This window comes from Camelus dromedarius, chromosome 11 (genome assembly GCF_036321535.1).
Source record: "Camelus dromedarius isolate mCamDro1 chromosome 11, mCamDro1.pat, whole genome shotgun sequence".
NCBI classification, from domain to species: Eukaryota; Metazoa; Chordata; class Mammalia; order Artiodactyla; family Camelidae; genus Camelus; species Camelus dromedarius.
In genome coordinates, this window is record NC_087446.1 from 30,278,292 (window position 1) to 30,504,622 (window position 226,331).

The 226,331-nt window shown below is 43.2% G+C and overlaps 1 protein-coding gene across 1 annotated transcript; it reads left to right on the plus strand.

Annotated features, from left to right (window-relative positions):
• The first annotated feature begins 87,457 nt into the window (after positions 1-87,457).
• Positions 87,458-225,947, plus strand: PLXNC1 (plexin C1). The gene is made up of 31 exons (XM_010989952.3): positions 87,458-88,533; positions 107,894-108,031; positions 116,734-116,868; positions 120,268-120,368; positions 140,081-140,195; positions 147,305-147,452; positions 150,454-150,541; positions 152,563-152,665; positions 152,807-152,908; positions 163,259-163,398; positions 166,133-166,312; positions 168,698-168,785; positions 171,887-172,087; positions 172,211-172,396; positions 174,688-174,790; positions 177,271-177,372; positions 177,698-177,801; positions 181,108-181,146; positions 181,441-181,565; positions 182,560-182,758; positions 187,277-187,423; positions 199,548-199,725; positions 201,565-201,668; positions 211,013-211,067; positions 213,417-213,448; positions 213,545-213,652; positions 214,814-214,977; positions 216,602-216,749; positions 222,031-222,171; positions 222,252-222,326; positions 223,467-225,947. The coding sequence occupies exons 1-31, from the start codon at positions 87,475-87,477 to the stop codon at positions 223,569-223,571; spliced, it is 4,713 nt and encodes a 1,570-aa protein (XP_010988254.3). The 5' UTR covers positions 87,458-87,474; the 3' UTR covers positions 223,572-225,947.
• Positions 225,948-226,331: the final 384 nt, after the last annotated feature.

The window sequence follows — 226,331 nt, forward strand, 5'->3', positions numbered from 1 at the left end:
TCTCTAACAAATTACTCAGCCCACTAGAGCAGGATCCCTCAAAGGCTGGGAAATGACAGCCCTTGTCTGAGACATCTTCTCTTACCACTACTAAAATTGGGCCTTTAGGCAAACAATAACACAGAAAGAGATCTGTTTGTCTCTGTGGCACCAAATGACAGTATTCAGAAATGAAGCCAGTGTGAAAACCAATTTGAAATGCAGGGCACCATTCACAGTAAAGGAATTGACAATAAGTCAATAGAATGTAGACCCATTTGGGAGCCTGTATTGTCCTTATGTAATTCCTTCCCCTTGAACGTGGACTGGACCTAGTCACTTGCTTGCAATGAATAGCATATGGCAAAGGTGAAAGAATGTTGCTTCCAGGATTAGGTTACAAGTGATAGTAACTTCCACCCTAGGAGCAGACTCTATGATTCTTTCCCTTGCTATCTTTAATGAAGCAAGTGACTGTATTAGGTAAGCCTACTTGGAAGAACTAAGAGAAATCTCTGTCCAACAGCACTAAAGGAACTGAATACTGCCAACACCAAGTAAGTGAGATTGGAAGCTGATCCTTCCTCAGTTGAGCCTTCAAATGAGACCCCAGTCCTGTTCAATGCCTTAATTGCAGCCTTATGAGAGACCCTAAATTGGAGAGCACAGCTAAGCCATGTGCAGATTCCTAACCCATAAAAATTTTGAAATAATGAGTATGTGTTGTTTTAAGCCCCTAAATTTGTGGTGACTTGTCACACAGTAGTAGAGAGGCCATACTGTTTCCACTGCATGAATTAGCCTCTTTTTGGCAGAGTGTACAACCCAAACGTGTCCTCCTTCCTACATTCCTTGGGTTTTTTTTTTTTTTTTTTTGGTGACATTCTATACATTTGGTCTCCTAAGTCATAAACTTGAGAGTCACCCTGGATTCCTCCCATACCCTCACCCTCACTTTCCATATGTAAAGAGCCACCAAGTATTATTGACACTAGGTTCTACACATCTAAAAACGTGTTTCTCTCGAATCCCACATTTTAAGTCAGTCCATAATCATCTTTTGCCTTGATTTTTCCCAAGGATCCTGAATGGAGACACCTGCATCCAGGCTTGCTCTTCTCAAATCGGTCCTTAAACCTATCACTGTCTCCCACATTGCTTCTAGGATAAGTCTACACTTTATAGCATCCTAATATGACATTGTAATTTGATGATATTCTGATGACTTCCTTTTACCTCCAGAACCTTCCTCCAGTCCAGCCCCCAGATAAATTGTTCTATATACTGCTTCAAGGAAGGATTGTGACACTGAAACAGGAAAACAAAGTCATCAAAATCTTGGCTTTAAGAAATTGGACCAAAGCCTTGAAGGACTCAGGGCATATATTTTATAACATACAGTTTTTAAAGAATATGTGAGAGGTCCCAATCAGTTTTGCCCACCCCAGATTAGATGAAGGTTCTATAGACTGAGGCACAAAAAGGATGCAGGGAAAGCATGAGACCTAAGATATCTGTGTCCCTGGGAAGGGGCTCTGCTTTCTGACTCACTGTCCCCATCCTAGTCCTGGGGAGAGGAATAGTAGAAACCACAGGTGGGTTTGGAGGATCAGAGGTCGTAGAGAACTACACCTGGCTTCCAGGGCTGGAGGGAGGGGAAAACACAGGGCAAGCCTGGCAGAGTTCACTGGCACCAAGCCTTGCCTATGACCACTATTGTCCAGCTGAGTGTGGTGCCTGGACAGACAGACAGGTGGCCATTTGAGTAGACTCCTGATAGGAGGCCAGATGGAAGGGAGAGCATATCAGTGGATGTCAGTATAGACAGATGGAGATGAAGGGTTAGCATTAGGGGTTAGCCACTTCCCTTCTATCAACCCTCCATCAATATTTGAGCACTTCGGTAGCCCCAAACTTAGGTACAACGTAGGGATTGGTGGAAGGTCCTGTTAATGGACCAACTCTTGGGTAGTAGAGAGATTTGAAATGTAGGTTTTACCCTCTCACCAAGTTTTCTTCTAAAGCTTTTTCCACTTCTCCCCATACTTGGAGAGAGAGCAGTTGGGAAACCAAGTGTCATCCTAAAACTTTGGTGGCTTGGGTAGGAATTTTATTCTTGAGAACTGTGGGATGACTCCAGAAAAAGAATCACCCCAAGGCTCAGCCTCAGACACCTTGCCTCCTCTGGCCTTTTCCCTTGTTTTTCTGGTTCTGATTTCCCAGAGAGTTGTCTCCACCACATTCCTTCCCTGCATGCTTCTCATTTGGCCTTTGGGCCTTTCTGCCATGAATTCTACTCCACTCCATCTACAGAGCTGTAAAAGAGTCAAGTCAGTGAAAACCACTTAAGGCCACAGTCTAGTTGTCTCTTCTATTTGATGCAAGGAACAGGGAGAGAAGAAGTCACTTGGATCCCTTCTGTTTCTTTTTTGCCCCTCACCACAAAATCTTCCATTGACCAGCAAGCCAGATGTTCCCTTGTAAGCAGTCCCAACTCCTGGGTGCCCACTGGACTCTTGTGAGAATCTAGGGGCTTGGGGACCAGGGTGGAATTTTCTGGATTTGAGAGGAAGTTGGAATCACAGCCCTTGGGGAGTTGTGTCTATCAGTGTCTGTCAGTGAGTGTGATGATGTGTCCAGAGCCGAGAGACAGAAGGGCTTACAGGGTATTGGAAAATAGAAAGGAAAAAACAAGCCAGATAATGAAGTTAGTCCCTGATGCTCCTAACCACTCCTCCATTCAATGACCTTTTTGTAGGAGAAAACAGTGGAAGCAGTGATTCTTTACAACATAATCAGCAAGCACAGCTTCAGGAAGCATCTGATGCTCTGACTTTTGGTCATGTCGTAACAAGTATTTAGATGCTCATGTGTTTGTAAACCTGGGGCCATAAAGGAAGGAGTGGAGAACAAAAACAGAACACAGGTTTGTTGTTGTTGTTGTTATTAGTAGTGTGTGTGTTAAATGTGTGACTCACACTAACTAAGGAAATCTAACAGCAATGTCAGCCTCTGGTACAACTGCTGATTCTGTTTCTTCCTGTCATGATTTCCTCTTTTCCCCTCTACCTTCTCATCCGCTTTTAACTGGCATTTTTCCTCCACTTCAAGGCAAATGCAAACTCCTCTCAACCATTGTTCTCACTCTTTTCTAGTCTCTGTCTTCTTTTTATTACCCTTTGGGGAATGAAACAACCCTTCTTCACTTCCTCCCCATCCTCTCCTAAAGGGGGTCTGCTCTTCAGTCAACCAACTCTGCCTTTCAGGGAAGCTTCCCTGTGGAACCAGAATCCCTGTATACATGTTTCCAGTGCCTGCTGTACCTAAGTACCCAACCAGGTGGCTTTAAAACAACAGAAACTTATTGTCTGGCAGTTCTGGAGGCTGGAACTCCAAAATCAAGGTGTTGGCACAGCCATTCAGTTCAACACCCTCTGAAGGCTCTAGGGGAGACCCTTCCCTTGCCCAGCTTCTGGTGATGCCATTGGTGCGTCGCCTCCCTTGGTTTGAGGCTCATCACTCCACACTCTCCCTCTGTCGTCTCCTGGTGTTCTCGCTGGGTGTGTCTGTGTCTTCATGCAGCATTCTCCTCTCTGTATTTGTCTCTATCTAAATGTCCCTCTTCTTACAGTGACATCAGTCATGTTGGATTAGGGCAAGCTCTAGTAACCTCAACTTTACATCTTACAAGATGACATCTGCAAAGACCCTGTTTCCAAATAAAGTCACATTCACAGGTGCCAGTGCTTAGAACTTCAGCATGTTTGGGGGGACACAAGTCAACCCTCACAGACCCCATATCCATCTCTGATTTAAATTAAAAACTAACTAACAGTCTCCTCAGGAGGCTGAATCAAGAGGAGGAGGCTATGTAGGCCCAAGAAAGAAGTCTGGGACTTGTAGGAAGTACCCCAGGAGTGATCTACAGAGGGAGGGGTCTAGGCTCTAGACGGGTGCATCCTCTTAGCCCACAGACATCCTGAAAGGCTGAGTGCAGCAGGAGGAGGGTCTGCACAGGGCCCTCTGAAGAAGGTCCACCCAAGGTGCAGACCTGGGAGGGCTGCACAGCATCACCTGGGAGCGCCTCTGGAAAGCAGAATCTCAGCCCCTCCCCCAACTGAATCTGAGTCTTGGGAAGCAGACGGTGGGGTGGCAAGAATCTGAATGTTTTCCAAGCTCTCCCGTGATTCTCATGCATACTACAGCTTGAGAGCCACTGCTTTAAAGCTTGGGTCCCAGACAGAGTCCACCTTGTTCCTCTAAGGGTCTCTGGGCAGTACTAACCCCAACAGCATCCCTAACAGGAGATGTACAGCCTCTGCCAGCCACTCAAGTGGTGGGGAGGGGTGTTGTTATCTGAAAAGGCAGCCTGATTCTTTGGTGAAAACATCTTTAGAGGCGAAACTGCGTTTCTTTTGTTCAATAAAAATCTGTATCTCTGTCATTTCCACCTCTTGGTTAATGTTACTGTCTGGAACTCCAAAAGAAATTTGTTCTCAGGAGAATAGATAGAAAGTACTCAAAAACAGCTGTCATGTTTTCAGTTTTTTCCTCCCAAGTCCACTTTACTTGACCCGTGCTTTTTAATGCAGAGAAGGAAGGTATGACATATAGGGGTATATCCGAATTGTGTGGGTGGGTTGGGGGCATTGCTGAGTTTGTTGTTGGTGAAGACATTTGACTTGAAATCTTAAATAATATTAGAGACACACAGGTTTTTTTTTTTAATGTTTGTCATAAAGGACCATATGTTAGAAATGACCTTCTCAGCTAGATGACAAGATGGATAAGAATCCCATCTCTTTTTTCCCAAATCTCTGCTCACAGAGGCAAAAAAATCTAGGACTTTCTCAGCTCCGTAACTACAAAGACAAAAAATGTTGTAGAGGAAAATTGTGGGGTATTTTGAAATGGGAAAAAGAGATGACTGGATATCTTTTGAGTGGAGAGTCAAGGATCATCAGATTCCATAAATGTGTGTACCTGTTTACAACCCTGCAGAGATAGAAGTTATCTTGGAGAGAACTGATGGTAATGCAGATAATTTCTTTCGTAGAAATGTAAGTTGTGTCCAGCGGAATGCAAATGGTGCCACCCTCTGGATACTGCCCCTTTCTGCCAGTCTTATATCCATTTGTAAATTCCTTTCTCAAATTCCTGATCAGTCCATATATATGTAGTACTTGAGTTCTCCTTTGAAAGAAAAGTTGAAACACCTTACTGGTTCCCTCATTAATTAATGAATGAAATAAAATCTTATACATGTGTTCATCTTTTCTTTGGTTGAAAGTCACAATGGTACCTTATTTTGAACATGATCCTTTAATGATAGTTTTCCTTCTAATTCACCCATCTCTCCATCCATCTTTTGGCTTTTTAAACCTGCACTCCCTTCATGTTGCTTGAATTTTGTAGATAGAGAAGCACCTAACATGCCAATACAATGATCAGCACAGATTCCTGAGCTAGGGTACCTGAGCGCAAAATCCAGAGGACAAGTGACTTGACCGCTCTGTGACTCAGTTTCCTCATATGTAAACTGAGGATACCTCATAGGGTTCTGTGATGAATAAATGAGTAACAGATAATTTAGAAAATTATTGGAACATAGGGGGGAAAGTATGTTACTTTTATCTCCTTCAGGTTACAAGGAGAGAAAATTTCTCACTCTGGGACCTGCTGCTTCTTACAGGTCCTGAAACTGTATCCAGCTCCTCTGTTGCTTCTGTGAATGAAAACCAGTTTCTTATTTAGGACCTTTCTGGTATCACTCCTTTCTGATTTTCTCCTCTGTCAGGATATCAGTATGGAGTAAAGATTTATATTGCGATTTTTATCTGAGGGAGCTCAATTTTTTTAACAGAATGAATTTATCAGAAATCACCACTCACCCTCATAATAGCCCTTTAGATGGATCAGATACATTGACTACATTTACTTATTCTGAATATCAAATTTTGACAGCCTTCAGGAGCCTGCACTCAAGCTGGACAGAAATGTCAGCCAGCCCAGTAAATCTGGAGAGATCATGCTGTCTTTTATGTGTAAGATTTGGGAACCCACATGAATGGTCCCTTTGGGAGAACAAGGAAGAGGGGTTTGTTTTAGCTTCCTTAATCTGTTTCTGGGCCACAAAACTCCTTCAGAATCGAGCTGTTAGATTCAAGTTTCCAATGAAAGTTTTTCCTAGAATAGTATTCCAAGTCTCAGGTCCCAATTTTATCAGTTCAGATGGGCTTGGCTTTGTTGCTATAACAACAACAAAAAAACCCCCAATCTCAGTGCCTTAAACAACAAAGGCTTATTTCTACTGATGCTACATATCCAGCACGTATTGATGGTGGTGTTGGCCCCATGGCAACCCCCTAGTCCAGGACTTAGGCTGACAGGTGCTCTACTGTTTGGGATGTCTCCAGACTCACAGCAAAATGAAGAGAACTTGGAAACTTGCAAAATGGCTCTTAAGTATTTTTGTCCCAAAGTGACCAATATCGCCTCTGCTCACCTTTCACAGCCATACCTGATTTCAAGGGTGGGAGAGCGTGCCCCTCCCATGTGCCCAGAAGAGAGGGGAACCAGATGTTAGATACTGATGAACGTAGTAGTGTTGACACCAGTTATGGCTCCCAAGCCTTGACAGCTTTACTGCTGTTCTGATTTATTAGTTCTACTCTCCGCATTTGGAATAGGATGTAATTCCATTTTACTTGGCCTTGCTTCTATCTTGACAACATTCCCTAATGTTATCTGAAATCTATGGGGAGGAAGTAAGCTCCTCAACAGTACAGATTTACTCCTTCAGACTTCAAGCTTTCTCTAGCTGGCACCTTTGGTATTGTCGAGAGTAAGCTTGTTTTTCCTTCCAAGTTTTACCTCTCCCATCCCCCACCTGGGCCTGACTGTAAAATGCATCTGCATGTTTTAAAAGCTCATTATGTAAATTTATCAGAGTCCATATCCACCAACAGATAATTAAGAAGACTATATCCATATTTATGAGTTGGCTTAATATTGCTTTAATGAGGAGGTTTACTAGAAATACCAAATCAAGGAGGCAAGAAGAAAAATGATCATAACAAACATGAGCACAAGTTCTCAGCAGTTCTTGGTAGTCCTGAGAGCTGTCAGAACACTCAGAGAGCACCTCACTGTCTGCCTACCATAAATAGGAGGAAGAAGCAGATAATGTCACTCAACACTCCTTTGAAAATAGGCTATACTGTTTTGTTTTTGTTTTTGTTTTTGTTTTTCCAAAATAAAAGCTATTCAGGGAGCCAAAGTCTTGTGACTTTACTACCTGTAAAAGCAAGGCCATTGTGAGGATGTGGTCAGAAGTCTGACCCCACAGCCCTCAGCTGATGCAAAACTCTCAGACAGAGCCACCATGCTAGCCCATGTGGCTCTTCTGTGTAGATTAGAAAGGGCATCCCCTAGGAGAGGGGGAGAACCAGTGGGAAACCCATGTCTCCCTCTAGCAGGCAGAGCCCTACAAGTACATGGCTTAGTGAGGAGAATATGCTTTATGTAGAGACACGAGCGACCTTGCCCTGGTGGATGAAGCCTAGAAGTGCCAGGACATGTGGCTAGGTGAGCAGAGTGTGGGCTTGAATGTAGCCTTCACTTACCCTGCCAGCCAGGCTCCTTTGTACAGCACCTGATCCGCACAACCACGGTGCAATCCTCTCTAGAAAACTCTGAGGGCGTGACCCCCACCAAGATCTGGCCCCAGTCCATAGGAGCGGAGGATTCATCCACAGTCCATCTACCACCTGTTCCTTTGGTTTACCCCGTGGTGGCTCAACCCCACCTTTGGGGCCTCTCTACCACCCCTCTCTTATCTACCCACACACATTCCATTGGCCAGAACTCAGTCATGTGGCTCCACCAAATTACAAAAGAAGCTGGGGAGGGTAGTCTCTCTGGGTAACCAAGAGGACAAAGAAACCAGATTTCTTGACCACGTAGTATTGTCTCTGCCACAGTCCACCCATCTGTTCACCATCTGTTCACCCATTTCCATTACGTCCCTCACACAGAAAGCACAGACCATATCCCCAGTGAAACCCCCCCAAGACCATCGAGGTATGGCAGCCAGCTCCATGGCTCCGTCTCAGTGATGCTGTGCCATCCCAGACATGGCTCCCTGGGATCTGGTGGCCTGTGAACTGGAAGGCAAGGTATCTGCCCCCACCACTCCCCACCCATTGGTGGAATAGGAACAGGATACTGAAAGTTAGAACTCCCGTTCAGTAAAGGGAAGAATGGAAGAAGCAGTCCTTGACCACAGCCATTCTAAAGTTTCTTGATTTGTTCTACTTCTGGTTTCTGGGAAACACTGCCTTGCTGTCAGCCTCCCTGGCATGTCTGAACTAGATGCTGACAAGTGTGCTCTCCTTGGAGGCTCCATAGCTTTAGGACCATACCTCCTGGAGTAAGTTTAGGGGCCTGAGATATTTTTACAACTTCAACAAACACTTTTTTTCCTTTTAAATTTGGCCCTGTGGTTTCTCTAATAAATGTACTAGTTCTTCTGTTCCCTTTGTGTTTACTCAGTATTATGTCAGGGACCATAGCCACATCCTTCCTAGACATACTTTTCCAACCTGATTTATGTCTTTGCTTCCTTGTACCTTCCAGTCTGTCTGTCTGTCTCCCTCACTCTCCATAGTGAATGAAACACATCACATCTTCGCACATTCCCACATTCCATTGGCCAGAACTCATTTACACGGTCCATTTAACTGTAACAAAGGTTAGAAAATAGGGCCTCACTGTGTGTCCAAAAGGAAACAAAAATGGGGTTTGAATCCATATGATTCCTTCTTCCTCATCTGGTCTGAGAGGTGTTATCCTGATTGGAATCCTGCACTCAAAGCATATATTTGGAGTAAGGCAAGGCTTCTTTGAAAGAAGAGGGGTATTGTTTCTAGAAAAAAAAATAGGATTCAAAGCAGACAAAGTAATAGATTCCAACCTGGATAGAGGTTAAATATTTTGGGAGGGCAGGCAAAACCTAGGATGAAATCTTGACTTTAACATTTATGAGCCTTGGTGTCTATAAGAAATTACAAGAATTTTCTGGACCTCAGTTTCCTCATCCTTAGAATGGAGGTAATCACAGTACTTCCTTCAGAGACTGTTGTAAACTTGTATTAGGTAATGTTTGTCACATACTTGGCACAACACCATGCAAGAGGAAACATCAGTATGTGACATGTAGAGGGTACAAGTCTCAGTCTATACACTTAGTTGTGCAAGAAATTTAACTTTATTTTCCTATATCTGAACTTAACGTCTATGATAAATCCCCTCTTCCTTCTGATGAAAAAGACTTTGTCAATTCATAGCCTCTGCCAGGATTCTGTGTAAGTTCCAGGGAGCTAATGTGGATTTAAGATGGTAGAATGAGAGGGTTGGCATCTGTCCTTCTGTATTGTTCCTTGTCTGTGGTGGCACCCCGTCCCTGAGATGACTTTGCATATTATTTAGTCTTGGCTCTGTGTGAGTCACCGCTGTGCCCTCCCTCGTTCCCAACCACAAAGCATCTGCAGATCTGCCAACTCCATGTGTCATGTCTGGGTTACTCCACAGGGCACAGGAAACACTGAATTGCCTGTGTCATCCTGGGACCCCGGAAACCTCTGTGAGGCTGCCTTAGACCTGTCTTGACTCGGCGCACAGATACACCTTCTGTTCTCATGCATTACTGGCTTAGGAACCTCTGGAGTCTTCCCATCTCCTTTCAGTGAGGTTTGGGTCCATCCATTCTGCTCTTGGTTCCCCAGTCTTATCCAGAAGAGTCCATCACTTAGCATCAACCAGGTCCCTCGCTCCTGTGACTCTGTTTAGAGGGATGCCAGTAGTATCTAAGACTGAGCTGTCCAACACAGTAGCCACTAGCCACGTGGGATCACTCAAATTTAAACTGGGTAAAACACGCTAACTTGGTAATACTAACCACATCTCAAGTGCTCAGTATGTGGCTGGTGGCTACCATACTGGAGAGTACAGTGTTTGTTACAGAACCCTTCCATCATCCCAGAAAGTTCTACTGGACAATGCTGGTCTTGAGTCTCTTTTTTGTCTGGCCTTACCCCCTCCTCATCTCAGAATCTTTATCTGGCCTCAGGGAAAAACCTTGCCCTCACATGATCGTACAATCTCACACCCATCCTGCCTCATGTCCAGGTCTGGGTTTTGAAACTCAGAAGCCGAGAACTGACTCTTCCGTTCTCTGTGTTCTCCTGTGTCCTCTCTTCTCTGAGGCATAAGGGATGGGATGCCTTTATTACCAACAGAGTGACCAACTGGGACCGAGAGGATTCCTGGGACATAAGAATTCCAATTTGAAAACCAGGAAAAGTCCCAGACCATCCAGGGTAAGTTGGTCACCTTGGTTACAAAGAACCACAGGTTACCAAGGTCTGTGGGGAAAAATACCAGTCTTTATATCTCAAAATTTACTTTAATTCTGTTGCTAATATTAACCTGAAAAGGATTTCACTTTTACCTCCAAAGTTAGATTTGAATATTATATTTCTTCTCTTTCTAGACGCTTTCCTGATCCCCCCTCTCCTGCCCTCCTCCCTCTGCAGCTCTGTGACTTGCTCAGATTTCATTGGTTCTACCTCGTATTTATTAAATGTGCATCTTCAGATCACCTTTCCCCTTGCCCACCTCACTAGGAAACTATGAGTGTCTGATATCTCGCCCTTTTTGGAAAACTTTTGATCCCGAGGTCATATGAAGAGTGAGCCACATAAAAGACTTCTGGAGGGCAAACAGCCAGGGCCAGCTCCAAAGAACCCTGTTGGGCATTCAACTAAGACCTTCAGTGGATTGTTAAGAGCTACCTTTTGGCCCATTTCTAACTCACACTGTGACAGTTTCAAACATAGACACTATTGTAGAGCTCTGCTCTCAGAGCAGGAGCTGATTTGAACTGCTGTCACTCGCCTGCTGGCTGTCTTGTCCCTGTCTGTCCTCTCCCTGACATACTCCTGCCCCAGCTTATTAGTTTGTGTGGACCATCTAAAAATACCTTGATAGCAGCAGCTCGGAAGGTTGAAGAAGGAAAAGGAGCCATCCAGTAAGACCACACACATTCTTCTTTTACCCAATTCCTTCCCTCAGTGAGAGTCGGACCTGAGGTGACACCAGCTTAAAAGTTGTATCAGACACTCTAACCCATGAATATGATTTGTGCTGTTTTCTGTTCCTGGAAAGTCCCTCTCCCTCCATTAACCTTAACCAGCCAGGCCCGATGCAGGCACAGCCTCATCCAGGAAGCTGTTCATGGTTTACCCTGGCCAAATCGTTCATCCAGTACAGCAGCAGATTAGAAAAATGAAGTATATAACCTCACCCTAAAGTTGAATCAAAATTTTGAGAGGAGGAGACCAAAAATATGCATTTTTAACAAACACTCCAGGTAGGTCTTTTAAAAAATGTACTGATAGGTATGTCAGATGCCATACAATCCACCCATTTAAAGCGTACAATTCCGTGGCTTTTAAGTATGTGCAACCATCACCACAATCAATTTTATCACCCTCACAAGGAACTCTATATCCTTTTGTTAAATTGAAGTACCATCAGTTACAATGTGTCAATTTCTAGTGTACGGCACAATGTTCCAGTCATGCACATACATACATATATTTGTTTTCATATTTTTTTCTTAGAGGTTATTACAAGATATTGAACATAGTTCCTTGTGCTATACAGAAGAAACTTTTAAAATATCTATTTTTATATATAGTGGCTAACATTTGTAAATCTAAAACTCCCAAATTTATCGCTTCCCACTCACTTTTACCTGGTAACCATAAGATTTTTCACTATGTCTGCAAGTCTGTTTCTGTTTTATAGATTAGTTCATAGTGGCCTTTTTTTTTTTTAGATTCCGCATATGAATGTTATTACATGGTATTTTTCTTTCTCTTTCTGGCTTACTTAGAATGACGATCTCTAGGTCTATCCATGTGGCTGCAAATGGCATTATTTTATTCTTTTTTATGGCCGAGTAGTATTCCATTGTATAAATATACCACAGCTTCTTTATCCAGTCATCTGTCAGTAGATGTTTAGGTTGCTTCCATGTCTTGGCTATTGTATATAGTGCTGCTGTGAACATTGGGATGCATGCATCTTTTCGAATTAGGGAACTCTGTATCCTTTAGTTATCATTTCCCAAGCCTCTGTGCCCTGTCCCAGCTGTAGGCAATCACTGATCTAGTTCTATTTCTACAGATTTACCCACTCTGGACATTTCATATAAAAGGAATCATACAATGTGCTGTCCTTTGTGACTGGCTTCTTTCACTTAACATAATATTTTCAAGGCTCATTCATGTTGTAGTATACATCAATACTTCATTTCTCTTTATATGTGGAAATACCACATTTCATTTTTCTAGTCATCAGTTAACAGATATTTGAGTTGTCCTACCATTTATAATATTGTCTATTATAAATGATATTACTATGAACATTTGGGTATAAGTTTTTGTGTGGACCTATGTCATCATCTCTCTTGGTTGTATGTCTAGGAATGTAATTGCTAGGCCATGTGGTAATTGTATATATAACTTTTAGAGGAACTGTCAGACTGTTTTCCACAGTAGCTGCACCGTTTTACATCCTCACCTGTATATTATCAGGGTTCTGATTTCTCCACATCCTCACCAACATCTGTTATTACCTGCCTTTTTAAATTCTAGCCATCCCAGTGAGTATAAAGTGGTATCTCATTTTTGTTGCAATTTGTATTTCCCTGATGGTTAATGCAGGTGCTTCTATACTCACTAAAGTTTGAAAACCTTTGGTATACTTCCCTGCAATATGTGATGGAGTTACCTGTCTTATGAACCCTACTAGACAGTAAGGTTGCAGAAGGCCTGGAGTACATTACACAGCTGCCTAGATCCCCTGGAGTGTTCGCTCAGTGCCTGGCCCATTAGAGATGGTCTGTAATTAAGAGCTAACATCTCTTGAGGGCCTGCCGGGCATAGGTGTCAGGCATAGGTTACACAAATTAATTCATTTAATCCTCACGACAACCCCTCGAGGTAGGATCTATCATTACTGCCGTTTTACAGATGAGGGAACTGAGGCAAAGAAAAGTTAAATACCTTGCCTGTATTTGAACTCAGGTTGTATGATGCCAGACTGAACTGCCTCCTGCAAAAAATATCTCTTGAATAAATGAATAAATTCCAAACTCTGAAGAAAGGAGAAGACAGCAGAGGCAGGGCTCACTCCACTATCCATTTGCCTGAACAACGATCTTTCAGGAAAAACAGAACTAGGAATTTGAGCTGCCTTATTCCTGTAAGTGACATCATGACACTTTACAAAACCTCAGTTCCTAATGGACACAGAAATTGCATGGGTTTGGATTCTTTAAACCAGATAGACATTAACCCTGAGTCCCAAGCCTATCAGGAAGTATTCATGGTAGAGAATGAAAACAGAGACTCCTTCTGGTGCAGACTTGGATAAATACTTGCAATCCAGGCGCTCCAGGGATGTGTTGGCAGTGAGGTTGAAAGGTAGAAAGAAGTCTTTATAGCTCTGAATTGAGTTATTTTATATCAGGTGTCTCCCCATGAGAGTAGACACACTAAAGATCAGCTCCAAATTGCCAACATGATTTTCTATGTCTTGTACAGGGCAAACCCTTCAGTATATCCTACCAAAGTATCACAACTTTAGGAAAATTAGAAAAATGTGCTCCTCAGTCCAAGCCAGGTTAATGGGTTGGTAAGCTGAGCATGAGCTGGATTTCAGCCCACGCCAGCCCACTTGGCTGGGCACCCTTGAGCAGTGCCCAGCCTGATCAACCATATATGGTTGGTAACTCTGTATGTTAGAGTCTGACTCTGGTGAATGCAGGAATTTTGGTAATTCAGGAGTGGTAACTAACCAGAAGTCAGATGATAGACTGATCAAAACCTCACAGCTCTTTATAATTCAGATGAAAGAAACAGCAGTTACTAGAAACAACTAGTCAGTAACAAATGACCAGTAGAGACTATGTCTGACTTAATGGAATATAGAAGCTGACTAAACCCAGGCCTACAGAATTCAAGCCAAAGCCACGACTCGAAGCCAAACTCATTCATCTTGACTTCAGTACCTAATCCAGAAAGCCAGGGTGCCTTTAGAGTCCTGAAAGATGGAATGCAGCGCTGGCAAAGGACTGAAAATTTGCAGCTCCAGACTGCAGGCAACCTGCTCACCATGGAGCCATACGAACTTCCAGAACACATCCTGCTTCTTCAGCAGTTGACAGAGCCGTCTATGACACAGGCTTTCTGACGTGGTCTATTGAGGTCCTGGCAAACAGTCAGCCACACCACCATGTAATGTCTGTCTGGAAGCAGCTCCAGGAAACAGGCCACGGCCGGGGTGGGGTTGGGGGGGTAAGGGGCTGTACAAAGTACCCAAGCATCTGTCAGAGGAAATGAAGATGTGGAGCAACACCAACTGTTATTCATGTCTCTCCAAATGCCCAGGCTCATTGACACACAACTCCAAATGATGTGGCATAGTTGTGGCATGCTGAGAGACTACAGTCACAGATGGGGTAGCAGTGTTTAGAGAAAAAGACTGTGCAGACTATTCATGGACAGAGAGGAAGAGCTCTATACTGTAGTGGACAGTACACATAGACACAAGTCTAGTGACAACAATAATAATTTATAATAAATAAGTTACTAATAAGTTACTAGACCTGTGCTATGCTCTTGATTCATATTATCTCACCTGTATTTTAAAGTATATAATAATTCTAAACAGTGAGTATTATTAGTAAGCTTCTTATAAATGATGACACTGAAGCACAGAGAGGGTAAATACTTACCCGAGATCACACAGCTTGTAAGTAGTAGAGCCTGGATATGGAGACCTGAAGACTCACTCTAAAATCCAAGCTCTTAACTGCAACCTTATTTTGCTTTTCAAAGAGCTATCTATTGGTATATATGAGGTGTCGCCTATAGGTATATGAAGCCAAAATGGGTCTTGGAAGCCACCATGATCCACACTGTGCATGTTGTACATACATACATATACACATAAACACATGTTTTTTCAAGAAATATTTTCTGTGCTCTGCTGTTTGTTGCACTTAATATTGCCAACAGCTCTAGGTTGTTAGGAGAAAAACATGGTCCCTGCCTGTGGCAAATCTTTCCCAGAAATAGCTGCAAGAGTATCTTTCATCCATCATGTCTTTTGCAATGAAACTCTGTCCAGCCTCTCACCAACAGGTGAAGTCTGTTTACCCTGAACATGGGCTGGTGGTGTGACTTGCTTTGATCAATAGAATACAGTGGAAGAGGTATTCTGAGACACTGAAGCCCAAAGCCTAAGAGCACTGGCAGCTTTCACTTCCGTTACATCTCAGCTGCCAGTAGTCTGACTATCCTGAGACTGCCGTGCTGTGAGGAAGCCCAAGCTAGCCATGTGAAGAGAGAGCGGCCACATGGAGGGGCACCAGGGCATCGGATATCTGGGTGGTCTTCATGGACCTTTCCATCTGTACTAGCCAGTGTTCTCTGGAGAAACAAAACCAAGAGAAGGTAGATAGGTACATAGATAGATAGATACTTAGATAGACAGGCAGACAGATGTAAGGAATTGGTTCACATGATTATGGAGGCTGGAATGTCTAAAATCTGTGGGTGGGCCCACAGGGGAGTCCTAGGGAGAGCCAGTGCTGTGGTGCAAGTCTGAAGACAATCAGGCTGGAGACCAGGGAAGTACAGATGTTGCAGTTCAAGTTCAAATGCCATCTAGTGGAGAATTCCTTCTTGCTTGGGAAAAGTCAATGTTTTGTTCTGTTCTGATTTCAGCTGACTGGCTGAGGCCCACCCACATTGTAGAGGGCAGTCTGGTTTGCTCAGAGTGCACTGATTTAAATGTTAATCTCATCCAAAAAACTTTTGTAGAAACACCAGAATAATGTTTGACTAAATATCTGGGAACCATAGTCCAGCCAACTTGACACACAAAATTAATCATCACAACATAGTCCAACCCAACCAACAGCATCATGCATGTGAGTGAGCCCTGCTTGACACCTTGTGAAACAAAAGAACCAACCAGGTGAACCCTGACCAAATTCCTGACTCACAGAATCATGAGAAATAATAAATTATTGGTTTCAAGCCATTGAGTTTTGTCATATAGCAGTAGAAAACTGCCCAAATGGAATTTACAATTTAGTAACCTTAACAAACAAGTAAACACATAGATGTGTAATTACGTATTTAATACATATTTAAGGGGGGGAAGAACAGAGCAAAATTATTCCTTCATTGCATTTATTAAACACCTAATAAATAAAAATTTCTTGGTAATCTCAGGGCACTGGTAACAAGATCATCCTTTTCCATTCTTTGGCTCTAACTTGCAGTGCTAACTGGCAGATCACTGCCTTTCTGGACCTTGGCCTCTCCGTCTGTGAAATGGGCATGGTAGCCCTCATCCTCTCTGCCTCAGAGGCTCTTCTAAAGATGAGATGAGATGAGAAACAAAAATTGTATGATTGCTGAGAGGCCCTCAGTGAGCTGCATTCTAACGAGATAAATGTTCTTTTGGGCTAAAAGTGCAAAATTGCTTTATAATTCATCACTGAAATGGAAACATCTGGCCAAGGAAATCTGAAAGAAGCAGCAACCTTTCTGACCAAAGCAATTGTATCTAATAGCTGGTCTCTGGAGTCCCCTCCTTCAGCTCTAATTTGCCCATTACTTTGAGTTTTATTTTGAAACACGTCAGCCTTTTTTTTTTTTTTTTTTTTTTTTTTGCACGTCTGCTTTTTCTATTTTTACTTTTGATCAGAATAGAGAAAGAAAACATTATAAATGGTAAATATCTATTGTTGGACATTCCATCATACATATACACACAAATACATACATATCCATGAATTTATTCACCAATATATCTTTTAATTGTAGTTGTAGCAAATGAGTGAACCAGAATTATATAGGAATTGTACAGGAATTTTACAGGCAACCTCAGAAAACTTCAATTATTCTACAGATGAATGAGATTTCCACCTGGTTTATGAAACAGTGAACCCAGGAGCCAAATCCAATCATGTCTTGTCCTGTTTAAAAACTCCTTAATGACTTCCCAATGCCTTCTCTATAAAGACCAAGCTCCTTGGCATAGCATTGAGGTCCTCCATGATCTGAATATTGCTTACCTCTCCAGCCTTGCCTCTCACTACTCACATTCTTGAGCTTCATGACCTGATAATGCAGGTGTCTCATCTCTGGCCCTTGCATAAGCTATTTCCTTCTCACTAGTACACCATCCAGCTTCCATCTTTGTCTAACTCACTCCTTCATCCTTCATGTCTTTAGATGACCTGTCTGCAAAATCTTCCCTAGACCTCCAAGACTGGGTTTGGTGTCCCTCATCTGTGATCCTTCAGCACCTTACTTCTAAGGTAGTTTCACATTACAATTTCAAGAAAATTAAAGACAGTTCTCATACAAATCCATCACGAGCCTATGCCAAAGAGTTATTTAATTCATTAATGAGGGTGCCAGCAGGGTGAGAAAACTGGATCAAAGGAACAGATGAGAAACTGATTTATATGTGGTCAGTGAAAGAAAGACTGCCGACCCAAGATTGCTCACTTAGATACAAAACTAGATATAATGTAATGTCCTATAGGCAATAAAATCATAACCCTTAGGAGTTGCCTTTTCCAATGAACACACATCATCTACATCTTTACTGGACAAAAATTGTTTGCAATTTACCAATTTCCTATAAATTAAAATCTTAATGTTCAAGGACTAGACCCTATCTAGTAGCAATAGTTAGCCAAATCAAGGGCGTCAGATGACCTTTGTGGTGGCCTATTAGACAATGCGTTAGTGTGACATTGAAAGGGCACACTGTCATCTTTCCAGAATTTTTCTTTTTACCAAGTAGCATTAATACTCTGTATTATAATGACCTGTTATCTTATTTGAAATTCCCAGCAAACTGAAGGCTTCTTGGGACGAGATTGTGTTTTGGTTCACTCTTGTAGCCTCCGAGCTCAGCTCAATGCCTAGGATGTAGTAGGTGCTCAGATAATTATTGTTGGATGAATTAAAAGGTTTTTTTCTTTGAGAATGAAATTACCCCCTCCAAGGAGCTTATCAGTTTCCCACAGATCAAGTTGCCAGTGGTGAGAAATCTGTGCAGTGACCACAGCCCGCGCCCCTCTCCAAGCCAAGCCAAGTGTCCCCTGTGGCCTGCAGCCCCTGAAGCATTCCTCCTGCTTCCTACTGCTGCATTGTCACCCTCACTGTCACTTTGATGAGCAGATATGGGAGGCCAGGTGAAAGAAGCTCATCTCCTGTACTGTGTTTCCATTTAAGAATCAGAAAGAATGGGTCATCCTCTGTCAAGCCCCCTGCCGGTCCCCTGTCCCTAGTCCCAGCAGGAAGGCTAGAAACCTCAGCCCTCTCTAGCTGGCTGCCTCACATCTTTGTGCTGCTGGGAGCACAAGGGCTCCTTCTATTCCTGGATTCCGCTCCCTGAGGACAGCTATTGGGGCTGCAGGCACGACGCTCATCATTCTAATAGGCTCACAGGGCGGCCTGCTTTTCTCACAGATAATGAGCCTGTATCATTTAAATCAAGACTAATTTATGCACTTAAATACTTGTTGCCCGAATGAATAAACTGCCCTATTTGTGACTTGTTTTTTATTAGCACAGGAGGCAGGTAAAAAACATCATCAACTGATGGGAGGCGGGGTGGAGACAGGCCTAAATTTCACTTATTCAAGGTCAAGGAGCGTCCATGAATAGGAGGGATAGGGGTGAGGTGCACTTCAAATAACTCCAAGTTTTGAAGCGTCTGAAAAGGTCTGGAAAAAAATGAACTTGAAAGAGCATGAGTGAGAGTGAGTTTATTGCTATGTGTAACACCTTTGTCAATCTTGTGGCGACCTTGGAAACATTTCAGGAAGACAGGGAGTTATCTGGGCAAAAGTTGGAGACATTTTGGCAAGCGGTAGGCTCCAGTAAGCCCAGGGGTGCTGGTAGACGGTAGACTGGGACTGTGTGAAAGGAGAGAAAGCAGAGAAGTAACAATAATGGAGCACCAAAGGCTTTGTATTTCTTAGAAGCAGAGTGGATCGCTGGGAAATCTAGGGAGCGGGTGAAGTCTGCCTTCATAGCTCCCAGCTTCTTGCTGCTGACCCCTCCCCTACCCCGCGAACCCCTGTCACCCTGTGTGCTCCCTCCTGTTCCTGCTCCCAAGCTCTGGTGTAGCCACTTGGCCCTTCATTGGGAATTGAAAGCTATGTGTTCTCTCTTGCAGTGGTATTTACACTTAAGCTTTTTCTCTCTGAAAAAGGAGTCGAGTGGCCATATAATTTATCACTCATCCAGAAGCATTTTTAGCACCCCTTAAAATGACACCAGAACAATAGTAATAAACCAGAACTGTCCCAGAAGGGTCGGACCTAAGTTCATCCTAGGAATTCAAGGCCTTGCCTCCTATGTAAGGAATTGTAGGCATCACTGAGCAAGTGAAGGGAGGTCTCTGATTCTTTCCCAAGGAGAGAGTCACGGGAGGAAGTGGTAGGGAGTAGAGACGTATTAGAATGTTCCTAATTGCATATAATGGAGTATCCAGCTACCATGGGCTTAAATTAAAAGGACTTAATTTTTTTCATATAGCAGGTAGTCTAGAGGGAGGTGAATCCAAGCAAGATCAGTGTCTCAACCACATTAGGGCTTCTCTGAGGATCTCTTGGCAGTCTTCCTCATTATTACAAGATGGCTGCCAAGGTGCTGTGCATTATGTCTTGGCAAAAGTTCATTCAAAGGTAGGAAGAAGGAGATGCAGCTTTTCCTCATACCTCTTTCTTTTATCGTACAGATTTTATCTTGCCCAGAATTCTCCCAGCTGAGTTCCCCTCTGGTTTAATTGGCTGATATTGGGTCACATGACTATTCCCAGAGCTACAAGGGCAGCTGTGAAAATGAGAACCTGCATTTTCTGCCTCTGTGATGGGTGATGGGCTCTGTTGGCCTGGAGAAAGGGTGAGCAGCTGACAATGTCTACCACAAACAACCTTCCCCTAGGCCTTGCACTAAATCTCTCAGGCAGTGAATTTAATATGCCTGACAAGATCTGAAATGGTAGCCATGAATCCATTTATATATCCCCATTGATTGCCATGGTGTTTTCAGAAATGCTTTCTCTTCTTTTCTGATTGATTTTCTGATGCCCTTAGTTCCTAAGGCTTTATCTGGAAGTTGTCCTCCTGAGCCTGACAAGAAGTCACAGATCTCTTAAGTGGGGGCTCTGAGCCAGACTTTAGGCTAATTCATTTACCCTTCTCCATCAAATGGGTCCTGTTAACACCATTTAACAGATGAGGAGATGGAGTTTTAGCAAATTTTGTAACTTTCTTGAGGTCACTAAATCTCCCAACTCTCTCCTTAATGCAAATAAGGACATACATAGTACAGGTTTTGCAAATACTGGTAATTTTATTAGCAAATTTATTAGTATTACTATTAAAGTTATCTCTTACTCCTTACTCCCAAGTCCTTACAGGTCCCATGTGATTTCTTCCTTCCTCTTTCCTTTGTCCACTTTCCCCCTCAGTCACTATGCGTCAGCAATAAAGTGATTTTTTTCCTGTTTCTTGGCTGTCCCAAGCTCTTTTCTGCCTCAGGACCTTTGTACCTGCTGTCTCCTCTGCCTGGAATGCTTCTGGCCCAGATCCTCCCTTTTCAAGTCTTAACTCAAAGAAGCTTTCCCTAGACACCCTAATTAAATTGTTCCTTTTATTTTCTGGAGTAGCACCCTGATTATTTCTGTAATTGAGTTTATCACTGATAGTATCATCTTATTTGCTTATTATCTCTCTCCTCCAATCTCTGCCAAGGCATTCCTGAGAGCAGAGACTTTGTTCTTCATTTATCCTCTTTTAACTAGAATGATGCCCAATAGTAGTACCCCCTAAGATTATAGATTACAGTAGCAGAGGTAAGGAAAACACTGGAATTGGAGACTGAATATTTCATTTACAAGCCACATAGCCTTTGAGAAGCCATTTGAGCTACCTAGCCTCAGGGTTCTCATTTGTAAAATATCAACTAGACAGCCTACCTCACAGAATAATTTTGAGGTTCCCATGAGATCAGAGAGGCAAAAGAGTCTAACATGGTACCTAGTGCACAGTAGGTGCTCAGGAAAAGGTAGCTTCTCTGGAATCCCAGGCCAGTGCCCCTCCATTCTGCCATGTTCTTGGGGCAGCATGTCCCTTCACAACATGACTGATACATCACTCCCAGAAGATAAATTTTGCAAGGTCGTGTTTTTGCAGACTTGGTTTCTTACGCAGGACTACAGGAGACCCCAGCAATAAATGAGAAGGGCCCTAATACTTCATGTGTGAATCCCTGGTTCGGAGTTCAGAGTACAAGGCCCTGTAACTGGGGTCCTGAGCCAGCCAACAAAGTCACATTGAACCTACACGCCAATGAGGCACTGATGGAGCAACGTGGGGAAAGGGTATTGCAGGACCTGGCAACTAACCAGGGAGAGAACCAGCTGCCTGCTATGTCAGGAATCAGAGCTGTGGGGGGAAGAGGAAGTGGGAGCTCATCTACATCAGCTTAGTTCCAGGGAGAGGAAGGGGCTTCTTCGGATGAGGGTGCCCTTTGCTTTCCACAGTTGAAAGGCCCATTTGGTGGTGCCAGGCTATGAAAGGAAGGAACAACCGGAGATTGCAAACTCTGCTCTACCTGTCTTCATAGGCTATAGGGAATTGGGGTTACCAGTGTGGGTTCTGGGGTCACAAAGACCTGGGTTCAAATTCTGGCTCTGCCCCTTATTAGCTCTGCTATGCTAAACACATAATTTGAACTTCTCTGAGCCTCATTTCCTCGTCTGTAAAATGGGAATAACCACAGCACCTAAGGCATTAAGTTGCTGTGAGGTTCAAAGAGGGTAATTCATGGGAAGCTCCCTGATTAGTTCTTGACATAAACTGAGGTTCAATAAAGTTAGCAATTCATACCAATTTATACAGTCCTGGACAGAGAAAATTTTTGAAGAGTGAGAGACAGTGGTATAGAGCTGAAGGCAGGTAGTTTTGCTTTCTCTGTTTGTCCTTTTCCATTTTGCACCCAGGCAGGATTTAGCGTGTAGTCAGCCTTTCCGCCCACCCACTTCAAGACAACCTCAGGCTACAGAGTTGAAACTTCTATCTTTCACAGACACCAAATTTTCCATCTCCGGCTGCAAAAAAGGAGCCTGAGAAACCCTACAGCCTGCGTTTGCTGCCTGTTTCTACAGATGCCAGCAAAACGGGACTTCTAGTAATGAGATCAGTAACCTGAGTAAGAGAACCGAAAAAGCAAGTCTCAATTAATCCTGCCGGCTGGCTGGTTGTGTTCCAGTGAACAATGAAAGCACAAGGATGGGAAATGCTGCCTTCTGACATGTTCAAGCCTACCCACCCCTGCTAGGTACTATTATTAGAAGCTATATTAATAAATGCTTCTGAACACAGTGAGGATTCAGAGTGCTGGAGAGTTGCAGAGTGTGCCAGACACATAAACTGCCTGCCCCAGCAGCTCCCAAGCATGAAGGATACCAGACAGGGCCCAGATGGCAGAAAACACTATGACCAGGGGGCGGGGGAATTTTTCAGGGTTGTGCTGGATATGAGAGAGTCAGTCCTTGGCATCTGCTATCTGATCAGGAATCTTGTTGGAAGAGCTCTTCTTCAGAAATCATTGGAGAAATGATAAACAGGTGACAGTCCCCTACCATCTTGGAGCCTTGAGGGAAGAGCTAAAGACGAGTCCAGCCTTCTGGCCAACTAAGTTAGGCTGGGACAGAGATGGCAAACTGTTCACCAGAGACTAGTCTGTCTTTCTTTTAGAAACACGCCTCTCTGAGTCAGCAAGGAACTCTTGGACATTGGAGTCCTCAAGTGATAGCTAGAGACCACCTCTCCTAGACTCCCCAGCAATGTGTGTGGTCACATGGCTGAGCTCCAGCCAGTGGGTTGAGAACAGAAGCTATGTGGACAACTTTCAAATCACAGTTTTTTATACGGAAGCTCCAGTCCTCCATTCTTTCTTCCCCCTGCTGTCACCTGCTGGAGCAACTGCTTCAGGCCCAGAGAAGGAAGCCACAGCTGAAGATGGCAGCTCTGTCCAACCAGCATCTGACCCTACCACCCTCCTCTGCTCCATCAGATGGAAGGAAAACAGACTTCTACCTGACTTAAGCCACTCTATTTTGACATCTTTCTTATAGGAGCTTATCCCATAGCACATCCCAGGCCTGGCTCTGAACTCAAGTAAGAGAGCCAAGCCTTAACATTCGAAAGAGGCTGATGGTTTACACACATTACTTAATCTGGCTCTCCTCTCTCTCCCTCAGCCACTGGGCTCCCCTGAACTGGCTGCTTTTCTGCTCTTCGAGCTCCTTAACTTCTCTCCCTTCTCAGAGCCCTTTCCTCCAGTATTGGTTGGCTAGGGCTGCTGTAACAAAGCACCACAGCCTGGGGGTCCTAAACAACAAATCTATTGTCTCCTAGTTCTAGAGGCTAGAAGTCCAAAATTAAAGAGTGCCTTCTTTGTACCAGGTGAAGGAAGCTCATGTTCTAAAGGAAGGGTTGTTATGGTCTGAATTGTGTCCTCACCCCCACCTGCTCCATTCATATGTTGAAGTCCTAACCCCCAGGACTCAGAGTGTGGTCTTACTTGGAGAGAGAGTTTGTCAGCAGGGTTGATTCCTGCTGAGGGCTTTGTAGGAAGGAGCTGTCCCAGGCCTCCCTCCGTAGTGTGTAGATGGCTGTCTTCTCCCTGTGTCTCTTGATGTGTGTCTCTTCCCTCTGTGTGTGCCTGTGTCCAAATTTCCCGTCTTTATAAGGGCACCAGTCATATTGGATTAGGGCCCACCCTAATGACTTTTTTTTTTTTAATTAATTACCTCTGTAAAAACTCTCTCCAAATAAGGCCACACTGAGTCCTGAGGGTTAGGACTTCAACATATGAATAGAGGGGATGAGGTGAGGACACAATTCAAACCATGACAACCCTTCCTTTAGAACATGAGCTTCATTCACCTGGTACGAAGAAGGCACTCTTTAATCTTTACTGAATGAATCAAGATACAAATATTCATCATTTTTATTATACCAACATCATTATCATTATCAATTAGAAATCTTTAACAGACATTTCTGTATTTCTATAGTTGATACTAATGGATATTTACTTGATAAATAATATATATTAATACTAATATCCTGGATTATGGAAAGATTTCAAAATGCAATTTTAATAATTAGTCAAAGATTACACTAAGTTCAGTATAATTTTAATGTTGATTGTATTTTATTAATACAAAATTCAGTCATTCATAGATAGAACTTACAATAATCACCAAATATCAAGAATGTTTGCTTTTACTCTAGTCTAAAAGAACTTGAGGGTTTGAGTAACATACCAAAAACAGGATTTCAATAAAATGAGAATAAAAACAGATAAAGTTGGATTAAGGGAAAAAAATAGCAAATGTTCTGACCCTCGGAGTCACTGTAATTGCTTTACTAGAGCATAGAGTTATATTAAAAATTTTTGGGAACGCAGTAGCTGCTACAAACAATACCTGTGAGGCAGATCTATAGCAGTTTTTTCAGGAGACGGAAGAGTTTTACCTTGTAAAAAACTCAGAAATTTCCACAGGGGCCAATCTATAGGGCACAACTGTCCTTTGCATCATTCAGTATCTTCCATAACGGTTTCACCCAGAATTCAGAAGAGGAATTTAAGCCATTTCTTGAACCCAACATCATAAAAGTCAAGCAACAACATTAAAACATAATTTAATGGAGGTCGTTTTTAAGGTGCATGGTGCAAATATGAAACCTTCCACCCAAGAGTAGCACGTAGTGTTCATAGAGGGGTAACTAGATAGCACATCCCTTAAATTCTTTCCCCTAAATCTCATTTCCATTCATCTGGGGTCTTTGCTCAGGAATGGGCTCAAGTGCAGTGGTTAAGGGAGTTGGGCATCTGGATTTGGATGCAAGCGCCACCACTTCTGAGCTGGGTGACAGGTGTGTCACTTATGTATAAAATAAGGCTGATTATAATGCTTATGTTATATGTTTGTGGTGAGGGTTAAACTAAATAATGTATATGCAACTCTTACTACATTACCCAGCACATGGTGAACACTCAGTAATGTTTGTGGTTATTAATAGTAGCATATTCTTGGATCATGGGCACATAAATACACTTATAGAAACCACACAGGTGAGTAGTAGACATTCTCTTAGGAAAATCAGTGCTCAAATGATATTCCTGCTTGGATGGAAGACTTCATGTTTATATAATGGAAGGGTACTGGACAGTCTGCTCTAGTTTCACTAGAACACCCTATTCTCTGATAGAAAGCAGTCTGTTAATTCCATTGACAACTTTCCAACAGTAATGCCCTCATTATAACCCCTAGTTTCATTTCTTGGCATTAATTCACTTGATCAAATAGAAAGCAAAGGGACTCTAATTTACCCAAGTCTAATTAAAAAAAAACGAAAGCTCATCTTTGTATAGATAACCCATCTGTTGTACAACAAAGAATTTGACTTGCCTTTGCCCCGGTTCCTGGAAGGGAGACCCTAAGGGGGAGTTTCCCATGTAATAGGACTGTCTTTGTTATTCACGAGCCTCTTGGATCACACCTCAGTTTAACCTAAAAGCTGAGATGATTGAGGATGGGAGCTGGTGCCAGAAAGATCAACCATGTGATTAGAAGGTTGGGGCTCTGAGCCCTTCTGTCAGTGGAAAAGGTGTCTCTGTTTCATAACCTCTGTGGCTGGCGAGTTACACAGATCAGTTTCTTTCAAATTCCTTTGATGAGAACTAGTTTCATGAGCTCTTCTGGATGCAGGTGGGGCTGGGAAATGTAATTCTTGTCTGGGCTGCTCTTCCCGGACAAGGCTCTGTAATTTGGAAAAGGGAGCAGAGATTTTGGTGGACTGTTAGCCATCGGAGATTGGTTGAAGGGTAGACCCATGGTATGGCCCAAACTGGGCCAATCAAAGGACGTCCTTGAGATTGGTATTTGAAAGCTAGGAGAAAAAGAGAGCTTGTTGGCAGGGGGTGGGGGGGTAGGTCTGAATTTGGACTTTTATAGTATGTTCTCTGCCATGAGGTAAAGGTATCTGCAGAATGAAGCCAGGCAGAGAGGAAGAGAGACACAGAGGGAGACGTACAGAGAGATATAGAGAAAGAGAGAGAGGGAGAGACAAAGAGAGAATTTGAAAATGAGTGAGTCCTGGTGGCCACAAGAGAACCAAGGCTTTGTCAGTAACTAAGTTGGTGGCCTTGAACAAATTACTTGATATCTGAGATTCCTTGAGATCTGTTGATAACAGTTTCCTTATTTGTTTCAAAACCCTTATCAGCCTTTTTTTATTCTGTTGTGTCCTTTTCAATGCCCACGTGCATACATCTTTCATTCATAATGACTCCATTTTTAAGTTGGAGCTCTCAACTGAGAACTACAAATGTACTTTTATTTTAACTTTGTCTTCTTATTATAAAGTATGCAAGACGTGAATTATTCTTTTTTCTTTATGCCCCCAGTTCATGGAGGGCATCAGTCTGTCTGTGTGATTCATCGGCTCAGGTGCCCGATGTAGGGGACATTGGCCCCTACACTACACGGCCTCAGTGCACTATGCTCTGAAGTCTGTCTGTTTCTCTGCCAGCACCACCCTCTGCTGTCTGCTGTCCTTTCTGGCTGCTGCTAACCTGCTCCCTAATGAATACTCATTTGCTTAGATCAAGGTCCAAGAATGTGTCCTTGTCTGTCCTTCCTTGAAGTAAAGTATAACTCTGCCCCCAGAGACCCTTCCGTTGACTTCAAAGTTAAGTCCTAAGTGCTCAGTGGCTGGCATTACTAGAAATATGATCCTGGAGAAGGAGAGCATTATTGAAATGCCTGCCTGTTCACCTGTTTAGCAAAACGGCGACTTGCAAGTGATGACTAATTTTATAAACCACTCTCTCCTTAAGCGATTAGGCTTCTAGAAATCTTTGGCACCTGAAAGTTTTCCTGAGGGCCAATTAGAAGAGAGACCAACAAACACTGGAGACACCTTCATCCTCTGTGAGGTTGGAGATCCCCCTCTCAGGGCTCTATGGAGAAAGCTCCCACTTGTGTGCTGTCAACGAGGTCAAAATGAGCATCAAATCTCTCAGGGGATATTTAGAAACAGAGATCTGAGGATTAGAATGACTCAAGAAAGGTGAAATAGTAGGTATTTATAGGGCAGACCTCCCTGAGAAAGGGCGGGAGCTGATGGGCAAGTTGTGTTTAGTGAAGGGCCAGATAGTAAATATATTTTAGGCACTGCAGTCTACACATGGTCTTGGTTGCATCTTCCTCTCCTGCTGCTGCTGCTGCTGCTGCTGCTTCTTGTTTTTGAGTTTTTAAAAAAATTTTTATTGAATTGTAGTTGATTTACAATGTTAGTTTCAGGTATACAGCAAAGTGATTCAGTTATACATATACATACTTATGTGTTTTTTCTTTTCAGATTCCTTTCCATTATATTTTATTACAAGAAATTGAATGTAGTTCCCTGTGCTGTATAGTAGGTGCTTGTTGTTTATTTTATATCTAGTAATGTGTGTCTGTTAATCCCCAACCCCTAATTTATCCCTTCCCATTTTTTTTAACCTTTTACAATTATAAAAATTAGTATTAGCTCATGGGTTGTACAGAAACAGGCCAGATTTGGCTCACAGGCTGTAGTTTGCTAATTCAGGTTAGAGCACCGAGATGTGAGTTCTGGCTTTGCCACAACTGGCTGTATGCAGGGTTGAGTAAACAAGCTTTCCAAGTCTCAGTCTCATCACCTGTGAAACGGGAGACTCACCGGCTTTTGACTGGGATGATTTATCATATGCCTGGCACCTAGTTGCATCCGGTCCATGAATAGTGGCTGGCATTGCTATTTCCTGATTTACCATAGAGTCTTGTGTAAATGTGGTAAATCCATACAGTGAAATACTATTGAACCTTAAGAAGGAAGGAAATTCTGACGCATGCTGCAACATGGATGAACTCTGAGGACACTATGCTGGGTAAAATAAGCCAGTCATCAAAAGGCAAATTGGTATGATTCTACTTTAGGAGGTACCTGGAGTAGTCAAATTCATAGAGACAGAAAATAGAATGGTGGTTGCCAGAGGTTGAGGGAGGGCACGTGGGGAGTCATTGTTTAATGGGGACAGAGTTTCAGTTTTACAAGATAAAACGAGCCAGAGACGGATGGCGGTGGTTACCCAACAGTGTGAATGTACTTAATGCCCCTGAGATGTATACTTAAAAATGGTTAAGATGGTATGTTTATTTCATCACAATTTGAAAAGCATGTAGGAGATATATAGCTCAGATATGGAAAAATAAAGTGGGGGGAATAGGGAGTGTTGTGAAGGGGATACAGTTTTAAGTGGGGTGATTGAGGAAGAAGATATTTGAGTAAAGACCTGAAGAAAGGAGAGGAGAAGCCGTTTGAGTTCTAAGTGAGCAGAAGGGTGTTCTACGTAGCAAGTATGGCAAGTGCAAAGGCCCTGAGGTGGGAGTGTGCCTTGGGGATAAGTGGGCTAGAGCAGAGCAAGTAAGGGGAAGATGAGATCCAAGAAGGAAAAGGAGTACCAAGGTAGGAGGCTGAGGGGACAATGACACAGGGCTTATGGGCCACTAGAAGCACCCAACGCATTCTCAGTGAAACAGTGAGCTCTTGCAGCATTTTGAACATAGTAACAAGACCTATAATTTATTTTTATTAAAGTGCAGTAGATACATAATATCTTATAAGTTTCAGATGTACATAATGATTCAATATTTATATACATTTCAAAATTGGTGCTGACCTATATTTTAATGGAATTACTCTGGCCACTATGTTGAGAGATCAGGGCACCAATGGCAAAGGCTGGGAGATCAGCCAGGAGGTTTTACCAATTGTACAGGCCAAGAATGATGGAGGAGTGGACAGCATGATAGCAAAGGAGAGAACTGGTTGTAGTAGGGATATATTTTGAGACGGAGTCAACAGGATTTGCTGAAGGACTGGCTGTGGTGTGTGAGGAAGAGGATTGCTCCCAGTTGGGACCTGAGCCAAAACTTCCATGGTTTACATAACACATTATGTTAATTATCTCATTTCTATCTCACAGTCAAGGCTTCCTAGAGGCTGCATTCCAGGGCTCAGGCTTGGGAGCTGCCAGGCCTGGGTTAGAACCCTGTTTCTGGTGCTCATTAGCAGGGTGGCCTAGACCAAGGCCCTTAACAGCTTGGAGCCTCAGTTTCCCCAGATGTAAAATGGAGACACTGACATTCAGTAGATTTGTTACTGTGGGGACTACAGCCCCTGGTACCCAGGAATTGCTCACTAGTGGTAGCTTGGTATTATTTTCCCGGCACAACTGGAATCAGAACATGGCCCTGTGCCTCCAAGCCTGTGTTCTCTCCCCAAGTTCTCTTTTCTCAATTTCTGAACAGCTTTTGGTCAATTGATCATTCTTGGGAATGGCATTCCATTTTCTAACGTTATACCTGATCTCACTGAAGAAAATTTTCCTCAACCAATTGACTCTTTTCTAAGAATTGGGGACAGTCTGGGAGTTGGGGCCTGGTTATGTGTGTGCTTGGGGGTGAGACAGGGAGGCAGTTCTTTGGGTGACTTTTACTCAGTATTGCCCCCTTCCAGGCAGGAACAACATGTTCTAGCCTCTTCTCCCCTGGCTTAGGGCGTTGGGCTGAACTGACCAGACATTTTTACATTTATCAAGCACCGCTTCACTCTGACCAAAGATTTAGTTCCAGAATTACAGAACAGAGAACCCTTTCCTATCCCTCCTCCCATAATGCAGAGCATGGGCAGGGAGATGGGAAGATATGTTGACAGCCTCACATGGTGGGCCACTTGGGGCTTGAAGGAGGGGATATAGGGCATGGGGGTGAGCAGAATGAGCACTGTTCTAGGAGTCTCAGCGCCTGGTGTATACTCGTTGTCCATCACCAATTGCAGTCTGAGCTTTTGAGTCTTTGACCAAAAAATTACTATATCTGCCCCTGCACCTCATGGAGGATCAAATTAGAGAAAATACGTGAATGAAAGATGTCATAGGTCATGAATTACAATATTTGTTCAATTCAAAATGCATAAACCCTAATCCCAGTCATCTGCTGCTGCATCATGGATCGTGGTCTGTGGACTTCCTTCACTAGGGTTACCTGGGGCTGCTTAATAAAATGCTGGATTCTGGGGCGCAGACTAGCCCAAGCTTCCTCTCCTTCCCCCTAACCAAGCAGTTCTTAAACACAGTAAACCTTAGAACCATCGGTCCAGGAGCTAAGTTTGATGGAATAGGAAAAATGATAAGGGATAATTTAGTGTCCGGAGATTCTTGGCATTCGGATAGGTGCTAACCTGTAATATAAATGATGGGCCTTTATTCATCAAGTTTGAATCTTCCCAATGGGTGGGACATGGAGTTCCATTAAAAACAGCTGGGTAGGCCACTTGTCAGAATTTTAAATAGACAACGTGAATTGTTACACACATCCTTTCTGAAGGGACATTTTTAATTTAGAGCTTTTTTTCCCTAAAGATGAATTTCCAGTATTCTTTCCATGTGTTTCTTCTTAATGCCTCTAGGACACTCAGCCTTGGCTTTTCTTGGTACTTTGCTAAGTGCCACGAAATCAAGGACTTGCTGCTTCTATGCCAGAGTTTCAGAACTGGGCTCTTCTCCCACAGCCATCCCATCACTACGGCCAAATTAGCAATCACACCTGCGATCCTGATCTGGGCAGGGGCCCAGAGGACAGCCTGTCCTGGTTGAAAGCAGGCCCTGAAGTTTTTGCTGCACACTGACTCGGCAGGACGCAGATGCTTCCAAGAGCCAGACGGGCACTGGGAGTCTCTACACCCTCAGCCTGCAATCTTTTAACCAGATAATAGGCCCATCAGCTCAGTGGCCAATCCCAAAGTTTTTAGGGGGCATTTCTCTATCTACTCAGGGGACAAGAAGCTTTGGGTACACACAGATCCTCCAGAATCCATTTGGAATAAATTGAGCATGTGGCAGAGGAAAAGAGCAGGGTTGTAAGAATGACCAGCAGTGCTTGGGGATTTGTTCCTTGTATTGTAGACACAATTACTTTGCTTCTCTGATCCTGTGGTCCAATGTGAAATGACCAGGAAGTTCTCTCCACGGATACCACACATGGGCACACATGCACACACACACTTGCACACACATTACTAGAGGTGCAAAGAGGCAGCTCTTGGCTGCCCCAACCAATGGGCATTTCATTGGCTCCTAGAAATGAGGAGGAACAGAAAAAGCAGAGACCAGAGACTGGGATGACCTTAGGAAGCTAAGAGCCCTGCGCTCAGGACACATAGAAACCTTGAGAAAGGTGTGGAATGTGTGTTTGTGTTGAGGTTATCTAGATAGCTGGGGGCCTGGATCCCCTAACTGCTGGCTGGTTTACATTATTGTTTTTGTTTCTGTTATTTTCACAATTCCCCTGGACCCGCCCATGCTGCCTCCCCATCTGGAATGCCCCCTCCCCTGTCTGAGCCCTACCCATCCTCCTGAGGCCTCACTGACCTCCCACAGCTCTGAGAGCTCCTACCAGTCATCTTTCTCATATCATTCTGTGCACATGACTCTTAGATTCCCAACTAGGTTCCATGGCAGGCACCCTGCCTGGGGTCTGGAGTCACCCCCCAACTACCTAGCACAATGTTCAGCCACAGCAGATGCTGGCTTAGTGCCTGATGACTCATTAGCACAGGCTGGGGCATGGAAACAATCTTTAAAACTCGAATTGGGTAGGACAATAGGCTCTGTGAGCCTAAGATACTACGTGAATGAAAGATGAGAAACCAACTTTGGCCAACCCAGCCTAGTTGGATTATTCCATCATCCTGCACCTAAAAGAATGAAGGAGAGAGAGAGCAAAATGAACCTCCCGGTGACATCAGCTTTGGCAGTCCCTAATGGAAAGTGACCCTGCCAGGGCCCCGCTCCCTCGTTCAATCCGGGAACGCTTTCCATTAACGCTATTAACCCAGCACAGCGGTCAGGGGCAGAGCCGACCCGGCCAAATGTGCTCAGTTCCAATTGCTGAATCATCTCCATCCCATCTGCCCTTCCTAATACCTTCAAGAATTAGAAGACGCAAAAGAGAGGGAGAGAAGCACCGAGAATCATCAACTTTAACAAATCCTTAATAGGAAGCAGTTTGGCCGGTTCCTTCCAGCCCTGGGAACTCTTTCCATCAAAAACATTTCTCCACCACAGCCGTGTTTTAGACTTATCATTGTATCCTCAGCCCAATGGAAAATTCTCTCCCCGCCCCGCCAACCACATACCAGGAGCGATTTCCTTCTAAGGGCAGAAAGTCACTCTTCTCAGTGTACAGCTGGATGGCTTGACATCAACCAAGAAACCCAGTAACATCCTGACCTTCTGAAAGCAGACTGGAAGTTCAGAGAAGGCTTTCCTTGCTGCCTGCAGGACTCGGCACCATCAAAAGGTGCACAAAGACCCCAGAACTAAAGATGGACGAAAACCCTGAGGAGGAAATGGAAGTCACACATAACCAAAAAATACTCAAATTCAGTCTACTCTAAGCTGGAAAATCACAGCCAGGGGAATTCTGTTATTAGGAGAAGCTCAGTGACCTCTCCTCTCAAGCCTGGGTGTGGGTGGGTTGCAAAGAAGGCTACACTGCCCTCTACCGGGGACCTGTCAGCACACAGCTAAGGGCTTCTCATTCATGTTCTCAATGTAGATTAGCCACAACAAACCTTTGGGAACTACTATGATCTGAAACAAACAAACAAAAACAGTGGAGACTATAGACATCAAGCAACTTGCCCAAGGTCATGTAACTAAGACACAACACAAGCAAGGATACTAAACCAGGGATAAATGGCTTCAAAGCTCGTTTTCTTGCCATTTATCTTTATAAATAATCTTCCCATCTTAAACACAGATAGCTTTATGCTCCGAGAGTCTGCCCACGGTTCTCTCTGGTATGGAGGTTCTCAAAGTTCACTACATGTTAGAATCATCTAGAGACCTGTGCTAACCTGCCAAGTGCTCAATCCCCACTGCCAGAAATTCTGATTTTAACTGATCTGGGGTAGATCCTGGCTTAAGTAGGGTTTAAGAGTTCTCCACGTGATTCTAATACAGAGCCAGCATTGAGAATTCCTGATTTAGCTGCAGAAGAGACAGAGGAGGCAGAACCAGGTGGTCCCCTTAAACCTAGGACATAGGATTTAATAGAGAGCAAGTTTGAAGGGTTTCACTAAGGAACAGTCACCTTTGAAGGGTGTGGGCTCAGTAGTGGAAGGTTACAGTTACGCTTTGTGATGTCGTGGTAGGTGAGTAATAGTCCCCCAAAGTCCTAATCCCTGGAACCTGTATATATGCTGCCTTTCATGGAAAAAAGGACTTTACAGATGTGATTAGGTAAGGATCCTGAGAGGGAAAGATTATCCAGAATTATCTAGGTGGCCCTGATGTAATCACAGGGATCTCACAAGGGAGGCAGGGGAGTCAGAGTCAGAGAAGGAGATGAGATGACAGAAGCAGAGGTTGGGAGGGTGTGAGGAAGGGATCCAAGGATGTGGCAGCCTCTAAGCTGGAGAACCTCCAGAAGGGACAGCCCTGCCCACACCCTGACTTTAGCCCAGTGAGGCTGGTTTTGGACTTGTGACCTCCAGATTTATAAGAATACATAAATTTGTATTGTTTTAACCCACAGGTCACTTGTTTTACGGTCATTTGTTGCAATAACTGTGGGAACTAATACAGATGTTGTGTAACTTACTTCATGAGGCTGTTTCCCCATCTCTAAAATGGGATCGTCTCACTCACTTCAACAGGGTAGTTTTGAGGATTAAATTTTTTAAAAACAAAATGCTTGGTCTGGTGGCTTGATTAAACAGGGCTTACTATTATGGTCATAGATGGAGGTCTCATTGGGCAGGAAATGACGTGAGGAGAGAAAGACTTCCAGCTGTGCCCAGATACATTACAGGACAGAAGATTGAGGCAAATGGAACAAAATTAGCCAAGGCTGGTGCAGAACAGCACTGGCAGCAGGATTTCTCAGCCCGCTGGCCTTTGGGAGAGGTTTGCCCCTGCCTGTTCTGAACATGTCCTTGTATCCCCAGCACTGCTGGGTCTGCCGCACCAGAACTCCTCTCCTTCACTGTGCAGACTCACACGGGGAGAGAGAAGGGGGATAAGAATCATCGAGACACCGAAAAGGCTCAGAGATACAGGTTCCCCAGCATTTCATTCACAGTCCAAATACAGCCAGCATATCAGTTTCTGAACCTATAGGCAATTTGGGGTTCTTAAATCCTCCCAAGAATAACATATATTTTCTACCTATTTCGTTTTGCTTGAGCTATGAGTAGTAATGTGCTCTACCACTTAACAGTCTTGTGATCTTGGGCAAATCACTCTGTTCCTCAGCTTCCTCTTCTATGAAATGGGGCCAGGGACAGCAGCCACCTGTAGACTTGTAAGCATTAAATGCTTTCTACATGCAGAGGGCATAATATAGTGCTTGACAGTGATCAGTTAAGTTAGCTATTAACATTCCTACCACGGTTATTTTAACTGGGGGCAAAGAAGTGAGGATAGGTGAAGAGAACCACTCACTTAGAAGACCTAACATGAGAGACAATGATTTTCAGTATCCTTTGATTGTTTTATTCAGTTTCTTTTAAGGAACTACAAGGGAATCCAAAATAGGAGCCATATACAGTCATTTATTGTCTGTTATGTCCCAGGCACTCTTCTAGGACCTGGAAGCTAAAAATAAGCAAGATCCATTTCCTATCCTCCAGAAATGTCTAGTCTAGTGGTGGCAAGAGGCATGGTGCATTTCCATTACAAGACAGCAAGGTACAAGCTAGAATTGGAGTAAGTAGGGTGTGAAGAAGATACATACGAGAGACCTAAACCTTGATCTTGGGGAGGGGGCATCAGAGAGGGCTTGCTGGAGAAAGAGACCTCTAAGTTGGTTAAGTGGTTATTTTCCAGATGAAGGGGTACTAGTGGAGAGTTTCAGAGGAGACCAGCTCTTCTGAAGGCTTGAGGTCGAGAGCAAGCAGTGTTTTCAGGAAACAGGAAGAGTCAATATGAGTGTGATGTGTAGGGCAGGCCGAGAAAGGGTTGGGTGAAAGAGGGATTGAGAGATTCACCTGGAGATCTAAGTGCCATTCAGAGTACAGAATGACTTAAGAACCATGGTTAAGAAGTTTGGGTTTTAACCTGAAGACAGTGAGGAGTTGTTGAAAGACTTCAAGCAGCGTGATTCAGTAATAAGATTTAAATTTTAGAAAGATCACTCTCAGAGGAACAGTTGAAGAGGGACAAGATGAAAGTCACAAGATAAACTGGGAGGTGACGGCAATAATCCTGGTAGAAGAGAATGGTTGATGGAGCCAAAGTACTGGCAGTAGGGGTAATCGGGGTGGATAGATTTAGAGATACTAGGGCAGTAGAGCTGCAGATTGTGTGGTGAGATAAGGGAAAAGGAAAAAAAAAAAGTGACTTCCTGGTTTCTGACTTGGGTGAATGGTGATGCTGTACACTAAGTCAGGAAATACAGGAAACAGCAGTTTGAGTAGCAAGTCGTAAGCTCAACTTTAGACATGTTGGTCTGAACACATTGAAGACCTGTGGAACCTTCAAGTGGTAATATGCAGCTGGTAGCTGGACGTGAGTTGGAAGTTTAAGACAGAGGTTTGGGATGAAGACCTAGATTTAAGAATCATCAGCCCCGAGGTGGTCTACTTGACACCATGGAAGTGATGAGACCACCCAGGGAGAGTGAAGAGTGAGAAGAGAAGATGGTCAGTGATCTCAGGCAGAGGAAGAAAGGACATTCAAAAAAGGGAGACTGAGTCTATCTACCCCAAGAGAGGCAGAGAGCAGGGTGGACAGTCATTCCAGGAGATGAGTGCTTTAAAGGAGGGAGTAATTCACAGTGCTGAGTGCTTCACTGAAGTCAAAATAGACAAGGATATGGACTTGACTAAATGAAGACCATTACTAACATTTTGGCAAGAGCAATTTCAGTAGTGATGGGGTTGAAAAAGTCTGATGGGTGTGGACAAGAAGTAGAAGACAAGCAAGTGAAGAGGGCAAATGAGGACCTCTCTTTCAAGATGAAGACATGATGATCTCTTGCAACAACTTTGAGAAGGAGAGCAGAGGGAGAAGGTAGCAATTGAAGGGCAGCAGGAGGTAGAGTTTTTATTAACATAAGAAAAACTTGAGAATATCAAAATGCTGCTGATGAGGAAGAAGGGAAGAAAGGATTGAAAGTACTATGGATCTTCATTATTATCAAATTCCATATTTGCAGATTCTCCTACTTGCTAAAATTCACTTGTAGCCCCCAAAACAATACTTGCAGCACCTTCATGGTTATTCCTGGATATGTGCATGCTCAGAGCAGCAAAGCATGTCTCCCAACACGTATACTCCCAGCTGAGGTTGAACAAGGCAGTGCTCTGCATTCTTGTTTCAGCTCTCATGCTGTAAATAAGCATCCTTTTCACAGGATATCTAGTGCTGTGTTTTTCACATTTTTCTGCCTTCTGTTGGTGATGATGTGATGTCACTGTTTAAAGCTGCCTCAAGCGTGATGCTAAAGAATTGTCTAGTCTTCCTAAGTGTGAGAAGGCTGTGATGTGCCTTATGGGAAAAGTGCATGTGTTAGGTAAGCTTCATTCAGGCTTGAGTTATAGAGCTTTTGGTTATGCGTTCAGTGTTAATGAACCTACAGTGTATATTAAATAAGGTATCTTTGAACAGAAACACACAGAAAACTAGGTTATATTTGATTGATAAAAATTTTGTGACCAGAGGCGCACAGGAACCTAACCCTGTATTTCCTCTTGGAGCAGTAGTTCAAGATTCACGAATTCGGAGTTCACAGTGACTTTATAGAACCTAACTACTGTGAATAATGAGAGTTGACTCCATAAGAGAGAAGGAGGATCTAAAAGATGTCTCGGAAGTAGATTTGGGGGGCATGTTTTTGGGTAACAGAATGCTTGTCTAGAGTTGCTGATCTCATCATTCAGTAAGTTTGCTAGACCAAAATATTCCTTTAAAATAAGAACACAAGGAGATAGCTGTCAACTGGGACTTGCTCTGAACAAGCAGCCTTGGTATATGAAAAGTGAGAGGGTGGATAGCAGGAGGGAAGTGATATCAGTACAGGGACATTGAAAGTCATATGTGGGGAGAGAAAGAGATTTCCTTTTGTTGCTTTTTCTCTACATTGTACAATTTACCAAATTAAAAATCCTTGTCTGAGGATTTCCTTGGGAGTCTCAGATTTACTTTCCCGCTTCCTCTGGTGACACCCAACTTTGTTTTGACCCCTACTCTGAAACAATGTTGTATAGTCGTTACTTTGCCCCTGCCTGGATTAAGGAGGAAGTTTTGCAAACAGTTGAGAGTTGGCATTGCAGGGTAATCACTCTCTCTCTCTCTTTTTAGCTAATCCTAGCAGTTGAAAGCATTGGAAAATGCTGTAAAAACATTGCAACAAAAAAAACAAAACAAAAACAAAAAACTTAGCAACCAAGTGTATATCCTGTGGGAAACCAAAAGCCTTTCCCTTCCCTCTGCCCTTATCCTATATTACAAGGGCAAGGCTTCTCTACTCCCAAAGTGAGGTCCAAATAAAGGGAAAACTACTTTGTTTTAAATGATGTTGTGCACATTTTGAAGGCAGGAACAGGACTTCAGACAGGAGAAAAATAAGTTCTCAAGTAATGACCATCTTTCTTTTTAATGCTTTGATACATCTTTTAATTTGATCCTCGAACTCTTCATGTTCAAGATCAGGTTAATGACATTTCTTTCCAATGACTTTTAGCCTCTCTATTCTTTCTGGGTACTGTCATCCTCCTGGGCTCAAAATCTGAGAAAAACTGACCATCCTTGCTGGGCTAGATGAAGTTACAGTGAAGTTCTGATTTGGGGGAAAAACTGACACCTGATGTGTTTCCAGGTCAGGTCACAAAAGGCAGGTGTGTTCTGTTGGCAAGCAGAGGAAACCACACTAGTGGACCCCACTGTGTGTGATTTATGATTATTCAAAGAGGATAGACCAAACTCACTTTTGTTCTATCTGTAGAAAAGCTTTTCTTAGCAGACTAACAATATAAACAAGTTTAATTTACTTAACAAAATACACCTTTTGAGGGTAGATTATAAATTTAACAGATTGGTGATACTAAGGAATCTTTCTGATCTTTATTTAATTAATAGACTTTTTACTGAAGTATAGTTAATTTACAATGTTGTGTTACTTTCTGGTGTACAGCAAGCACAGTGATTCAGTTATACGTATTCTTTTTCATATTCTTTTCCATTGTGGTTTATTGCAGGATATTGAACATAGTTCCCCGTGCTATACAGTAGGACCTTGTTGTTTATCTATTTTATATATAGTAGTTTATAACTGCTAATCCCAAACTCCTAATTTATCCCTCCCCCACCCCCTGAAACCTTTGGTAATCATAAGTTTGTTTTATATGTCTGTGAGTCTGTTTCCGTTTTGTAAATAAGTTCATTTGTGTCATATTTTAGATTCCACATATGACATTTGTCTTTCTCCTTCTGACTTAGACTTCATTTTTTAAGAGCAGTTTTAGGTTTACAGAAAAATTGAGCAGAAAGTACAGAGAGTTCTCATATTCCCCTTTTCCCCACCTTCATATACAGTTTCCACTGTTACTAACATCTTGCAAGTCCAAATGTGGTACATTTGTTACAATTGACAAACTGATATTGATATATTATTATTAACCACAGTCTATAGTTTACATTAGGATTCACCCTTTGTGTACAAAATACACTTTTACCATGTTTTAGAAGTACAGAAGTCAGAGTAATAAAGCTAATTGATAGAGGCATCTCCAGGTCACAGTGCACTGTCACATAAAGAAAAGGAGCTGAGGTTCAGAGGCAAGTGACCTGCACACAGCTATTAAGTGGGAGAGACAAGACAAGAACCCAGGTCTTCTTACTTCTTTCCAGTTACACTAATGCTGTATTTTAAGATGCCAGTCTTGGCTCCATGTCTTCCTCAAATTTGGGTTTACATTTCTAAGCAGAGGATTAAGATGCACACTGCTGATGTTTCCACTGAGAAACAAACTGTGACTAGGTGAACAAGATGACACTTGGTCAAATGCTTGGCAGGTAAAGGGTCACAAATGCTAATTCATCTTTTGGGCTTGAATATTTAGGGTCCCTGCTCGCTGCTAATTATCTGTTCCCCTCTATACAGGAAGCTTTGGGTGAAAAGAAATCATGTCTATCTTGTTTACTATTGTCTCTTTTTTGCTTATATATTACCTAAAATATAATAGTTCTCAAACAGCAGTTATTAAGCAAATGAATGGAAGATGAATGAAAAGATGTATAGTGTGTGTATGTGTGTGTGTGTATACACACAGAGAGAGGGGGGCTTCTTATGAAGGGTTGGCTTGCATGACTGGATGCTGGGAAGCCCCATGCTCTGCCCTCTGCAAGCTGGAGGCCCAGGAAAGCTGATGATGTAGCTCCAGCTGAAAGCTGAAGGCCAGAGAATCAGAGGAACCAATGGTGTAAATCCCAGTCTGAATCTGAAGGCCCAAGAGTCAGAGCACCAATGTGTGAGGGCAGGAGAAGATGGATGTCTCAGCTCAGGCAGGGAGCAAAGTCACCCTTCCTCCGCCTTTCTGTTAGATTCAGACTCTCCATGAATTGGGAAGTGCCTGCCTGCTTTGCCGAGGACCATCTTTATTCAGTCTACTTATTCAAACGCTAATCTCTTCTAGAAACACCTTCACAGAAACATCCAGAAATAATGTTTTACCAGCTATCTGGGCATCCCTTAGGTCAGGTTGACACATAAGATTAACCATCACAGATGGATAGTGTCATTTGCAAGTAATAGTAACCACATATAACTGCCTCTGGAGTCTTTGATATTTTCCCTTCTGCTTTTCTGGTAGCTTTCCAGTTATTTCGTATGACCTTTTCTATGTCTTAACGATATTTTGGTCCTTAACAACTTCAACAACATCCTATAATTACAAGATAACTGGAACCAACGTCAAATATCCCAATCATTTTCTTTTCTTGCTATATAACAAGGTTCAGACAGAACTTTCCATTTATCTTAAGATAATATTTATATCTTTGGGCTGCTTCCAGTACCAAAATCCACGTGCATGCGGACATGTTCATGCAAATAACTTTTTCCTGGTACCCTCTCATTACTATGAATGGCAGAAGGAGCTGATGGAAAGAATACCGGTAAAGAGTCAGCAAATCTAAGTTCTAAATTTAAGTTGTACTTACAGCTTTATTTAGTAGTGGAAACTTGTTCCCCTTTGGTTTCCTTAACCACAAAGTGGAGATAATGTCATATATTCTTAGGACACCTCCCAAAACTATTTTCCCCATATAAATTGGCAAACAAGGGATATTAAGATTCTTGGGTATTTCATTAAGTTGTTTATTAGTTTTAGTAAACATTGACTTCAAGGCCCTAAAGCAAATGTTACAAACTGGTAACTTGAGGGACCACACTGGAGTCAATAGAAGTGTTCTGTTTATCCAGCAATGTTGTTTTTTAAATTCAATTCGGTTACAAAGATGTTTAAAATTTGAGAGACTCCACATTTATATTCTGGCTTCCTTTGCAAAATCTGAAGATTTGGCATCCTCAGTTGACTTTGCTGCTTGGCAACAACTTGCTGGAGCTAAGCAGTGCTTCCTTTGAAGGGCACAGGAGCCCTCTAGTTTGCCATAACTCCACCATTCCCTATTCTAGAACACCTAGTCTTTGTCACAGTCCCCACCATTCCCTATTTTATTACATCCAGGCGGCTTGACTCACTTCTGTTACTGTCTGCTTCCTGAAGGCTTTTGAATTTGGCAAATCCTGTTTTCAGGGGCAATTACACAGGACACAGTTGACTCCTCAAGTTGCAGCTATCAGATTGATCCTGTTCACAAATAGTTCCAAAGAAGAAAATCCATAATATCATTTGGTAATCCATTGGAACATGAAAACTTCTCTCTTCTATCCAGAAAAAATTGCCTCACCATAAAAAAAAATAAGAATAATACAAGTTTATAGAGTTAGATGACCTCTTTTAGCTCATCTGGTCCAACCCCTCATATTACAGACGAGAAAACTAACATGCTAGAGGGTGAAGATGCTTGCTTAAAGCTCAATAGCCCAACAGATCTAGAACCAGGAGGCAGAACCAAAACCACAACTAGATTTCCCACTGGAGAGCTTTCCAGGTGGCCACTTCTTGTTCTTCCCAGGGGAGGCAGAGAAAATAGTTGGTTGCTTATTTTCCTTTATGAAAAACACAGTAAGCTTGGACTCAAGGATAAGCAGTGGTTTTTCTCCTGGTCTAGGCTTCAGATCCTCAGACAGCTAATTTTCCTAACTTCAAACACCATGAAGATTCTCTTCTGAGCCCTGTATTCATTTATTAGGGCTACCTGAGCCAGGTGGCCTAAAACAACAGAAATCTATTCTCTCTCAGTTCTAGGGGCTAGAATTATGTAATGAAGGTGTGTGCAGAGCCGTGCTCCCTTTGAAGCCTCTCAGGGATACTCCTTCCTCACGTCTTCCCAGCTTCTGGTAGCTCCTGGAAATCCTTGCCTTTCTGGCTTGTAGCTACATAGCTCCAATCTCCATCTCTGTCATCCCTCGGCCTTCTCCTCTGTGCCTGTCTCTGTCTCCTCTCTCATAAAGACATCAGTCATTGGATGTAGGGCCTAACTTAATTCAGTACGACTGCATTTTAAGTTAATTAATTACATCTGCAAAGTCCTTATTTCTATATAAGCTCACGTGGGAAGTTTCCAGATGGACAAGAATTGGGGGGTGGCAGTGGCAAGAGGGCAACACTATTCAGCACTACAAACCCTTTCCAAATTTCCCTAAAACTGTAGGCCAATCCATGGGTCTGATTATATCATGGCTCCTACACGCTCTATAGGCCATCTCTGTAAGCAATCACCATGCTGGCTTTTAGGAGACAGTACACGTATCCCCTCCTTTTTACCTGTGTTAGTACAGGTAATGGCTTTTTCATAAAAGGAAAAATTCTCTTTGGATTTCTTTCGGTTAACAAAAGCAGGGACTAATGTAGATCTTCCGTAAAAGCAAAGTGGTATAATGTGAGCTTTCAGAAAGTGGAAAATGCTAGTCACTTTACGCCATTTCAGCTTAGGAAGCGTTTCATAGAATCCCTCTACTTTCCAATGGGTAGAGTAGGACGTGTACTGTGTATGCAAACCATTGTTACATTCAGGTTCTTTAGGTCTCTCCTTGCCATTCTTACAGTGAGCGACAGTAGGGTATAACGGTCAACACCTTGGTTTTGTGTTGGGCAGGACTTGAGTCACCAGCTATCTGGCTTTAATACGTCAGCTTCTCTCCTTGTGGTTGCAAGACCTGCCTCTGCTACAACAATCACATCTTCACACCATCACTTCCGTGCATAGAAACTTTCTACTGAAGGATAGAAACCTTTCTCAGGAGACCGCCCCATCAGTCAAGACTGGGTCACATGAGAATGTCCTGGTTCGGAGTCCTCAAACTGTTTTGGTCTCAGGACCCCTTTACAGTATTAAAGAGTATTGAAGACCTTAAAAAGCTTTTGGTTTTGTGTTATAACTATCAATATCTATCATCTTAGAAATTAAAACTGAGACATTTCTAAAATAGTTATTCACTCTTTTAAAAGTGACAATAATAAACCTATTATATATGAAAAGAAATATTTTTATGAAAACTCTAATTTCCAAAGAAAAATTTAATAAGAGCAACATCATTTTACATTTTTGCAAATTTCTTCGGTGTCTAACTTAAAGGCAATAATAGAAGACATATCTGCTTCTGTACTCAGACTCTTATGATCTGTTCTTTTAGTTGAAGTATATATAGAAAATTAAGCTCATGTAAGTATGTAGCTGGAAAAGAAGTCTGTTAACAGCTTTTTCAGATAATTATAAATATTCTTTGATATTGCACCAAAACTTGACAAATAGTAGTTTCTTAATGGTTATTTGCCATGTGAAATCTGAAGACATACCAATGAATTTTCCATACTTGATTACATTAAAACCTTGTACTTTGAATTTTGTAATATGTGCACTGATCATTTGGAAAATATTAGTTCACTGAGTTATGCAGATCTTCCAAATGTTGACCCAATTCACTATACAATATAAAAATCTCACATTCATTAATATCACCACTAATCTCATTCAAATTTCTTTTGAAAGCTTAGATTTTATTCCTGGCAGCAAATATTGTCTGTTGTTTTCCTTGATATGCTTAACTCACTACATTTTTTGAAAATACTTCTAACAAATACTTCTAACAAACAAGACTGAATAGTCGGAGTTTGTCCATCAGTTATTATTCCAAGTAAGAGTGGTGTTACCTGTAAAAAACAGCTGGTTCAGTTTCCAATTCAAACAACTGCACAAATTTCTCTGGACAACCATCATTTGCTTTGGGGTAGAAATGCTTCATGTGTACTTCCCGAGTCAAGGGTGGAGATGTAATCAAACTAATAACTTTTACTGCTTCAAGGACATTCTTAAGTAAAATGCTGTTTTTTTACTCTGTGTGGTGGTGAAGAATAGTGACTACAGTTTGGTGCCATGATTCACACTGAGCCACCAGCAATTTTTACCCACCGTTGCTACTGCAACCTTAGTGCAAAATACAACATGGGGAGAAGGGCAAATAACATTTTGAAGTAATTATATTTTTCATTGGATTTGTGCACACACAAACGCACATCTATCATTGGCAATAGGTCATTGATAGCTATAGATAGGTAGGTGATAGATAAGAAAGAAAGGGAGGGAGGGAGGCAGGAAGAGGGAGGTCTGTTTTAACCAAGACAGCCAAGATGCTCAGAGCTAATTTTGTTCTAAGTTGCAGTAGCTTCTCCAACCTATCATCTCCCTCTGATTATCCATTTACCATCTTTACCCTGGTGTTCGTCACAGTGAAGTTGTTTGGTTTTTTTCCTTATTAAATTGTATGAGCTGTTTATTTTTTCTGGAGATTAAGCCCTTGTCAGTCTGATCTTTTGCAAATATTTTCTCCCATTCCATAGGTTGTCTTTTTGTTTTGCTTATGGTTTCCTTTGTATGCAAAAACTTATAAGTTTAACTAGGTCCCATTTGTTTATTTTTGCTTTTATTTCTATTGCTTGGGTAGACTGCCCTAGGAGAGAACACTGCTGAGATTTATGTCAGATAATATTTTGCCTAGGTTTTCTTTCAGGAGGTTTATAGTGTCGTGTCTTATGTTTAAGTCTTCATGCCATTTTGAGTATTTTCGTGTATGGTGTGAGGGAGTGTTCTAACTTCATTGATTTACATGCAGCTGTCCAGTTTCCCAACACCATTTGCTGAAGAGACTGTCTTTACTCCACTGTATGTTCTTGCCTCCTTTGTCAAAGATTAAATGACCAAAAGTTTGATCCCACAGAGTTGTGATGATGGCTAAATGACATAAAGATGGAAAAACCATTCATTGTTGTTATGGCTGGCTGTAGAAGTGATGCTTGACAGAGTAATCCTCCCATTGTCCCATTTCCTGCTGAATGGGTCAATTCTAGACTCCCATGTTCTGGGCAATGATGCTGACACTAAAACTGAAACCATGAACAGTGGTTAACAAAGCAAGAATTGTTTCTGGAGAATGGAAGGTGGGAGGGAAGCAGGCATTTCATGTCTTCTAATTATGAGGTAGTTGCAAAAAGTGATTGGCTGTTTGCTATGACCTCCAAGAATGGAGGCTTGTGATTAGGAAAATAAGAAGTTCCTAGTTGGGTACTGTCTTAGAGTTAGTTCCCTAAAAGCAGAGATTGGTATTCTTCTGGGAAGGGTTTCAGGAGAAGGATGCAAGGGAGTTAAGGACATGGGTTAGAGCAGGGGAAGAAGATAAAGATGTGGGTTCCCCTCAAGTCTAGCCTCAGCATCATCCCAGAGGGAGCTCTGGAGCTTTGAACAGCACCAAGGATTTGTCTCACCTCAAGACAAGAGGACCAGGATTTTACACCCCAGTATCAATCAGACACAGGTGCAGACCACCCTTGAAAAGTTGAGGGGAACATAATCTCCCCAGTATCTCTGGGTGAGGAGGTCCCCATTGGCTGAGGACAATTCTTAAGGAGGGTACAGCTGAGATCCCATAGCAGCCAACACTTAAAACAGCTGTGAGATGCATGCACTGGCCCGTAGAAGGGGGGCTGAGCTGGGTGGTGCACCCCAGAGTCTACTACACGAAAACAGCACTGGAACACTAGAGTGGGCTAGGGAGAGAGCATCTGACTACTTCCCTAAAGACCCCTAAAAATAGAACGAATTCATCTGTCTGGCAAAGTGAAAATAAATGGGCTGGCATGAAGAGATGGGTGGAGGAAACACCATCACAGTAGACCATGGGGCTCTGCAGTTCTGTTTTTCAGCGTCCTGGGACTCCAACTGCAAACTTGGCAGAAATGAGACTGTGTGGGACTAAAAGCTCCAGCCTGAGAGTGCCCACAAGTAGAGGAGAGAGATGAACCAGGGAAGCCTTTTCTTCTTATGCCTTATTCTTTCCCCCATAATCAGTGGCCACTGTTAGAGGCAGTTTGGAATAATCATTAAAAAGGCATGGTCTACCATCAACCCCTGCTGGTTCTGCCCTTAGACTATTTAGCTAAGCTCCCTAAGCCTCACTTTCTCCAGCTGTAATACAGACAGTTCTTGCGGCAGAGGTGGCCGCCTGGTCACCTATCCACAGGGTAGACGTGTGGCTGCCTGGTCAGCACCTGCATTTCCCAGTCTCCCTTGTGGCCACACATGACTTATTCTCACCAATGGAGTGTGAGTGGGAGTGACTGATCAGTGGTTAAGGAGTGGGTGACTACCCCACAGAGTCTTCCTGCTGAAAGGAGAGACTTCTGAAGACTTAAAGAAGGGCAGAGGCACAGGTGGAGGGAACCTAGATTCCTACATTACACCGAAGGCTGAGTACCCAGGATTACTCATAATAGACTGAAGTGAGTGAGAAATTAACTTATTATGTTAAAGCATGGAGATTTGGGGATTTGTTAAAACTAGTGTTAATCCAAACTAATACAATTATAAATTCTTGCTTTGAGGTTGTCATGAATGGAGATGATATCTGTGAAGAATTTCTTAGGCCCTTATTAATCTCCATTATCTTCCCTCACAAAGTACCCAAACATGAACAGAGTCTATATAAGGGAGATGGGTGGATATTTCTCAGTATTTTGTTGAGTAATACGCAAATGCAGCTGAAAGACAAATTCCCTAGCCCCTCTTAAAATCTGATACATAGAAATTCTGGAGCACTGTTGCTTAGCAACCTAGCAGATAATCAGCACTTATAATTGTTAGTTCTGAGTAATAACAAAGAAGGGATAGAATTTTTATGGAAACAATAAATAAAAATCAATAGCTGTTAAATGTTTACTATGTACTCCACTGTACTAAGAACTTGGGTATGTTATTTAATTCTAACCATAAACTGATTGAGGTATAAATATTATTATCCCCATTTTACAGATAAGAAAACTGAGATTCAATAAATTTAAGTAACTTGCTAAGTTAGTAAGTAGGGGAACTGGATTTGAATTGAGGTCTGTTTAGCCCCAAAGCCTGTGTCCTTTCCTCTCTGTTATGTAACTGGTTCCAGGGCTGCCCCTCAGAGTGTAAGGGCTCCAGTCATTGGGGGTGATTTAATTAACACAAAGCCATTGCCAGACCACTGTCCCTTGGTAGTTTCTTTTTATCACCTCAAAGTCAATAGCCAATCTCAGATGGAAAGGTTTTTTTAAGCCATGGTTTGTATAGGTCACCTCACTTTTTCAATCTTCTTTTAATTTCAGGCCCCCCCCCCCCAATAAATTAGCACATCATGGATGGAAAGGACCAGAAACCTCACAAGAGGATCGTTTGGAGGGGTTAGTGATTTTTGCCCCCAGATTAAAGACACTGTGCTCAGAGTTTCCCCTGGCATCCCACGTGAGCTCTGGCCTTCTGTAATTTTTCCACGTCACCCTTCAGAGCTAAGAGTTCAGATTCTGCCAGACATCTCTGCACAGGAAGGTGACCTAGATAGGCCCTTGGGCCAGCTCAGTAAGTCAGAGAACAGAAGGCGCAGATGCTCCCTGTCATGCTGGGAAAGGTAAAGCTCTCCTCAGACCACGAGTGCGTCTGTCACAGCGGGCCCAGTGTGATGGACAGGGAATCCAGGCCTGGACCACTGCTTACAGCATGTGTGGAGGGGGCAGGGGCCAAAGCACTGTCTCCCTCTAAAGAACACAGGGGCAGTGTTCTCTCCAGAGCAGATCAGACGTGCCTTTATTCCACCCAGGGCTTTCCTGTTCCTATCATCCATACCTTTAAGCCTTCTTAATAACCTTGCTTTTGTCCATAATAGGCAAGAATAGGTGTGCCCTCAGTGCTAAATTCTGATCTTGTTCTTTCACAGCAACTCTCAAGGCGAGGGAAATAAGGAAAGTGTTACTGACGCTTACACTTGGCATTGCACTTCCTGGATTTCTCCACAGCTTTGGGGATTTGAGGGTGTTGATGAATCCTATTTTTCTTCCTCTCTGAATTCTGAACCAACAGGGAAGTAAGACACACAAATCAAAGATCACATGAATGGGCATTCTTGCCAAGAAGGCTGGTTTGGAGACCTGGCCAGGATCCAAGGCCCAAAGAAGCATCTTCTCTTCCCCCTGAATTGAAGAGATGCACTGGTCACAGGGAGAGCAGTAGTGGGCCGAGTGGAGGAGGAGGGAGGGACCTGTGGGCAGGCGGAAGTGCTGAGCAAGGAGGGTGGGCACCTGATCTCCCCCTTTTCCTGAGGAAGACTGGGAAGAAGGGCTAGAATGCTTCCTCGCATAATATTCCGAGGGAGCAGTGGAGGAAGGGTCCCTCCCCTACTCTGCAGGGATCATGAGGAGTGGGGCAAGTCAGCTTTCCTCCCAGCAGACTGCTGAAGACAAGGAGAAAGGATTGTCTAATTCTGGAGGAGGTTTAGAAGTCCTGGTAGGCACCCAGAGAAAGAAAGCCATCTGGACCTCTGACTCAACCCCACTGGCTCCATCTGTCAGCCGCCTCAGGTCTTCTTTTCTGCACCAAGAAGCTGACTAGCTTTTCAGCTCTTGGCTGCATAGCTGGGACACATAGCAACTACGGATCCAAATCACCTCTGTCAGTCTCCTCCAGCCGATGCCCAGTAGCTGTTTTTCTGTGTTCCCCCTCCTGTAAGCATTGTGCAGCGCTGACATTTTGACGTATTGCTTTTCCTGAATTTACTGCATTTTCTCTTCTTGGAGGTAATAGGTAGGCTGCTGGGCTTTCCTGAGCTGCAGACACGGCCGTGTGGTCGCCACGGCTCCAGAATGTGTTAGCAGGTTACGCAGGGTGACAGTGACAGCGTTCTGGGCTCCGTGTGCTTTCCTGATTGGCATGCTGTTTTCTGATCTGCTAACATTTCACAAACAAAACATTATTTTAATTACTTTTGGCTATGCTGATTTTTCTCTGCCTTATCGCCTCCGTAGCCTCACAGCCCCCATGCGATATCTCTGTGCTGTCTCCTGTAATGACATACTTCCAGTTATAAGGAGTGCCATAGGAGGCTAAGGAAAGGGCCCTTCCAGTACCTTCTCCCAGGACCTTGGGATCTTAGGAAACCGGTCCTGGCTGAGTGTTGCCCTGTTGGGCTTGTTTTAGTGCCTGAAGAATGAAAGCTTTCTAAAGCAGGCTTGCCGTGCAGGTTTGGTAGATCAGATCTTCTACCTACCAGAAATGATCTCTTATTTAAAATATTTGTGCATGTTAAACTCTCCGTTTGCCCAAGCAGGGTGGAATATTCCAAAAGAAGCCATGTAAGTGCAGAGGTTGAGCGCAGTGGGTTCCTGAGAGGACAGGCTGCCACCTGGGAGCCAACAAGAATTGTGGGCAAATATCCTCAGGCTGAACAGTAGTATCTTGAATTTGTCTCACTTCCAAAAACTTCATAGAATAAGGGTGTATTTTACATATATGTGATCTCCCGTTCACAATTTTCAAAAAAATTAATGAGAAACTATCTTTTAAAGAGTGTTTAAAATACTTCCTCACCCCACTCAAGTTCAGGCCCTCACGTTTCTCACCTGGACTGGCCTCGGGCCCCCCCTCAGCTCTTGACACGCCCCACCCCGTCTCCCTCCCACAGCTGCCGGCTTCAATCTGCTAGTGCCCAGTTTTAATCATGTTTGTCTCCTGGTTAAAATCTGTTGGAGGCTCACCTTACCAAAGGGAAGTACAAGTGCCCCAGTGTTGGTCCGAGGCCCGCACAGTCATCCTGGCAGCTTTCTCAGCTTCGCCTCTGTGCAGAGGTGAGACTGTGTCCGTTCTCCAAGCCACACCGGGCACCTCTCCTCCTGCCTGGACAGCCCCCAGCCCCTCCTCCCGCCAGAACCCTGCCCATTGTTCTAGGCCAGAAACGCCACCTTCACCCAGCTGAGCCTGTCCTCCTAGCAGACACTTTGCGTGTCGATGTGGACACACTGTTTCCTGTCCCGTTCTCTGTGTGCTTGTCTTACCCTTCTCTGTGAGGCGGTTTCTCCATCCGTTCATCCTGTGTCTCTGCAGCGTCCAGCTCCGCTTCCCATACTTAATAGCTGCTCAGTGAGTAGTAACTGAATTGATCTGGAGTTACAGTCGGTGCTTTTCTTATTAGGTGCACTGAAATACAGTCTTCCTGAGCGTTTTCTATTCTATGGTCAGAAATTATAAGACCCATTTCCAAATGGCATCAAGAGAGAAGATGTGTGCTTTTCAAGTTTTAGAACAGCTTCTGTTCCTTTCATCAGCCTCTAGGATGTATCAAGGCATGGACATGGAGGCTAGCAACTTAGTGGGAAATTCAAGAGCTTCAAAGTTAGGTTTTCATCTCTATTCCATCACTGACCACCTACCTGTGATCTTGAGTAAGTTCCTAACCTCTCTGAACCTCAGTTTCTCTTCTCTTAGAATGGGGACAAAACTACCTTTTTTATAAGATTATTTATGAGAATTAAATTCGGAAGTTTCTATTAAGCACTGACTCAGTGCCTTGTATACCGTAGGTGTGAATCACAGTTATCATCATTGTAATCCTAGGAGTTAACATAATCATCATATCCTACCTATATTTGACTCCAGGATCAAATATTGAGCCTTCTCATGTGTATATTGTGTACCTACTGTTTACCTGGCCTGCTACTGACTGTTGGGGTGGCAGGGGATGGGTAGAGCTGGAGATCCAAAAATTGAATATGACAAGATTATAACCTGATTGAATGGAGTATATTAGCACAAGAACATGTATTGAACTGGGCTGTGAGTGCAAATGTGTGTTAAAAAGTAAAAGAGATCTACTTAAACCAAAGTGAGACGCAATATGAATGTGGCAATGAGAAGCCGGTTCCCAGGGCCCTTTTCTCCTAGTGCCGTCCGCAGGCTGACTGGAGCCTTTAGGTCCCCATCTGACTCAGGAGGCACCCTGGCTTCCCTGCCCGAGTCCCCTGCAGCTCCCGGGACTCACTGCCCTCCACTCCTGCACCTAGGAGGGCCCCGTGCTTGTTTGATCCTCTGTTTGAAGTTCTTCTTAGTTTTCTACCAGGCTCCGCATTTTCATTTTGCACCAGGCCCCACAAATTCCGTAGCCAGCCCTGCTTATAGGAGTTTGAGGGGTTATGCTTAAATTATATTCTGTCCCCACAGCTGGACACATCATGTGCCACATCATGTGCTCATAAATATTTCTGGAATGAATGAATTTAACTTCCACAATCATATGGGTGACAAATGCTCATACACCTGCTTTGACCTAAAGCTTTACACTTAAAACGTACAAAGTTAGGTAAGTTTGTGCTGCAGACTTTAAAATTTGTGAAATAGGCTCTTTGCAATTTTCTACAAAATCTCCATGCAATACTTGGTCCACCTGTTTTTAGCATCTCAGTTTCACCCGTAGTTTTTATACACCTGATTATAACCTAGATCCTCTTACACTCCAAAACATGCACCCCCTCCCCGCGCGTACACACACACACACTCCTTTCCCTGAGACTGTTTTTGTACCAACTGACACTCTGATGTAAACAAATTTATAACAGACGTTTAAAAAGCAATTCAAGTACAATTTCTGACATCTGCTAGAGAAACAGTAGACAAGTAAAAGATACATTTGAAAAGAGACTCAGATATACGTTTTTTACATTTGTGGATATATACATTTGTGGTAAAATATACATAGCATAAAATTGACCATTTTAACCATTTTGAAGTATACAACTCAGTATTATTAGGCACATTCACATTGTTATGCTATGAGCACCGCCCTCCGCCCCCAGAAGTTCTCCATCATCCCCAGCTGAAACCGTGCACAATACCCCCATTCCTCACTCCCCCCAGCCCCTGGGGACCACTGTCCTGCATGTTGTCTCTGTGAATTTGGCTGTTCTGAGTATCTCACATAAGTGGACTTGTACGATATTTGTTCTCTGGGGTCTGTCTTGCTTTACTTAGTATAATGTCACCAGAGTTTACCCTGGTTGTAGCATTTGTCAGTATTTCATTTCTTTTTAAGGCTGAATAATACTTTACTGTAGGTACATACCACATGTTTATCCATTCATCTGTCAATGGAAAGTTAGGTTGTTTCAAACGTATATGTGTGTATTTAAGTCACAGTATTCCCTGAGAGCTTTTAAATTTTACAATACGCAGATCTTTCTGATGAGGGGAGCCCATTTCTTGCAGCGCCAGTGAGCCAGCAGCGTTCCTTTTCCACGCAGCCACAGAGTGCTTCTGCAATCACAGAGAGAATGCTGCCAGGAAGAAAGGGGAAGAGAAGACCTCCCCAGAGGGAGATCTTTGGTCAAGCCTGATCTTATTAGGAGTGTCTCAGAAAATGTCCAGTTAACCCTTACCCAACGGGAACACAAGCCTTATCAAAAAGACCCAGATGCTTTCATCAGCAGCCTTACACCCCTAGAGATCAGTTCCACACATCCACTTGGATCCTAAATCATGACATCAGGTTTGCAATGAAGCTGACCCTGGGCAGGGGAGACATGGAGCCTCTCTCTCAGCTGGGGGAGTGGTTCTCTCACACCTGGAGTTTGTGCATGTGGGATGGGAGGGTGGCAAGGGTTGATGTAAATACCCACGTCGATGCCTTATCTATCACGGAACATGCCAACTTGTCACCACGCCAGACTCACCCCAGTGAGAGACCTCCACAAACCAATCAGCAATCCGAACACTGAGCAGAGTCTTTGACGGAGGTCAGGTGATAGTTCTCCTCCCTTACTCAGTTCATTCATCGCGCATCTGTAAGCACCTGCTATACACGAGCCAGGCTTCCTTCCTGCAAAACCAGCAAGGCTCTTTCTTCCTCCATGAGGTTATACACTGGAGTGGCCACGGGGAAGGAGTGGGACAGTCACTGCTGACAGGGCATCAGGGAAGGGGCTCTTAGGAGGTGAGACTTGACCTCGGACCTCAAGCTGAGAGGAGCAAGCCATAGAAGGGGCTGCAGGGAAGGCTTTCCAGGTCGAGGGAATTGCAGATGGAAAGGTTTCGAGAGACCTTGGTGTGTTCCAGGAGCAGAAAGCAGGCAGGCAGCTCCGGCAGAACAGAATGAGCAAGGAGCAGGTGGTGGAGGGTGGAGGACTGTGCAGGCTGGGAAAGGATTCTGACCAATTTTAGGAAGCCAGAGGTTGATGATACGCAGAAAGATGATCTGAAGGACATATTAAAGGAGTGTGCAGGTTGCACTGCAGAGTGGAGAAGAGGGTGTGTGTGTCTCCCCTCCTCCTTCATTTTGGGGATATCACAGGGAGGGGCTGAAGAGAATGCAGCCTCATCTCTTGCTCACTTGGCAGGACCCCCATCAAAGCCCAGGGCCAGACACTGTGCTGTAGCAGAATCCTGGGTGGAGGTGACAGCCCAGGGGACCCCTGGATGCCTTTGTCAGGCATTGTTCCTAACTTGCCCCGCGTCCTGTATCTTGAGCAGTCTGTTGCTCCACACTCCTCTTGGGTAAAAATGGGGAGGAAGGTTTTTGTCTCCAAGAGAGCTCCCAAGGGAAACCACATGAAGCCCTGATGCCGGACGTGCATAGAAGGCAAACCTTGGCTGGTGGCTCTCCCTAGATGGAGTGTGCACTCAGCACAGAGGAGCAAGCAGAGCAGAGGACCATTCTGCAGACTGCTTCCCTGCAGTGGATGATACTTTGGGATGGTGATGGGAGTAGGGGCCAGAGGGTGAAGCTGCACTACCTCCTTTGGGGGAATTGCTCCTCCCTATTCTGTGTGTTCAGTATACAGTTGGATGTTCACATTCCAAAGCTCAGAAGAGAACGCTAATCTGGAAATACAGATTTAGAAGCCACTGGGTGGCACCTGAAGTCATGAAAGAGAATGAAAATCTCGGGAATGTGAAATCACAAGGGAAAACTAAAAACTGATCTCTAGGGAACATCAACATTTCAGGGTGAGCAGGATAAGAAGAAACAGAGAAAAAGGGTAGAGAGGGCCTGGGGAGAGGCACGACCAAGGACGGGGAGAGTCCTTCAAGAAAAAGAGTGTGGCCAACAGTACCAACCAGAAATCCACCAGAAGCCACACTGTGAATCCAGCTGGTGATCCAGCTATTGGCTGGTACTGACTGTTGCCCAGGCAACAGCATCCTGTTCTTTGCATAGGTCTGACTTTGTATGTAGAGGTGGCAGGGAGAGCAAGAAGATGCCAGAGGTGTATGACATAGAATTGGCGAAGATTCTGATGAAGATTAACCTCAGCAAAGTTTGCAAAGGCCAGTAGGAATTGGCCAGTTGCCAAGAATGTAGGGGAAAATATTCCAGACTGAGAAGGTAGCAAGGGAACATCCTGGGAACTTCTGCTAGTCTCATATGCCTGGATTGTTGGGTGCATATGGGAAGTCACGAGAGATGAAGCTAAAGAGGACACCAGGTGAGATGGCAAGAAGGCTTTCAGTCTTATTAAGGAGTTTGCATTTTCTTTCAAGGCAACAGGGATCTGCCAAGGCATTTTAAGCAGAGAGCTAATCTGAGCAAATTTGCATTTTGGACTGATCACCCTGGCAACAGAGACAGGCAGCGGCATTAATGCAAGGTGATAAATTACGAAGGGCTGTGGCAATGGGGATGGATTTGTGATACACTGAGGAAGAAGAATTGGCAGGGCATTTTACTTATTCTAGTGGCAAAATTAAAAGCTGACACCCTAAGTCAGGCTCAGTGGCAAAGACTGCAAGTAACAGAACCTCCGGTTTGGGGGTCCCCAAAATAAAAACTGCATATGCCACCTTCCTTGCTACTATAAGAACTACGTGTCTAAATTCTGCCCAATAACTTTTAAGTGGATGAGTCTTATTCTGGGAACCTTATTTATAAGTTGTCTACCACCCTCCCTTTGCCCCTCTTCTTTATCCTTTCCTCATTCCTGCTGGATGTAATGGCTGGAACTGGAGCAACCATATTTCACCTTGAGATGACCATGACTTTAGGAATGGAGGTCAAGCATAGCAGGGAAACAAGACCGAAGGAGTCCCTGGGTCCCTGAGGGCTTCCTGGAGCCAAGCCTCCCTATCAACCCAGGAGTGCCTACCTCCAGACTTTCACCGTAGAGAGAAATATTTTTCTACATTGTTTAAGCCACCAATATATCTAACTTCTTTTATCCTTTTTTATAATGAACTGGATCTGATCCTAACTAATGAAACTCTCATTTTAGCTGTTCATAAAATCCCAAACCCTGGGAGCCCTTAGTCTGTACCAGCCCTCAGCCTTCACCATATTCCTTTTGTCTCCAGTGCTTTTTTGCATCCTTGGCACTGAACACCAAGCCCTGTTAATACCCCATAGGTGCTTAAGAAACACTGAAGAGGAGAAGGAGGATGCAGTACCCAGAACTGTTGTTGTTTTCAGAATTTGTCAGTCATCAGGCCTCAGAAGAAATTTGTAATGTAAATTTCATCATGCAAAATAGTTAATACATTGCCTACTGGCACTCAGCCCAAGAGTGTGAAGGAATAAGGAGGAGAGTCTAGCAAGACTCTCACTCTCTTCCCTGAGCTAGGGATGTGCAGCCCTGAAAGCACTGACTCATCTGTTGGGGAGTGGGGGTTGGTGTTGAATCCATTTACAGCAGCAAGAGGAGGGAAGACAGCATTAGGGTGAATATAGAGGAGAAGTTGTGGCTAAGATTCAGATGAAGACTTCAGCTGGCTCCATGCTGGCACCCTCTCCCAGTAGCCTCTGCTTCTCTTTGCCACGTATATCTCATTTATAACATTTATAATGTTTCCTGCAATTATTTGTTCAATGTGTCTCCCCTACTAAAGCATTAGCTCCACCAAAATCAGGAGCCAAATCTGCCTTCATCAGCCTCGTACCTGGAGCACAGAAGGCGCTCAATAAAATACTGATTGAAAAATAAATGAATCAGTCCACCTTTTCATGCAAAGAGGAAATAGATTAACAAATGGGAATCCATCAAGCTTCACATGGGAAAACCCCTTTGCAAGTTTAAAGGAAAGTATTGTGTTGCTAGATGAGATTATTCACTTTGTGGGTGAGCTGGATCCAGAGCCAGCTTCCTTAGCTCCATTTTCATCCAGCATGGTAAGCTCTCTATTACCCAGGGCTTCCGGAAGTGCAAATGAATTTCAATATTCACTTAGGGTTCACAATAAAAACGAACAGTAAATTGCCTGCAAGCAAAGGAAACAGGATATTCAAAGGATATGCCCAAGGTCTGACAGAAGTGACTTTGAAATTATCCCCAGGATAGGGCTGCAGGCACCTGGGGTTGGGGATCCAGCCTGGACTAAGCAGGACCCCAGGCTGGCGAGGAATGGGTTTGCCCAGTGGGGAGTGGGCACGGGGGGAGGGCGCCCTCTGCCGGGGGTGAAGGAAAATGCGCCCGCACGTGCGTAGTGTCCAATCTCAGGCTGTCCTGAACCTCGGGAGTAAATATTAACTTCTTCCAGGGGGAAAGGTGGAGGGGGGAAAAAAAGGCCTCAAACTCCCGCCCAGAAAGTGTTCTTCACAAGTATTTTCCGACTCCGGCCCTTACAGCCCTGAAATTTTTCCGACTCAAGGAAGAAGGACTGCAGTTAATTGCAGTTACAGATTGCCTTGGTCCCGGGAAGCCGGGGTGCTCCCCCCACTTCCCATCTTTAAAGTCCGAAGAAATAAGAGATTGCTTGAGACGATTGGAAATGGCAGGTTCTATCCGACCCGCAGGACCCTCATGTGACCGCGTCATCTTCCCCTTTCTGGGTTCTGGAGCGCGGGATCAGGTGCCCTTTCCACATAGGAAAAGAGGCTAAGAGCGGCCTGAGCCGCTGGAACTGGTCCTAGGGGTAGGGGCACACCGCGGTACAGGCCTGGGACCAGCTAGGGCATCCTTTAGGCCGGGAGTCGGGACCCAGCTATGCCTCCTGGCGGCTGCCCAAAGGTGGGGAGAAGGAGGGGGAGGGGCGTGCGGACCCACATGGGCGCTGAAGTCAGGCTCTGAACCCCGCCCCCCACTCTGGTTGCTCATCTCCAAGATCTAGAGGCTGAATTAGATGGTCAGGTGGCCCTAACCCTAGTAGCGTCGATTCTGTTGTCCTTTTTTAGACCCAGACTGTGTTAGTGGAGGGAGTTGAAGAACAGAGGGCGTTTGGAGTGTGAACCAGAAAAAAACAATGGGTTGGGGCCCTCTCATCAGCTCATTTCACTAGAAAAGCCTAAACTGCTTTCTAAGATCCAGGGCTTTCTTTATTGAATCGGGAGTGACACCTAGTGGCACATCCGCCTCACCGACACAGCGGGGCTGGGGTTTCAGAAGCCATGCTTGGTCGCCCTTGGTACTGGCTGCTAAAAGCCTTGGGAGCTGACATTTCCTTGGACTTATCAGGAAGCACTTTCTGGACTCCATCAGCAGTGCTTTTCGCGCAGCATATGCAACTCTAATTAAATTGCTCTTCTGGTTTGCTGAGCTAGCTTGAGCACCTCGCTCACTCTCAGGCAGCAAATATATATTGAGCTGGATGCTGTTGGAGATGCTGGGGATACCAAGATGACCAAGGCTTACTTTCTGTCCCCGGGAAACTCACAGCCCAGCTGGGAGGAAAATGGAGAGGTAAAAACAGTAGACAAATGTTAAGAGTGTATTGGATGCTGTTGGGGGTGGACCTGGCTTTGTCTAGAGGCATTGAGGAAGGCAATAATCCTTGAGCTAAATTTTGAAGATTAGATGGTATGGTATGCAGAATTCTAAGATGACCCCCAAAGTTCCCAGCTCCCCCTCCACTTCCTCCCCCTGCACACACATTCTCTCAGTTATTTGGTCAAACACTAATTTAGATGCAGTGGTAAGATTGCAGATGCAATTAAGTTCCCAAATCAGCTGACTTTAAAAATCTGGAAACCATCCTTGGTGGACCTGAGCTAATCAGGTGAGCTTTTAAAAGCACTTAGGCTTTTCCTAGCAAAAGAAATTTGAAGCATGAAAATGATTTATCGTGGATGAGATTCTCCTTTACTAGTTTTCTAGATAAAGGGCCAGTGGCAAGGAGCCTTTAGGAGCTGAGAGCAACCTCTGGTTGACAGCCATCAAAGAAAGAGGAGACACTGACTTCTGCCAACAACCAGCAATCTTGGAACAGAACCCTTAGCGCCACATAAGAACACAGCTTCTGTGAGGATAATGATAATACCTACCTCATAAGGCTGTTATGAGGGGATATATATCTAATATATATTACATATAAACATTTATATATTTATTTTTAAGCAGTTCCTGTTATATGCCAAGAACAATTAAAGATTTGAGAACTCATCCTACTTGTAAGCTAACAAGTCAGCCTGCCACTCTTTCATAAATGCTGGCAGATGACACAAGACTCTCAGAGGCACAGAGAGTCTCACAATAATAGAAATAGACAAGAGTATCAGCTCCTGGGCCAGTTCCCTGGGCTCGAGTCCCACAGAGGAATGTGAAGATAATAACTGCACACATAGTGCGTTGCATTACAGGAGTGGAACCCTGAGCTTAGGGAACCCAGATATTTTGTAATGGGCAGTAACCATGCCTGCTCTTTGCTCCTGTCTAACAAGGCTGTTCATTAACAAACATTTTTGAAAAGATAATCCAGAACAAAGGGAGTCAGTGCCCCTGCTTATGAGATGTGCAGAAATACAAGAGCTCCATGCATGTGGTAAGAACTATTAATATTATTAATACTAATAATACTATGAGAAATGTACCTATGCTATATAAGTTCATTGCTTTTGGTGACTCTGAAATTATAAGAGTCCAAGACATGGACTAAAGAAAACTTACAAAGACTAATGGCAAGTCATGGCATTCGAGTTCAGATTCAGTGACTAGACTACCACATGCATTTCATAAATGGGTTTCGGCGGGTCGGTGGGGGTGGGGGCTGCTGTCAGCAATTGATTATGATATTGGGCAAACGAGTTTGCAGTTTCATGCTGAATAATCTATCACTCCCTATCTTAGAAACTCAGGCACTCAATCTTTTTTGACAGGCAGCATATATATTCTATTGCCAGGAAGGAAGGCAGTCATCAAATTCCTAATTTTTCTCTGTGAAAAATCAACATTTAACTCAAATAGAAGATCTGGAGGAACACATAAGACCTTAATTACAAAGCAAAATCCAAGATTTGTGCTAATTAATAAGCTGATGAAAAATTCATTGGAATTCAGAGAAGAATCAACGGGGAAAATTTGGCCAGTGTTAACACTGAGTTCAGTGAAATGTTTGCCCAAATAGGCAGCTACCCCTCTGTTATAATTTAATCATTCAAGTGATCATTTCATTTTGTAAGACTTTAGTTGCACATCAAAAACTATGCAGAAATAATATATCTTTAAACTTTGTGATGTCTAATAGTTATATTATACTAGCATGTTGGAGATTTTTGAAGAAGACCATCTTCGCTACCAGAAATAGGAATTTTTTTAAAGAGGTGAGAGAAGACATCCATTTGAATCCTGGCTTTGCCATTCACTAGCTGTGACCTCCAGCAAGTTCTCTGAGCTCTTTGAGCCTGTTTCCCTGTCCAAACGAGGATGATAATGATGCATGAGGTTGTGATAAAGGTGAATAGTTATTGTTGTGAATTAATCACAAGCCTCCACCCTTCCAGACTCTTAACCAAATCAGACCAGAAACCAGATGGAGATTGAAATGTGGCAACTGGCTTGTTCTCAGTACAGCTGGATTGGTGAATGATTAGATAGCACCCAGGCTGAAATTGGACTTCCCACATCCACCCTCCCTATCCCACCTAAGCCACCCGCCCCATCCAGTCCTGAGACCTGGCTGTGGGGAGACAGGGCCTGAAGAGGGACACCCAGACAGCCCCAAGGCTGCCTCACCCCTTGTGGGGAGTAGGAAAGAGAGCGGCCAGTGAGAGGGTGAGCCCTGTTATTTTCTGTCCTTCGTGTAGAATGTTTTGTCTTCTTGACTATCCCTTGGTGCATTCAGTTTCCTTTATTAACTCATCCCTCAAACAATTATTGAGGGTGTACGACATCGAAATTTATTTATTATCAAAATGGTTTGATATTTCAAACTATTTGCAAACTAGGAAATGAACCAGGCTTTGGTGCCTGACTTCAGGCAGTTTATAATCTTTGCAGGCAGATGGACATGTGATCAAACTACTACAGTATTTCTTCAGGAATCAGGAGTGGAGACAATTCAAAAAAACGTATTTGTAAAACACTTATCAAAAGTACCTGGCTCATACTAAACGCTCTTAAGTATTGAGTATTTTTTTTATTATTATTATTATCCAACTTTGTGATTTTGCCGTATCCTAATACTATTTGGTCTATCGTTAACATTTTCTTCAAATAAAATTCATCAGTCTCTCGAGCAAGTGTCTGTGAAATTACATGTTGCAAGGGCTAGTGAAGTTCATATAATATACATGAAAATAAAATACATAATTATTCAAATGAAACCGGATCATTTGAAGACCCTCCACAATCATTTCCTTCCCCAGCACACCTGGAGAAACACTGTTTTCTGCAGCCATTGAACCACATGTCCATCTGCCTACAGAGATTATAAACTGGATGAAGGCAGGCACCAAAGCTTGGTTCATTTTTCAGTTTGCAAGTGGTTTGTAAGTACCCAGGACAATTCGTACACTCTCAGTAATTGTGGGATAAATGAATGAATGTAATTAAATTCATTAAATGCATCAAGTGATGTTCAAGAAGCCAGAACATGCTACACAAAAGACAGAAAATAACAGGCAAATCAAGAATCGCAGTGAGCTGCCTTCTCCCACTCCACACCTCTACCCCTGGGGAAACTGAAATGACCTGCCTTCCCAGTGTTCTCTCTTCTCTTTCAACAAACTAACCTCCTGGCTTGACAGCAAGTTGGAGGGCAGTTTAGGTTGGAATGAATCTTGCAGTTGTAATGAATCAAAAATGGGAGGGAAATCAGATTTCAGCAACAGCAGACTACTCTCACTGTTTAAAAAGCACTCGTCCCTTAGGCTTGAAAAGATTAGAAGCTAATAAATTTATATTGAAATCTGGCAAAGCCCTCCACAAAGTCCTATTGCTTGTCCCTGCCTTTTGACTGACAGATATGAAAATAGAAACTGATTTGAAAACCTAGGGCTATTTAAATAGAGCAGCATTAATTTTTCCATTAGAAACTAAGAAATGAGAGGGTAGGGAGGTCCCAGCCACCACAAAGAAACAGATGCTGCTGGTGGAAGGCCACGCCTTTTTCCAAATGCAAAACCCACGCCAGCTCTTCAAGTTTGAGTTAGCTTTCTAAGCCTCCCAGACCTCAGATTGGCAAAAATAATTTTTTTCCATCCTAGTTAAAATGCCCTCAAGCTACAGGCATTGGATTTGCTGGACAGCGGCATCATTCTGATATTATCAGCTCTGTCTTCCTGTTTTCATGAATAATGTATAAGAAGGAGCTATTAGAAATGGATTCTTCCATGGCTGACAGGGTTGCCACTAGACAGGTCCCTGGATTCTCAGTCATTTCATCTGCAGTACGAACAGATCTCCCTCCTTGCCTTCTGGCTGCCTTCTGGCTGCTTGCTCTGCATAGAGAACCTTCCAAAGACACCCTACCCTCCCTTTTCCCTCGAAAGGAAGAAAACTGGGAGGGCACAGGAAGAGGTGCCCACCACCTTCTTTCCTTTTTGTTGTTGCTCCGTGTCAGAGGAGTAGTCAATGAACTACTGATGCCAAGTTCATGGGTTTGATTCCTGGCCCTGCCCTGTGTAGGCCAAGCCAGTCTTGCTCTGTACCCAGGAGCCTGCCAAGGAAATGCTTCTCCTTAGGCAAAGCTGAGGCTGCTGGAGAACCTCTCCTTGTGTGTTTTCATCTGTGCCTCTGTGTGCCTGCATCTGTTCTATATTTACAAAGAAGAGAACCCTCTCACAGCCCCACCCCTTCCTTCACTCATTCATTCTGTGCATTTGTATTACCTTCAAGGCTTCCAGTGGAGAAGGCTTGCAGTGACCAAAGATTATAGAAATGATTAGAAAATGTACAAAGAAGAGCATCCATTGTGAAAGTGTATAATAGAAGGAAGTAGTTGAGTCAGGGGAGGCAGAAAAGGGACGTAAGACAAGGGACTGTAAAGCAGTGGATGGGGTCCAGGCATGGGGAAAGCACGGGCAAAGTCCCTACTGCCCACAGGAGAGGCGGGGCCCCATTAGAGGAACTAGAAGGCACAGGGGCCAGAGCACAGTTTGCAGATGGGTGCCGGGGCGTCTCTGCACCTTTGACACTTGTCCACCTTCTCCTTCCAGACTCTCCCCACCCTTGGAGTCTGAGAACTGCTGAGTTCTGGCTCTCTTCCCCCTGCCTGACTGTCCCCACCCCCCCAGGTTCCTCCACCACCGCCCCTTCCCCGTGAACGTGAACTTGAAGCTTTCCTCCTTCTCTGTGCCCTGGTGTCAAGTGCAGGGCCTGCCACGTAGAAGAAACACAGTGACTGCAACAACTGTTCATTGTTCTGAGTCCTAACAGAGAACTTGAAAGCATCCTGCATACCCAGCGTGGGGTTGTTGAGGGGGTTCAACAAGCTGTTCCACCCACGTTTTGGAGGGTCATACAGTCATGAAATGGGATCTTTTTGAAGACTAATGATCTTGGAAATTTCTCATGATCTAACATGAATTTAAAAGCAGAATATAAAATTCATCCTAAAGCATGATCTCAGTTTTATGTGGAAAAAAATGTATATGCCAAAAGATGAGACAGATTTATCAAAAGATTAACAGGTTATCTCTGTAGGTGGAATTATTAGTAGTTCTTCTGATTTTCATACTACTACATCTTCCCCCGCAATGTGTTAACTAATTAATAAATCATTTAAATTAGTTAATTTAATTGAGCTAATATTAAGAACTCACATGCTAGGCATCAGTAGCAATTCAGTGATGCGCAGAACACAAGCACAGTCTCTGTCCTGAAGAGTTACTTTTATAGATAAAAAAGAAACGTTTTTAAAAACAAGATGGAAGAAAGGAACAGCCATTATCACTCCTGGAAAACAACTCAAAAAAAAAAAACGCTTTCTCCTGTGGGTGCCAGTAGGGGCGCTCCATCCAGCAGCTGCGAGATAATACCTGCTAAGGGTGCCAAGGACTGAACTTGGATGAATGTCCATTTGTCATTTGTGCCCAAGGCAAGATGCTGGGAACAAGGGCTCCTTCCTGTCAACATCTATTACTCTGGAGCAGAACACTCTTTGTACCATTCACTTTGTAAAATCTAGTCCCCCGTCCCTGGATGCTCACAGTTAGTCATTGCAGCCCTCCTGTGGAGTCAATTCCAGGGAGTTTCTTTCCCAGGACTTAGCCCTCAGGTATTCTAGATGAAAATACTACCTCCCCACGGGGCTGAAGCCTGGCTCCGCTACCTGCTGCTTTGGACCCAAAGCAGGGGCTTGTGATTAAACCACAGAAAAAGCACCAGCCTGAGTGAGCAAGAAAACAGCAGGCGCGCAAGGACTCCTGTGAACAAAGAGCTGGATAGTTTTCATGCAAATTGTTGTTAGTCCTAAGGAGACAGCAGACAAATGAAATATGGGAGATAGGCAGAGATTTTTTTTCTAACCAATGGAAGGGGCAGGGAGTTTTTTTTAAGAAAACCACAGCCCGTCTTTTAGCAGTGAACCATCCAGTCCCCACATTTCTTACCAAGTGGAAGAGAATTTCTTCTCTCTACTCTGGCTTCTCTTCCTCCCCTTCCAGCCCAGCACAATCACATCTCTTTCTGCCTCTCCAACATGCCATCCTAGCCTTGTCTGAAACAGTCTGTTTCAGAATGTTAGTGCTTCCTGATAATGAAAAGCGTATCACCAGAGAATGATTTTAAGTGATAGACGGAATGAGCAATATTAACTCTACTAGTTGTTTGTTTACTTTAATGCACTTAGGGAAAACTCTGCCTAGCACATCAAACTTACGATTTTATTATAGATTATGGCAGCCTAGGTTTTAAAAAGTGAGTTAATATAGAGCCAATAAAGAGGAAAGTACTAAATATATCATGATACGAGTGGTATGCAAATGTGGTAAAAACTGTCAAGTGGTGCATAAATGTATGACTACTGGAAAATACAAGTGGGAATTCTGCAAATCCCAGGCAGTTCCTGGGGAAGGGCCAGGAAAATCCGTGCTTCGTTGCAGTAACTTAGATGCAGATATTTGCATTTCATTCTGGATACTCAGTAAGTCTTTACAATTCTGAATCCCAGGACTTTGTAAAGTCTGAGATCTGAGTTCTCAAGCTGGTAGACTTTGTCTCCAGCAGGGAGAAGTCTATTATTTTAAAAATCAGAGCATTTCACATAAAAATGCAGGTTTCCTGTTCTCTTTAAAAACTGGAAAGTCTGGCATGCTGGGTCTCCATCCCTGCTTGGCAGTAATCAGGTGACCACAGGCCACGGGTGTCACTACTCTCAGACGCAAGGCACTGTGGGTGCACTTGTGTGACCGAGGCTGCCCAAGGACAAGGGTAGAAAGAGGGTTCCTCTTCTGTAAGGGTTTTCTCTTTCCCTGCTTCTCAACCTTGTCCTTCCCCAGCAATCCCTCCCATCCATACACATGCACTCGTAAATATAGTCTCCAGGAAATGCACTCAAGAGTAAAACTCTCTTCTACTGATTCCCACGGCTATAGTTGCCTAAATGGTGGCCAAGTTCCCTGATAATTCCTAGGTTGATTATTTATCACCTTTTAGCTGTTTGACTGGCAGAAGTTCATTTGAGACCACTTTATGTGTTATTTCTGTGTCGGCTGTGAAGGGGGAGCAAAAATTTAATTTTCCTCCTACTTGCTGCATCATAAGAAAAAGGACACTGGGTGGGATGGTGGGTGTAGCTCAGTGGGAGGGTGCATACTTAGCATGCCTAGTATGCATGAGGTCCTGGGTTCAATCCCCAGGGCCTCCATTAAATAAGTAAATAAGCCTAATTACCTCCCCCCACAAAAACCCCAATAAAACAAAAACGAAAAAGGACACATGATTTGGAACCAGATGGCCTGAGTTCAAATCCCGATTCTCTCATTTACTGGCTGTGTGATCTTGGGCAAATCATTTAACTTCCCTGCACCTCAGTTTCCTCATAATATGGGGATAATACTATGTATTGCGTAGGATTTTTATAAAGATTAAGTGAGTGAATATGTATAAAGTGGTTAGAAAAGAGTCTGGCACACAGTAAGGGTTGTAAAAATGTTACCTATTGTATGAGTAATAGTTTTCCATTCTAGGAACTACCACTGGTATAAACTTTAACTCTGCACCCTAGATATGATCATATTAGCTGTATTCCTTTATCTAGCAACTCTTTACTGCTGTCATATAAGTGTCAGGCACTACACTGAGTATTGGAATTATTAGAAAAAAAAAAATAAGACTGCCCTTGCCCTTCAAGAAGCTTTCTATGTTAGTTGATTTGGAGTTTAAGGTTAAGTTAAACAAACATCATATGGCAATTGTTTAAATAAGTAGGAGTCTTGTGGAGAACAAATAGTTGAATTATTCTAGATTCAGTCTACAAGAATCAGTAAGATGACCAAGGGTATGTGGGCTACACAAATACACACACCATGTTTGAGGGAACACAGGCTGGGTTGAGGGGAATGGATCTAAGGTTCAGAACAGCTGGGATTTGTTCCGTTCTGTTTCTTTGTGTGACTTAAAGTCAATTGAATTCACTCTACTTAAGTTTTCCCATTACAGTGGAAGCATGTTACAGTTTCTCGTTTATTTTTAAGTACTTTAGAATAATCAGGGTGATGTGATACATTTGCCAGGTGGTCATATGACCAGGAACGCACAGTCTGAGGGAGGTTAGCCAGCATTACATCAGAGATGGCCAACTCCAGAGGCAACTAGGAGTCCTTCTGCAATTGATATCTCAATCAGTGACCAATGATTTGTTCATTAGATTTTGAATATCAGAATTTGTTTTCTATTTCTGAAATTAATGACTCATTAATTTGCATGATTCATGTTAGAAATAACTGTCATCAAAGACAGTTGGGACATGCGATTGGACTAAAATGGTTCAGAGACACCTCACTTCCACTACCCTACCCTTACCCACACACACCTGGAATAAAAAGGAAATAGGAATCCAGCCAAGTCCTAAAACCTATACCACTGGAATAGCTCCTGAGGCTTGATCCCAATCATTCTGGCCATTGGCCTAGGGGATTTCTTTTTTTAAAATTGAAGTACAGTTTATTTACAATGTTGTATTATTTTCTGGTATACAGCATAGTAATTCAGTTATACATGTATATATTCTTTTTTGTATTCTTTTTCATTATAGGTTATTATAAGCTATTTAATGTAATTCCCTGTGCTATACAGTAGGACCGTGTTGTTCATCTATTTTATATGTAGTAGTTTGTATCTGCTAATCCCAAACTCTTAATTTATCCCTCCTCTTACCTTTTTCCCTTTGGTAACCATATTTGTTTTCTATGTCTGTGAATCTGTTTCTGTTTTGTAAATGAGTTCATTTGTATCATTTTTTAGATTCCACATATAAGTGATACCATATGATCATTTCTAGGTCCATCCATGTTTCTGCAAATGGCATTATTTCATTCTTTCTTATGACTGAGTAGTATTGCATTATGTATATACCATATCTTCTTTATCCAATCATCTGTTATGGGCATTTAGGTTGCTTCCATGTCTTGGCTATTGTAAATTGTGCTGCTATGAACATTGAAGTGCATGTATCTTTTTGAATTAGAGTTTTCTTTGAATGTATGCCCAGGTGTGGGATTGCTGGATCATATGATAACTCTATTTTTAGTTTTTTAAGAAATCTCCATACTATTTTCCTTAATGGCTACACCAAATTACATTCCCACCAACAGTGTAGAAGGTTCCCTTTTCTCCACACCCTCTCCAGCATTTATCCTTTTAATGTTGGCCATCCTGACTGGTGGGAGTTGATACCTCATTATAGTTTTGATTAGCATTTCTCTGATAATTAGGGATATTGAGCATTTTTTTCGTGTGCCTATTGGCTAGCTGTATGTCTTCATTGGACAAATTTCTCTTTAGGTCTTCTGCCCATTTTTTGATGGGATTGTTTTGGCTTTTTTGCTTTTTTTTTTTTTTTTTTTTTTCTATTGAGTTGTATTCGCTATTTGTTTGTATGTTCTGGAAGTTAAGCCTTTGTCATTAGCATCATTTGCAAATATTTTCTCCCAGTCTATAGGTTGTCTTTTTGTTTTGTTTATGGTTTCCTTTGCTGTCCAAAAGTTTAATTAGGTCCCATTTGTTTATTTTTGCTTCTACTTCTATTGCCTTGGTAGACTGACCTAGGAAAACATTGCTAAGATTTATTTCAGTTAATGTTTTGCCCATGTTCTCTTCTAGGAGTTTTATGGTGTCCTGTCTTATGTTTAAGTCTTTAAGCCATTTTGAGTTTATTTTTGTGTCTAGTGTGAGGGAGTATTCATTGATTTACATGCAGCTGTCCAGTTTTCCCAACACCACTTGCCAAAGAGACTGTCTTTTCTCCATTGTATATTCTTGCCTCCTTTGTCAAAGATTAATTGACTGTAGGTGCATGAGTTTATTTCTGAGCACTCTATTCTATTCCACTGATCCATATGTCTGTTCTTGTGCCAATACTATGCTGTTTTAATTACTGTAGCTTTGTAGTTTTGTCTGAAGTCTAAGAGGGTTATGCCTCCAGCTTCATTCTTTTTATTTAGTATTGCTTTGGTAATTCTGGGTCTTTTGTGATTCTGTACAGGTGTAGGGGATTTCTGATGGTATGATGCCTGCTGGGGTACAGCATCCAGCCTCAGAAATCAAAAGGGACAGAGAGCTGGAACTTCATCATGATCACTTTATCAAGGTTTTATGCCTGTGTGGCTAAAGAATTTTGGTCTAAAAGTGGAAATGTGGCAAAATTTGACTTGAACTTTGCCTTCAGTTCAGCCAGGACATGAAGTCTGGGGGAGGAGAAGCCACTTTCGCTTTCTTAGTGGCTGCTGTTCCCCTCCAAAGATGATCTTGTGTTGTGCTGCCCAAGCTGTCCTAGGTCGGTTCCCAAGAAGGGGTGAGACTGCGTGGGCTCCAGGGCCCTGCCCAGATGACCTTCTTTGATTTTTCTGGTGCTTCTCTTCCCACCCAGTCCTAATGCTTGGGTCCTGAAAGGCTCAGAGATGTGACAGCAGGTGGTAGAGGTCAGCTTGTCCTTCAAGAGCTGGTATATGAAGGAAAGCTCTCTGTGGTCATAATTTGGTTTTCAGATGTTTTCCATTTGCCCCTGGCTATTCCCAAGGGTCCAAGGAAGGGCCTCACTCTCCTTGTTGAAACCAGAAAGTCCCATCCAGGGCTTCCATACTGTGGCCCCCATCTGTGCTTCCCAGTCCATCTCCAGGCTGAATCAGAGAAGGGGGTGGAGCAGGCCAGAAAGAATAGTGACACATCCCAGCTTGCCCAGGCCTCCCAGTGCACTGACATTACAATGCTGTTCTCTGACCAAAATCTGGCCACATTCTGGGAAAGATTAACCTTGGTCTAGCCCTCAGAAGTTCTAAAGCAGCACTGTCCAACAGAACTTTCTGTGACGCCGAATTTGTTCTCCATCAGCCCTGTCCAATATGGTAGTCACTCTCACATGAGGGGATTGAGCTAGACCTGTGACTGGTGTGAGTAAGGAACTTAATTTTAAATTTTATTTCATTGTAATTAATTTAAATTAAATAAGCATATGTAGCTAACAGCTACTGTACTGAAGATCCAAGCCTAGACCCCGGCCACTCTCTCCATCTCTCAAGACCTTCTTTCAGTTCCGAATCAGTCTTAATCTACTATCAGACTCTGTCTCCCAATCTCTTGTCATGACCTAAGTCACCCAGTTCTCTCTTCTTCCTTCAAATCGCTGGAGTGTTCTGGCTTGGGTGGTTAAAGGGAAGGGACCCAAAGCTTCTGAAACATTCTCACAATGGAGACAGGCAAGAGGCTAGGCCTCCAGGAAATGGGGTATTTAATGACATATAGGACTCATAGAATAAACACGCCCTTTTTGGCACTAAGGAATCCAAAGGTTCTATTCATAGTAACAGTAATAATGCATTAATATTCATATATTAGTATAAATACGCCATCACAATGCATCCTGCATGTAAGGCAAGCAGAGGAAGAATTAGACTCCTCTTTTCGTGGATAAAAAAGCTAGAAATTCAGCTGATAGGATCACACAGTGGGTAATGTCAGAGCTGGGACCAGAACCAGGTGTTCTGGCTCCTAACTCCTCACCATTGGACTGTTTGAACAGGAAACTGGGGAGCTCCGGGAGGCTGTCATGCGGGAAAATCAATGTGAGTGTCCTGATTCCTCGTCCAGTGTTCTGAGTCTCAGTTCTCAGCGTTGGAATCATCTGGAGAACTTTGAGAAAATTTGATGCCCAGGCTCAAAACTGGCCTCTCGAAGGATGAAGTCTGGGATGTGTATTTTGTAAAAAGCACTACAAATTCAGATAAATAGCCAAAGTTGCAGACCCTTAGCTTAACACGTACTTAATTGGAACACCCAAGAAAAATAATATGAAAGTGAATTTAATTAAGCATAAGGGAAAAAGCTTGGTTTGTTTGATTTAGGAATAAAGTCCTTTAGAGCAGTACCACTGGGTTGCATGTTGTATGGTGCCTGAGGATGTCCTCTGGAATTGTGCAAAGAGCAAAGACCTATTGGAAGGAGATTCGTTAATAAGATCCCAAAGAACACAGTAAGAATCGTAAGAGGGATCAAGATGACCCATTGGAGCCTCTGCAAGGCAGATACCCACCTAAATTGCCCTAACTCATTCGGGTTTCTACCCTGCTAAAGAACAAAATAATATGCAGTACATCCAAAATGACTCCCTGCAGATCTAAAAGAAGAGCCTCATTAAAGACATTGTCAATCTGTTGGGCTGACATGGTCTTCTCTTTTCTCCCACCCATGTTTCCTCTCTAAACAGGGCTGTTTCCTATTCTGTAAAATGGAGAGATAGGAGTTCTGCCCTACTTTTATTAGTTTTAAACACGAGAGCTTGTATGAAAGAATTCTGAAAAGTAATCTGTGTATGTACAGTAGGAAGGAGCTGGTGGCTAGCAGTCAGGCCCCACCTGCAAACAGGCCTGGGGTTCAGTCACTCAGAGACATTTCCACATGGCTTCTCATGGCCAGCTTGCTCCATCACACCATGCTAAAAATGGGCAGCGAGTGGGTGGAGCTCAAAATATTTTAACTAGAGTGTAATTGTGTGGGCAGCTTCCACTTTAGCTAGGTAATTCTGGACAAATAGAAGCTCGCCTGCAAGAGGCTATATTTATTTTCAGAATCGCTGGTGAGAACCCCCAGGAATGTTAGACATTCATTTCAGTTTTATCTGTTTTGAGACCTTTAGGCCACGGGATTAAAAAGCTCCAGGCATGAATTAGGAGGCAAGAGTACAGAAGTGGTTTATTCCCCACCTCGTAGCTAATACTCAGGGTAAACCCACAGCCATCTGATGTGGGAACATTTTAATTTGAGAAATCGAATGCAGGAAAGATACTCCCTCCTTACCTTTCATTTTAAGCATCACACACACCCCCCCCCCACATACACTGCCCAGAACTGGGCTTGCTATTGAGCCTTAGCTATATTCATATTATAGACATGCACAGATACTCAAAAATGTTCATAATACTTTCTTTTCTTTTGAAATTTAGTAATTCTACCTCTCTGACAAACAGATCTGTTTCATTTTTGTTGATTACATGTTGTGCATTCAGTGCATCACAAATTGGCCATCACAGGAAAAGAAATGCGTTAAGGATCTAGAGTTTGCAAAAGATGGATGAAGATACTGGAAAGAGGAAGTTAAACTTTTGATGGCCCTGATACAACTATTTCAAACTTCTTATCCAGCAAATTCAAAGTCATATTTTCCCTTCATCCCCTCCAGGGCAGGCTCTGTGTGCACTGTGAGCTAGAACATAAAAGTGGACCAGGCAGTCTGGCTGCCTAGTGGTCAGTTTCCCAGTGGGGTCATTTTTTCCCTACTCTACCCTGCAAAATCAGAAAACTTCACCTCCTCTTTCTCTTTGCCTTCCTTCCTTAAGTTCTGTTTGTGTTATTCTAGTAATCTAAGGAGGGCGGCTCTGGGAGTCCTTTTTCATTTTTTCTTTTCCTCCACATCTGGTCTTTAACTTCAAGACATCCTGGCCATTCCTACATCTCACCCCGGGTGTCTGAACCCTGTTCGGGGTTTTGAGGGTGCTATTAATTACCCAAAACTTTGAGGTTTGGGCATGTACTTCCTGCCTCCTCTGGAAGTCTCAAAAAGGAAGTGTTTCTTAGTAAAAGGGTGGTAGCCCTTCAAACGCTATCTTTCCCTCCACTTTCATATTCTAGCTGCTGTCAGGGTAACCTCCCCTTCCATCTTCACCCCATTTTTTGTGAACCTGATCAAAATAAGGAACTATATGGTGATGTAGGGCTGGTTTAAAATTCTCTGGAAGTGGGAGACACAAATCCTAGGGTCCTGGGAGAAGCTATAAGAGGATGCAGCATTAGATTACAATCTGCTGTGTGTGGGGGGGAGGTCACTTTTCTATGCGCTGGTGTGCTTTTGAGAGGCAAGTATCTTGTAGACCAAGTGGATGCCATGCTGGCTGGGGGTAACCTTCTACAGCAAGAACCCTGATACATTCACTTATTCCACTTGTGCACAACAGGTAGCCAGAACATGCATTCACCGAGCATCCAGTATGGATATCCAAGCATTTTGCTAGGAGTTGAGGATAATTGGTAACAAAGCCAGCTCCTGTGTTCAGGAAATGAACAGTCTAGTGATAGAGACACTCATAGATGGGTTAACAAGGAATGAAATATGTAGTTACGCACGATGTTAAATGCTCTGTGAGCGAGGGCAGGCGTGTCTGAGCAGATGCTGAGACCCAGCAGTGGAAGAGGGAGTTTGGGATGCTTGCTCGAGGCAGCGAGGAAAGTAATACAAAGACTGTGCACTGAAAAACTCTAGTGTATAAATTTCTACCCTTCCTCTTCTCACTAACTCCTCAGGTTTCTTTTCATCCTGGCTCCTTTGTTATTTCTACTAGTAAAGTATGCGAAGCCCTGAGCACCATTCATGGCATGTACTTTGCTAATAACGCTTATTATGCGCAGGTGTTAGTCTAACTGTGTTAAGTACATTCACCTATTTAATCCTTATAACAACCCCATGATGGAGGTTCTGTTCATGTCTCCATTATGCAGAAGAGGAAACTACCCAAGGCAGTATGTGACCCTGGTCACTGTTGATATTAAAATGAGTAATGTATCCAACCATGACATATCAGGCATCGTCAGGTTGCCAGCAGACTGCAGTTGGTTCATTTCTGACCTGTTCACTTCCCATTTAGACCCTTTTTTGAATCCATTGTTCAAGTTACTGGTGGTGGAAAATCTTTTAACACTGCTGATCAGGTTTTACAGACAAATTGTTTGCTGTATCCTCCCTTGGCAGCAACACCTCCTTGAATTCCATTCAGTTCAGTGAATGTTTATGGCAAGACCCTAGAGATGCCAAGACCAGATCCAGAAATTCAAAGTCGAGGAAAGAAACACACACAAATGGCTGTAATAGGATACGATCTATGCTCTGCTTGTCTTAGATAAACTGAAATACCAGTGCAGATGAAGACGTGGTTAATTCCATGCCTGTGGATTGGGAACAATGTGACCTACAGTAGTAGACAACCGCCCAGCAGGTGTGTTTTTTACCTTATGCCACGTGTTTATTTTTTAAATAATAAGCATGTCACTGGCCAAGAGCCTTTTCAATGTGAAGCGTTAATGAGTCCATATTTTGGAATTTGTTGCCCTTATAAATCTGATTTGTCTGAGAATAGATTTTTCCCCCCACAATCACCTAGTTTTTTTCTTACTTACCTACCATTTAGATACAGATTTACCATCAAATAGATTTTTACCTTTTTTAAAAAAATTTACAAGTATGGAAGCTCATCTTTGAAGACACACTTTCTAAACAAAACAATAATTGTTGAAGGAGATTTGGTGCCTGGTGTGCTTATTTCTAAGCTGAAAAGGAACTTAATTTTTGCAACAATAAAACAGCGGTTCACCCTTCCCATCAGTATTAGGACACTTCCCTTTGTGCTACCCCCTCCTCTTCGTGTTTAGGTAAGTACTTAAAATAAACAGGAAAGGGGAACTGTGCACCAGCCCCTAGGCAATTGGCCTGGTCAATTATGATTACAGCTTTGTATTTGAAAAAAAAAAAGATGAAAAATTACAGAAGTTCCTCATTTGTATTTTAATGGGCACAAAATTCCTCTTCCAGAGGGACCTAGCCTTGTCCCTCATCCATTTTGAAAGAGTGACTTCATGCAGTGAGGTGTCCAACTGCTTCTCTAGGCAGAGAGCGTGAATTTCTGCTTCCTGAATCATTGCCTGTATCTGAAATGTCCACATCTGATGAGGCAAGAATTCTACAAGAGGCTGTAAGGAACCCAGCAACTACTAAATCAGCAGAAAACACAGCACCAGTGCTAGAGGATCACATTCCAAGGAGAGCTAATAGGAATAAATTTAATAAAAGTCTTTTCCAACCAGCATCCTCCAAGGGCCCTTTCTCTCTTCCTGTTTTAAATCTATCTACCTAAGAACCTAATTTTTTTTTAAGGAGTAGAATACAAATTATAATGTAATTACTTGACTAGGGAAATGCCATCCTAGACTTGTGTGCATTGATGGCAGGAAAACACACGCTGACTCTGGTTCTCAACTTGGTCACCATGTGGAAGAGGGACCTCAGAACAGCAGTTTCTCACCGGAGTCTGTGAATTTGGATGGGAAAACAAAATTACATCTTCATTTTCTCCAACTGAAATTTACTGTTTCCTCCCATGACAAAGGTAGGCAACAAATTGGAATGGTGATAGCAGCATCTGTGACTTGGTCACCAGGAGAACTCACAGATCTTTTCAAATCACATGACAATTGCTGCCCATACCTTGATTCATACTTATCCCTACCTCAGACTTTAAATATAGAGGTGCTGCTAGATCTTGTTATTTACTCTTTTACTAAAAAAGCACCTCTGTTACCATGTCATGATTTTATGATCTTGTAACTATTTCAACAGAGTTGACTTCTATGTATTTTACTTCTTTTAATTTTTTTTAAAAGTTTTAAAATTTAAAAATATTCTGAGAAGAGTCAGTAGACTTCAGTAGACTATCAAAGAAGTCCATGCCCTTCCATCATGACCCTGCCCAACCCCGACACACAAAAAAATGTTAGCAGCCCCTTAAGAGACTCTAAGCATTGTCCTCCTTGCTCTAGGTGGTTTCGGTATTGCCCCACTGCAAAAACACAGCTTCCTTGCAGCAAGGGGCCTATAAAATTAATCATTTAGTGGATTTCACCGTGCTTTTCGCGTGAACCTCTTTTCCAATAACGCACCTTAACAAAAACCTCAAGTGCAGTACAATTGTGAAGTACTGAATCATTTGATCTTCAAATCTCTTAAAATTGCATTAGCTTTCAGCTATTCCAGAGCTGACTGAGCTGTGAATTACCAAAGCCCCCTTTTCTCCCTGGTTTCCTCTTTGACTGTTTACCATGTGGTTCTTTTACTATAGGTCGCAGGTGCACAGACAGATAGGCAGGGCACCGAGGGGAAATGACATTCAAGTCTGACAATTTTCCTACATCACTAAGAAGTTGTGGATGGGCAGAGGTTGAAAGCCTTGATTAAATTAAGACTTCTGGATTACCTGTGGATTTTAATAACCATGCCATCCCTGTCCCAGTGTGCTCCGTCTCCCCCTGCCACTGCACTCCTGTAGCAATAATGAGACGCTTATCAGATGCTATTTTGTATTGTTATCTTTGCCGTGCATAAGCGCTTTGAGTTCACGGATCCTGTATTACCCTTCTCTTGGGTTGCCTCTGGTGCTTGGCAGACAATAGACCCGCCGTAAATAGGTGTGGTTGAATTGAATAGCTGTCGACTGTGCATATTTAGTGGGCCTTCATGCTTGAAGATGCTGGTGCAAACATGATTATTTTCTATCTTGGATGTGTTTATGCAAAATCTATTCCACAAATACTCAACATTTACTATATGCCAGGCATCATGCTAGACACTAGACACAAAGATGAATATAACTACTTCCCCCAAGGAGTCTAGGGCCATAGGGACACCAGACAAATGTTGCAATGGAGTGTAACGAGAGCAAAGATGGGGTATGAACCAGGTGTGTTGGTGACACCAAGCAGTGGGTAGTCAATTCTGGTGAATAGAAGTCAGAGAAGATGCGAGAGCGAGGACCCAAAGGATGAGTAGGACTTTAGCCAATGGGAATAGGGAGGTGGAGACTTTCCAGGAATGGAGAACCACAAATCCTTCAGTATTGGAGCAGCAGTCTTTACCTATCCAACACCCATTTCCCCCACTTCCCTCCTTCCTCCCTGCTAATAGAACCTTAGTTTTGTATCTGGGATTAGCTCAAGGAAGGTAAGCTCCTCCTCCAGACCCAGGCTCATGAGCCCATCTGGTGCCAAACATAGGCATTCCTTTTCTCTTTGCCAGTGATTGGTCCAGAATGGGCACGTAACCACATTCTGGCCAATGAGATATTAGGGGCAGTTGGCTCAGGGTCCTGCATTTGGACATAGAAAGACAGAGTCTTGCTAGGAGAAATCTAGCTTTCTCCTTGTCTAGAAAGCTGTTCTGATACTTGTGGCTGTGACAGCTATCTTGTGACAGCAGAAAGATAGTAAGAGCCTGGGGGGCTCTTTGATAGTAACACTGAATAGCAACCAGTCCTGGCAACTGGACTCCTTGTGTAGGAAAAAGTTAACCCCTATTTATCTATTCTACAAGTATTTAGATTTTTTTCCTTGTAACTAAATACACGATAACTGATTTACATAGCTTCTATAAACTTTTTCACAGGTCTCCCCAGTGGGTGCTAATGAGATCACGTGACGAATACCCCTGGGCTTGACTGGCTTATTATCCCTGACCTGCATCACTCTAGTCTCAACTCCTTTCTCCTTCAATCTCTCCAGTCACTCTAGGGACACCCCAGGGGAACACCTTTGAATGTGGCTTCCTCCCTGCTACTCTGTATCCCCCAATGCTGAAACAATACTCTCCGCAAAGCTGGGGAGAAAGCCCTTCTCTCTGACTCTGTGATTCAGTCTGTCACTAGACCCCAAGATGGTGTGAGTACCTTGACTGTCATAAGCCTTCGGTCAAAGTGCACCTTCCAGCTCCTGGCTACCCCTGCTCTCTAATGGGATTGTCTGAGGAAGCATAGTGTTTTCATCTACTTTTGTCTTTCCAGAGAAGCCTAGCTTCAACCTCCTCCTTTAAACAGAACAAAACTAAATGAAAGCCCCTAGGCATATCAACCAGTGCCAACAGATGCTTCGAATTGAGGTTTACTGGCTCTGCATAACTCCTTTCCAATTAGCTCAGCCCAGAGCAGAGTTCCATGTGCATATGAAGGCAAGGGAACATAGTGTTGCAAAGACAGTCAAGGACCTTACATATCAAGGTATGAAGTGTATGCAGTAATTTCTAAGCCAGAGCTTTCCCTACAGTATTCCGTAGGGTATGTTGAGATACTCCCCTGCCCTTTCAGCGCCTGGGACTGCTGGGTAGACCCTGGCACCCAGAGCCCTCAGACTGATCACTTCCAGCAGCAGGTGGCCTTGTGTGGGTCTAGGAGGGTGGATCCAAGCAGAGTGGAGCCTGTTGGAGCCATGACATAAAAAGACTGGAAAACAATAGGAAGGCATTGAAAGATTTTTAACAGTAAGAAATCTGATCAACTTTCCATCTTAGAAGAAAATGAGAAGGCAGTTCAAAAGCTGGATGGGAGAGGGTGGATGGTGAGCCTGGGTCCAGGAATACCAGTCTCACCTAATATGGCCCAGGTGTGACACGATGAGGGACTGCACTAAGGAGGAGGGATGAGAAAACAGAGGGATCTGGGAAGTGAGAAATCCTGAGATGAAAATCAGTGGACTTGCTAGCTGATTAGATACAGGGAGGGTGAGAAATATCCAGATGACTTCCAGCTTTTGAGAACCTGAGTGGACAGTAGTGTCATCCATTGAAACTAAGACTATGTGGAGAAAAGGTTTGGAAGTTGGTTTGAGATGCATGTAGAATGTCCAAAGGAGATGACCAGTAGGCATGTATGCATTTAGATCTAATGCTCAAGAGATCACTCTGGTGTAGATTTTCGAGCCTTTAGCAGGTAAGTGATAGTGGAAGCCCGTGGGCATTGGTGATACTGACCAGGGAGAACAGAACTGGGATAAGAGAGGGCCAGAGACAGAGAAAAGGATAGAAGCTCAACCCAAACCAGCTTAAATCAAAGGACCAAGACCAATGACTCAGTCCTGGTGGGCCTCAATCAATCTTTGGGGGAGGGAAGGGGGAGGGAGAGGGAGAGGGAGAGATTATCTGTCTCATCTCTGCTTTTCTTTGAATGTTTGCTTCATTGCCTCTTATTTCAGACAGGACTTTTCTACTGGGTGAAGAACAAAGTCACTGGTAGCGCCAGATTAGCCACCCCAGTAAAAGACTTTTTTTCTCCCACCATCCATGTAACAATCCCGGGAAAGAACTCTGATTGGCTTTGTTTGGGTCACATGACCTATCCTTAGCCCAACACAAGTGCCAGATATGGGGTACTTGAATTGGCTAGACCTAGGTCATGTGTTCAGTCTGGTTGGGGGCGGGATGCAGGGACAGGTTCTATTACCAGAAGAACAGCAATGGTAAGCCTTTCAGGGCGGGTAAGTATAGTTACCAAGATCCCCTGCACTTCAACACTTAAAGAGATAGGTAGAAGAGGCAGAAGAAGGGGACCAGTAAAGGAGACGGAAAATTGACACAGAGTAGATTATCAGCTTTTTGGAAGCTGAGAAATGTGTCTTATTCATATCTGCTTCCTCCTTCCCCCTCTGATAGCTAGTGCTATGCCTATAGTCAACAAGTGTGTATGGAATGAATTCATAAACATTCCACAGGGTAAGTAGCTGGTATTTTTCAAAAGACATAACAAAGACTGACACTCAGAAAATCTGATTTGGGCAATATAGAAAAGCACATTTTTTAAAGTAGCTGGCCAGCACTGACATAGTTATTAATAGAATCTCTGAAAAGAGCCAGCCTTTTTCATGGTTTGGATGAAGGCACCATATCAATTTGGACCAAAATAGTTACAGTTGAGAATGTGATTGGGGGAGTCTTACGGAAATCAGCTGTTGTTGTTTTAAAGAATGTTTGTGTTATTGCTCTGTTCCAAGGCTGACTGTAATTTCATGCTGCATTTGCAAGCCTGCAGTCAGACACCTTAATTACTTACAGACGCTATATAGAAAGAGGAGTGCTAATCAAATCTTTATTAATGGGTGACATACTCCCAACTTTGGGGAACAGATGCTAGGAAGGAATGAAAGAAAGCTTGTAAACCACACCACCCATCAACTCCCCTCAGGTAGTGAATGTTTATTTTTTTCTTGGCAAGTACCTTTTATATCCACTAGGGGGAATCCTAGTGCGCATCAAAACTTGGCTTTTTATAAGCATAATGGAATGAATACACCCATGAAAACTTGCTTGTCTGTTGATGGGTGTGTTCTCCATTCTGTAAGGGCTGAGAGATCCAGCATGTTGTCATATTTTTCAAATGATGAGAGAGATGAGAAAATATCATCCAAGGTATGTTAAAGAGAATCAGTTGTTTAAATCTCACTGGATTTAGAAGGGTTCCACTAACCATCTTGGATGAAAAGTTTTTATTATAAACAGAAGTTTCAACCATGAAAAGGAGAGTTTTTACTTGTTAGAATCTTAGCATATTAAAAAGAGAAGATGCGGGATCTGTGCCCTTTCAATTTTAAAGAGCTTAATTTTAAATACCTGTTAGACACTAGTGTGATCTTAATGCTCAGTGGAGTCCTTAAAGTATTGTTGGCACTCAGTTGGTAATTATTATAATTATTATAAGCTTGTCTAATATAATTACAGTATAAGACTCTTTCCTTTTCAACACAAAGCCATTTTCAAACAAAGCTGGAAAGACGCTGTAAATTAACAGATAATCCAAATGCAATGCTCAGACTTGCATTCAGTGGTTGCTTCTCCATATTGTCAATAATATATTTTTTTTTTGTGGCTGGATATTACTTTTCTCCTTTTGTGTTCCCTGTCTCTACAGAGATAATAAATTCACAAATTGGTAAATATGTATTGTGCATATGCTAGGTTAAGTCATTGTAACTGGGGCTGTGGACACCCCAAAGAAAGACCCCCAAAAGTTTAGTCTTTAGAGTGCAGTTTAACTGATGTTTGTTGAACACTGAGGCCCAGTAAGCTGCGGGGGATGGAACCATCGGTGTAGCTCACCGCCACATCCCCAGGCCCCAACACACATTTAGCACATGGTAGGTTTTCAGAAAGCATTTGTTAAAGGAATGAGCAAATACACAAACAAAAATTTGAGGCATAAAGGGAATTATGGAGATATACAATAAGACACGATCCCTGACCTCAAGAAATCTACAATAGAATAGAACTAATGTATGGTGTATTATGCAAATTGCAAGATTTCAGTGCCTTCATAGACTGGCAAATAATGTGCTATTCAAGTTCAGGGTGAGAATTCTTAACCAAGTAGAGAAATCAGTTCACTTAAACAAATTCAACAGGCAAGTTTGAGTACATGGTAGAAGGGAGCACAGCAAGAAAGGGATATCATTACCATTTTGGAATAAATGAATGAACATTTACTATATACCAGTCCCTGTGCTAGTTCCTAGGGGCACAAAGATGAATTAGAACTTGATTTCTATTTTAATTTTTTTTTAAAAAAAAGCTCATAGTCTATTCAAAAGCTTCTTCAAGAAAGACTTCTAGGAGAAAGTGGCTTCTAAACTGGGTCTTGAAGGATGAATAAGAGTTTGCAAGCTAGAGAAAAGGGAAAAGATGTTTTAGATGAAAAGTACAGCATATGCAAAGGCATGTAGGCATGAAAGGGCCTGGCTTGTTTAAAGAATATACCATTCCTTAAAAGGGACGTCTACAGTGAGGATGCTGAGGCTCAGAGAGCCCAAGGCTGCATAGTTATGGAGTGGTGGCCCTGGGTCTGGGACCTAGGCCTGACTCGGCTACCATAGCCTTACAGAATCTTTGTATGAAGAAGAGGCATCTCTTCCCTGGGGCACACCCAACCCCATGCTGTGGTCCAGGGCTTGGTGAGCAGACGGCAGGCTGGATTTCCATTCCTCTTCTCCCTTGGCTGGATGTCCTTGTGCAGAGATCACCCTTCATAGTGGCCCACGCTGTAGCCCAAGCACTTAATCATTATATTGGACTACCCAAGGGGCTGAAGAGGCTAGATGTACTACCAAGGAGGGGGCAGGTGGGCGCATAAAGGGATTCTGAGAGCTGGGACTACAAGCCACAACTACTCCATAGTTAGGCATGTGAGAGCCCAGGTCCATGAGCTCTGGGTCCTAGTGGGTGGGCTTCCGGTGGTCCTACATCCACAAGGGGGCCTTGATTCAGCCCAGTTCAGCTAAGTGGCCTCAGAAACAGCTCTGTCTCCCATCCTCAGTAAGCAGGAAATCCAGTTTGCTAGGATCACACACGTATCCTATCACCAACACCCCACCCCTCCCCCCAATCAAAGACACTGAGAAATGCATCTTTGACTATTTTGACTCTGAATGTAAGTATGTCTTTCCTCACAATTAAACGTCCTGACTGTTCCAAATTGCAGCTTTCATGGTGGGGGAAAAAAAGGCTCCTGACAGCGTAAATATTTAATCACCATTAAGAATGTCCAATAAATGAGGGGAGTCTGGTTTCAAATTGGCTGGTTCAGATGATTAAAGCACAGAAGTCACAGTGGGGTAAAAATAAAGTACCCTCTAAAAAAGTACAGACTTTAGAACTCAAGATGGTTTCTATTTCTACTACAGAAAACACTGTGTGTCACCTGTCCTTGAGCCATGGTGGAACCAAGACGATCCGATTTAGCTTTAAATATTAGCAGGGGTGGGATGGGGGTGAGGAAGGATGGCAGTCTCTTAATAATCCTGTTTTGGTGATAATGAATAAAAATGGAATTTCTCAACTCTGTTGAAGGGACTACTCAAGTTCAGACGTAAGGAGAAATGTCTAAAAAGGAAAAAGGCCATATGTTCAGTTTCATGTCTTATTTGAAAATATGCTTCAAACATTCAGCAGTGTTTTAGAGATTATAACTACCCCTGCCCCTCCCCGCCGCCACCTTTTGAACCCTTAGCCCCCAGTAGCTCCCGGTTTATTTTAAGGCAAAGCTCTTGGTTTTATGACTTAGCTGGGAAAAAAATATGTCTAATCCTATCCAGTCAGGTTTCCATTTGTCTGTATCACCAGGTTGAACTTAGTGCAGGAAACCCTGTGCAAAAGGGAAGAAAAAAGGGCTTTTTCTATGTCCAGATTTAGGGGAACTAAACATTGGGAGAGAAAGACCAGCAGTTCTGTTGTGCCCAGCAGTGTTCCATGTGTTCCACCAGTGGACAGACAGAAAGCACAGGTTTAACTATTGCTCTAGGTCACTTCTCCATCCATGCTTGGAGGGAGATTGGTTCATCAGTTTCGGTTCTGGCGGGAAACAGGTGATTCACGCAAACAGGTATGTCAGTGAGGGGACTGTGGCGGAGATGTGGGCAGGATGAAGGGATACCAGCGAGGACTAGGGACAGAAGGAGACACTGCCCCCCCCCCCAAGCCTGAGGAGTAGAGTGAGGGATGGTTATAACCCAGGAAGTCTGGGACTATAGCTGCAGCTGTGAGACAGGGCTGCCCACAGGATCTGTGGCCTTCGTGAAGGACACACCCAAGGCCAATGCACTGGTCAGCTGGGAGAAAAAATATCTGGGCATCACCCTGGCCATCTACCCCTGGGCCTTTTGCTGGGAACTCGCATCAGCTGAATCCATCCAGAAGCCAAAAGGTGAAGGAGATGTCCGTAAATATCAAACTTCTGGGTATAGAACAGGATAGAGAAGAGTGGGGAGATGGTCTGTAGAGAAGAATTCAGCACAGATGGGGAAGACGAAACAAAAAGGGAGGATTAGAGAAGGGGCAGAAAGAAGAGGTAACCGCTCGGTCTTCCATTAGATTTGCACTTGGGATTCTGTGCATGAGGCGGAAGTGTCCAGGAGATGCTGTTTGGACCTCCATACTCCCGCTGCCTTCCCCACGCTGGGTGATGAGCGGGGTTGCACTCGCCATGGGGACCACATGCTGCTGAGCTTCCCAACAGCAACAACCCAAGCTCAGAGCTGATGCCAGTTGCTTCTTCTCCACCTTGGTGAAAATATTTTCTAGGGAGTGGCAAGGGCATGAAAATGAGAAGGGGGTGCCAGCTCGGTGGCAAGCAGCAGACCACTTACTGCCAAGTCCAGCAACTTTATCGCCAGCTCAGAGCATCTCCCTGTCAGAATCTCAAGGAAGCGGAAGTATGAGTGACTGTGAATTATCTGCGTGTTTATCTTATCTTCTGCTCTTCGTTTCAAGAATTCAAGTTATTATTAATACGAGGGCCTGGTTTCTGGCAGCTTTTCGCTTTGAATGGGTTTATGCCAAGCTGCCAGTTATCAAAGGATTCAGGGCCTAGGATTACACTGACAGGAAGCCTCAGAGCTGTAATGGCAGAACAGAGACACGGGAAAAGACACCGTATTAAAGAGGAATCAGCATTTTGTGTCTAGTTCCTGATGCCCTTTTGGCTCTATATTTCAAAAGAGCAGCAAGGAAAATATAAGCTAGGGTAGACCTGAATCTTGTGAAAATCAAAGAAAAGCTGGTGACCAAGAGACTGCTCACCAAGTTACAGAGATCCCCCAGATCTGAGGAAATAATTAACTGATGATTTTGTGTACTTCATGCAGGGTGAACTCCAACTGGTCTGGAAAAACATTGATGGCTGATAAGTTACCATATTTTGGTTTCAGCCAGTAATGGTCTCAGACTTTTAACCACTGATGGTTTTGGTGAATGTTTTAGAGAAAGGGCACAAGAGAAACTTCATGAAACTGACTACACTACATGAGAAGTGAGGTACTGGGGTGCCAGGGTGATGTCCTAGACACCACAGTCTCTTAAGAACATCTGACATTTTACATCCTTTTCATAGGCAATAGCCCACCCATCCCTAAAGCTGAGTGAAGATCCTTTTTTAGCTTAAAGGCAGTCATTGAACCTTGAGAAAAGAATTATTTCCTGGTATATTCAATCCATTCTCTACAATTATAACTCTGCTGGTGAATGACCATAAGGACATCATGATGTCAAAGAGGACAACCGTAATACTGGGGGTGAAAGCAAATTCCACCTACTGAAGGAACACCACTGAGCCGTCATCACTGTAACCAGAGGCCTGGGCACTGTCACCAAGCATAAGAATGTGCAACAGTTGTCGGGGGCCATGCTGGGTGAACAGAACGACCAGGCACCATGTTACTTTAGCCACATGTTAACTGTGCTGCCGCTGACTGACTTTCCATGTTGACCGAACTGCATTCAACTCATCTGTCAGCATCAATTCAGACTTATTAAATGGCTCTTCATCTTATCTGCTTTCAACCATCTACTAATCAGCAGACTAGAAAGGAGGCTGGCTCATTTCTTTTTCCTGTCAGTCACCAAAAGGGGCTGGGAGCTTTTGATAAGGGCCTCAATGTGGAAGGCCACATAGATTTGAGCAAAGCTGGGGAGCAGGAAGTGGCCTGTCTTACATCCTAGAGAGACGACGCTGGAACTGTTCGACCCACTAGGTGGTGTTTCTCAAATGCTGCCCAGAGGGTTGCAGCCACGTAAACAAGGTTCAAGGAGAATTCATTGGCTGCCAAAACTGAGATTGTTAGTTGCTTTCCATCTCTGCCGGCCCAGACATCCCTATAGACCACTGTCAGATTTATTTTTTTAAGTGAGAAAGCAGACTGAAGCACCAATGATTGCTATCTTGTGACTGTGACCAATTGCCTACCAAACAGTTCTTATGTCCTGAGTCTCAGCAGGAAACCACTGAATCTATAAAGTCCTGTCCAGCAGAAATGAGTCTGATTGTGGATGGTCTGGTTAACCCAGATTGCCTTTGGTGCCTGAGGGGGTTGATATTTTCTCATTATGAAGACTTTCCCATCTAGTAAATGCTACAAATAAAAACTGCTCGGAATCAGTCTGAACTGCCTGTTTCCGTGGTAGCAGGCCTCTGTCTAGAGGATAAATCTGCACCATCTTCTTTTTTTGGGGTTTCAGCCAGTTGTGTTACAAGGAGTTCTGAATGTGTAACGCCTGACACCCAACGGGACAGGCTCTGTTGGTTGGAGAGGGGAGCTCTGTCACTAACAGGACTTGTACCCTTGGCCGGACAGCGGTGTCCAAGAGAAAGTGATCAGAGACATACGGAATCCACATGCCTAAATATTTATTTTGGTTGTTCATGTTTCCCAGTTTTCAAATGTGAACTTGTGTCCTGAAGGTGGAGCTTTAGTACACAGGAAAATTGGAAAGGGGCAACTGTGTTTGTACAAAACGGGGTAGAATCAGCAAGGAACGCATTAAAATGCTTCCTAGTCTCCTACATTTTTCATGCCAAAAAATAGGCACAGATTCTGATTTCTTTCACCGTAGGAGCTTGCACACAATTAAATGGGAGAAAAAAGAAGCCTGCTCTCCAGAGCGAGGCTTATGGTCCCAGTCGAATGGCATGAAACTGTAGCCATCAAAGCCACTTAGGCTTCTTGCTGGTAGTATTTTTAAAGATATTGCTTTTTCAAAATGAGGCAGCAATGAATTGAGTAGTAATCAAAATGCCGCACCACAGAGTATGTTTAATCCAAATAGCTCCCAAGATGGCCTGCTCCTGATTGTAGCAACTCTACAGGACTTACAGAAATTACTTGGTCACCAATGAAGTAAAACTATCTCCTGAATGGAATTGAACTGTTGCTTCTCAGCACATAACAACACTGCCACAGCCGGCTCATGACGCAGCGAAGATCATTGTGTCTCTTCATCATTCACAGGGAACATTGTCGAAGTAAGGGCACATAGATCTCCTACTATGCTGTGAAGGGTTCTGTGAGCTTCTACAGATGTATCTTAGATGCTACTTTTTCCATTTCCAGCAATGCAAAAATTCTTAAAAACCTTTCAGGTGGGTAGGGAACAGGGGAGTAAGGCCTGACGATTTTGGAGCAGAGCGAGCACCTTATTTGCTTTGCCTAAGATCTGATTCACATCACCTGGTAGCTCTGGGCTGTTCCCTTCCTCCTTCTCACCAGCACCCTAACTGCCGTCACCACAGCAAAAAGAGCTACCTACAGCTCATGGGAAAGCCTTTGCTGCCCACTGGCAGGCAAAAATAATGTTACCCAATTTCAAACAAGGAAATTATGAGTGAAGAGATGACCACTCTGAATTCAGAATGTGAGAGCCACTGCTGGAATGCTATGAGCCTTTAACGGCATGTCTAGGGCTGAAACACCCATTTCTCTTCTGCTGCTTCGCCTCACCCTCCTTTCCTTCACCTTCCAGAGCTCCTTCTCCTGCCCTGTCCTTCAGCACTGGGGACAAGTTGGAGCACTGTTGTAGAAATTTAACACCTGCAACAGCTGCTCCTTAAGGAGGGCTCAGGATCTGGAAGGGGTGCCCATGCACCCCCCCCCCAACCAGATTTCCATGTAGAATTGGGGAAGTGGGAGGAGAAGGAAGAAAGGAGTTGTTACCAGGTGCACTCCCTGGGGCCTCTGGCCTGGGAACAGCCTGGGAGGGGACAGATCATTTCCTAAGGGTGCAGACAGTTCCTCAAGATCCCCCTCATGCACCCCTCTGGATCACCTGCCAGATGGTAAGGGTGATGGTGCTGTCAGCTGCCCCAGGATGCTGGAAGGCATTTGAGCATCCTCTGGGAGCCCCCAAGTGTGCAATGATTCAGACGTTCATCGTGTTCCAGAAATTCTTGGTGGCTTTGGGGGCTACCCAGCTGGTATTTGCCCCCTGGGCAAGTTGGTGAGACCTCAGAGAGTCCAAAGGAGAGAAGTGGGAAAAGATGAGACAGAGAGTCTCGGGAAATAAGGAGACCTGGCTCTAAGATTAGAAGGCTGGGCTGGGAGGGTAGGTAGGCTGGAACAATTAACTTGGGGAACTTCTCAGTCTCACCTGCTGAGAATGACCTCCAAGTATTACTGTAAAAAGCACAGGTGGCACTTGGCTACGGGGGGGGGGGGTTAAATTTGAATTCGAGTCTCATTTCTGTTGTTTACCAGCAGTAGGAACCTGGCAAGTTCCAAAACCTCTCCATGACCATTCTCCTCGCTACGAAATGGGGAGATAACAATCACTAATAGGGTTGTTATGGACATTGAGTCTTAATCTATGTAGTGAATTTTGAACAGGACCCAGCTGGCAGTAAGTGCTAAGTGCTCAATAAATGTTAGCCACTATCATTCAGGTTAGATGATGAGTAGAACTTTCTAAGCGCTAGGTTGGAGAGCCTGGGACTCCGTTGCCAAGGGAGATTAGAGAGAGAACCTTTTCAAATATGGGAGCTCTGGCCCCAGGGATTGTCCAGAACCAGAATCTTGGCGCCTGCCTTTCCTCCACCTCACTCATCTAACCCGGGGAAACCCACCCCCTGGCACAAGGGCGCCTCGGTGCCTTGAGCCTCCGGCGCGTCCACGTCTCCCGCGCTCCTCCCCAGGGCCTCCCTACTGCCACTCCACACCTGTCAGCCGCCCGCACAGCCTCCCACTGGTCCGAGCCTAGAGCCTCAGCTGCAACCTTTTGACGCCCTGGGTCCTAGTTCAGTGAGCCTTGCGTATCCCCCACGCTGCTCTCGTAAACAAAACCCAGCGTTGGAGCAGCCCCGCGGGCGGACAGGCGCGGGAGCCAGCTCGGTGCACTGTTAGCGCGCCCCGGGAGTCCCGGGCGAGCCAAGAGGCGATGGTGGCGGCCGTGGCGGCAGCGGCAGGCGGCTCAGCTTTGTTATGAATAGATGAAAGAGGCCACCTACACAGTAACCCAAATTACGAGACCTCCCTCCTCCCTATCTCACCGAATCAAGAGGGGAGGGGAGATGGGCGTGGAGGGAGGGAGGGCGGGCGGCCAGGAGGCGGAGGGCGGATGAGGAAGAGGATGAGGAAGGGGGCCAGTTGCATCCCACTTTCACAATGGAAAAGTGAAACGCACAAGCGCACCCAACCTCTCCAGCCCTCCCCGCCTGCCTCGCTCCCCTCCGCCCGTCCCCTCCCTTCCCTTCTGCGCCTCCCCGTGAGCGCCAGCGCTGCACAGAGGAACTCTCCGGAGAAGGAGGGCTAGGAGGAAGCGGCGCCGGAGCGCGCAGGGCTTGCCGCCGCCGCTGCTACACAGGCTGCCGGAGCGAGCCCGCCGCGCGCCGCCCTACCCGCTCTCCTTCCCGGGCGAGCCGCGGGGATGAGGCGGCTGCGGGAGCCCGAGCGCGCGCAGGAGCCGCCGCCGCCGCCCGCGTCTCCGTCGCCGCGCGCCTAAGCTGCCGCCGCCGCCGCCGCCGCCGCCGCCGCCGCGCGCCCTGCCCGGGGGCGGCCCCCGCAGCCCCATGGAGGTCTCCCGGAGGAAGGCACCGCCGCGTCCCCCGCGCCCCACCGCGCCGCTGCCCCTGCTTGCCTATCTGCTGGCGCTCGTGGCGCCCGGCCGGGGCGCGGACGAGCCCGTGTGGCGGTCGGAGCAAGCCATCGGAGCCATCGCAGCAAGCCGGGCGGACGGCGTGTTCGTGGCGAGCGGCAGCTGCCTGGACCAGCTGGACTACAGCCTGGAGCACAGGCTCTCGCGCCTGTATCGGGACCAAGCGGGCAACTGCACTGAGCCCGTCTCGCTGACGCCCCCCGTGCGGCCCCGGCCGGGGAGCAGCTTCAGCAAACTGCTGCTGCCCTACCGCGAGGGGGCAGCCGACCTCGGGGGGCTGCTGCTCACTGGCTGGACCTTCGATCGTGGCGCCTGTGAGGTGCGACCCCTGGGCAATCTGAGTCGCAGCTCCTTGCGCAGCGGCACCGAAGTGGTGTCGTGTCACCCGCAGGGCTCGACGGCCGGCGTGGTGTACCGCGTGGGCTCCCAGAACCGCTGGTACCTGGCGGTGGCCGCTACCTACGTGCTGCCTGAGCCCGAGACGGCGAACCGCTGCAATCCGGCGGCCTCTGACCGCGACACGGCCATCGCGCTCAAGAACACTGAGGGGCGCAGCCTGGCCACGGAGGAGATGGGACGCCTCAAGCTTCGCGAGGGCGGGGGCAGCCTGCACTTCGTGGACGCCTTTCTCTGGAACGGCAGCGTCTACTTTCCCTACTACCCCTACAACTACACAAGCGGCGCCGCCACTGGCTGGCCCAGCATGGCGCGCATCGCGAAGAGCTCTGAGGTGCTGTTCCAGGGCCAGGCGGCCTTGGACTGCGGCCACGGCCACCCCGACGGCCGCCGCATGCTGCTCTCCTCCAGCCTGGTGGAGGCCCTGGACGTCTGGGCGGGCGTATTCAGCGCGGCCACTGGGGAGGGCCAGGAGAGGCGCTCCCCCGCCACCACGGCACTCTGCCTTTTTAGGATGAGTGAGGTCCAGGCGCGCACCAAGAGCTGCAGCTGGGACTTCCAGGCCGAGAACCACTGCGTAAGTCCTGCCCCCGGGACGCTGCGGGGAGCGCCCCTGCTGCGGGGCCGCCGGGGAGGTAGTGGGGAGGGAGACCGGGTTGATATTTGTCAGGTCCCGGTGGCCGCCTGACGGTCTCTGAGACCTCGGGCTACCCTAAAGCACGGCCAGAGGCCCGCAAAGGGAGTGTAAAAAGGAAGGTGGAAAGGGTAGGAGTTAGGCTCAAAACTCTGGTGATTGCATCCCACTGTCATCGTTCTCTGTACAAACGTGGACGCTTGTTTGGGTTTGAGCCTCTCCAGGGAGCCTCTAGTCGCTCCCCCAGGTGTGTGGTCTTGGTTGGCTTGTGGCTTTGACCTTTTTCCTCAACAGGGTTACCAAACTCAGTGCCCTAGGCAGAGAAGCCATCGAACCTAAAAGACTTGCCACACCCCAGCCTTTCTGCCCCTCTTCAGCACGTGTGATGTGGTCTGAAGGGTTGGTAGCCTGCTCATCATGGGCCAGTGCTACCCTGGAACAGAGGCTCAGGCTTGAGGGAACAGAACCCTGAGCGTGACCCAGTGCAAGGGGGTGGGGCTGTGGCTCTGCTGAGGGTATGGTTGTGGTCTCCAGCTGAGGGGAGAGGCTGGAGAGGTGGAGGTGGCTTTGTGGGTAAAAGCTTAACCTGGAGGGGAGAGCAAGAGAAAGTGTTGGGAGTGCTACAGGCAGTTTCTGGGCTCCAGATTGCTGGTTCATGGGGCCCAGAGGCACCACCCAACCAGGCAAACGGCAGAGGTTCCCCCTGGGTTCCCAGGGCAGCCACAGCTTGACTCTTGAGATTGGCATTTCTTTGACTGGAAAATAAAAGCGGCGGTTCAAGAGGGTCCAGTTGATGGGGATTACGGAGCCATTGTGCACTTCTCTGGGGCGGTTTTCCTTCCAAGGCTGCTGGCACATCAACTCTACATATGGCTCCTGAGAGGGGAGCCTGCTGAGTGCCTCCTTTATAACTGGACAGAAATCAAAGAGCAGAAATTAACGGCTACAGGTGTTGCCATTGTTTTGGTATAAAATGCGTCAGAGAGGAAGGGGAGAAGTCTCCACTTGGAAAAATGTGTTGCGTTGGTACATTTGTTGTGTAAGCATAGAGGGGATGTTGGATTTAAGGTTTATTTATAAGTGTATGAAAAGACACCCCCACTCCCCTTCACACCCAGAGCACATCTTACCAAATATTAGCCCTATTATCCAGAAAGAAAAAACAGATCTTTTGCAAGGCCCCTTAGAATGATCATTTGCTTCTTCCTCCTTGCCCGTCAGTTGTGTGCTGGGGCACACACATAAGGCCTTCATTTAGTTACTAATATAATTATGTTAAAGCATGAATAACACATCCTGCTAAATGTGTTCATCTTGCTATACAAGTACAATTTAATATTTAATACCTGTCTTCATGAGCTCTGTATTATCTGATAGTTTAATTTTGGCAAAAAATCGTTGCCTTTGACTTCTTGGCTGAAAGACTTGAGAGTACCCCCATATATTACTTTGTGTCGAGTTTGAGGCATACTTGGTCTCTGGGGTTAATGACAAGACAGCTCGGAGGCCCGCAGCAGGTGATAACAGTAGAAGTCCAAGCTTTGCCATCTGACAGCTGTGTAGATGTGTGGAGCCAAAACATTTCTCTTGACTGCCTCTCTCTCTACCCCTTGCATCCTGGAGGACTTAGTTGCCTTTCAATCCCAGCAGGCACCCTGAATGCACTCAAGAGCCACATTATGGCTCAATCAGGTGTTCCTACTTTCACTGGGATGAGGGGAAGGGAAAGTCAGAGCTGTTTATCGTATTCACAGGGAGCTCCTGGGAGCTAGCTGCCCATTGGTAAATCAAGGAAGGGACAAACACATGCTGCTAAAAAAATCTGGAATTGGAAAAATAAATAATTAACATAGGTTGCTCCACAGCATTTCTTGCTGCTGTTATTTATTGAGAACTCCCGGTGTGCTCAGAGCTGTGTATTCTGAGAGACGGGGTCTCTACCCCCTGAGCTTGTCATCCAAGTTAAATAATATACTCTGGTTCAAACAATAGTGTATCATGGCTGCACAGGTGGGAGCTTGGAGTTTTGCATTTTTTTTTCATTTAAGTAAATTCCTTACTGCTCGTATGCATTAAAAAGCCTTAATGGAATTGAATTTCAAGGGGTTTGGGGGAAAAAAAAGGTCATTCTGATGAAAAAAGCTGACAGTTTTCTAACCTATTAAATAGATAGATAAGATACTTCAACAAATATTTGTTTGATGCCTGCTAGTGTACACAGCGCTCTGTGCTGGGTGCCACTGATTTTGTCACTGAAAGGACAATAGCAGGTGGCAATCCCATTTAATGGGGTTATGGGATCAGTGTGCCCCTGTTGTCTCTCAGAACAATGATGTCATTTGATTGTGTGTGTTCTGCATTTTATTTTCAGGTTTTCAGTGTTTCGGGAAAAGAATGCTGAATTATAAGTGCCTAAAACAGGAGACAAAACTTGAAACACTCTAGAGGGAGTCTCAGTAGATGCTTACAGTGATTCCTTTAGAGCAGACACAGTAATTTTAACAGTAATTCACAGGCAGCAAGGCACAAGCGGCTAGATTTGCTTGCCTTCTGCTCCTACTGGATGACTGTCTCTTATTTTCCATCTTCAGTCAGCCACGCGTAGTAGAGTGACAGGAGTGACTGGGTTGTGTTTTCTCGTTTCTTGGTTCTCTTATCTTTTGACAGCTGATTCTCTTCCCTTCAGCGTCTCCTGCTAAGGATTAATTTACAAGATGCTTGTGCAGTGAGTGTGCACTCAGCCATTCACACACTGGACCATTACTTTTTTTGTCTTGCCTCCAACTTTGAATCCCTTTCCACAACTATAGCAGGTTAGCTTCAGCCTGCAGAAGTGCCAAGGCAGCCAATTTCTATAGCCCTTCCATGATAACCCTAACAAATATTTGTATGGCACTTCCCCATATTTTGTTTCTTTTGAGCCCCTCATCAAGTCTAAGGTTGATTCTATGAGGAAGATTCCTATGTACCTGATGAGGAAGCTCGAGATCAGTTAAGGAACTTGCTCAAGATAGCAAGTGAGCATCAGAGCCTCCCGCTTAAACCCAGGTCTCGCAATATCTACTTCTGTATTCTTTCCAGCACTCTGGTGCTTCTCAAACTTTCCCTTCAAAGTCCTCTAATTAGAGGCAGCATCCAACCTCCCCTAGGATGTGGGGTTGAGGCTAGAGGGTGCCCCTTGAAGTGTGTTTTAAAACTTAATGTGTTTTTTTTTTTCATTCTGTTCCATACCATATCTATGTGCTAGGTTAACATAAAAAGTGTATGTTGTAAATTATGGTCAGGTTAATTTAACTTTCTCTTATCTCTGAACTCCTGCTACTGTTGGCACACCAATACGCTGGTAGAAAAGTGTGTGTATTTGAGTTTTGAAGTCTGACTGTTCCAGACTGTTTGGCTGCCATAGTTGGGTCCTGGGGTTGCTTTTGTTTTAAACATGGTGGCCACCCTCTCTGCAGACGTGGAGAGTGGTGTATTTTCTTACTGTGTTGGCCAATAGGACTGATTCTTCTAGTTCATTCTATCCCTTGTGGGGAGACACACCCCCTTCTTCCTCACTCACATAATCCCAAAGCCTGACATAATTTAACTGTCATGCAGACAACCACAGAACACTCACATGCTCTCCAACAGACAGTAAGCCAAGACACTTCTCGCCACTGTGTGCAGAAGTGACGTCCCTGGACCACTCGGCAATGCAGCCTTGTTGACCTCAAAATCCGCAGTCTTCCTGTGTTGTTTATTTCTCCTTTAATTTCTGTTACGAGCCTGTCTAGCCACTTTGCAATCTCTAGACTAGATGATGAATTTTACCCCCATACACATATCTGATATGCAATGGGGGATTTAAAAACCTCAACACCCACTTAGAAAGTGGGGAAAAGCAATCATAGGTACTGCTACTGGATAGTTATGATGGCAGGCTTTGTGCTAAGCACTTTATGTGCCTTATTTTTGGTTGATTCTCATAATCACCGTATGGGGCAAGTAGTTACTATTATGGTTTTATGATGAGAGATGGAGACCTAGAGAGCTTGGGTTAGGCTTCACAACTGGTGAAGGGCAGATGATTTAGAACCTGGATGGTCTCTCTTGAGGACCTGAGCTTTTAACACACTGCCATGGACAGTCCAGCACCACAAACATTGGGTTCTGGTGTTAGTCCTGTCCTGCATGGAGCAATCTAGGCTCTTGTGACTGCTCTGATGAGATCAGCTATTTGCGGACATAAGGCAATAGAACAGAGAATCCTTGAGTGTGAACTGAGTTTCTGGGTCTGCATATTTGAATACCTGATGTTCAGACTCTGGGAGGGTTGTAGTTTCTCAGTTGTCAATTTGTGGACAGTATTGGCACTCTTTGTATGCGGGCTTATAAACAACCTCAGAGAGAACCATGGGACCTTGAAAGACCTCCTGGTTTTCATTCGTGGATACAACCTAGCTCATAAACTAAATCCAGAGATTTAAATCCTAAGTCTGGCTTACTGGCACTCTTGTCTTTATTAGTGGCCACAATTAAAATATAAGTCCCAGAAGGTCAGAAACCTTGTAACATTTTGTTCTCTGTTGAACCCAGAGTACCTAGCATAGTATGTTAAGAATAGTTTAAGAATAATATATGTTGAATTAATAAATGAATGCAATTGGAGGATCGTGTTGGAAATGTTTTCTATACTTAGCAGCAACACTTTCCTGAATCTGGCCACCTCATACTCCCTTAACCACTGTCTAAGGTCTGATGTGTTGGGGCCTCTCTTTTTCCTAGTCTTATGCTGTCTGGCATCCTCCACTTCTCTAGCTCTTCCCATAAGTCTCCATTCACTGGACTAGCCAGGCTTCTGGTCTTGCCAATCTGGGAGTTAACTTTGACCTTAGAAACTCAGCATGGTTGGAACTTCTATGGTATAAGTTATTAATGTGAGTGATTTGAGTGATTATGCCTTTCAGTGCCAAGAGGAAAGGGCTTTATGCTGTAGGACTGTGGTTCTCAAAGTGTAGTCTTTAGACCAGTAGCATCAGCATCATCTGGGAATTTGCTAGAAATGCAGATTCCTGGGCCCCACATCAGACTTCCTAAATCAGAAACTCTGAGAGTGGGGGGGTAGGAAGCTGTGTTTTAATAGGCTCTCAAGCTGATTCTAATACGATTCAGGTTTTAGAACCACTGCTGTAAGGCAACAGAATTTTCCTTGTATTGCAGCTGAGGTACCTGGGATAAGAAGTGTGCCTTTTTTTCATTGTAGCTTTACTCAGGGTTAAATAAAGTAACCAATTCATTCCACCACCCACATATTCCTTACTTTCTTCTAATTGCTCAGAGGAGATACCTAGGAAAACTTCTAAACTCTCACCATTTTTGAGCTTAAAATTTGAGTCTCAAGAACCTATAGGTCATAGTTTAATTAGCTCCTTTACTCTTGCATACAACAGTCTATTTGTGTTTCATTCCAGGATGTGGGGGGAGAGTTCTAGAGTCTTCCACCGTGCTGCATATCAGAACCAGTCCCACACACCAAAATTCTCTCCAAGGGTCTACTCTTTACAACGTCAAACCTGATACCAATTTCTATCCTAATCAGGCACAGTTGGTGGCACAAAACAGAGATCTACATAAACAAGCTCAAATAAGGTGATGGGGAATTCAGTGGATAGGAGCAGTGCTGTGCAGTGTGCAGTGGCTGCACGCACAGACTCTGGGGCCAGGTCAGTGGCACCAAAGCTGCCGCTTTCCAGTTGTGTGACCTTGGACAAATTATTTAACCTTTCTGTGCCTTGGTTTCTTTATCTATAAATGGGAACCCTATTTGCTTTGTGGGAATTTGGTCTGGATTAAGGAGTTACTGTGTATAGGATGAACACTACTTGACCTTTAGTAAATGCTATGTATTTACTGTTATCACCATCATAATTATTAATAATTTTAGGATGGGGCTCTCTGATACAGAGTTGGGAGGAGGTTCTGGACTCAAGGCAGCTGGAAGGTGCTCAGCAGCAAGAAGTGTGATGGATGCTTATTCTGAGGTTTCATTATCACCATGACAGCCTGGCTGCTTCCCTCCGTCCTGCTACCAATTGGCTACCTTTGCTCCCTTAAACGTCTGCCCCTCACCGCCTCCACCTGAGTGTGCTTCAGCCTGACTTGATCCCCACTCTACCTCTCAGCAGCATTTAACCATCTGCATCTGCTACCAGCTGGCAACAATTTTGTACATTATTTAGTTCAAATTGCCAGGAAAGAGATAGGATGGGAACCAGCTCATCTCTTCACTCCAGATGATGAGCCCTAGTTCAAGGTAGGGATTTGTTGCCCTTGGGTCAGGTACTGACCCCTGGTCCAATCAGAAGAAGGAAGACCATGATGGTCCCCAGTAAGTGGTGTGGGCAGATTCCCTTGGAGTGGAATGGAATAATAGAAGAGCTACACCGTGACCACTGTGTTGACCACAATAGCATGGTACCATCTTTACCTCACTTCAAGCTTTTTGATTACCTCTGTCTTCCTTGAACATATGGTGGCACTTCACTGATGAACACTGAGACCTGCTCTCAGAAATCCCAAAGTCTGCTGGGGAACAATTTATAGGCACCATGGGTCTAACCTGTTTGTGGGAGCAGGGGAATGGTAGTAGTAAGATTTTAATCACTTGTGCTCATAGTTTTTCTTAGCATTTTCATCAAGATAAAAAATTAAAACTAACTTACATACTGTCTCAAAACCCAACAGAATTGTGATGTATGTTTCACAGTTTCTGTAGTTGATTCTTATACAGGTTTGACTGTTTACTCAATAGTTACATGGAGGGCTCTCCTCAGAGGAGTGATGAGGGAGATTTGACTCCAGCAATCCCCACTCCACCTCTCTGACCAATGCTCTTATGCAAAAGTCAGCAGAATTTTTCTGTGAATGTCGGATCATCAATATGTCAGGCTTTGCAGGCCACACAGAGTCTGTTGCCTCAACTCTGCTACTGAAGTGTGAAAGCAACTATAGGCAATAGATAAATGAACCAGCACAGTGATGTTCCAATAAAATTTTGTGGACACAGGATCTGAATTTCCTGTATAATTTTCACTTGTTACAAAATATTCTTCTCTTGATTTATTTTTCAACCATTTAAAAATGTAAAAACTATTCTTAGATTGGGGGGCCATTCAAAATAACAGGCAGCAGGCTAGATTTGGCCCACAGCTGGTAGTTTGCTGACCCCTGCTGTTACAGAAAGGGTGAGAGTAAAACCTTTGTGCTGGAAGATGTCACATGAGATGTAGCAAAAAGATTCCGTTTAAGCCCCAAGAAGGAGCATCAGGCTCGGCGTAGGAGGACCTGGGAGGCTTCAGAGATGTGCTGCTGGAGCCACAGCTTGAAGTCCAGTGAAGAAGGCAAGGGAGGGAGTTCCAGAGAGAGGGCACAGCTTGTGCACAAGCAGGAAGTTGAATAAGCTGGTGAACCGCAGGTAGCCCACCCTGGCTGGGGGGTGTCCAGAAACAAGTGTGCAGGGCCAGATGGCGAAGGGTTTAATGAGAATGGCAGAGGTAGCTGGATTTTATCCTGATGGTCAGTCGTTTTCAGACTTTCCAAACCTGATCTTTAAAATAAGTCTTAACCAGAAGCTCCCAGTATGTTAACAAATCATCATTGACCTGCTATTCTGGGTGATGCTGTTGCCAAGTGCTGGGACTCGGGGTGAAGCTGGGGTTGGGAGGTTCCCAGCATCCTGCAACTCACCCCATCCTCACCCATGCCTGTCCCTGAAGCATCTCAAAGGAACTTTTAGGACTCTGCTGAGCAGGGTGTGAAAACCATGGCTTATGGCTGATAGTGGTTAACAGTAGGGCTCAAAGCAGGCATGATCCAACTGTGTTCTAGAGAAATCACTCAGAACGCATGAGGCAAGATGAGAGGCCAAACAACTGATTAGGATAATCACTGGTGCACACAAATAGTTTTTTAATATGCTTTTATTGAAGTATAGTCAGTTTATAATGTATGAATTTCTGGTGTACAGCATAATGCTTCAGTCATACAGGAACATACATATATTCGTTTTCATATTCTTCTTCACTGTAAGTTACTACAAGATATTGAATATAGTTCCCTGTGCTATACAGTATAAACTTGTTGTTTATCTATTTTATGTAATTAGTTAGTATCTGCAAATCTCAAGCTCCCAATTTATCCTTTCCCACCCTTTTCCCCAGTAACCATAAGTTTGTTTTCTATGTAAGTCTGTTTCTGTTTTGTAATTAAGTTTGTGTCTCTCTCTTTTTTTTTTTTTAAGATTCCACATATGAATGATATCATATGGTATTTTACTATTTCTGTCTTACTTCACTTCGAATGACATTCTCCAGGTCCATCCATGTTGCTGCAAATGGCATTATTTTATTTTTTATGGCTGAATAGTATTCCATTGTATAAATATACCATAACTTCTTTATCCAATCATCTGTCAATGGACATTTAGTTTGTTTCCATGCCTTGGCTATTGTAAATAGTGCTGCTATGAACATTGGGGTCTATGTGTCTTTTTGAATTAAGGTTCCCTCTAGATATATGCCCAGAAATGGGATTGCTGGATCATATAGTAAGTCCATTTTTAGTTTTTTGAGAAATCTACATACTGTTTTCCGTAATGGCTGCACCTTACTACATTCCCACCAGCAGTGTAGGAGGGTTCCCTTGTCTGCACACCCTCTCCAGCATTTATTGTTTGTGGACTTTTTAAGTGTTTGGCCATTCTGACTGGTGTGAGGTGATAACTCATTATAGTTTTGATTTGCATTTCTTTGATAATTAGCCATATTGAGCATTTTTCCATGTGCCTATTGGCCATTTGTATGTCTGCATCGGAAAATTGCTTGTTTAGGTCTTCTGTCCATTTTTGGATTGGGTTGTTTGTTTTTTTTCTTAAGTTGTATGTGCTGTTTATATATTCTGGAAATAAGCTCTTGTCTGTCTCATCTTTTACAAATATTTTCTCCCATTCTGTAGATTGTCTTTTAGTTTTGCTTATGGTTTTCTTTGCTGTGCAAAAGCTTTTAAGTTTAATTAGGTCCCATTTGTTTATTGTTGCTTTTATTTCTATTGCCTAGGTAGATTGTGCTAGGAGAACATTGCTGAGATTTATGTTGGATAATGTTTTGCCTATGTTTTCTTCTAAGAGGTTTATAGTGTCTTGTCTTATGTTTAAGTCTTTAAGCCATTTTGAGTTAATTTTTATGTGTGGTGTGAGGGAGTGTTCTAACATCATTGATTTACATGCAGCTGTCCATTTTTCCCAACACCATTTGCTGAAGAGACTGTCTTTACTCCATTGTTTGTTCTTGCTTCCTTTGTCAAAGATTAATTGACCAAAAAGTCTTTGGATTTATTTCTGGACTCTCTATTCTCTTCCATTGATCCATGTCTGTTTTTGTACCAATATTATGCTGTTTTGATTCTTGTAGCTGTGTAGTATTGTCTGAAGTCTGGGAGGGTTATTTCTCCAGCACATTCTTTTTCTTCAGTAATGCTTTGGCAATTCTGGGTCTTTTGTGATTCCATATAAATTTTAGGATTATTCTAGTTCTGTGAAAAACGTCCTGGGTAATTTGATAGGGATCACATTCAATCTGTAGATTGCTTTGGGTAGTATGGCTATTTTAACTGTATTAATTCTTCCAATCCAAGAACATGGGATATTTTCCATTTCTTTAAGTCATCTTTAATTTCCTTAGTGTTTGATAGTTCTCTGCATATAAATCTTTCACTTCCTTGGTCACAAATACTTCTTGAGTTCCTTTTATGTGCCAAGCACTGTGTGAAAATATTTCCATCAGTAGTAAATAGAGTTGACAATAAAATATGTAGCAAAGGAAGTTATTTCCGTATTGAAATGATAGCTGGCACTTCTAGAGCAGCTGCTTTGCATTGAGTATTGTTCTAAGGAAACACTTCCCCAATATTAATGCATTGAATCCTCACCATAGTCTTAAGTGATGAGTAATGTCATTAATTCCATTTTACAAATAAAGAAACTGAGGCACAGGCTCAGATTTGGGCTATGGAGGAAATAAGAGGATGTAACAGCTGTGTTAGTTAGTTAGTTGAGGTGTTGGGGAAGGTTGCATCTTTAAGGTTGCATTGACACCAAGAAGATGAGAAAGGATGGTTGCAGACATCCCCATGGAGAGCTGGGAAGTGAGCACTCCAAGCAGACTGGGGAGCAGAGCCTCAAAAGGGGAAATGACTTGGTCATTTTGAAGAACAAAGGCCAGTGCAGTTGAGTTTAGGGAAGTGGCAGGGTCAGGGCCAGGGAAGGTGGGGGAGATGGGAGAATATTAGGAGAGGAGGTTGGGGAAAGAAGCAGCAGCCAGTCTTGTAGGCCTTGCAGGCTGTGGGAAGGAGATTTATATTTTTTTCCTCAAAGCTTAGAAGGGCCTTTGAAAGGAAGTGAAATGACTGGATTTGAATTCCTAAATCGTGGTTACCCTGTGGGGAGTGGATGAAACTTGGCCCCAGAGGAGTCAGGAAACTTGCAGGAGGTTCTGAAGTAGAAATAATGGCCCTTTGAGTTAGAGTGGTGCCACAAAGAATGTGGAGAGAACTGGTTCCCATGGGTGACAATCATCCAACTCAGGGATGTTGGAGACCTGAACTGGGAGGGCGGCAGTAAGGGTGGAGAGGAGGGATTAGATGAAATAGGCTTTTAAGACATAGAATTGAGAGGTGTTGGTGACCAGTTGGTTTAATTTTTATTGCTTTTTAGATACGTTTGGAACAGCCAGAAATAACAACTAAGCAAGCAGTTGGCAATGAAGTCAGGAACTGGTCAGCCTTTGTGGAGGGCCTGCCATGTGTCAGGCCTTGTGTTGGGCTCAACATGGTGCTGTTGGGGCTGTAAGTGCCTTGAGGGGCGTGGCCAGGCGTGTCTCATCCTTGTTTCCCAGGCATCCATAATGCCATTTAATGCACGGTGGGCCCTCAATAAACCTTCGTTGAACTGGAGAGAATGTGCTCTCTGTCTAGTGGAGGAGATGTGCTGAGGGGACGCACAGTGCAGTCAGAGCTTCCCAAGTCCCTGGAGCTGTGTTTATAGGAAGCCTGGAGGGAAGATTCCTCACCGATGAGGCTGGAATCCTGGTCTGTCCCTTCTGCCCTGCAACATGGTCTTGGAAGAGTCCACTTGAGAAGTGTGTTCTCTAACACACCAGCTGCTCCTAATTTTTCTACATTGACATCCTTCTGAGGCTCCTTCTCCGTCAGGGACTGGTTTTAGAAATTGGATTCCTCGTGCTGCCCTTGCTTCTCTAAGGCAGCAGGAGGGCGAGGTAGCCCAGAGCGTTGTCACCCTGTATCAGCCTCCTGTGCTTGGCAACATCTCTGTGCCCCTAACCCAGGGGTTCCTCACTCTATTGAGCCCTTGTGCTGTGGGTGTTGGGTGAAGCCTGTAGATCCCTCCTCAGAATAATGGTTTTAAACACATACAATTAAAAAAAAAAAAGAGAGTTGCAAAATGAACCAATTATATTGATATACAGATATATCAAAATGTATTTTCCAATTTCAGATAGAGCAATACATCTTAACACATTAAATAGCAAGATCTAGGAGTGGTAACTACCATAATTTCAAAGCAGAGATAAGCACAAACGATATTTTGAGATACCTCGGACAACTATAAAATGATACAAAAATATCTGATTTCTTTTAGTGACAGAGTCGTAAGTTCAGTTAATATGACTGTGGCCTGCATTCATAATTAAAGGAGATGTGAAATTAAATCATTTAGAGTTCGCTGAAATAGGATTTGTTTTTCTCATCCAGTTTCCTGGATCCTGTGAATTCTAGCCATGAGCCATGGATGTCAGTGGAGCCCCCACCCCAGCTACTCACTCAGTTACTGTGTGTTTCAGGCACCAATGACAAAATGTTACATTTTATTTCAAAACTCATTTGATTGGCTTATTTTGACAATAGGGAGTTTAGTCCCATCGGTATTTTACAGGTCAAGGACTTGGCCAAGAGCTAAGTGCTCCCTAAATGGATGGGATGGAGTGGGTGGGTGGGTAAAGATGCCTTAAAAAGGTTAAAGGTTAAATAACTTCTTAGAGATTCACAGCTCATAAGTAATAGAGCTTGAACTTGAACCCATTTTTTTTTACCCTAAATCTCTTGTTCTTTCTCTTCCATGCTACCACTATGTTTTTACTTTAAAGAGTTAGTTCAAGGCAAGGCCTTGTTCATAAATTATACCATTCTAATCATGAGAAAAGAACAGTCCCATTATTCTTTGCTTTCGTTAGAGAATACCAAAATACCTAAAGTATTTTGTTTTCCTCTGAGAGCCTCATTTTAAGTACACTGAGTCTGTAGACTGTCTATAGACTGAGATGGCAAAAGACCCAGAAACTGTCTCTTCCAAGCTGTCAATGAGCTATGGATATGCAATTTAGAGAAAGCCAAGCTACATGGTAGTAGGAGTAGGTAGGTTGGTATTGTTCCCCAAGGCAGAACCAAGGCCCAGTGTTTACCAGGGGCAAATTTTGGCTCAGTGGAAGAACTCTGAAATGATTAGACTTACTTAGCAATGTACCAGGATTGCCTGGTGAGATATTGACTGAAAGCATTCAAACATTGATCCATGTGTTTATTCATTCATTCAATAAATGTTCATTGACAACTTACTCCATGCCAGATTCTGAGGTATATGCTGCATTCAGAGTGTAGAATAAGATAAACTATTGTAGGGCTTAGGGTCTCCGGGGAGACAGACATTGAATGAAAAAAATTTAAGCAATGTAATTATTTTCAAGGAAACAAATGGAGTGTTATGGCTCAGAATAACAACTGAGGTAGGGATAGGAAGATCTATAGTGATGTGTCCATGAGAAGGTAACACTGAACTTGAAACACGAAAGATTAAAGGGGAAAAAAAGCCTACAAAGAGTGAAGAGAAGGGAGAATAGAAGAACAGCATGTGCAAAGGCCCTGAGGCAGAAAGATGGCAACATGTTAAAGAGTCTTGAGAGAAAGATACTGTGGGAACTGAAGCAGATTAAAGGAGAATGGAATAAGCAATGAGTCTGAAGAAGCAGGCTGATCAGGTAGGACTTGGAGAGGCATTTGGATTTAATTTTAAGTTTTGAAAGCCGTTGAAGAATTTTAGGCAAAGAAGTATCATGGCCTATCGTATATTTTAAAGACTTACTCTGGCAACTAGGTGGAAAATAGATTGTAGGTTGAAAGAGACCAGGAGGCTCTTTCAGTAGATCGGGAACAAGATGATGGGGGTTTGAACTGGGTGGAGACCATGGAGATGGAGAAGGTAGACTTGAGTTTGTTGGGAAGTTTAGCTGAGATTTGTCATGCATTGGATGTGAAGAGTGATGGAAAGAGAGAAACTGAGGGTGGTTGGTGGTGCCATTCACCACGATGGAGAAGATAGCGAGGAAGGGGGAGGAAAGAGGTGTCTAAATAACCATTTTCCAGAAACTGAAGCCTTGTGATAGATTCCATTGGTTCTCAAAGAAGATGATGCCACTTATTTAGAGGGTATTTAGAAATGTGGGGGAGGGAGTTTTTGCAATAGTCTAAATGATGCAGGCGGCCAGTGGCATTTCGTGGACAGTAATCAAGGATGCTAAAAGTCCTACATCACGAAGGGCAGCCCCCATAATGAAGAAATATCTCCTCTAGAACACCAGTAGCTTCCTCGTGGAAAAACATTGGTGGATTGAGTCTCTCGCAACTCTAAGAATTTAGGAAAATGCATTTTTTTTTTACACTATCAGCCATTCATATATTTTTGTGAATTGTTTGAGTTAAGGAGTCTTTTCATAAGTAATTGACTGAAATTAGCCACAAGTAGGGATGGAGATTTAGATGGGGGATAGGGGTGTAAAGCAGGCAAAAGGAAGGATAAATCTTGGAGAATGGGACTTTGGTGGTAGGTAGGGCTGGGAGGCTGGAGGATACTGGGATCCTGAGAGGGAGGGAAACAGGTGGAGCATGTGGGAGGGTGTGAAATACAAACTTTCCACTTCACATGTTTCCTGTGGCTCTACTGCACGCTCCCCCCCACCCAACCCACCCCACTTGCCTGGTGTAGAGGCTGCCTGGGTATGTCCCTAAACTTCCCTTTATTCCACCTGCTCACGTTGAACTTTTCCTTTTGATTATTTGAGTCCCCAAAGTAAATTCTTCCTTCAGATGGTCAGAGAGATACCATAAACTTAGAACCTGATCAATGCTGTATAGTCTAGAAGAATAAAGAAAAGTGACAGGAGCCTTAATGGCTAATAAAACCACCATCTAACTTGGGTGAATAGTTATTCTTTCTATTCTCTGGCGTGGTAAAAGATGGTTTTCTAATTATTTTCACAAATGATTTCATTTGGGCCTCACAACAATGTTAATAGGCAGGGCATGTGTTATTACTGGGTCCATTTTATAGATTTGGTTATTGAGGTTCAGGGACTTGCCAGTCAAGCTGCCTGTTAGGGACTGAATGGGCCAGAACTTGGGTGTAGGGCTCCTGCTGAGGTTTTCTAATGGCAAGTGGGCTCCTTGGTAGGTAATAGGAAAGGATGAAGAAACTGCTTCAAAGAAGTGTGTGCCAAAGAGGAGCAGACTGCAGAATCAACTGCCCAAAATGCAGATTATCAGTGTGTGAGAAGTTCCTAGGCACCCAGGTGGGATTCGCCCTGGCCCTTTAAGGCAAAACCCAAATAAGGGAGTCCTTTTAGCACCTTGGGGGTCAAAGACCTGATTCTTGCTGGCTCCCCAACACCCGAGGCCCCATTTTTGTGCACATTTCCTACAGCTGTTCCCGTAATAGCTGCAGCGTGGCTGTGAGTGCCCTGTGTGAGCCTTGCTGAGTCAGGCCATCTTCTGGATGGTAGGGGCAGAGCCACATGTTACTTACGTTCAGAGTGGCATTCACACCCTAGAATACAGGGCTGGCGCCCCCTGGAGTTGTGTACTTCATACTGGGCGGGAGGGGATCAGCAGTCAATGAAAGATAGTATAAAGAAGCTACAGGAGGAGAAGCTGTTCCCTCATGATACAGCCACATGTGATATGGTTCCCTGTATACTCACACACACACTCTGACACACATCAGTGCTCACCTCTTCCCAGTAGCTTTGATTCCACTTTGGTGTGTCAAGCCCAAGGCTCTCTTTTTCAGCCCAAACGTCATTTGAGACAAAGTAGCTTCTCCCTCCAACTAAAAGAAGTTTCCCTCTGAGAGCAGGCTCAAGTGTAGGCGGGTCGTGTGGTTAGACATGGCAGGCAGGAGAAACAGAGTGACAACTCTGAGGGAACCGAGAAAGCCCAAAGGGGAGACAAGGTCTAGAGCTAAATCAAGATTGGATTTTGTCATGAAAGGCAGAACTGGCAAAAGCATCATTACAAGGCATTAACCTTGTTACACACAGAAGAACAAGCAGAGGCTGGGATTCAGAAATAAATTACACATAATAAACTAGACAGAATAGGCTGAGAGCAACATTAGCGATTATGCCCTGAGGGGAGAGAAGGGCAAGGCAGAAAATAGGCCAAAAAAAAAGTAAAAATAATCCCTGGACACAGGGGGCCCACTGCACTATTTCTCCCCTTTTTCTACTTGGCAACCTGGGTAGTAATTTCACTTTTGTGAGCAGGTTTCTCTGGAGCCTGTCTTTCTTTTGTTTTCATTTGCTGAAATGAGCAAAAGAGAGCCATTCAGAGGGTTCCTTTTTCCATTCACAGAGACCTGTCCATTTCTGTGCGTTTCCAGCACAAAAGAATCCATTTCCATTCAGCCAGAGCAGCCCTTGGAGTTTACGTGAGGTGCAAGCCCGCTCTTTCCTATTTGCTTCCAGACTCGCTCTTGTAATTGGCTACACAATCCTGACTGTGGCCAGGGCCCCCCAGAGGAACAAGCACTTGGATAGTTCCTGGTCCCTCATAGCTGAGGAAAAGCTCGAGTCTAGTGCCACGTACAATAGCTGTGACTCTCATTTCTTACACAGGGACTTGCTTTGGATTGTAAGTAACAGAAAACCTAATCAACAGCTGCTTAAACCGTGACATCTATTGTTAGTAAAAAGTTTAAAGGTTGGAAGTCTGTGCTCTGCAGTGTCCTCAAGAACCCAGGGTCTTTTTTCCTTCCCCTGCACCGATCTGTTGGTTTTCCTCTTCTATCTTGAATGTCCGAGAAGCAGAATGGTTGCTGCCACCCTGCCGGGATGGCCTCACATCACACATTTCAAAGGAAGGAAGTGAGGGAAGAGGGCACATGGGCATTCCTCAAGAGCCTCCTCTTATCAGGGAGGAAACTTACTCTGAGAAGCCCCTCCAGGGGAGTTCTTGCATCTTACTGGCCCAGACTGGACCACATGGCCACCCCTAGCTCTAAGGGGTAGGAAAGTAAGTACCAGGCAATGGGGAATGGGATTACTGTGTGGGTTAGACTGAGCATGGTTTCCCCAGGCTTGTGTTCATTGCTACCTGAACAAAATTAGGGCTTTGTGGCAAAGAAGAAGGTGGGAAAAACTGCCATGAGTGTGGCAGCAACTGTGTTTTAAATAAGGTCATGATAGTAAACGTGAATTGCACGTTACTATGTGCCAGACACTGTTCTAAGCTCTACTGAGGTTTGTATCCTAACCCATTCAGTCCTCATGGCGAGTCTGTGGCATAAATGCTGTTATCATCAGTTCCACTGTATAGCAGAGGAAACTGAGAAGTAAAATAATGTGCACGAAATTAGTTAAAAAGTGACAGAGCCAGGATTCAAAGCCTGGAGGCGCAGCTCACTACCCTATGCTGGCCTTATTAGTTGGAGTATTATAAAATACCCCAAGTAGCACATAGTAAGTGCAAGTTACTAATAATACCAGCTAACATGTATCAACATGTTACTATTGCTGTGATCATTATTATCTCTCCTTCATAACCACTGCCAATCAGGCACCATTGACCTTATTCACAGCTAAGAAAGCCAACCCCCAACAGGGTTCAATAAATTGCCAAGATCACTCAGTGGGTGAGAACCAACTAGGAATGCAAACCTAACCTCTCTGACCCCCTAGTCCCAAGTGCTTTGCTCTACGCCACCTGCTCTCAAGTTTGGGAACATTGATTTAATGGCTGTACTACTTACCTGTGCTATTATTGATCCAGGACTTAATTTGGAAAACTGCAATTATTGAGAAATAGTCAGAAGTCAGGGAAGGATAACTACAGAGGATGGGACAGTAATTTAGAAGCAATTTTCTCCTTGTTCCTTTTCAGCTTTTGAGCCACTTCTAGTTTTTTTGGAGCCCATCTTTCACAAACAGATGATCTCATCTCACCTCAGCAAAGGCTAACGGTGATGTCATGGTTCTTGGCTAATCTGAATAGCTACAGTTATAAAGCACCTACTGTATACCAGATATGGGAGGACACTGCCCCATTTGGTCCTTGTGGATGGATAATCAACAATCCACAGTCATTACTCTTTCTGAGTCGTGGGATGAGGGAGAATGGAGTCCTCTAGCCAAAGATAGTGACTTTAGAACATCCCAGATGTCCAGACAGATGACGTCCAATTCTCTGAGTTAAGCACTTCTGGGATGCTCAAATATTTAATAAAAATAAGATGTGTGGTCAGCTGATCTTAAGTTTGAACAATTCTGGTTTTATTTTAAAACAAGATGTGTGGTGTGATTTTAATTTTTTTTAAATCTAAAGGTCATATGATTTTTCTTCCTATGTTCATAGTCACGAGGTATCCTTATCTAAACAGTGATCTATTGTTCTGATTCTTAGACCCACAGATTTTTTTTAACTTCATTTTAATAGGACTGTTCCTCATCTTCCTTGACTGTGTGAAAAGTATTTTTTAACAGGAAAAAAAAATCTCTAATGGGCTTTCTAAAAATCTTCTTAAACTGAGTTCACTATGGAATATATTATGCAAATAAGTCACTTTCTCTTAGGTTATGACATCTCTTCCTTGAAAAGAGATCACGGCATTGGAGAAATCCTCGCTGCTTATCTTTTCCTTGCAGTGCAACTTCAACAAAGAGATATAGATGGCACTTTAAAGGCTTCAGAAATCAATTTAGTCCATGAATCCATTTAGTTTAGATGTTAATGAAACTTGGTGGGTTTAAAAATAATGAATACTTAATAAGACATAAATTGAAAGCCATAAACACTGTCGGCAATAATACAATGAAGTTAATAAGTCTTAGCCTCCCCTGCCCACCTCCCCCTCCCCAGACAGAGTGACACTAGGAGTTGTGGTGATGCTCACAGAAGTTTGCCAGCTCCCCCATTGGCTGAAACGTAAATGTGCCTTTGAAAACCTTAGTACAGTTGGGAACTGAGCTCTGGCAGATAAAGTCTGCTATCACACTGTGTTCAGTAGCTACAGAAGGCAACGACTCTTTCTAGCTCTGTATCTTCCAGAGATTTGTGTAACAAACTCGGTTTCCTGTCGTTGAAGGCAGGAAACAGCATGAAGTACTTCATGCCTTTAAACAAGAAAGAAAAAGACATTTTGGTCGACAACACTCTCTGCTCTGGGTTTAAAGAGGGGCTTTATTTTATGATCAGGAGTGAGCATGTGATTATATGAGCTCAGAGCCTGAGACCATACAAATGCCTTCAGGTTGGGAGTTACGCCTTTCGTTTCCTCTTCAAGAATATGGGCACCAGGTCGAGCCGTTGTGCTTGGTTCCTCTTTAGCTTTGTGGCTATGTCTTAACCACGATCCATGACTCTATCTTTCCCTCTTTACCCTCTGAATTAATTACCCTGTCTTTGAGTTAACACAGTGCACTCTTCTTGTAAGTCCAGAATCCCTCCTCTCTGCCATCGCACCCAATAGGATGATCCGTTTCACATCTTGGGAGATGGCTTGTTTAACCTCACAGAAGTCAGTCCCCTAGCTAAAATAAATTGTGGCATGATCCTGCAAACAGCCAAGTATGAGATTGTCTCCATCCCAATTCTGTAGTGGGCGCTTTCTTGGCAATAAAGTGGAACGCGGTTTCATATATCAGCTGGGGGAGTGTTAAATGCATGGCTAGCTCGCTGCTGGCAATCAATACATGCTAATACATAGTAAACAAATGGCTTTCTATGGGTTGGGCAAGCGTGGTGATTCTGCAGATAAAGGGGATAAAAGGTTGCTCCTGGGGCTTATCTGAGAAAACGTATTTGGGGCTCATGTAGGTTACTTCCCAGGTGGGCAAGAGTAACATTTCATCATCCTGAGAATTATTGCTGTTAAAAATGATCTTTTTTTTTTTTTTATTTGTGCGTTTGTGTGCGTGTTCCGAAGGAAGGGGAGCAACCTGAAAGAGTCCAACCAATCGCTTCATCTACCTTGATCCATTCCGACCTGACATCAGTTTATGGCACCGTGGTACTGAACAGGACTGTTGTATTCTTGGGGACTGGAGATGGCCAGTTACTTAAGGTTGGTTTCTCTGTGCCTTCTTCAATGTCGATCCATTTTGTGCTTTTTTTAATTTTTGTATTTAATTTTTTATTGCTTGTGGGTTATATACCGGACTGCTTTGTGAACTGCTCAGAGACCCCCAGAAATGGCCTGAAAGAAATTTCTGGAAATCTAGATGTAATAACCTCCCTAACCATGTCTGGAAGTACCAACCCCCTTGCTTCCTGGGAACCTGCCAAGATAGTTCCCTTCCTTACTCAGAAGCTGCCGGGGTGAGGCACATGGGGGTCTGGCCCCAACCCCTGTCTCTGCTCACCTTCCTGAGGCTTTTAACCTTTCAGTTCTAGTTCCTTTATAATGGAAATACACAAAGCACCTGATTTCTCACAACTTCAAAGAAATGAGAGATTATAGGGCTGAAAAGAAGGAAAAAACAGGTGTTCCTTCTCCCCAGCCCACTTGCCACCCACAGAGGGGCTTTGTTTTCTGCCCTTTATACCCACACACACCACTGGGAGGTTAGGAATCTAAAACCCTCTGAGACTCCCCCTCGACTTTTATCTCTGAGGACTATTTTTTTCCACTGGGTGGTTCCACCATAGGTCAAGTTGAGATTTTTATTCACTTGGGGGAGGGGCAGTGAGGAGGAGAAAAACTCAGAGATACCACGTGACTTGTCTGAAATGATGTAGCAGTAAACTTACCAGTTTCTTCAGTAGGCCTTTATCGTGCACCTCCTGCGGCCTCCAGCAGCATTCTTGGTTGGGAACTGCCCTGTTCTGTCACCCTAGGCCGATATTCCTTTTCCTCTCTGTAGCCAGTTTACTGTCAGCTCCGATTCAAAACTAATACTAACAGATTTGTCTTCTCAGCTGATCTCTCACGGATAACTAGCTGTGTGACTTGAGGTGAATCCCCAAACCTCTCTGAGCCTCCATTTCCTCATCTGTAAGACGAGACTGTACTAGACAGCCGAGGAGACCCTTCCCTTCTGATGGTCTCTAATTCTGTCTTCTGTGCACGTATCCCTCACTCTAGCCAAACCTCCTTGCTTGCTGTTCTCCAAATGTGCACTGTGCAGTGCTGCTCCCATGCCTGTTTCCACACTGTAACCCCTTCCTGGATTGCTCTCTTTTTCCCTCTGCTGTACTGACTCTTGTATATCTATGCTTTGGCTCAGCTCAAACTCCACCTCCTCTCTGAGGACTCCTCTAAGCTTGGCGAGATCACGTTTCTCCCTCATCTCCCGAAATACCCATTATCTGTATCACTCTTTCAGCTCATTATAAATGTCTTGCTTTGATGCCTAACCTTTTCACTTGTGTTTGTCCTGCCTTCCCAACTTGATTTTAAGCTTCTGGAGAAGGGGGCCAGAAATTCCCACAGCCTGATACAACACTGAGTGCCTGGTAGACACTTGATATAATCTGTTCTCTTTGGAGGAAACCCAGTAACATATGGGAGGGGGGTTGTTTGTGTACACATTCTTTTAAAATATACATTGATCATCTTTCCTGTTGTGTTAGCTTTATTTCCTGGGGAAAGGTAAATACTCGTCAGTCAGTCACTGTATACAAGTTGCTCAGGGCCATGAGGCAACATCCTTAGTTACACCAACCTAGTCAGGCTGATTGGACCCATTAACCCGGCAGAAGAAGTTTCTATCAATCCTTACTGGGTCTCCTCACCAATCATGTCTTTGGATTTGGGATATTTTTGACGAGAGTTTTTGACATGAACATTGTTTCCCCCAAGCTGAGCCAACCAAACTGTTAGATGGTAAATTGGAGGTGAAGGAACACTTGGCTATAAATAGTTTCCCGTAGGACGGGCTGGTCTTGCCTGTCCTGTTTGTTCACCCCGGCGGTTCACGTGCCGCTGGCCGGTGTTTTGCGATGTTGTGGCACCCGAGAGTGGAACTGAGCTGCAGCATCAAGCCGCTGAGGAAGAGGTGTCTGACCCAAGCCTCACTTTCCTCGGCGTCTGTATGGGCTACCCCCTTAAGAGCCATATCTGTGGCCTTGTTTTTAGGCTTCCAGTGACAAAGGCAAGTTGGTTGGTTGGTTGGTTGGTGACTGCTAACATTTATACAGTGCTTCCCATGTGCCAGTCACTCTACATGTTTAACTAATTCAGTCCTCTCCTCACCTCAGTGAGGTAGGTGCACTATTCTCAGTTTATAGATAAGGGGCCTGTGGCCCAGAGAAGTTGGATGATTTGTCCAGTGTACACATGGCAGAGTGGGGATTTGAACCTGGGATGACCTGAGGCTGCACTAAGATGCCACCTCAGAGACGCCACTAAACCTTTGTAACCTCTGCCCCAGGCATGGCAACCGCTCCCTGAGGGTTGTCTGGGGGGAGCAGGAAGCATGCTGATAGGGATCAATGGGGGAGGGGGACCAGTGCTCCTGGGAGTGGCTAGGGTTCTTAGAAGCTTAGGGAAGAATCCCAGCTCGAGAAGAAGGCAGACCATCTAACTGAGGGAATACCTCTGTGGTATGGTAACTTCCTGAGAATTAAACTCCACCTCCAGCTTCCTTCAGGAAGGATTCTTCCCTCGGGAGGAGGCTGTGAGGGAAGAATGTGAGCTGAGGTGTCCCCACCAGGCTCCCTAGGACAGCCCGGTGATTCCCAAGACTCCCCCGTATACCCTGTGTACGGATTCTTGGCTGCAGCCCCTGAAATCAGCAAGAGTCCCGAGGACCCGGGATTGTGTAGGTGATTTGGAAGGCACAGATAATCTCCAGATCCCTTTATTCAAAAACTTCAAGCTTGTCCCTGGCCAGACTTGTCACCGGAACTGTTGGAAAGGATGAACATTGATAGACACAAGCTTGGCTTCTTAAGCCACAGAGTGGAGGTACTAATGAGCAGAGAAAAACAAAACCCAACCCAAGGCAGCCTGCGGGAGGAGAAGAAAGGGCTTGGATCACGCACAGCCTGACTCATCAGTTTCCCCAGTGATCAAGCATTGATGGCATTTTGACAGATGCCAGGCACTGTAGTATATGCCTGGTTGGATGAGAGGCAGGAACAGCAGTGGGGGGCCAATTGCTGTTTTTTTTTTTTTTTTTTCACGACCACCACACACACACACACACACCCGATTTCTTAAATTTCTGAAAACCTCATGGATTATAATTCGATGCAATTTTAAATATCATGTTATGGAAATAATTTTTTCTCATTGTAAAAGTAACACATGCTCATGGAGAAAGTTGCAAAGCAGCGGGGTATGAGGGGAAAGCAAAGAAAAAAATACCCCTAGTTTTCTTAGGTAGAGGCAAGTGCTGTCAGCATTTTAGAGTCTTTTTCTTATGTAATTGAGGTCAGATTGTACCCAATTTTGCATCCTTTCTTCTTCAGTTAATGAGGGAAAATGCTTATATTAAACTGTTTTGGCAAACCATTTGTAAACAGTGTTTTTAAATAGCTATATCATGTTCTGTTATGTGGAAACATTTGGAGCTTAAGCTGAGATATTGAACCACTTTCACAGTGTCTATAAAGACATGCACTCTTCTGAGTAATGTGGCACTACCTCAGAAGGTAAGATTTTATTGATGATAAGTGGAAAAACTTAAGACTTCACAACATGCCTTTACGGCTCTCCTTCTCCTGCCTTTTTTCTTAAGACTCTTTGTAAGATTTTAGAAAAACTGAAGGAATTTAGAACTAAAAATGTCCTTTGGGAGTATCTAATCTTCCTCTTTACTATTGACGTTCAATCCTGATGGTTGTGAGATGGATTGTGTCCAGTCACTCTCTTCCCGGTTATTTCCTCATTTTACTTCCTTTCTGAAAATGATTGCATGCTGTACTTTTTCAGTTGTCAGCGTCTCTACGGAGATCAGCTGAAAAAGTATAGCCACGCTGAACTCAGCTTTTGGGAATCCATCTCTCAGTGTTGCATGGTCAGGACGCTGCACTGTGTCTGCATTCTTAGAAACATGTGCCAGATCTTTCTCCAGTTTGTGGTACAGACTATCCTGTAATATGGATTCTTTTGAGCTGACTTGGTCGCATATAGAAAATTGTCCTTATTTCAAAGGCAGAGTTGAATATTTCGAGCTTTTCCAGGTAGTTAAAGTAATAACACAATATGCATAAAATTTGAAATTTGTAACTTTATGCATGCCCATTAACCTTTCCTGTAAGCATAAAAGGTAAGAAGGCAGTGGGTGGGTGAGGAATAATAACAGCTAATATTTCTGAGCTCTTACCATGTGCCAGGCATTAGAACTAGTGTCTGTGTGGGTTAACCAGTTTAATACTATTACCATCCCTACTTTATCAATGAAAAAACCTAAGGCTCTGAGAGGTTAGGTAACTTGCTCAAGGTGATTTGAACTGAAGCAACCAGTCTCCCATACAAACTGCACTGATAATTTAGATGTATTCTATAGAGCTTGGTAGAGTTTGTACAACTGTTTTTTAATATTTATTTTCTAACATTGGAGTATCCGGGTGAGGTTTCATCAGAAGGGACTCTGGCTTCTGTGGTTTTAGTTTGTTCCTATTCGGGGACAGCCTGCTGACAGCCAGCTGAGTGCAGACTTCTGTATTAGACGGTGGCAGAGCCCTCTCTGTTAGGGCTGCAAGTAGTTTCTGGGAGCCTCTGAACCCCCTTTGGAACCCCTGTTTTTCCTTTAGAGCAAAGGTTGTGAATCTGTGTTCAAGCCGGTGTTTATAATGGCTCCCGCAGGAGGCGGCTCGGGTGGGGTCTCCCCCGCATCCCTAGGACTAAAGTAGGGGTTGGGATGCAGGACCCATGTCATGTCCTTTCCCCGTGTCCCACAGAGAATCACCACTGTGCTTAGAGCTAGGGCTGGCTGCTTCTGCAGCTGTCAAAACTCTATTACTAGTAGATTTCATTTATCCAAACCATGGAACAAAATTCAGCTCGTTTCCCAGAAAATTCTTCCTGCTTCCAAGCAGAAGACCAACTGTGTAACACCTGAAGAGTCTGTCTTGACTCTGGTTTTTAAAGTTTTGGGTGAAAATAAGAGAAAACAAATCTTTTAGAAGGCCAAGCTCTATTTATACTCCCACAGAATGTTCAAATAAGGAAAAGGAGGCCATGAGGAACCCAGAACAGGACCTGGGGCCGGAAGTGGGGGTGGGGAGATGGCTGAGCTGAGGTGACAGATCAAACAGTAAAAACAGTGGGAGCTGTCAACTTGGAAGTGGGCTCCTTGGTTGGCTGTTTAGAATGTCATGTTCAAGTTCACCCACATCTCATTCATTCCAGTGTGTGAGTACACAGGTAGGGATTCCCCAGTTCAGGACAAATACTCTCGTGTAATCTACAAATCTAGAACTTGTGGTTCAGACTGTATATTTAAGTAGACTGGAAGCAAGAGAGGATTGCCTTAATCTTTATATTTCATCTGTATTATTACTCCTACCTAGTGAAGCACAGTAAACGCTGTTGGAAAATGACCTTGCTTTCTCGTGTGTGTTTGTGTGTGTGTGTGTACATGTATGTATGTATGTATTTTAAGCCTCAGTCTCCTTTGCAGCATTTCTTAGAAACTGTTTATAGAAAAAAAAATAGGTGAGAGGATTGGCTTGTTTACCTTTAAATGGTTAGTCTCACAGAGTGAGGCATAAGAAAAGAGATTTGGTTTAAAATATTTTAGCATTTTGAAACCCATGGCTTTTCCATGTCATAGTAATAGTAAAGAAAAAAGAAACAGTGTTTTCTTTAATTTTTCTCCCCCTCATTTTCCTTACCATGCTATCTTTCCTGTGGATGGTGTTTTACTTGTAATGCAGTGAACTGTGTGGTGTGGAAATCTCATGTACATTTCAGCACCTTAGTTGGAAAGGTTTTTTTTGTTTTTGGTATGCAGTGAAAATCCCAAGGCTAGTTAATAGTCTGCCATGAGGCTTCAGGAAGATGTCAACAGAAACAATATGTTGACATGAACTGAAATTCTCCATTGGGGAAATTTGTTTTCTACACAGGCTTCAGCTGGAAAAAAATCTAAAGAGCCCTACAAAATCTTGAATGCTAATAGAGTAATTTTTTTTCATTTAATAAATATTTATTGGGCGTCTTTTATGTGTCCGGCACTGCTCTGGGTGCTGAGGATACTAAGGTGAACAAAATAGACAATATCCCTGCTTCTATGGTGGGAAGAAGACAGAAAACAGGTAAATGGATTAGTCAATGATGAAGTCATTTCCCATGGTAATAAGTGCTATGAAGAAAATAGAGTAATGGGTAGAGAGTGACAGTGGGGTACGGTTGATAGGTGACCAGGGAAGGCTTCTCAGAGGAGGTGACCTTTGAGACTCTAAGGATGAAGGGGTATGTAAGAATATACATGGCAGAGGTTCAGGTTGACTTCAGATTAAATCTATATTAAGGTCGTATCCTGGAAGCAATAGATAAAAATCCACCTCATGCCCAAGGAGTGTGTATGAGTTGGATGTGTTTTATCTTATGCAAAATGCAACCCATTTCAGGTTTCTCTGACTCATTGTTACTTCCTGCATCACTTCACTAATTGCGTCTTTTTCCGAGGCTGCTCAGCTCCATCTTGCTGGCTTTCTTTTCTGTGTTGATGTTGACCTGACTTTTTGCAATTAGAAGATTTGTGTTCTGTCGGTGCCCCCTGTGCTGGGTGGGGCTGTGGGGTTGGGCATGGATGGGGTGAGAGGTGACATTAATAGAAATCTTGAGAAGAAAGAGTTTTCTCTCTCCTGTTCTGTTGTCACCTGAGAGAGATGAGGACCACGGTGAAGCAGAGACCCCAGTCCCTCCGTGTAGCATGTTTCTTTAAAATTAAAAATGGGATGAAAATGGAAGCTTCCTTAGAGCTATGGAGATCATTCTCTCCATAAGCTAGCAAAAAGAAAAAATATTTGACCTACTCATCCTCAAACAGTTAAAAATTTTAAATTGTATCTATTTATTTTTTAAGATATATCTTGACATTGTTCAAAACTCAAAAGAACCAAGAAAAAACACAGTGAAAGTCACACATTCCTGACTTCTGGGGCAACCCAATGATATCAGTTTCTTGGGTATCTATCTAGAAATATTTTATGTATGACTGCAAGCAAAAGGGGAGAGAGAATATTTCCCTCCTTTTGTTACATATGTTATATATGTGTATGTACACATGCATACATATTTAATATAACATGTTAAACATAACATATAATACATAAAGAGCTTCCTAGTTCTTTTTATTGCCAAATAGTATTCCATTGTTTGCACTGTAGTTTACTTAACCAGTTCCCTATTGTTGAACATTTAAGTTGTTTCAGTCTTTTGTTGATGCTGCAGTGACTATCCATTACATTTATCACTTTACATACATACGAGGGGCTGTGGGCCTGAAGGGTATGTGCTTTATAATTTTGATGGATACTGTCAAATTACCTTCCAGAGAAGTCTCACTCCCACAATCAATGAAGCATACCTGTTTAAACCTAGAATCTGTACCTATCAGGACAAGCTTCTGTGTTGGCCACTCCAAGTAGCTTGTTGAGAAAACTGGTAGGCAAATCCTGGCACATGGTACACTTTGGTAATGTAAAGGGGATAAAAAGCAAGCAAGAAAGGCTTTCCTGCCATAATTCAGAGTTCTAGGGAGAATACTGATGCCTCATCTCCAAGGTATCAAGTAAATAAATCTATATTGCCCCAAACAAGATCTTCCCTGTTTGCATCCACCCTGCTCCCAAAGTAAATAAAATAAGCTCTAATAACAAGTGCAGTGCAGCTCCTAACTCACTTCAAATGGATGAGTGGTGGTGTTTTGTAAACTATGTTTTTATTTACTTTTTAATTTTAAAGCAAATCCAAGATACCATGTCATTTCACCCCTACATATTTCATTAGGCGTCTCTCAAAAATGATGGTCATTTTCTTAAATAACCATAGCACAGGTATCCCTGCTAATATAATTGTCAGTAATTCTTTAGAATTATCCAATATCATGTCCAAACAATATCTAGAATGTGGCAGATACACATAGTGGATGCTCAGTAGATGTTTTTTGACTAAAGATGAGTGAAACTCAAGTATGTCTAATTTCAAAGCCACACTTACTTATATTTTATATATAAACACATACCTACTCATTGAGGCCTGTTAAGTTATCCTGGTTACTTTAAAATGCAAAACCACGTAGAATTATATGGAAGAATCAGAGTAACCCATGCAAATATCTATTGTGCTGACTTGCTTTAGTTTTTGTTTTTTTTTTTTTTACATATACATACATATATATTTTATTTTCAGATTCTTTTCCATTATATGTTATTACAAGAAATTGAATATAGTTCCCTGTGCTGTGTAGTAGGTTTCCTTTTGTTTTAAGGTAACTCGGCATAGCACTAATGAAGCTGTCACTTGCAGCTTCTTTCTCGTAAGGACAGACATGGTCAGGAATTGTGGACAATGGGCTTCCACATATGAGATACTGCCCCAGCACCAAAGAGTGGCTTTGTGTGTGTGTGTGTGTGCGCGCGCGCACGTGCACGACTTTGCCCCCGACGAAAGCAGAAATACCAAGCTTGTTATTACCAGCCTTGTTGAAGGCTGAGGCATGAGTGGATGATTAAGGAACATGGTACCTTAGCCAGTATATGTAGTGAGGAAGAAAGGATGTAGTTTTAGGATTAAGCAGTAAGTTTTGCCACCCTGCTATTCAAAGTATTTAATAGAAATTGTGCTTCTCTTTTGAAAAAAAAAAATAGGTTATTCTTGGTGAGAATTTGACTTCAAATTGTCCAGAGGTCATCTATGAAATTAAAGAAGAAACACCTGTTTTCTACAAACTCGTTCCTCATCCTGAGAAGAATATCTACATCTATCTAACAGCCGGGAAAGAGGTAGGTAGAAATACTAGTTACTGTTTCTGACTTCTGAATAAAAATTGTTTAATTGATGTCATTATCTAGTAGTGAAGCTTTTACTTTGAACTACTGAGTTTAAATGCTGCTTCAGGCTTCAAGAAGACCCGCAGTGGTTCATAGGCATCAAATTAAAAACCTTACTGTCAGTAAGTAAGAAGTATTTTCTATTTAGACAATTTTATTATTGGCTATATTTCCAACTCCAAGTTATTCAGAGAAGGGTGTGCTTGCAAATGGGTGCATAATCAGCAAGATAACTGAATTTACACATTTATTGTGTGGGCATTGAACGGTTAGATGCATTTATGAATATACCCAATGGGATTGGCTTTGGAATTTGGGGTTAATATCAGGCCACAGTCTCATACACATTCATGAACCAGGAAATATATGGCACTCACCCTCCCTCTCTTAATTTATCTGGCTGTTTCAGCTTTTCTCCTTGTTTCTGCTTACTGAAATAAAAAGGATAACTTTTTACGTTTTCTTCATTTTTCCAAAGTGCTTTCACTGTGGCGTAGGGGAGGGAAACTAATTTTTATTGAGTCCCTACAGACTGTGTGCTAGTTACTACTCTAAGTATGGTCTCTCTAGATGCATAGAGTTGTACACACACAGACGCACATACACATGCCCCAAAATGTAAACAATGTTAATGAAATATGTTATGATGGAGATGAAAATTACCCTTTTTTTTACATATAGAGAATCTAGGACTTAGACAGGGGCAATATCTTGTTCTAGGATATATATATAGGGTGGGCCTTGTCAGGGCTAGGACTTAAATTATACCCTGATCTTAAAGCCCATGATAAATGGGGTCACATCCCAAATCTCTAAAAACCAGATGGGCCATTCTGGCACGATGGTTTTGACCCAGAACCATTGAACATACAAAGTGCAAGGAAGATCACTGAGACTAACATAATTCTATAATGGATGTAGCAGGGGCCCTTGGCCCAACCCCATTTTCCGTTCTTTTCCTCTCAATCATTCTAAGAAGAATAGCAGTATTAGAGCTGCAGAGAAGGTGTACCAGCGCTTTTTAGCTTCTGGTATTCCTCAAAAGGCCATGTTGCCCTTAACATGTTGAACAGTCACTTATTCAAAATGACCGCATTGAGGTGCCTAGTGGATCCTGTATAGCTTTGTAAACCAGTTGTTCACCACACAGAACCTTTTTGCCCAGCTTGCTTCAACATTTAAACATGGTCTATTATATTGCTTCCCCAGGGTTCCCATATTTGAAAAAATTTTGTCTACTCAACAAACTGTATTTATTAAGTAACAATTCCCATTCTCAGGCTTTATTTATCAAGGGCATCTCAAAACGGCCTTGCCGAGAACTGACTGTGCTACCACACAGAGCTGATAAAATTCCAGCTCAAAGCAAAGACACTTTCAGCCTTGCTTAGTCTGTGCATGTTTTTCCAAACAGCTTTTTGGAACATTGCAAATAGCTCATAAATCCTCATTACTACCATTCCCAGAACCCAAGACTGGAGGCTGAGAACCATGGTGAGAGCCACCGATCGCTGATAAGTCCTCACTTTCTTAAGAAAAAAAGTTCTAGTCTGGTCATTCAAAACCTGACGTCCAGGGGAGTTTTCAGCTGGGCATCAAAGCTGGTTATTCTTACCTTGTTCACTTAGATTTGCTGCTAGAGATTCTGTTGTAAGACTCTGGTTCTCTGGTTAAGCCAGTATAAACCAGAGAGGTAAAAATCTAAGGAAGGTTCTCTCCTAGCCTTGTGGGGAGATAGTACCAGCCAAACTAAAATGCCCTGGTACAGCCATAGAATACCTGGTCATTGAAAACAACCATATGGAGATACATGCTTTGCTGTGGAATAGTCCCTATAATGTGTTAAGTTAGAGAAGTATATCCAATGAAGTAATTATGGTGTCCTTTCTTTCACATGGTTATGTGTTCGGGTGTTTAAATACAATGTAGCGTAGTTCTCAGGGAATATTCTGGATACTCATTTTCCAGTAAATGTTCTGAGCAAAAGTGGTCCTGGGAGCAGATGTTAGATACTATACCCCTCCTAGAGTATCGTAATACTCAGCATATTTGAAGGCTTTCAGAAGCCTTGTGCTAAGGAAACCTGGTTTGCTTCCTCCATGTGAGGTTTCACATGCTTGTTGGACCGTGGAACATTTTTCTCACGTGGTAGCAATAGCCAGCATTTATTGAGCGTTTATTATGTGCCAGGCAATGTTTGTAATAACCCCGTGAAGTCAGCAGCACATCACCATTTCACAGGTGAGAAAACAGGGTTGGAGAGATTATGTGACCTTTGGGAAAATCCCCCAGAGTTAAAAAGATGTTCTATGAGCTACAGGGAAATGTCCACATTCTGGTTAATTTTGGCTCAGCCGGGTGGTCTGCCTGTGGCATCTGTCAGCCACATGGAGGACTGTGAAATGATGGGCAAGATTATCCTCCACGAGGTCCATTTAGAGGGAAAGGGACTTCTCAGAATAGCCTGTTTTTCTCACAGACCACTTGTTGGAACTCTCCATTTCTCTAATCATTTTAAGAAGCTCTCATACTTTGCAGCAGGTACAACTCCCTGGCTTAATGAGTTCCACAGGTTTTCTGACTACCTGCTGTGGGATTTTGCCTACAAAAAATGTGCCGTGTGAGGCTCAGGTCCTCCCTGCCTCCCCCTGCCTTGCTTGGAGGCTCTGCCTGCCTGTCTGCCTCAAGAACCTGGGTCTGTCCAGTACAGGCGCCCGCTCAGGGGGCTGCTGTTTCCTGACAATGGAAAGAGACAGCTCTAGGGGCTGGGGATGATTGGAAAACAACCCCCATTTAATTTCAACTCCAGAAGTTGAAACTGGCAGGAGTGTGAGCAGGTGAGCTGGGAGCTGACCTTACCCCTGAGGTGTGGGAGGGTGGTCCTCATTGATATGTCAAGTGCTGACCTCATGCTGACACTCCCAGGTCATAGCCTGTTGCTCTCCCCAGATGTTCATCTCCAAGGTGCCATTGTCACTATACAAAACCCAGCTGACCTGATTCCATGATCCTAAGAAATCACTATTAGCAGATCAGAAACCTGAGCGTGTATCAGAATCACTGTAGCGAAAGCTTTTAAAAATACAGATTCCTAGGCCCCGCCGCAGACCCATACAGCCGGAGTCTTAGTGGCAGGACTCTGGTGATCTGCACTTTTAAAAGCTCCCTAGATGATACCAATAAACTGTTTCATATCCTAGAACTTTTGAACTGCTGCCCAATGTCATGACACGGATGTTCAGGGTTTGAGTTAATAAATGTCTCTTTGTGGCCCTTCATCAGGTAAGGTGTTGTAGTTTTTTCTAGTGTTGCTTATAATTCCGTCTGAACTGCCGTCATCTTTATTTTTAGGTGAGGAGAATTCGTGTTGCCAACTGCAGTAAACATGAATCCTGTTTGGAGTGTTTAGCAGCGGCAGACCCTTACTGCGGTTGGTGCCATTCACTGCAAAGGTATTTCCTGAGTTTTTTCTCACCAACTCGCAGTTTTGAAACAGTGTCATGTGGTGGCACACTTGTTGCCCTACTTTAAGGGTCTGTTCCTGTGACCTGGGGGAATCGATCTCTGCACCCACTAAAATACCTTTGTGTAACCCGAATTAATTCTCAGAGATGTTCCCAGCCGTGTCGGTGCTACTGGATCATTTGATCTGGACCCCTGAGGGGTCCCCAGCATGAGGGGAGAGGCGGGGGGGTCTGAGGAGGGAGATAAGCTGGAGCTGTCAATTTTGCTTTTACTTTCTATGGAGTTCTCCAAGACTGGAGAGAGAGGCAAAAGGTTGTCCCTCAGAGGAGATAAAAGAAGAGGGATGTTTGAAAATTTTCAAATGAATCCTCATGATGTCATGTATTCGGCTGGCTTCGCGGAAGCCTGATTATTGATGAGGTGGTCTCCTGATGCGCCGTACAGCTGTGCACAGGCCTGATGTGCAATCGCAGTCTCCGGGCAGAATCTACCCGGCCTGGGCTTGAATTATGATGTTCACGACCCATCTAGGCTCAGGGCGACTTGTAGCTGCTTCCTCGCCATGGCAGCTCCCAGCGTCGCTGGGACCGGCCTGATTGGATTCGCTGTTGCCATGGCAACCCAGTACTCGGGCTGTCGCTACAGAAGCAAGGAAGAGAGAGCCCGAGCTGCAGCTCAGGCAGGAGGAAAAAAAAAAAAAACAAACCATAACAGTGTCTGTCAGTTTGGTGGTTTCAGTTTTTAAAGGTGGAAAAGGATAAGAAAGAGTAGAGCAGGTGCAGAGAAGCTGAAGGCTAAACAACAGGCCGCTTGGGGAAAGGGAAGAGGACTGGGAAGGGGATTGGGGGGCCTCTGGGGGAGAAAGGCAAGAGCAACGAAGGGGATATAGTGTAAGCAAGAGGCTCAGGACACAAACTGAAATATGGGGATGTAATTAATTAAGAGTTCACGAAGGAAATTGGAAGCTGAGATGCGGCAAGATGCATAATTGCCCTTGCCTTTTGCTGAGCTTCCTTACCGGACTGTTGCCGTCAGAATCACTGGCAGACAAAAGAAGCCAGGCCAGGAAGCTTCTCATGAATAATTGTAATTGGGTAGGAATGTTTTCTTCTTGTCGCTTGCCCAAGACTAGAGTTTAAGAAATTAACTGGTCGTGAAAGCACTGCTTCGTCAAACACCCACTAAGCAGTTTTGCCATAATCTCTCTGATCTGTTCCATTCAGGTGGGTTCTCTGTCTATATTTGTAGAACCCCATGCAGGAGTTAATTCAGTGACTGATGGTGGTGGTGATTATTAAGCCCCCCATAGCTATGACTCCTGTATTGGCAAACACAGGTCTGGCGTTCATAGGAGTTGTCCAAGCTGGTGACATGAGTTAGAGGTTAGTAGTGTTTAGATGGCACTGAAGTCTTAAGATCAGATGAAGGAGGGAGCATAGATTGAGGAGGGAAGAAGTTAGAGAACTGAGCAATGAGGTGGTGCAGTGTTTAGGGGTCAGGGAGATGGAGAAGAAACAGAAAGGGGGAGAGAACAGCCAGAAAGGGAACAGAAAAAACTAAAGAAGGTGGGAAAAAAGGAGGAAGGGAGTGGTCCCTTGTGCCAGATGGTGCTGAGAGGTCAGGCAAGAGAGTCCAGATCCACTGGACTTAGCAAGTGACGACTGGCGACTGTGACAAGGGCAGGAAGAGAAAATGAGACGAGGACAGAGCAGAGACAACTCCTTAGAGGAACTTTGCTGAGAAAGACAACAGAAAAATGGATCGGACATTGGAGGAGAAAGTGGAGTCCAGAGAGTTTGGGTTTCTTTTTTTTTTTTTTTAATTAAAGATACATGAAATAATAGTGCCTTTTTTTTGCTGTTGGGAAAGTTCCAGAAGAGATGGAGAAACTGATGATTCAGGAGAGAGAGTTATGAGGTGTTTTCTTTCAGCGGATGAAAGAAAATACGATCTCGTGTGCTGGGGGTTGGGGTAGGGGGCAGCTTCAGCCAGGAGCGGGGATGCGTCGTCCTTGGTCATGGGAGGGAAGGTGAAGGCTATGGGCTCAGAAAAAGTTGGTGGTAGAGGAATGTGCAGGGTCCTTTCACGGGGCTCATATCCTTCTCAGTAACTTAGGATGAGTTGAGAATGAGGTGAGGGAGGAAGCCCTAGAGGTTTGAAGCGAGAAGGTATGAAATAAAGGAGAAGAGAGAATGGACCTGGGAAGTGGGGAATGATTGCCAGAGAGCATCAGGGCCCCCTTGAGTTCAGTGGTCTTGCTTTTGAAGTGAGAGCCGTACGTATGGTTTTGCTTTTGCAAGCATGTTTGGCTCTGTGGGTGTAAAGGTAGGGTAGGGAGAGTTTCCTGAGCCAGAGCTGGGGCTTTGCCAGGAATTACATCAAGAGGGGGAAGAGGGACCCGGGGCCGAGAGTGCCTGTGAGGGATGGTGGATGATTTGGATATGAATACTTGCGACAGTGGACCCCGGGCTCTAAGCCGGAAGTGAGCTCTAAGGAGAGAAGTGAAGGATGTGAAAAGGTAGCCAGATCTATGCCCTGGAGGCTGTTTTGGGTTTAAGACTTGCTGGACCTGGGGAACTGGAAAAGGGGTTGTGGTTGTACTATGGGGAGCTTGAAATGAAGGTCATGGAGGGGGCGGGGTTATTGGTAATAAGGTCGGGGTGTGGTTGTGTAGCTGAGGTAGGATACAGGATAAGACCGTTGGCGGAGAGGGTCAGGGCACTTAGGTGTCAGAGTATCAGACAGGTTAGTTGTCTGTGTGGAGATAGCTGTCACCAAGAAGGATGATGGGAACAATGTTGGACAGAGTGAGGAACAAAATAGTCACAAAAAGACTGGACGTTCACATATGTTGGATGGTGTGTGGATGGTCACAGCAAGGAGGGGTCTGGGCTGGTGGCCTGATGGCATGAGCTTCAAAGCTGGGATAGAGGCAGTGGGGCAGGGCAGGCTTGGAAAGGAAAGAAGAAGAATCATTTGATGAAGGAAGAGAAGTAGCCAGCCCTTGCATGGGCTGCGGGGAAGCAGTGTCTTCAGGGGAAGAGCCTAGTTGCAGTAAGAGCAGGGAGGTGGAGGGAACAATCAGAAGTGGAGGACGTTAGGGCTTTTGTTGATGAGGGGCTATGATAAAGGAATTCCAGTCTTTCATAAAAAGGCCACTCACTGCTTCCCCTGCCTCTGCTCTTGCTTCCTCACCGCTGCCCCAGTACTCTCCAAGAGGAATGGTCTTTTAAAAATCACAACCAGATCATTTTATTCCCCAGTTTCAAAACCTCCACTGGCTTCCATGGTAGAATTCAGTCTGACTTCTGTATTCCCAGGGCCTGCCTACAGGGCATCCCATTATCCAGCCCTTAGTTATTTCTTGGACCTCTCGTGTCACTCTCTCCTTCGTTCACTCAACCCCAGCCATGCTGGCTTTCGTTCTGACTTTAGAATATGCCAGACTTGTTCCTGCCTCAGGGACTTTGCACTTGCTGTTTCCTCAGTCTAGAAAATTCTTCCCCAGATTTTTCCCTGGCTGGCTCTTTCTTGATCATCAGGTACCCAACTCTGATTACCCAGTCTGAAGTAGCCTCGCCTCACTCACAATGACATCATTGTTTTATTTCCTTCCTGGCCCCATCATTGTCTGAAATGATCTTCTTTCTCTGCTTCTCCCTTGATTACAATGTAAGTTGCATGGGGACTTTGTCTCGTTCATTGCTGTATCCCCAGAATCTAGAACAGTGCCAAATGCATAGTAGGTGCTCAAAAAATGCATGTTAAACTAACAGAGTTGATTGAGTGATTGGGAAACTCCCACTGGCAGGCTGAGACTTGTGCGTTAAGTATCATAAAACATTTCGATTTGTGGACTGATGGTCCTTCCCAGCCATATCAGATCACTTGGTTTCAGACTGGCTTGGTTCTGGTCTAAGATGAAATAAAGCAGCCTCAGATCCATGACTCATGTCCCAATACCATTCAAAATTAGGAATTCTAAAGGGGGATGTTTTCTTATAACTGTAGAGCATCCCACTGTGTTTATTTTAAATGTCACAGATTTATTTAGAAAAATCATTTATTTTTTCTGTTGAGAAGGTTGAGCTTTCTTGCATACGTGTCCAGAAAGTGGATTTGTTGGGGGGTAGGGCAAGAAAATGATCTTAACTTCCTTTTCATCAGATGTTAAGAACAGAATCAGTTTACGCTGTTAAAGAGAATGACACGACATCCAGTTAGACAGTAGCAGATAAAAAGCAATTAGATAAAAACGAGCGCTAAAAAGTCTAGTACTTTATTGTTGGAACCTCGAATCCAACCTATGCTGAATTTGTCTGTGTGGGTGGAAAGTGAATTTTTGCAGGCTGAATATCTTGGGTTTGGATGCAGCTTCTCAGTTTCTCCCATATTGCAAAGCATAGCACATGTGTTCAGTTATGGATTTCCACAAAACTGGCAATCCTGAACCCATGAACGGGTGAGGTTCCAAAAGTTCATTTGCAAGTTTGGCATTCAGCATGCATTTTCTCATAGAAACGATGTCATAAATTAAAGACTGATTCCCAAGTCAGCCCACGAAATTCAGTTTATTTAATTTCAACAAATATTTGTTGAATATCTACCAGGAGCCCAATGTGGCAAGTGAGATGACTAGGTGATATTGAGAGAAATCAGATGCCATATTTGGACTTAAGGAATTCCCATGTCAGCTAGGGAGACAGACGTGTCAGTGGCCAGTGTTCATTCATTCAGTCATACATCCAGTCAACAGGTATTTATTGAGCACCTACAATGTGCCGAACCCTATGCTAGGTGTTCGGGACACAGTTCTTTCTTGCCTACATGGAACTTGCAGTCTAGTGAGGGATAGAGATACTGTATGAGTCAGGTTTCTGCTCCAATAACAGTGTGTTAACAGACACATTCTTAGTGGCTTACCAGAACAAAAATTTGTTTTTCTTGCTCATGGGTCAGCTCCAGCTGGGGTGGGAGGGTGCAGGCGGTGGGGGCACTTCATCAAGCTGCAGGTGGAGAGTTTGACTCAGGACAGCTTCACATGTCTCTCGTCCTGCATGTGTGCTTCTCAAGGTTGATAGCAGAAGGACAAGAGCCCAAGCTCAGCTAGGCAGCACATTCAAAGCCGTATTTGCCGATACCCTCTTGGCAAGCAAGCCACACAGCCAAGGCCAACATCAGTGGGGTAGAGAAATACTCCACCTCCTCTAATGGCAAAGGATATGGATGTGTAATTCTAGAACAGGAGAGACTGAAGAATTGGGAACAAAAACCCAGTCTACCTGAATAATTTAAGGAGCCACCAACCTACTAAATAATCAAATAGAGAGTAATAAGGGTCAGCACAGAGGAAGTGGAAGATTCCACGGGGGCATGTAAAAAATATCTTACCAACAAATAACAAGTTTTTGTGAGGATGTGGAGAAAAGAACCCTTGTGCACTGATGGGAATGTAAATTGGTACAGTCACTATGGAAAACATTTTGGAGGTTCCTCAAAAAATTAAAAATAGAACTACTGTGCAATCTAGCAATTCTACTCCTGGGTCTTTTTCTGAAAAAAATGAAAACACTAATTCAAAAAGATCCATGTCTCCCTGTGTTCATTGCAGCAACCTAAGTATCCATCAATAGATGAATGGATAAAGATGTGGTGTGTAGATGCAGTGAACTACTACTCAGCCATTTTAAAAAAATGAAATCTTGCCATTTGCAGCAACATGGATGGACCTAGAGGGTATTATGCTAGTGAAATAGTCAGACAAAGACAAAATGAATGATTTCACTTATATGTAGAATCTAAAAAACAAAACAGATTAACAAAAATAACGAAACAGAAAGAGTCATAGATACAGAGAACAAACAGGTGGTTGCCAGAGGGGAGGGTGTTGCGGGGGTGGGGGAGGGTGAAATAGGTGAGGGAGATTATGAGGTACAAACTTCCAGTACAAAATAAATGAGTCATGAGGATGAAATATGCAGCATGGGGAATATAGTCAATAATATTGTAATAGCTTTGTATGGTGACAGATGGTAACCAGACTTGTGGTGACTGTTTTATAATGTATAGAAATATCAAATCACTATATCGTGCACCTGGAATTAACATAGTGCTGTAGGTCCATTATACTTTAATAAAAAAAACTAACAGGCGCAGTGAAAATGAATGAATGAGAACTGACAGGAACTTAGAAGGTCAGAGAAGGCTTCCCAGAGGAAAGGGTATTTAAGCTGAACCTGAAGTGTGAGCAGATGTCGTACAGGTAGAAAGGAGGTGGGGGAAGCTGGCTGGAGGAAAAGGCTGCTGTGCCAGGCCTGACTGGCAGTGTGATTGGAGTATATGGTCTAGCTGAGCACAGTTGGTTAATGAGGGTGGTGTGGTAGGCAGGGGCAGGTGAGAATGGGTCTTGTAACCCATGTTAAAGGATTTGGATTTTGTTGGAAGGACTCAGAGAAGCCTTTCCAGGGCTTCAGTTAGAAGACAGACTAGATCATTTGGGTGTTTTAGAACAAGCCATCTGGTTCTAGAGAGGACACCACTGGAAGCTGACAGGTCACTTGGAAGGTGGTTGTAAACCAGCAAGAGACTGGGAACTGAATTAGAGAGATGACTGTGGCAATGGAAAGAAGTAGGTGGATTTAAGAGCTGTTTGGAAGATAGAATTGACAGGACTTAGTGATTAATTGGATCCCCCCTTGAGTCTGACACACTAAAAATAGGGCTATAAGATGAAAAATAAGTATCAAGGTGGCCACTGTTTTTCTGAAAGATGTATTCTTTCTCCATTGATCTAAATCTTCACAAAGGATATAAAGAAATGATACCAAACATTCACTCGGTTCCTTTGGAGCCCAAAGAATGGGTACACAAGTCAGATGGAGAAAGACTTCCGAGAGATGGCCGGCTGAGTCTCAGAGGTGCAGCAGAGCGAGTTGTAACTCTTTTCCCAGCAGTGCAGGGGCTTTCCTGTTGTGATTACAGGGGAAGGAGTGCAGGTATCTGGCTTGGGTACCAGAGGGGCAGAGCAGGAATGTAGGAGGACTAGCCTGTTTGGGATGCCCAGCAGTGCAGGGGAATGACTTCCACATTGGCAGCAGGAGCGGTACAGCAAAGCCGGAGGAGTACAGGTCCCCGAGTCAGTGTACTCTCGGGATCAAGTCCCGGCTTCTGTGTGACCTGCAAGTTTCTTAACGTCTCTATGCCAGATTTCTTCTATAAAGCTGGGTTAGTAACGGTACCTCCCTTACAGGGTTACTGAGATAATTAAATCCGATAATGTGCATGTAGTCCTAGGCACAGTGCTTGTTTGTAGTCAGCACTCAAATAATGTCAGCTATTATGATGGTGGAAGCCCAGACGGGGAGCCAGTGTTTGTAACCGAGGTTGGGAAAGGCTTCAGAGAGGAAGTGACATTAAAATTAGGTCTTGAAGCCTGAGTAGACTTTTACCAAGGCAAGGAGGGGATGGGAGGCAATTCAGGCAGCAGGACCAGTACAATAAGAGATCTTTAGAGGGAACAGCAGATTAAATTATATCACTCCAGCACTGGCTCTAGAAGCAAGTAGATGGGAAGGCATTGGGAGGGACCAGGATGGGAAGGGCTCTGAGTCTGGACTTTATTAGTTGGTGCTGGGAATTTATTAAGGGGTTTTCAGCAGAGGGCTGACATGATCATATTTGTGTCTTAGAAAGATGATCCTGATGGCAATGCAGCAGTTGAACTGCATTAACCCAAGCATTAGCTGTACCACATTTCCCTCTCCTACCTCCTCTAGGGTCACTGTCTTTGAGTATAATTTATAAAGAGTAAGTTTACCTCACATTTCTTGTGGCATCATCAACTTAGCAGCTGTTTCTCCAAATTTCACGTACCTTCCCACCCATCCCAACACCACCTCAAGGGCTCCACTTGGCTTGGTCCCAGTCACGTAATGGAACCAGGGTGGGGTTCTCTTCAGAAAATGGGAAGGCCACACTCATCTGTATTGTACCATCCTGGAATGCTCCACCCTACCCAGAATCTGTACAGGGTGGGGACAAAGCCCCCAAACATACTAATTATAAGGTATCTGTAGACTCCCCTTGATTATTTGTATAAATTTAACATTGGCTCATATTCTTCTAGATGTTTCTTCCACATTGTTTTTAGGTCTTCATCTGCTAGTAGGCTGTTCTACACATGACACTGCGAACGAGATCATCTCTCAATTTGGTCTAACAACAGACTTTCTGAAAGGGTCGGGGTAACAGAAGGGGGTTTGAACACTGGAGAGAAAAACTGAAATCTAACTGCTAAACATTCATCCCCAGTGCCCCCAAATTAAATGATTTGCTTACAGACACACCCAGTTCTTGCATTGTTCTCCTGTCTTGAGGTCTGCCTTCTATCTCTCTCCCAAGAGACAGTCCTTCTGCAAGCCTTGCCAGGGCCAGTCATCAACCCTAAGGCCTACTGGCTGTTACTGTCTGAAAACTTGACCAAGACAACCCATGGTACATAGTAACCATAGCCACATTCTTCTGAGACCTAAGTTACTGTGGTTCAGTCTGCCGTCATGAGAGGTGGGCAGTGTGCAGCAAAGAAGGCCACTGAGGGCTTTTCAGGAGATAAATCCATCAGGATGTGCCTACCTATCCTTCAGAACACAGTTATAGTGCCCCTTCCGCAGGAAGCCTGCCTGGTGCCCAGGGCCAGCCAAGAGACAGGGTCCACTTGTCCGGAGAATTTGTGTATCACACATCAGATGCCATGCCCCTGTGTGTTCCGTTTATTATTTTTTTAAATAGAGATACTGGGGATTGAAGCTAGGACCTCTTACACGCTAAGCATGTGCTCTACCACTGACTATACCCACACCCCAGCAATACCTACTTTTGAGGTGAGAAAACAACCTTAGGTTTGTATATTCACTTCCTACTTAGTAGCAAATTACAACAACTTTGGTGGCTTAAAACAGCATACATTCATTATCTTACAGTTCTAGAGGTCAGAAGTCTGCAGTGGGTTTCACTGAGCTAAAACCAGGGTGTAGGAAGGGATATGTTCCTTCTAGAGGTTCCAGGGAGAATCCGTTTCCTTGTCTTTTCTAGTTTTTGGAGGTAGCCTGCATTCCTTGGCTTGTGGCCTCTTCTTGCGTGTTCAAAGCCAGCAGTGTAACATCTTGATCTTTCTGGCTCGGAATTCTGTTTCTGGCATCACGTCTCTGTCTCTGACTGTGACCTTCCTGCCTCCTCTTGTGGGGATCCTTGTGATTACTTTGGACCCACACAGAGAATCCAAGATAATCTCTCCATTTGGAGATCTTTAATCACATCTGCAAAGTCCTTCACACCATATAAGATAACATATTCCCAAGTCTCAGAGTTAGGGCATGGATATCTTTGGGGGGACCATTAATCTGCTTACTACAAGCTGCACAAGTGGTAGAGTCATGATTCAGATCTAGGCTTAGCTCTGACTCCCAAGCCAGTATCTTTACCGAACGTTGTAGTGAAAGGGAAGAGAAGCAAAAAAAAGAGACATCATCCCTCGTGGTGGGAGGAGAGGGGAGCACCTGGTCCAGATGGACCCTTCAGGGATGACTGGTTATATATAAGAAAGGTGATGGAATTTAGGGCCAACTTGATTTATAGAAACCCTTCCACTTTGACACATCATTTAACAGATGTTTATTGAGCACCTAGGGTGTGTCGGACACTGTTCTAAACCCCAGGATTCTCTAGCAGTGAACAGCACAGCCCCAAATCTTTGCCCTCATGAAGGTCCTTCTAGTGAGGTGTATATTTCCTGGACCTGCCGTAACAAGCAGCTGTAAACTCGGTGGCTGAAAACAATGCAAATGTATTCTTACTCAGTTCCGCAGGCTAGAAACCCTACCTTAAGGTGTCAGGAGGGCCATGCTCCCTCTGAAGGCTCGAGGGGAAAATCCTTCCTCTCCTCTTCCAGCTTTTTGTGGCTCCTAGTGTTTCTTGGCTTGTGGCAGCATCACTCTAGTCTCTGCCTCCCATCTTTATGTGGCCTTTTCCTCTTTGTCCAGTCATTGAACACCTTAAATCCAGGATGATTTCATTTCGAGATCCTGAACTAATTATATTGGCAAAGACCCTATTTCCAAATATGATCACATTCTGAGGTTCTGGGTGGACATGAATTGGGGGAAGGGGACATTATTTAGTCCACTAAGTGAGGGAAGATGGACAGTGTGAAAATAGGTAAGAAAATAGTGTGTCAAATCTAGTCACTCTTAGGAGGAAAAATAAAGCAGAGGAGGAGGGTTGCTTGCTGGCAGCAGGGGTTCAACCAGTGGGTCCTGGAAGCCCTCACTGAGAAAGGGGAATCTGAGCCAAAGCCCAAAGGAGCACACTCTGCTTTGGGGGTGCCCCCCTTTGGAGGTTATGGCCTCATCTAGCTGAATGGCCAGGAGGGTGGTTTGAAATGGAAGACAGTCCTAATTCTACATCTGTCCCTCCTTTCCTTCCAGTCTGGGATATGTCCTTGTGCCTGGAGTCTGTGCAGTGTTGCTTCTTCATGGTCCAGTGCGGCTCTAATGGCAGTGATGATGACAATAATGGGACTACGGGTGGCCTCTCCTTCTTGTGCAAGGACCCCATTGTGCCGACTAATTGTGTAGAAGCAAGTAGGACAAGTGTCTGTGGGGTGGAAGCAATGGGGAGCAAAGAGGAATATGTTGTTTGGGCCTTGGGGCATCACTGAATTTCCCTGGTGGAGGCTGTACCCATGCATCTGGGTTACCAAGGCTGCTGGAAGAGATTTGGGCCTTCTCACACTGGAGCAGGGTCTTGGGTGGACCTGAGTCCCCTGGCTTCTTCATTATTTTTGTCAGCTGTTAGAGGAGCTGTGAATAAATCCTACTTATTTCAGAGCAGCAGGTGGAGAGGGGTTGAAACTATGAAGGCACCCCGACAGTGGTCAGTGGCTGGCCCAGGGAGAATGCTCCCTGGACCCAGAAGCCAGTTTTGTTTGGTTGAGCTGGAAACTAAGGTCCTCAAACCTCAGCCTCCAAACTACTTACCTTCACATCTCTTTAATTGGTGCTGCCTGACTCGAACAGGTACCATTAGGAACACCCCTTTTAGTAAATACATGTTTTAATGGAATGGATCTTTTTTTTTAATGACCTTACCTCAGGCAGCAGGCACTTTGAATTTCATAAGTATGTATCGATTGGCTTTTTAAAAACTCAATTGTTTTCACTTGTCTTGGTGACCTGGTACTTGTCCTGTTCCCAGCAACTCCTCCACATTCAAATGTGATGTTCAGATCTTCCTTGGAAGTCCTCCTGCCAATCTTTAGTGGTTTTGCTCTTGTAACGTTTTGTAACATTTGACTGCTTGTTGGAGTGACCATTTCTGAAATGCCCTGCATGGGATTCAGTATTGCTCTCATGAAGATGGGGTTGTTACCACTGCCACCTGCTTAGTGGTGGGGAAACTGGGGTCCTAAGAGGCTAAGGAATGTGCCCTAGGTTACACAGAGAATGTGAGAGAGAGAGAGCAGCTTGGAACCCAGATCTTTCTGACTCAAGAGGTGTCCTTTCCTCATCTTTATTTCCATGCTACCTATTTTTGAAAATGCCTCCCTTAAATTCTTCGGTTGTGTTTGCATTTGGAAATTAAAACACTGACTTTTGCTGCACTCACCACCCACAAAAGAACCACTTGCAATGAAGGCTACAAATCCCTTTTGTGTGAGTGTTTCAGTCTGCAGATGTGTTTTATGTGTGCGAAATAGCTCCAGGTTTCAAGACAAAGGCTGATTTTCCACCATGCCAGTTAAACCAGCCAGCCCCATGAACAAAAATCAGTGAAACAACTTACGCTGGTATCATGGAGACATAGACAAGAATTTAGTCACTTGAAAATTTAATTCTTCATCCAGTTCAGCTAATGCTTGTTGAATACCAGCCATGAGCCAGGCCTGGTACCTAGGCCCTGGGGAGACAAAAATGAATGAGGCTTTGCCCCAGAGAAGCTCATAGGTTAGTGTTGGAAGAAGGCACCAAACAAATAATTTCAATACGCTGTGGAAAGTGCTCTCATAGCTGGTGCTCAAGGTGTGGGGAGACCCCAAAGAACCCTTTAGTCTTGGGAAGAAGAAAGCTTGTGATTAAGAATCTTCCAAGAAGTATGAGCTGTGTCTGCTTCCTCACATGGAAAAGGCAGGCTGACTGTTGCCCTGGTGCGTGTGAGTGATGCACTGGGCAGTCTGGTTAACTTTACCGCTCGGGCCTCTGTCACATCATTACCATTTCGTGTGTGTTTATCTTATATCAGGCAAATTTTTGCCTAAATTCTGTTTCACTTTCCTGTGTAATACATATAATAACAACTACTAATATTTATTGAGGCCTTATTGGAAGCCTCAGTTAAATGTACGTTTTGGGGACAACTCCATGACATACCTTTTTATAAATGTACATTTTTAAATAGATGTACATTTTAGTAACAACGCCATGAGAGAGAAACCATTATTATCTGCATTTCTGTAGCTGGAAAACCTAAGACACAGAGAGGGCATGTGATGTGCCCATTGTTACTGGCTTGTAATTGGCAGAACCACTCTCCCCTTCCTTCACAAAATTCTAGCCAGTCTGGTCTTTAATCAGTTCCTTTCAGGGACCAAGCTTTGAGTGAACTCAGGGTCTTGGCACACACTACTCCTTCTGCCTGGGGTGCTGTTCCCAGCACACTTGATGTGGCTAGATGGTTTTCATCCTTGAAATCTGACCTAAAATGCCATCTCTCTTAACTAGCCTGTCTAAAATAGTTCCTCCCTGTTATATTTTTGGTTTCTAAAGAAGACTTACATCAATTTTAAACTATTTAAATTATTGTCTGCTTATTTGGTTTTTGCCTGTGTGCCTCACTAGAACATAAGCTCATTAAGAAGGAAACTTTGACTGGTTTAGACATTCATGTGTCCCCAGTGCCTATTACTGTGTTTGGAGTCTGGTGGGCACTCAGTAAATGTTTAAATGTTTGTAGAAGGAATGCCAGACAGAGCACTCAGCCCTGGTGGTGCCAAGGTGAATAAGGTGGGCCTTTCCCTTGGGGATCTTACACTGTGATCGGAAAGACAGGCAATCAGCAGCCAGTGCATTGTGCTGTGTACAAGAGGAACGTGTATAAGGTGCCCGTGGGGACACAGAAGAGGGCTCAACTGCTTTGCCTGGAGGCTGGGCAGACATGGAGGAGGTGATGTTGGACTCTAATCGCTATTTCACCAAGTATTGCAGGCCCTCGGACATGCTGCACGTGCCAGGAAGAGCCAGGCAGGCTTCACTGCATGTCTTTAAGTGACTACTCTCTGCGAGGCACCATGTACTAGATACTAGCAATCGATTTTTTGGGGAGCTTGCAGGCTACATAGAGAGACAGACTTATTAGACCACAATTGCCTGGGGATGAGTTTGGAGAGGAAGGCAGGGGCTAGATCATAGTGTCGAGGTAAAGAGATGAGCATGGAGACGTGTATTCTAGGCTCCAGGTCATGAAAGGGATGTAGGTAGAGGAGTTTGATGTTGGTGAAAGGATGCCATTGAAGATTTTTAAGTAGGAAGTGAGATGACCAGTTCTGTACTTGAGAATAACCTAGATGTTGGTGTGGAGATTGACTGGAGGCAGGGAGGAGGGAGGCCAGTCAGAAGGCTGCTGCAAGAGCCCAGGTGAGAGGTGCTGGACGAGGGCGGATTGCAGGAGACAGCATAGAGTGATGCTTGGAATTAATAGGTCATGATCAACTGAATGTATAAGATGAGAAAAAAAGAGCCAAAAATGGTGAATAGTTTTCTAAGTTGATCTTCCATTTGGATTACTGCTCGTTAATCAAGGCGGGCCCGTGTTTCCCAATGTGCACGGCTAGAACTTCTAAACTCTCAATAAAAAAGTTGTAAGATAGTGCATCAGTCATTCTTGTCCTAGAAAGTTACAAAGCCCACAGGCATATTCAAGGCTCTGAAAAGTCCTGCAGTAGAGAAACTCGTTTAATTTTATTTAACTAGTGTTTCCCAAATTTCTTACCAATACAACCCTCCTTTAACACTCACACCTAAAACAACACACTTTGAGAAATGCTGAGAAATGGAATAAAACCTGTATTTTCCTACCTAGCCCAGGTTCTGGGATGATGTATTTACTATTATCTTGACTTCTATGATATTACTATCCTGGAAGCCTTTGAAAATTTTGAGGCATTTGTTAGAGTAGTAAGAATGTGGACACCAGGGCTGGACTGCTGAAATTCACACCATGCCATTGAACCTCTCTGCACCTCAGTTTCCTCATCTTTGAAATGGAGCTGTAACAATAAAATCTTCCTGAGGTAATTGTAGGATCAACGAGTTAATTCCTGGACAGCCCTAGGGACAGTACCTGGCCCCTGGGAAGGGCTCAGTAAGTGAGAGCCCTTGGGAGGGACAATACACACTAGTAGATGAGACTGTGGACTTGGAAGCTGCATTGCCTGGTTTTGAACCTGAGCCCCTCTGCTTACTGACTCTGTGAGTTTGGGAAAACAATATGGAGCCTCCATGCCTCAGTTTCCCTCCTCTGTAAAGCAGGGAAATTTGTTGTAGCTACTTCATAGAATTGTGAAGAATAAATGAATCAAATCATGTGAAAGAACGTCATCTCCTGGCATGTTAACTGTTTTCACTTAAAAAAAAATCTTCTAAATTGTCTCTGTTATTAGCATAATTTTCTTATGTAGATTGACTCTCAGCTCCAGTGATGAAGATCCAATTTTTCAGCTTTCCTGGCAAGTTATTTTGGTCTTGTATTTTGGCATTCCCCCTCACTGACTCTGGAGGCCTTGAATTCAGAGTATAGTTTGTCACAGAGACTTCCTATTCTATTCAGTTGAGATTGGTTTCTTCATCTCATGGGCTGATGATGTTAATAAAAGTCCCTCGATTCTGGGGAACACCTGGCCCCTCCTCTGGGCTCCGTGCGTTTCCTAAAATTGTAGACATCTGTTTCAAATCACTTAGCAGAAGACCTTGGGATGCTCTTGTGGCAAAACCTCCCCCTACCCCAGCGTGTACACAGTCTCCTGTTCTCTGAGAGAGAGGCTGGATTATTTTCTTATTAAAAGTTTTCTGATGTTATATCAGTGTAGAATCTTTGGAACAGGTCACCCCAACCCTCACATTCAAGCCAATTACCTGATATTTAGTTATCAGTTTACTTCAGGGACTGTCTGCTCTTGGTGAACAATTAGATTAGAGGATACTGATGAAATTCGAGTGGCAGGAAGTAGAAGTTACATTTCTGAGTTCAGAGTTTCTATTTCAAGGTTGAGTAAGTGGTAAATTTTTACTAAGAGATTCTAGTCTAATAGAATCAGAGTCTCAGGGTCCCCCAGCACATCCCATAGGCATTTACCTGCCTGAGAACATCAGCTCCTTTTCAAAGGTGGGTCTCCCTGGTCTTTACGTTGGCATGAAAACAATTAATAATTTAAGCCATACTCTTTAAAAAATAGAAATACTGTATAAATACAAAACTGTAGTAATAAATTTAAAAGTTGATCTAGCTGGGCACTGTTCCCAGACTACCAGATGAGCAGGAACACAAGTAAGAAGAAAAACTGCTATATAATGCAAATGGCTTCAGTCTCATTGTTTCCTGCTACTCTTAGGTTGCAAATATAGAGAATTGAAGTTCCATTACAGATAAATAGGTTTTGTGGGCTAACCTGGAAACCTAATCACTGTTTATAACATTATTTCTATGGGGAGAAAAGTATTCCGTATTACAAACAGATGGTTTGCAAGCAAAATTTTGAAACACAATAGCTTTGTGAGTTGGGGGCCTCCTGGAATTTTAACCTGCAGTTGGATGTTTTGTATTCAGGGCTGATGGATGAAAATTAGAGGATTCTCAGTTTCCCCACTTCTGTGTTTCCCTCCCAAATCCTTGCTCCCCTCTTCGTCCTAAAAGCCTTCTCTATTCTCTGGTCCCTGGGGCCTCATCTGCGTTACCTCATTCTGACCCAGCCCCACCCTCCAAACACTGCTGGGGCCCCAGGAAGCCAGGAGGAACTCTGAGTGTTGTTCTTTTTGTGTACATTATTAAATGGCAGTCAGGGCTCATAGGCGACCATGCAGCCCAGTGACCAAGAGTGTGGCTCTGAAGCCAGACTTCTGCCACGTGGAGCTGTGCAACTTTGGCACGTTATAGCACTTCTCTGAGCCGCTGTCTCATCGCTATAGAATTAGGTGGTTGTGAGGACTAATAGCAGAGGACTGTAACTAACCAGAAACACTCAGAGCAGTGCCAGGCCCAGGGCGTTTCTCCACGCAGTTACGTGGTGGGGTAGCTACTCAGGGACATCAGGGTTTAGACAGATTCCACAGGAAGCAAAGCCACTGTTTGCAAACACTTTCTGAATTCCAAACAGCAAACTTGGAAACAAGGGTCTGGACTCTCTCTGTTCATAAGTCAGGGCCCAGGGAAGTTCTGAACATACTTTTTTTTTTTTATGAATTAGGGGTGGTCCACATACTTACATAGTTGAGTGGTAATACTAAACTCTTATTATTTTGGATAGATTAAGCTCTATAGCAGATTTTTTTAAACAAGCCTTCTTAAGTAGTTTCATTCACTAAATTGTTTTCACCTACCAAAAGTTTGTTTTTCTTCAGGCAATTATTTCTTTGCATTTGAGCTTGTTCTGTTTTCTAATTTGCATATAGACTAATATCTGCACATTGGCTTTATCTTGTAGGCATGAGATCTAGCTGGAAATAAGGACTAGAAAAATAAAATACTTAGGATTTGGGGATAGACCCTCTGTAGAGCATGGGGCCATAGCATAAGATAAGAAAAGCAAATATATATCTTCAGTTTTTTTCAGAATGCCCTCATTCTTATTTGAATCCAGTTTTCTTCTTATTTGTGGCCTGAAGAAATGGAAATGAAGCCAGTTAAGAGATCAGCCTTTTTGAGAGCGCCTCATTGAGACTTCACCAAGAGTCGTGTCTGACAATGAGATTTTAATTTTATTTGGACAGAGGCTTAAGTGTCTATCACTTGACCATCGCTTTCACTGATACGTAGGAATGAGAGTGATAGCTTTCAAAAGGGGACCATTTCAGAGTAACTGGGTTTGTTTACTAAAACGTGGGTGCTATAAGATCTGTTCCCCCTCCTTAAGAAATTGGAATATGTGGATAATGTGCTGTCATGAAGATTTTATAATCTGCAATATTGGAGAATTAATAAGATGTTGTTTGACATCTGGTTCTATATTCTTGGTGTCATGGTTTGCTTTTTTATTTTTTTATTTTTATTTTTCAACTGATGAGAAACAAGGAATGAGAGCATAGACATTTCAGAGGTATTTTATAAACAAGGAATTTAGGTTTAATTGCTTAACATGGTTAAATTTTATTTTTACCTTATACAAAATAGGAAATGTAAGGCCTATTACATATATTTTTCCCCAAGACATGAAAGGAAAACCTCCACTTCTAATTTGTTCCTTCTCTGGCTCCAGATTCAGATTAGCTGACATTAAAAACAGTGTCTTTGCTATAAGTAGGAGTCAGACATAAATCATGAGGAAACTCTAGAAAGAAAAATCACCTACAGGTAGGACCTATAGAGATTTCATATTTCATCCATTCATTCAAAAATATTTATTGAAACCCTAGTATTTGCATATCATGCTGCCAGACACTGAAGGATCTGTGGAAGAAGTGTTAGAGACATCCTCCCTTCCTCTGAGAAGCTTACAGCTTACTTGGGGGGAATGACATAGATGTATGTATGAAACAATTAAGTTGTGATTCAAGGCAGCATATGATTAAATACCAAAATGTGTGGTTCCGACAAGAAATTCTATAGGAGTTCAGAAAAGGGAGTGATAACTCAGTGGCACCACTGTTTTCTGCCTACAGATTGGCAAATTGTAGCACTATTTGTATGAAATATTTTACACTTGTTTTTTTGGCAGCCTCAGGCCTTGACTCCCAGGCAGTATTAAAAGCCTACAAAAATATTTGTTCTCCAGTCTCTCTGGCTTTTTTCCCCTTCCTCTTCTTCTTTAGGCAAAGGAAGTGCCTTATACAGACCAGAATGTCCCTGAGAGGCAGGTAGCTTTTGTCCGTCAGCATCTCTTTTAAATACAAAGTAGGGACCCAGCCCTGTCATTCTCTGTGTTTGAATCCAGCAGCACATGTCCCTCCAGTGCAGGCTCGCCCTGATATTGAGAGGTTTAATTTGAACTTAACGTCCGTGACGGACGAACTAGCCATCCAGGGTCAGATAAATTTATGGCTTTGGAGGATTGCTGATGAAAATCCCCATGGTCATGATGTTGGTGAGGGAACTGACACAGATGTAGGAGCGTTTGGACCCAGATGTGCTCCCTGTGAGCTGGGTTCCCCAAAATATTAGAATATGATGACACGCTGGAAGTATTGCGCTGGGGGATGATGCTTAATGAAACTCACTGGCTTCCTGTTCTATTTTTGTCATATTCAAATTAGCGCAGTGCTCAAAGACGAAGCCATGGGGCTTAAATTCTTAAGAATTAAAAATAGAGAGAGAGAAGAGAAAGAAGAAGAAATAAAACGCTTGTGAAGTCAAGCACACTGTTTGGGACCACACCTGGCTCCACTCACATCCTTTCAGGGACTCCCCACAGCTGAATGTGGTTATCATTGAGTTGCTTTTTAATCTCCTGTGATTCATGAATTTTCAGTTTCTTTTAAAACTGTCACTGGTTCTACCCCACCGCTTCATTTTAACCTTAGGCCTGGAGGAGGCATAGATAACAGGGATGCTTTGTTCTGTCCTTGATACTGTTCAGTGGAACGTCCATGGGGCTCAGCACCACTTGGAAATCATGTGGCCCTTGGTGTTCATTCTTCTTGTCAAGTTGGTGGCCCTTCTGGAAGTGAGCATGACCTAGAGTGATCGAGACATCAAGCAAAGCAGTGATCTCGCCTGTCAGTTTCTGATCGTGTTTATCAAAGTTGTTGGTCCTGGCCACAGCTTAAGATGTATTTGCGGGCATCCTCTGAGGCTGGCTGACTTGGGAAAGTAGCCCTGGAAAGTGTTTCACCCAATATCTCTTGATATAATTTGGTATCTGTCTAAATAAATGTTATGTAGCAGATGGTTATGGAATGTCTTATCAAATTCTTGGGAAGACTCTGCCCTTGTAATATTTTTATTTAGTTATCATACTGCAAAGCACAAAATGGCAGCTTTTTTTTTTTTTAAAGAACAAAAAAATTACACAATGGGTTGATATTCTGGGAAGGAATGGCAAACCTAAAATGTATTCTATATGTAATCCCTTTCTTGGGCTGTGCTGTGCTGTGCTAGGTTTTTCTGGAAGGGAGCTCTTTAATTTTAGCATCCACAAGAGGATGTGTTTTGGATCTATTTGGCAATGTCATCTTGAGAGATGGCTCAGGAGTCTAAGTTCAACATGTCCACATTTGCTCTCTGCTCTCAGACATGATGGAAAAAGCACTCTGCTGGTTTCCTGTTGCTTTTCATGGTTTTAGCATCGTGTTCTTATTCTTGCTCAAAATCAATAATCCACTATACAAAGTCTGGCATTTTGTACTGAAGCCAAGTACGAGAAAGTTTTAACTAACGCATGTGTGGGGTTGCTCTTTTTGCTGCCTTTTTTTCTTTTCTTTTTTTTTTTTTTTTTTGACAGGTGTACTTTTAAAGAAGATTGTGTGCATTTAAAGAACTCAGAAAACTGGCTGGATATTTCATCCGGAGCGAAAAAATGCCCTCAAATTCACCTGTTTCGAAGTAGTAGAGATAAGGTAAGAGGAAAGATTTTTAATTTGTCTCTACTGTCTCATTTTACACAACTCATGCTAACTTCCTTCTGTGTATAAACTATCTTTTTTGCGATAAAATAAGCTTAGTTGTGAGAGCCCACTCATTTAGTTACCTGTTATGGAGAGCCTGCCAGATGCCACCTGCTTTGAAAGATAATGGGGATGTAGTGGAGAACAGGGCATTGAATCATGGGCTTGCCCTCGTGGAGTTTGTCATCTTGTGGAGCTGACGATGACCTTCATTTGTTGAAACCGAGGAAGGGAAGGACTACTAGTGTAGTAGAAAAACATATTAATAAAAAGAGAGGGAAAAAAAAGAAATTCAGATTTATGAGCAACAAGACTCCTTAAATGTGGCTTAAGTGTAGAATTTTGGTTTATGGTTCATTTTCCTGACGTGTTCAGGCTGCTTCTACAACTGTCTTGTGGACTTGGCTTCAGGCAGTATTGATAGAGCAGGAGAGAAACCAATGTGGGCATGCGTATTGCAAGTAGGGTCCCTGGGAAAGTCAGTGGGTTCTGGCCGTGGCAGGTCCACCAGGGCCAGCACATCAGCCCTGCCATTGGATGAGAGACAGGAAGCAACATGAGCCCAGTCAAGCATGTTCTGATTCACATACCAACTGCGCCCCATGCGGAAGAATGGAATTCCTGCTTTGCTATCTCAGTGGCTGTAAGGAGACATTTTCTTCCTAATTACAGCTCTTGTATTATGAATAACTGTACAAAATCCCCATCAGCAGCCAGTTGACCTGTCTGTTGAGCTCACTCTGTTTTATTTGAATGCCACATTAACAAGGAAATGGGCCACTTTCTCTTTCCCCTTACACTTTGCCATTTCAAATAGCAAGAACCATACCATTTAAGATGATTTAACATTTAATAAAGGAGAGCCAGAGCATTTAATGAATGATAAGTAATGGAATCAAGCTTTCACGTCAGAACTGATCAGAACTCATGGGTCTAAACTTATTTTGCTGTTGCCACTTTCTGTTGTCCTTGTGTGGGCAGGGATGTGGAGGGTGTGTTGGTAGGGGATGCCAAAAAAAACCCTTTCAGACCCTTCATCCAGGCCTCCACCAGCCCTGAGCCAGAGTGAATAGATTCTGTGAGAAAAATGCTTAAGCATGCAAGTATAGGTATGGCCAAGTTTTTATTGCTCTTATCAGTCTGGAAAATAGCTGACGTTGGTGCTGATAGAAACTAGTAGAAAATACCATGATCAGTAAGTACACCCAGGACTCCAGTGAGTGGTTAAAATTCCACAAGGCTCTTTTTCCTTTATCATTTTGAAAATTTTAAGGGTAATACTTCAGGTGAGTGTAGTAAGGGAAATTTGGTCGTTGAATAAAAAGTGCTGCTCACGCAATTTGCTTACCTACCTTTGAGTTCATGCGTATAAATTAATCACCATTCACATCTAGTCTGGAACATTACAAAGCATGCTTACCCAAACAACCACTAGTGCTTTCTTCCCCACCCTGAGTCCCACTGTGGTTTACCCTAATCCCTCTAGAGTCTTCCCACACAGCCATTACCTCACTCTCTCCAGCCTACCACCATTGTCAAGGTAAAGGAGGTAAGAGTTCAGTCATTTGAGTAAAGCTATTCTTTGAAACCAACTTTGGGCTGATGATTTTAGTAATGTTGATAAGATATCTGACCCCGTCTCTTGGTCATATTATTTCAAAATATTTCCTGTCCTTATGGTTATCTGTGACTTGCCTGAAAGTCTCAGATCTTCAGTTACTTAAGTAATTCCTTATCCTGAACCTATAGAGATGGCAGTCTATGATTTTCACCATTTCTATTAGCTTGGTTTAAGAGTGTTTGCTAACTGCCCATCATGTGCCTAGTAACATTCTAGTAACTTTCTAGGTATGGAAAAAGCCCATATGATACAGAGCCTCTGTTTCCAAGAAGCTTTGTCTCTTTACACAAAACAATTAGGAGATAGTATATCCTCATCACGAAACTGGCATTAAAAAGAAATATTTAGAGCAATTCCAATTGTCTTGGAGGGATTTCATGAGTTTTTGTTGAGTAAAAAATCAAGATGCAGGAAAGTATTACAACATGATCTTACAATGACCTAAAAATGTCCCTGTATGTGTTTATGTATATTGTCGCTATTTGATTATTTAAGCATGGAGAAAAATACGGAAGAATTCATACTAGGTCATAAACATAAGCTCCCCTGATGGAATGACTGAAGTAGTGGAGAGGGAAGGTCAGAGACAAGTAAAAAAGAAAAAGAAAACTGAAATTCTCACATACACAGACAAACACAAAAAAAGGATGTGTAGCATCCCACGTTTGCATTATGTAAAATTTTATTTGTATACCTATAGAGAGATTCTAACATTCAATAAAAATGGCTTATACTGATTAAAAACAGAAAAGGTATAGTAATAAAAATACTTTCTATAAACAGCATGGTTCCTAAGGGAGAGATTAGAAACATTCTTTTACAAATCAGAACGGAAACATGGAGTTCCTCTGTCATTGATACAACCAATGTTGTTTTAAAGTTGTATCCAGTGCAGTAATACAAGAAACAAGTAATAGAAATAATTATTGGAATGGAATAGAAGAAAATAATCATTATTTGCTGATCTTAAGTGGTTATATATCTGTAAATTCTAAATACATTAGCTTTTAAAACTATTCTGATTAATAAAGGTAAAATAAAGTTCTACATGTTCAATGAATATTCATGTATCAGTAACCTTACTACATGTAGTACAGACTGTTACCATCCATTAATAAAAGATCTTATTCATTAAAAACAACAGAATAAACTTAAAGAGTGAGGTATATACCCCATATTTTAAAGTTACTTTTACTATGAGATATATGTTGAAGCCAGCTACCAAAAACAGTAATTCTGGCTATGCAACAGCTTGCCTTAAGCACGTTCTGTAATAATTAGATAGTGGGGCAGTGGTCTACCGAGGTTATTTACAATTCATACTGGGGAAGACTTATTAGCTAAAAGCATAAGCAAATATAAAAATATAATAAAAATTCCACAAGATATTTTCTTGGAAGATATGAAACATATCTTAAATATATCCAAATGTAAATTACATTTCTTGGAGGGAAGATATCATAAAAATGTCACTCTGCCTCAATATGTCTTCTAGATTTCGTGTGATCCCAGTGAAAATTTGAATAGGCTTTGTCTTAAAATTAATGTAAAATTCATCTGGAATAATATGAACTGGTCAAGAATATACAAGATATATATTGAAAAAACAGAACTTTATTTAAGCAAGACCATTTCCAGATGATTGTAAACATGTATATTATTGGCAATAATTCAGGCCAGGACTCTGGTTTATAAATAGGAATGTAGATCCATGGAATAGAGTAGAAAGCTCAGAAATAGATGTAAAAATTTTAAAGATTATTTGTCACAAATTAGGAGGAAACAAGTGAGTTATTTCGTAAAAGTTGCTGAAATAATTGGCTTATGATATGGAAACAATTTAATTCACATTTTTTACATTGAATATAAAGATAAAATTTAGTCTAATTAAGAAATCCATCTAAAAACCTAGCACAGAAAATAATTGAGCATCAGATAATAGAAGTATAATTTTCTTGGCTCTGAAGCAGTATGTTATGTAATAGCAAAAGAAAAGTATTCATATACTTTAAAAAAATCTATATGACAAAAATAAGACGACTAAAGCACATACTTCAGGGAAATATTTGCAACAGGCAAAATATTAATTTCAAAATACTAAAGCTAGAAGAAATGAAAAAGAAAAACAGACACCAGAAAGTAAGCAGGCAGAAGTGTGTATTCTCACAAAAGGAGGTTTAGAGGGTTAGACATAGATACGGAAAATCATTCATCCTCACCAGTTGTCAAATAAGAACAAATTAAAGTGAAAGTAAGGTATGCTAACACCTAGTGATGGTGATGCCAATTAACACAACCTTTTTGGAAAGCAATTTGGCAGTATGTTTCAAAAGTCATAAATACATTCATTCTGTTTAAAGCACTAACTCCAGGCTAAGACTTCTGAAAAGTAATTTGGAAGAAGAAAAACCGTAAGTGTAGAGATGTTACGGCAGCAGCATTTATAGAATTAGAAACTTGGAAATAACCAAACTGTGGCAATAAGAGGAAAGGTTCAATAAAATAAGGTCTGTTGGTAGTATGTTATGTGGCAGGAAGTTCTTTGGCCCTATGGACATTACTAGCTAATTAACACTCAGACTTTATATTTCATCTGACCCTTTGGGTCTTCGTTCTCTCTCTCTTTTTTCAGTGGAGGTACTGGGGATTGAACCCAGGACCTCGTGCATGCTAAGCATGTACTCTACCACTGAGCTATATACCCATCCCCCTCATTCCCTCTTTGTCCAGCTTAATTCAAGAAAGAGCTATTAACCTGATAGGATTCCTACGTTGGGTTCATTAAGCTAAGGCATCAGCTTTTTAACCATTCTTGCCTGGAAACCGAAAATACCTTCAACTCCCTGGATACCCTCTCCTTGCCCTGCATTTGAAAAAAAAACTTACTGTCTCCTATTTTCTGATCAACTCCAACTTCTGCCCCTTGTTCCCCTGAAACTGAGCTCCACTGAGCCATTCCAGCAGGCACTATTAGTCCTCATCTTACTTGGCCTTTTGGCTGCATTCTTGGGATTCTCTTCCATTGCCTTCCACGGCACACCCTCTCCATGCTCTCTTCCTTCCTTCCTGGCCGTGCCTCTGCCTCCCTTGCTGTCTCCTTCTCTCCCTGACTCTAAATATTGGACTTGTTTCCCCAGCTTTGGATCTTCTCTCCTCGCCTCTATACTTTGTCCACAGACAATCCACTCCTATGGCTTTATATACCATCTCTATGTCCATGTCTTCTTTTTCTCCAGCCTAGATTCCCTTCCTGAGCTCCAGGATCATATCCTCTTAATTATCACACAGGTATCTTGAACTAAACATATCCAAAACTGAAGTCTTGACTTTTCCACCCAAAGTCTGTCTCCTGCTTAGTGTGTCCCATTACAATATATGGTATCTCTGTTCACCCATGTGCTCACCAAATCCTCCATGTCCACATGTCCCACTTCCAATCCCAGCCCATGCTACCTCTGAAGAGTATCTTGAAGCTGTCAGTTCTTTCCGTTTCCACTGTACCATCCTAGCCCAGGCTTCTATCATCTCTTAATGATCTCCTAATACTGAGTGGCCCTCCAATTTTCATCTAGTGACTTTCTTATACTTCTACTAGACTATAAGCTCTTTAAGGGCAAGGATGACTGTAGCTCTTTGGTTCACAAAGTATTCAATACCTTGTGTAGCACATGACAAATTTTAAAAGTTTGATGAATGCTTATGGAACAGACTAATGATTACAGTTAGGTAACTACTTTGTGTATGGAAACTGGAAGGAACTGTGGAAAATTTAAAGCAGCTAATGAAAGTAGGATTTTAAAACACTTTCTTATTCTTTTGTTGTGGTATTTGAGCAATGAATTCAATTCAAGGTGTGTGTGTATGTGTGTATACGCACACACATACACATACACACACAGGATAATGTGTGTTAAGAGCCTATTCTCAGGTGTGCAGAACAGATAGAAATGCTGGGTTGAAGCATGAATGAGAGTTCAGCCAGGTGTTGAAGATGGGCTGGTAGGAGTGGTTTGGGGTTCATTTTGATGTTCAGGTCCCCTAGAGACGGTTGGACTTCTAACCATTGACTTCTTGGTCAATGAAAGTTGGACTGTGTGAACTTGTGTTCTTCCAGCATGATTCTAGGGCTTAGAAATAGAAATTTTTGAAAATGGAAAGATGAGGGTAAAATCCCAGGGCTAGAAAAGATTTAGCAAGTTTATCAGAGGAGGAGAGACAGCAGGTTCTTAGCTGGCCATGCAGAGTCTGAGTGGAGGGCAGTCAGAAGTATAACAGCAGGTGGACACCGCAAGATTGTGTGGGTAGTGTCTTCATCATGGGTAATAAGGTTACCGCTCACTTCCTGTGCTTCCAGCTTCCTAATACTTAGCCCATTTCTCCACCAGATTCCCTTCAGGCCCCTGATGCAAAAAGCATTTCCCACTGGCATATTATTTTCTTTAATTTTCCTCTTTTTACTTTTTCTTTTCTCCTTTTTTTTTTTTTTTTTTTTTTGGCTAAACATAAATAAAAAAATTTGTGTTTGGATGGGAATATTTAACATCATAAAGATACAAAATATCCTAAAATTAATGCATACCTTTAGTTCAATTCCAGTTAAACTTATAGTCTTCTCACCCTATTTGGATAAAATGGTCTTAAAGTTTATATGGAACAATAATGTATAGGAAATGCTAAAAAAAAACTATGAAAATAAAAATAGGTTGCCATAAATATATTTAAATCCACAGTAGTAAAAATGTGATGACATTGGAATAGAAGTAGATCAATAGATAATTGGAACAGTGCAAAGTTCAGAAATAGCTTGCAGGTATATGGTGATTTAATATATGACAAAAGTGGTATTTCAGTTCAGTGGGAAAAAACTTGTTTTTAGTAAATGGTTATTACATAGCGGATTAACTATCTGGATAAAAATAAAGTTGGACTCTTATACTATATATAAAAATAAATTCCAGATGGATTAAAGACATAAGTTTAAAAAATAAAACAACAAAGATGGTGGAATAATACGTGTATATAAGCAAGGGTTTGGGAAGAACTTTATAACCAAGACAAGAAACCCTGTATTTGATTACATAAAAACACATTGTGTAGGGTAAAAGATACCACATGTGCGAATTGCAAGATAAACAGTAGATTAGGAGAAAATATGTGTTGGAAATACGACAGATAAGGATTAATATCTGTGCTATACAAAGAGCTCTTTAAAATTGATAAGGAAAATACATACAAAGCAGAAAAATGGTCCAAGAATATGAATATTCAGTTCACAAAAGAGCAAATTAAATAGCCAATAAAACATCTCTTTCTTTGCATCAGCAATCTGAGAAATTCTCATTCTATGGCAGGTCAGAGGATGAGTTCATTTAAGGCACTAGGATGGGTGGAAATGATAGAAAAACAATGATTTGTTTCCTGAATCATTTTCCCCACACAGACGACAGTGACCGTGGTGGGAAGCTTCTCTCCAAGACACTCAGAGTGCATAGTGAAGAATGTGGACACCGGCAGGATGCTCTGCAAGGGCAAAAGCGTATCCAATGAGACCTGCACCTGCAGCATCCCGACCAGAGCAATCTACAAAGGCAAGTGTACTCTGCTGTTTTTCTGTTAGAGAGTAAAGAAGGCAAGAGTAGCTCCTGAGTTCAGATTGGGAAGCCAGTTAAATGAGAGACTCTTCAGAGTCCCACCCTGTAGACTCACTCTCCCCCTACTCCCTGCTTCCTGTTTTTTCCCTTGGTCACTCCCACCTCTGCTTTACTCATCCCTTGACTGCAGGATGCCACTATCACGTGTGACTGGAGAATGATGGAGGAGGGTAAGTTGATTAGGCAAATGGAGTCAAGCCAGAGACCATTGAGCTGAGCTACCCAGATGGTTCCGATAATTCAGAGATTTGAAAAGCTGGGAATGCCATTGGTGAGATGAGAAAACAGAATGGCCAATATTCTATCATGTTTAGTTCATTGCATTCATTCATTCATGTAGAAGTATTTATTGAGCATCTATGTGCTAGGTGATAGGGATACAGTGACCAAAAAAGACTGACCTGGTCCTTGCTCACGGTATTTATAGCCTCTTGGGGTGGAGACAAGTCAACAGCACATTATAGCACAATGTGTAGCATGCAGGGCACGTAGTGCATGAAAAGGGCACCTAACTGGACTTAGTGGGTAGGAGAGGGGACAAGGAAATCTTCCTGGAGGATGAGCAGGGTTGATCCGGACAAAGAAGGGGAAGAGTATTCCAAGCAGAGACCAACCAGTGTGATGGCCAGGAGAGAAAATCTTTGTTTGAGGAGCCAAAAGAGGTTCTTTATGGCCAAGGCAAATGGGATCAGGACAGGTAGAAAGCGGAGTGATAGAAAATGAATACCAAAGACATTACAAAGTGTCTGGCACAATGTATCCATTTATGATCAATACATTTTGTCAAATGAATGGCTGCAGGTGGAGAATGGGGCTGGTGGAGGCGAGGAAGTTCTGAAGATCAGATAAAAGGAAAGCTGTTGCAGTGATCCAGGTGAAGGTGACTGAGAGCTGAAGTAGTTGGAGGCAGATAGGGATGGAGAGAAATGGATGGATTTAATGGATGGTTAGGAATTACAATGGACAGACGGAGGATTCCTGAGTCCCTTTGGATGAGAAAGACTAAAAGTAGAGTCAAGTTCATGGTTATTAAAAGGCAGGTCTTGCTCACCTATAAAATATACTTCTGAAGTATTTGAGATTACCTCGGAAAGCTAGTTGATTGCTTTTAGAGCCTCCATCAGTTGCACCCGACCCTTTGCTTGCCCTTTTCTCTGAATGCCTTGTGTATCCTGAGCAAGTGCACAATCCACCTCCCACCTTGTGCACTCAGCCAGCCAGTGGCCATTGCCAAACCTTTGTGGCCAACAGTAGCCTCGCCCCTTTCACCAAATCCTGTAGCCTCGTCCTTCTGCTTTGAAAAGTCACCTCTTCTATGTAGTCTTGACGGATTCTGCTCTGATCATCCCAACACCCTCTGGGTCCCCCACAGGCACACCGATCTTGATTACCTAGGTGCTACATGGACTCATAGGATGTTTCCTTGACTATACTGTCATTGTGTCTTTTCACCTAAGTTATTTTATCTCTTCTAGAATCACTGTGAATGCTTCCAGAGCAGAGATCGTATATATTCATTTCCTTGTGACATTTCCCAGCAGTGTTTTGTGCACAGTTGATACTCAGAGAAGTATGACTTTTGCTAGTCTCCATCACTGGACACTTGGAGATTCCACTGACATGTATTTTCTCAGGGAGTCCCTCAGTGCTTACTGTCCATGTGTTCATTCTACTAACATTTATCAAGTGTCTGTTCAAATACTCTTGCTGAGAGGTCATGCCAGCCCTCCAAACCTCCTCGTCTTTGGAACAGAGGATTATCATTTCATGCATACTCACTTTATGTGAACAGAATTTTATATGACATCCAGGCTTTCAGAATGAATGTTATTGCTGCAGAGAAGCACCTTAATATAAGGCTTCTCAGACTTTAGGAATCACAGACTAATAAAATTTCAGTAAGAAAATGAGGGGTGCCAGCAAAGTTAGGCCAGCTTCTTATTTTTGTCAAGGAAAGAGTTTTCATTTTAAAAGTATCATCTACTCCTGCCAGTTAATTCATCAAAGGAAGAAGATATTAATACCAAAGTGGGTGACAATGAAAACATCCCAGGGTAGCACTGGTCCCTGGACACAACAGGATTTGAAAGGCACCCCTCCAGGCTGTGGCACCCAAACCTGGTTATACAGTCATTGCATGGGGAGGATTACAAACAGCTTCCTGGACCTACTCGGGCCTGCTAAATCAGAATATGTAAGAATGCGTCCTGGAAGCTATGTTTTCATCAATTTCTCAAATGATTCTGCTGGACAACTGGGTGTGGGAATCCCCTTGGATTGATTAGAGTATGTATGTTAAAGAAATGCAGGAAATATGCCATTTCTATAATGGTGACCTAGCAGTTTTTATCTTTCTTATTACTTTATTCTTTTGGGGTTTTCTAACAAATGGGTAGGTTTTCAAAAGAAAATAAAATCTTCATCATAGATTTGGCAACAGTTGACTCCGAGAAGATCATGGATCGCAGCCCCGGGGGAGCCACACTTTAGAGTTTGTTCGGTAAATACTTGTGCGGATTTTTCTGAAGGTGCAGGATTTCCTCTCTAACATTGTAGTTATCATGTTCTAGGCAGTTCTCGCTCAGTGACTTGTTTTATTCTTATGCTGTGGCCAATTACAAACTGAGATAGTGAGCCCGGGGAGAGTATGAAATGTAAATGGGCTGTAAAATGGCTTTTTCCTAGTGATTATCCATGGGAGGCTTGGAACACGAGGTGGGCCTGGGTCTGTTTGGAGGTTTGTGCTGTGCACTTGGGCTGCCTGGCGTGAACGGCCCACGGGAAGGATCCACGTACTGATTGAAATGTTCGCGAACAGCTGGTGCACACACCCCTTCTGTGTGGAGGAGGGAAAAAATATTTAGTTTTTGCATTTACAGCTTTGCTTGATGATAGCGGGGCTCCACCATAAATGACTTTATCCCCTTCTTTGTTCCAGATGTTTTAATTGTCAACGTGACGGTCTCCTTCGGTTCTTGGCATTTGTCAAAAAGATTCAACTTTACCAACTGCTCATCATTAAGAGAGTAAGATTTTATCTGAAATTTAATTATGTTCTCATTGGCTTTAATTTATTTATTTGCTTTACTCTTTGATTTCCTAAAGAACTCTTTTGTGCAGTAGAACTTTCCAAGGTGCCTTTTGGAGCGTGGCCTAACGGGAGATAGGAGGGCCCCTTAGCTAATAAGCTGGCTCATTCAAGCCTTAATAAGTAAGGTGGAGCAGCAAAGAGGCAAACAACTGTGCTGAGGTGTTTTTTACCCACAGGGAAACATGTTTTCCTCAGATGGAGAGATGGCCTTGAAGTAACAGGAGACGGGGGGCTGCTAGGTCCTCCCCTGATCAGAGTGGCTTTGGGAATTTGAGTCAAGGGAGAGAGAGTGAGCATGAGATGAGGGAAGTCACAGTCAAGGAGAAGGACATGAGACAGTCTCTTTCATCAGAAGAACGTGTGAATTGTGCCCCCTGTTTTTGTACCATGTTTGGCCCTGTTGAGCTACATACGCCGCTGAGTTAGCCACACCTCACTCTTGCTTCTAAAGCAGAGGGAAGACAGAGGAAATGTGTTTCCCAGATTCCTGGTTTTCCAGCTGGAAGATGGGATGGATGTTCCCATGGAAAAATGGGAAACTGGATTATTATTGATTCAATAGTTCATTCAGTGGTTTGATTGACCAACTATGTGAGTACCACGTGTGGATTTCTTTGGGTCTGGCCTGGGGACCCTTGTTTCCACGGGGAAAGTGCATTCAAACTCGAAACTGAGCTGGGAGGCCACTCTACAGCTGTATAAACAGGAGCCACTGGACTTCATCTTTACTGCTGCGGCACTTTGAAAGAGGGACTGAGTTCAGTGATTTGTAACAAACAGGATGAATTCAGGTTAGGAAAAAACCAAACTTGATACAGAAAGTCTCAGAAGTCCATGAAAATAGGAAAAAGGAAAAAGAGGAGGGAAGTTAAGTAGAGTTTTGTAGCTCAAGGAGAGTTTGGACTTAGTACAGCTCCCCCATCCCCAGTTGCAGGCGCCTAGCGGGAGGAAATGACTTGCCCCAGGTCCCACAGCTATGTAATTAAAACCAGACCTCAGACCCACAACTCCCCGGAGGGGAGTGCCCTTTTCCTTGGGTGCCTACTTCCTCTTCGAAAAGCACTCAGTACAGTCATTACACCTGGGGGATAGCGACAGGCATGCACATCATGAACCTACTTCTAGTGCACTTCAGTGCCAGATGAGCACTTAAGCGAGTCTGTACTTTCTTCTCCCATCAAACCTGCAATTTCTATAGGTCAGAACCTCAGGATGCTTCAGCACTTTTTGAAGAATATATGAAATACGAATAGTGCCCCCTGTCCCTGGGCTGAGGCTTCCTCTTGCCTCCCTTGGCGGCGTTTCCAGACCCACCTCGATTTCCATTTTTATCGTTCTTTCTCTGACTCCGATTATCCTATTAAGTGCTTTTCAACTCTCCCGCTGTTATCCATGCATGATAGGTTATTTGATTAGTAGACACAATTCTTCCTTAATTTGATTAAAAAGCAAACAGTGGCACCCCGTTTTCTCTGCTTGCCAGATAAATACTTTTAGTTTCCCACCTTACAGGCATTTGGCGGTGTTACTGCTCCAGTGAGTGAGGATGGGCTCTTGGGGGTACGGTGGAGGGCAGCGGGGAGAACAGTCTCCAGAGGGAAACTTACCTGAAGGTAGACAAATAGCAGAAGTGGATTCAGAACTCACAGATTCACTGGGTTCTTATTATCTACCGACACAGCAAGCGACCCCAGCTTCAGGTTTCCATAGCAACACCCCAGCAAGTGTAATGATGGTCCATCAGCCTCGAGGGCTGCCCAGAGCAGGGCACAGAGTCAGTACTCTCTCCCCAGCGTCAAAGGACTGTCCTCTCTCCCCTGGGTTCATGACAGTCTATCCAGGGATCTGTTTTCTTCTGTAAAGTGCTCACACGTGGCATCACAGAGGGAAATTCTAGGATATGAATGAACATTTTCCTAAAAATGTAGGAATTAAGTTGGTTTTCCGTGTTGCCAGATGCCCAGTATGCATTGGAACTGGCTGTGCTTGGTGTAAAAGTGAGAGAAAATGTATCCATCCCTTCACAGCTTGTGACCCTTCTGATTACAAGACAAGCCAGGTAAAGTAACATTTTCGGTATTAGAAGGCTTAACCAAAAATAAATGTTTGTGGCCACCCAGTCCCAGCCTGTCTTTTGTGTTTATTTCAAACTCTGAATTTTCCACCCATTTGGATGTTGAAGGGATGTTCTTTATTTCAGGAACTCTGTACAGTTGCTTTTGAGAAATGGGCACCACCCAAGACAGTAGGAGGAGGAAGATACAAGGAAAATAAGAGTAACAGAACTAACCAAGGCTTGCAGGTCAGACCCTATCTTTGCATCAATAATGGGAAAAATCCCCCTTTACATGGCAATAACAACTCCTACTACTTTGGGTTCCTTTTAAAAATTCCCTGTTTTACTTTCTACCAAAATTCCCTTTTTTACCTTTGGTTTTTAACCAGGTTTCATTTAGTTGGCTCAATAAATCAAAGGCTGTACACTCACATAAAAGAAATTAAAATTCTGTAATTATGAAAAATGATGTTCCAGTAGAAGTAAAATTTTAAAGGTGACTTTGTGGCTCACTCAGGGAGAGTTAGAAGGAAGTATATAGCACACAGCACTGAGGGGGTTTCAATTTTTAACCACATATTATAATTGCATTTCTGAGGGATTTTTGAGGGCTGGGTGTGTCTATGCAAAATATACAAACTAATCTCCTTGGATTGTTTTTCTTTACTTTGTAGAGATGATCTAACCAGTAGTTAATAGTGCCAAAATGGAGAGTTGTTTCTATATAATAAATAAGCATTTCTCTTCACTTCTCAAAAATGTTTTTCACAGAAAAACACTTTCCATGAAATTACCTTGGAAATTCCTCTTATTTTCTTCATAGTAAATCACCAAGCTCAACTGGCAGACATTTGAAAAGAGAGAATGTGGCCATGTAAACACTTCCCAGCAGAACATGGTGTCTGAGCTTAGCACACAAGTGCTGGCTTCATTCAATCGACGGAAGTTAACTGAGCATCTACCATGTGGTGAAAAACAAAAAGGGACAAGTTCTTGCTCTCATTAACCTTCAGTCTAGTGGGAGCACAGGAATTAAAAACAGTAACATGTTGTCTTCTTAAAGGCTCAGTTTTCTATTTCATGACTAATCTGTGGCTTTGATTTATCCTTTTGCTGCTATTTAAGGTCACATGCCAAATAAATAAGTAGCACATTTTTAATCACTGCTAGAAAGTTGATAGTAACTTCGGGTGAATTAAGTAACAAGCAGAGGGAATGTGAATCAGAATGGATTATGAAGTTAATTAAAGACATTAGAAAAGCTTGGTGTGCCAGTATCTCCAGACTTTTAAAGTCTTTTGGGTTTTATTAAGTAATGAGCTACTTTTCTCTTCCTGTTGGTTTATAAAACTAAAACATAGTGACAGGTGTTTGAATTAAAAAGGCAGTGGCTTTAAAAAAAATTAAATTTCTCTTTTGTTATTGTTTCAGTTTTTTAAAAAAAAATTTTGTTGAAATACATGTAACATAAAGTTTACCATTTTTCAGTGTACAGTTCAGTAGTGTTAAGTACATTCTCATTATTGTGCAGCCATCACCACCATCATCTCCAGAACATGTTTCATCTTGCAAAACTGAAACTGTACCCGTGAAACAATAACTCCCCATTTTCTCTTCCCCTGCCCCCTGGTAACTACCATTCTACTTTCTGTTTCTATGAATTTAATTACTCTGGATACCTCATTTAATGGAGTCATCCAGGATTTATCTTTTTGTGACTGGTTCATTTTACTAAACATAATGTCCTCAAGGTTTATCCATGTTGTACCATGAATCAGAATTTCCTTTAAGGCTGAATAATATTCCATTGTATGTATGTACTGCATTTCATTTATTCATCCATTGATGGACACTTGGGTTGCTGCCACATTTTGACTATTGTAAAATAATACTGCTGTAAATGTGTGTACAGATATCTCTTCAAGACCTTATTTTTAGTTCTCTTGGGTATATACCCAGAAGTGGAATTGCTGGGTCATATGGTAATCCTATTATTTTTTAACGTTTTTGGGAATGCCATACTGTTTTCCTTAGTGCTGTGCCATTTTATATTCCCACCAACAGTATACAAGAGTTCCAATTTTTGCACATTCTTGCCAACACTTTTTGTTAGTTTCATTTTTTCCAGCTTTATTGAGATCTAATTGACATATAACATAGTGTAAGTTTAAGGTGTACAACATGTTGATTTGATATGTTTGCAAATGATTACTACCATACCTAACACCTGCATCACTGTTAGTTTCATTTTTTGATAGTAGCCATCTTAAATGGGTGTAATGTGATATTATATTGTGGTTTTGATTTGCATTTCCCTAGTGATTTAGTGATACTGATCATCTCTTCATGTGCTTATTGGCCATTTGTGTGTCTTCTTTGGGGAAATATCTACCCAAGTCTTTTGCCTATTTTTTAATGAGGTCGTTTGTTGTTTGTTGTTGAGTTGTAGGAGTTCTTTATATATTCTGGATATCAACCTCTTACCAGATATGATTTGCAAGTATTTTCTCCCATTTTATATGTTGCCTTTTTACTCTGTTGATTACATCCTTTGATGCACAGAAGTTTCTAATTTTAATGAAGTCTAACTTACCTATTTTTCATTTTCTTGCCTGTGCTTTGGGTGTTATATTCAAGAAATCATTGCCAAATCCAGTGTCATGAGCTTTTCCTTCCATATTTTCTTCTAAGAGTTTTTTTTTGTCTTGTTTTTTAAATTGAGATATAGTTGATATTATGTAAGTTTCAGGTGCACAATATAATGATTCAAAATTTTTATAGGCTATTTTCCATTTATAGTTATTACAAAATATTTCCTGTATTCCCTATGTTGTATAATATATCCTTGTAGCTTATTTATTTTATACATAGTAGTTTGTACCTCTTAATCCCTTACCCCTTTTTTATAGTTTTATATGTATGTATAGTTTTACATATATTACATATATTTATAATTTATATATATATTATATATAGTTTATATATAGTTTTATAGTTTTAATTCTTACATTTAGGTCTTTGATCCATTTAGAATTAATTTTCTTATATGGTGTAAGAGAAGGGTCTAACTTCATTCTTTTCCGTGTGGATATCCAGTTTTCCCAACACCATTTATTGAAAAGACTGTCCTTTCCCCATTGAATGGTGTTGGCATCCTTATCAAAAATCATTTGACTATACATGCAAGTGTTTACTTCTGGACTTTTTACCCTATTCCATTGGACAGTATGTCTCTCTTTATGCCCATAGGACACTCTTTTGGTTGCTGTAGCTTTGTAATAACTTTTAAAATTGGAAACTATAAGTCTTTTGACTTTGTTCTTTTTCATGATTATTTTGGAAAAAAAAAATAACTTTATTTTGAGATCATTGTAGATTCCACATGTTGTGAAAAAATACTACAGAGAGCTCTCATATATCTTTTAGGCAGTTTCCCCTAATAGTAACATCTTGCAAAACAGTAGCACAATATCACAGCCAGGATATTGACAGTGACAACAGTCAAGGCACAGAACAACTCTGTCACTTCAAGTCTTCCCCATGTTGCCTTTTTATGACAACATCCACTTCCTCACTCCCACTCCCTTTTTCTGACCCCTGGCACCACTAATCTGTTCTCTATTTCTTTAATTTTACCATTTTGAGGGTTTTATATAAATGAAATCATCAGATGTACCTTTTGGGATTGGCCTTTTTAGCAAAATTCTTTGGAAATTCATCCAATAGTGTGTTCCTTTTTATTGTTGAGTAGTAGCTCAAGCAATGACTTTTTAAACTTTACTTAAAAAAAAATAAAGTCACTGCATCCTGGTTTCCTGTATTTTGTCTCCTTGAACCTCTGACTTTTGACACTATGTGGTTAAAAGAACTGGGGTCACCCAGAGAGCAGGAGGAGGCTGGATATAAACAAAAGCTCAGACCTATCTTCAGTGCTTCTCTGTGAGTGACCTTTGGAGAAAGACATTTTGTTGAGACTGAAATATTTTCTTTAAATATGTGACTCAGAATGGAATCTTAATTTTGATTGATAAGGAATGGAGCATTATTTGCCCAGGAGGGATTTTGCATGCTCTGTGATACACTGCTTTCTTTTCTTTACCATGTGGAATGTGTAAATCCAGGTTTCCATTTTGGTCCTTGTGCTGGCCTTGAATGAAGCACCACTCTGTTCCTAGCAGAGGAGCCATTAAGGGCTTTCCTTCAGTGCATCTTCCGTATCACATGTGTACCTAGTGTTTCCTAGATGCCAGGCACTGGGAACATGAGCTGTGAATGGTGCAGATACAATCTTAGGTTTCCTGGTGCTGAGCTTGGATTGATTCTTCCTACAGGTGTTTATCCAGCCCCTAGTAGATACCATTACACTGAGCCCCAAGGATACCATGAGGAGGACACAAATGAATCAGGCACATCTCTTTTCAGCAGTTTCAAGAATCTTGAACATGTATGAGTACATAAGTAAGAAAACAAAGTAAAAAATATTAACCTAGGGAAAGAACCAGGAAGTGTACAAACCCAGAGAGCCTCTCTCTGCCTGGGGCCTTGTCTTTGTCATTCCTGTTTATTTAAGCCCAGTACTTGGCAGTTAAAAACACTTAATCAGTGCAGTTGGTTAAGTCTTTGATTGACGGGTGGATTGATTGATGGAGATGGCATTTCAGCCAACGGTTGAGGGAGGAGACACGTTGAGACAGAGGAGAGGGTCTTCTCAGCAGAGGGACTAGCATCAGCAACAGCATAGTGGGTCGCCAGAAAATTCTGGGGTACCTATTACAGAAGACCCCAAGGAATTCAATTTGGCTGGAGCAGAAGGATGCAGGAAATTATGGAACAAAACAGGGCTTAAATGACCCTGAAACCTGCATCTGTAGACTCTATAGATCTATAAGTTATGGTGAAGGTCTTACACAGTAGGCCTTGGGGTTTTGACTTTGTTCTTCAGCAGCAGTAGAATGTTCTTCATGACATTTTATTTCTTTAATGTGTTAATTTGCTCATCCACAGATGTGGTACTTATAAGGAGGATTCCTGGTTCAATCCTACTTTGGTCCTTTTTATGACCCTGCGACCCATCCCTTGATCGTGACCCCAAAACATGTCTCGTCATTTGCCAGGGGGGATTGCGTTAGGAAAAGCATCACTGAAATGGGAAAGAGAACTCAAAAACCTATGTTTGCCCTTTGGATGAGAAGTGCTTTCAGCTATAAGGGCCAGTCTCTGCCAGAGATGGTTGGCCCAGTTGCCCTGTCCTAACCTCTTTTCCTTCCTTTTCTTAACAGTCTTATATCTGGTGCCTCCACCTGCTAAGAGAAGAGGTGGCTGCCCTCTACTTCCTGTGCTTAAGGAAAGGTTGTGAAGATCTATGATATGATGTTCTAATATTTGTTGTTCTTCACGATACGCTGTCACTGCCTGGTAGGAATACACCGTACAAAGCCATGCTTCCTGCTCTCGGAGAATTCACATTCTTTCTCTTCCTCACGACTCCTCTTCCCTCCTTTCATCACTTTTGATGTGCATTTTAACTTATCCCAGGCAGTCCACATCATCTCTTCAGGGTTCCTGCCTTGAAAAGTGAAATCAAGTTTAACATGTACCTTGTAGAGTAGATTCTATGGGCCGAACACTGCACTGGTTCGCTGCCAACTGCTCCTTTATTCATTCATTCAAAATGTGTTTATTGAACACCTACTATGTGCTAGACAGGTAGGCAAGATGTATGCCCCTGTGGAGCTTACATTGTAGAACGTACAGTATTTCAGAGGAAGTAAGATTCGTTTTCATGAAGCATCTGAGTGTGCACTCAGAAAAAGATACACGAAGGAATGCCAGGATGTGCTAGGTTGAATAGTGTAGCCCATATTTGTTGAGCCTGTGCTGTATCCTGAGCTCAGAGTGTCCCTTTATTTAAGCCTCACGATGGGCCTGTTTTCCCATTTAATAGACAAATGTTGGCTTGCAGAGGGTCAGTAGGTAATAAATGATAGACATGAGATTTGAACCCAGACAGTCTGACTCCAGAGCCCAGGGTTTTAATCACCACTCAATCAAATTTAAACAGGTGTTAGACCATGTAGTAATGATGATAAAAGTCATTCTGGAAGGGACTTCTCTTCTAGGCTGGCAGAGCCTGCCTCATCAGTGCACAGGCTTGGGGTGGGACAAAGATGTCCAGTCTTGGGACGAGAAGGACGGCAGACCTAGGCAAGGCTGGCATATTCTCCAAGATGAGGAGAGCAGAAGAGGCTTAAGATGGGAAACTGAGGCCCTCAGGGGACGGGAGCAGCAAGAATCTCATGGTGAAGTTGAAACTCGGTAGAGGGGTGGATTTTGAATGATGGGGTTAAATTTGCAAGCAGAGGTCTCTGCTGGGGAGGAGGAGCTGCCCTCCCTGGTCACAGAGTCCCGGGCACCTGTCCGATTCTGAGGAGCCACATTCGGAAGGGTCAGTGACCAAGAGTAACAACTTTATGGACTGGCCTTGGCAGCCTCACCTTAAAGTCCCCCAGGTTGGGGAAGTGAGCCTTGATTGCTCAGCACAGGGCCTTGGTCTGTCACCTTCTCCTGGAAGTCTCCAGTCTGTCTTGGTCGACATGCTGACTCGACAATTCCTGGGACCGAGTGTCAGTTACATCCCAAGTTCCATGTGGCCAGTCCCAGGGGCCCCCATGAAGGAGCATTTGCCTGGGGGCTGAACATCAGGCGGATATAACCTTTTCATTCTGTTCAGTGCTCTCATTTTTCTTTGGCAGAATGGTATTTTGCCATTTTCTTTCCATGTCTCACTTCCTTTTACACTTTACCATCTCCACTGCTGGCTACCACTCTTCTCAATTTATACATTTCATTAATATATTAGTTCGATCCTTCTCGGTCATTAATAAAGATGTTAAATAATTCTGAATCAGATACTCACCCCTGTAGGGCCCTACAGGGCACTTTCCTTTAATTAGTTGTGCTACCTTTCATCTCTCTAATGTCCTTTGGTTTCAGATTTCCAGCTGGTTTTGAATCCATGTGACTTTTTATCCAGTCCTGTTTGAACTAATTTCACGACTGAAAATCTGAGAGATGTTTTACTGAGTGTTGATTCAGGTCCAGGCTTGCAGAGAGCTTTGCTATATTCAGATTTTTTTAAAAAACAGATTAATAGAGTACAATTTGGCCTTAATAAACTAAGCCTTTCTAATGTACCTCTTTCCAATATTCTTTTCAATCATAGTGGTATCTTCTCCATTAATGTCGTGGTAATTTGAATTGTGTTGACGTCAGACTTCACGAAAGGTACTCTCACTGTCAGGAGTAATCCTCTTAGACCTTTTCGAAGATAACTATTTCTTTGCTAATTCCAGGAGCTTATAATGACTTTGTTTAAAAAAAAACAAAAAACTGGGTATTCTGTAATCACCTAATTAACCAGTTTCTAATGTGCTTTTTTATACAAAACAGGAAGTGATTTAAACTCATGAGCAACCAGAGCACATAGTATTTTATTAGTTTAAAATTGTACAGCCTGTTAAAAATAACTCTTAAGTCCTTAAAATGTAACTGACAGGAAGTGGACTATTCTAAGGTTAATTGCTGGACAACACAGAGCTATAAGGGTTACAGCCAATGTTATTTTGATTTGATAAATGGAAATCCTTGGACATAGGATGAGGGAGGAATCTCACTATAGAGCTAAATAATCTCTTTGCACCAAGCTAGATTATGTTTTTAAATTAACCCCTTGTACGTGTCAGCTTAAGGGGCCCACTACTTCATTTCAGGTTGTGAATTAACTCTTGATTAAAATACAGAAATAGATCTAAGATATCGAGTGTGTGGTGAGATCATTCTTTCCCTTTTATCTGTACTGGATTTTGAAAACATTTATCAGTAAATATTACAGAAACAGAAAATACTGTATTTCTAAGAATTGTTGCAACTGTACAGTACAGCCATATAGGTACCCTGTGTTTTTTCTTCTTATATACTTGCACTGTTTATTTAATGAGGTCCTCTTGGTAGCTCTTTTACTCGCTTATTAAGATTAAAAGAGGTTCTCCAGGCAAACAAAGGACAACTAATCTGACCCTGTTTGCAAGCGGACTAGAAGCATCTGCTTTCACGAGATAGGCCGGGCTGGATCCCATCCTAGACAGCCAGTGGAAACTTCTCTAAACAATGAGGTTTTAAAATGAAATCCTTTTGAAGTAGCAAGGCTGTCTCTACTCAAGGGGAAATAAAAAGTTGATAAGGTGATGTGGCAGGTCCTCTGATGGTGTCTGCAGAGCAAACTATAACCCCCTTCTGAAAAATCTTTTTTAGGTTAGTTATAAGGCTCTCTTTATTCTCTACTGAGAGCAAAGAAGTAGCATTTACTTGGCCGGTTTGAAATCTTGCTTGAGCAGATGTCAACCGTTTAAATATAAGAAGTGAGAAGGGCTATCTCGAAAGAAACCTGAGAAATCATAGCTGACTTGGATATAAATGTGAGTCTGCATTGAGGTTTACATAAAACAAAAACACAGTCTATCTTTCCTCCCTAAGAAGACAGTGACCCCTCTAGTGCAGGAGTCGGCAAATTCTCTTCTTCAAAGAGCCAAACAAACATTTTAGGCTTTGTGAGCCATGCGGTCTCTTTGTAAAGACTCAACTCTGCGTTGTAGCGTGAAAGCAGTGACAGACGATGCATAAATGGTGGGCGTGGCTCTGTTCCCCAAAAACGTTATTTATGGACACTCACATTTGAATTTCATGTGTTCTCCCATGTCATGAAATACTGTTCTTTTGACATTTTTTCATGGGCTGTACAAAAACACACGATGGACTGGATTTGGGTCACTCCAGGCAAATCCAGGAGTTTGCCAACTCCTGACATAGTACACATATGTCTCCCACAGTACCTAGTGCTGTCCTAGGGATCCTCTAGGTGTTCAATAAATACATGTTCACTTAGCTGTCATCATGTCAGAGCAAAGAGTAAGCCTTTTGCTATACAACACACACTTGACATTTGCAAGGGATTTATCTTGAAGTCTTTGCTAATCCCCCCCATTCCAAGTACCACTCTTGCAGATAATTTCCCCCATAAAATGCAGTCAACTCTAACAGAATAATTAAAGTGACCCTTTCAGGCCCTTCGTGATTCTATAAATACAGGGCTAAAGTCCTTTACTAAGTGATTAAAATAAATTCTGCCACCGAAATCAATTCTCTGTCACATTACATCATTGCTGTGATGACATTAATGATGCATTTACCTCAATCTGCAAAACCAATCCATAGTGATAATGAGTAATGGTGACTGCTCTCCCATATAGCACCTGTGTTTGTCAAGGAGCAGAATGATGAAACATCCTTTCAGTGGGATGGACAGCCCAGCAGTGCCTGCAAGGCCATCGTGAGGAGCATTATATGTGCAAAGGAACAGGAATAATGGGGCTTCTTCAAGAAGCAGCTGGTAGGCAGGTGTGAGGCATGACTGGTGCTCTCCCAGTGCCTTAAGTAGCTTCTTCCTAGATTTATTCTCTAAGTGGATATACTCGATGTTTATGACTTGGCCAAATTTCACGTGATTAAGCGTATCTGGACCTGGGGCTTGTCAAATATCAAGAGTGTGAGTATGAAAATTCACTCATGTTAAAGATCTGTGCTTTATATTGGCTAGAGTCTTAGAATCTTGTCCTGTTTGGTTACCATGTTGTAGAAGAATATAGACTTACTAGAAATGGTCTACAAAACAATAACTAAATGGTCAAAATGATAGACAGTAGCATTGTAGGAGAAAAGTGAAAGAAATCAAGATTGCTTTGTCTTTGAAAGGGAAAATGATTCTTGCCATCAAATAAAGGGCTTTTTTTTTAAGGGGGGAATTTTATTGCAAATAGAGTAAGGTGCATAAATCTGCATGGTATGGGGACCCAGTAATCAGGTGATTCCAAGGGAAACTTTCTCAATAAAGAAAGCCCTGATGGAGCTTTTAATGGGTACCCAGGAGGAGATGGTGGTATCCGCAATCTGTGGAGTAGAACCCGTTGGCTACAGTAGTTTAGGCATCCAGCTATTTGACGTTAGGTGCTTAACAGGTTGATTTCTCGAGATTTTCTTCCCCTGCAGCATACTCGTTGATTCTAATAGCCTAACTGAAACAAATGAAATAGGAACTGCCTTCTTGGGTATTAAATTTATCCAGAACGGTATTTATTCCAACTTAATGATGAGTCTGTTGACGACTTATAGTCAGTGGACTCCTTGTCTTCCCCTTCGTATTGTGATTTTGTGAGCCTCCCAAGGCTGTGAGGCAGCCAGCATTTTTGAGACTCGAGTGATAGCTCGCTCTTCAGACAGAATGTCAGACTCTTCAGCTGTATTTTCAACTGTCTTGCGAGACAAAGACTAATTGGTTTGACCTCATGCTGTCGCATGTTGAGAGACATGAATCTTCAGCACTCTTCCTTAAATTCATTGATTTCATTAAACACTGTCTGCTTGTGTTTGCAAAATGTTGTAATTTCCCAGTGATTTCTTCGAACTGCAGCTCATAAACAGAGTTTTTGGGCCGATGCCATTTCTTAGCTTTGATCTTGTGTTTTAATCTTTTATTTCCAATAGGTCTTCTACATTAAGTCCATTGAGCCACAGAAAATATCGACCTTAGGGAAAAGTAACGTGATCGTCACAGGAGCAAACTTTACTCAGGCATCTAACATCACAATGATTCTGAAAGGAACCAGTACTTGTGATAAGGATGTGTGAGTTCAAATATTACTCATTTATTCTTGGGAATGTAGTGAAAAGCTAAAAGTTATACCAAAGGGATAGTACTGTGAGTCTACTCTTTATGTAGTCAGTTTTTTCCCTTGTGCCAAAGTGAGGCAATTAGTTTGCATATATGATGAAACATAATTTCAGTAAGTAAAATAATTTAGACACTGCATTTGAAGTTAATTGTGAGAGAATCTGTCCCATGTTACCCCCGAAATATCAGTACACAATAATTTCAAGATGTTGCCTGTGTGGTGCCTTGATTTGTTTTCATTAACAAAATCCAGTACTTTGAGGAGCAAACATCATTTTGAAGATGACCCACTTAGAAAATTAGTTGAGTACCTTGGAATTTGTTGGGAAAATATGGCCTCTCCTCCAATGTATTACCTAAAGTTGGAAAAAGAAACTTTGGGATCCACTTTATTCTTCATAGCCTTTTCTTTATTGGATTAGCTTCAGGCTCAGATAATAACTAAATAGAACATATATTAGTTTAAAAAAAAAAAAAAAGAACAACAACAAAACACCCCAACACTAATATCTGGCCTGTGTACCGTTTGAATATCATTATTTCTATGACCCCATTCCCCTAACACACCCTTTCAGTGAAACTTTGAGAGAAGAAAATTTTAGTGTTTGACTAACACCCTTGTGCAAATGTTTCCCCCACAAAGAGCTGTAATAATAATAACATAATAGATAATTTGAGCTTTCTGCTTGTTAGTCTTGATAAGTGTGAGTTAATTTGAAGTAAAAGATGTTGCAGTCTACACGAAGTATAACACTGAGCTGGTTTTCATCATGGAAATGCATTGAAGGCAGTCCACTGAAGTGTGGGGTCTTGGTTGGAACTCTGAAAATAGATTTGTACAGCATTTTAATCTGCCACACTTATTTACTGAGTTCTCTGTTTTAATTCATTTGCGGTGTGTAACCACCATCCCCTTCTGTTCCTAGCAGTAAATTTGGGATGTCTGTCCTTTTGATGGGAAAAGCTGCTAGCTGGGGGCTCTCCTAGAATCTACTATTTACTGAAATTATCAAGTGCACATTAGTGGCTGTATCTATGCGACATAGGTATTTTTGTACCATTTATCCTGGCAAAATACCTTGCTGCAAAAATCTTTTATTTTGTGTAGTGAAATCTGTGAAGTTAGACACCTGTGTGTTCACTGAAAGGCAATCAACTTCACTGGAAAATAAGCCGTTTTTCAGAGCATTACCCTGTTTCTGACTCTTTATGCTTTCATTTCAATTCTGAATGTGTCTTGAGATACTGCAGTTATTAGATTAAACGACTCAGAGACCTTTCTGCATGTAGCATCTCAGTAACCACATCTGTGTGGTGAACCCAAGTTCACAAGCAGTAAACATAATACCCAGTTAATCTTATACCTGAGTTCGTGCCGTAATCCCGAAATCTTTTAAGGTGGTATTTTAAAATGTCTAGTTATCCTGAAGAGAAAAATATAAGAATAGTAGTGGAATGACCCACATTTCTGTCTGTCTCCTTCCAAAATTGATAAACAAGTTTGAATTTTAACGATCAGCCATTTTACAATGAATTTCCTAGAGCTTTGCTCTGAATATAAAACCTTAGAATGTAAATCTGAGGTGATGTAAGTACAGACTGATGTGAATGTTTTTTGAATTTGCCTTATTGTTAGAATCTATTATTAGTACTTTAAAGGCTATATGCATTAAAGTTGATAATCATGCACATAGCCTTTAAGTGGTAATAATAGATTCTCATGTAGCTTAATTATACTGCATTATTTGGACAAAACTCCGTCTTCATGACTTGTGCTTTAGAGGGTCACTGTAGATGTGATGTACAGAGGAGGCTGCAGTTTCAGAGGGAGTGTGGCAGAAGGCTTTGCTTTGACTTCTGAAGGGTGTGGAGGGCACGCCCTGCAGATTTCGGGAGCACCCAGGACAGTCCCAGCTCAGTGCCAGCCTGGAGGGGCTCGAGAGGCAGCTTGGCTCTGGTGCTGATTCATCCTGAGACCCTGGGCTCTTGGCGTAGACTTTAGTCTTAAGCTCCCTGCTCGTTGAACTGCAGAATCCCCATCCCTGCCCGGGACTGGGTTCTACCCACCAGTGTTTGACTGGGACTTCTTTTTTTTCAAGCTTTTCACTATGGCAATTTCCAGCCACACGCAAGAGAGAAGAATGTCACGAACCTCTCTGTACTCATCCTCCAGCTTCAGAACTTAGCGTGTTGCCAGTATTGTTTCATATATCTCCTCTGCATTTTTGGAAGTGAGGGAAGGATGGTGGCTGGAGTTTTTAAAAGCATATCTCAGGATATCTCATCGTGTACTTTCACTCAGAGATACTTCAGGATTTCTCTCTCACAGATAAAGATAGTGCCATGATCAACCCAACAAAATTAATGGTAATTCCTTAATAGACTTTAATACCCAGTCCGTTCCACTTTCTAGCAGTGCTTCATAAAGAAAATGGTTACATCTCCTTTCCCCACTTCCCATGGGAATGCAGATGAAAACATAAAAATGCATGAAAGAAAGAGGAACCCCTCCCCAGTTAATGCCCCAGCTGGACAAGTGGGCCCTGATTAATCGGCAGGGGCCTGCCGCTGTTCGGATAGTTTGTGAGCTGTTGTAGTTCAAGTGAAACTCATATCCTGTCACCTTAGGTAACTGACTGTGCTAAGCGTCTGTGTTGTTTAAGAATTCTCATTCTGCCCCTTTCTAGGATACAGGTTCGCCATGTGCTCAATGACACGCATATGAAGTTCTCTCTTCCATCAAGCCGAAAAGAAATGAAGGATGTATGTATCCAGTTTGATGGCGGGAACTGTTCTTCCGTGGGACCCTTGTCTTACATCGCCCTGCCACACTGCTCCCTCATTTATCCTGCCACCACCTGGATCAGGTATGTTCTAGCACATGTTTTTCCCTCGTTGTGGTTAAAAGGGTCACATGCATAAAGATCATGGAATTTACTCAGATAAACATAGAAATAATTGTCATGTCTAAGTCCTCCTTGCAGAAGTTTAGGATTTGTTCTTAGAAAACAAACACATGCCTGATAAACAGTTTGCTTCCCCTCATCACAGTAAACAGTGTGAGTCCATCCTGTTTTACTCTTAGCCATGGCTGCCGGGAAACTCACAGCTAAAACGTCTGTTCAGACTCTGGTTTCTCTTCAGATCGTGTAAATCTTACACATTGCAAAACATGTTCGATTGAAGTAACCATGCCTAAGTTTCCGATACAAATACATAACCCTTTTCACGATGTTTCACTCCTGCCCATGACTCCAAACCTTTTCTTTCTTACATCTTTCCTTTTATAACTTTTAGAATAAGCTGTTTTGAATAATTTGAGGAGATATTGGGAGCTGTCTAAATTAAAAACAGTATCTACGTTTCAAAGATACTCCCTAAGTGAGATATGGAAATTCCAAAGAACCCCTTTCAGACAACTCCGTGATATTAAGGGGAAAAAAATTCTCCCCCTAGTTGAATTTAAATTCACATTGAGATTTTGGAATATAACCCTAGAGATATTTTCTCCACCTAACACAGCATGAAACTAACTTTCAAAGTACTGTCTAGGTGAATGTGCAGATGAAGCTTTGTTAAAAAGAAAAAAAAGAAAGTGCAAAATCACTTCTAATATTCTTATTTAAGATTATGTGAGAGGTGGCTATATTAGGCTGCTGGGGCTGCCATAACAAAGTACCACAGACTGGATGGGTTAAATAACAGAAATTTATGTCATCAAAGTTCTGGAAGCTAGAAGTACAAGATCAAGGTGCTGTCAGGCCTGAGTTATTCCAAGTCCTCTCTCCTAGGCTTCTAGATGGCTGTCTTCTCCCTCTGTCTTCACAGTGGTCTTCCCTCTGTGCCTGTCTGTGTCCTAATCTACTTTTTGTATGAGGACACCTGTCATATTGGATTAGGGCCCACTCTAATGACCTCATTTAACCTGCATTACCTCTTTAAAGGTCCTATCTCCAAATCCAGCCACAGTCTGAGACACTGGGGGCTGGGACTTCAACACTTCGGCCTGTAACAGTGGTATAAGGAAAACTGAAATTTCCAAACCAAGGCTCTAGCATGGTTTGGACTCTGTCATGGGTCTAAATTCTCTCTATAAATAGAAGTAAACATTGATGTGGCACTTCCCCCATGCCTGGTGTGTTATATCTCTTGACTCAGTAAACCCTCACAAGCTTAAGGAGTCTCCCAAGGGGAGCCCTTTTCCCAGATGATGAAACTGAGGCATGGAGCATTCAAACAACTTATGCAAGCTCCAGGCAGTCTGGCCCAGGGTACTGTGCTCTGGGCCGCCCGTGTTCTGCTTTGTCATAAAATAAGAGGCTTCTTAATGTCCTGTCACCTGTGACATTCTGTGTGTCTCTCGGTTACTGCTGGGCAAGAGTGTGGCTCTGCAGCTTGGCCATTGGCAGAGCGTGTTGGTTTGGTTTTCTAGGAATTGTAACAGGCTGGCATGAGGCCAGCTCAGCCTTCACCCTCATGGATGGAAGGTTCAGAGTTCAGTGTTTTCCCTCTGCCCTACACAAATTGGCCTGCTCATGCCCACCTCCTGGTCTTGTACTCATGGGCCCCGCTGGCCCACGAAGCTGACCGACCCAGACTCCTGTCCCTTGGAATGAGTGTCTAGTAACCCTGTGGACAGCTGTTTATTTCACATCTAATGACCACTTTGCTTATCTGCAATTATGTGCTAAGAATCTGTGAAAGCATTTGGCTTAGTTTTGGAGAGATGAACATAGCTGTTATTTATATGGTTTACCAAATAGGAATTTAGACTTGAATGTCATTTATAACTTTACCTTGTCCAAAGTGTTCCGTGTCTTTCTACATAAAATGTAATTGGTAGGTTGGGAGTTTGATCTTGAAAATTGTAAGATTGAAGAATCTTCATATAGATTAAACAGAAATCAAACAAAATTCTGTTTAGTGAACCCTTTTCAAGGTACAGCTGATGATCTCATTATATGTGGCAGAATGACACAACAGAACTCAAAATTCTATAAAAGAATTTGGGCATTTTCATAGAATTAAAACCTGAATTTTTATATTTGTGTATCTTAAAAATGCTAACCCTGTGGCCAGGCTCATTAAAAGACCTGTAAAGTCATCCTGCATTTGCAATTAAAATTCATCAATTTTCTCTCCAATGTAACTGAGTTTAATATTAAGTATGAATACATTGATAGGTTTATTCATCAGTGCAAAATACCTGTGTGTTTATCTGTGAAACTCCTGTTACTGTTTTTCCTTTGCAGTGGTGGTCAAAACATAACCATCATGGGCAGAAATTTTGATGTAATTGACAACTTAATCATTTCACATGAACCGAAAGAAAACGAAAGTGTAAGTCTTCAGCTGCTTGTAATAATAGTTACTGTCAAGGATGATTTTGTTTTCGTCACACTAAAATCTGTTGGGATATTTTTTGCTTCTGTGCCTTTGTGCTATTATGAGCATTTACCTGTTGCAGGATCTATGATCTATACCGTCTGTGCCATAATGGAAATAATAAGACCTCCTACTTGTAGTTGTGTGTTCCGAGTTGTGGCACAGAGGGAAGAGGAGTGAACTTGATGTGACAAGACCTGCCATTTCCTCCGTGTGTGATTTGTGGCAAGTCACGTTAATGAGACAGTGTTTATGAATATGTGTGAAAATGCCTTGTGAGCGGCTGAGGTGTGATGTAAAGAGGCAGAGCATCTCCGTGAAGAGTAGGTGGTGGTGGTCCCACTGCACAGACAGCTGCGGTTCAGGGGTAAAGTGACCTGCTTCAGTCCAGAGGCCCTGCCATGTGCTTCTCCTTCTCTTGCCCTCGTCTCCTCCACCTGGTCTGGTGCCCGCCTGACCTCACCTCCTCTTGCCTTTCATGTCCCCACACAGGGGTCTGGTCCCCACCCCTCACTCAGCTCTGACCCCAACATGAGTCACACCTGGTCCCTGTCACAGGAAATGATGGATCTCAGATGCATGTTGGGGCCTCTGAGTGTACTTCTCAGCTCTTCTCAAACACTCCCCCCACGCTTTCTTCCCCTTTCTGTCTTTCCTTCACGAGAGGTGTGAAGATAAAGCCCAGCCAGACTATTTCCTGCCAAAGCTGGCAGATTTGTGAGTGGCCACAGACCTGGCCTCTGCTTGGGACCATTGTGGCTTCAGGCCGAGATCCAGGAGGCCTTCCTAGGTTCTCCTTAGAGCCTTGTCATACGCAGGGCCGCCTGCTGACACCTTTCGGGGCCAGTGCCAAGCCTCACGTTGTGTCTGATTCCAGACCACGTCTCCATGTTGTCAGCATATCCTGCTTAATGGTTCATATAGACTGACCCTCTGACCAGAGGTATTGCCTGTACTTGTGAGTAGACTTGCTCTCCCTCCCCAAAACTGTCCCTAAATCAAGTAGAATTTATTGAGCACCTGCTGTGGGCAAAACACTTTGCTGGCTGCAGGGGCAGAAGAGAAATGAGAGACTCACATTGCCTGCATGGAGGGAGATGGCTAATCTACACTGGGATTGAAAGTTGAGAGCACAGAATGTCATGAGGTTCTAAGTCCTCTGATTCCCTTCCAGCTCAGACACGCTAAGTCCGAGAAGGCACTAGGTGTTTCCACATGAAAGAGGAATTCAATCCGGTTGGATTTAAGCAAGTGTGTGGCGTGGAGCCAGACGGGTGGGACTTGGACGAGTGGAAGCAGGGAGGCGATTTTGGGTGCTGAGGATGACAAGTTACTCACAGGCCCCAGGTGGGAACATCAGTGAGCCCTGATGGAACCCAGAGATGGGTCAGGAACAAGCCAGAGGGATTCCTGGAAAACCATGTTGGGCCATAAGAGAGTATCAGACTGGAAATTTTGCCCTTAATTCTGTAGGCAGTACGGAGCTGCTGAAGATAAAGATCTTCACTGTGAGCAGGGGGTGACACGAGTATAGGTATTTTTATGATTATCTTGGAAACGGTACACAGGACCATACAAAGAAGCAGTAGCTTAAAAAAGACCAGGAAGACCTGCTGACATCTCACACACGTCCGGGTGCCTGCGTCAGCAGGTCCTCCGGGCTGAGCGGTCCTGGGCCGTGGTCGGAATGGCAGGTCCAGAGTGTGGGGAGATAGTAGAGCTGGGCATGACGGGTTATCTCTGTAGCATTGTCATTAGTGGGAGGTGACATTGTGGAAGAGAGGGCGCGAAGGAAGAAGGGAAGAGTGCCTAGGATGGAATCTTGTAGAAGAGCTTCATTTTAAGAAGTGAAAAAAAATACGATGGCCAATGAAGGTGGCCAAGAAGCTGCTGGAAACTAGAGGAGAAGAGTATTTTCAACAGTGGTAGCTGGTCACTAGAGCAGAAATTTAGAGGGTTGAGAGCACTGGGGTTAGGGTGACCCCATCACCAGTCATCTTTCTGGAAGGCATCCTTAGTCGAAAGCCAGCCTGCTAGGGTTATGGCTGCTGAGCAGGGAGAGGCAGTGGGTTTCGTGGTTTTCTTCGTGTCAGGTGAGATGTAAACAAGAGATTCAGGGCAGTAGTTTGGAAAGGTGTTGGGAGGGGAGGTTTGGCTGGTCCACATCTCAGTGCTTTGCGTCAGATTTTCCCACCTGTCGCTTCTTCCTGCCCCCTTTTGAAAATTCCAGTGTTAGACAGGAAAGGGCAAAGAGGAACACTCCCTACTAGGCAGATTTCTGTTCACAAGTTGTAGCTACTCTTCCTTAGAACACTTGTCAGCCTCCCTTCCCCAGCAGCTTTCTCTGCCCCGCTCTCTGCCGACCTGAACAACATGGCGATATTCATGCCGGGTTGTTTGTTTTAAGGAAGCCAGTAAAGGGGCCGCACTCTGCATTGGTTCCCATCTTCACGCTCTTCCTTTCATGGGCCCCGTGTTGTCCTTTTTACTTTTGTTTCCCCTGTTTCCTGTTAGGCCTGCAAAGCCTTTTCCTCTTTGTGGTTGGTGATTTCTGCTAAAGCACCGCGGGAGGTTCCCCAGCACAGAGTGATTCAGCCTGCAGCCAGCCTGGCTGAGGGACCGGCTCCCCTCTTCCTGGAGTTTCCTTGATGCCTTGATGGACACCCAGGCCCGATGGTGGAGAGTCTTCCCTTTCTCTAGCTTGCTTCTGTCTGAGTACCCTTTTTTTTCCCACTGTGTGACCTCTTTCATTATTTCTAATTATTCTACTTTCATTATTACTAATAATATTATTAATCACATTAGCATTTGTTGAGAGCTCTTTTATATGGATTTGTGAGCATTTTTGCACAGAGTCTCCTTTAATTTAGTGAAACTTCCTCTCATTTAATTTAGGGCTAATTCAGCCCTGTGAGGAAGGTAGTACTGTTACCCCATTTTACAGAGGAGAAAACGGAGGCACAGAGGGGTTCTGTTGTGCAGGTCACTAAGCTCTTCAATCCCAGAGCTCAGATTCATTGATGAAGCCGTCAAAATGCTCTTTTCTTCTCCCTCAGGTCTCTGAATACTGTAAGGCAACTCACTGCAGGTTTTCAGCCCCCACTTTGAGTTCAAAAGGGCGTACAAATGTCACTGTGAAGCTCAGAGTCCAGGAGACCTACTTGGATTGTGGGAGCTTGCAGTACCTTGACGACCCCCGATTTACGGGGTATCGGGCTGAACCTGAGGTGGACACAGAATTGGAAGTAAAAATTCAAGTATGTCTCTCTCATTTCAGAGGTGGGGGTGGGGACATGCTCCCCTCAACCGGAGAGGTGTGCTTATGTTTGTGGGTTTCTACGAGCGCCCTGATTTCTTCATCTGCTCCTTGTTCTTCACAGAAAGAAAATGATAACTTCAACATTTCTAGGGAAGACATTGAAATTACTCTCTTCTATGGAAAAGGGGAGAAATTAAATTGCACTTTTGAAAATATAACTAGAAATCAAGATCTCACCACCATCTTCTGCAAAATTAATGGCATCACCGCCGCAAACAGCATTGCTGCCTCGTCCAAGAAAGTTCTCGTAAGTCACCTGAGAGTCCTACCTGTTGGTTTTACCTTATTTCCTTGGCTAAACTGGAAGCCAGGATAGAATCTTGTATGGACTTGAGATCTTCACTTTAAGTGAAGATAAACAAAGCTGCTATTACAGGCCTCAGCATTATTCCTCCAAAATAGCTTGTGGAATCCATCCACGTGTCTGTTCGAATGTCAAAGCATTGAGCATGCCATTGTTTATAATACTAATGAGTCTTGATAGCTTTTGTCCTAGCCATACATTTAGACTGTAGCATCTGCAAGCAGAATCTCTAGACCCATTAACAAATGAGCTGTCATTCTTTTTCCAAATGCAGAGGTGACATGTCTTAGCAGAAACCCAGACTAGGGGGCCTCTCCAGAACACTGAAAGTGGCAGTAGAGTCCAGTGGAGACCAGATAATCTACAGGTCATGGGCTGTTTCCTCCACCACAAAGTCATACTCACTGCATTTAATCTTTTCCCAGACATGTTTGAGGGTCCCTCACTGGTATATTTATGTCCCACAATAAAGATGTGAGTCCATGGGGAAGCGAAACATTTTAGAAATCTCCCTTTATAGTGTTCATGCCATATGAGGCCCTGCACAGTCTGTATCCCCCCCAAATGCTTTATAATCTGTTGTCATAAATAATTGGATAAAGGACAAGAAAAAACATCAGACTGGAAGTCAAAACAAAAATGTGTTCATGTCCTAGCTGCGCCAGTTGATAGCTGTGTGCCCTTAGATAAGTCACTTGGCTTTGGCTGAGCCTCCGTTTGTGTGTCTGTTGTATGGTAAAGAAGTTAATAATAAGTATAAAGTGAATAATAACAACTAAACTCACAGGTGCTCCCACATGTCAAGTTAGTTGAGGAGAGCAAACGCCAGCACCCTTCATTATTCATGAATAGTTCCTGAGTGCCTGTGCTGTGACAGGGACAGAGAAGAGAAGAGAACTGACCCCCCAAAAACCTGCCTTTGTAGAGCTTACCTAAAGAGGCATCTCATATGGTATAGGACGTAAATTGAGAATGTGTTACATGGTGGTAATTATTATGAAGAAAAGTGAGACAGGGAAGGGAATAGGTGTCGGGGGGGGGGCAGTGCCGCAAGGTTTATGATGGTGGGCTGGAAAGGGCTCCCAAGAAAGATGACATCTGAGTCAGGACGTCAGGTGAGAGGGGGAAGGAGCTGGGGGCTGTCTGGGATAGAGTGTTCCAGGCACAGGGAACCCCGAATGCGGAGTTCCTGAGTTAGGAGCCTGCTGGGTGCATATAAAGGGCAACAAGGAGGCCAGTGTGGCTGGAGAGGTGAGAGCAAGGGGAGAATATCCCGAGAAGGTTAGAGAGTTGATGGGGGCAGCAAGGAGATCTGGGAGATCATTAGGACTTTGTGGGCCATTGTGAGGATCTGGCTCTCAGCTCTGGGAAGCCACAGGTGAATTTTAAGCAGCAGTACCCCGAGCCTGCTGACTTAAATGCCAGCATGTCTCGACATCACGACAACCCTCCAAAGAGGCACAATCTCCATCCCATTTTAGAGATGAGGAAAGTGGGGACTGGATGGCTAGGTGACTAACTCAGGGGACAGCAGGTGGCAAGACTGGAATTTAGAACCTGGGCTGTCGGAGTCCAGAGTCTGTGCTCCTGCCACTTGGCCCAGATGCCTCCACAGGAGCAGCCATGGCTCCCAGGATGGAAATGTGTCTCAATACTTCTTTGTACATCAGTGCTAAATAAGACTTGATAGAGAGTTCTTCCATTTACAAGTTTTAACAAAATTTTTATAACCAAAAACTAAAATTGGAAAAGGCCCTCGGGGATCATGCAGGCAGCATTGCCAGACTGGCTTTTACCACAGGCTGCATCCTCCAAAGTAGGCCTGTCAAGGGAAACACAAGATGTAGAAGAGATTTAAAAAAAAAAAAAAAAGTTGGATTATTTCCTTAGTCAAGGGGTAAGAGGGTTTCTCACCCACAGGTTACCCTCTTTATTACCCTCATTCCTGCATTTAAAACTCCCAGGGCAAAGAGGACCACAGTGTAAAATCTGTAGGTCTGGTCCCTCACAGCTCAACTGACTGGAGTGAAATCTGAAACCGAGGCATGGGGAGTGTTCTCGACTGCCTCAGGGTCACAGAGCTCATCTGCCCAGGGATGGAACTTGAACTCAGGTGTTCTACCTAGCTTGCCACCTCATTTTGTATCTTGGAGACAACATTTGGGGGAAAAAACTGTGTACCTAGATATGGGCCCCACCTCGACTGGGTCTAACGTTGCTCTTTGTCCCGTTAGGTCAAACTTGGAAACTTGGAGCTCTTCGTGGAGCGGGAGTCAGTTCTCTCCACTTGGTATTTTCTGATTGGACTTCCCATCTTGCTAGTGATTGTCATTTTTGGTAAGTGCCCTGTTTAATTTTGCCAGAGAAATTATTCCCTGGGGCCTCTCAGCAGGCAGAAAGACTTTCCACTTTCAGGGGCTGTTTGCTTCAATTAAGTATCCATGGATGAAAACTCAAATCAAAACTTTGGGAAAGGATTAATAGGTACACGTTGAGGGCTTTCTAAACATTTTTTAGGATGCTTCATGAATAAAAGGCTGGATTACAAAGACAGTATCTTGGTGTTGGAGAGAATCCACTTTGCTTCCCAGATCCTGTGAATTGTGATGACAAATGTCCCCTTTACATTATGTCCTCAAAATTCTTCCAGAATTTTGGACTCCCAGGGTTTAGTTATTTCATCCTGTCTTCTCAGTCCACCAAACTTCCTCTCACCCGCACTGCAGCCCTGCTTTTCCTGGCAGAACTATATTTTGGAAGTGTGATCCGTACCATGTATTAAAATGTTGGAAGTTTCATCCAAGCACGGTGATCCCATGATGGTTGCTCATTGGATGAATCTGGCCCATCGATGCATTTTTTTTTGGCCCATGTAGCATTTTAAAACTTTGAAGTGGTTGACAACATTTTAAAATTAGGTGAGTTGTATTTTTAAAAATCTCTTTAAAATTGGAAAGATCTGGATCATTGGCCCAGCTTCTCCATAACATCACTTTGCTGGAGCTGAGTAGCAGCTACCCCTTGAGAGAGGGGATATGTTCACTGGTTTTTTGCCATAGTCTCCACCACTCCCTACTGTCTCTACCCAGGCAACTTAACTCATCTGTGTATCTGGTCCCTGTTGCCACTCAGTTTTGGCCTCTGTTTCTGAGCTGCTTTTCATTTTAAGTCTGTTTCCTCTTGTTGCCCTTTAAAAAAAAAAAAAAAAAGGACTTAGCTATATAGTACTGCATATTCCTTGCCTTAACACAGGTATTGCCTTTCTAACATGTTCTGTTAATAGTTGCTAGTGTCTCCTATATACTCATTCATTCATCCATCCCTGCATCCATTTACCTTATGTTTATTGAGCACCCGTTATGTTGCTGGTAACTGTACAGAGAACTAGGGAAGATAAATTCTGTTCTGGTCCTTTCTCTTGGGTCATTCCCAGCCCAGTGAGGGAAAGATTTACGTATATGGTTAACTGGCCTAATGGAATGAACTAATTTTGCAGAGACCCTGTTTTGCCTCATTGATCATTTCAGGTATTTTTTATGCTCTCCCCAAGTTATCCACCACTGTTATATATTTGGAATCCAGACTTGGGCCTGATATTTTAATAAAGTCCAGGCTGATGCTGGCTTCAAATAAGAAGATTACTTATAAATTCTAAGTGCTGGGCTTGTTTTGAGAATCTGCTGCTGTCAGACAGCTCTGCATATAACAGTCTCATCCTGGAGTCACATCCTCTTTGTGACTTACTGGAAACCTCTGCTCTCTTCCTGGGCTTTCTGTGACTCTCCTCTCCCTTCACTTTGTAGAGGTGGTTTATGCTCTTTAAGGTGAAATGGGCTCAATTTCAGTTTCATGGGTATCTGGAAAGCCCTTTAAAATTCTCACCTGCTTCTTACCGTGATTCCAGGGAGGTATGTGTCATCAGCAGCTTGAGTAAGTGTGCTCTTTAGTCCGTCAATCACATCGTTGGGGAAAACACCAAACGCACCTGGCTCTAGGCCTGCCACCCACAAAACACCCCCACTGTGGGTTCCCCTGGAGATTTCAGCCAGGAAAAACTCACTGCTTTATGATGTGGCCTGCTAACTCTCTTTGCATACAGTGAGCTGGTGCACACTTTGATAGATAAGGCAGCTAGGCACAGAGAGGCTAAGGAATTTACCTGAGGTCACACAGCTAGTAAATGGCAGAGCAGGGACATGAGCCCCAGAGCTGAAACTGTTCAGTTTACTGCCTCTACAGCACAGATAGAAACAAAATGAAATGGAGAAAGAAGCAATAGCCAGATATGGGGGTTCACTGTGGACCACTCATCCTGTCACCCTATTTGATCTATGCAAGTTTGGCTTATGTAGTTCAGTGTGGATCTGTAGGCTTTTTTCCTGCATTTGCGGCTCAACTTTATTTCTCCAGGGATGTTTAGAAACATTAAAAAAAAGGACGGAACGATATAAGCGGCCTTTGGCTGCAGAGAAGCTTGGCTTATTTCATTACTTTTCAGCCAACTGGGATCTTTGTTTACAAGTGAAGGTTATTTGATTTAGTTTTTACTTTTTAAGATTAGTTTGTTTGTTTGTTTTTCTGTTGCATTTGAGCATCTTCCATTTTAGAATGACCCTTCACTGGGAATTTTTCTTCTTATAAATTCCACCTCTTAAATCACTAGTCTGTCTGTCTGTCTGTCTCTCCCTCCCCCCCCTTTCCCTTTCCCTCTCTTGTCTCCTTCCCTCTCCGTAAAAGAGCTGCAAAGGTTGGTTCTGTTTTCCTTTTTGTGTTTTAAGTTACCATGTCAGACTCATGCTGGATCTCTGTCTCCTCAGTGGCCGTGGGGGTGACCAGGCACAAATCGAAGGAACTGAGTCGCAAACAGAGTCAACAGCTGGAGCTCCTTGAGAGCGAGCTCCGGAAAGAAATACGTGATGGTAGGCTCCAAAATTTTGTTTGTAGAAAAACAAGTCTTTTATTGTCTCTCTCTCTCTCTCTTCCTCTTCTTCTTTTTTTTTATTTTTAACTCTTAAACTGGCCACAGTAATGAGAACTGTTTGTGTAACAGAAGACAACTGAACAACAGGGTCTAGGCCTGGCTTTGTGTTTTATTTCAGCTCTTCTCTGCAGCCAACCAAGTAATTATCTATTGTTTCTTCTTTAATGAAAACCAAGGTCATACTCCGTGTTAGACAAAACAGCAGAAGATCTTATCCATTGTTTGTTGAGTTAAAATACTGCTCTTGGGATTCTGTTTTGCAGGCTTTGCTGAGCTGCAGATGGATAAATTGGATGTGGTTGATAGTTTTGGAACTGTTCCCTTCCTTGACTACAAACATTTTGCTCTGAGAACTTTCTTCCCTGAGGTAAAAGAGCATTGATCATATTCCTAAGGTTGAGTCTTGAATAATAATGAAGGTGCTTGTTGCTATTGTCAAAAAACGGGTGTTTGCTTCCAAGGCAGCTGTAGATAATGTGCTTGGTACAAAATAATGGCTTAAATTTGAGCAGAGCAGGGAGGAGGATAACCATTAATTGGATTGATTAGGGTATAAAGGAGTGATGGGTCACTGGCAATTACTCTTTGTCCAGTAACAAAAACCTAGGAGGGACAGAAGTTCAGACTGATGATTTTTGCTTTATTTTACTACCAGTTTAGAACTGAATTTGTAGCTGGGAAGTTAGCTAGTTTATTTAAAAATCAATAAATTGTGGGCTGGCCAATTTGTTGTGTTTATCTGCATGACTCCCATCGCAGCTACTAGATTATTCACTATTACTTCTCAATTGGAAATGAAAAGTACTATTGGCCGAGAGGGCGGAAAGTAGATGTGTGTAGAATTTGAGTTAATCACAGCCATTTTTAGCCATGTAGAGTTTTTACGGTTCTCTCCAGCAGTTATTCTTTAGCTGATCAGTTTGTGTCATCCTCATTTAGTAGAAATAGCTGCATGGAATGATTAATTAATTTGTTCTAGGACTCGGAGGAGTAGTCTACTTAACCCTTTGGGTTTTCAGTCTCACTTATGTTCTTACACCTCCATTTTCTCACCCACTCACATAGCCTACTCACTATCATCACCTCCACGTCCTGATTCCCCAGTTCCTCCATGTTGCCCTTTCTTGTCCAGAACTGGTGACCACAGCATGGCCCAACCTCTGGAACACATCAACACCGATTGTCATATTTAAATCTAGACTTCTAAGCAGAGCCAGAAATCTCCCCAGGCCAAAAGAGAGCTTGTATCACCTTGCCGGTAGCTTCTCATCTACAATTGGCCAGCATAGAGTACAGAAAACCAGACACATGCTGTAAGCAATTTCCACTTTCTCTGTAATTCTAGAAGTGAACACCATGATATGTGATGCTGTATCTGGAGGTTGGGATACCTCCATAAAGCACCCACTATATATATATATATTTTTTTTTTGCCTAAGCCTTAGTGTTGTAAATCAAGAAGGCTGTAAATAAGACTTAAGCTTTTTGCACTTACATATTTATTTTTTAAGCTATCCTCCGTGAGTACCGGATGCCAAGACTTACCACTTGCCCCCTCCTCCATTTCTATGGCAGAACACCACCTAGGGAGGGGAGTTTAATGCCCTGAATCAGGATGACTGTGCAGGGCTTCAGCAAAGGTTGCATCACAAGTCCTATTTCCCAGCTATCTGAGATCTCCATTAAGAATTTAATAGCAATAAAATAACAGAGACTTCTGCCATCAACAGGAGTACTGTGTGGGTTTTTACAGTTAATGATTGCCCTTGAGAGCTGAAGAGAGTAATCTGTGGCCTGAAAAAGAAATTTTCCTGTCTTCTAAATTCGGTAATCAAAAGCAAGATAGAGGAATGTAAAGGAACGCTGTTGCTAGTGTTTAAAAAAAAAAAAATCCCAGGAACAATGCTGTATTATCTTAGAGAGAGTTGCAAGAAGGCAAACCGATTTAACTCAGGGTATGTAGAATCTTGAAAGGCAACTGGAAAAGCCATGGAAACTCAAGTGAGAAGGAAGAAGACCCGAGAAAAACAAGCATGCATTTATCAGAATCCTATCAAGAAGACCTAAGTTAAAATCGAATTTGCAATAGTTAAGAAGAGATAGAACAGAGAGGAACATGTTCTGTTAGGACAGTGCCAGTTGAAATGCATTCTAGGCTGAAGATGAGTCCTCGCGTTAAGTGGACCCAGGAGCCGCCTCCCCTAGGCTTGCTGGTTGGGCGGTGGAGGGAGAGCTTGGGTGATCAACACCTATGAGAGAACAGTAGGCAAACCCAGAGGGAACGGTAGGTTCTCAGAGGCCCAGGCATTCCCAGGTTTTGGTTCTTTGCCCTGCCAGCTGGTTTTTGGCTTTTTAAAGCCTTGCTTTTCATTATATTGACAACTTTGTTTTGCTGAAAATAAGAATAAGAAATAAGGGTAAGCAGAGCATCCAACCACCTAGAGGAGAGAAATTTGAATAAAAAGCGAAAGGAGCCTTTGAAGCCAGGGAGCCAGACTGGTATTTCCCTATTTAAGGTCAAGAATCCATCTATTTAAATTGCCTATCGACGTAAGGTTGGTTCAGCAGAAAAATATTAGGAACTAGAAACCAGAGTCTGATTTTTCTGCTTATTGCTAGAGGAAAATATGACCAAAAGAGTTTGAGGTCTTCTGCTTTGGCTAACAGATTTGAAATTATAAAGCAAAAATTCTCTGCAGAAGAAATTTGTTGTAATAAGATATAAAAATAACCTAAAGTTTCAATTATTACCAAAAAAATTTAACTGAATGTTTGAATTTATATTTTCATCCTCTTGACTCATTTAAAGTGGGTTACTCGGCATGCTTTAAAAATTTTATTGTTTAATTTCAATATTACTTATGATACATCAAAAAAAAAACTCAAGAGTTTATCTTTAAGAGCTACAGAGCATAGTAATTAAAAATATTTTTAAAAACTAGCAAGGCAACAGCACTGTGGTCATTTGCCTTAGGTTAGTGATAAAATATACGGATATGGATATATATATATATATATATATATAAAACAGCTGATAGGAAGAACTTACTGTGCACTCATTCATTTTATTTTCACACCCAGCCTGTGGGGTGGGAAGCATCCATTTTGCAGATGAGGAAAGTCAGGCACAGAGAGGTTAAGTAACTTGTCCAAAGTCATGTGACCAAGGTGTGATAAAACCAGGACTGGAACCCATAGTTTGGCTCCAGATTCTAGCTTTTAACCACCCCACCCGCTCCCCTCTTGAATAACATTGTGCGTTGAGAGAGTAAATACTCCTAAGCTAAGACTTGCAAAAACTTACCAGCACAACTCAATATTAAGGTAAATTGCTTGAGGAGTGGTCTGAACATCTGCCTGATCTTCTTTAACCACCATTTCTTTAACTTTTGAATCAGTTCTTTTAAAGTGTGAGATGCTGTCATCTATCAAAAATGAGACTGATGCAATGAAAATTATTATTCTTAGAGGCTTTCAGAATTCACTGGTGTTTCTTTAGAGCTGAATAATTATTTACTATGTAGAGGACATGCAGTGAGCATAAGCCCAGGGGCTCTTCAGATTAGCAAATAGTGTCTCTACTTTATTAAAAAGGACTTGGGTATTATAACAAAAATACACTATTCATTTCCTTTGGGTATTATGAATAATAAAAGTGTCTCCTTCCTCTCAGTCAGGTGGCTTCACACACATCTTCACTGAAGATATGCATGTAAGTCTGTAAGTTTTCATTTTTAGCCCACGACTGCCTGACTTTCTTAGTGTTATCATCATCATCATCATCATCTCCATTATTACTTTGAATTTTTATTGTGGGTTTTTTGGGCTCACAAATTTGATATTAAATAATTCATTGTCTTGGAAAACCCATTGTGGATTTACTTCCTAACTTTAAGTTTATATATTATTTATATTATATTTATTATATTATTTATATTATATTATATTATATCATATCATATCATATCATATCATATCATATCATATCATATTATATATTTTTCAGAACAGAGATGCCAATGACAAGAATGAAAGTCTCACTGCTCTGGATGCCCTAATTTGTAATAAAAGTTTCCTTGTCACTGTCATCCACACCCTTGAAAAACAGAAGAACTTTTCAGTGAAGGACAGGTATCAGTCGATTTGTTTATATTTTGAAAGTCATGAAGTAGAGGAAATGAAACCTGAGCCTCTTGTTTTATTTCCAAACCACAACCTGAACTTGGTGTCTGGGAACATGCATCTATCCAGAGGCTGTTCGATTGGGTGGTCATGCAGCCATGATGTCTCCATTTCAGATCACCTAGCCCTAACACAAATTCTATTTTGAAGACACACATACATAAAACTCCCTTCTCAAAAAAACACCCTGAAAAACCCCTAACACCAAGAAAAAACCATGAGTCCAGAATCAAAAAAGCAGAAGTGCTATTTTCCATTTTTAAAACACCCTGAAAATTCGGGAAAGACATTGACTTCTTACAACCACTCTAGTTTGAAGCTTAAGTGCTGAAAATAAAATGTCCTGAAGTTAACCCTGGTATGTAGTTTTTATGGATCAAGGACAAAGGTAGTTGAAACCTAGATGTTAAAAAAAAAAAAAAAGCACCCACAGGGCAGCACCCTAGTAGCACCCCATTGCCTGGCCCCTCAAGCTTCCCTGGAAACTGCTGTCAGCACCAGAGAAGCCATGGCTGGTGGTTAACCTGGTTAACCAAGGCTCTGTATTTTTTCAGTGTGCTTTTTTATCATCTGTATATCCTTTTATTTCTTGTAGTTTTATTGATATAGAATTGACATACAGCACTATGTAGGTTTAAGGTGTATAGCATGGTAACCACAAATCTAGTCTCTTTTTCTGAGTCTGAGTCTCTTTTTCTCATATTCCACATATAAGTGAGGTCATATAGTACTTGTCTTTCTCTGTCTGACTTATTTCACTTAGCATTATCCCCTCCAAGGTCCGTCTATGTTGTTGTAAATGGCAAAATTTTCTCCTTTTTATGGCTGAGTAGTATCCCATTGTCTATGTATACCACATCTTCTTTACCCATTAATCTGTTGATGGACACTAAGGTTGCTTCCATGTCTTGGCTGTTGTAACCAAAGCTCTATTTTTAAACAGGTGTCTGTTTGCCTCCTTCTTAACCATTGCCCTGCAAACCAAGCTGGTCTACCTGACCAGCATCCTGGAGGTGCTGACCAGGGACTTGATGGAGCAGTGCAGTAACATGCAGCCTAAACTCATGCTAAGACGCACAGAGTCCGTGGTTGAAAAACTCCTCACAAACTGGATGTCTGTCTGCCTTTCTGGTTTTCTGCGGGTAAGTGTCCCATCCCTCCGCAGTGTCAGAGGTAAGACAATAGGTGGTTATTTTTAGCGGATGCTGACGTCTTTCCCAGGATAAGTCTTGAGCCCTCTGTGGTGTCAGCACTTAACCCCTTTCAGTCTTGGTCCTTAACAGGAGCACCGGGAGGGGAACGTAAAATTTGTTTTTGCTGTAACTTGCCTATGCAAGTGTAATTAATTTAGAATTTCCGCAGGTAAGACTTTTATCGTTTTAAAATTTTTAGTGTAGTAAGAACAATTAACATGAGAACAGAAAAGTGTACAAAACAGTGTTATTTATAGGCACAATGGTACAGTAGCTTTCTAGAATTTACCTTGCATAACTGAAATTTTATGTCCATTGGCTTTTGCGTCCACCTTCACATGGTTAATGAACATGTGTTGAATGGAGGGCATGTTTCGAATACTGGTGAGAACACACTGTTCTTAGGGCCTCTGAAGCATCTTAGAAATAGCCATTTACCTACCAGTACAGTGTAAGCTAATTACACTCAATTCTGGCCAGTCACTCCATATTAAAGCAAGTCCCCAAAGAGCCGCCCCCACCTTGAGTTCACTTTGTTAGAGTTACTCTATGAACATGGTTGTGATCTAATTGAATCTTAAAATCTTTTCAAATGTGAACTTTGCACCGGTTCTTTTGGTTTAGAGGCTGGGGCCTGGAGCCTGGGGCTTGGTCTGAACCTAGATTGCACCACTTACTAGAGGTCCCAAGCAAGTTTCTTAACCTGCCAGAGACTTGGGCTTATAACCTGTAGAACTGGAAGTGTATTTTAGGGCTGTTCTGAAGCGCAGATGAGAAATGTATGCAGTTGCTTAGCACTGAGTAAGCATTCCATAAATGTTGCCCATTATGATTGTAAAATATTAATAGAAAAAGAAGTGTGTTCAGTCTTCATTCAGCCCTCTGAGGCCCCTGGTGCAGGAGGTTCTTATCCTTCTTTAATTTCACCAGCCATCCAGATTCCAGCAAAACTGCATAATTGTGTATTTGTAGCTAGTTCTGAAATCTAATTAAACTTTGAATAAGACACACTGCTATGCCACAGGTTTTAACAGTGCTGCTTAAGTTTAGATCCAAAAAGCAGCGCCTTAAATAGACTGTGCTTGGTTTAATGTTTAATGTAATCTTACAAGTAAATGCACATTTTTTTTTTTTTTTACCAATCCTTTCCCAAGGCAATACTCGTTTATTAAGATTAATGAAATTTGCCTTCTTTTCTGTTTACTTGGTATAAATCATCATGTGCTTCAGGGAGATGTTGAGCGGTTATTTCTGGGGTGAATTTTTTTTTGCTTCCCCCATCCTAGTTTCAGCCACTGCCTGTAAACAGAGGCAGCAAGACTGTCACTCAGTTCCTGGGTTTTAGTCTCAAAAGGCAAGCACGTGCCCCACCCCCAGCCCAGTGAATCAGACAGAGGCTCAGCGTGGGGCCGTGTAGTCCGTGTTTTTCCAAGGTCCTACGGGTAATTCTATCACCCTACCTTTGAGAACCTGGGGTAGAAGGTGCAGTGGACTAGAAATCTTGGTTAGAAGCAGCAGGTTCAGGCTTTAAATGGTCTCAGCCCCAGCTGGCTGCATGTCTCTGGGTAACGCACTTTCCATTTGGCATGTTTCCTACCTGCCAAATGAGGGGTGTGGTCATTGGTTTCCAGTTCTTTTGCAGTTCTTTCTTCTGGGATCTTGTGATTCTTATTCTGAGCCCTCAAGGGCTGGTCAGAGCCTTTCTCTAGCTGCTCTTGGGCATTAAAAGAGTGAGGTGTTCCAAAAATCTGGGCTTCCAGCCCAAACGGCCCCCTTGAGCAGAGGATTCTGGGTCACGATTTCGCAGTGCTGATTCAATAGTAGTTTGAGCACGTTGGGTGGTGAGGGGACAGCACACTCCCCTGGGAGGAAGTGGCATTGAGCCATTTTCAGCGAGACTTTCATTTTCAGGGGCTAATTCCCTCTGGGCAGAGGGCCTGACTTCCCTCACGAGGTGCCCAAGGAGTGTGGGACTCTAGTGACCCTAGTCCTCCTGCCCTACCCCCCACAAGCATTTGACTGGTGCCGCAAGCTCTGTGACCTCCAGGTAATTCCTCCTACGCACCTCCAAGGCCCTCTGGGTAAAGTAATAATAATAACTGCCACTTATTGAATGTGCCAGCCATCCTGCTAAGAGCTTGGCTTCCTTTTTCTCATTTAGTCCCATGAGGTAAGTCCCTGTATGACCGTTCTGCATACTGGGGAGTTGGGGACACAGAATAGCTGTGACTTTCTCCAGATCCCACAACTAGCATGGGACAGTACCAGGGAGCTCTTAGCCACCTCGCTTACTGCTTCCCCAGCGAGGCAGGTCCCTTCTTCCAGGCTTAGGGGACAATTGGGGGATGGAACGGGGTCACAGTTGCCAAAGCCTCTGGCTCAGCCATGGCAAGAGAGTCTGGGCTCAGAAAGGAAAGGGTGGTGATGATGCCAAGCTTAATTCCCATCACAGGAGGGGGAGGGCAGGGCTGGTTCCTCAAGTTGGGCTCTGCCTGGGTTGCTGTGTGCACTCTGGTCTGATAAGATGCCTAAGCCCCTAGCAGGTGTGACTAATTTAAAACTTGTGTTCAATGGTGACAAAGAAACCTCATGGCCCCATGGTTTCCTAAGCCAGCCAGGCATCAGAATCGCCTTGGGAGGAGTTAAAAACTACAGATGCTCAGGCCTCATCCCCAGAGATTCCATATCTAATGTAGAGCCCAGACCTCCGAATTTCTTGTAAGAGCCCCAAGGAATTCTGGTGATGATTATCCAGCGTTAAAACCATGGGTATGGATAGCAGTATAAGACAAGATGTTACTTCTCTGAGTCTGGCTGCATCTTCTGGAGAACTCCTGACTACATGGCCATCAAATCTGTAGCTATTGCTCCGTGCAGCCCAGGAGAGCCCACTGGTCCCCTAGCACCAACCTCTGTGGGCACATCCAGCCCCCTCCCAAGGACACTCACCCCCATCCTGATGTGAGCTGGAGGGAAAGAGAGAAGTGAAGGGTCTAGGTTTGTGGTCAGGACATTACGTAAGTGGGTGGAGGGAAAGAGAAGAGAGCAGTGTGGTTGTGAACCACTAAATAAAGGAAGTTTCTCATAAGAATTTAAATGTCGTGTTCTAATCCCAATGCTCTCCCCATCTGGGAAATTTTTCAACGTTTCAACTCTGTCCTGCGGTAAGGAAGAGACTCCAGGATGTATCAACAGGGGACAGAGAAGTGGTACTGGGAGCCCAGGGGCGGGTAGGGTGGCAGGAGAGGAAGCCCCGGGACTGGGGAGGCTGTGTTCTTGCTGTCAGTACAAGACTAGTATGGGGTGGGGGATGGGGCCCCAAGAGACTTAAAAGATGTCTTAGTTTACTTGTTCAAGGGAAAGCAGGTAAGAGGCGTAGCGGAATTCTTTCAAAGCCAGATGCCTTGGCTGTAAAGCTTGACTGAAAACTGGTGCTTCAAGCCTTAGTTGCGTGGCTGGTTTCTCATCATCACAGAGGCAGTTTGACTTCCTAGTTCTGACCTGGCTCTTCCTCCCCCATATATTCAGTTTAATATCTATTTGATCATAGAGAGTTTATTTACTTAGCAAATACTACACGATAGTCGACCCAGGGCTCCATTCCTCAGGAGGCTGCAGTGGAAACAGAACACACAAGACTCCCACTTAGGCTGCCTGGAGTCCATTCAAGCACAAAGTGGTTACAGACTTGAGGCATTTCAGTAACAGCAGGGGTGGCCACCCCTGGTCCGGGAAAAAGTGTACGTAGCAGGAGTCTGGAGAAATGAAGCCATCAGGATGGGCTGCATGTTTGGGAAGGTCCTTAGAGCAGTGCATTTGGCTCTGGCCCGGGAAGAGGAGGTGAAGGACATCTGTGGCCTGTCCCAGTGCAGGTGCGACTCTGCAGGCTGTGTCGGGGTGGGGGGCCCCAGGGCTGGCCTGTGCACGGGCAGGAGAGGAGGCTGCAAATCATGTAACTGAAGGCCACTTCCTCCACGAAAAGCTGTTAACACCAAAAAGCTTTCTCCTTGGTAAGTGTATAAAATATTCTTAAGTTAATTCTGGATACCAAGGCTAATCGTGGTGCATTTTTAAAAATGCCATTTATTTTCAGCGTGCTTTTAAAAGATGGAGCAATTAGATAGGAATATAAACAAAGGATAAACCTCCACTAACTGTTCGTAGGTTTAGCCTGCTGACGAGCGTTAGGCTACCAGACAGAAGCTTCAGTATAAGAGAATCATCAGCTGCTTCATGCGCTTCATGAATATCGACTTGTGTGTGAGAACATACATGTGTGTTCAGGAGAGGAGTTTTGCTCCCAATCCTAAGTACAGCAATATGTATTTTCTTGGGAGTTTCATGTTGATTGTTAGAAAACACTGCCTCCTGTCTCCTGTCATAGTGCCATAAACTGAAACTTTAATTCTTTGGAAAGTACACTGGATTCTGGCAAAAGCTAACTGTCATTTTTGCGTCTTTTCCAAGGAGACTGTTGGAGAGCCGTTCTATTTGCTGGTGACGACTTTAAACCAGAAAATAAACAAGGGTCCCGTCGATGTAATCACTTGCAAAGCCCTGTACACCCTTAATGAGGACTGGCTGCTGTGGCAGGTTCCGGAATTCAGCACCGTGGTATGTTTGCCGTGAAGCTGGTGGGGGGTGGGGGGAGGCACTTAAAATGAACCGGTATCATTCCTACCGCGGGAGGCCTCATATGTTTAGTTAATTAAAAGCAGTTGTTGATAAAATATTAACATGTGTTCACATAATAGATTTTAATTACTCAGATTGGGGGAGAAACTATTGTAATGATGCCTGGGGTACTCATCAATTTCCAAAGATTTTAATATCAGGATTGCTTATAGCTTTCAGCGGCGTCAAAGGAAATGCAAAGTAATCCCTATTCAGCACTTATAATTGCAATCAGAATTTCTCAAACGGCTCTGCTCTGGAAGACAATGTGTGAAGATACATTTCAACCAAATTGAGGCCGTCTTATTTTAAAACGATAACACAAGACAAATTCCACTGTGTTCCCCCTGCAACATGGCACCCTTACTTTATTTTCATGGATTAGTTACAAATGTTTGGTGTCATGCACTTCATGTTCTGTGATCTCATAGATATTTTTAGAGGAACGCTGTAAATCATGACAGGAAGATGATGGCCTGGCTGCTGGAGGGTTTCTCCATTTAAGAACATCCTTTTCACCCATCCCCACTCCACCCACACACCCACTTCACTTCATAAAGGAAAAGGGACCAATTTTTTGCACATTCAGGAACTTTGGAGAGAGAGCCAAACGTGGCAAGTAGCTCCCAAATTACTTAGGAATTTTCTGTGCTTTTCTGTTAATAGAGACTTGGAAAAGAGATTGTTGTGTTTTGATTTGATCCTTAGCTTTATGGGGATTCTGGGCTTCTTCACAATTTCATGAGAGGAGAAGGAGGACAAAATTACAGTGGGGTTTTGGTGTTGCTCAGTAAGGGAGCAGAGTTTCCTGCGGCTTTGCGCTGGATGGCAAGGACTGCAGTGTCATCCTGGAAGAATTCATCCCCTAATTGGAGAATTCACCACGTTGCTGTAGACTGTGTTATGGTTGTATCCTCTGTTGGGAGAATGGTCCCTAGATCAGCTGTTTTGAGTTCTCGGTCACTGCCGGATGTAGCTCACCCTTCCACAGAAGATGGTACTATGCTCAGCTGCCATCCACAAGGTGGGAGGCTGAGCAAAAAGCCAACAGTTCTGTTTTCTGTCCATGTGCCCATCTCTACCCGAGAGGGAGTTGGATACAGTGGTTCCTAAACATTCCTGTGGATCAGAATCCCCTAGAGAGCTTATTAAACACCCATTGCAAGGCAGCACCCCAGAGTTTCTAATTCAGTAGGTCTGGGGTGTGGCCTGAGAATTTGTATTTCTAAAGAACTTTCTGCAGCTGCTGCTGGTCCAGGACCACATGTGGAGAACTGTTGGTATAGTGGTTAAAGCGTAGACTCAGGAGCCAGGCAGGTTTGAATCCTGCCTCGGCCACTGGCTAGCTGTGTGACTTTGGGCAAGTTTAGAAATCTCTCTGTGCCTCCTCATTTGTAAAATGGGGATGATGATCATGGTGCCTGCCTATCTCATGCAGGTGATTTGAAGATTAAGGGTCGATATTCTAGAAAGCACTTAAAACGTTGCCTGGCACATGAGTGCCATGTAAAGCACCTCAGGTGCTTGTTAGAAATGCAGACCCGGATGGACTAACCCCCGGGCCCTCCCAAGGGGCTGACTACATTGGAATCTCTGCGGATAAAGCCCAGGCGTGGTTAGATGTTTTTCAGTACTCCAGGCAATTCTAATGAGCATCCCTTGGGAGGAACCCCACAGGTATCTTGGTATCAGGGTCTTTTGCCTCTCCTTTCACTGATCCACGATTTGCTTTCAAATCAGGGGCTTTAGTCCTAAAGCAGATGTTCATGCTTTTACTTTGAAGCGTTTTAGAAGCCCCACAGGTTCCCAAAGAGAAACATTTGCAAGTGCGTATAGGTCAGGGAATCCAGCATTATTTCACTTTCTTGCAAACATGAACCCCCACAGGAAGGAGAGGAGAGGAGATGGTAGTGGGTGTGGGGAAGATGTCAATCCCTGGAGCAACTTTTGAGGTTTGAGTCCTTTCTAATGCTTTACACTTTCCCCCTCTTTCATTTTGAAACGTTATTTATTTCACAGTCAATTAAGACCATGTGTTTCTGATTTGTTAACACTCAACTCATCATCAGACTGTTTCTTGATGTTGAAGAAATTTGTGTAGACTCTTGGATTCTTTTTTCGTTTGTAGCCCCTGGGGGAAAAGTTGATGGAAAATTATGCTTTAGAAATCCACATAAATTTTCCTTTTTGAATACGGATTTGCTGGTAGATAGTGTTGAGACTGGAAAGGGGGTGGGCCACTTGTTTCTAGGAGCCTTGCTTTTAAAATTGATTTTTAATGCCTCTAATTGGACCAGTTCCAACACCTCTTTGGTGGTAGATGGTTGTACCAGGAACTACAGAGACGCTTGATCTGGTCTGGCTTGTGTGACAAAATGTTAGCAGAAGGTCAATGTAAAAAAATTAAGGTTTTCCATTTCCTTTCAGGCAAGTCCCCCCGGCCTTAACCATCATATTTAAAATTTTCTTCCTTCCTCTCTTGTCATCCCCTCACCCAGGCATGTAAACCCAGTGGTTTGAAGTCTCGATTTTCTAAATTTGCCTGAGGTGGTCTATGTAATTGAAAACCAAGGTGTTGTGAACAAACTTGATTGTGTGTGTAAATTCTTTCAAGGAAAGAAAAGTCAAAGAAAAAAATCAAGAGCAGCCACAGGAACAACTCGAAACCACAGAGCCTGGTGCCATGGCAGGGACACACACACTTAAATCAGAATAGGCCCCCAAACTCCTGTTTGGCTAAATGCTCAAAAACAGCACCTCATATGACAACCTAAAAGTCAGGTTTCACGCCTCTAAGATTAGGCTGTGTTCTCCCTGAGGTGTGGGATGTTTTCTGGAACATAAGGACATCCTGCCAATAGCGTATACGTGAAATAATTACATGAACACATGGGCTCTAAGAAGTAATTCTTTATTTACTGCATCCTGGGAGGAAAATTCCTCTGCCTTTCTTAAATGTAAGCAAAGCTCCGTAAAGTCACTTCCTCTAGGACCAGAAGAAACCATCCTTCTCTAGCAAGGCATTGCAGGCTGGTGTTCAGGGAAGCACACTGCCAGAACATTCTCATGCTCCCGAGGGCAGCATCAGGGGGCAGTTTACACACACGCGCGCGCGCACACACACAGAATTCTAGTCTTCCCCTAACATCCAGGGATCCAGAGGTGACTTCTTAGAAAAGGAGTAAGTCCTATTACTCTCTGGTTCTTCCTCCTTTGCAAAGTTTTAGGCACGTTTGCTTTTGTGGCTGGAGCATCTCAGGCCCTCCCTCGGTGTGTGCTGGGTCTAGAGAATGATTTTGGACCAGATCACCTGAAACTTCAGGGGAGTGAGTGAAGGTTGAGGATTTCAGTTCTGGGAAAGTGGACCGCATGGGAGAAGGGACATTTGCTTTACTTTTGGGAGGAGATGAGAAAACTCAATAACTCGTAGCAAATGTGCTGAATTAGCAAGAGCAGGTTGACTTATAATCAAAGTTAAACGAGAAATGGCTTTTTGAACTCTTAAACCCAGGAAATGAGCCTGCCAATCTGCTGTATCTGAGAGATAGCATCTTGGCGCCCTGGGAAACAGTGTTCGGACAAACATATTACTGCCTTCATTCTCATATCTATGAAAAAGTCTTTAAGATTATTAGAAATTCTTGAAAAAGCACAGATACTCGCCTACAGAAATCTTAATGCCTCTACTAGGATTTATTGAAGATTTATGCCAGCCCACACCAGCCTTTTCCCCCCAGTAGTTACCATGTTGGGGACAATCATATCTCATAAAATATTTCACCTATTACCAAGCTCTAGCTATCTGTAGCAAGAGTTTCTCATCTACAGGCTTCTTCCAACACGGTGGCTCTCCCCACCACTCTCCAGCTCCTTCCGTTCCATTTAGTTTGTCCTTTCAGAAGATCCATTATCCCCATAATTAAACAACCCACTGTCCCGATTAAGTCATTCTCTGTTACTTCAATTACATCCCATTGTTCGTTAAATCCTGATGTTTGCACTTCAGCAATCTTGTTTTTAATACTCTTAGCATTTGTGGAGAAACAGTAAAGTTAATTAACAATTCTTGAGTTCCCCCCCCTTTTTCTCTCTACCACAGTGCAAATCATTTCCATTATGACTTGCAATAATACTGAAACTATTACTAACTCCATAGTTACTGTTCTGAGCTTTCTGCTCAAAGAAGCGAAACCGTTTTTTATAATCATTTTAGGTAAGTCATCCTACTTGATGGCAGGCAGTGGAAAATGAAAAATTAACATTAAATGAGTGCTTTGAATGACTTTCCTCTTTATACTTTTTCTTCTCACACCCATAATCTTGGGATTAGAAAATAATTTAGTTACCTAAATACAAAAGTACTTAATTTTCTTTTTCATGGCTTAGATGTCACTCTATTACTTCATCGTTAAGGATTGTTATTTCTACTTGTACCTCTCAGAGAATGGCAACTTCAATAGCAAATCATGGTGGAGACAAAGGTGTTTTTTAGATTTGTCTTTTCTGGCATAGTCAAAGTCGGCATTTTATTTGAAGTTACTGTTATTTAGAGCAGGAATCAGCAATCAATAGGCTGTGGGCCAAATGTAGCCCTGATGCCTATTGTTACAAATAAAGTTTTATTGGAACACAGCCGTGCTGTTCACCACTGTTGTCTGTGGCTGTTTTCCTGCTACAACATCAGGGTTGAGTAGTTGCGACAGAGACTGTACAGGCCTCAAAGTCTCAAGTAAATCCTCAAATGTTTACTGTCGGGCCTGTTAAACCAAGTTTGCCAGCCCTTAATCTAGAGCTTGACATAACAGAAAGGAACTAGATCCTGCCCTCCCACTAACACCAAGAACCTTGACCTGGTTCCTCTCTCTTTGGGGTCACAGCAATGGAAACACCTCACCACTGTCCGTAAAGCTGAAACTCCTGGGTGCTTTGCCCCCCACCCCCAAAAAAACCCACCAGAAAACTCTGAAATACTCACATTAAACCTAAAGTAGTGAAATCAATCATTTTGTGCTAAATCAGACAGATTCTCACTTGATTTTTGCATGAACAACTGTTAGTAAATGCTAGCAAGTATAGAAAAACTTGTGAGAAACAAATTTGAGGAAGTTCTATTAACTTAATTTTTTTTCTTCAAAATGGAAAAGGCCTTCCTCCCTCATTATTCTGTCAGGGGGTCAAATACCTTGACCCAGGAAGCCTTGGGCTCGTGGTCTCTGGTGGAGAAAGGAGAAGGGGGCAGGGAGGGGAGGTCGGGCAGGAAAGAGCAGTGCTGGAGCGGGTGGCTGGCAGGATGTCCCAGGGCTGACAGCAGCTTGAAGGTAACCTCAGATCAGAAGCTTTTCTGTCACTTGAACTTCTAACTCCGGGCTCTTGCTGCTTCTCCTGAACTTCTGGAAGTGGTTCTCTTCTCTCATTCAGTTTAGGATAAAAGCCAGCCTTTCTTTTGACCTTCATTTGGCTCTGAAATGAAATTAGGAATGTATTTTATAGGTTTTATTTAATGAAAGCAATGATTAGCCTAAGACCTTTTATGATAAAGTTGCTGGCTTGTAATAAATCCTTTTAGAATTGCTTTCTAAATATTAGAAAGTATCACAAAAAGTATGTGGCAACATCCCTGCCCCTACTAGCCAGGTGTACAGCTGAAGAGTTAATGAGGTGGCTGGATCATCCCCCCGAGGATGGGGCAGATGTGGGAAAATGCCTCTCCCCTGCTTTTAATGCATCCTTCCTGCCCTCTGCAGCCTTAGTTTGTCTACCTCAATAGCTGAAGCCTTCCAGGTTGTGTGAAGGGCTGATGGGTAAAGGTCCTGGCGAGGTTGTACGTGCAGGCGCCACGTTGCTCAGTAGAGAAGAGGTGGGGTTTGGAGTCTGAGAGTCTCGGGTGTGACTCTGGCCTCAGCCACTTTACAAACTGGCTGTGTGACCTTGGGCAGGTCACTCAACCTCTCTCAACCCGTGTCCTCATCGTTAAACAGTGATTATAAACCGTAACCATGTACTTTTGTTATGAGGTCAGGAAATAATATCTGTAAGATGTCTAGCTGTCAGGCCACAGAGTAGGTGCTCATTATTTATTTATAATAGCTTTTCTTGTCTGAGCTGTTTTTCTTGTCAACTGTAAGGTCTACCAAGCAGAAACTGTCCCCTCATCATTCTTCTTGATCGGTTATTTATTGATGATGGGTGATGTTGGGAGGTGATTAACTGAATCCATTGTCATTAAACACATATATTATTATTACTGAAAATGTTACCCATCACCCCTCTATGTGGGCATTCACAGCCTCTGGCAGACAGTGGTCGCCTGGACAGATGTGAGCAAGGACCACAGTGACCAACCTGCACAGCCAGCTACCTAAAAGGGCTGGATTGTGACCTGCTTCAAGGGACCAGGTCCTTTCAGTCTGGTCCTTATTCCTTCTAAATAGACTTGCCTTTCTAAGAACGCTTCTCGGTAATAGGCTGTGTTCCTGAATCCATTATTCCTTGAGATCCAAGATACCTGTGGCCTAAGCAACAGAGAAGTTTCTCTCTCTCCCACATGAAGTCCTGGGATGGGCAGGCCAGTACTGATGGGCGCCTCTGCTCTGGGACGTCCTCACAGACCTCAGCTACTCTCCTGTTGTCCTAAAGTCACCTCATGACCTAAGGTTTTTGCTCCCTGCCAACCTCCTTCCACACTGCAGCCAACAGGACATATGCTGAGCTATAGAAAAGGTGACAGATGGTTACCAGCTGTCTTTTAAGGAAGTTTCCCAGAGGCTGCCACCTAACACGTCTGTTTAGTCTCATTGACCAGAACCAAATCATATGGCCATACCCAGCTGCAACAGAGGCTAGGAAAGGTCATCTTTCTTCTGGGGGAACACGAGCTTCATAAAAATTCCTTTTGGTGGGGCCTGAGCCACAGGGTGCTCCAGATTGAGTGGGTTCCCTGGGGTTCCATGCCAAGCCAAGGTAAGGCGATCACGCCTCCTCTCCTGAGTCCATTGTCTCTGCTCTGAGAGCATTTATTGAGACCCTCAGGCAGATTGGGACTGCGCTCAGAAGTTTGTCACCTCGACTGGCCCTTTGGCACTGCAGTTAAGAGTATGGATATATCCTAGTTATGACCCTCATCAGCTCTGTGATCTTGGACACATTTCTGAACCTCTCTGTGTCTCAGTTTCTTGGTCTGTTAAATGACGTTGATAATAGTGCCCATTTCAGAGAGCAGTTGTGAGGATAAATGAGTTAGAAAAGCTTGCCCAGCACATGGTAAGTATTCAGTAAGTGCTGGCTATTAGAAACCTGAAACAGTATTCTCTTCGTCAGCTTTTGTTTCTATAAATAGTACAGGGCTTCTCCCTCAGATGGCAGGTGGTAGTTTCGGAAAGGCAAGCATGGTTCTTTAAGCCTTCTGCCCTCCTTTCTACCCAAGGAAGTGGGATTCTTTATCTAGACTTCCTGACCTAGTAGCCCGAGTAGAAGATTGAAACTTGCTGCACATCAGTCTAATTAGAGTTGAAGCCAAGTACCTGCACAGTCCGGAGGCCTCCCAGGTACTGTTGTTGCACATGCAGCTTCTTTCCAGACTCGATTCAAATGCCCCTTCCTCCATGCACGCTTCCTTGATTTCCTTCCTTTTGTGGAAAAAAAAAAACCTCCTCCAGGCTAGAGGTAATATCTCTGAACCTCTGACGCACTCCATCTATACCTACTATTTTCTGCCTGGTATTAGAATTCATTGTGTATATCCCACAGGTGTTCTGCCAGTGTCTACTTCCCATGCAAGATCAGGGTCAGATTCTATTTTGTATCATCTGCAATGCCCTGTACACAGTAGGTGCCAAGTGAGTGGGTGTCAGTGAATAACTTTATCTACCTCAGCATCAGCAAAGCAAGCTTTGTTAGATTGGGTGCATTCAGATAAAAGAAAGAGAAAATATGACTAATGGTGCCTGAAATCATAAGAGCCTGGAATTGCATCCTAGAGCAAGAAGTCTGGAGGTCAGCAGCCCCTAGGCAGGTACATGTATTTAGCAGTGTCAGGGCTCTGGGCCACCTTCTCCATGTTCCTCTTGGCCCTCCCTCTTAGACACAAAGTAGCTGCCACAGCTCCAGGCACTGCTCTCCCCTTTTGTAGAAACCCTTTCCCTGTATGTCTTATTGGCTAGAACTGAGTTACATGACCACTTCCTGGTGAGGGGGAAAAGAGTTGCCACCAGTTATGTTTCCTAGCCTAGGCTGGGCCCACTGTTCTTGATACCTGGCTTCTTTTAGCAGAGAAGAAAGAGACATGGCTGCTGATTGGACAACCAACCATATCTGTTGCCCCAGCTTTGCTGACACTTTCATAGACAGAGCAGTTCCTCTTAACAGAGGGGCAGATTTCTAAGGAAGACACCAGGGTTCATTTTAGAGCACTTTAGCCTTTTGTGGGTCTTGAAAAGTAATCGCCATCCCATAGATTTGAACTGTACTTTGTTTACAAAACATTTTCATATTTTGAAAGGCAGCATCGCCAAATGTTTAAGAATGTTTAAATGTTTAAGAATGTTTAACAGTACCTTGGCTGCCTGCTTCTACCTTTTTCTTGCTGGGGGATCTTGTGCAGTTTTCTTAACCTCTCTGTAACTCCACTTCTCATCTGTAAAATGGGAATAATAATAGAATCTATGTTGTAGGGTTGTTTTTAAGATTAATGTACATATACGAATACACATAATTTATCACAGTACTTGGCACACAGGAAGCACTCCTAAATTTTCTATTACTATATGTTATTATTTAATGATCCTCTCACTCTTTTGAGATAGGAACAGTGAGAATTTTGAGGCTCAGAGAAGTTAGAGGCCTCGCCCACACTCCCACAGCTAAGCAGCAGGAACTGGAGACAGTCTGGGTCTGATGCCAGTGCTCAGGGCCCTCAGCGCTCCGGTCCTCCCTCCTTGAATTCCCTGAACACTTACTGAGAGTGAGAGTTGCACACAGTGGCTGAATATCGTTTCAAAGGTGGTGCTTTGGTTTCCCAAATGTATTGGGGGAATCATCTGAGAACCAGGACTACGTCTTAAGGTTTTTGCTAACCCCGTCCCCTAATGCTGAGTGGGGGCATAGGGAGGACTCTGGTTCAATGAGTTGTGAAGGGGAGATGGTGCTTTCATGGGGAGGGGGTCTTCCGTGATGGGGAACGGGCGGCCCAGCTGCGCTTTCTGAGCCCAGCCCAGCGGGGTTGGGGGAGGGGTAGGAGGCAGGGCCCCGCTCGGAGATCCCCTGACTGCACTTACACATTCAGAAACTGCTATCTGAGCACTAAGCGTTAGGGGCATAAAAAAAGAACACAAATCAATTTGTGTCTGAATTTACTCTCAGAATTCCCTGTGGACGCTATAAAATACCATTTTACCTTTTTCCCACCCATCTAGCTGTGGAGGCAGTGGCAGGTTTACATTATTTTACAACAAGTTAAGGGCTCTTTTTTTTCCCTTTTGGTTATGTTTTTAAGAAGACCATTTATTGCCTATAAAGAGGTGTTTTTGTTGAAGACAATAGTGCCCTTTAGGTAGTCACAGAATGTTATTTCACAAATGTCTATAAAACTATTAAACAAGCCGGGACTGCTGGAACCCTGATTAAAAGGTGCTTTTTATTCGTCTTAATCTTTGGAAGCCCTGTGAAACAGCTTAACCACCGCTACTCCCACTGCGCAGAGACCAACACGGAGAGAAATATGGGGAGACAGGGGCAAGAATGCTCCGACCAGATGGGGCAGGACTAACACTGACCCGTCCAGCCCTTCCAGACACCCCATCTGTGCTGGGAATCCAGCTTGGGACCTCGGTTATAGCCTGATAGAAGACAGGTTCCTGGTGGTCCAGAGGGTTCCTGGGCTGTAGGTGGGACAAGGAGAAGGGCCCGGGAGGTGGGAGGGATCAGAGCCAAGTGGTTCATGGTGCTACCCCTGGCCCTCCACTTACAAGCTGTGTCCCTAGAGCAAGTGACTTAGCCTCTCTGTGCCTCCGTTTCCTCACTCAGAAGTGGGGAGAACAATAATAAAACCTTCTTCCCCAAGATGTTGGGAAGATTAAAAGAAGCGTGTCTTGAAATGCATTTGGCAAGGTACCAATAAGTGTCACCAAAAAAGGGAGGTAAGGAGGGGACTCATGAAGCTTTGCCACTGTGGTTCCTTCTCAACAGTCTGCCCTGCTTTTCGTCCGCCCGGTGTTTCAGGGTTTGCTAGCAGAGAGGCGTTCTGCATCCCTGCCCGGTGGGCGACTGACCCAGGACATGAGTGTGTTCTGAGAGCAGCTCTCTGTCCCAGAAAGAGGAAACTCTCACAGGCCAGATCGAGGTCACCGCTTACCGTCCGAGTTCAGACTCCAGACTCCACTGATTTGGATTTTTAATCATTCAGTTAGGACCAGGCCAAGGTTTACTCTTGCATAATTGTAGACAGGATCGTAGGGGCAAGATTTAAAGGCAGTAAAAAGAAGACATGCCTCTGAGCACCTCCCCAGTGTTTCAGAAGCCCTGTCAGGGGTCCTTAAATCCTGTCTCCTGAGTCAGACACTGTTCTAAGTGCAATGTGGTTAATTCAGTTCATTGTTGTGAATCCCCGGGAGAGTGTTACTGTTTGTTCCCACTTTGCAGGTAAGAAAACTGAGATAGGTTTCCCAGCTAGCTGGTGGTGGATTGGTATTGAACCCAGGAGTCTGACCCCAGAGCTGGTGCTCTGGCCTGTCCTGTAAGCTGGCAGCTTGCTCTTTCCTCTCATAGCGATACTGCGCATGGCATCAGGGTCCCAGCTGCTCAGTGCTGGCTGCGTCTGTTTCCACATGAAGGCATACCGATACTGACAGTGACGGTTGTGATAAGTTATATGAAATAACAACATCACCGTTATTACCACATCACCATCATCCGGCCTTTCCCAACAGCCTGGCCCTGTGCCAAGCCTTTGACACACACATTATCTCATCTGATCCGTGTAACAACACTGGAGGGGCAGGTATGTTCTTAAACCCATTATAAAGTTGAGTCAATCCTAGGGAGCCCCAGTTTCCAGATTATTTGTGTTTTCATTTTTTTTTTTAACATTTCCATTAGTTAATAATTTTACATTCTCTCAGTGCAGCCAGGCTCAGAAATGTTAAATAACTGTGCACTTCACATCATGCCTAGGCCCCTGTGACTCCACGATCACCAAGGTACCTTAAATCTAAACTGTATGTTATGCTAATTACAAAATACTCTCAGCACTTCCCTGTATCGGTTCCCCCGAGGATCACTAGTCGTAAACTTCATTGTTTTCAATCTGTTTATTTGTTCTTTGGCAAAGTAAACTTGAAATTGCTCTTAAATTCATTCTGAAATATTCCCTAGTTGTGTGTTTTCACACATTCACAAAGGCCTAGTTTTTCCCATTAGGCTCACTCTGAGGTTTTGCTGCGCTGGGAGAACGTGAACTGCAGACCCATAAGTAACGGCACTGAAATGTAAAGCAATTGATGCAAGAATAGTAGTACAGGATGGGGTCTTAGTGTTCTAACAAGAACTCGGGAAACTGACTGAAGACGTTGAAGGTGGAAGGGGAGATGAACGTCACCGTAATTAATGCTGCATATTAAGACGTGACCTCTTTGGCTCGATCAGTACGGAGGCCTCATGACCTTTCCTGTCACCTGAAACTTCGCTTCTAGGACTCTGTGGTCCTGTTGATAAAAAAAGATAATCACCAGTCTGTCCTCATCTACTGTGAAACCTTTCCAAAAAAAATTTTTTTGAGGATAAAATTAGAAATTACAATTTTTAGAATATTTATATGTATATATATTTTACTCTCAGATATATTTTTTCAATGCTTGCTCTATAATGAGAGTTTTAACTTTCTGTTTTCCTTTCCATTATCCCTGAAAAGAATGGATTATAGAAAAAAGATTAAAGCAATATAATGCGATACGGTGTTTGCTAATGTGCTGTCAGAGGTATTAGCAGGACTCACGAAGGTTTGTGTCTTTCATGAATGCTTTTCAGATTGCACTTATCTAATAGGCTTGGAAACCTGTTTATATTCTTGCAGGCATTAACCGTCGCCTTTGAAAAAATCCCAGAAAATGAGAGTGCAGATGTCTGTCGGAATATTTCAGTCAATGTTCTTGATTGTGATACCATAGGTCAAGCCAAAGAAAAGATTTTCCAGGCATTCCTAAGCAAAAATGGCTCTCCTTATGGACTTCAGCTGAATGAAATTGGTCTTGGTAAGTTGGTACGGGAGCTATTTTGTCCCAATCTGCTGAGGAGCACCTTTCCCCTCTGCCGTCCCCCGTTCCCTGCCCCTAGCATGTGAGCTCTGTTCGCTGACACCTGTTAGCCTGGGTTGTTCCCAGAGGGTGTGTCTAGAGGCCAGGAGTCTGCACTGGTCTCCCTTGAACATCATAGTTCTTTCTAGGAAGCAGGATCCCTTAAAGATGCTTTTGAAACAAAATATTACATTTGTAAATCAGATTCATGAGATTGCTAACCCTGAGACCGAATGAGTTCACCTTGCATCAAGAAGTACACAAAGGTGTCAACCTCAGGCCCTCTGTGTTGCATTTCACATTGGCATTTGATTTGTTTGTTGTGATACTGAGTGTGTCATTAGTGGGTGGCTCAGGCTCTGGGTGTTAACTTCAGCACGCTCGAAAGGCCATCTTCCTCTCTGCTAATCACCTCCTGCATTAAGTATATTCTCATCCTCCCCCAGCATGAAGCGGCATCTGCTGTGAATTCATTTGTGGGCTCTATTGGTACACTGCAAAGGCGAGCATATGCGTGAGCGAGCTGACAGGGCTCCGCTGCACTCAAATGTTCATCAACATTTTAAAGTTGAGCTCCATGCAGCCTCCCAGGAGACTGTCGCGGGATTTTATAGCAGATAATGGGACAGGAAAAAAGAGTAAAATCACAGCGGTGACAGACAACGTAACAAGGTTCCTCTCTCCTCCATGTACCGCGGTAGCCTCAACTAAGCAGGCAATTAGAATCACCCCCGCCGCCGGCCGTCCAAGTCAGCCCTCCTGCTAAAAGGCCCCTGAGAAAAGCTGGGGCGCGGGGTCTGGCAAATCTGAAACCATGCAAATGTGCAGCAACTCCAAGACCTGGCTTCAGAGAAAGCCAGACCACTAAAGCATTTCTCCTCCACCTCGCTTCTGCTTCCTTCTGTTGGACGGACTGTTGGGCACTTCAAGACCATTTGAGCTCATTTGGTCAGACAGTCAAAGCGGCAGCCCCAGCCAGGAAACCATGACGGGACCCAGAGGGGCAGGAAGTGTCCGCCCACCTGGGAAATAGTGGGATCCAACTCAGCTGGAGAAAGACCCACGCCGTGTATGGGGGCATTGCCTCTTAGCTTCAGCTGATGATTGCCATGTGGGGCTGTGTGGTCAATGTTACCAGATGATCCAGTTTTTTTAAAGATAAGTCAGAACTCCAAATTTTTATGTGCCATCTTCTGATCTTTAAATGTTGGTGCTCCATTGACACTAGAATAAGAATACATAAAACACTGTGCAGGCTCACAGAAGGGAAAAACACACATCCATGGGCCACAGTCTGACCCTAGGGCACAAGTTGGCAACCTCTGAAAGGAGTTGAACCCCATGGTGTTGGGATACTTGCCCCCCAGTTCACCCCTACATGGGGACGGACAGAAGATAGTTCACAGGGGACCCGCTGGGGAGCGCCCCCATGCACGGGGGTGGACATACACCTTTTTATTTTTTTGTAATTGAAGAGGGCATACACATTTGCTTTTGGAATTTTCTGAAGAGCTTAGTCTCTCTGAGGATGCATTATTTTCTCTTCTTTTGGCTTTATTTCCAGGCTTAGTCTCAGAGCAAAATCTTCAGGGAAGAGTGGTCTTCATGTCAGGGCCCTAAACAAAACAAAAACAGGACAAAACTCAGGCTACTGGTCTGGCTGGCTCTGAACCTTCCAAACCACTTCTAAGTTTTAGATAGTTATAAATAATAACTGCAAGAGTAACAGGGTAGCATTTTATATTTCTCACTGTAATTTTAAGAGAGAACAAAATGCTCTTCTTTGGGTTTTTTCAGAGCTTCATGTGGGTACACGACACAAAGAACTTCTGGATATTGACAGTTCCTCTGTGATTCTTGAAGATGGAATAACCAAACTAAATACCATTGGCCACTATGAGGTAAGAACAAGATTTAGCCCCCAACAACCTAACTGGGTTAGTTCTTCTCCAGGACCATGTAAATTCTTTGAAAAATTACAGGACTCTTGCACATTTTCTGGAATCGTTTTCAGGTAGCTTGTTTCTGGGGCAGAAGTTTTCCTTGGTTGCTCGTGGTCTGCTTGTTGCCCGGAACCCCCTCTCCAAGAGCTGTGGTTTTCATCTGGCCCAATCACTCTCCATCCTGCAGCTTAGGTTGGAAACTTCACCTTTACCAGGTCCTCTAGCCTGTTCAGTGGAAGAGTTATCGTTTAGCTTGGCTCTGAGCAGAGCCTATAAAAGTCCTAAGCTGCACCACTGTTCACAGTTGACCCCGTGACCTTCGTGTAGGGTCCTTTGTTTCTGAAGTTCTATGTTTCCTGTTTGTTTGAAATATTCAGTGATACCTTCCTGGCTTCTGCCCTACATGCTGGGTGAGCGTTGAGGCGGGTGAGGGGTGCACGTGACTACTCAGAGAGCTGAGTGCTGGAGAAACCTGTCCAGAAATAGAGGGAGGAGGTGGAGGAGGGTCTTGAACACTCTGGGGTGTGGGAGTCATTCAGCAACATTACCCAGATCTTTGTTGAATATCCACTCTGTGCGCAGAGCTGGAGTTGCACACGAGAGGAACAAAGACCAGGTCCCTGACCTCACGGGAGCCTACAGCCCGGGGAGTGGGTGGGAAGGGAAGAGGAGACACGTAGTGAGGCAGCACCTTCTGGTGTAATAGTGCTGTGACTCAGAGTATCCAGGGAGGCTCCCTGGAGGAAGCAGTGACTCAGCTGAGATCTGATGAGTGAGAAGTCAGCCAGGCTGGGGTGGGGCGCCAGTACCCCCAGCAGGGAAGGGGGAGCGTGTGTTCTTCAGAAGAAAGACTTTGAGACTGGCTAGAACTGGAGAGGGGCAGGGGTGGCAGTGAGAGCCAATAACAGTAAACAGCCCTTACTCTGGGCCAGGTGCTATCTTCAGCCTTTCCCTTTATTTTGGCTAATTCTAGCCTACAACGGTCCTACTCGTAGGTACTGTTATTACCCTGCTTTATAGATGGGCATGCTGAGGCTTGGGGAGGTTTACTAATAGCTAATCAGTGGCAGAGGCAAGGTTGCGACTCGGATGGTTGGGCTCTAGGGTCCATGGCGTAACCAGTACACACCTGGGCTGCTCGTGGATGAGAAGAAGGCCAGGGAGGTGGAGAGGGAGGCAAGAGGGGAGGTGCAGGCGGTGCACGTCCAGCAGTTCTTCAGAGGCCTGAATTTCCTCCCAAGACCAGTGGGAAGCCACTGGGGGATCTCAAGCAGGGGAGATTTTTGCGTCTCAGTAAATGACAGTGGCTGTGCATGGAGTGTGGATATAAGAGGTGCAAACCTGGAAATAGGGAGACTCATTAGAAGAATTTCAGTGAGGAATGCCGTTGACCAGAAATGACAGAGGGGCTCTGGAGATGGCGATAAGTGGGTGGATTCAGAGTTGGGCAGAAAGTGGGCACTATCGTCTGTGCAGGTGGGAGAGATACTGGCGTGAGGGGAGTGGTCACCAGGGCACCAGGGGTGGCTGGGTAGGTGTGCAGAAGCGGCGCTCTTGTGGAGATGGAGACGATGGGGCGGGGCTGGGTGGAGTCGGGGGGCCCAGGGAGCGGCTTCCCAAGCGCCTCCCATCTTTCATGGCTGTAAATTCCAGGGACACATGTGGGTACCAAGAGGGCCTTTGGGCCCTGCCAGGCATTTCCTTCACCTAGAAAGAAGCTAAGACTGTTCCTTGAGCAGAGCTTTCTGGACAACAACCAGGGACAGAGGACACCTCATCCTTGGGCTCTCTGGCTGAGTGGGTCTAAGAGCCAGTTTAGAAATAGTTGCTTTGGGTGACCTCTGTGTGGTGCTGTCCAGGGAGCATTTGCTGGAGGGCATCTAGCAGAGAACAGATTAACAACTTGCCCCTGTGCCCACCCTCCCAACGCTTAGACTTTCCAGTCTTGGAATCATCTTGCCAAGAGCTGTCGATCTTAGTCTTTGGAGTTTGTAAGAATCCCCAGGGAAATTTCTGAACGTATGTATTCCTGTCGGTGGGCCACATTGAGAGAAGCACTGCTCCAGAGGAAATCTAATGGATGGAAGGAGGTTAGAGTCAGATGTGGAAGTAGTTAGTAGAGGGAGCTTATTACAGCATCCGTTTGAAGTTCAGAGTTGCAGCCCGGCAGCAATCTCCTTCTCTCCCTGCATCTGGGTAGCGACCTTGTTTTGGCAAGTTTGGCAGAAGCACAGCCACACACGCCCTCCTTTGGTGCTCTCACTAATGTGCTTGCCCTGCTCAGCTGTGCAGGGAGGGTTGGGCCACCCTGCTCAGGCTTCTCAGCGTCCCCTGGCAACCGTGTGGGATGGGGTGGGCTCCAAAGTAAGGGGGTGTCAAACTCACAGCTGTCAATAGGAAAAGGCAGGACAAGACACTCCAGCAGGGAAAACGAAGAACCACCACAGCCGTCTGCAAGGCAAGGAGGATTCTGTCAGGAGACACAGAACGTCAGTCTTCACTGGAGACACTGGCTGTGCTAGACACCTATCTGCTTAGGGATGATAATGAAATTAATCCGGCCTGTAGTCACTTCCCGTCCAAATGATTTATTGGCCTCATACCCCGGTGTTGCTACGTGGTGGTAATAAGTGACAAGACTAGGACACAAGGGCTTAAAGGATTCTCCTCATATTTAAAAAGCTAAGCCTTAGGGCAAATAAACACAGAGAGCTTGAAGGAAACTGGGGAGATCACTGGCCCTGTGCTCTCTGTGCCTGGACCGTCTCCAGTGCCCTGGTTTTCGAAGGCTGCTTGGGAAAAAGTATCCAGCATCACCCTCAGCCACCTAAATCTGTACTCTGTTTTCCAGCGCCCCTGCACATTCAAAATTTGGAGTAATTTGACAGGGCTGAGCTGAAGCTTGCTTTGCCCTTTCATTAAAGAAAAATTGTCTGCTTGAACACTTACATTTCCCTCCAAAGAGACAAGATGCTAATTATCACTCTTATTCATTTACTAAAGCACCCTACTTTGAGTCACTGTAAGTGCTTGAAAGCAAAAAACTATATTTCATTTAAAAATAGGTTCTAACTCAGAGTTTCAGGTGATTCAGACTCACCTCCTTCCAATTAGCCCAAATTAGTTAGGTTTTAAAGTTAATCTTCAGTGACGGCCAGTTCCTCCTACTATCTAAACAAAGTCCCCCTGGTGGAGTGTGAGCCTGTTCCTTCTCACTTTGTTCTGTCCTCAGGGCAAACGGAGTAGCCGGTCTCCTTTGAATGATTTACTGTCCGTGTATTTGGAGAACAGGCTCCTAGAGGGGATCTGAAGGCACAGCAAAAACACAGCATCTCATGGAGTAGATGCAGCCTCCAGAGCCCCTTTGCCAGCGATGCCCCGTCACCTGCAGAATGGCAAACCTGCCAAGCCTGGGCATCACCACCGTTGCTTTCCACAGTGATGTCAGTGGCAGCCGGTGCCCAGAACTGGTCACATGCATAAGCACGACTGATGTTCATACAACCTACGATGAAGGTGCTTTTGTTACCCTCTGTCTCCATCAGATGAGCACAGAAGGAGGCAGATTTCTGCCCCAGTCTCATTATGTCTTGTGCAGACAAGGAGTAAAGCTGACGTCTTCACAAACACATGAAGCCAGAGGCATCTTTCCCCCGTAGTTAAATCCGCCCCAAGTACTTCCTTAACTGGCTGCCGCTGTGTGTGCGTCTACTGTGAGGGGACTGGGCTGTGTTCTGGGGCTGGCCAGACCGGCTGTGTGTGAGGCGTGTGAGGGTACGTGCCTGATGTGCCCGTGGCAGGATGGTTTCTTCCGGTCCAGGCTTTCTGCACCTGCACCCCGTGTGACCTTTTGCTGGACCCCGTGTTATTGCATCCACACTCAGCTGTGGGATGGCACCAAGTGTGCAGGACAGGTGTTGTGTCCAGCAGGAAATACTCCCTACAGATCACACCTCTCATTCTGAGCTGTGAGGTTTTGAGGGCAGAAAAGACGTTTAACCACCGTGTCATTGAAGAACGTTCCTTCTAACAGGAGCGTGCTAATGCCGAAGCGGTCACTGCTAATGCCAAAGCTGTCATTCAGATGACATTTAAAGCTCATAGGAATGTTCCAAAGGGTCTGCTGGGTAAGGTCAGTGGTCTTTCCGGTCAGGTGTGTCCTGTGTGACACCAAAGGGATGGCACCGTCTCTAAAGCTCTTACAGCATGAATGGCTTTAGATTCTTATTTAGTAAACACATGGCGTGCTTCCTGTATACTAGGCACTATTCTAGGAGCTTTTACAAATAGTAACTCCTTCAGTGCTCTTTATAGCCCAGTGAGGTAGACACTGCCATCACTGCCATTCTGAGGCACAGGGAGGCTGAGAAACTTGGCCGCACTCCCATAGCTCTCCTCACTGAAGCCCCAGGGCTGGAAGCAGATGAAAAAGAAGTCACACAGGGACTGTGGCTCTTCTCTAACCTTGCTCAGAGCCAGGCTTGCAGCCCACGCTTCGCGCCTCTGAAGCAGCCTGGCTGGAGAGCTGAGGAGAAATCCTGGTAGCTACTTTCTCTGATGTCAAATTCAAATGGGCAACTTCTCTTCACATTTTATGATGAATCTCACATCTGTGAGTTTATCAAAATGCTTCCTTATTTCTAACCCTAATTTGACATCTTTTAAGGCTAATATTCCTTGAAGGCGACAGTAGTCAACCTTCCTCAGAAGGGAGGCCTCTTTCAGGCACCCAAGAGCTAACAACTGCAGCCCAGCAGTAGCATGGGAGGCTCAGGATCGCAGTCTCACAGGTGCCGTTGCCGGCCAACTTCCTGCCCAGAGGACTCACTCAGGACTCTGACAGTCCTCAAAGGGAGTTTGCTTCTGCCCCAGGGCTAATTCCAAGTACACAAGAAAGAAACAGGAGCTGTACTGGCTTTTTCACTGGTCCCAAGAATCCTTCAGAGCTCCGTCCTGGGTGTCAGGCTGTGATTTGATGTGCCTGTTGAGAATGGTCTGACGGGTCCCTTCCAAATACACTGATAAGCCCCGAGAGCCTCTCTTGCTGAAGGACTGAGCAAGGTTATCCCTCTGGCCCTGAAAAGAAAAGATTCCTTTTTCATTTGCCTCCAGCCTTGGGGTGTCAGTGAGACAAGCTGTGGAGGGAGGGAAAGCGGTACTGACGCGTGGTTGCTGGGACGGTGATAGTTGGATAGAATTCTGTTTTCACAAAATACTGATTTAGGAATGAGACACACCAGTAGGGGTTTCCACATGGTGATTTGTATGGATTATTGTGTTTTCAGACTTTTTAAGGAAAAAGTATTGTGATATTTCAGGCCATACTCATAATTTTTCATAAAATCCTTAGGCTAAGATTCCAGCTTTCCTCTTGGGCTCCACCATTTGAAACTGACAATGTTTGACCATTTTTACTTACAAAATGGCAATTTCATTAGGTTAAATGTAAGTTCAACCTTATATTTCTAGAAAATCTATTTTTATGACTTTATCTTCAACTTGTGTCATAAAGATAGTATTTTACCCCAAAGAAATCTCACCTTCCCTTGCAAATGGTGTGGAGGATTGTAGCTTCTGTTTATTTCGGGAGCAACTTGAAATTGATGACATGGGTCCATCTCTCCCTGTGTGGTCATGACTCTTCATTCTGATGGTGGAAAAGTCTACAGTCATCTCCTCTTTCCAGCACAGGCCAGCCTTTGTTCCATTGGTTCCACGGGTATGGCCTCATTGTCATTTTGAATCTTGGAGCACTGTGAGGCTGGACGGAATTTAATTTGAAATTGCCTTGGGTACCAGTTCTGCTCTGAGGTGGAGAAACATTCCTGCCACAGATCCATCTAGTGACATTAATCTTTCTTTGATTTAATTTGGTCTTCATTCCTAAAGTCGGGGCCCAGAGGACACTCCCTGGCTCACAGGAGTACGGGAGGATTAATGAGCCCCTCTTAGGAAAGCGTTTGGAGCTCCTCAGATGGAACAAACAGTATCGCATCTTTTAACACTTCAGAGTCTGTGGCACTTTTCAAAAAGGTGTTTCTGTCCTTAACTCAGCAGCAGCTGACTTGCGTGAAACAGAAAATGGAAACCTTTTCCCCCTACAAACATCTGTAAATAAACTAGTTCTGTTTTTACAATGGTGTTACAGCATCATGTGGGGGGAAAGTGTTCCAGCCCTAGAGCAGCTGTGAAAGTCAGAAGTACACTCGCACACATACGTGCTCAAACACACAAACAACTCATCCAGTAATAAAATGCTTCTATACTTGCTCTCGGGAGATAATTTCAGAGTAAAACTTCCCCGATGCAAGCTGCGTCTGCGCTATCTTAATGCCTGAGTGCCGTGCCAGCAGCGAGTCTTTGCCAGCTCTTGAAAAGACATTTGAACTTTTGCCTGCGCTCCTTATCAGAAACCCCATCCATGGTGTTTGTGATTATAGAGTAAGGGTGCTCGCTTTTGGCAAAACAAAGCATCTGACAGTAGCGGAGTATTGGCTCAACACTGAACGGGACCCATTTGGGATTCATTCTCTGACAATTACCCAGACTGAATCACCAGCTTCCTTTTATAAAAAGATATTTATTGGCTTAGAAACAGAGGATATCCAGCTCTTCATGGGGAGGGATTTTATAACTATGTTCAAACATTCTCATAAACTCGGAGCCTGAGTATTGCTAACGGGGTGCCTGCACAGAGCGTTTCCTTTAATCGCATCAAATATGGAGGAGAATTGAAAAATCAGCCAAGAAACAACGAATGCCTCAAGGGGAGAGGAAAGGATGTTTGTTAATAACAGCGGAGTCCAAGAGCTCAATAAGAGTTTAGAATCTGTGCTCGAGACAATGTGCAGAAGCCAGATGGCCCCAGCCAGCCCCTGCCCAGAGCACCCTCCCCATAAGATGTCATGAACACCAGAAGTAGGAGGCCTCTTGCCTAAAATTAGCAGCTGGTCGGACACAGCTGGCTGGACACTGTGCTCAGGGGCGCTCTCCAGGGCTCACCCTCACTCGTGTTCCTTCCTCTGTGGGGACAACCTGCAGGAGATTAGGCTTTAATCCTTTGGTGTTTGCTGGGCAGGTTTATAAATTCTGTTACCAATGTGCCACCAGCTAGAAGAGAAATTCTAAGTTTCTACTTTTTTCCAAACTGAGGAAGGCCAGGTCCAAAATAGTATTAGAATTAAGAGCCGCCGTAGAGCTTCCAAGTGGAGGGAAACATCACTTAGCTGATAATGTTCAGAAATGACAGAGTTCATCCTCCAGCCACAGTCCCAGGATGAAGGTGAAGATCTATGCATCCCTGGCCTGCCTCCTCTTCATGGCCCCTTTGTCCTGTGTTTTTGTGGACCAGTCCCTCAGAACACTGTACTCCTCCCAGGGAGCGAGGTCTCTGCCTCTTAGCATCTAGTTCCCTTAGGCCTGAAGGGCCCTTCTTTCCCTGGCTGGGTGTGGGTGCACTCGGGGCCACTGGGCCCTGGGTTCCGCAGTCCCCGAAGGCCTCAAGTGAGAACTCTCGACTTGATCTCCAGGAGAGGCCATACATAAGCACTGCAGTGGTGTCAGTGTGGTAAAAGCATTTGTCAAAATGTGCATTTAAAATCTGTGGCAATTTTTTTAACAGCTCTATTGAGATATAATTTATATGCCACAGAGGTCACCTTCTTAAAGTATACAATTCAGTGGTTTTTGGAACATTTGCAAAGTTGTGTAATCATCATCACATTTAATTTTAGAACATTTTTGTCACCCCAGATAGAAACCTTGAACTCATTAAGAGTCACTTTATTTCTTCACCATGTTTTAGGCAACTAGTAATCCGCCTTCTGTTTGTATAAATTTGCCTATTCTGGACAAATTATTTAAATGGGATTGTACAATATATGATCTTTTGTGAGTGGTTTCTTTCACTTAAATTGTTTTTGAGGTTCATTCATGTTGCAGCATGTGTCAGTAATTCTTTCCTTTTATCATATGGCAGTCTTTGTATATTCATATAATAGAATAATGCATAGTAATTTAAAAAGGAGGAACTGCTGGTAGCTGCAACAGTGTGGATAAACACTGCAGACCTGGTAACTGACCTAAGGAGGTAGACACGAGTGTGCTGAATGATTCCATTTATTTGAAGTACAGGAACAGATAAAACTAATCAGTGGAGATGGAAATCAGAAAAGTGATTACCTTTGTATGAGGCTGGGGTGGTTAATGATTGAGAAGGCGTATCTAGGGTACTTCTCAGGACCCTGAAATATAATTTTATACCTTGATGTGGGTGGTGGTTACACAGATATTCATGTAAGTAAACATTCTTGAGCTGCACACTTACTATTAGTGAATGTTAAGTACTTTCTTGTAAGATATGTTTAAATTTTAAATTTTTTTATTAAAAGCTTCTTTTTAAAAAATATGAAATACCTGCAGAAAAGAGAAGAATTTCAAGTGTACTGCTAGATGAATTATCACAAAGTGAGCATATCTTGTAACTTCTACTCGGATCAAGAAATAAAGCACCCCTCCTGGACTGTCCTAATCACTGCCCACCTTCTCTCTCCAAACATCTAAGTCATAGTTTTGAGTGTTTTGTTTGTTTGTTTTTAGCTTTATGTGAATGGAATCACACAGCATTCCATTTTGTCAGGCTTCATTTAACATTATCTCTGAGGTTCATCCATGTGGCATGGAGAATTAATTTGCTCATTTTCATTTTTTATCATACCCCAAATTATTCATTCTAATGTTGATGGCTATTTGGGTTGGTTGCAGTATGGGGCATTTACAAAGTGTACTTTCAGGATATGTACATTTATTTATTTATTAATTTGCCTAGATATGAAATTGCTCTGTGATAGGGGAGACACCAACTTTATTGGCCAGATTTTGAAAACTTGTTTCAGCATTTCTTAATATAGTAGGAACATCAAAAAATGCAAGTAGCCCAAGCATCTCCTAATTTCTGAGAGGCTTTGGTGCATCCCAGCACAGCTGAGTCCTCCCCTGGTCCAGGGCTGGCCCACCTCCCATTGGTCCCACAGCATCCTGGCCTCCACCTTCCAGCACTTGCCTTACTGTATCTCATGGCCTGATTTACCTCCTTCACAGGACCGTGGGCTCCTTGAGGGCAGAGACAGTGTCTTGCTCATCATTAGCATCCCAGCCTCCAATGCCTGGAACATAGGAACTCTTGATAAATATTTCATTGAATAAGAGAGAATGTAAGATCCATCCAGCCATCAAATTCCCGGGTGAAGTTGAGAAATACATTAAATTTTGAAAACTCATCTATTCTTTATCTTTGCTTTCAGATATCAAATGGATCTACTATAAAAGTCTTTAAGAAGATAGCAAATTTTACTTCAGGTAACTGACGTGTTAACCTTTTGTTCTCACCCAGCTTTATAAAGTACCGCTTTTTGCTCTCTCAGATGTATTGTCACAAAGATGAGGTGGAGCTGTTGTCATGTGATTCTCTGAGAGCAAAGTCGTTTCTGTTTCTGGCCCTAAGAACATGAGCCCTGCAAAGAGGACAGGAAGCTGTAAACAGTGGGTGCCCAGGGCTGCCCGCCCCGCCCTGAGGAAGTTACTGTCAGTAACAGCCCTAAACTCAGGGCAGGATCTTAGCCGTTGTAACTATTCCATCTCTTAGGTAGGATGGGGCTAACAGAGGGGATCCTGCTGGCAAACTGAAGGAAGCTGCAGATTATCACACAGCCCTGCAAGCTCTGAACAAATAAGATAACTCACTTAGCCCAAATCTCCTAGTGATAGGCCAAGTACAGAGGGGTCTTTTGTGGGAAAGTTAACAAGCCAGTCTTTAAACTCTCTTCTACCTCCGTTAGCCTCGGGGCAGGAAAACACCGTGACAGTGCCTTGAGAAAATCCCTAAATCCATTCAAGGTTTGTCTCCAGAGAAATGATCCTTGAGCTAAGACAGTCAGTTCTCAGCTCTCAGAAAGGTTCTGGGCCTCACTGACAGGGCCTGTACGTGCGCGCGCGCGCACACACACACATACGCACACACGCACGCGCGCACCCCCCCCCCCCCCGGTCCCAACACCTGGTGAGTGCAAACGGGGGGCGTAGGGCTCCCTATTAAACAGGATAACTTAGTAGGTTGTTGGACACCCTTTGGGGGACCCCAGCATCCGTACATCAGGCTGTAGTGTGAGAGAAGCCATCTCACAGAGGGTGGCTGTCATTCTGGCCTCGGAGGACTGATATCCTTGTGCTGTAGTAAGTGGGAAAGCTGTGTGTTTTAAGCTTCAGAGACTGGCCTTTTGAGAACTTGTTATCTGGAGATCTTGTATTTGGATCTCTTTATGCGACCCCGAGGCAATCAATACCTCTGCTTCCTCCCTGCCCTGTCCAGCCGAGAGCCATCATTTTGATCATTCTCCTTCTACTGCTCTAAAACCCTTGCCCCTCTGTCCTTTCATCACCCCGTCAAAATCCCAGCCCTGGATGAACCTAACCACTAGCCTTCCCTGAACCTATAGCCAGGTAGTCGCGGCAGAAAGCCCCGCAGCACAGTTGGAGTCGTTATAAATTCATGCTGACTGACTCGACCAGGGCCCTCAGTGTAACCACCCTGCTTCTCCAGGCCTCACCCTGTGTTCCCCATAATCCCACCATGTCTCCTCAGAGCTCTGACCCCACAGCTCCCCATATCAGCAGATGACTTCACTCAGTTTTCCACAGAGAAAACAAATCAGAATTCCCTCAGCAGCCGGCACCAAAACTCCCACCCCCCCTGCACCTGCCCGGTCCCTCTTCCTCGCTCCTCCACAGGCCAGGGTTGCCCTTCCTCCCAAGGCCTCTCACCTGTGCTCTGGATCACGCCGTCCTTTCTGGCCTTCTGAGCATTTATACCACCTATCAGCTCTTCTCTCACCTGCATTTGGTGTTCCTCCACCTTCCATTTGCATGTCAAGATATCCTAGTCTCATCTTCAAAACAAAAAGCCAGTGCCTTCCTCCCTTCCCTGCACTTACCGCTCCTCCAACAGCTGTGTTTCTTCCCAGACTGTCCTTACTCTGTGCTGCTCTCCCACTTGCTCTGACCTCCACCTTGTTGCCCTTCTCTCTGATCCTAGAAGGGGTCGCATTCCTTCGCACCTCAGGGCCTTTGCACCCATTCCCCTCCCCCATTTGCCTGGCTCACCATCTATTCATTTCGGTTCAGCTCCAACATCCCTCTGAGACCCTCCCAGGCTAAGTTGTTCCCTTGTTACTTTCTCAGCATGTAATTCTTCTCTACAATCCTTACCACATGGATATTAATCAAACGTGTAATTAGTATGAATTTCACTGGCTAGGATATGAATTCCTTTAGGACAGGAGCTACGTCTGTCTTACTTTGCTGTTAGCCTGGTAGCCCCTGGCACACAGCAGGGGCTCCAGGTCTATTTGTTAAATGAGTGAGACCTGAACCTTTCCTTTCCCACCCTCAAGTGGTCATTCAGCCTCTGTTTTAACACTTCCAGCGATGGGGAACCTGCTTCCCACTCCAATCCCTGGCCCACCCAGTCTTTACACTGTTCTTAAGGGCTTAAGACACATTGTGGGGCTCGGGGGGAGGGGTGTAGCTATGAAGAGCTCAAGTAACCTCTTCTGTTTATAGCACAAACGGGGCATTTTATGAGAAGGCCAATTAGCCTGTAGTTGTTTTTTTTAACGGATTATTTTCTCTCCCTCTTTCTGTGGTGTTCAGATGTGGAATACTCAGAAGACCACTGCCATTTGGTGAGTTCAGGCTTTCTTGTGCTCCAGCTGCATCGGATGCCTTCCGTATCACAAACAGTCTCCTTGGGTAACGCTGCTACTTTGTCATCCCTTTAGATTTTACCAGATTCGGAAGCATTCCAAGATGTACAAGGAAAGAGACATCGAGGGAAGCACAAGTTCAAAGTAAAAGAAATGTATCTGACAAAGCTGCTGTCGACCAAGGTACACTTACTGTTCTGGGACCGCTTTTACGGCTACCTTGGGGGTGTATGATGTGTTTGACTTAATTTCCACTTAAGTGTGAAAATGTTACAAATCCCCTGTGCCTTCTAGCAAAGCAAAATGAAAGTTTAAATTGTAAACACTTCCTACCCCCTTCTTTTATAAACTGCAAAGATAAAGCACTTTACAAATTCCTACTGTAGCATCTGCAATCAGAGATTTAATATTGTTCTCAATCCCTTTACCCACCATTGCCCTATTGTTACTTTTCAGGTTCATAGCGTAATTATTCCTTTTTGTTTACTTGTTATTATAGATGAGCAATAAAACTCCCTCTTTGAATTGCAAATAAAGTGAAGGGGGGAGGGAGGCAGGAGGTCATTTTAGAGCTAAGAATTCTGTTCATATATAAAAGTGTCAGATGTGAAAGCCAGTGGAATACCAAATCAGGAGCAAATTTTACTTTATCTGGCTTTTAGTGGGATTAACAGAAGTCTGTGGTGATCCTTCCCCACCCCCCACCCCCAAAATGACAAGCAACATAAATGCTGTTATCTGTACCTGGCCCAGGTCTCCTGATGAGCATGCGTCTTCAGATTACAGCAGAGCATCTGCTTAGAGCGTGGTTGATTCGTTTAGTGTGTGGAGGGCAGCCAGAGCCTCTTGATTTTCTCATCTGTCCCACAGAGCTCTGCCTGTTTGGTTTTTGTAAAACGCTCAAATGCTTTGGAAAGTACACAGTAAAAGCCTATGATGTAAATATATGTAATAGGAAATATTCTGGGAACCAAGCACCATCCCTTGAGTTTTTCCAGGCTGAACATAACTAATAAAAGCCAAACATCCGTGGCTTCTTGGTTTATGTATACAGCCCTACAACTGACATTTCAACTGCTAGAGATGTCTGAGATAGCCTCCTATTGACTGAACAGTGTTATCAGCAAGAAGCTTATGACCAAATCTAAACCTGTGTGGATTTTCAGGACCTTTGTCTTATACTGTGAGTGTTGGCCTCATTTGACAATTTTACACACTTAGTCTTCGGCTTGTTTTTCTCCATTTTGTACATCATTATCTCTGGACTTGGATTTCGTTTTTCATGTTTTCAAAACCACTACCCTATTTTTTAATCTTCCAAGTCTGATGTTCTCTGTCTTTCAGGTGGCAATTCACTCTGTGCTTGAAAAACTCTTTAGAAGCATTTGGAGTTTACCCAACAGCAGAGCCCCGTTTGCTATAAAGTACTTTTTTGACTTTTTGGATGCCCAGGCTGAAAGCAAAAAGATCACAGACCCTGATGTCGTACATATTTGGAAAACAAACAGGTGGGAACAAAACGGTAGGGGGTTAGTGACTCTCCTCAAGAATCTGGGGACAGTCTAGAAGAAGGGCATAGATAGTTATGGAGGATTCATTTATCCCTCCATCAGAATTTTTTGGCTTGGTAAGCTATCATGTCAAAGCAGTTTCTGGCTTTATTACTATTTTTAAGCAATAAACAAAACCATTCCTGTGCTGAGAATTCTATTCTTTAGGACAAAATAAACAAACTCCATTATCTTTAATGCATAAAAAAGACTTTGTATGGAATGTTCAAACAAGTTTAGCTTGAATAGCAAAAGATGAGAAATTAACATTTTGTGGTTTTTAGCATACAATTTTCCATTAGAGAAGGCTCTTAAATTTGTCCCTCAGAGAATTAATCACTTTGCAGTTTCCAAGCTATCTTTCTACACTCTGATTCTGTATAGAAATGTCTGCTTTTATTTGATCAAATGCAGTACTCAGATACCATAAGAATTAGTCAAAGGGTTGGGTTTTTTTTTTAACTTTACCTTAAGCTGAGGCAAGGCATCCAAATTTATTCTAAATTTCTCCTTAGTAAAGAAACAGCTCATTACCTCTAACTGCAATACTTTGTGCATGAGCTGAGTAAGACTCAGAATTACAATGTAATAGAACTTCCCAGTGTAGGCGCAAGCCCTTCTCAGCATTAAGGTTAGCCAGACTGTTTTAAGTATGTACTAAAAGCTAAAGTTCCAGAGCTACTGAGAGGCCCAGAGCCCATATGATGGAGGTAATTAGCTAAGCCAGAGCTGAGAAGAAAGCAAATGGAAGGACTGACTCCCACATTCATATTCAGATATTTATTTGAGTGCTGTGTGCCAAGTATCGTTAGGTGCTGGAGATGCAGTAATAAACTAAACAGAAATCCATGTTCTCACAGAGCTTGGATTTTAATTGGTAAATGGTAGTGTATCAGAAGGTGATCAGTGCAGTGCAAGGAGGGGGGAAAAAGGATAGAAAGTGACAAGGACAGGGTGGTCAGGTCTTGAAAGAGTATAAACCAAAACAGTTTCAAGAAGATGGACAAAAGCAAAGAGTTCTGAGGCACAATCTGGCCTGGTATGCACACAGAATAGCGGAGAGGCTGGTGGAGCTGGAACGAGTAAGATGAAGAGTAGATCATGCAGGGGTTTTATCCAGAGAGGGATGGAGAGCCAGAGGGACAGCATCGGATTCTGTTAGGATTGCTGGTGGTTGCAATTAACTGTTGGGAGCTGGGGTCATAGTCCAGGTGAGAGATGATGGTGGCTTAGGCCAGGGGACGGCACCGAGGTGGGTGACAAGAGGTAGGTTCTGGAGAGCTGATGAGACGTCCTCACTGGTAACCATTATCTGGTATCACCTGGACCTGTGTGGAGAAAATTCTTGTCTTGTCAACAGCCACTTTCAGACTTCTCCTCCAGTTCCCCCTTCAGTTGCTCTGACAGTTTAACCCTTTCTCGTTCTGAGTGATGCTGCCATCTGTTGCTGGGTATATTTGGCAAAGCAGACTTGCATATTTCAGTAACAAGGACAAAAACACCCGTTTACAAACTGTGATAAACAGAGCATCTGCCTCATATGAATGGCAGTATTTGAAGAGATTCCTCTCTCTCGGAACAGCCTTCCTCTTCGCTTCTGGGTAAACATCCTGAAGAACCCTCAGTTTGTCTTTGACATTAAGAAGACGCCACACATAGATGGCTGCTTGTCAGTGATTGCCCAGGCATTCATGGATGCGTTTTCTCTCACGGAGCAGCAACTTGGGAAGGTAAGGCCCAGCTTTTAGTATCTCCTGTATGTACTCCTATGAGTCTGAAGCATTCTACCTTCCTTATAAATATTCAAATAATAAACCACAGCAGCTAAAAAGATGACGGTCCCTGAAAACCTGCTTTTCTTTAAAATCTTATTCCTATTTATATATATATATATATATTTTGAAGTATGCTCAGTTTAGAATGTTGTCAGTTTCTGGTGTACAGCACAATGCTTCAGTCATACATGAACCTACATATATTCTTTTTCATATTCTTTTCCACCATAAGTTACTACAGTATATTGAATATAGTTCCCTGTGCTATACAGTATAAACTTGTTTTTTAATCTACTTTATATGTATTAGTATCTGCAAATATGGAACTCCCAGTTTATCCCTTCCCACCCTGGTAAAGCCATACATTTGTTTTCTGAGTCTGTTTGTTTTGTAAATAAGTTTGTCATTTAAGATTCTACATGAGTGACATCATATGGTATTTTTCTCTCTCTTTCTGGCTTCACTTAGAATGACATTCCCCAGGTCTATTCATATTGCTACAAATGGCATTATGTTGTCATTTTTATGGCTGAGTAGTATTCCATCATATAAATATACCACAACTTCTTTCTCTAGTCATCTGTCATTGGACATTTAGGTTGGTTCCATGTCTTCGCTCTTGTAAATAGTGCTGTTGTGAACATTGGGATGCATGTATCTTTTTGAATTAAGGTTCCCCCCAGATAACATGTCCAGGAGTGGGAATGCTGGATCATGTGGTAAGTCTAATTTTTGGTAGTGTCTTTGGCTTTGGTCTTAGGGTGATGGTGGCTTCACAGAATGAGTTTGGGAGTGTTCCCTCCTCTTCAATCTTTTGGAAGAGTTTGAGGATTGGTATGAGCTCTTCTTTGCAGGGAGGCTTTTTATTGTTATTTCTAGTGATAGATCATTTGAACAGACCAATTTCCTCTTGATTCCATTTTGGTGGACTGTATGTTCCTAGAAACCTGTCCATTTCTTCTAAGTTGTCTAATTTGTTCCCATATAGTTCATAGTATTCTTTTATGATTTTTTGTATTTCTGTGGCATTAGTTGTAATCTCTCCATTTTCTTTGTGTCCTTTTCTTCTTGATGAGCCTGGCCAGAGGCTTGTCAATTTTGTTTACTCTCATAAAAACAGTTCTTGGTTTGATTTTTTTTTTTATATTTTTAAAAATCTCTATTATTTCTTTCCTTCTGCTGACTAGGTTTTGTTTGTTCTTCTAATTCTTTTAGGTGGTAGGTTAGGTTGTTTATTTGAGATTGTTGTTCTTTTTTGAGGAAGGCCTGTATTGCTATGAACATCCCTCTTAGGACTGTTTTTGCTGCATCTCATAGATTTTGTGTGGTTGTATTTTCATTGTCATTTGTCTCAAGGTATTTTTAAATTTCTTCTTTAAGCTCATTGCTGACCCAGTGTTTTTTTTAGTAGCGTGTTGCTTAGCCTCCATGCTGGTTTTTTTTTTTTTCTAATTTGTTTTTTTCTGTGGTTGATTTCTAGTTTCATGCTATTGTGGTCAGAGAAGATGCTTGAAATACTTTCTGTCCTCTTAAATTTGTTGAGGCTTCTTTTGTGCCTGAGTATGTGGTCTATCCTAGAGAGTGTTCCATAAGCACTTGAATGTATATTCTGGGGGTGTAATGTCTTAAAAATACCAACCTTTAACATCACTGGACAGGTCTTCCAGACAGAAAATAAGACAATGGAGATACTAAATGACACAACAGAACAAGTGAAAACCAAAATAGATTATCCCCACCCTATGGTAGAACTCTGCCTGTGAAAACCTTTAGCACAAAGTATAAATTGTTTCCTAGGAAAACATTCTACACACACTAATGAACTATGAAATTACTGAAATTTGCCTCAAGTAATTCCATCTGAATATACCTAAGAGTCTATTTGAATCTAACAAATTTCTTATGGGGAAGAAAATCTTGCCTGAGATTTCTTACGTGTTCTGTTTGTCAGTTTAATCAAAACATCACTATTGTTTTTCCTATGGTTTTCTTTGCTGAGCAAAAGCCCTAAAAAGCAAAGAAAGATGATAATATAGAGGAAACTTTGAGTTTTATTCACATACTCTGAAATATATTAAAGTGAGCAGTATCTGTACCTAATGGATTTAGAAAACCTTTCCCCACTAGGCAGTGGTGGAAGGATGTTCAGGGTGCCTGGAATGAAGTGTGATAGACGTTTCACAGGTACCTCAGGCTCCTAGTCTAAATCCAAATTTACTACCACCCCCATTTTTGCAAAACAAACCTGTTTTTTACTTTTATCTTCCGAGCATCACCTATTCTCTCAAGGGAGATTCCTCTGTGTTCATCTCCTCCAAACTCTGTCCCCCACTGGTTTGTCCCCCACTGGTTACTACTCATGTCTGTCCCTTTTTTTCTCATTCCCCTACCCTCTCCCTTCTCCACTGGGATGACTGCCTCCTAACTGGTGCCCTGGCCCCTGCTGTCCTCCCCTCTTTCACTGTATCTCAGGTTATCTTTCTAAAACATAAATCTGATTTGTTGGGCTCCTGCTTAAACACTGTAAATACGCCCAGCACCTACCAGATAAAATCTTCCCAGTGCCACATGGCCTTTCCTGACTGAGCTCCAGTTCTGTTTTCTGACACAGTCCATATACCTTCTATGCTTTGCCTTTTAGTTTCCCGAGATTTACCCTGGGCTTGTTTCCCCACCCCCTTTCCTGTCTCATAACCCCTCTGTCCAATAAAACCCTATTCATTCATTCAACACACACCCTTTCCTAATGTATACCAGAAACTATAGGAGACTCAGCAGTTAATGTTCCCCTGATGTATATCCCACAGTTTCTCTGACCAGTAATGTTCTTTCTACCACGCATTATGCTGAAAGATGCTTAAATGGTTATTTATTCATAGTAAAAAAAAATGGCTGTTTTATTGATTACTATGTTCTTGGCATATTTCAGCTACCCCTCTCATGAACCACATAAAGTAGTTATTACTCTCATTTTCTAGATGAGGAAATTGGATGTTCTGAGAGGTTATAGGTCTTGGTTAAGATAATATGTCTAACTATTCTTTGCTCTACACCCTGCTACTAATGACTGGTATCTTAATAAGCACTGTGTAAGTCTGTCTTCTCTGCTAGATTGTAAGCTTCTTAAGGGCAGGTACTGGTTGGTCTTCTTCATTCAGTGCCTGGCTAAATGAATCTTTATTGAATGAATGATGGCATGATTTGTGGGTTCTGCTTAAACTTGATGTGAAAAATTATCTCAGTCTAGGCATCCTTCAAAATAATTCATCAGGCCATTGATAGGCGAGTTAATGGCAGGGCCAACATCCCCAGTACATTTGTAAATGTATCAATGGCTTGAATAACCTATCTTCCTAGAGTAGTGATACAATGAAAATTCATACTTTAAATTTTTCTTGTCTTGCCTTAAACAAAATTCTTTCCTGGCTGTTGGGACCTCCTCCCTCCCCTCTAGTGTACACTGTGCATCTGCATCATGCATTAACCAGTGGCAGGAAAACCTGCTGAACCATCAAGGTCAGTTTTTCTCCTGGCACAAGCCCTGTAACTCCTGAGAAGACAACATTCCTTTCTCAATTCTGTAAGGCTTCCCGATGACCCATTGCTCACCTTATACATACAGACGTCTTTGGTGAGCTTTAGGTACAATGCCAATGTATTGTTTCCCTTAAAGACAGCAACTGGTGCAGAACAGAGTGGTCAGACAGCCTAGAGAGATGCTGGGCTGCACCCAGTGGAAGTTCTTAGCTTAAGTACTTAAGACTTTATTAATGTTACTAGCTATATTACTTGTAGTCTGCCTGTTTTACAGGATTACTGTTTCTTGACTGAGCCTCCAATAAAAATGATGATGACTAAGTGACTTGAAAGACCAAGTATCAATGATTGTAACAGTTTAATTCTAGATATGGGAAGAAGCATCAGGAGGGAACCATTTCCTGGACCATAACAGACTAGAAGGACAGACAATCCAGGGGCTTTTGGCTACTGTTAACAGGCCCTACCTCGGCCAGCACTGGTACATTGAGTGGCCTGTCAAGGAAATTCTCACCTGATGTGGGAATGAGCATTCCCAACCTTGGTCAACCTTTGGTCAAAATTACTACCAAAACGGGGGGCGAGGGTGGACAGTAAAATAATGTCACCCACCATCCGGTTCTGTAAGAGTAAAGTCATCAGCCACTGCATTTGCTGACCTGCAGTACACCCTGAAAGGAAGCAGGGGCAAAGATCAGGATGAGGCATTTTGTGCTCTGGCAGAACTGGCCCTCAGATAATTGGGTATTTTCAAGAGAAAATTTTATGAACTAAGTTTGTTGCTTCTTCTCATACTTAGAAATGCACTAAAACCATTAATTAAGGTATTTGTTCCCCAGAAAAAGCAGTAACCTTCTACTAAGATGTGCATTTGATTTCATGTACCCCTTTCCCCCGAATCACATATATACTGACCTCTCCCCTTATCTCTTCGGAACAAATCCTCAGAGCTTTTCCAAGAGGCTATTTCCTGGGCTGTAATCCTCAGGTTGGCTTGAATAAATTTTTCCATTTCTTTCACTACTGATCAATTACTCCTTTGACAGAATTTTAATTTTGTGAAAAATAACTTTTAAAAATATATCTTATTTTTTAATATCACTGTTATAATTACATGAAAACATTTAAGCTGCCAGGAAACTTTTGCAAAATGAGGCATCAGAGCCACCAATACTAATAACCATGCGCCTCCTCAAGGACCCTGGAAGAGCTTTATAATCTAGTAAAATAAAAGGAACAAGTAGAAAAATCTGCCACTGCCAATTACTTACCATGTTCATGGTTACATAAAGGGCTCAATCAGACCTACAATCAAGTCTTTTATAAATGCCAGAATTCACTGGTGGGTGAGGATGAGAGCGAATGTTTTAATTCAGGCTTTTTACAACTATTAGTAATGAACTATGACTGAAATAAGTTCCATTGTTACCGTAACTCAAAATCATGCAAAAATAATAATTTTAGTTCTTTTATGAGGGGAAGGCAGAATATATTAGCATTTAATCTGCCTGAAAATAACAGTGACTCACCAGAAGTGTCTGGATAGCAGTCAGTCATTCAGTTAACATTTATGAAGGCCTACTGCGTGAAGAAGCCTTGTTACGAGGAGGGTAATAATAGTGATGGCCAGCTACATTGGTACTGTTATAAATTCTCCATGTTTTTTAAAAAGCTCTTGGTGGTGGTTGCTTTTTTTCAGGAAGCACCAACTAATAAACTTCTCTATGCCAAGGATATCCCAACCTACAAAGAGGAAGTAAAATCTTACTACAAAGCAATCAAAGACTTGCCTCCATTGTCATCTTCAGAGATGGAAGAATTCTTAACTCAGGAATCTAAGGTACTGTTAGAAAGTAGATAGTATTTGAAAACAACAACCACCTTTTCAGAATCTCTCAATAAGGCTTTTCTTTCTTTAAGAAACATGAAAATGAATTTAATGAAGAAGTGGCCTTGACAGAAATCTACAAATACATCGTAAAATATTTTGATGAGGTAAGATTTTAAATAACATTTTTAGAAATTAATCTGAGTCAGTCATCAGAATTTGGTTATAAAGGATTCTGTAGGTCTCAGGACAGCTCTGGCATCCCAAATGGCCAGAAAGGGAAGCCTGTCTGAGATAGGGGACCCTGGCACTAAGCCAGACCCTGCACGTGGCTGCCCCTGATAGTTTTATCATGCTGCCCACCTTCGGACCAGCCATTTACATCTGAGTTCATGGGGTCTACAGCCACATTGACACAGTTAACTTTGATGAGTAAGTAGTGGTCCTACTAAAAGGGGCCAGCTTATGCTTAATTGTTATCTGCTAAAATGAAAGCTAAGCTTGTTAAATCGCCTAGATTCTGTATTCAATAGTTAAAGTATGACCTATTTCTAACTTAAGCAACTATTTCAATAAACCATTCTCCTTTATGATTAATTCTCCTTAATCTGGGTTTTTTTCTTTGGGAATTCACACAGACACAGTCATCAGATGCTCTGTTTCCAAATATATGTTAATTCCCCCTTCCCTGATTCCCCCCACTCAGTCATGCTGGGACAGGCTATCCATGTCAATGGTGAGAATAGCTCACCAATTCCATTTGCTACTTGAAGATCAAGTGAAGCGCTAAGGTAGGGTAGAGGCAATGAGTTCCTTAAACATGATAAGCATCCCTCTTTCAGGGGTCAGGGGTTAGAAGGGAAGCACTGGGGAGGGGAGGGGAGAGGAGGGACTACACTGCCCAGAAGGGGAGGGGCGGGGCGGGAAATACTTACCTTTGACCAGGATGCCCCTGCTTGCTGCATTTAAGAAGAAATAACTTGCCTGCATGTTGGCTGCTCAGGAATGCTTGCTGTGCTTGGAATGGCTGTGACATAATGCATAAAACAGGGCCTTGGAAGTCTGGCCCCGTATTTGTAAGCAGATAGTTGGTATTTCTTGTGAGCTTCTATTTTAAGCCAAAGTGTTGTTGATCCTGTGATAATGACTTAGCAAAACAACTTGCAAAGTGAGTACGTAAATGATCGAAGAAAATGTTGGCATCTGTTTCATACAGATTTTACCACTCACAGCATCAGGAATGCAAAAAACCAGAATTGTAATGCTAAAACCTCAATATCTAAAATAACTGTTCTAATTGTCAACAGATTCTAAATAAACTAGAAAGAGAACGAGGGCTGGAAGAAGCTCAGAAACAACTCTTGCATGTAAAAGTCTTGTTTGATGAAAAGAAGAAATGCAAGTGGATGTAAGCACTCTGGGGCCTGGCTTAATCTGGCAAAGTTCTTCAGACGACTTGGGAGCAAAATGGCTGCTTGAGCTACTCTGTGTCATTAATTTAAGTTTGCACATAGGTTCCACTTTAAGCACTGTCTTTTTTAAGAGACCAAGGCACATGCACAGCTTTTAGAAAGCGTAACCACCATTGTGCCTGTGTGTGTGCTGTGGGAACCCTTCTGTAAATAAGAGTTCAAGAGTGGTTGTTGCAAACAGCCTCGTTTACAGAGAATACAGGGCCAGTAAGCAAGGGTCAGTATTGTAACCAGTCTCCAGTTAAGCACAATGATGTAAATGGTTTTGTTAGAAAACTACAGCTGTGTAGCACTTGTGACTACACTGCACCTCTGCAGACAAGGGACATTGCTAATAGAGCAAAACAAAATGTGAAATGACATGAGTCATTTGGAAACAAGGTGGGGGCGTTAGGGCAACCTCGAGGATTTGCAGCATTGAAAGTTTCCCCAGTAGTTCTTGGAAAAGCTGACCGCAGAATTTGGTAGTGTGTACACTTAGCATTTGTGAGTGTGCGTGTGTGTGTTTTAAACCAAAAACTAACAGTGTTGCAACATTGTTGAAAGGGCTCGTGTTTTTCAGTGGTCACCAACTGTACTCCATCAAACTCACCTCCATCTCACTGAGGAGCTCTAAAGCAAGGGGCGGGGGGTAGGCTTCGCTACGTCCAACAGCAGTTTACCTAAACACTTCATCTTAAGGTATATCTTAAAGTATATTCCTTTTTTTTCATTTTAGTTTTTCCTACTAAATGTGTTTGATACTGGACATGTTTGCTATTGTAAAAAAAAAAAAATCACTAGTTTATTTCTGTCTATAATCTTCAATCAGAACTATGTGTGGAAGAGTCGCTCACTCCCCTGAGCCTACATTTCTACCCAGTATCTCCTTGCTTTAGATTTCCGGTGAACCCTGTGGATATAAATACTTGTGTGTGATTAAAAAAAGTGCATTTTACATTTCATGAAATTGTTGTTCACACTGGAGTATTATATATGAATATATATATTTGAGGCCCACGGCCTGAAAAATATTAGTATCCAACTTGGTATCTTAGTCTTACTATGTACTTTTTGAAAGTATTCCTCAGAAGGGAAAGAATTTAAAAATACCTGTTTAATTCATGCCTTTTTTTTTTAAAGAATTCCCTATCTAGTTATACTGTAGTCTTTTTATTGCTGATTTTTTTATTCCTGAATTTTTGCTGCTCATGACCAATTTTAATACCACTGTGTTTTCCTTCTATTAAAACCAGAAGTAATAAGTGTAATTGGCAACTCTCAAACTTTCCTTGTGGCTCTATTTCCCAGATTGAGGAAAGAAAATTTTTCAAGTAGCAAAACAAACCCTTGATCACACATTCCTTAAAATCATTTATCAACACTGTATGGGATATCAGGATTTAAATGTGAATTTGTCTTAAATAAATAGTCCTTTTTGCTCCTCATTATCTGGTAATGAGTGAGAAGTGACACCTCAACTACCTGATCAGACAAAATAAGCATTTACTGCCCTGAAAGGCACCTTCCAAATCCCACTGCTTTTGACCACTGTCTGTCCAATGGACACACCTCAAAAATACTACCAAATAGGTAACAAAGGTGAGAGGTCTGGTCCCCATCTAAGGCTGCTGTAGTCTTGATGTGAAGGCATTCATAAGAGAACAGCAGGAGAGTTGAGGGCCAAGGATAGGAGAGTTGCCCAAAGACTTCCCTTCTTTAGGGTACAGAAATGCTAAGAGAACTGAAAGGATTAGCTACAGCTTTATCCAAGTATTTAGTAAATGCTATGTGAAGGTGTCCCTGTCCAGGTCTCTGGCACCTGAGTCCTGTGTGGAGCCTTACCTCCTCTTCTAGGGACTGTGCTGCTGGGAACTTTGGGCAAGTCACTTACCTCTTTGTGCCTCAATTTCTGTATAATATTTCTAAGCTACCTCACTGAGGTGGTGTGAAGATTCACTAATGTATGTAGCGTGTTTGTCAATCCTCCAAAAGCACTATATCATGTTTCGGATCACATTAGCCAAACGCAGTAAATGGCCAAATTAGATGTGTGCTGAAGACAATCAGTCACTGGGTCTATATTAAACAGCAGCCAGAGAAACAAATGGCAAACAATTCTATTTTCAAGTTTCTTTGCATATTTTTTTGGTGCAAAACCATTTATAAACTTTTTTTTTCTAACACTAGTGTCTACAGCAGCATTTAAAAATTAATTCTGTTACTTTTTTCTGTATTAGGGATTTAAAGTATTTCTTACTGTATACCAGATTGAAGCAGTTCTTGGAGATGAATGTTTTAAATGTCTATATCCAAAAATAAACATTTTGATGTAAATGTGGACTGTTTTCGTCTTTTTCCTCCAAATTTTCTAGTTATAGATTTTTTTATTCTAAGTGGCTCCATGGAAATTATTTTTCAGAGGCAAGATGTCACTGTATATACTCTGTAAATTAGCAGCTATATATTATGTAACAAGTAAATCTACTTTCTTCTAAAGGAAGTTAAAGGTTGTGCAATTACATTCCTGGCCTCCATCAACTTGGACTTCTGAAAGTGAAGACTTCTGGATAAAGAACACTACTTACTCTGACAGACTTGAGCTTTGCCTTCTTGACGTGAAGTTATTCCAGCAGAATGCCTCTAAAAGATGTTACATAAAAAAGCAAATGATGGCATACTTAAGGACACACAGAAATAAAACATTTATAATAATTTGGT

Excerpts from the sequence above, each read along its gene's own strand:
- PLXNC1 (XM_010989952.3), top strand. The coding sequence starts at position 87,475 with ATGGAGGTCTCCCGGAGGAAGGCACCGCCGCGTCCCCCGCGCCCCACC. Across the intron at positions 140,196-147,304 it reads TTCGAAGTAGTAGAGATAAG|ACGACAGTGACCGTGGTGGG; the intron begins GTAAGAGGAAAG and ends TTCCCCACACAG. Across the intron at positions 199,726-201,564 it reads GCTGAATGAAATTGGTCTTG|AGCTTCATGTGGGTACACGA; the intron begins GTAAGTTGGTAC and ends GGGTTTTTTCAG.